The sequence below is a fragment of the Pimephales promelas genome, chromosome 20, assembly GCF_988280905.1.
Source record: "Pimephales promelas chromosome 20, fPimPro1.hap1.1, whole genome shotgun sequence".
NCBI classification, from domain to species: domain Eukaryota; kingdom Metazoa; phylum Chordata; class Actinopteri; order Cypriniformes; family Leuciscidae; genus Pimephales; species Pimephales promelas.
In genome coordinates, this window is record NC_142788.1 from 20630354 (window position 1) to 20916887 (window position 286534).

The following is a 286534-nucleotide window of genomic DNA, read 5'->3' on the forward strand; positions in this document are numbered from 1 at the left end:
TAGAATCCTCAATTCAAAGACATTTATTCATTCAAGCATCATAATGAATTAAATAATAAAAATACACCTCAGTTGAAATGGGTAGTTCAATGACATGTCTGCGCTTGCTTTCTTTGAAATACTGATGTAGCCTATTACAACACACATTATTACAATGATAATCACCAATATATTTTAATTGATGATGACAAATGGATGTGCCCTCATAAACCAGTGTTCCATCATTTGTATGTTAGAATGTTTGAAAATTTACATCTAATTTTCAATGTTCCTCAAACATGCAAAAGATAGTTATAACCAGATAAATAGTACATTCAAGTCTTCCTGGGAAGTTCGCAAGCCTACGAGTTGGGAAGTCGTGTTTACGACGTGGTGCTTTCAAGTCACAACTAGGCCTACACAAAATACATCTAGGTTTTAAAACTCTTTTTCTAAAATAAAACACAATGAATGTGCTTCAGGTTTATTATACAGTTCAATGTTTTTAATTAATCGATGAAGTCAATTAATTAAAAACTCGTTTTAATATTAAGCCTATATTATTGTTATATTCAAATGCGATTATATTTTGTGCAGACAGTTAGCTTATTTTGTTGTAAATAAATAAAACTGACTGACAATGTCACTAAAATAACATTCCACAAATTCCACCACGTTTCTCAGACACGCCCCCAACTGGTAAAGCTCGGGACAAATCCCGAGCTTCCCACTCGTATTTACGACATTGTACGTAAATACGACCTTTCCGAAATGACTTAAGGAACCCTTAATGTAAAAGTATCACTTAAACAACAAATCCAGTCCCCAGATAGTGTTATTCCAAAACAGTACATTTGAAATCGTTTTAGGTTTCAAGAACACATCTATCATCTTGTAAACTGATCAGACTTTTGACATTCATATGAGGAATGACAACAACTGCAAATAACGAATCTAACAGTGGCACACGAATGAACAGTTTGGCCTTCAAGCAGAACACATGAAATGGTCCTATTAAAACACAATGCAAGTATATAACAAACGCATTCTGAAGCAACTCTCTGGCTTCCAAAAACGAAACAAAAAAATTAATTAACACAAAATTGTTAAAAATATTAATTTCAAGGGACAAAGTCTTTACTGTTAAAAAAGGCAGCTCAGATGAAGATTGCAGATTGATTACAGGAGGCAAGGTTAGCAGCAGACTAATGTATAATCTACATTTACTGTCAGGTGTTCTATTCCAGCTTTGTATAAAGCCACACAACTTTTGAAGGCAACAATAAGGTTCAGATGTGACTTCTCAGATTACAGATTGTCATTTTGGGAACACCAGCTGCCTTCTGCTCCACATGGATGGCTAACCCATCATAGATCTCACATAACATAAACAGTGCAGATATGTGAAGCTTGTTGTAGTGCTCTTGTTCTATTTATTTCTCACACTAAGCATGTTGTTTCTGCTGTGGAGGAAGACCTGGAGAAATAGGAAATGGGTACCAAACAACGTAGGTCACGTACCAACCTAATATCCCACACAAGGTCCCTAGAATCTTGTCGATAATATCATGGAAATACACAGAAGTGCATCCGAACATCCATACCCAGATGACTACAATCGCATTAAGTGCTATATAAAGATAATCAAGGGGAGCGTTTCTGCTAACATCAGTTATGTGTAACATGGGCACCATTTCCTCCACAATCACAAGAGAAGAGTAAGTCAAGATGAAGGAGTGTCCAGATATGTCAAATCCATCCCAGATGAATCCAGCCTCCCTGCATGCCGCCTTTGTGGTAATGTCACCACCAAGGGTGCCTTGCATGTTTTCTGGCTCTTTACATGAACCTGTAACTTCTTCAATGTAGAAAAAAGTCTCAGTGCAGGTGTACCAAATGAGAGTTGCTACCAGTAGTGATGTAAGCCGCCTCAACACAAATCTGTGGCTTTTGTTGTAAGAGTTGGAGTAAAGGATGAATGGCAGAAGCAAAACAATAGTCCAACCCCAAGAAACTTTCACAAAATATCTGAAAGTAAAAAAAGTTAAGCAAAAAAGATTAAATGACTTTGAGCCAAACATCAATGTCATTTTAAGTTGTCAATGTCAAGCGTTGCTTTTATTATCGTATATATTGCTTTATATGCATATTAGTATTATTTTCTAAAAACGAAACACATTTCTAATAAAAATATTTCGTTTTACAGTGTTTTAATGAGTTCTAGCTGGGTAAGGGAGGTAGTATCCTAGACTTGTACTCACAGATTTAAAACATTCCTACTGCTACTGAAGTAGCTCTCCGGCACGAGGTCCATCATTTTCAAAACTGATCCCGTAAACGAGATACAAAAGAACAAGTGCGGTAAATAAGCACGGGTACATGGCTGTCTCCAGAAACAAGCCAAACTGTTCACTAAGCTGCCTACAGCAGCCATGTTGTTCTATGCTGTGTGTGCTTGAATCAGCCTTGAATGCGGAAACAAAACCCGAAATCCTACGAATCCTACTATGGTTACGGTTTGCTAATTAATATTCATGAGCAAGCGTTCACCATTGGATAACTACCTAGAAACGTCCCCATAACTTAATTATTATTCAAGAGTCAGACGTCTGCCATTGGAAGGTTACCAAATACGTCAGAGCTATTTGATTAATATACATTAGTGAACCGGTTGCTGTAATTTCGCAATCTAGAATCGGGTGAGTTTAGCATGCCATGGTAATAAAAAAATAATAATAATTAAAAAAAATCACGAACTCACAGTACTAAATAATTCATACATTTCCTCAACCAGAACAGACGTTGTTTAAATGTGAGTTCAAAAGTTGAAAAAGCTATTTTAAAGCATGACAAAATATAGATTCTAAAATATTTATCACCAAAGTTAGTTGTTTCACTTTTTTAATATCCACAAGTTTCCTACGCCCCATGAGGCCTTGCGTCAAAAGTGGGCGCGACTTCCGGTTGGAAGTAAACAAAGCGCGATTTGACATACTTCACACTCGTTCATTCAACAGCTGACAGTCATTCAAGTTATAGCGATCCAAACTAGCTAACGATGTGTGAACACAACCTCAACGAAATTCAAAAGGGTGAAATAACAGTACCTTTACCCTCCGCAGTAGTTGATTGGGAGTATTATAATAACATTATTAATAAACAATACTCATCAAGGCATGGTGACAGACAGTTGTGCGAGCTGACAAACAATTAAAATAAAAAATACACACTTAGTCATTGTGCTTTGGAGTTTATTCAAAAGTATAAATGAATGTCGTGCTGCTTGAATACATTAACTGGCACATTTGATATTCTGTCAACACAGGCTTTGATCCTGAGTTTAGCTGTAACATCAGTAGCGAACAGCCAAACACATGCTGATAGAGTTTATAGAACATTAAGAATTTAAACAAATGTACACAGGAAGATTCGTCGTCTTTTGGGAGGTGATGGAAACTACAGTCGTTGGCAGGATCAGAGACGAGCTCTGGCAGAATCACTCTGATTTCGTTTTCAGCTTATGTTCAAAACAATCCCGTTTAAGCCACTAAATTAGTTTAGTCCGGCTATACATACAACCGCGAACAGCACATGTTGTCCCTGAGCTCCGTAACGACATCTCTCATAAAGATTTGCGTCTTTAAATAGTAAAATAATTCTCCGAAAAACAGCTAACGTTAGCCTCTTCGCTAACTAACACACAAAATACCATTGGAATGCTACTTCCGCCGCGTCACCGGAAGTTTCACCCACTTTATTTTTTACAGGAGCGCCCCTCGGAAACTTGCAATAGGGTCTGGCTGCAGAATACGGGGCGAGTGGAGCTCCACTCAAAGGCGGAAGTACGTCACCTCCACTGCGCCGGAGCGTATATATATACGTCATCTCCACTGCGAATCTAAGCCCAACTTTAATCTTTTTGTGTTGATTTAAAATTATTTTATGACTCTTCTTTTCTAAGAAAGCTGCTAAAACTACTTTGTTGCTTAAAGAAATTATGGTTTCTTTGTAAATCACCTCCTGAATTTATGTGCTTGTTTCGTGATCTTTTTTTTGTTTTTATTTTATCTATTTTTGTACTTGATATATCCCCTGGGATTTGTGTTCAATAAAATAAAAATAAAAAATCTACTGCGACCGAGCGCATATGTTTATGTATATATATACATGTGTGTGTGTGTATATATATATATATATATATATATATATTAACCGAGCGCATATATACGTGACCTCGCCCTAATCTTCACACACAATATCAGAGGAGTATACTAAACTTTTACGGTTTATGACTTTTAAATATAATATTATAGTAAAAATAATTTCAGAATTTTCTATTTAAAGCTAAATAACATGTATAAAACAACCAATGTAAAATAATGAAGAATAATTTCCACAATTCAGTTTTAATTGTTTTTATGTAAAAAAAAAAAATCAAATAATCCTAAATTTTTACAACACAATAACTGCAAGGGACCATACTGTAAAAAAAAAAAAAATACAAATATGAAAAAAGTAATTATTTAGAATTTTGTATTCAAAGCAAAATAACGTGCAAATCAACCACAGTAAAATAATGAAGAATAATTTCCAGTTAATTGAATTGATTAAATATATATATATATATTGACAACACACCTGAATTATGAGAGTGTGTGGTGTGCATGCGTGTGTGTTGCGGTGTGTGTTGTGGTGTCCGTGAGCGGGGAGTGCATGTGGGGTGTGTGATGTGAGTGTGTGGAGCATGTGGGGTGCATGGTGGGGTGTGAGGTGTTGGGTGTGCTTGTGTGTGTGAGGGGTGCGTGCGGGGTGTGTGGTGTGCGTGCGGGGTGTGTTGCAGTGTGCGTGTGTGGTGTGGGTGTGCATGCGGGGTGTGTGATGTGAGTGTGTGGAGCATGTGGGGTGTGCATGGAGGGGTGTGTGTGGTGTTGGGTGTGTGGTGTTGGGTGTGTGGTGTGCGAGTTTGTGTGTTTCTGTGTATGTCTGTATAGTAAGTTAGGTAAAATATCTTAATTTGTGTTCTGAAGATGAACTTACAGGTGTGGAACAAAAAGAGAGTAATTAAGGACCGAATTTTAATTTTGTGGTAAACTAACCCTTTAAGACTGTTAAGTAACAGTCAAAAGTATGATTCATAGAAATTGCCTTCCTTTCATGTTGACAAATGATACAATGTTTTCTCTGCAACCACCACACCTTAGACCTCGTTGACATGAGATGTGTTGCCATGAGGGCTTCCAGTACTTCTTGGTGATGACACAACTGAGTTCTACAAAGCATGCTTTGTAAGTATTATTAATGCATTTTTACTGTCATAGGTTTATTATAATATTTTCAGCTGGAAATATGTAAACCTTACTGTGCATTTATGTTAGTAAGAACAATAAAAAAAGCACCAAAAACAATTATATTGTTAACAGTTATATTTGACTGTGAATGAAATGTGTCATTTCACACAAGTGTATATATTTGACTTATATATTCATGTGAATGAAATGAATGTCAGTGAGGAGGAAGTTTTAATTTTAAATCATTCAGGAGAAATGTAATGTCATGACACCTTTGAAACACTAAAATACAATTAAGGTTAATCTCATAATGTTTTAGTTTAATCAGTAATTCATGTCATATGCAAAGACTTGTATACAAAAGAAAAACAAACTTAATGTTTAAATTTAACTGAATTCCTGGATACACCTGTGTACATAATTCTCAAAAAAAAAAATATGGTTGCGTTCAACTAAACAAAAATATGTCTAATAAAATTTATATCTAGAAAAAAAACTGTACACTGCTAAAATGTATTTAGTAATCTCCAATCTCTTGTCCAGGCTTTTGATGATGGAGACTCGTACCAACATGTGCCAAAATGAAGATGTGGTTCTGCAACCCCTGTCCATCCATCTCTCCCCTCCAAGATGATTCCTCATCATTTGATGAGGATGGGTGATGTAATGGACAATTTAGACAACATACCTCAGGCCATGTTTTGAATGTGAAATCAAATAAATTGTAAGTTCCAAAAAATTATTGTTATCCTTTGTCCTTATTTGTAATGCAGGTGTATCTTTATTAAATAATTTACAGTAAATAGCTATATTTAAATTAAAGTTTTTGGTTTTGTCTACTCACAACATTCATCCCTATTGTAGGTTTCACATATATTGTCTGTGCATAACTGTAAGCCTTTTTAAGTTTAAAGTACCTAAAGTTTTAATTGCACTGCATTAAAAACTTTTAGTTCAATGAACTAAAAATTTTCAATTAAATGCATTTGAAATGTTAAGTACATTAAACTTAAAATATGTTGTTTTTTCAACAATAGAAAATTAACTTTTTTAGGGCAACGAGTTTCCATAAATTTAAGTTCAATCAACCTGTAAGGGCTTACAGTAACAATTCCAATTAGAGAGCTCTCTAATTCAATTCTTACTAGCAACAATTATAATTAGAGAGCTCTCTAATTCAGTTTTTACTAATTACAGAGCTCTTTAATTCAGTTACAGAGCTCTGCAATTATGCATATCTTTAATTCGTTTTTTTACTAGTAAAAACTGAATTAGAGAGCTCTCTAATTATAATTGTTACTAGTAACAATTCAATTGTAGAGCTCTCTAATTGAATTGTTACTAGTAAAAATGCAATTCCGACGAGTAAGGCTGGGTACAATTTAAGCTAAAACGGCTTGCCATACAAAATGGAGATTTGCGTTCGTGCATCTCTTAACTAAAAAAATGTCAAACATTTAAATTAACAAGCAATCAATACAATACTCACATCTGCACACTGTACAAACATTATATTTATAAAAATCGTTAGAATTAATACCTGAAAAGAAGGGGAGAAAATCGCTGATGTCTCCCATAGCGAATGTATGGAATGTTAAAACCCCGCGAATTTACTCCGCCCCGCCCCCGCGAAGTGGAGGTGACGTATTTCCTGTTTGAGAGTGGAGCTCCAGTCGCCCACAGTCTGCAGCCAGACCCTCCTCGAAACTTGTGGATAATGTGTCTTTCAAGAAGGGATTTAGTAGTTTTTTTCAACATGGGTTTTACTGTCTGTCCAATAGGTGGCACTATAATAAAATCACGAAAAACCTTGAGACTCATTTTTGGCATGATTTATACATTTATTCAAGCACCGTGGAAAGTTCCACAGGCTTGCCCTTTTTGCACTTTTTATTGACAAGTCTGTACTTATTCAGGGGCAGAGTTTCCAAGCATGTGTGCCAGTTGGCTATGTTGTCTCTCAATTCTGCCCACCTCCACATTGTGCCAGACAGAACAGTCTGACAGGATGTTAAATGCTGGTGTTTTAAAATTGATTGCCATGGATTTAAAAATCATTTGGACATCTCTATAACAGTTAGCTACAATTGGAAGCCATACAGGTCCATTTGGACCCTTATTTGAATAACTAAATCCAGTTTGGACACCTGGATGCAGTCATGAATCATCAAAAGAAGGAGGCTATGTCATCTTGGAAACATCTGTTAGCTGAATGGACCTAAAACATTGACATCCACATTTTCACATGCAGATCGAAACCACATTCTTTTTATTTTTATACTCATTTTAGATGTATTTTTACATAGACATAATAAACCAGCCAGCTGAATAGCTCTGATTTAAACATAAAAAAAAAACTCGTAAATATAATTTTTATACTCTAGATTAGAAAGTAATGAAAGTATTTTCACAAGATTTCATTTATTTACATCAGATAAAGTAGCCTACATTTCATATTTTTTTATTTACGTTACCCACGGCCACTGATAAAACCCTTTAGACACCACACTTTAAGTGTCTGGACAAGATGATGTATTAGTGGAAATGGGATTGTCTAGAGGTGTTTGACCCACTTCTCACAGAAGAGGGCCTCAATGAGTTATGGTTTTGTCTCTTCCTCAGAGCATTCCTGACAGTAAATCTGAAATGTTACAGCTTGACATGAGTACATCATGTGTGCTTCATGTGTGTGTGTGTGTGTGTGTGTGTGTGTGTGTGTGTGTGTGTGTGTGTGTGTGTGTGTGTGTGTGTGTGTGTGTCCATGCAATGAAAATCAACGAGGTCCAAACATGTTGTTTTGGACCCCTTTGATTTTCATTGTATGGAAAGAAACATTCTTCAGACTTATCAGAGGAACATAATTTATGTACAAGTAAATGATGACAGAATTTTCATTTTTGGGACTTTTATTTGAAGACAAAATGATTCTATCTATAACTGAAGAATATGGGTAATATTCAGTTAAAGTGAATTATTCATGTTAATTTATTTAGAGATTCGTATGTTTTAATTTTATCAGTGTTGTTCCACATGATGTAAGGCCTACTGTTATAATATTTTACTGTGTGATTTTTTTTAATTAAATGCAGACTTTCCAGCTAAACTGTAGCAAATTGTTAGCCTGGATGCCAGCCCGAACAACATTTTTTGGTCGGGAAGTTCTGACAAGAATATGAGTATGACGAAGTCAGGCTAGCAAATTGTGCTATAGCACCAGGATCTTGTTTTTTTTTTCTTCATAACATTTTTCAAAATGTTTTCTTATGTGTTACATATATAGACAAACTAAAAGTGAATGATGAAAGAATTCTTATTTTTAGGAGAACTATTCTTTTTTTAATGATTCGAGGACAAAATAACTTGATTGATTAACTGAATTACAGTTGTTGTATTCAATCAGTTGAATAATTTGCTTATTGGTGTGAATTTAGTGATTATATTTGACTTTTATAAATATTAATCGTTCACAGATTTTACATTGGTAGAATTTTTCTGCTATGATTGTTAAACTGGTAGCAACACTGGTACCAAATGGTGCTAGCAATGCAAGGTCATTGATATGCAAATACTGAAAAAATAAGGTTTCAATCTACTTTGGATAAAAGTGTCAGCCAAATTTGATCGATTAAAAGTTAGTATCTATCTACATTTGAATAGTTAGTGTAATGAGAATATGTGTGTGTGATTCGATTCCTTTAATTCCACTAACTGTTGGTCAGACCAGACCCATTGTCTCTGTTCTCTTCAAAACAATCCATCACCATGAACAGTTACATCACTTAGCAAATTTGTTTTCAGGGCTGCCAAAACAAAGTTTAGACTGCTGAAATGACAAATGGAGCAACAGCAGGGAATGGGAAGTCCTGGATTTATGCTAAATGACGTGATTCAGACAGAAAGACCCTTTTCATTGCTGTGGAGGAGATAATGGCACAGCTGTGCACCTTTTAAAGTCACCATTTCTCTCTCTTTCATTCCCACAATGCACAAGGAGAAGCATGAATGAGGTGCAGTCAAGGTAACATTATAGCGATAAGCTACACTGCTAGTACATGCAACGAGTGATTCATTTTATATTTCTGCTCAACATTTATCACCTCCTTTGAAGTGTGATGACAGCGCTATTAAGTATGTGAGAGAATTGACAGAGACATGTCTGTGGCTATTTTTAAACTTTACACTCGACAAGGGCACTTTGTGGCTTAGAGTTATGTTTACATCATATTAGCACATAAAGCTGTCAAACATTTGACCCAGGGAAGAACGTTTATAAATGCGTCTCGTCAATGAAATTACTAAGCTTGTGCATTTTGTATACAAAGTCAAAACCATACGGTTGCAACATTGTGAATGTTAAGTAGTGACATCATGTTTATCTAGAGAACAAGTTACGGCTCTCTTGCCTATATAGCTAGTAAGCTAACAGAAAGTCTTCCAAATACGCCTCAAGTTGAACCTTGACCCTGCCGACCTTGGCAGTTTGAGGATGACTGCTAACTTTAAAAGTTTCCTTTAAAGTCTCTATACATGCAGATTAAAAAGGTTTTATTTCTTCATTATATTTTGCTTATAATGCGGTACTAAATTGAATTTAATAGCTGTTAGCCCCAAAAAAACAAACTGGAAGTCTTGTTATTTAAAAGTGTTAATATCTTTTAAATGTGAACTTTACAATAAGGTTCATTAGTTAACATTAGTAAATGCATTAACTAACATGAACTAACGATGATCAATACATTAGTTACAATGTTTATCTTTGTTAATGTTAGTTAATACAAATACAGCTGTTCATGGTGCGTTCATGTTAGTTTACAGTCCATTAACTAATGTTAACTAATACAACCTTTGATTTTAATAACGTATTAGTAAATGTTGGAATTAATATTAACTAAGATTAATAAATGCTGAAGAAGTATTGTTCACATATTGTACATGTTAACTAATGTTAACTAATGAACCTTATTGTAAAGTGTTACCGTGAACTTTATTAGTTAAGAATGACAAGCAGACTGACTCACACAATGGATTGTGATTTGTTCGAAGTCCCAAAAAGCAGATACACAAGTGCAAATGATAGACGCACTGGACAGTGTAATCGAACAACATTTTTTGATATTGCATTATTTAGTTTCTGCATTATTTAAATATTCTGCATAGGCTAATTGCGACATAGTGTTAATATGTCAGAATCTACTCAATGTTCTTGGTGCTGTTCAGCAGTTGCGACAGTCAAAGTTGTGCTGTGTATATTGGCAATGGCCATAGACTAGAGATATTACGCATGGCTTGTCCTTCCTGAATAGACAGCTGGAACAATTTTCTGACTTGGCAATGACTTTAAAAGTTGGACTTTAATTCATAGAACAACTCCCTCCCTTTTATAAAATGTGCTTATTCAACTTATTTTATTGAAACATTTTGCCAGGACGGCTGAGTGCAGCTCCAAACAAAGCTCACAAAAAATCCCACATGTCCGATATAAGCGAGGAACAGAAACGGATGATTTAAAGGAACAAGAGCCAAATGTAGCCAAGCATTGTAAAAAAAAAAAAAACAATTTGTCCTTGAATATTAATGTGCATGCTCTTACTTACAATATATCCTATAGTATTTGCATATCAAAGGATGATATACTGGTAGGTGTGAATCAGAGGTGAAAGTTGCCCAAAAAGCTGTAAAAAAAACAACAACTTTAAAAATCACGAAAGAAGAGAGCTATGACTGTTGAAAAGTCATGAATCTTAAAATCCTGTTGGAGAGCATGGCTGTTTGGAGATTCCACTGAGTATGTGCTGAAAAAGCAAAGACTTCCATTAAATTTTTTCCTGAACTTTGAGAACATCCCTGTGGGGGAAGAAAAAGAGACAAGGGCTTTTCTTTTACGTCAAATGGCCTTACAGAGTTGGCCCAGTTAAAGTTTGCTGCCTCACATGTCAAAGACGTTGTTTGCAAAGGCCAGAGTTGAAGTGGAGATCTTTTCAGCTGCTCTTCTCCAGGCTGTGCTAAAGTGCCGGAATCACTCCTGAAGGCATGTGCTGCTGTGAAGACCACTGAGGACCCCCGCTCTCTTCACACTGAAGGACTACATAAGTATATGCCACACTTTTCTTCTAAATAGCCATTATGTGTTCATTTTTTAATGATTAGTTTAAAAAAATCAAAAGAATTTATTGAAAGATCTTTGTTGCTGATATTTACTTTTCCATCAGTTGAGATGGCCATATAATACCTTCAAAGACTAGTGAGGGCATTTGAGTGTAATGTTTGTCAATTTGGTAAACCCTTTTGTAATGTAAAATTATGTTTGATTCGATAATTGTGGTTAATCATTTTGACAGCATGTATTAATGTATGTATTAATTTGACCATGTAAAACCATAAACAGGTTTAAACCATTTATTTATTTATTTACAACTCATTTTATAGTTACTATGTACATTATATAATGTATATTAAATACGTTATTTAATTTTTTAGCAAGATATAAAATAACATCTGTCTATATAACTAACAAAGCAAATTGTATAGGATTAAATTAGGCTATGAAACTACCTATATATATATGTGTGTGTGTGTGTGTGTGTGTGTGTGTGTGTTCTTTGGCTATGTTTTATATATATATATATATATATATATATATATATATATATATATATATATAATGTATGTTTATAATTTTTGGAGGACTATAAATTGTAGTATTGTACATACCGGATTATCTGCCAATTATATCACTATGTTGACATGTTTATCTACTATGGTTGAAATGGTCTGGGACCGTCTGGCTATTATCTTACTAATAGAAATTGCTGGGTTCAACGATAGGCTACTTGAACTTGAATATAAGGACATAGCGTTCCTGAGCTTAAGTGTTATTTTGCTGACTAAGACAGTGAGAGATTATTGACATGTATTCATGGCTCTGGTATTCTCTTTCCACAAATAAAGCACCTGTAGCCAACCAGACAAGAGGCAGCGCGATGAATTTGGCCTGCGTTCAGCTGTTCTTTGCTGGCGCCTTGTGGACACTGCCGTGCACGACAGCAGCAGTGGCGGTGAACGGCACAACAGAGCAGCTTCATCTCGGTGAGGTTTCAATGGAGGATGTCCTGAGGAACAGCAGCGACACCAGTGCACCTCGAGCGCGGCGGAAACGCTTCATCTCCAGCAAAGATATGAAGGCATTACTGGACTATCACAACCGCGTGCGCTCACAGGTCTTCCCACCCGCAGCAAATATGGAGTATATGGTAGGCTGGCTACTGCATTTTTATTTTACATTATTGTTTTATGTTGTATTATTGTTCAAACACACAACATTAAAAAAGAGATAGGCTACATATTTTAAAAAAAGCTTGTGAACGGCTACCGATTTATTCAGTCATTGAGTTCAAGTCTGAATAATTCAGTTCAGCTTTATCAGATTCAGATCAGAAAATTAATTTAAAGAAATTGAGTTAAATGAGTCGTTGCTCACGATTCAGACATCACCAGGGCTAACCTAAAGTGAAGATTAAATTTCAGTCTGTTCCTCACAGAAATATGGCTCCTCCAGAAGTCTTCAAGAATATAGTCGTGACTCATGTGGACAATGTTTATAATAATTTTGCTTGACATCCTCAGTTCAGATTTATTGTCATTGCATGGTCCTTTTGGGTGACCTATTCTTTTAATTATTTGTTTATCTATCCCCTCTCTTCTTGGAAAGGTGTGGGATGAGAGACTGGCTAAATCTGCAGAGTCCTGGGCCTCTCAGTGCATATGGGACCATGGACCTCCTCATGTTTTGCGGTCCACTGGACAGAATCTGTCCATTATTTCTGGAAGGTACAGACCCCTACAAAAACATACCAAAAAATGGGTATGGTATCGACATGAATTAATATCTGAAAACCATCAATTCTGGATTATATTTACACATTCTGAGTATGATTGTTATTATTTCTATCATTTTGCAGATACAGATCGATCGTTGATCTGGTAAGATCCTGGTATGAAGAGAGACACTCTTTCTCCTTCCCCAATGGATGCAATGGCTCTGTCTGCACACACTACACCCAGGTGGGTCTCCAAAATTATACACACACACACATATATATATATATATATATATATAGGCCTATATGTAATTGATTCCTGTGATGGCATCTCAGCACCATCATTCCAGTCTTCAGTGTCACATGATACTTCAGAAAGAATATATTTTAGTTACACTTTTTGTTTCAGATGGTGTGGGCCAATAGCAATAAGATTGGATGTGCTGTCAGAAGGTGTTCAAATATATATGTTTTCGGAAGTATGTGGAAACAGGCCACCTTACTGGTTTGCAACTATTCTATCAAGTAAGAATCATTTCCTACTGTATAAATACAGTCATTTTTAAATAATGGTTACACTTTATAAGAAGATTTTTGCAAAAAAAAAAAAAAAGGGGGGGGGGGGGGGAAGTAATCAAACTTGATCATGTTGCTTCTTCTGTTCTAGGGGGAACTGGGTAGGAGAGGCCCCATATAAGGCTGGAAAACCATGCTCTGCATGTCCCTCAAGCTATGGAGGATCATGCCATAAAAACCAGTGTGACTCCAGATCAAAATCCAGAAGAAATACGAGTGGTTTCAGAGGCTAAGTGATAAAAAAATCCCCCCAAATTATTTTATTAAAAATGTAACCACTAAAATGTACAATTTTTACAAGGCAAATTATTCCGTGGTTATATATATAAAAAAAATAAGTGCTGTAAAATGTCCAATTGATCAAATGTGTAATTATCAAATTGCATCAACTGTTGTTGTGTCATCATCCCATAGTTGTCAATGTTTATTTTATTACTTTATTAAGTTGTTTAATGTCCACCGTTTGTTGTTTTTCAAGGCTTTTTTGCACTGTTTTACTTATAATTTGTTTGTACCAAGTTGCATCGCAGTGACAATTCACATTGGGTGTTAAGCACTTTCTTTCTTTTAGTATTTTGTCCTTTTTGTACAGGTAATAAATTTTCTTTAGATTAGGAAAAGTCGTGTGTTCGTGGTTTCTAAGTTACTATCGTTTTGAAATGTCTATTGCACTCAAGTCACACAGGGGACATGACTGCATTGTCAACACATTTGTCCTCATAAAAACAGACCTTTTATTTACATTTTGTCTTATAACACAGACAGACTGCTGCCAACACCTTCCTTACAGAAAAAAAACAATGAATCATTTATTCATTTCTATAATATATTAGAAGTTACTCATATTATTAAGGCGTATATGAGAGAAACTGGCCCAGGATCGTTTTGAGTTGCAGACCGAAACATCTTTTATCACCTCATTAATGTGCTCAATCCATCTACAAGAGCCAGAGTCTGCTGTAAACCATGACTAAAAGGCTATTAAAGCCATAAACAATGCGCCGGGCCTTGGTCTTCAATCCAGTCTATATGGAATACTTTACTGGTAATTGAGATCATTCATCTGTAACAAAACAAGAATATATCACTGTTTTGTTTTTGTTTTTTAAACAAAAGGGCATCAATCAAGGTTTTGGCTTCTGGTAAGTATAAAAGTTTGGGATCATAACATTTTTTAAAGCAATTAATACTTTATTTAGCAAGGACATATTATTTGAATCAAAAGTGACAGTATTTCAAAATAGCTACTTCCATAAATGCTGTTCTATTGATCAAAAAAATCCTAAAACAGATGTATCAGTTTCCACAAAAAATATTTTGTACAGCTCAACCTTATTCAGTGTTGATAGTAATAAAGAATTTTTCTTGAGCAGCAAATTAGCATATGATTTCTGAATCTCTATGTGACACTGAAGACTGGAGTAATGATGCTGAAACAGAAAAACAGAAAGCTGTTTTAAATAATAAAAATATTTCTCAATATTATATATTATTGCATAATATACTTCAAAGACATTTTAGAAAACGTAGAGCCTGTCTCTAGTATACCAGAGTGACAAATCTGGGGAAAATCGAAAATTCACTTTCCCATGAAGCTGCTTAAAAGTGAAAGCAACAGTAGACTTGTGTGATGCTAAACAATCCTGTCTGAAAGCATCCCATTATATTCATGGGAAAAGCTGTTGAAAATAAAATTATATCCGTTAAAAAATAGGCAGCTCAAGTTCTAGGCCTAGACCTTGTGTAGCTCCGCCCCTTTTCCAGCGCTAAGTTCGTTGTGTTCTGTCTTTAGGTTTGTATTTCCCACAGACTGACCGGTAAGACCCGGTAAGACTTTACTGATTTATGATGCACTCGTTTTAAAATCTTCCCAGTCTACTGACATTTTGTTATGACATCTGATAACGTTCGTAAACTATGCCATGAGTAAATCTACTTAACTAATTACTTTTACACAGCTATGCCTTAGAAATATAGGCTATGTTAAAACATCACCATTCTCAACTAAACAGTTTTCGTCCGTTTTTCATTTACACGAAAATGGCGTTTTTGAGGCCTGAAAAGGGTTTCAATGTGCAAGTTGAATAAGAATATATGAGATACACTCCATGTAAACAACAAAAATGTGAATTTGTGAAAACGGTGATGTCATGCTCATGCTTACATGTTCAGTCAGTTGATGTTCGCGGGGTTTCTCTTAAAGTGACATCTCCATTTACTGCCCTGCATGAATATTACAGCGTTTTTAGTCATATTTCATGTGATAGCTCTTGAAATCTATTTTTAGTACAACATTGACGTGTAAACATACTGAGCTACCATAAAAACGGAAAGTTCAAACATAATAGGCCTACTGTAAAGGTGGCTGCCCGTGCGGCGCTTGTTTCTCTGGCGCATAAGGTCAATAAGATTGAAATGGGATGGTATTGGTCTAATGGCTAAGAATATAACCCTAATAATTCGTTATTATAAATAATTACAGTGGTCGAAATGAAAGCTGTTATGAGGCATGTTGTCAAAAAGTGAATTTGGACTGTTTCTTGTCAAAGAGAATGGGAATTGGACAAATCAGAATATCATAATGAGTCTGCGTAAACGCTCCACTCCTTTCTTTCTCACACTCCTTCCATCTCCTTCCATATGCTTAGCTACACAAAACTCTTGTAACCTTTAATGATTCATTCCTGAATATAGGATGAGTCTAAAAAGATGGAGACTTTGAGAAATTGAGAAAAATTAAAACAAACTGTCTTTTTAGGGTTTCTATCATCCTGTTACTATAGCTACAGCTGTCATATGGATTGGTCTCTATACAAGCCTGGTTACTGTTTAACCTCTCCACCCACATTTGCCCAGATTAGGAAAATCAATAAGATAGCAGGAGTACCGGCCTTACCTTGCGCCAACAACACCTTCACCAGAAACAGAGGACTGTGCAAAACTTATGTGTTTATTCCTCATCATCTTTTACAGTTAAAAGGGAAAAATCACTAAAACACAGTGGTGGGGAGCAGAAGAGACATCATGGTTAATGTGAACGCTCAGGTTAGCACCCATATGGATCCACCGTATGGTAAGTACTCCGTCTCTTTCAATAGCTTCCAGGAAAAAAAAATGGTGGGTGCTTTGGTGATCTTGGTTGAACATGTTGTTGAATAGGCATTTTGTTCGTTGACGTTTCATCCAGTATGGTAGCTATCATCGCCATTCGTGGGAGCTTGTGGTGCACGGCTGCAATTCGGGAGGTGTGGCAAATTCATAATGACTGGTAAATAGGGCCTATTTGCTTGAGAAGATGAATAATGCGGAAAGAATGGCTGCAGTTCCTCTTTTCTTGCTGGGATGTAATGACTCAAAGTACTCTCGAGAAAGTGCTGGAACAAAGTGAGTATTATCAAAGATCTCTAGGCTTAAATCTTCAGACCAAACTGGATGTGCAATCCAAACATGATGCCTTAAGGATACAGATATTCATTGCAACTAAAACAGGCCCACAGCAAAATGATATGCATGGCAATATTACATAGCAAAATGATGTCACTGCATTATTTATCTTTATTTTTGTCTGTTTTGATCTAGTTATTAAAAATAGTTTAATAGTATACACTACCGCTCAAAATGTTTTGGGTCAATAAGTTGTTTTTGAAACAAAAATGCAAAAATTTAATCAAAAATGCATTGAAAACAGTAATATTGTGAGACATTTTTGCAATTTAAAATAACTTTGTATTTTAACATTTTTAAGTGTAATTAATTCCTGTGATGGCACATGTCAGCCATAATGCATTAGTCTTCAGTGTCACATGATCCTTCAGAAATCATTCTAATATGCCGATTTGCTGCTAAAGCTGCTAAATATTTTTGTGCAAACCCATACATTTTTTTCAGGATTCTTTGATGAATAGAAAGTTCAAAATAACATTTTAAATATATTTCATCACTTTTTGGTCAATTTAATGCATCTTTGCTGAAGTTTGTTCAAACTGTTGAGTGGGAGTGTACTTTACGCTATTATTATTGTAATTAAATTATAAATTAATTATGATAAATCAGTATGTAATTATTAATTATTATGTAATATTATCTATAAGATGATAAATAACATGTTCTTTTTAGTTTTTATAGTAAACGCAATACTTTGCAAACGTTAACTTTAGCATCCCTCAGTGTCATAAAACTGCATTGGTTCATTCATATACGCTTCAGTCAATTCCTTGTGGCCATAAACTGCATGCTTGCTCATATAAAATATAATATCTAACAAACAGTCACAAAGTTAGGATCTCTCTAATACGTTTAGAGAGTATCTTCTAATACGTTTTGTAAAACAAGTATCTTTACAATTGAATATGTCAACACTTGAATGAGTTTTATTTATGGCTACACATTTGTTTTTGTAGAGCTCCATAGTGTGAAACATTTATATTATTGTTGCATATCTGTGGAAACTGTGAATAAGCTGCTTTGTGTTCTTGCAACCTGATCTCATGGAAATGCATTTCTAGCACGCATTGTGTTTATTGTGGGTCTAGATCATTTCAGAGCTGTTGTAATGTGTTTTTCATGAATACAAAGAATGCACAAAGCACTGCCGGTGTAAATTCTAGTGTGAAATGCTGCTGACAAACAGATTAGCATTTACATTAGCTAATACTTAACATGAACTAAAAGTAAACAAGCTAGTTAATGTTCATTTTTACATATTACTAATACATTTTAAACAGTAAAAGTTATTTAAATTAACATGATTTAAAGCATTGTGAACTAGAATGAACTAATAATGAACAATAGTGTATTTATATATAATTCAATATTTTTTTTATGCAACCACTACAAATTCTTCAACCTTCATCGCCTTTTACAAATTTGATAAAAACATAATGTAACATAGATTTGTAATATAAGTAAACATCAGAGATGCTTTGCCACAAGCTCTAGGAACACTAACTATGGTGTAGCACATCTTCCTCTGAGGTGATACTCCTTGGAGCATCCATGTTGTTGGAACCCTTCTGGATCATCAGCACGGATCTCAATGTTTCAGGTGTTTCGCTCCTTTAAAGCTGCAGTCTGTAGCTTTTTTGGGGTTAAAAATTATCCAAAATACATATTTGAGAAAATATATAACCAGCCAGTGTTCAAAATTATCTGCTTGCCTAAGCTCGATTCAAAGCGGTAAGCTTGTAATAATGTCTTTAATTCCAGTAGTACTGGTGGATTTCTGCGGGAGATTCAAGCATGTCTTTAATAAAGATAAAGGAGGACCTTACAAAAAGGAGGAGTCTCGGCTAGTATAAGCTATATTGCGTGAGGATGTTGGAGGTGGAGATTTATTGCCTTTTCTCACAGCACTTGATATAATTAAACGTATCAATTTGATGGCGGATCCAGAAAGGTTCAAACGACAATCACCAGTGACAACTAGAGACTCATCTCAGCCGCTGTAAAACGCAAAAGATTTCATTCAGACTTCGGAGTGGCTACAGAAAAAAAGGAGACTCCAACCGGACCCATGAGAAAACAAGGATGCATATCGGGAGGACATTACATATAGTCAAAATTCTCATGTTGGTCATACTTCCAAAAAGAATAATCTGTTGTTCTGAATGCCAGAATCCACACCTGCGCGGTGGCTGACAGCTTCACACTCTCCTCAAACATTGTGTTCATCCACACTGTGCTGTGTCGAGGGTGTTGAAGTACTTGCGCAAAGTTGATAATTTCGCGAATGACTGCAATTGCAGATTTCGAACAGAGATGGCGACAATGAAGAAAAACTGCGACTGCAACTTTAACCTGAACACCTCGACTGAGTGGGTCAGCGGAAACTGACTAGCCTTCCCCTGCAAAAGGGTGATTTAAATATAGACAATGCTACATTGCAGGTGTAGAAATCTTGCATGTTTGTGCAAAATAGTTGACTTGCAGGACTACTGTCTAAAATTAAAATAGGCATGAAATGGTTTTGCAATAGTCTTTCCGAGTGAAATGGCTTATTGAACAAGCAAAAAAGTGGGGTGGGACTTGATTTTGTCCATGGAGAATGGATTGGATGATTGTGGTTGGTTATTGCTATGATGTGAGAGACAGGTTGTCCCGCCCTCATGCCAGTAAACGAATCAGAGAACAGATTTGCAGGAGGGAACGGTAGCTGCACTGTAAAAGTATATTTTTTTTGTCAAATCAATTTAGATAATTTATGTTATTGTTAAATCATTCATAGTAAATACTGCAATATTCCATAAAAATAATAATTTGATTTCATGGTAATTTTAAACACAATAGTGCTGTTGCCTTGAAATGCTGAATGACTTAGTGGTGGAGGTCCAGCAGCTCCAGCTGTCAGCTCAGAAACTGTTCAAGGCCAGAACAAGCAGCTAGCAGTCAACAAGCTTCAACCGTCTCTCTCTCTCTCTCTGTCTGTGTGTGTGTGTGTGTGTGGGGCGCGTGTGGAATGTTGCTAAAAGTAGAACTCCTACAAAGACTCTTCCATGTCTGGAAATATTTGTTCCTGATAAATAGTCACTTCAGAAGCATTTCTTTCTCCTGATTCAGAAGATCTCATCCCTCTTCTCTAGGCAGAAATGTTTTTAGAGGCATTCAAACTTGGAATTAAAGGGTTAGTTCACCCAAAAATGAAAATTAAGTCATTAATTACTCACCCCCATGCTGTACCAACCCCGTAAGACCTTCGTTCGTCTTCGGAACACAAATGAAGATATTTTTGATTAAATTTGAGAGCTGTATAACTACCACATTGGCTCCTAAAGGACTGCCTCTTGACGGCCCAGAAAGTCAATGAAGAAAATGTTTAAATATCCCAAGTGACGCGAATACTTTTTGTGCGAAAAAACAAACAAAAATAACGAGTTTATTCGACTATTTCTTTTCTTCCTTGTAGGCCAGAACGAGACTTCCTTAGATTTCCACGACGCATGCGCGAGATTTGCGATCTGCTCACACCAGCTTACACTACTTCAGATCGCAATTCTCGCGCATGCGTCGTGGAAATCTAAGGAAGTCTCGTTCTGGCCTACAAGGAAGAAAAGAAATAGTCGAATAAACTCGTTATTTTTGTTTGTTTTTTCGCACAAAAAGTATTCGCGTCGCTTGATAAACATATAGTTGAGCCACGGTAGTCACTTGGGATATTTAAACATTTTCTTCATTGACTTTCTGGGCCGTCAAGAGGCAGTCCTTTAGGAGCCAATGTGGTAGTTATACAGCTCTCAAATTTAATCAAAAATATCTTCATTTGTGTTCCGAAGACGAACGAAGGTCTTACGGGGTTGGTACAGCATGGGGGTGAGTAATTAATGACTTAATTTTCATTTTTGGGTGAACTAACCCTTTAAGCAATTTCATCCACATTTAAGGTTATATACTTTAAATTTGTCCTGCTTTTTATATTAATATTTTGTTCATTTTACATTTTATAGATATTATATATTTGTTATATTAGTTATGAAATACGTTCGGGAAGTTGGCATGTTTTGCTGTATGACATGCGATACATAATTTAAATACACAAATTGAAACAGCATTTTGCCAATTATTCCATATTGATTATCCATGCAACTTATCTAGAAAATTAATTGTGAGACTACATGGAATATTTCAAGCTTAAACTGAAATTTGAAATGGAAATATTCATATTTTGGTGAAAAGTAACTTATACTGCAGAAAAAATAAAATAACTGCAGAAGATTTTAAAATTATGTCATTTAAATGACGAATAACAAAAATAATGACATTCTATCATATTCATATTATAAATCATGATGTTATTGTTTATATAAAATACACATTGTGTCAAAAACTATGGCAGTCCATATATAATCTAACAAATATCCCCATGTTATTTGATGCATTATGCAATGCATAACAAAACTTATCAATGTATAATTTTTAGTTATACAGTATTTTGTTTTGGGCGCAGTACGATTTTCTGAGGGAAACTACTTATTTTATTCAGCAAGGATGCATAAAATTGTTCAATGGTGTAAGTAAAGATAAGATATTTCTAATGTTACATTTTTATTTATTTAAAATAAATACTGTTCTTTTCAACTTTCAAATTCATACATTTTTTTATCAGTTTCCTTAAAAATATTAAGCAGCACAACTGTTTTTAATGTCCATAAAAATAATAATACATGTTTCTTCACCAAATCAGGTCATTAAAATGATTTATAGTAATATTGTAAAAATGTTCTAAATTGTAATATTTCACAATATTACTGTTTTTGCTGTTTTTTGATCAAATAAATGCAGCAGCATTAGAATCTTCAAAAACATCTTATGACCCCAAACTTTTGCATCAACCTGGCACCAGAACAAGTTTAGTAAAACAGTAACACTTTACAATAAGGTTCATATTAGTTAATAATCATTAGATCAATAATCTCAGTTAATGTCAGTTTCAACATTTACTAACACATTAGTTAAAATGAAAAGGTTGTATTTGTTAACATTAGCTGTTAACATGCACTGTGAACTAACACGAACAAACAATGAACAGTTAACATTAAAAAAGGTGAATAAATACTGTAACAAATGTATTGCTTATTGTTAGTTTATGTTAGTTATTACATTAAAGGTGCAGTGTGTAGATTTTAGAGGCATCTAGCTGCAGAGAATAGCCAAGTTTCTGTACCACAGTCCATTATAACCCACATCATGTATAAAGTTTAAGGCCATAGTCAGATGTGGATTAAGGGTCTTAATATATAATATAATAATAGTAATCAGCTGATTGTCTCACGAACGTAACCAGCACATTTCGCCCCACATAGCAAACCCATAATACAGCGAGGGAGAAGAACCACATGAAACTATGTGTAACTATATATTTTTTCTAACAAGTTAGTAAAAGTTTAGCTGTCTAAATATGAACTGTTATGGTGGCTGAGCTAGTTAAAGCATAAAGCCTTGTTCATACTCTACGTGTCCGCATGAGCGCAAAGAGGTGCGCCACAGAAATGATGTGATTGTAACAGCGTGCGCGCCTCCGCATCTAGACACCATTTACTGCACACAAATTAATAAATAATTATGAATACAAATATTGTTGTTTTTTCTCTGGTTTTGAAAACTCTTTGCGATTGACTTAAAATGCTTCCAAGATCAACTAATCGGCCGCGATCGACGGGTTGGTGACTCCTGTAACGTTACTGTTTTACGGACAGTAGTACTAGCTGATTGTCAAAGCCATAACACAGCGAGGGAGAAGAACTAAGTTGCATGAAACAATCCAACTTCATATTTTACACCACTGACAAGGGAAAAGTCACTACTCATGGTGTTTATGGCTAGCTTCTAGCTTTCTGCTGCTTCTCTTTCAAGGTAGTGACGAAACGCGCTCTGTAGCGCTGTTTGTTTGCTGTCGGCTACAGTAGAAACATGACGTCACAATATGTCGACCTTCATAGAAGGGTGTGTCCGCGGTTATGTAGATATAAATGTAAGGTCTTTACACACCACTGAACACATAGCTATGGATCTTATTGCATTTCTGCCAGTAGATCCTCAGAAATATCACACATTGCACCTTTAACTAATGCTAACTAATGAACCATACTGTAAAGTGCAATAAGTAAAACTTACCTAGATATTTGGCTAATGGTTAACACTCTCCAATAGTTCAGACAATAAAAACTTTTACTTTTCACAGTACTTTCTCTCCTCAGATACCGTCCAGAATACATAGTATTCAATAAGGAGGAGCCTATTATCACTGACTGAGCACTGGTGTCGCACTCATCAAAATGACTACTTAATGTTTCCTATCCATTTGTGTGAGAATCCAGGGGCCTCAGAAACGGGAAGTGCCAGATATGAATTATACGCTCTGTACACTTGACAATATTAGGCCGTAAACTCAAGCCCCCAATCAAATCTCATTGTGACAGGAATTAAGGGATTAGTTGAGCTGCAGGTCAGTGTGTGTACAGCAGTGAGAAAGGCGACTCTCACACACGCTCTCGCACTCACTGAATGGATAGATCATTGTGTGGAGGAGGTTGAGGAGCGGGGGGTCCCTGCCAGCTCTCAGGACCATAAACCAGTGCAGGATGTATGAAGGACATGGCACCGGCCACTTCAATACCACACCAGGTACAAGGACCGCATAGATCCACTGCCCTTTTAGAAGAGTCGAAGCCGAAGGTCCACGCAGGTCGTTTATGAGAGTTTGTTTACCTCTGATACAAGACATAGGAGTTTTCAAACAATTTGGGCAGAAATTTGACTAATTATGAGAATGAGACATACAGGAGCATAATGGAGCAGTTTAAAGCTAAAAGTGGTTCAAATGTCTTCAAAGTGATCATGACAAAATTTTACTTGTTTTTCTCTAGAGGTTTATAAGCCTGTTTTGGTTTGGTTCTTTTGTGTCAGAATGGCTGATAGGCATTGCTTATTAAAATCACAGCAGACCTGACTGTTTTGGGGTAAAGCCTTGTGGCTCTGCTCTGTGAGGCCCGGGGCTGCGGGGAACCTGCTGATGTAATTGCATGCTTTGTCCGCATGGAGGAGCTGCTTAGTAGTGGACTTCACAGAAACTGCTCATTAACAATGTTGGTACAGTCTCAAATGTGTTTCCTAAAATTTGCTTGTAAATAATTGTATTTCCATAGGTCACACAATCCAAGATTAACACACAGGCCTATATTTATATGCACAGTTCCAATGTTACAATTGCTTCTGTTTTGGATTTACTAATATAGGCCTAATACAAATCTGAGTGGAAAGATGAATCAAGAAATTCACATGAATTCTAGAATGCCTAGAATTTGGTTGGTCCTCCTTTGAGTCCTTTAACATTAATGACAGCAGCACACGAGCTGCATGAACTCGATTCAGTATAGATTCATTTGGATAAATATCCGGTATAAGACATGTTTATTTTTATTTCTCAAGAACAACAAAAAATCTCTCTCAAGGGAACTGTAAACTAAGGGAACCCTGTCAACTGGTAGGCTACATTATAATACTATTAAAGTACACTACTTAAAATACTATATTATAATGATAATATTAATTTACATGAATATAATATTACTATTAATAATGTTAATGATTAATGATATTAATACTATATTATAATATTACTAACATAATATAAAAAGAATACAATATTAACAACTGATTTGCATAGCCTACTATAAGGCGTTTTTAATAATAATAATAATAACGTAAAATTTTTATGATGCAAGTGTATCATATCAGTATATTATATGTATTGTATATGTATGTGTATAAATATGTATGTAAACGCTGAATGCGTTTCAAACAGAATTTCAAACAAATGAGTCTCACGCATTCAGTGCAATTGAAACTGTTCTCACGCCACACATCTATTTTCTCACACAGTGAAAAACCATTGCAGAGAACAGTGGACAGACAAGACAGAACAGGCAACAAACTGCCAGATATCAATTTCAAATTCTGAATTTGAAATGGCAGTCCTGCATCTACTAATATTTGGCTTTTATAATCAATTTCATCGTAACATTTCTTCTTTTACTTTTCCCAAATTCGTTTACTGGTTTGAATTCAATTTAAAATCCCAGATTTATATGGTCTTAGAAATTACATTCTGCCATGATGTTTGACTCTAATTGTAATGTAAACAATGAAAAATGAAACTTTTTTGTACAATAATATAGTTTATAAGACTGATAAAATATGATGTATATGATGCTGGCATCATCCAAGACCGAACAACAGAAGGGAAAAAAGACTTCCAGAGTTCTCATAGTGTTGTTGAAGTTATTAAATAGTGATCACACCGGTAAAACATCATATTCATTACACAATTAGTAATTTTCTTTGTACTTTTGTGATAGCCTATTCAAACAAGAAACTGACTCCACACAGCACCAATGAATAAAAGTACACCAAGCGTCAACAGGTTTACTGATTATAAACCAATTTAATAACCATAGGGCTTTAGCTTCAAAAAACTGGGGTAAAGTTAAACTTGTTTGGGCAAAATGTTCCTTCGAGCTGTACACTGTGATGAAAAGGTGATTGATTGATGATAACAAGTGAGTGATAACTGTCCACGCAGCATCACTCAGCCTGCAAATATGATTGGGTCAACAGGCAAACCGATTCTCAGCAGAAAAACTGTTAATCATTGAAAGAGCCTTATCAGAAAATGTGATTGATTTACAAAGAGCATTGCTCTACATGTTTATAGATGCAATAGTTTACTTGCGTGATGTGCACAGAGCTGCTTTTGTAATGTAATGAAAGTAACAAAAGCAGCTTGATCATTTCAGTAGCATACGTTCTCAAATAGCATTTAATCCCATAAAAGTGATCACTTGATATTGATAGTAGGACAAAATCCTATCAGCGGCCTTATCGTGTTTCTGATGAAAAGCATGACATAGACGGAGATAAGCAGAAAGTAACAGCAAAGGTTGGCCAAATGTAACCCCCTTTTTTGCCAAACATATTATTACCCAATGATTTAAAGTTTTAAACTTGAATACTTTATGGAGGCTGTGCAATATTAGGCCCTAGGGGTTTATGATTACCTAGACTACAAATACCCTGATGGGTGAGGACTATGGGAACTTCATAGATAACTGTCTCTGTTAATCGTTACGGAAGATGATGGTTCTGTCTCAGGTGCCTCTTAAGAAAATGGCTTTTCTTTGAGTTACATAGTATCTATTTTAAAATGAAAAGACTGACTTTAGAGTATCATGTATTTGTTTAAATGCATTGGAGCTAAAATCAGAAATTGTGGGGAAGGAACAAAGTTGTCACAAGAATGAAAGCGAATTCTTTCTTTTAGAAAGTGTTGTTTAGAATTAAATTATATGTCCTTTGCTTGTGCGGTTTTTGGGTTAAAACCCAGGGAAACATTTAACTGGCCATCATAAAGTTTCTAACAACATTGTGAATTACTACTTGGCAGGAATTACAGATTTTGCTTGTAAATCCTCTTCATTTGCACCTGGTTATGTATTAAAAACTTAACTCCTTGAACTTACTCTTTGTCAGACCAAGAGGTCGCATGACACGTTTCTCCATTTCTTGATGCTGACAACAGTTTGATTAGGAAATACTTTGAATTCTTACTTCTGTTCATGATTTATTCTCAAAATTATTATTTTTTTTATAATCTGCTGACTGAAAAATAAAATTAAAAGCGAATATGAACCATCAAAGAAAAAAACAGAATTAATGAAAATGCTTTGGCATATGATCATTGTTTTACATTTTGACAGGCCTTTAAAAAGCACAACAGCCTGGTGAAACTAAAAAAAAAAAAAGGTTTAGACCGAGGGGAGGGGCATTATCCACGCTTATCGAATCGGCCCCTTCATGCTCAGGACAGAGAGATACATTTCAGAAGTCTTACATTTGTTGATATTAACACTGCAGCATTAAATGCCATGTTTCAGACAGCATTAGTATTCATTAAAAGCTTTGTGGTTCGCAGGTAACATTTGACAATCTGCTATGTGTTCACTGTCACATACTCACATATCTGTGCCACATATCAATCCACAGAGGCTTTTCTACTGGCCTCAATTGCGCTTTAGAAAGCATATTGCTGCCGTCTTCTCCCATTCTTATAAATGGCACAAAGCCTCAAATGTTCAAAATCAAAAGAAAGTAATTCATATTCCCATGTAAAACATGTTCGCGAGTACTCCAAGAGGATGTTATTCCATCTAGGCCACCGGTTCCCACAAGATGTGAATTGCATATCCACCTTTGTAGTTGCTACTTGTTATTCCCATTTGGTCAGACAAGTGAAATGAAAAAGAGTCATTGGAGAGAAAGTACAAATAGGCAGTGGTTGCAAATGGAGTTTGGTCAGTGGTCGGAGATCCTTATTGTGGAGATAGACAGGACTTTGTTCACAAACTGGAGTTTGAAGTTTCAAAGGGGAAAATAGGCAGAGGAGTTACATCAACCCTCTGACTTTTAGCCCCAGGCAGGCGGTATGGGTGACTGATTATTGGACATGACATTGCTGCCTCATATCGCACCGAGGAGATGATCAGGGCAGGACATGTGCTATGTCATATTGTCTTCTTATGATGAGACTCAAAGTACAATTGCACCACGCTGCAGTGTGCATGTAAACGTCTACCTCCCAACATTGATCAGATAATGGAGGAAAAGTCTGACCGTTTGATGAGCGATGTTTTCGGTTTGAGGGAGTTTCTTTGAATTTGTACTAGTTCGGTCTGAGGGTTCGGTTTCTGTGTCATCACTGATACAGGAACAGACACTTAAAGGGATGGTACACCCAAAAATGAAAATTCTGTCTGAATTTACTCAAAAGTTCAGAAGTTGTTCCAAACCTGTAAGAATTTCTTTCTTCTGCTGAACACAAAAAAGATATTTTGAAGAATTTCGGTAACCAAACAGTTGATGGGCCTTTTTTTTACCTATACTCAATGGTGTCCATCAACTGTTTGGTTACTGACATTCTTCAAAATATCTTCTCTTGTGTTCACCTTTTTTCAAATGAAATACGTAATTTACACCTGTGGCCTGCCACGTTAACACAAGTCTGAGTGACACAGATGACAGTTAATGAATACATAAACCAACCTTAATCCACATCAGCACATTCTGCAGATGTAAATCTGTTAAATAGGTTTGTTCACCAAGAGGCTTTTGCCCATGTGAGGTAATGATCTAATGTAGTTATCTACACCTTCCTGCTCTGATCATTGAGGTGCATGTGAGAAAGGGCCATAACTTCACAGATTATTCTTTATTGAGGCCATGCCTTGGTTAACAGAAACACAGAGATGTACGCTGCGATAAGAAATTTAATGGTGACTCAGATAAGATTTGTTCATTGTGAGTCATTCCTGTACACTGATTGTCATTACTCAGGTTAATCACTGGAGAAGTGAAGACATCTTGCTTACAGAAATAAGGAAGACTAGCCTAATTAGTATTTCTGATCCATATCGGCTAAAAACATGCAGTTCTTGTTCAAATTTGTTACATTTATTTTGAGATGTAAGCTTATGCTTTCAGAGGTAAAGCATCAAAGCAAGCAACTACTGCACAATCTTGTATTCTTAAGAATATATATGTATTTATTTTATATTCTTTAATATCTCTATGAATATCTAATGTCCCTGAAATATATTCAAACCAGCTATCTTGTAAGTTTAGGTGTTTTCCAGCCTAAAACCAGCTCAGCGTATTTAGTGGGTCAGGTGGGATTTGCTATTTTCTGGTAATAAACAATGTCAGGGGTGTTTTAGCAAGCTCAACATAAAACACAGAACCCCACATTCTCATATAAATTTCATGCAGTGGAGTAATTTAATTTCATTATTAAAAACATGAAACGCTACTGTGCCACACTAATTAGAGTAATGATGGATCTAAAACAAACTTGCATTAATTTACATTAAAAATGTATATAGAATTATTAATTTTTTACCTCATTGCCATTTTTTTGTTTTAAGAATAAACCTTTTTAATACATTTTAATCAATTCTTAAAAACAGAACTCCAGTTTTCCAATAAAGAAAAAAAAAAAGGTTTTAGAGGTTCTATGGAAGGTTTGAACTGAAGAACGATGACCCATGGCTTGTCATGTTGCTTGCTCTAGATTTGCCTCTGTTTGCATTGGCCCTGATACTTATGTACTTGAAGTTGGTATTTGCGTAACTGTAACATCAAACTTTCCTGTTTGAGTAACAAATAGTTTTATCCTCTCCAAGAATGGTTAGGACAACATAGACTGCAACATATTATGATCACCTCAGATTTAACCTTAACTCACGGTGATTTGACCTAGTTTCTATCTAGAACACCAATATCTTGTGTAAAGAAGTTTTGAAATTTGAATGGGAAAATAATATGTAATGTTAAATGGTACAATAAAAACCTGTTAATTGGTTTACTGTGAGTTACCTTCTACAATTATTTGATATTAAATTGGACAATATGCAATCATACTGTAAAATATTACCCAAAAGTCTTGAAGGCATATCATTTACAGTCTAAATAAAAATGTATGTATTATATCTAGCTATTAACAATATATTAGGTGGATATATGAACATTCAGTATGTATATAAAATACAATTAAAAGTGATAATACAATTATTGTGGATGTGTTTATTTATGTGTGAACTGTACAATAAACAGCCACCAAAAATGCATTAAACATTATTGTCACCACATTTTTTAAAACCAAATTTACCAAGTTAGTTTTCGCAGTACCAAATACTAGTTTGCATAGTTTGATGCAACTGGAAGTGAGTTGCATGCATCACGTGCACATTTAGAATGTTCAACAGAACAATGAGCTCTTTTACATAAAGGCCACAATTTTACTTGGTGCGAGTAATAGCTGTTGTTTATTGTGCTAGAATTAACAGAGATTTAGCAAACACGTAATTTGCTCGTTGAAATGTGGACCATTAATCTCAATCTTATACATTCGAGTTGAATGTGAGTGATCTTTCCGTACTGTCTAAAACGTGTCAAGGACTAAAGAAAGTAAAGTGCTGAGACCGGCTATAGTGAATTTGAGGCAATGAGACAAAAAAATAAGACAGTAAAAACCCCTGGTTGTCTCCGTCTCTGACACACACAAAAAAACAACAACTCTGATTTAGCACTTCAATCATTAACACAAGGGCCATCCCACTACAGAGCGGGGCCGTGCCCTGGGAGGAGGCCCTGGCTGTCAATCACAGCAAGCCTCATCTTTGCCCTTGAGGACATGGCCCCTGTCACTCAGAGGTGTCTACCCCTCCAAGAGGAGAGGAGGGGCTTGGCCTATGAGGGGGTGTCCAAATGCTGTAGAGAGGACAAGTCTTTCCCCCAGCATCAGGTAGTTGAGAATGCGTTTGTCCAAACCACTAGTAGACATGGAGATGGCAGACTATAGCGAGGCCTTGGACCCAGCCTACACCACCCTGGAGTTTGAGAACATGCAAGTGCTTGCGATGAGCACAGGTGAGTCATCTGCTCAGACCCTGCAGTGAACTTTGAGACCTTTAGTGACTTGGACTACTTGATAGTATATGGTCAAGCGTGGGAGGCAGATGTTTAACAGGGTTTATAGGGTTATAGTTAAGTGCCAATCGGCAAGTTTGTAACCTCTTGCACAGAACACCCAATACTGATTGTAAAAGCCCATTCGAAATGCATTTTGCAGGAGAAGATAAGAAGCAGAACGTGCTCTGTCCTGCAGACATGGTACTCTATAAGGAGAAGAGGTTCATTCATCTCCTCTTGCTCGTTCTCATACAGTTGGCTTGGGATAAAATGACTTGTTTGGATAGTATTTCAAGAAAAAGTTTGACACCAGGATGAATGATTACTGAGCAAAGGGGGTGTCATGTAAATGTTTTGCAGCGAAGTCTCCCATGTCTAGGTTTTGTGCAACAAATTGATATTCAACTACTGTCATCATGATGTGACAAAGTAATCTAATATCTATGGTAAAGACAAGTTTTATCTAAAGTTTTAAGAGTCTAATTTATAAAATGTTTATATGAAGAGTATGTATATATACTCAAATATATATATGTTTACATCTTTTTTTTTTTTTACTGTTACATTGCCATTTATTGTTGAGGTTATTTATTCAATATGGTATACAATATATAATTTTTTAAAATAATGAAATATAGCAAATTTTTAATCATTTAACATTATACTTTTTTAATTGTAACATTTTTAATCACATTTATTTTCAAGCAGTTCACAAATTGTTTTCCATTTAGATAATCATGACATAATCACTGATGAGTCATTTAACCACCTTTGATCACTGTTGGGGTTTTAATGTAATTATCTCTGATTACCTATAACCTAAAAACGAACACTTAACGACTCACACATCTTTCCTTTGAAATCATGAATGTTTCAATTATTTCTCTCTTAGAATTTCTGTTCAGTTGTTCAATTTCTGTTGAATTTGTTTAGTAGGTCCTCATGAACACTAATTAGAGTTTATATAATATAACATGATCTTGTTGTAGCTTTTGTACAGGTTTAGTCCTAATCACTTCTGGATTACTTAGCAAACGGTCCTCTCCAGCACATGTTCTTGATGATGATTCACTGCCAATTGATTTAGCTGTAAAAATGTTCACCCTATGACCTTTTCCCTATTTACTTTAACTCTGATTGGTCTGGAATCAGGAGTCTGACTGGTTCAGTCTGTAACCCAGATATTTAAGCCTCATTCAGAAAAAGATATATTTCATAGCCTCACATATGATATATTTTATTTATTTTTAGTCTTGCGTTTTAAGCTCCGCTTTCTCACACTTTTGACACTAAATTCAAGATCCCCCATGATTTCAGACTCCTCACCAGCTGAGAGTGCCAGCATGAACGCTGCCAACCACTTAGGGGTGGGCACCCTATGTGCCATCTGTGGGGACCGGGCCACAGGAAAGCACTATGGAGCCTCCAGCTGTGATGGATGCAAGGGGTTCTTCAGACGCAGTGTACGCAAAAACCACATGTACTCCTGCAGGTTAGATGGCTAAATTTTGCATATATAATTTGCAGAATTCTGCAAGTTTCCATCCAATGTGTCAAATTATTTTTTACGCTTCTGTACAGGTTCAACAGACAGTGCATAGTGGACAAAGACAAGAGAAATCAGTGCCGGTACTGCAGACTAAAAAAATGTTTTCGAGCTGGGATGAAGAAGGAAGGTACTTGCTCATGCTGTGAGATTACATTCACACAATGCTACCAAAGAAATAATAAAAAAAAAAAAAACAGAGATTAAACGCTCCTGGCCTGTTTGGAAGGTTTGGGGATGAGGTGGAGCAAATGGGAGATGTTGCAACAGCAGGGAGAGACATTTTGTTAATGTTCACTCAAAAATGCACTGAGGTCTATGTCTGGTTTATGCTGAACAAACAGTTTAGAGCCATCATAACTGCACACTGATAAAAAAAGCACAACCTTGAGGACTCCCCCCTCACACAAAGTCAGCTAATATCCCTCATCTCTGCTATCTCGATTGGTTGTCGGAACTGGGTGGCATTCACTGCTACTGATAACCAAAGAGTATGTTTCAGAGGTTTACCAAGAGCTGTTTTTGAATGTACAACATCCATATTGGTAAAATAAACCTTCTCTGTGTTTTTTTTTTTGATGAATGCAACTTTAATTTGCTGATTGAAAGTGTTCCTTTCAGCTGTGCAGAATGAAAGAGACAGGATTAGCACCAGAAGATCCAGCTATGAAGACAGCAGCTTACCCTCCATAAACGCACTCATTCAAGCCGATGTACTTTCTAGACAGGTACGTAGTGTAATTCAAATCGAAATACTCTATTAGCAAATGTTGAAAAATATTAAAGGTTAATTGTGTAAAATGTGTTCTCTTAACCCAGAGACTAGGAATGAGACATCTGCAGGTTGATTCTTCTGAAAAGTGTAGATCAGCCTAATTGCTATTCTATCCCCCCCTGGTAAAATTTGAGAACCTGCAGACTAGCAGTAACAGTGCAAAAGTGGCCCAATTTTGCATTTGGCAACACTGACTGTGGAGCACAACATTGCTCTGTTTGATTGAGCATCCCAATCAGAATCTGACCAATAGTAGACCAGGGGATTGTTTAGGAAACCTCAACATTTCTGCAGTTCAACTGGGTGTTGCTATTATATATTTTGTATTTATAATGGGATTTATATTTATAACATCATTATGCATATAAATGATTACTATATGTAGTATTGTATTATATAAATAATATTTAATAATGATTAATAAATAATAATGTTATAAATTAATAATCAAAAACTATTATGTAGATCTCATCACCAGGTCCTACCATGAACGGTGACATCAGAACGAAGAAGGTCGCCACTATAACGGATGTGTGCGAGTCTATGAAACAGCAGCTGCTGGTGCTGGTGGAATGGGCCAAATACATCCCTGCATTCTGTGACCTCCCCCTGGATGATCAGGTAGGATAGACACCTCTTATTTAGCTAAAAATATGCTCCCACGATATATATTTCATAGATAATGGTCTGAATTGATTACATTTTTTGTAGTTGGAAATAAAGTTCAGAGATCTTTAGTGTTGGTGGTTAATGTATTCAGATGGCTCAGGTTAGAATATGATGAGCTGGTTTGAAAGTTACATCTCTTCTTGAGACATTTCGAATCATTAACATGTTGAGCACTGAGGCATGGTAAATGATCTGTGTTTTAGCTGTGAGTGAGACCGTCTCAAACTGCATCTTCTCACACAAACATGCACGTGAAAACACACATGCGTATATGGTCACGAAGACCTTATTTTGCCCCCAGATGCGTTAAATCTGAAGTGAAAATAATGTTATGGTCATAAAAATGACTCTAACATGTTCATTTGTCTCAGGTGGCTTTACTGAGAGCTCACGCTGGTGAGCATCTCTTACTAGGAGCTGCCAAACGCTCCATGCTGTATAAGGATATTTTACTATTAGGTAAGTAAAAAGGCAAAAAACATCAGTAGTGTGGATATGACAGTCTTCTGGAGAGCAGAATTTAACCTCACAATTTTCCGTGTTTCACCCAGGTAATGATTATATAGTTCCTCGAAACTGCCCTGAATTGGAGGTGAGCCGTGTGGCTATAAGGATCCTTGATGAATTAGTCCTTCCCTTCCAAGATCTCCAGATCGATGACAATGAATATGCCTGCTTGAAAGCCATTGTATTTTTTGATCCAGGTATACAAATTGTCCTAAAAAGAGACAAAGCACAACAAAGTGTCAAGTGAGTTTTCAAACACATCTAATATGATGGTCTTTCTCTAATCATGTAGATGCCAAAGGTTTAAGCGACCCAAGCAAGATCAAACGCATGCGATATCAAGTTCAAGTTAGTTTGGAGGACTACATCAATGATCGTCAGTATGACTCACGGGGACGGTTCGGCGAGCTGCTTCTCCTGTTGCCGACGCTACAGAGTATCACCTGGCAAATGATCGAGCAAATCCAGTTTGTTAAATTGTTTGGGATGGCGAAGATAGACAACCTGCTACAAGAGATGCTTCTAGGAGGTAACTGATTTCTTTTTGAAAAGTGAAAATCCATGGTTATCAGACAACTGTGGCACTGCACGTTTGTTCTGTAAATGATGACCTTTAACTTTGAATAGCTTTCAAAACCTGCAATATCTGGGATGCATCATGAAACATCTGGGTAAAAGGCAGGACAAAAAAGGCAGTCTATAGACCATTTCACAAGATGTAAACAACACTGGTCCAGAAACAGTTTGTAACTGTTTTCTTTATTTCACATGTAAAGAAAACATTTTAAAGAAGTTTGTTTAACTTTTTGATTCAGTTTTAAATGTTCTGTTGGTTGTATTTTATCCCAGCTTTTATGTAGTGTTAAAAAACTGAAACAGGAAGTGCTTCTGGACCAGTGTTGTTTACATCTTGTGAAATGGTCTATACATACTGGACTCTTAACATCTAGATCCTATTGCCTGAAAAAAACAAGTTCTTTTATTCACAGTTGAAAATTATCTTCCCAATCTGAGATTGAATTACCCTCTTTTCCTGTCAGGTTCAGCTAATGAAGCTCCTCATTCCCATCACTCTTTACACCCACATCTGGTTCAGGAGCACCTCAGTAGCAATGTCATAGTCACCACCAACATGGCCACTTCGATTCACAATGGCCAGATGTGTAAGTAACTGTATCTTCTTGAAGTGAATTAATGAACATTTGTAATATAGAATACAGGTCCTTAAAATGTGAGAATCAGGTATGGACAAACAGGCTTGTTGGAGTAATCCCAGCCAGAATCGTAGAAACTAATCAGGCTTATTTTGTCAAAGAAGGCTACTGTAATTCTTTCCTACCCTAATGCCTTCAGAAATTTCATAAGCATGCTTATTTTGTGTCAACCAGTGGTTTCTTTTTTTCACATGTTATCATAGTGTGCAAATTATGTCTATTTAAGGTTACATAATACCCCCATGCGGACCCCTGAGCTAATGCATCCTCTTGCTCTTTTTCCAAACAGCCACTCCGGAAACTCCAATCCCATCTCCCCCCACAGCCTCAGGTTCTGATCTCTACAAAATGGCACCTGGGGTTATAGCCACAGTTCCCAAGCAGCCAAGCTCTATCCCTCAATCTACCATCACTAAACAAGAGGCCATCTGAGTGCTTTAGAGAAACAAAGCTTAAAAAAACAACAAAAAAAAAAACGTTAAACTGGGTACCTTTAATAGGCTGTGCTAAGCGTGACAATTCATTCTCATAAACATTTTGGACACAGTAAAACTAATTTATATTCACAAGCTGTTCAATTTAAGGTTTTTAGTCAAGACCCTGAAATGTTTCAGATTTTCCCATTTTCAGAACTTTAAACCAAAATAATTGAGTTTGACAGTGTGCAACAATCCCATCTCATCTGTTTGCTGTATGTATGTTTAAAACAAACTGGTGGTGCATATTTATACAACCTAAGGGGTCACAACAGCATTCAAAAAGTTATAATACAAAGGCTATGCAAATTTTCTTCTCTTTTCAATGAGTTTGAGTTCCATAAATGTTACAGCAGGCCTAAATGTGATCAGAGTTTGTTTTATTGTACAGTATTTTAACACCTTGCTACAAATGACTGGCTCTTATAGTACTTTTACAGTAGCCTGATAGAATACATAACATTTTGTGCCTTGGAAATATTGTTATTTACCAAAATGCTGGTAATTATTTTATGTATGCTAAGAGTATGTGCATTTCATATTTTTCTGTTTGTGCCATACTTAAATTGTAAATATTTCGATTTCCTTTTTTCATTAATGGATTTAGTCTATTCTAAGTCATGATTTTAGGATTTAAAAAAAACATTTTGTCTCCTGAACAACCCCCTAACTGTGACTAGTTAGTGATGTCTATGTACTGTATACATACAGTACATTTCAGGAGAACATGTCACACTCATTTGTTGTTTTAAAAATTGGTCATTTATTACCAATTTACGATTACTGCCTTCAGTGAGAAGGGTAATTACAAACTTAATGTGAACAGATAATAAATGTCAAGGCTATATTTTTACATACAAGTGTGCTGCTGTTTATTTTTGCTCCTATCTCTTTTTGAATCTTATCTTTAGGACACAGAAGCTGCTGTGTACATGCATAAACATCATACTATAATTTCAGTGGGTGGTCTGAGCAAACATTTCAATAAGTTTTATGTTTTATTTTCGATACATATTTTTATACAGTCTTCTGGGAAAACCAACTTAAACCATTCTACTTTAAGTGTACTTACAGTTTAGTACCCAGAAAGTACTGGATAATAAGCACATGGGTTAGGGGTAGGTTCAGGGTTAGTACTTAGTTATTAACCAGTAAAAGGTTGCGTTACCGATTTTGTTTCAGCAGGCAGTTGAATTGTGATCATGAATCTCTTTCCAAATGACAAACACTATTTAATAGCATAAGTTTTCCAGAGGAACTTTTAAGGCTCACAATCATCTCCAGCTGTAAAACCTGCTTCAAAACAAGATGATAAAAGTGAGTATACGTGGCAGAGCATGGTCAAGGATTTTTAGTGCTGGGGGTGTGTGCTGCTAAACACTGATAAAAGACAATAAACCAATTCATAAAGCAGACGCCTTTACTGATAATTTCTCTTAAGAAATCTGTCATGGAAAGATATTACCAGATTTGCCAATTACTGAATGAACCACGTTAATCACATCTATAATTCAATAAACCTGGTGTCAAGTAGCGTTTAAGATATAATTCAACATTTTTTGTAACTGTAACACCTAGGCTAAGATGTGACAAAATTGTAACAAAATGCACTGCATATTAAAAGATAAAACTAAAAGTAGATTTTTATAACAAAGAGCAAGTCAATGAATGTTGCAATTATACCACCTAACTAGAAAAGTGTGAATTGTTGTCATTTTAGATTTTTGCAAACGGGCCCAAATCCATAACCCGAAAAGCTCGTTCTGTCTGCTGTCATTGGCCAAAAAAATCCATAGTCCCGCCCCCAAACTCACGCCATTGGTTGAGCCGGTGTAGTGATGTCTGGATCCTCAAACAAGAACAAACCGATAAATGCTTTGATCCTATGGCTTTGATAGCGATGGAATCACATTGTTTACATGTTAGGTTGCCTCAGACTGCTGATTACTTACCTATAATCTGCATATTAAGCTGAGATATCTACATTTTTTAACATGATATAAAAAACACACTTCAGCTTTAATAGGGAAAGGGCGTCATGCATCACATGATAGAACGTGACCAATGGTAGAACGGCTTCTTCCTCTACACGGAACTGATTGCGGATTTATTTGGCAGGTTGGTAATGTTCACTGTTTTGATTTCTGTTCTGTTTATGTGAAGAGCATCACCATTTCAACGCTTAAAAAGCTGAAGCTATCACGTCAAATTCCCCCATTCAGAATGTTAAAGTATTATTCCTGACTAATTGCAGTGCTTCATGAGCGTTAGAAAGAATCTCATTGTGTTTAGCTAGTAGTATGGATCTGACATCAGTTATTAAAAAAAATATTTTTGTTTTTCTTGACTTGTGCATATGACAGTAACGTTACAGTTATTGTTTAAGAATATAAATCCAACTATAGCTGTTTCTCATAAAGGGACTTGCTATGTACATAGACAGTAAAGGCTATCTATAGGAAATAAAACCTTGATTACTTTTTTTAATGGTCATCCAAAAAAGAAAGATTGATCTTTACACTAGATCTATTATATTGAAATATAATAGGGAATAGAAAATAGTTCTTAAATAGCATTATATCTAATGCAGGTTCCAAAACTATTGTACATTTTCTATTGTTTTGGTATTGTCAAATTTTGAAACATTGTTTAAATTTTCCTAAAATTATGAAAATGCATTAAAAAATATTCCAGTGTACCCACAGTAAACTTATAAGTTTCAAATATAATGCAATACAAATATAGAATACATTTGGTGAAGGATAAGATAAATGTAAGCCTCATACAAACCTGAATTTGCACTACTTCTAAAGAATGACCCATATAATAGTGCTTGATTGTATTTTCTAAATGAAAACATACCAATAAACTGCTCTATGTCTGTCATTTACATGTGTCCATATTTAATAGTCCATGGCAGACCAAAATGGTCACATTGATCTTGGCCCTCCAAGGGAAACGGTGGCAGGTGTAGGCTTCCCGGCTCCTCCTCCACCCATCTACGCCTGCACCCTTACTACTGAGCTGGTGGCCAAGGCTCGGGAAGAGCTCCAGGAGAAGCCTGAATGGAGGCTCCGGGATGTCCAGGCATTGCGAGATATGATACTAAAAGACCACCCTAATCTTAGGACACGGTTAGACGATGCATTTCTGCTGCGCTTCCTCAGGGCCAGAAAGTTTGATTATGACCGGGCCCTTCAGCTTCTCCTGAATTATCATGCCAACCGGAAAGCCTGGCCTGAGGTGTTTCAGGACCTGAAGCCCTCTACAGTCAAGCACGTCCTAGATCTGGGTTTTCTCACTGTCCTTCCCAGACCAGACCCCCATGGACGCTACATACTGTGTTTACGGCCAGGTACACTGCAAAAACTCAAAATCTTGCCAAGTATATTTTTCTAATTTCTAGTCAAAATATCTCAGCTCACTTAATATAAGACAAAATTACCTAAAGACCAAGATTTAAGTAAGATACAGGAGCTTGTTTTTAGACAGTGCATCTTGAAAATCTTGTTAAGTGAAACTGTCTTAAAAATATCTTGTTTTGAGTCATATCTCAGATGAAACAAGCTTTTTTGACATTTTGACAGTTTTTTAAGCTGCTGTGTTATTTGTAAAAGATGAATCGTCTTGTTTCAAGAAACAGACTTAACTTGAATTGAGACAAACCTGCTTCATTGAAAACTGCAGGCCAACATGCCCAACTCACAACAACTCACAATGACATGACAGCAAAAAAAAAAACAAACAAACAAAAAACGTAATTTATTTACGTATAAACAACTTTACCAACATACAAATTTATATGTATTCCTATTTAACTTATGCATATTAAAATCGTGGTTTTGACTCTATTGCATTCAATTGTCTTATCAATTAAATTTTCAGTCTCATTTATTAATAGTTTAACGTTACTCATAAATAATAACATTTCGTTCTGTTCGTGCCTTTTGCTGCAAACTCGCTTTGAAGCATTAGCCTACATGGTGTTTAACAATAATATACTTTAAAACCTTCCCATATGGAAAAGGTTTGCCAAAAACTCCTGTGATTTGTATATGTTCCAACAGAATATTGTAAGGGACATATGCAAAAACCACATATATAAATTGCATAATATTAATGTATTTTTAATCATATTATGTAATATGTGTTCTACAAACAACTAAAGCAATATAGATTTTCATGAAGTAAAAACAAAAAAAATGCAAATTTAATATGAATTTCCAGCATGGATGTGTATAAACAGAGGACAAGATAAGAACCAGCATGAGGGAAGTACAGCCTACTGATTGATTTATTTACTGCACTGAGTCGAGGGGCCTATGCCTGTATCAGTCATGGTTACATACTGTATAATCTGTCTTAGATTAAAAACACAACATTTAAACTACACACACGCAAGCGCACATTTTAATTACAAAATTATTTTTATTAGAATGTGTTCTACAAGATGCAGTTCCATATTTCACATATCAATAGTTTTCATTTTATATCCTGCATCGATTTCATTTTCATTTGTGACAATTTCTCTAAACTTTATCACAGTACTACTATGGTACAACCTACAAACAAAAAACTTTCCTAAATGTTGAAGTGTTGAAGTCTTTATTAACTAAACTGAATATAATTTACTCAATAGTTTGAGTTGAACATACCGAAATAAATGACTAAAACTCCAACAATTAATTTTGTCTGAAATTTACAGTTATATTTAAGTTTTTCACTAAAATAGGCTAATTTAGTTTTTGACTAACCAATTATTAATTTAAAATACACTTAGCTAATATTTGTGAAATTTCCATCTCAATATTTGAGACTGGATAATTAAACTGATCTGTCTCAAGAACCACAAATATTTCTAAAATAAAATCAATATTATTATTTAACACGCATAAGAAATTAATTAAGTTTACTCAATTAAAATGTATTTTACTGTCTATGATTACAACAACGCACCCCTCCCCACCCTCTGACGTGACGACAACTCAACGGTTGAACTTGAGTGAGCGCTGTTTGAACTTGCGGTTGCGCGCTGTTGGAACTCTCCCAGTCCAGAAAAGAACAGATCTCTTCTCCTCTTCTCTTCTCATCGGCGCAGAATTGGAGCATTTCCACCTGACATTAAGGTTTGTTTGTTTTATTTTATCTGTATAATCATTAATATGCTTTAAATAATTTTATTTAATGAAAAAAGAACATACAGAGACGCAATGTTACTCAACGAGTGTCGACTTGCGCCTGCCTTTTCGCGTGATTGTAAGGCCTTGCATAAAAAAAAACACACGACTTTATTCTTAAAGATAATGGATATAACTAATTTGGATGATAAAATGTCCTCAGAACTGTGCACTGGTTGTTTATTGGCAGGTTATGGAGTCAGTCGCGTCGCAGCATTTTTCGGCTGTGAGTGACGCAGGACGGCGGTCTAAATTTAGAAGTTTCCCCGCAGAGGCGAGTCCATCTCCGGCATGGGAACCAGCGCTGACCCGGTGAATACTGGATAACAGACCGGTTATTACACTTGAATTACTTTAATGTTTAGGCCTAAATGTTTAATTTTTACATCGAAAATGTTTCTTACATGAGTTTAGATGTAGTCAATATTGTACAACTTATGTGTTAAAAATAGAATAAAATATGTTTGCTGTAATGTTAGGATATTAATTGACAATAAAGGCCGTGTCATGTAGTTATGCTGGTGGTTGTATGGAATATTTTACAAAGGTTTAGAGGAAATAAAAAAAGTTAATGTTACTGCCATATAAACACAGTTTATATTACTCATAATTATTTGTTTTTAAATGTTTCCCCCCAATTATTTCTACTCAAGTTTATTTGTTAATGTACCAAATGCAGTTACTCAGATCTATTTAATTTGTTTTACTAACATTTACTCAGTTAATACAGTGTAAGTAATTGCTTTCACTGCTTAAAAATTTAATCAATATTCTAAGTTTAAAAAGGTTAGTAAATCATATTAAATGTTTTTAGAGTGCATCAACACCAGAGTTCATGTCACATACTAAAACATATTCGAGCCAATTTTAATCACTGTTCTAGAAACATATTTGATTCAACTTTGTTCATTTGCAATAATATGTTGTTGTTTTTTTATGAATTTTTTTCTTCTGCTGAACAAGAAGAAAGATATTTATTTGGTACCGGTTTTGACATTTTCTCACTAAATAAATTATTGCGATTTAAACATGTAACGTTATGTTTGTTGTTTTTATTTATAATTGTAACGTTAGTTACATAGTTTTAAGAAATGGGTTAGGGTAGGATTAGTGGGTCAAACTATATTTTAATGCTTTATTGTTAATAAAACTGCCATTGCCCTACACATTATGTTCATTACGTTTTATCCTTTTAAAGGGATTGTTCACTTTGAAATTAATTTTTGATTTGTTTTCGCTTACCTCAAGGGCATCCAAGATGTAGGTGTCTTTGTTTCCACAGTATTTTCAACTTTGACATTATTTGGTCGAACCTGTGTTGTCTGTCAGTCATATAATGCAGGTTTAGGGGGTCCACCTCAAAGAGCATGCACAGAGAAGTCAAAATTAAACATGATTTAATGACTCTTGAATGTAAGTACACACTGATGGCCAAAGACACGAAATGAGCGGAGGGGGTGGGAAAACGAACAGTATTTATATAGTTTTTACCTCTTGTAAACAGCCATGTCGAACTGATCTGAATCAGATGTTGCTGACGCGCGAGAGATCACTTCTGGCGTAATGTTGGACACGGTTCGGTTCAGTTTGACATCTGATTCAGATCAGTTTGACATGGCTGTGAACAAGAGGTAAAAACTATATAAATACTGTTTGTTTTCTCACACAAAACGCTCGTTTCGTGTCTTAGGCCATCAATGTGTACTTACATTTACGAGTCATTAAATCATGTTTAATTTGGACTTCTCTGTGCATGCTCTTTGACGTGGACCCCCATACCTGCATTATATGACTGACAGACAACAACGGTTTGACCGAAAAATGTCAAAATTGAAACTACTGTGGAAAAGAAGACACCTACATCTTGGATGCCCTTGAGGTAAGCTAAAACATCAAAAATTAATTTCAAAGTGAACTATCCCTTTAATATTGTCTATAAAATCGGTATGTTTAGGTGTGGGAGTAGGGTAAAGAGATTTTTCATTTATAATCTATAAAATATTCTACTATGTTTTTATATTGCAGCTCCATAAATACTTTTACCGTTTTGTGCAGTCCTCTGGGAATTTTTGCGGTTTAAAAAATTAAATAAAAAAGGTTAAATGTAAGTCTATTTTTCACTTTTTCTGTCTAGTAAACAGTAGTTAATGTCTTAAATCTAGTAGGTAAAATGTCTTGAATCTAGAACCATGTCACTTTTGTTGAGCTTACAAGAAGGTATACACTTGAGATGATTACAGTATGGTAAATTATGGCTTATTATGGCAAAAGAGGACTGCCTAATATGAGTCAGGAATGCTAACTTCAAGGCATTTTGTCTCAAAATGCCAGTTTCCAATCTTATTTCAAGTTGGTGGTGACTTGTATCTAGAAGAGTGTAACAATTATAGAACTAAAAATTAGTTAAATACACTTGAAACAAAGAGGATGACAAAAGAAAATGCTACTTTTGAGGGGAAAATGCTATTTTTGAGCATGACAAGCTTATTATGAGACACAAAACATCACAATACTAGTAAAATATAGCTAAAAATGAGTTTTCCCTGCTAATTTCAAGATCACTCATATCTTTTAAGGCTTAAATATAATGTCTTATTTCAAGAAATCTTACCAAGAGAATTTTCACTTGTTCCATTGGCAGATTTTTTTGCTTATTACAAGCAAAAATATCTTGTATTAATTTTTTTTTGCTTATTTTTGGAGGGGCATTTTTTCCAGTGTAATAATTGAACTGATGAAGGCTTCTGCTTATACAGCCATGGCCAAAAGTATTATGTGAACAAAGTTTGTGTTTTGCTAAGTTTTCTGCTTCAGTATTTGTTGATTTTTTTTTCCACATGTATCATACTGGAAAAGAATTAAGTTTTTCGTAAGTTTTAAATACTTTTATTGGCAAAAACATTCAATATGCAAAGAGTCAATATTTACAGTGTTGAAATATTTCTCCTTCATAATCTGGATATCAGCTTCTGGTCCAAATCACAACTGATGGCGATCCATTCTTGCCTTATTAGTGCTCGGAGTTGATTTGCTTGTCCACTTACCTTTTGAGGATTGACCACAGGTTCTCTATTGGATTAAGATCCAAGGAGTTGCCTGGCCACGGATCCAAAATTTCAATGCATTGATCTCTAAGAAACTTACTCTTGCCTCAGGACATGGTGCTCCATTATGCTGGAAAATGCACAGATCATTCCCAATTTGCTCCTGGATCGTTAAGAAAAGTTGATGACTCAGTGGTTCATGTAGGTTGTCTACAAACTGGAAGGTTGGTGGTTCAATCCCTGATTCCACCTGACCAATTGTCGAGGTGTCCATGAGCAAGTCACCTAACCCCAGCGGCTCCCGAAGAGGCTGGATGGCTGACACCGTCGTCGGTGTATGAATGAGTGAATGTGAGGCAATATGTAAAGCACTTTGGTGGCCATTGGCTCTGTGAAAGCGCAATATAGATTCAGTCCATTTACCATTTACAATCGATTTTCCAGATGTCCAAAATAAGGGCTTCATCATAGAGGATAACTTTGTACCAGTCTTCTTCTGTCCAATCCTTATACTTCCTGCAGAATTTCAGCCTGTCCTTGATCTTTTTCACAGAGAGAAGTGGCTTCTTTGCTGCCAATTCTTGACACCAGGCTGTTATCCAAAAGTCTTCGCCTCACTGTGTTTGCAGATTCACTCACACCACCTGCTGCCAATATTGAGCAGCTCAATACTAATGGTAACATGATTCCGTAGCTGATTTCCTCAGTAGGAGACAGTCCTGGCGCTTGTTGGGACACTCTATGACGTCCTGAAGCCACCTTCAGTGGAGTTGAACCTCTCTCCTTGAAGTTCTTGATGATCTGGTAAATAGTTCTTTCAGGTGCAATAGCGATGATGGCTGCGCATCAGTCTGCTCTTAAATCCAATCAGAATGATACTGACTTGTACTCATTCACACTTTCCCATGTGCTGATGATATGATTAGTGAAATAATGTTAGCTGGTCATTTTGTGCCAGAACCCAAAAAAAAAAAAATGCAGTGAAATTTGGGTTTCTTTTTGGCCAATTAAGCTCTTTCCAATTATTTAAAACGCATCTGATCTGCACAATAATCTAGAAACAATGTGAAAAATCAATACTTTTGGCCATGGCTGTAGTTTTAACAATATTGACAATAAATAAGACCATTAATATTATTATAGAATATTGCAATGTTTATTATACTTTATATCTTGACTACATAAGTTGCGTGGCTGATACAAAATTCTTAATGTGTTTTAAAATATTTTCTCATTTTCCAATATAGTTTAAATAGATATTAAGCTTTAATTTTGTGCACACCTAGTATTAATACTGTAACTGATATATTTTTTTTTTAAATGTTAAGGGATGTTTAATTTTTGTCTTTTCTCTCATCTCTCTCTCTCTCACTGGTGGATTTGTGCACCAGTGCTAGATCACAACAATCCATTGATCCAATCAGAACAATATCAAGTCCTGCCCTACTTTTTTTGCTTGTTCGAGAAGCCGTTTCTCTAAGATATTTGTTACAATAGAGAAGAAAAGACTACTACCTGTACAATTTTCCTTTAATGCTGACTTTGTTGCTGTTAGCAACAAAATAAAGCATTTTTTGTCTTTCACTTTCCTAGGTAAATGGAAGCCTAATGATTACCCATTTGTGGACAACATTCGAGCTATTTACTTGACATTAGAGAAGCTGATTCAGCCTGAGGAAACCCAAGTGAATGGAATTGTTATCCTGGTGGATTATGGGGGAGTTGGCCTCTCTCAAGCCTCTAATCCAGGTCCACTTTTGGCAAAGAAAGTTGTTGGTATCCTTCAAGTAAGACATTGCAAAAGTGATTAATTACGATGAAGTCATTGATTTTGGCATGAGCACTGATCGGCTGCTTTTGTGTTTCAGGATGGCTTCCCAATCAGAATAAAGGCTGTAAACATTATAAATGAGCCACGTATCTTTAAGGGTATTTTTGCGATAATTAAGCCATTTCTGAAAGAGAAAATGGCAGAGAGGGTAAGTAACTAGCTAATTAGGCTATCCCAGTATTTACACACAGACATGTCTAGCATAATAATATTAGAAACAAGGGCCTCTCTTTCTCCAACAGTATGTCCTGCATGGCTCAGACTTGGCCTCTCTCCATCGAGTCATTCCTCAATCTGTGCTGCCTCAAGAATATGGAGGAGTGGCTGGAAGACTTGACATGTCTGCCTGGTCCAGAATGCTGCTGGAGGCTGAGGAAGAGTTTGTGGTGGAGTTCTGTCAGCCGGATCCTCTGGAGGGAGTCATTCTGCCTGACTCCATGCTGTTTGAGGGAGAGCAAGCTGGGGCACATGGAGAGGACACTTTTAGACATCTGCGTTCCCAGCTTTATTACTGTTACTGACCTCCTGGCAACGTGCAACTGGTTCTTTTGAAACATTTGTTTAGCTATGACCAACTATTTATTCGCAGTGTGATGAGGTCACCGGATCAGTCTGACCGTTTAAATGATCTGGTACAGACAGCCACTTAGATGCTGGATATACACCCTTTGCTTTGGCTTAACCTGTTAACCCTGCATTTTAAAAACTTGATTCAAACATCCAAACAATATCCTTTTGAGAAGAAGCCCTAGGTTTTAATATATAATCAGTCTCTATGTTTTCAGTTATACAGTAACCATTGAAATGTCTAAAATAGTTGTTTTCAGTGCTATATCATTTTATGTTACATCTCACATTTTATATTACTCTCAAATAATGCTTGCCTTAATTTATGGTGAAGGGAATATTGTTTATATTTATTTAGATGATTTAGTACATAAGAGATAAACACCCATGTCAATTAAATACAATGCATTAACAATGTGCAATTTTAAATTAAAAACCTCTGTTGTAGAATTATTTTATCCTAATTGGTAACCATGTTCATCTTTTTGATTTGTGGATTGAACAGCTCTAAATTAGCTTCTTTTACTTTTTTGCAAGTGTGCTTCACTGAATTGACTTTCTGTACACAATACCTTTGTCCATATAATGATACACTTAAGAATATGTCCATTTCATGATAAGCTTTAGAATTAGTAAGACATCAGATAGTTGTTTGTTTATAATATATTAAGCTGATGTGTGGTTGCTCAATACTTTACATCCTGACTGCATAACATTTTTAAAGTTGAGTGGCCAATGTAAAATTCACAATGTAAGGTTTTATATTTTCATTTGCCAAAAATGGTTTAAATAGATCTTTAATGTTGTGTACCTATGTAAAATATGTATGGATAATTGAATAGTACATGTAATTCATTTTTTGGTCTTACTGAGCACATTTATGCCTAAGTTTCAAGCCTTATGTTTGATGCCAGTATTGTAGCCATATCTTATCTAAACACTTTATTATGTATGTTTGTGGAAACAGCCAATAAACATTATAATTTTCGGTTTTAAGACTGCTTATTTCGGAGATAGAGATTATTGAAGTGCTGTGCAGCATGGAGTTTGACAGAAGATGGAGCCATACACCATTTGACAGAAACTTTTTCCACTGGCACACTTCCCCTTTCCCCCTGGCGAATAGAATACATTTGTCTTCAGATATCTTGTAGTAATACTATTTAAAAAAAACATTTATGGAGTTATAACGGTAAAAACACCATAAGATAACATCTTCTTAATAATAAAGCTTTCAGAAGACATATCCTTATTTGTTTATTTTGCTGACAGTGGTGCCTACAATCATTGTAGTAGGCTATGGTATTTTGGCGGAAACTGTGGTTACCATGGTCATTTTGTAAGGGAATTCAACAATCGTAGCCACCTGCTCCAAGTAGCCACCTGGAAACTTGCTCCTCTTCATAAATCATAAACACTTTCAAAATACACATTTTTAAAAGTCACTGTTCAGCACACAATTTGACCGTATGCAAGCAACTCCGCGTGAAGTCGTGAAGAGAACAGAAGTGCTGTTATTGGTAAGAGAGCAGACGGAGTGTGATTGGCTGTGGGATCCACTCCATTTTGGAAACAGCTGTTTCAAGCTCTATCCCTCTTGCTCCTCATTGTGTTCGAGAGACTGTCAGAGGAGGAGCGTTGGATTTGACTTGGAATCTCGGAATAAATCAATAGAAATCCATTGAATCTGTGTGGAATGAGGGAAGAGCGTTTGGAAATGAAGGGGAATCCCGACAAAGAGTCGTGGTAACAAGTGGAAGAAAGTGAAGCGGATTAAGGTTAGTGATTGTTACAGTAATGATGGGTGATTGCAGCCGACATAGTTTCGGTAGTGAAACAACAGGCGTTGCACATGTAACATTCATTAGTCGACAATATTTACAAGAAATTGAAAAGCTCCTCCGTCCAAATGTATTGTTGATATTGTTTTTTTTTAATAAAATGGCCTGGGTTCCTTTTTTCTTTACTTGGACATTGTTTACCAGTAGCGTTTCTCAAGTGAGTGTTCTTGCTTTTATTGTCAAAAAACAACATTTGTCAATATATTCAGTGACCTCAAAAGGACAGTTAACCCTAAAATAAAAAAATGTACCATCATATTGTTCCAAGTCCAACTCTATATGACTTTCGTGTGTGCAACGAAAGGAGATATTTGTCAGATTGACAACCTCACTCTTCTAGTGACTTTTCCACATAATGAAAGTCTGCCTGACAACAGGAAGATAAGTGTAAGCTCTCTCTTTATACAAAACCAGTTAAAATTTTTTAAGCAAAAACCTTTATATAGTATCATACTTGCAAGAAGAGGAAGTGTTATCATGACTCATAGGAGAAACTTGTCAGAGACTGCTCGCTTTCACATATTAAAGGTTAGTTCAGGGGTGTCCAATCCTGCTCCTGGAGGCCACCACTGTCATGCAAAGTTTAGCCAGACTAGACATACTAGAAACTTCCAGCCAGGTGTGTTGAGGCAAGTTGGATCTAAACTCTGCAGGAGTTGTTCAACTCTTAGTTTGTCAACTCAATAAGACTTTTGTTTATCTTCGGAACACTAATGAAACTATTTTATTAATTTCATATTATTTTATCTGTACATTGAAAGTCCAACCAACAAAAATGTTCATGTGCATCAAGCGTGTTTGTAGCCTGACTTCATCATACTCGTATTCAAGAGAGAATATGAGTCTGAAACTCCTCCGTTGGGCTTTGATTATGAGGCATGTCGTAACCGAACCAGGAAAAAAAAACCTCTGCACTCAATTGGATAGTCGGTAGACCTACAACCAATCAGAGCAACGCAGTAAGTCAACTCCTTTGCATAGCGCAGTTTTCAAATACAGAACATAGCCTAACTTCATTTATTTTAGAAGTTAAATAACGAGTGTTGCTTCTTTTACTTACTTCTCCATGAGTGCCACCAAAGGAGAAACCACAACGACCACAGGCTTTTCATTATGTCCCATCTTCTTAACGACTGTCAGAGCCAGCTGATAAGTTGCACTTTTCCCGAGTCATGTAGGAAGGACGCCAAAAATATCTTTCCGATCGACAAATGCCTTGATTGTAGTTCTCTGTTTGTCTATTAAAATGAATGCGTTGTCGATTTATTTTACAATAGACGCGACAGCGGAATCTATACATCTCAATTCTCCAGCTGCAGTCATCTTTGACAAGCGCTCTTTGATAACGTGATGATTACGTCCCTGCAGATCATCTGTCCATCATCGTATAAAGCCCGCCCTGGCAATTTGATTAGCCCGATCATTTTTTGACTGATCATAATTACTCCTCAATGGATCGAGTCCAGACCGAACTTCCCGACCAAAAAATGTTGTGGGCGGAGTTCGGGCTGGCATCCAGGCTAGCGTGTTTGGGCCTCCTTTTACCATATTTGATGTATATATGTGCATTGATCACTGTTTACATGAGGATGCTAGGCTTTATATAAAGTATTCAAGATTAAACCTTGATTCATATGGATTTCTTTTACAGTGTCAATACAAATCATGCTTGTGAGCAAAAGTAATGGGGAATTGGGTACTTTCCTGTTATCCGGACCCCACGATGGCCTACCCCTAACCCCGCCCCTAAACCTACCCGTCACTGGGGTTAAGACCAATCAGGGATGATGGCCTACCCCTAACCCCGCCCCTAAACCTACCCATCACTGGGGTTAAGACCAATCAGGGATGATGGCCTACCCCTAACCCTGCCCCTAAACCTACCCATCACTGGGGTTAAGACCAATCAGGGATGACTTTAGTACCTAAATGGTATATGGTGGGGTCCGGATAACAGGAATTGTTTTGAACATGAATAAAAGTCTTATGAATGGTTTGAAAATGAAAATGCAAATTTTTGGGTGAGCTAACCCTTTAAGAGCACTTTGCATGAGTTCAGCAGGATAACAACAAAGAGATCAGCCATGCCATTTCAGTTCAATCATATATGGACTTTTTTTATTATGATGGAGTGCTCTGGCAGCACACTCGTGAAGATGAGCCAAAGACATTATACAAATCGAATGTGTTCTCTTTTAGTGTATGTGTGTGGATGCGGATGACCTGTTTACTTTGATCTGTGTATTTATTACGTAAGATGGTCAGTTTTTATCTCTTTCACTTGTGAGGAATCAGTTGTTTTGGTCATTACATTCATGAGATCCCATCATGAATCCCATCATGACATCATGGACTTGATTCACTGAGGCATTTTTGATGAGTCGCACATCAACAATGAATGAACAATCTGAAGTGGAACAATCAGTTCATTGTCATCAGCCTTTTAATTTTTCATAGTCATGTGAGCTGTGTAAATGTATCCGGACTATTCGTCGGAAACTAATTCTGTAGTGTGAATGTTAATATTTAATGGTGCAATGGACTTTATGCTGTATTGAACAGATTGATTGGTTCTATAATGAACTTTATGAAATGTAACTTCAACTGTCACTTTGTACTATGCAACCAAGAAATTGTTTGTGTCTTTTGCTCTCATGAGCTTGGTTGTCCTACTTTCTATCTATGGCCCAACAATTTCACTATAGCAACTGCTTTTTTGGACCTCTGAGTCAAAAGATGTTATTCGAGCAAGTCATCATCCACTTGGCTTCTTCAGCTAGAGTAGGCTGATGAAATGGGAGGTAGTGGTACTCAAAGATGTGTTGTGAATATTATCATTTATCATTGTGATGTAGCAGAAGCATAATGCATTATCCTCTGCTGGCAGCACTCTGTCTGGTAAGTGCTCTCTGGCTCTTTGCTTTGAGTGAAAAGTTCATTTGCATGACACGTCCAGGTCAGCCTATGGCAAGAGTTTCGCATCAGTACTTCAGCCATTATCATGCCACGGTATCCGTTGATGGGGTTTGTGGTTGTTTTTGTTTCAATTTGTTTTCCTCTATTTTTATAAATTGTTTTTCTTGTTGGCCTAGTGAATAGCCTACCTAACTGTCTCGCATTTTGTTGATTCATGAATTTAAATATAAACTACTCCGCTCAAAGCAGAGGCTATTTGAGGGGTCTCCCAACTGAGTTGCTTTGAATTGAAACCGATGTAAATTTTTACTTTTAAGCTTGACCTATTTGTTACCCTGAAATAATTTGGTGTGCAGACTGTGCACAAGTGCTTTGATTGAGTTGTAGGACTGCGATGTCTTGAGGGCCTCATCAACAAGGCTGTCGATTATTATAACATTATTGCTGGGAAGCAATTCTCCACTCAATTATAGCCTGCTGGGAGAGCTGTTGAGATTATTATTTTTGTTGCACATGAAACTTATAGAATCATCAATGAATTTATACAACTTAATGTATGTATTTCAGGAATTGACACAGCTGTCGCTGAATGAATCAGGGTTGACACTTTCTCATTTTAAACTTTCTTTTTTCATTCCATCCACAGTTTTCATGATACATTTTCCACATTCAATAATTTCAGACCATATATTAGTGTTATTGGAGAATTTATATATTATATTATTATAATATATTATATTATATATTAGCCAGTTAATAAATAAATATAAAACACCAGAAATGGTGTATTTATTCCAAATATATTAATCCATTATTAGACAATTTTATACGGCTGCATGATATATTTAAACCATTTAAAAATAATGATAACATAATGCTATTGTGAGATCACAAAGTCTGCAATTCCATAGTAAATTCCAAGTAAAATTCCAAGTAAATACACTGGTGTTTCAGTGTGAATGCTTTATTTACATGCGTAAATAATATTATTTACTTCCAGTGTTCACAGTAAATGGTGCTCCAAACAAACCTGCCGCAACGTGCACTATTTCACCAGATTTGTTATGTGAAATACATCAATATGTTTCTAAATATGCGAATTGTTGTTCATTGCAAACAACATTCATTCATCTAGCATTTTTATCGTAAAAAAGTGGCCAAATATTAAAGATTAAGTGGACCTAAGTGGAAAATGTTGTTTGACCAATGACCACACTATTAAACAAGGATTTGATCTGCTACAACAGATCAGTGTAACAACAACAATCACCAGCCTTTGGCACCCTCTGAAGGCATTTGCTAAAAGGGCAATTTACATAAGTTTATGTGTTTATTATATTTTGTATTTTACATGATGTCTTTTAAGTGTTCAATAAAACCATATAATTTATTATTTACAATTTATTGTAATTGTCTCATTGTATGTATTTTAAGTATAAATTATAAAGGCTATTCACTTATTTTTATTTAAAAAAATCAGATTGCCTGATTAATCGTCAAAATAATCCACCACTTACTTGATTACCAAAATAATCATTAGTTACAGACCTCATTTGTACAATGATTTTTTTTTTTAAATATTACTAAATAGGTTTCATTTATTTGATTTCAGTTTGAGTTGATTTATTTACCATCATTTTAATGCTATAGTTTTTTGTTATTTGCTGAAGTAAAACATCTTTTTATAACCTTTTAGCTTTACTGTTTTTAATAGATTTAGTTTTAGATAACAATAATAACCATGGTCTATATTCTAGGTAATTTTTTATCATGTAAAAAAAACAAAACAGTTTGTCACAGATCCCTGCAGCCATTCCCTGAATACATGTAATCAGCATAATCTGAATAAATTAAATTGCATGTGTATTCTTTTCTCATTGTTTTAATGCTGCTTGCTCTGGCCTTTAACTGTGCAGATTAGTACAAATAAATTGAAAGAATTTAAATCAATTCTTGTCCTTGACAGCAGTACACAAGAGTTTATGATTAATAATATGCACCTAATAATAATTAGATTTGTCGGTAAATATCGGTACTTTCGCTACTTAAAAAAATAAAAATTTCACTGCGAGCTGCATTCTTGCGAATCCTTTCATTATAACCAAAAAAGTGTGCTTTAAAAATTAAAGCCTTACTAATCTTAAAGGGAGGCTCTTGCTTTCAGTTTATTACCCATTCACAATCTGATTACAAGTTTAGTTTTTCATGCTTCTACTTACTCTGCAAAGTTTTTGGATCAACAACTGTATTTGAATGCATGATTGAAGCAGAAACTGCGATTATTGTCAATGAAAACCAATGGATGACAAAAAAAAGTACCTAATTCAACAGTTTTTGCTCTGCTGCTGAGAACCGTAGAATTTTAATAGTAATTTTATTGGTAGTGACTACTAAAACTTTGGTACCGTTACACTGATAATAATATTTCTGATAAAAATATATCACTGATAAAAATTCTGATTGGAATATCGACTTGATCAGGTTAAAATGTTAGCACGCTAACATCTTTGAAATATGATCAAATTAGGATATTAATCTGAATTTTCATGTGCATGCCATGTAAACATGGTCAGTGTGACTTTAATGCACTTATGTGGGCTATAGCCAAAGCCATTGGTCAGATTCATTCAAGCTGTCATTCAACATTTGAAAGTATCTCTCAGGATATGTTTTGCTTGTCTTCCTCTCTTCACAACTCAGAGCAAATCAAATCACTTTACGCCCACATCCTCCCTGATCTGTGGGAGAGAGGCGTGCTGCAGCTGTGTGGGATCCGTTCGCTGCAGAGAGAGAGAGAGAGACGGGAAGGAGAAGGACAGAAAGAGAGAGAATGAGAGGAGGCTCCCTCATAAACCCTAGGATCAGAGGACACCGCTTTCTGTTTCTCGTGTGGACTAAAATAAAACTGCCTTTATTCAGGTCCTCGGAGAGCTTTGTAGCACCATGTCATTAGCGTTCAGAGTGCATTCGGTAAGTAATTGAAGCTGTGTGCTGTGACTGAGTTTGGATAATGGTTGTTAGCTTGAAGTATTGGTAATTGGAAGTGAGAAGGGGTTAAAGACAGGCCAGCAAAAAGAGGAAACGTACAGTGACAGGTGGTCTTTAAGACTAACAGCTGTTCAGCTTCGTTTGCTTGTCCAGGACATTTCTTTTTAATTGTTTTTTGGGTTTGTATAGGCTGTGAGCACTGGCTGGAAGATCTCTCTTACTACATGTCATAAAAGTGCCATAGAATAATATGCATTTCTGCTTTGTTTTACAAAAGGATGTTCAGTATTTCTTGTGGATACTTGTTTAAGTTTATCTGCTGCTATTTTAGGTGCCTAGTTTAAAGGGTGTTTTCTTGGTCCATTCATGTTGTTCAGGCTGCCAATGAGGACAACTCATTCAGTGAACACCTCTGTCTGTGTCATTCAAGAACTGTTCAGATATGAGTTCTCATTCAATAATTGTGCAGAGTAGTTCTATAGACGGATATTAAAGGAAAAGTTCAGCCAAAAATGAAAATTCTGTTATGATTTACTTCTCATGTTGTTCCAAAAAGAAGCATTTTTGTCCATACTATTAAAGTCATTTGGGTCCAGAACAGAATTTTCATTTTTGGATCAACCTTCCCATTAAGCTTAATAAATATGTGTGTATTCTGTTCTTGTCTGTCTGCACACCAGATGCTCAGTGTTTCTGGTTCTGTCTATCCTCCACACTCTCTCTCTCTCTCTCGCGCGGTAAGACCTCGGGTGCAGGAGAAGGACATAAACGACAAGGACAGACGTCCCACCTGCTTCCTGTAAGGCCATGTGTTGTTTAATGCAAGTGCAGAACTGGATGTGTGTACAGAGGTCCTGTCAAAGAGACAATATCCTGCCCTTTAGAGGGAAATTTCAGCCAAAAATGTCATTATTTATTTGCCCTCATGTCATTCCACTACAGAATGTGTTTTTCCTGATTTTATATATTATATGTGTTGTAGAATATTTTCTCATGGATGTTTTCACTACAATAAATGTTCACACTGATAATCTTAAGAACCACTTCTGCAACTTTCAAATTAAAGGAGAACTCTGGCTCAAAATGAACCTTTGGTCTAATAAAACATTGGTACCTAGTCAACCGTTCTCTGAGATTTTGTCTTCATGATAATCGAATGTAAAGAGTTTTATCTCTAAAAACTGTTTAATTATAACGCTACTATATGGGGCATAGAATAAGTAAAAAGAAATCGCTAGTTTATATCACTAACAAGGCTCAAAATAGTCACAGTAACATAATGAGGGTCCATACATGCAAAACGAAGCATTGAGAACTTTGTAAGTGTGCAGACCGTTTAATAAGAAGATACTTTTTGAGACCGTTTACTTCGTGTATACAGACAGGAGCCATCTTGGAAAACAGTCACGACAAGTTCAACCACGAATGACGTGCTAAGTGATCTGAACTCTATGAAGTTCAGCGAACTTCTGAACTGTATGAATGGCGTTGGGGGATCGACTTATCGAGACTATTTTTTGCATGTTTGGACCCTCATTATGTTACTGTGTTAGTGTGGGGCTGTTTTGACCCTTCTTAGTGGTATTAACTAGCGATTTATTTTTACTTATTCTATGCCCCATATACTAGCGTTATACGCTAAACAGTTTTTAGAGATAAAACTCTTTACATTTGATTATCATAAAAACAAATCTCAGAGAACGATTGACTACCAATGTTTTTTTTTTAGACCAAAGGTTCATTTTGCGCCGGAGTTCTCCTTTAAATGTGACGTCAAACTCGCGGCATGACTTCAAACTATTTATTTTATTTCAGAGCTACAGTGGAAGGGAAGATTTTCAGTGACTGTTTTTCAGACTGTTCCTCAAACTAGTCTTCCATTTGGCTTCAGAAGACTTTTTATGGTGCTTTTATAGGTTTTTGTTGATTTTGAGCTTGACCAGCCCCTGGTCAGTAAATGTACGGAGCCCCCCCTAGTCCCACTTTGGAAAAAAAAATTAATAATAACTATCTTGTGGCCTCAAGATAGTAACTCGTGGCCTCAAGATAGTAACTCGTGGCTTCAAGATAGTAACTCGTGGCCTCAAGATCGTATAAATGGTATATATCGTATAAATCTTAATTATTTTGAGAATTTTATTGTAATATGGTTTTGAAACGACTCTTTGTGTGAACTCTTCCTGATTCATGTTCATACAACTTTGTTATTGATAAATATGATGATTTGTTGTTTTCTTTACATTTCGTCCTTATGCTGCTCTTTGTAATAGCAGGGTGCAGATGGTGGTGAGCATATTTCAGTGTGTGGCATTTGGTTTGGATAGGTACTATAATTTGTGTTCAAACCGTTCATTTTCAAAGCAGCGGGACTATTTTCAGAAGGCGCATGACCTTTTGACTGTTCGTAGGGAATGAGGTTTCATGCGCATGTTGTAAACTCCGTTGTAACACTCACCGTTAGTTCAAAAAAGTAAAGTTCTCCTCATTTGTGTTCCATGGAAGAGAAAGATTGAATTGTCATGAACATGAGTAAATACTGAAATAATTCTTGAGATAATTTTAAGATTTGAATCCTTCTTCACCATTTCCAGCCAAATAAACTCCCAGTGTTTTTATCTGAACTGCACCACCTGTTTATGACTCTGCAAAGATTCCTCCCTTCAGTCACTGTTGTCATAGTCTGAAGTGTGATTCATGGGGAAATCCTAAACCCTGTTAGCACACTCACTCCCTCTCTCTCTCCTGCTCCACACTGTGAATTTAATTGGGGAAAGAGCCGCATAAAAACAATAAGTTTTAATTATGCCTCCAAACAAACAGCGGACGGATTCAGACATCTAATACTGTTAGGCTCTGGTGGTGTTTTGAGCTTTCTTTCTTAACAAGCCATTTTCACACTGCTCATTTTCTGGCTGGGCGATTGACTGATGGCTGGCCGCAAACTGCATCATGTGCGTGTGCATATCATCATAACTGTGGAAAACATATGCCATCTTTCACTGACACATGAGATTTACTTCCTTTAAAGTGGTCTAAAAGGAAACCCTTTACCAGACAGGAAAATCATTGCTTAATTGAGACCTTTTCCTTTCTGCCCTAAGAACTTAAGTAACTCTCCTTCTGTGCTTTCATTATGGAAATTAACTATTGACTTTTTAACCTGCATTGTCAGATGAGTTTGAGTTACTTTTTTATTCATGCTTGTTATAGACATTCATGCTTGTTATTCATGCTTGTCATTGATTTTCAAGTAGGTAGAAAGACAAACACCACAATCTTTTTAATCCTTTATCTTCACGAAGCCTGCGTCAGCTGCCGTGGTTGGTGTGTTTCTTTCAAATTTTGAGGCAAATTCATCGGCGTCCACCTGTGCTAGGCAAATGATGTCGTGACTGTGTTGGATGTGGGTGCTGTGGAATTATTAAAGAAGGATTTGTGTCTTTGTGTGTCGGCTCTAAAGTTCAGCTGTCTGAAACTGCTGTAACATTTGACTCGGCCTCCCTGCAGTATCCTCATTATGATTTAATATTTGCTCTAATATCAAAAGGGCTGATAGGCCACACTGGGAAATGAAGCCCATCAACTCCTGCATTAGTAAAGAGGCGGTGGTTTCACACCTTCATCTCCCCGAGCCTTTTTAAATGCTAACACTTTGTTTCATGAAATAACACCAAATACGTGCTCTGTTAAAAGGGCTCTGTGAGCTAAAAGCCTCCCGACTTCAGTGCGAGGAAAATGGCTTTAATCTCGATACGGCTATCACTTCCAAATCTTCAGTTAATTGCTTCTTAGTGGCTTTGAAAATCTCTCGCTTGTAAAGTAGCAGCCCTTCGCTCTGCACCCCGGGAGCTGAAAAGGTCTCGATGACATGAGGAAAAACTTCCTGACGGCAAACTTTCTGCATTTGCTTTGCAATTCTTGTCTTGATCCTCTATGAAATCCTTATGGTTGGAGTGGCGGCGGTCCTGAGGCATCAGAGGAAGACGAATGAGAGTGAGTCACGTGTGGGTGACACCACTGTCTCATCCGTATGAGTGCAGGCCTGGCAGCCTCTCTTCTTTCTCTCCACAGTATTCATGCCACCTCCATGGCCAATATGCCCATTACACATTTAAGAGCCTTTTTGCTTTACATGCAATCTGTCAGTGTTTGCATTAAATAGGCACTTCAGAATTTAGACATCTGATGTATGCAAACAGAATTTAAAGAAGATCCATATATCTCTTATATTTACGAGAACAGCGTGAGATTGGTGGCGTGATTACCAATGAGCGACAGCTGTGAGACGCACCGGTCTCGTATCTCTCGCAGAGGAGCGGGAATTTTCTTAGCAACGTTAAAACGCACCTCAAGCGATCACTTGTTTAGCGTTCATGTAAACACGACATTCAGATGAGTCAAAATAACGTGTCCTGTGGTGTAACATGCTAAACCAAAAAATTTATATTTCTTTAAATTGACTGTGCGCTCGTATTAATAATGGGGAAAAAGTGCAATGCGCAATATGGCGAAATAAGTTCCACCTTCTAAAGAAAAAAGCCAATCGCGATTGGTAAAGTCGTCGTGTCACTGCAGCTGCTGTTAGAAGCTCCTGTTTGTATAGAAACACTCAGTGTTCTGAGACGCATTAGCTTGGTACAGCTTGAAAAATAAGCATTATTTTGCTTTAGAGTTGTTTGCCCATTTTAATGTAATTAACTTTTTTTGTAAAATGTGATCAAAGATCCCTCACATTTTGGGTGCAGTGAGAATGTGTAATGCACCAGCAAAGTTCCATTGCGTTGTTCTCATAACCTTTTCCTGGAGATGCTGAACATGTGCCGGGAAATGTTATAGTATGCTGATAAGAGGCTGTGAAAGTGCAGCTGAAGTGCTTGGGGACCGTAAAGTTGGCATTTAAAAAGTCATGATAGCACAAAATGCTTGGTCGGTGGAAGAAGCTTGGTTCCTGGTGCTGAGTAATATTACCAGCATGGATATTCAGGCAATGGCTCTTTTGATGTTGCTTGAGGAAAAATAGTTGTGGACACACAAAGCAAGGCCCTTCAAAAAGAGGAAGGATACATAGGACGACAGCAAACAGAAAATGAGGGTTTTTTTTCTATTGTAGTTGAAACCAATGCAAAAAAAAAAAAAATGCCTGTGCAATGGTGGATAAAGCGTGTGTTTTCCCCTTCTTGGACTGAGCAGCCACTTACGTCATGTGAACACAAAGTGTGTGTTCGTTCAGTTGAGCTGTGGCTCATAAAAAGGGGAGTGCTGGAGCTGGTGCACTTATCTCAAGAGCAGCTAAATGTGCTTGCTTCTTTAGACAGGCTGGAGTCTATTCAACTTGATTAGATGCAGCTCCGTGGTGTCAAGAAACTCTTCCCTGATAAAGACAGAATATGGGACATTTTTCAAGCTCACTTTATTCCATGGAAGATATTATATAAATATTGTTCTCTTGCCCAAAACTGGAGCTTTAAACATATTATCAGCAGAACAGACGCCTCCATCTTAAATTCCTTTTTAAAAGGGCTGAAATTCTTGTAGTCAGCAGAATGTGCATGTCTGTCTGATGGAAATAAGACAAGACGGTTGTAATTTCTACATAAGCTTGTCTCATTAGGGTGTTTCTTCTTGGGCATTTTCCCATAATACTCCAACAAATGCTTGCAGCATTATTTCAGTCTGGTTGCCATCATTCTATCACAGATTAAGTGCGTGTCTTCTGGTGGTATGTGATTTGAACAGGATGTAAAAAAATGTACAACAATTCTCATTTTGTTTGATCATTGGTTTTTCAGTTGAGTTTATTTGTTCAATTGTTTGTTCGCTTATTTGTGCTATTGTTTGTTCATTCAGTATTATACTGTATTATAGTTCATCTATTAATTTGTTGGTTTATTGAATTTTTTTATTTTTTAGTTTGTTCAATTATTGGTTTATTCAATGAATTGTTTGTTTGTTTGTTTTGTGCTTTTATTTGTTCATTGGTTTTTGTTGCGATCCCAATGGTCAGAAGCATCTGAATCTGTTATTTGACAAACGTACTTAAAATTGAAGACTATTTTTTCGTTCATTAATTTGTTCGTTCAAAATCAAAATGGGTTCAACATTTTTAATCACATTGAACATTTGTTGAATATTTTCTTCATTTATTAATTTGTTTGTTCATCCATAATCAAAATGTGATTTGTGATTTATGTCTATTTTACTGACCTGTACGATAGACAGGTGGTACGGAAAGCTAAATCTATCAGTTAATGCCCATTCCCTTTACTCTGAGTTTGAGAACCCTACCCTCCCACTTTGCGGTTTAGATTTCCTCTAATTAAGAGCAATAGATACTAATTTATTCCCACAGCCATTTCCCTTCTAAACTTAGCAATGGAGGGAGTTAGTAGGGTCAGGGGTTTATTCACGGTCAGTGTATTGTCTTTACATTTTATGTTTTTTAATTGTTGTCTGTCTCTATGCCTTGCTGTAAAACTAATTGCCCCGCCCCTGGTGGACCTAAATAAAGTTGGAGTTGGAAGTTATTGTAAAAAATACAGGTTTATTCCCTCAGGAAATGTTTAATTAAAATAACTTATTTTACTGTTTGTAAGGACATACTTCTGCCACCACGAGATTTGACATTTATTACTCTCAGAGGCACAGAGGGTCCCATGTAGAATTGTAGCAGTGGACTTGTATCCTCGGCTGGGCGCTCGGGCCTTTGTAGATTAATATCAGTAAGAGCTCCCGTTACACTCTATTCAGAATATCCCTCATTCATTAGGTCGACAGGAGCAAGGTTGTAGGACTAGAAATGAAACCTATTTGCTTTGCAGGTGTGCTGATTCACACTGTATTCATGGCTCCAATAATGGGCTCCCACTGCTGTTCTGTGCCGTTATATGATTCGAGTGTTACGGTGACACAGAGAACAAAGAAACTTTTCCATCCATGATTGACAATGCTCATGTTACAGCAGGTTTAATGAGATTAGTTTGCGGCCTTTCAGTTCAGAGGTGATCTGGGTAGAGATCAAGTATCTAAGTGAACTAGTTGAAGGTCACATTTACATGGTTCAAGTGACCCAATTCCAAAAAAATAAATAAATACATTTTTATATTCCCTCCTATGTGGCACAGATCACAAATGACCCACGAATATGTAAGCAGAAAAAAGCACATGGATTTTGATATTCTCAGATCGGTTTAGGCCTCATCCAGAAGTGGAAATGAATCGAATGAATGAATCGGATGCATTTTGCATCTGCCATGTAAGCGGAGAGATCAATCAAGTCATACGTCATTGAAAAAGTGATGGTGACGAATGACGTACCAACCACAGTGATTACAGTAGCGATCATTGCTACATTTGCTCAGGCTGCAACAAGGGCTTTTGCCTACGCCTCAGGAGACCAAATGATTGCTGAACTTTAAAGATGGTGTGGAAAGCAAAAGCTTGTATTATTATTTTGTCTGCTTACATTGCAAATTCCACTGTTTTTGCTTCCTTCCCGACCTAAGCTTTGAGTTGTTTCTCTAAGTGTATAGTGTAAATGCAAATATCGGATATAGTTAACAAATTGGAATTGAGCATTAAGACCTGCAGTGCAAATGCGACTTAAGTCTCTCGCAATTACGGTTCATCTCCTGCCTTTTGAGGGGTAAGGGTTTCTTGTCTCAAGGGTCCCATCTTCCTTGTCCAGTTCCGGCTTTCACTGAAGAGGTTTTTTATTGACTGAATAAAGTCAACAGTCTGCTGAGAGTAGCTGCATGCCCTTTCAAGCCAGGGACTGATGGACAAAGTCAAGCAGTTATGAACAAAAAGTATTTAAACCATCTATGTAATTGCTTAGGCATATTTTGACACACCCTGTGGCCGGGTTGATGGACTAGAGAGCACTGGAGACTCACTAAGTATTCCTGTTGGTTTCTACACTTGAAAGCCACATGAATATGGGAGATGCATGTATTTGTCCATAAAATGTATTTGAGGTTAACATCATTACATAGGACCACAAGTAGAGTCATTTTATTTCCCTTTAGTGTACATTCCTGAGTCTCTGTCTGAACACTTTGCTTTTCATGGAAGTGTCGTTCCCTTCCGAGGTTTGTGAATTGTGCTATTTGTGGTCTAGGATGTCTTTCCATCACAGCTGTAATGTTGATAATTAAGACAGATAATTTTGCCGGAGGGCCATTTATAGAGTTTTCTAGGAACCTAGCGGTGTGACGCAGGCTTTATTAACTGAGGAAATTGACATCATTTCTGAAAGACCAGTGAACTTTAGAGAATTACTTTCGGTGGTGAAATGTAAGTCCACATTTGTTACTTTATAATTACACAGGCTGCATTTTTTTTAACTGTACCTTTAAGATACGTAAATTAGTTCTGTTATAATTGGACTTGTCCACACAGAGGAGTAGTGCATGGAAGTTACCGAGTACGAAAAATGTCGGCAGTGCTCCTAATATCAGTCGACCAGTGATTAACTTGAGCGAAGATCTAGTTGGCCGACTGAGTGGCTGGATTTCGTTCTCATGATCCTAATATCTCATGATTTGTCCAAATATGGAAATGAGCAATGAGTTTATTTACCCAGTGGGCTGTGCAGACTGTTTTAGACAGGACATATCCAAACATCTAGTGAGAGTGAAAGCTTGACTCTCTCTTTCACTGCTTTTCTGTTGTTGATGATGTTTTCTTTCATTTAAATAAAGGTTAAACGTGAATTTGTCATATGTTTATTCCTGCTGGCGACGCAGAACTCATGTAAATGATAAACATGTCAGACATTTGAGACAAGCAAAGCAACGGCCCCCTGTTGCCAGATAAACTCACTAAATATAGAAACTTTTATATAAGGATTTCCGGGCTGGAGAACTATTGGGCACTTGGTATTAGATATATTCTAACTATACTATGAAAAATAATTATAACTAAATGGAAAAATAAATGTGAATCTATACACCATTCAAACGTTTGGGATCTTCAGTGTCACACGGTCCTTCATAAATGCAGATTTGGTGTTTAAAGAGCCCCTATCATAGCATTTGAAATGTTCCTATTTTTGTTTTGGGAGTTCCCAAAAACAGTTTAACGTTCAACGACTCCCAAATGATTTGTTCGACGATTCATTTTCCCAAACACCTCCTTTGAGTGACGCGAATCTGCGGCGATTGGTCAAATGACCCAGTCAGTTGTTATTGGTAAACCGTAGGCAGAGATTGTCGGCAACAGAAAGCCCATAACTAGGATTATAGCTTGTCAAGTGTTGAAAATTGTATATAGTGTTTGATCAAACGTGTCAGAAAAAGTGCCCTTTCCACATGGTCCCTTACTTGCGTCTCCGTCAAGACCGAGCTTTCCCGGCGAAACTCACATTGGGGCTTTTGAGGGGCAATGCTTGTTATATAGAGCGAAGTCATATTTGGCAAAGTCATTTAGGAGGTAATTGCCATTTTTTTAATGAATGTCTGGTGAATATCAAAAACAAAACTAACTTTACCCCGCTTAGAAGCTGCGCGGAGTATACACAATATAACTATATTGTGCATGCTACAGAAAACATAACAGCAAACATTATTAATATTACTTACAGATTGTGATTCGGAGGAGGACGAACCTGATCCATATACACTGGATACTGAGCCCTCCTTCGGGAACAACCGGCTTGCGAATCCACATTTGAATTCATGTATGTTTTCGAATGATTCGTCATTAAAATGATGAGAACACAAGGTTCGGGCTATACTGTTGTGGTATCGTTGCAAATATGAACTCTAACAACTGATTCTTCACATGCTCGTCCCTGGGAAATGAAAACAAGTGGCTGGAACTGTCTTTGCAATGTAGAACACAGCGTCTTCTCGACATGACGCTATTCAGCTGAAGTTTTTGAATGTGTTCTAGACTAGACTTCAAGTTTACACTCCCGTCTGCGCGCGCAGTAACTGGGCGTGGCCGATATGCTTATGTTTTGTATCTACGTCACGACGAAACAGCTAATGACTCTTCTCAAAAACAATTCATTTCATAGACTCAGAGTCGACTCTCACTTTTGAAAGACAATAACTTTATATACGGTGCACTTTCAGATATAAATCTTTGCAGGATGTTTTCATTCCCTTAAGCTATATTCCACACTACATGAACAGTCATTTTCAAAAATCCATGATAGGTGGTCTTTAAAAACATTGGTCGATGTTGAAAACAGTTATGTTGCTTCATATTTTTGTGGAAACCTTAATACTTTTTTCCCCCCTAAAGGCCTACTTTTGCAATTCATTTTGGTGTCCCAGTAGCACAGTAATTTTACACTGTTGTCAGACATCAACTTGGTGTTAAACGTTTGTGAAAAGACATTTATTATGTGCACTTTTCAATAGAGCACAGCTTGTGTTTTGTTGGGGAAGATTTTCTTTAAAAGCCTTTATGCACTTCGTGTGACTCTTTCTTTAGTTTGTCTCTTCACTGGGGAGTCAGGCTCTCTGCAGGCCACTGTTCCAAATTCTTCTTTATCGGCTGTGACCCCAGCCTGACCTTTGCTGAATTGGGTCACACCAATACAAATCTGCCTGCTTTACCTAGGACATGTGAGTGCTTGTAATTATAGATGCTGCATAAACAGGTTGATATTTGGAGAACACGCCAGCAAAGTTTGCATGAAAGTGAAATTGGCTCACACTTCTCAAGGTCCTGGGTGAAAATGAGGTTGGGAGTATCAGGTAACTGACATGCTGGTGCTGGCTGACGTTATGTGGATGACTCAGCCTGCATGCTAAAACACACATTGGCCAGTGTTGAATGTGCACAGACTGGGATATAGTGGCAAACAGTTCAGGAAAACACTGCAGATCCTCTTCATTGTGATGCTAAATTATGTAAACCATAGCCACGTGGAGCTTCCTTGAACATTGCTGAGTTCCTTCGGGTAGTAGAGTTTGTGCTAAGTAATACATGGCTACTTTAAAGGGGTGGTTTACTGCTTTTTTTTCGTTGCATGATTGTGTTTATGGTGTGCAATATAACATGTATTTGTCGTTTTTCTTTTTTAAAAAGTCTTATTTTTCATCAATTTCACCTTTTTATCGTAAGCCGCTTTCTCCTCTGTCATTTGGACTTCCTACGACCGGTTGACTTCCTGATTCTATGAAACCACTCCCTCAGAAACAGGCAGTGAGTTCAGATTGGTTAGTTTGGGCCGGTGTGTTGTGATTGGCTAAACTGTATAGTGCACGTTGTCCGGATACTTCACGTCCATTACCTTTACGGGCGAAAGCTGCATATGTGTTCCTGTCAAATGTAAATAATGGTATCAATACTGTAGTTTCAGTATGAGCCAGAATCAGACCCAGAAAGCGACGATGAAGAGAGTCAAGCAGAACCTCACCTCACACGGCTCTTACAAAACGTTTCTGAATGGTAATTTGCCTATATATTTTTTCCAACTATATACACATTTGTTTTACACAATAGCATCGAACTGACTGGCTACTACTGTATATACACAAACAGCTTTGGCACTGGTTTACGTTCTTAATCAAATCTAAAAATAACATCATAAAGTATAAATACAAAAAAATACATTTACAAAATTAGTACATATACAAATTCAGGTCCAAAATGTTTGAACGCGTTTGTTTTAGACACGAAATAGCATAACTAAGTGGCATTTGATCAAACTAAAACATTAGGTCTGAAATTATACATGCAAAAACATTTTAAATTATTTAGCCTACTTACAGGTTGTGGCCCAACAACTGCTGCCTCTGGTTTTAAAGTTGGAACTGCTTCATGTTTTAGTAACAGTTTCTTGTTGAATCCGGCATTGAACTCGTGGAGATTGTGGAAGCTGTCTTTCGTAAAATGCGCAGCACAGAGAGATAAATTACGATTGTAATTTTCAGGAACATAATCAAACATAAATTGTATCCATTGTTGATGAACTACAACGTCCGTGGGAAGCCCAAACACAGAAGACCTGACAGCTGGATGAACATAACACACTTTCGACGAGCCGCAGAAATATGGCCTTGCTCTTTTTTGCATATTCCAGAGGGAGGGTTGATGCAAATGTATGGGTTAGTTACGTATAAAACCCGCTGTAGTCCCATTCGAGTCGTTTTTGTTGGCATTAAACTTTCTGATTTTTAAAAGACGATATCTCTACTTACACTGAACTTTCAGTGCTGCAACTTTGCAGATACTGTTCATGCAGCAACATTACATACATACTATTTAAAATGAAAAAAGTGAAATCGCAGTCAACCACCCCTTTAAATGACCATCAATAGATAGTGTGGTTACATCATCTAGCAGGGGCTGACTGAACTGAACCAGCCGAACTTTGACCCCTTTGTTCCACAAAATTGTTGTCCAAGAGTTAACTTCTACACATTCTGACATGGGCATCCTTTGCTCTTTATAGAAATCTCTATGTTCAGCTCCCCACATTTTGGGATATAATCATTACTTTTCAAGATAAAAGTCCCTCCCACTTTTCAGACTGTTCCTACACCCCCAATTTGCTTGACGCTACTGGAGCATTTGAGAATAATAGAAAGGAAGAGAGAACTATAAAAAGAAAGAAAAAAAGAGGAGGGTAGAAGGATGAAAAGAGAAATGCAGGGATGGAGAGAGGTGATTCAAGGGAAGGAGGGATGAGCAGTGAAGACAAAGATTTCTACCCTGTAATTTTCTCTGCCTGTTGCTCCCTCACACGTCACACCTCCCCCTCTGCTTCCAACATATAGCATCACATTTATTTGTATTTGTCGTCTTTCCCTCGCCCTCTCACATTCCTCTGGAATATTCCTTCTTCTGTTGTCCCATCTCTTCAGACAGACCAGCTGTACAAATTGGTGGTATTTAGAGTCATAAATTGCATCAATGTGACTCCTTTTGAGTGAAACAGGATCTGCGATAAGATGAAAATGAAGGACTGAACTTGATTTTATCCATAGTGAATTGATTGGGTCTTAAAGTTGTCTCCAAATGGCAAGTGGTTGGAGATCTCAGCCAAAAAAGGAAAGGCATTTCGGAGATGAAATGAATTGATGTAAGATTATTTTTGAGTAGCACCTTAAGAAGTAACGTTAGTGTTGCTTTTGAGACGTTATGAGGAGCATTGGTTAAAAGTAAATGGGGTATTTTTTGATTTCAGGTTGACTTAGAAACTTAGTGAGTGAGTAGCTAATGTGTTTTTGGATGCATTATCCGGGAGGATTCCTCTCTTAGCATAATGCCCACCTATGACTCTCCTTCTGAAAGCTGTTTGATGAGCTCCAAAAAGTGTCTAATCGATCGCTTTGGGTTTTATCTCTTGTTTACGTGCCAAAAAGGCTCCATTTCGCAAGCTTGCACTGATACTCGCAAGAAACCCGGAGTGTAAACAAGCATGAAAAGAATGACGAATGCGTCCAGGTTTGGATGAGTGCTTTTAGCTCTCTTATATAATTAGGCCATGAAATGAGTTCAGTGGCTGAATCTATTAACTTTAGTGTTGAAATAGAGCCCCTGAAGTAATAATTACTCCAATTCATCAGATGGAGTGTTCTGTCATGGGCATTACTGAACTGAGAGAGTCACAGCTTTTCTCTGTCAGGATTTCTTTTCAGAGCTCATTAAATGGAGTTCTTAAAGAGTTTTTTTGTTTAACTGTTGGTTGATTTCTTTCTATCTGGACCATAAATGATATATCGTTTTGTCTGTTTTTTTGTGTCTTTTAGGTGTAATGAGAGGGCAGTTTGTGAGCAGATGATGGACGTTGAGGCGTCATATTCAGAGTTCATAAACTGTGATCGTACAGGTCGCAGGAACGCGGTGCCAGACATTAAAGGAGAGACAGTAGTGGTGGGGACCAGTGAACTAACCAAAGACATGGCTCAGATGGATCTGAAAGCTGCAGGTACGTCACACACAGAGCATTTCAGTGCATCTTTCAAGACAGCACCTGTATTGACATTTCTCCTTTTCCTTAAAGGGATACTCCACTTTTTTTGGAAATATGCTCATTTTATTACTCCTTCAGAGTTAAACAGTTGAGTTTTACCGTTTTCGAATCCATTCAGCCGATTTTCTGATATTTAGAAGAATGTCAGTAACCAGACAGTTTCTGGTCTCATTGACTTCCATAGTAGGAAAAAAAATATACTATGGAAGTCAATGAGACCAGAAACTGTCTGGTTACTGATATTCTTCTAAATATCAGAAAATTGGCTGAATACATTCGAAAATGGTAAAACTCGACTGTTTAACTCTGGAGGAGTTATAAAATGAGTCTATTTCCAAAAAAAGTGGAGTATCCCTTTAAGAGTTGTCCTCCTCCTCCTCCTCCTTACTTTTTCATAATCATCTTCTTTGTCTTCTTAGTCTCTTCCTCCTTTTCCATCCTCTTTTTCCTTCTCCTTATTTGTTGTCATCGACATCTTCTCTTCCTCCTTCAACAACTCCATATCCTTCTTCCTCTTCTTTTTTCTTCATTTCAAACTTTTCGTTAGTCATCGACATCTTCTCTTCCTCCTTCAACAACTCCATATCCTTCTTCCTCTTCTTTTTTCTTCATTTCAAACTTTTCGTTAATAATTTCAGACTTTTTTTGTTAAATCTAAATCTGTCTTGCATTTATTTCCATAAAGAGTTGCCATTGGTCCTCTTTATTGTATCTATTCGATATACAGTTTATGAAATGTCATGTTATAAAAACAAAAAAATAAGTAATAAGTGAAAACTATGAAGTAGTTATGATGCTATGAAAGCTAACCTTACTTAACATTTAACACAGTACTTTTTAAAAATGTATTCTGACTGTAATCCGTATAAGTAATTCTGCACAACTAGTGCTGCTCATGTGATAAAAGAACCGATAATGTCTCTTGACTGCCAGTGTTTATTATGCAACACTGCAGCCGTATGGCCCCTGTAATGAAGTGCTTTGTGAATCCGATAAGACTGAGATACGCAAACATATTACAACTGTAGTGTACAAAAGAGGATGTGAACCGAAGACTTTCACTGGCCTTTTCTTTCAAAATGTCCCTTACTTTATCCAGGACACGACTCTGTGAGGTCAGAGGTTTAGGTTTGGTGAGGTTGAATGGAGGCTGTCACCATTCACAAAGATTTATTATCTGCCCTCTCAACAATAACCGCTTCCTTGACCGTTTCCTATTCGTATGGGAACTTTTTCAACTCTTTCCTACTGAAATAAGAGACGCATCTGTCTCTATTTGACCCAGTTTCCTTAGCTTACATTCTTGGCGCCGTTTTATCTCTGAAATAACCTGAGACTTTCCCATGACCACGAGGACCCTGTCGAGAATGCGTAGCTGGGGGTGTGCACATGTAATGTTGCAGTACGTTTTGTCACATCTGTGTCTTGTAGAGGTAGATGCTTCTGGATCTCCAGCCCCTGATGCAGAGGCCTCTGGGAGCCAGGACAATCAGGGGAAAGAGGGACCGTCATAAAGATCAAGAATGACCCGGAGGAGAGAGGAAAGCTGAGGAGTTCTCTCCTTTTCTCATCAAAATTCTCCTCATCTTTGCTCATCAGGCAACAGTGAAGAGTTCCTCTCATAGACTGCCATTAAGGTGGACGTCCACCTGTTGCATGCTGTTGAGTGCCTAAGAGACAGATGGAGAAGTCACTGCCTTTGCAAATACCACTAAATGGGGCGAATCCGTCAAGGACTGTGTTCATTCACAGCGCTGAGTGAGGGAAAGTAGTTTTCTTCTTGCAGAGGTTGAACAGAAGCACAGGCTTTTTGATATTTTTCCAACCTAAACTTAAAACTAAAGCGTTCAATCTCATGTTCAGCTACTGTATACTATAAAGTACCAAATATAGCCTTTTTGTTACTGCCTGACATGGATGGCTCAATTTTAATTCTCTTTTTTTAAAACAATGACCACTACAGTTGAAAGAGTTCTGATTATAGAACAGAATTCTCAAATATTGCCTGAGGTCTGAAGAGATTTGTTTCTATACTTCTTTACATACTGTAACATGATTAACAATATTTATGTAGTAAGTTACTGCTCCTGGCACTGTTTTGTGGTTTTTGTCAAACTCTCAAAAAACACTTGTTGAAACACATTGCATATAGTGACTATAAATGGAAGTACCTCAAAATAAACAGGAATGACATTATTTCGCTTTCAGTGTCTTAATTCACATTGAACATTCAGTCACTGAGAAAAATATGATATATGTAATGGGTTATCATTATACCAGCCAAATAAATAAATATGTGAACATAAATTGTAGTTGAAATTATACTTATACTTTTCAAAAATTCAATTAGGATTCAAATTCCACAGCATCGTTTAATTTTAATCATTTAATTTAGTAATTACAACATGAGTCTAAATACATTTTAGATGGACATATAATAAAAAAGCAAGGCCTGGCTTTTTCTATTTCTTTTAACCTGTTAACTGTCACCCCCCCCCCCCCCCCCCTTTTTTTGAATAGACATGAAAATGCACATTTCGAACTTAAATGGTTGTAATTCAAGAATGCTTTGGAATATAGACATATGATTGGTCTTGTTTTAAAGAAGACATTTGGCAGATTTTTGTAGAAGTGAAATAAATTAAGAAAGTGAAACAGAAAAAAAGTTATAGAAGTTTGAGTTTATGGAAATGTACAATGTAAAAATATTAATTATTTATATTTTACATAAAATATATATTTTCAAAACCTGGGCTACTCTAAAACGGCAGAAAGATCAAAGCCAAAAATCTGAACAAGTTGTGTTTCAAATTTTAGGTTGATATCTCAAAAAATGAGCTTTCAGTAAGATTTTGTTTGAGCGCAGTACCAAACTTTTTCACTAGGGCACAATCAGACTCCATTACTGCCCATATAAGGGCGCCTGCATTTCCATTCCTGTTTTGAGTGATATGAACCATTATTTTCACAATTTTCATACAATTTCTGAAGTAGAGATCCTATTCAGAAGTAGCATGGGAAGTTTGGCAGATTTTGATATGAATTGAACCTCTAAGAAACACATACAAAGAACATGCATGTAAGTCATAGCTAGCTGCCACGTCACAAATGGTGAATTTATTATTTTTTTCTTGATATTTCAAACTTTTCAGACCTTTTTTTTTCCAAAATAATTGAATGGATTCTATCTTTTGAACTTTTGGCATGAAAACAAACTGAGGTATCTACCATTTTTTCATGATTTTTCATGTTTACTGCTATTTTAAAATAAAGGTCTGAACACGCCTTATGAGTATGAAAATATTCTTGTTTTATATTGATAAATTATGGCTCCTCTATAATATATTTTGAAAATCAGTCACCAAATATGGAAACTAGAGATTGTAAGCTTTCAAATGATATATACTGTAGTTTGTCAATATTATTTAAGGTATTTACTAAGATATTATTGTTTTAAAAATATAGTGGCAAACGTCCCACCTGTGGGACTGTGACAGTTATTAAATACAAGTTTACCTTGAACGCCATGAAAGTAGCGTCAGTTTTCAGCTATGCGGATACAAAGGTGCCATCGACAAAAGCGAAACGATAACATTACAACATTCGTCATACCAAAGTCAAGAATCACACAAGCATTCAAATGTAAAATTATTTGTATTGATAGTTTATACAATGAAAGCTCTCACTCCCATCCTTCCCACATTATTCATATAGTCCTAATGTTTTCCTACGCAGTTGAAGTTATACAAAAGAAATGTAAAACCTGACACAAATATTTTTCACTTAGCTGGTAAACTCCAAACCTGAGTTATATGAATCGTCTTTTGGTAAATGCCCTCTGGTGTTGGAACAAGGCAACGACAAAATTTAAAAAGGTTTTGCACCGCATTTCATCATCAGTCCCGCTAACATCTAATAATAACTAGCATATTAATAGTCATTTAATTGTTACCCAAAAGTTTGAATAATGCATAGGCTATACAATATACATAAGATAAGCACCATACATAAGATCATATTCTGGTTTGATGTTTTGGATTTATACATTCTTACCACTGTATAAAAAAAAAAGCTGAGGTACTAAATTCATTTGATTCACATAGCACCTTTCATACATTGTACAGCTTGACATGTTTTTCTTAATTATGGTCATATTCTGTGCATGTACTGAGAATAGCATAAAGTGAATATGTAAATATGAAATAAGACTAATATTTAATGTTTAGGCAACAGATATTGCAAAACCTGAGGAAAAAATATCCATGTAGATGAAAATCAGTGGTTAATGAAATATACAGACAAATGTAACATTTATTTAATGAACTTATTCGTCTTAGGTTAAATCTTTGATGGAGGGTTGTATTTGTGGTCTTTATTATTTTTGTGTAATTATTAAATTAAGAAAAATATATGTATGAGTTCTCCAGGTTTTAAGGAATCAGGACCGACATTCACTTGTGAAAAGGCAAATGCCCTGAAAGGCTCTGTTCACTGCATACTTGTTTACAACAGCGCAGCGCTCAAAAGCTGGTGCTTTGCACCATATCATAGGCCTTATAAAGTTGATTAAGAAGCTCCTTTTTCTCATTTTCAGGAAGGAAGCAGGACTTGGCTGCATTGATATTCTGTAGGAAGGGAAGCAGACGGGATAATTAAAATCATTTTCTCCATGATATTTGTACCTTGGACTCCATTAGAGTGCTTTTGGCAAATTGTATCTCACCAGTCTCTTGAATTCTTCTTCAGTGAAGCCCATGTATTCCTGCGCCACCTGGTAGTCTGAGTTCAAGTCGGCGTCAAAGATGGTAGGATCATCTGTGTTTAAGGAGTAGTTGGCTTTGTCCTTCTTGAATCTAAAACACAACAGGGCTTTCCTTTCACACTTCCAACTAGTTAACCTAGGGTCATTAAACCCCGGGTAAACTTAAAATGTTCATAAAAAAAATGAGATGAAGTAAATAAACCTATTCTCACGTGATGAGAGGATGTTTAGTGAAGTCTGGGTCACAGGCACCAGTCAGTCTGCTAGAGATGGGACACGTCTAAAACAAGAACACACACAAACACCATCAAGATCACAGTGACGTTGAACATTATGATGTGTATGTCTATAACCTTTAAACATCTCATAAATATTCTGGTTGCAAAAATGTAAATATTAGTACGCTGAGACTGTACAGTGACATGTATAAACCCAGATGTTAACTAAATTGTCCACTAGAGGGCTGTATGGATTTACATTTCAGGAAATATTTCTGGCCAGAGCCCCATATGATGCAGCTTTCATGTCCCTCTGACACACCCAATTCAGGCCAAGGAGCGCACAGCTAATGACCCAATCAGATGTTACATAACGAAGATATCAGGGTAAGTGCCCATAACCTATATGCAATAATATCTGGTTCGCTGTGTCAAATATTTTCAAAGATAACAAACATCAAAATGCGCAATGTACTAGCAAGTGTGAGTGTATATATGTAGGCTATATGTGTATATACAATAGTCAACTTTTTGAAGTGGATCAAAAAAGTTCAAAGTTGTAAGACAAGAACAGGTATTGTTTAAAATTCATGTATATATTTTTGATGAAAGGTTTTGATCCACTTCATATGTATGTATGTATGTATGTATGCATTATTTGCCCCCCTTGCCCCCTAAATATGATCAAAGATGGCTGTAAAATAAAAATTCTCTTTTTTTCTGACCAAAAATCAGGATCTGGAGAGATAATATATTTTAAAATGAAATTTATTCCTGTGATTGTAACGCCGAATTTTCAGCATCATTACTCTAGTCTTCAGTGTCACATGATCCTTCAGAAATTAGTCTAATATGCTGATTTGTTGCTCAGAAAACATTTTTTATTATTATTTTACATACATTTTTACTTAGGATTTTTTGGTAAATCGAATGTTCAAAAGAACAGCATTTATTTAAAATAAAAATCTTTTGTGACAAGTGACAACATAAATGTCTTTGCTGTCACATTTGATTAATTTAATGCATCGTTTCTGAATAAAAGTATTAATGTCTTATTAATTAGTTCTGGGAAAATCTTTATCATCATTGTTTGAAAGTGCTACTTTCTCATTGGGCCATTATTGTATATGAGTACTTTGACCAAGACTGGAGTGCAATGTACAGATCTATATGACACATTATAAAGTCATGCATATTAATGCATATTTTATCAGACAACTGATGTACAAATATGTGGGTGTGTATCTCAAAAATGATTTCTGCAACTGTCAGTAAGCTGCCATCTACGGTTACCTCAAAATGCATGTTTTGTTTGAGCAGCTGTTGGTACAGTGCTGGATCTTTAGGCGTGTTGTATCCATGTCCAATGCGTTGTGCTTTCAGAACTTCCACAGCCTGCAAAAGGAACATATGCGGGTGTGTTTTTTTTTTTTTTTTTTTTTTTTTTGTGGTTTGACATTTTGAAAAATGAGCTGAGCAGTTGTGCTGTTTTCTGAAATATCTGCCATATAATTTAGTACTTGGGAAGGAAATGTACTTCACAGACAGATTTTCCACACAGAATCACTCTGATAGTTAAGAACAGACTCCGCATTGTTACACAATTTTCCATCTATACAACAGAAAGCAGATGGACAAACACTGTTGCCATGCGAAGCACATTTTCTGTGGTTGGCGTGTTCTTGCTGAATTCTATATTTTAAATGATAAGCAAAAGAGGAAACATGTACCTCCTTCACCACACTGGCAGGGCCCACTTCTCCTGCATGGACTGTGCGGTGCACCTCGCTTCTGACTGCTTCCTGTCAAAAAACAAACTCAGTGAACTCACAGCTAAACACAGCACTTCAGCATTTCTAGTATGTGATGTGAAGGATATGGCTTTCAAACACTTGTGATTGTAATCTTCGGTTAGATCATGGGATGACAAAAAAGCGTGTTTTGTTTCCTGAATGTCTCAGCTGCAGCTCTTAGCACGCTAATGGTACAAACAGATGTCTCCGTTGATTTGGAAACGTATTATCCATAAATTAGATGACAGACAAAGCACAGTTAAATCTCTTTAAGTTTTAAATACATCAACTAATCAAAAAGTTTTATTATGATGTCAGACTTGTACATCATCAGTCCTTCAAATATCCAAAAGTATTGCCTTCTTTTCTTTTTCAGGGAAAAAAGTCAAGGAAAATCAAGTCTTTGACAAGACAATTGGTTGATAAGACATACGATTATCATACACGTTCTTTCAAATTAATTGAATCCAGTGCAGGACATTTTGGTAATGTTCTTACCTCAAATGCTCTCTTGTGTCCTGTGTTCTCACAACTTAGGGTTTCATCTCCTGCTAGATCTATTGCCACTACTCCATCTTTACAGTACTTCTTACACAGCTCGACCACTTCCATAGACCAATCTACAATGACAATAAGCAATAGATTATAAAGGTTATTGATAGGCTGCATACATACTGCCTGTCCAAGTTACTGTTATATTTGTCTATTTAAATCCAAACAAATACAAATTAGAGTTAAATTAAAAAATGTCCTCTCAAGTTTTTTTAATGGCAGTGAATGGATGCCAGAGCCGCGTGGAGACTTTTATTATGGATAAATGCACTTTGATGGACTTCAAAACAGAAATGGCCATTCACTGCCATTTATAAAGCTTGGAAGAGCCAGGACAGATTGTATTCGTCTGAAAGAAGAATGTCATATACAACTAGTATGGCGTGAGGTTGAATAAATCATGGGCTGATTTTTATTTTTGGGTAATCTATCCCTTTCAGGTTTAATTAGACAAATACTTAAAAGAGTCTATGAATGGATCATTATTTCTATGATTATTATTTTTTTAGCACGTTATATATTTGGCAACAGTTCTTGTAACCCTAATTGATGGAGTGAGAAGCTTTTCATTTCTTATTAAAGGCCAGTTCACATCGCATAGACAAACACCAACAAATAAGTTAGCAGTTGGATTTATAATTTTATGAAAAATAACTGTCACACTAACACACTTCCCCAACAAACAGACAAATGCTGATTCAACATGTTCTCTTCAGTTGGGTGAAAATCTTATAGGCTAAAAGTGATGACTATTACTTCCTTTTATACTACCGTTCAAAAGTCTGGAGTTAGTACAATTAAAAAAAAATGTAATACTTTAATTCAGGAAGGATGCATTAAATTGAACAAAAGTGACGTAAGGACATACGTTTCAAATTATAATGCTGTTCTTCTCTTTCCATCAAAGGATTCTTAAAAAAAACATGTTTTTTACAAAGGTTAATGATAATAATAAATGTTTCTTAAGCATCATGTCAGCATATTATGGCCTTTTCACACCAAGAACAATAACTACAAAAACTAACTTTTAACAATATCTATATTAGCATTCACATCAGCGAACAATATCGTTCTGTTTATTGTAGGTGTGCATTGCAGATTTGTCGTCTGTCGCTTTAAATACTCGAGCTCTAAAAGAAGAAATGTTTTTAATTTTCAATTTTCAACTAGAATTTTTTTTTTTAATTATGTCTTTATCGTTATAGTCATTCTTGTGAACAGGGTTTTAGAATGTTTCTAAAGAATTATGTGACACTGAAGACTAGAGTAAAGGCTACTGACAATTCAGCTTTGCATCATAGGAGGAAATTACATTTTAAAATATATTTAAATGGAAAACAGTTAGTTTACATTGTAAAAAAGTTTCACAATATTACTGTTTTTAGTTTTGAGCAAAAAATACTTGTCAAAAAAATGAAAAGATCATACCAACCCCAAACATTTGAAAGGTAGAGTACATGACAAATCTGTTGTTTCAATAGTGTCTGTATTTACAAAACACATTGCACCAAGAATGAATCACCAAGTATTCCAAACTCACAACAGCATTTCCAAACAGCCCATCCTATCTGAATTTCAGATGGGAACAAAAAAAATCTGAGCTTATTTGCAGGAGACAGGTTTGGCCAGTGGTGTGATGATTGATTTAACAGCATTGGTTATGACAGAGAGCTGTGGATTAATGTGCTTTAAATGAAGGATGACAGTAAGGCGTATCCTCTCAAACACACAGCACACTGGGTGGGGTGGTTGAACGTGAGAGTGCATTACTTGGCATGTGACGCATGCAGCACAGAATGGACCTGACTTTAGTTTTGAAGGCCTTCTCTCCCTCCTTAAATCCCTGGTTCACCAGGTCCACCACATCATCTGGAGTGATGTCTCCTCTGGGAGGAAGAGAGAGAACAAAGCCAAGAACAGGGTTATTGTGGAAGAGAAAATGCAAACCAACATGATTATTGTAACAAATAAGGACAATAAAACAGCAGATATGGTACACGTACGGTTTTTGGTTCCATTGTATAGGATCCACTCCCTTGTTGGCCAGTAGATGAGGGCTGTATCTGGCTTCAACATAAATCACTTTCTCATTGGCCTTTGTCTCTACAAACTCATAAGCTATTCTCTTGATGGCCTCTCTGTCCCCTCTGCAGATGAAACATGCAACAGATAAGACATGATGGCAAATAAACAAACCTCCTACCCGAATAGGCCTTGTGACCTACAGAGTCCATACATAATGTTATGAAAGTTATGCTATATGTTAGAAATTGATGAACAAACAAATTTGCATATATGTTTATCCAGGGCTTCGTATATCCAGGGTTAATGTCAATACATTAACATTGACATTGAATTTTATATATAATATACATGATCCATTAATGTATTTTAAAAAGGCATCTGAAATAATAAACTAAAGCCAGTCTTGCAGTGTGTCCCCGGCATAATTGCAACGTAGTGTTGTCAAAAATAACAATTTTCCGGTTCATAACACTGAAAAATCTTAAATGTTTTCAATACTCATTTTCCGCAGAATAGATATACAGTACGTATTAAAACATAGTGTTGTTTTAATTTAAAGTAAACAGTTGGGAAAGAAAACGCATGTGTAACAGTATAATGGATCTGTGTGTCAGGTCTTAAAGTGACAGCAGCCTAATATACTAATATGCTGCCAAATTATGAGATAATATTAAAAATATCTATATGACAGTTTTTTTTCCCCATGTTATCCATGTCAAAATTTCTCATGTTACTGCCTCCGTAGAATCGCTTATGTCATCTGTTTTCTCATTTGTAAGTTGCTTCTGATAAAAGCATCTGTTCTTTTGCTTATGAACTCAGTGTTGTGAATATGTGAAATTTGATTTATTTTTCTTCTTTATCAATGGACATATATACTACATGCTGTAAAGAGGCGTTCTCTTAGAAATGGCTGAATGTTTTATTTACACACTCATAAAAAGAAAAGTTCCTTAATTGCATAACCATGTTCCAATGTTCACTTGTTCCAAGAACACCCCTGCAAGATAGCAAAGGCCATAATCATTTTTACAACTCCGTAACAATAACGCTATGATACTGATTTTAATCAGCTCACTGGCATGGATGTTTCTTTCATTTTTTTGTTTTTTGTTTTTGAGTTCCCTCTCTTAGTCACATTATGCTTGAAAGTCCTAAATAAAAGTGCCAAAGCATGTTTCCATTTTACACCACATGACATGCATTGAGCCCGTTTAAAGCACAGGACTAGTCTAGTGGGTGCCAAAACAGCCATTGAGTTCCCTGTGTTGTTTTGGGGGAGGCGCATGCTGTAAACAAGGCCCTTTTAAAGTTTCCAAGGACTAGAGGTTCCTTTTCAATGAAGCTTGTCAGCTGCCGGCCAACAAAACCGCTGGCGGCTCTGCCTTTCATGAATTCGTGTCCAAGCATTTATCTCTCATGTTCATGAATCTGAGTGGAAACGAGTAGAAAATGTCACATTATCTGACTCTTGTTGAGAGGATTGTGTGTGTGGACAACAAACTAAGCCTATGCCGAGGTTATATGTCCATTGCTATAGCGTCACGTGCTGAAGCTGTGACGTGAGCTGCATGTAAAGATAGGACATCAGAAATGATACTATGGCCTTGAGAGTATATCCACCTCCAGGCTCACTCACTCACTTATTAACTACGTGAGCGATGCTTCAGATGTGTGAAAAAATTGAGTTAACATCCATGGAATTCATTATTGACTTCCCTTTTGCCCCTATGGTTTTTTTTTCTCTTAATCTAAAGAGAGTAATATAATATAGTGTGAAATCCCATTACATGCAAGATCTTTAAGCAAATCCACAACACAAAATATTTGCAGATATTTTCTCAACACTTACGCAATAACAGGCATGAAGTGATTGAACTTGTCAAGAAACTCTTCAAATTTTTTGACTGGCTCGTGAACTTTGCACAGGTCTCTCATTTTATCCTCACCGCTCACAGGAAGAGTGATTCCCCGCCGCCTGAGACACAGTTACAGCAGAGGGCACTGGTTAGAGCTTTGACAGTTTAAATGGAAAGACCACAGAATGGCACAGAATCATAATATCCATTTACCCAAACTTATCCGATGCCCAAGCCAGGGGTTTTTTCCACTTAAAAACCACTCAATCCCCGCCAGATTATTTTTATTTCATGAATAAATAAGATAAGTTGGTATCACAAGCTGTTTCTTTGCATTTATTTTGGATTTGTTGTCAGTACTGGGCTTGCAGTTCACATGGGTATAGGGTACTTTGTACTGTATGTGGTTGACCATGTTAGTCTGCCACCACCCAAGACCAATTATGACCGAGGGAAAACCCTGTTGGCATTCAAAAATCTTTAATTCTTGGTGAAAAACACACTAAAGCAGGTCACAACTTGATAGTTCACATTGAACAAGGACTGACAGGCTTCAATCATTGTAAGTAGTTCATATTTGATTTGAGAGCTGCAGTGCATGTAAGATTAACAGTTAATAATAAATTTGGCGTTCTTCCTTTTGGCTTCAGAAGGCTTGAAATATAACAGAAATGCTATTTTCAAAAACAACAATAATAAATGTAAATACAGTATATCAAATATAAATTGTATAAATTATATTATAAAATATTAGAATTATATTATACTAGTGCAAAATGCCTGTGCAAAATAATTTTTTGGTGTGTGTTTTTAGCAATTGTTGGTTTGGTGCTTTTGCATTTGTGCAAAACAATTGCAATTGCATTTACTACAAATGATGGCCGTGAAAGAGACTGCGTACGCTAAACAGCGTAACTGACTTACAGATTCAGTTAACAAATGAATAAGAATGTTTGTTTATTTTTAAACCACAATTTTTAAACCACAAATGTTTATTTTTGCAACATGACATCATGACTTTTGCGTAAACATACACGCCACTTTCGAGCCAAGTGGCGTGTTATCTCTACGCATTTTGAGCTATCCGCGTGTATCCGCGTGTTTGCGTGCATGTCTACGCCATTAACGTCCACGTCATTCCGCGTGTCTGTACACGACGTCAAATCTCCAGTCATAAATGCCATTAACCCCAGTGACGGTTAAGTTTAGGGATGGGGTTGAGGTAAGTCATATCTTTTTCTTTCCTAGGATGGTAAGGGAACAGTCATAAATGCCATTAACCCCAGTGACGGTTAGGTTTAGGGACGGGGTTGAGGTAAGTCATATATTTATATAACGTTACGTCAACGGCGTTCATAAACACGCTGAAAAGCGATTATGCGTCTTGATAGCACGCCAAAAATGGAAATACGAATTGGCGTGTCATACACACGCTACTTCATGAGATCAGTCTGATTTTTAAACCACAACTTCAATGTGTGCTTCTATTACAGATATATTTACCCATATCTTTTCCCATTTCTAATCCTAACAACGTCAAACTCAGCACTGCACTTACTCGTGCCCGTGGCAAAACACTTGTCAAGTTTGAGATCCATCGGACTAACGGTTCGAGAGATATACGATTAACAGACAGACACACACACACAGAGACAGACAGACGTTCCTGTAATTTATAGAAATTATAAAATAATACTTTCTGCAATTCATAGAAAAAATAGCAACAAAGGATTAAACAGTCATGGGGATGAGGAAATAATAATAGTTTTCATTATTCCTTTAAGGGGATTCTGAGAAGCTATGAAAGACATTTTAATAGTTTCCTATAGGACATTTTAGGTTCTTCGTGTATTTATCACAGTATGTAAAAGGAATGCTTGTCACTTACTTTGCTACATCTATAATGGTCTTGATTCGAATAGCACCATCAAGATGCACGTGTAGCTCAACCTGCAAAGATAAAGGAGCAGCAATAAAATACATCTGTATTTCAATTGACTTTTTTTTCACACCACTGAACAACATGTCACAGTGAATTATAGAGACACTTAATACCACAGAGCAGAAGCACATTTGTCAAAACCGAGCTCAGCTTTCAGCCTGTCGTATTTAAATAGTTAACGGAGTCTCCTCCTCACGCAGCTGTGAAATGCTCCTCATAAACTAAGCACATCTAGAATGTGGAATGCACGACTGGGTTAAATGAGTTCAGTGGAAAGGCTCTGGGGATGCCAGGGACGGCTGTGGGAGAAGTGAATGCAATGGCTCCAATCAGCTGAGATGTACTGAGAGCAGTACTGGGGAGTTGTCCTGAGAGACGACCAAATTAAATTGTGACCCCACTCATAGCAGCTGTGAAACAAACAGCAAGAAGGATCTTGTCTACTGAAAAACCCTCCACGTGGCATCAATTACTCTATAGTGTCATGTGACTACTAATGATCCCTTTAATAAACACACAGAACAATCTAGAAATGTTTACATTACAAAGAACAAGAACAGATGAAAACAAAGGGCTTAAATATATAGGCCTAGATGATTAACAAGACAAGGAACATGTGAGAAGTAATCAGAAACATTTCGGGCTTTCGCACCAGAGGAACATTTTCATATTCCTAGAACTATAGGCGGAAGTATTCGTTTTTTTGATGTGTTCGAACCGCAGGAACTATATGGATGATTTTAGTTCTAGTTACTAATTTAGCTCCTACTTCAGAGTAGGGTCTAAACCATCTAAACCAGCACTATAGGAGGATCTACCAGTAATATTAATACGCTGATGTCCGAACGCCACCATTTTTTAACACACAGATTATAGCCTATATACTTATTCTAGAAACTAACTCAAATATATTAACACAAATATACTTTATGTATTTAATCTCACTGACTTTGCGGCTGACAATCAATGATGAATTCCACCATACCGATAAGCAAAAATTACTTAACATCACATTTGTGTTTCTTTCTTTTTTTTTAAATTGCTGAGGTAAGAGCATAGATATCCATAATAAAGGCTAGATATCTCGTCTGCGATGCTGGCCAATGGAGGTCGACGTTCACAACAGGCAGCCATCTTGTCACAGGCAGCTTGTAACAATGTGTTTTAATGGTTCATGTACTTTTTAAATAACCATAACTTGCTCAATTTTCTACCGAATTTCAAATGTTTTTTTTTAATAAACGTCAGAGATGTAGTTATGACACTGCATACTTATGAATAATAAGTGTAGAAATAAATAATCATCCAGAATTATAGCCACGCTAATATAACGTTATAATAAACGTTTGTAACAAACCAAACCATTTTTAAATTCGTCAAGATTTCACCGAGATAAGAGTGTTTGTGTTCGTGCTGATCTCTCATCAACATCAGGAACCACAGAAAGCTTGCCTGTGACAAGATGGCCGCCGGTAATGGTGATAGAGACTCCGCCGTAATACATCTAGCCTTTATTATAGATATCTATGGGTAAGAGTGTTAAACTTTCTTATTCGTCTTATTCTTCCGGAATGGCAGCTCAACTAAAACGTTTGTTTGAGCTGCGCCCTCTACAGACGTGAATTTGCAATTTCTTGGCTTACCCCTGAGGCTTATTTTATTTTGGTATGAACTGAAGGGGCCTTTAGATTTTCCAAAAATATAACTTTTGTGTCCGAACCCAGCCCAGGTGAGAAGTAGTAACACAAAAGTAACGTAAAACATAACTATCCATAAAAAGTAACACAATTTGTTAATGCAATATATTGTAATGCATGACTTTAGAACCCCAACACTGAAACTAAATCATAAATAATTCATAACATTGTATTACAACAGTTTACTAATTACAATGTTATTTTCTTAGATTTGTTTGTGTTTTAGCACCATTAGTGTGAAAACAGAGACCAATTTTGGGGAAGTGGTGAGTTTAGGAAATGATTAGGAGAGAGAAAGGGTGACAGGACGCCACATCTTTGACCAAACCGTTCTACAAAAAAAACCTAAATAATGGCTGTTAAGGCGGTCATATTTTCTTAATGCAATAATATACAAAAGATAAGGGCAATTTAAAACCGAACGGACCCTCGTGAGCATGATAGGAACCAGATATTGAAAGACATCAACACTGATTATGCAGTGTGATCTCCAGTGACCAGCCAGACACAGGGAAGCATGCAGAATATTAAGTCCCTTCCCCCACTCCAGAGGAAAAGGTGGTGTACAACCGCATGTAGCATTTTACATGAATAACACCTTTAGCGCAGCTCAAAGACAGAAAAACACATGCTTTCGGCACCTGATAAATCTACACAATCTCAAAGCAAACTGGCCTTGATGCAAGGAAATAAAAATAAAACTATTCTTAACATTCTTTTTCAGTACAAAAGTACAGTGTGCTCACTCAGCCTAAAGTGAAGTTTTAGAGTCTATAATGTAAGAAAAAGCGAACCGCACCTTCGAACAATATTAAATCAAAACATTCAAGAATAATGTGATTCATTTTCGGGTTTATTAAAATCAATTTCTGCAAGACACTGTGTGCCTTTGGCAGAACTAAGCAAGGATGATGTCACCTCCAGTGCTTTCACTTCATTGGTCTATAGCTCAGTTACTCAGATCAGGTTAACAGAGCACAAGGCCCAATGGGACCGCAGTGAGTCGATACTTTCTTCAAAAGCTCACTAGGCTGCAATAGTCTTCTTTCAGTCAGTTTAATTAATAAAATAAACAATTTGCTGAATATGAAATCTCCCAAAAGTATGCATTTATGCTGCAAAGCATTCTACAATATGATGAATGGTTGCTCACATGCTCAACCAGTCATGTGAGCCATGTTGCTGTGCTCAAATATCAAACAGACATTCAGTTGCCAAGTGCCAATCTCTTTATACTTGAATTGATTCATATGTGCATTGCAAACAACTACTGCAGTTGGTTTAATATTAAAGTCACTGGGTAACAGGGTTGAATATGCATGGACTGCATTGCATTTAAATATTTATAAGATTAACCTGCTTGCAACTGTTCACATTTGGAAATCAAATGACACTTGAATGCTGCAGAGTTTGTTATCATAATATTGTGTTGTTGTTAAGGCATTCTTGTGTGTAGATGAGTAATTCAGTGTTGTTCTTACAATATTGCTAAAATGTCACTCAGACTGGAAAGGTGGGACCTTTCTGTGTTTCACTGTACACTCATCTAAAGGATAATTAGGAACACCATACTAATACTGTGTTTAACGCCCTTTCGCCTTCAGAACTGCCTTAATTGTACGTGGCATTGATTCAACAAGGTGCTGAAAGCATTCTTTAGAAATGTTGGCCCATATTGATAGGATAGCATCTTGCAGTTGATGGAGATTTGTGGGATGCACATCCAGGGCACGAAGCTCCCGTTCCACCACGTCCCAAAGATGCTCTATTGGGTTGAGATCTGGTGATTGTGGGGGCCATTTTAGTACAGTGAACTCATTGTCAGGTTCAAGAAACTAGTTTGAAATGATTCGAGTTTTGTGACATGGAAGTAGCCATCAGAAGATTGGTACATAGTGGCCATAAAGGGATGGACATGGTCAGAAACAATGCTTAGGTAGGCCGTGGCATTTAAATGATGCCCAATTGGCAATAAGGGGCCTAAAGTGTGCCAAGAAAACATCCCACCACACCAGCACCACCACCACCAGCCTGCACAGTGGTAACAAGGCATGATGGATCCATGTTCTCATTCTGTTTACACCAAATTCTGACTCTACCATCTGAATGTCTCAACAGAAATTGAGACTCATCAGACCAGGGAACATTTTTCCAGTCTTCAACTGTCCAATTTTGGTGAGCTCTTGCAAATTGTAGCCTCTTTTTCCTAATTGTAGTAGAGATGATTGGTACCCGGTGGGGTCTTCTACTGTTGTAGCCCATCCGCCTCAAGGTTGTGCGTGTTGTGGCTTCACAAATGCTTTGCTGCATACCTCGGTTGTAACAAGTGGTTATTTCAGTAAAAGTTGCTCATCTATCAGCTTGAATCAGTCGGCCCATTCTCCTCTGACCTCTAGCATCAACAAGGCATTTTCGCCCACAGGACTGCCGCCTTCTGGATGTTTTTCCCTTTTCACACCATTCCTTGTAAACCCTAGAAATGGTTGTGCGTGAAAATCCCAGTAACTGAGCAGATTGTGAAATACTCAGACCGTCCTGTCTGTCACCAACAACCATGTCATGCTCAAAAATTGCTTAAATCACATTTCTTTCCCATTCTGACATTCAGTTTGGAGTTCAGGAGATTGTCTTGACCAGGACCACACCCCTAAATGCATTGAAGCAACTGCCATGTGATTGGTTGATTAGATAATTGCATTGAGAAATTGAACAGGTGTTCCTAGTAATCCTTTAGGTGTGTGTATAATAATGTACACAATCTTGGGTAGTTGATAAATTACGGAAATTACTGCCTGTCAAGTGCCACTTAATTTGTTGAATTTCTCACTTGTTGAAGTATTATTAGGGGAGAGATTTAGTCAAGGAATGGTCAATTGTTTACCACCTACAATGATTGCAGCGCTTTGTTAGGTCTATGAAAAATTACGATCAAATTGCCCTCTTGAATGAAAATTAATCAACTGATTAAGGCCTTTTGAATATGAGTTTATAATGAGTCATCCCAAAAGAATGCTGTGTATTACCAGGGTAGATTCTCACACTATACTGCTGACAAAGGTGTAGTTTAAAACCTAATTAATATGCCATCATTTAAGATATGTGCATTCAAAATGATTTAATTCTACTTTCAGTGATGCAGCTGTCAGTCCTCCACCTGCATTAGTAACACAAGTTCACAAGTTTTCAACTCTTTCACATGGTTATTGACACTGCCACAGATGATTTGCTTATCTGTAAGCTTTTGGTATCAGTTCTCCAGGCTGACTTCTGCTTGCTGAGTCAGTGTGATAACTCCAAAGGGCGGTTACAATGCTCTGTGTGTATCTCCCTGGAAGGCCGAGAAATGTGAACATCATCCTGGAGCGATCTCTCCTTCATCGCTGCTGTGCCACTGTATGTGGCCAATGTACTTAACACATCACTGTTAGAATATTGATGCACCAGCTTGCATCACTAAGATCTCCTATCTTAAAAAGTGTCTTTGTATGAATGTTTCAGTTCTCTCATGACGAGGTTTTTCTCTCTTTTTAAATTAAAATAGAGTAGGCTATACTTTTTACACTTAAAATGCCTTTACCATTAAGTCTCCCCTTTTTATCATTATTTTATTTTCATTAGCCTATTATTATTAAGCATCAGAATTAAGATGACTTTAGGTGTTATGGCTATTTAATCTACATTTATCAGTCATGACTCATAAATGTTGGCATTTTAATGTGTGGTGATTATGGCTTTATGGGACACACATTATTTGAATACAGCATTCCAAGACAAATGCATAGGCTATTAAGAAGAAGAAGAAGAACAACAACAACAACAACAACAGTAATGACACTAACCTTAGGTTTGTCAAATGCTGGTTTTCCATTCTTCTCAGCCATTGTCTTGATTCGAAGAGTAAGTTTGTCGTGATATAACTTGAACACGCACACACCGGAACCTGTCAGCTCAAGCAGCGAAGTTCAGCTTCCTCGTGCGCGTTACTATTATACGCGCGCGGACAAAGAACACGCCTTATTATGAACAGATAATGTAAGCAACGAACCCGCCTCTACATCAGCGTACATTACAATAAGCCAACTAAACATGCTCAACTGGTTACAACAATAACCGAGCAAACTAAACTGAAAGCAGCGCACCTGAAGCCTTGCGAAGAGATTAAAACGGAATCCTATTAGAAGCTTTTAAGAAACACAGAATGGCACATCTACACTACAGACACAGACGCGACGCGACACACTAGAATGCTGGAGCAAGCGTCGGAAGCGTTAGCGTTGCGTTGAGCTTTGAGGTGGTTTTAGTAAAGGTTTACTAAACTAACGGTTTGCTTAATGATATTTTATGTCAGTAGGCATCTTTACACCGAGTTACGTTATGTGACAAAAGAAAGAGTCTGGTCAGGTTCACAACTTTAGCCATGGTCGCGTAAAGACTGACCGATGAAGTTATTGCCCAAGCTTGTTTGTTTAACCCAGCATACATTCTTAATGAAAATGTAAATTTAAGCCTTCTAATGAATATCAATCAATAATCCATGAGAAAATGATATAGCCTATAACAGACGTACAGTTGTGTGTTTCAAGATCGGACGTTGATCTTTCCGATTAATCTGTTCAAATCGGACTGAATCGAGCGGTCACCGAGCAGAAACATCTCTTTCGGGCATGTCCGATTAGTATTTCCTAAAAAAATATATGAGCCGAAGTATTTGGAGTCAACCTTGAGAGTTGGACTGAAAAGTAAAATCAAGAATAGAGTAAGTGTTACAAATAAAGGTTATCCCAGGAATTTGTTTACGACTCGATTGTATGGCAGTTTTGTGAAAAATAAACTGAAATGCAAAAAACTAAACTTGGTTGCCCAGTCTAAGTTGTCCAGATTTATCGTAAAATAAAAAAAAATATTTTTAACGTATCAGGCCTACTTAAAGGGTAACTAAGCCCTAAAACAACTTTTTTAGATAATGATCTGTAATGGGTCTTTATTAAAAGGAACTATTAAAAAATATAACCACGAAAATTCACGGTCGACTCAAAAGTTAAACAAGGGCGCCCTCGTGTGGAGGCTACCAGCGCTGAATCACTCAAGTCAGTGTACAGTATACTTCAAACAGACAACCGATTTGATATATTTTCGATTCATAACCAGGATTAAATAATAATTATTTTCTTTTATTTTCATTTGTTGTTAAACATTTTTTATTTAGCCTACCAACTGGGGCTGAAAATACACTACTGTTGGACATGTAGGCCATGCAGGCTTATGCAGTTGGCCACTAGATGTCAGCAAAACGTCATAGGTGAGGAGGTGCATTTCTTTCTTTCTTTTTTTTATTTTTTCTTTTTTTTTTCTTTGTTAAAGGGAGTTCAATGATGGTTACAAACGTTCTTCAAAATCTTCCTTTGTGTACAGCAGAACAAAGAAATTCACAGGTTTGGATAAACTTAAGGGTGTGTAAATTATGACAGAATTTCTTTGGGTCAACTATAGTGCAATGCCCAAATATAACCTAAAATTAGATATTAATGATATGTTGCTAAGAAGGTTAGGGCCTAAAACTAACACATCTTGTATATATCATATGGCAATTTCATCTGTCATCAAACTGAGCATCTTTTCTTCATGACATTGCATATTTGAATGCATGCACTGCTGAGAATTTCTTCATAAACCATGTGGAAAAAATGTAAGATAAATAAGAGAAATTGCCATGTTATGCAACATAGCAGTTACTAGATGCCTAAAGTATTACATTTTAACACAGAGTATTTCCTAAACAACAACCCTTGTTTAACTTGGCCTATCTAACATTACATGAAACCACATGGGCCTGGTTTCCCAACCAGCAAAAACATCCCATTAAATGTGTCATACATCAGTCTGCTGGAACAGTGCTTGAGAATGTGGTAGCACCACGCTTTATAAATCCCTCAGTGTGCTGTGCTCTATGCTATTAAGACATGCTAGAGATGTAAAGCTTTTGAGCAGATGTAAAAACGTTCTTTTTTCCTTTTTCCATTTATTTACGTCTGTTCTCTTTCATTTGTGGCTCATACATGCCCCCTTGTCTGACGGAAAAAGCGCCACTTTTTGATGTTCATCATGACTGACGTCTTCTGAATTCACCCTATGCTATCACTAAACTGTCATCGAATATGAGTCATATCATATGTTACTAAATGTGGTTTGAACGTGTTTGATCAAGCATTTACTATACAGTATATGCTTATGCTCTTTCATATCAGTACCTTTGTGTTCATTTAGAAAGTGATAGAAGCTTTCTGTGGGTTGGAGCTTTTGGAGATCTTCTCTGCAAGCTAAAGAGCAGAATATCCGTTAAAAATATTGACTCTGCCGGCCACATGTTACGAAGTAGCTGCTGCAGTGAATCTATCCCTTGTCCTGTATTTATTTGTTCTCGTTTATTTTAAGGCATGAACTCCTGTAGCCTAATGGAACAGGGTTGTTGCTATTTTAGTCTTATTATATTAAGACCAAGAGGATATTTTTTTAAATATTTAATTTCAGTTTCCAGTAACCTTGTCAACTGAGTGATTCTGATCTACTATTGTTTCAGAACATTATATTCATAAATTTGATAAAATGACAAATAATGACAAGTACATTTTTATGAGCTGCAATGGTAACATTATAGTCATTAGCCCACTTTTTCATATTTTCCAAACTGATTTTGGGGGGAAAATGTGTGTAATTTAATTGGATTTGGTTAATCGTAAAATTATATCTAAATGAAAAATGTAGTATTTTTCAACTGAAATTCAAGGAATATGTGATGTGTAGAATTTGAATTATGGCATCTTTAAAGGTTCCAAAAGGAGTTTTTCCTTTTTGTTTCTCAAGGCAAAACCATTTTTGTTTCTCCAAATAACCTTTCCCTGAGCGTTTCTTAAAATAAACATTTTAAGAACATTTCAATAATCTAAATAACTCTTTTAAACTATACATAGGCCTAGCTTTTTGAGCAATAGAAAGGTTTCATGGATGTTAACTAAATGGCAAAAAAAGAACCTTTATGTAAGAATGTCAAATTCAAACTCCTTTTTTTTCCCCATATAATGAAAGTCAATGGGGTCCAAAACAACATTGAATAGGCTACTTAGTGTTGTGTAGGGGCAATAAAGAGATATTTTTAAAATATCCTGTTTTGTGTTCTACAGACAGCGGCATCTCATACAGTAAATTTCAATGTGACTCGAAGCGTACAGTGATAGATTTCACAGATTCAGTTGAAATATTTTAATATTCCCTTCCAGGCGGTTACTGGGCTCTTCCCATAAAGCTGTTACTGTATGTGTGTGTGTTGTCTGACATCTTTCCTGTGACTGTCAGATTTGCTTCCTCTTAAACGTCATTACCTGACCCGTTCAGAGCAGTGCTCTTATCAGAAACCAAAGGCTTTCCTGTTACGACTCTCGCAGTTCACACATTTAGTTAGAATGCTTGGAACGTAGGTATCATTTCCTCTCGTCAAAAACAGTTAGTCCGATTCAAGTTCTTCCTTGTAGAGGGTAATACATCGCTTCACATCTGGTCTGCAGCTGCGATTAATGTGTAAAAGGTCTGTTCAAATGAAAGGGACAAGAAAGGAACCTGGACGCTTTAATGTTTTACTTTGCATGCGGCGATTTTGATGGTGAACAAATCAACAATGACGTCAACCAAGAGGATATAAAAATGATATAAGTGGATGATCTGACTCTGAGACATTATTAATCATTTTTTTTGCACGGCTCTCACCCCCCTTTGTTTTAACGCAACTGGCGCCATCTCAATTGACTGCAATATTGTCGCAGCGTTCGTCTGGGGGCTATTATTTCTATTAAATATTTCTATAAATAGCTATTGTTAAGTAGGCCTATTGATTTTAGCCGGAGCGTTAAGATAATATGGGTGTAATTATAAATTACCTAAATAATAATACAAATATTTGCGACCCCTCTCCAATGACGGCTGTACATTCCAAACATTGGACGATCTCGGAACTTAGGGGACGTGCTCAGAACTTGGCTAACGTTCTAAGTTTTTTTTTCAAAGTTATGAGCAAACCTTCTTCCAGCAATGTTTATAAAACGTTCGATCAGTGTTAATGGTCTTTATAGGCTAATATTGGAACGTCGTCTAACGTTTTTAAATGTAGCATTCGGAGCGTTCAGAGAACATTAAAAACTCCCACAATGTTTGCAAAATCCCTCAATTGTTCCCTCGACATTCAAATTTTGTTGAACTGAGTTTTGAAAAATGTTCTTTGAACATATATTTTGCTGGGTTATTCATACTATTCAGAAAAGTATTTTGTTTGCAAACATTTTTGGTCTCACTCTCAGGTTAGAGATCCAAGATTCATATGAACTGAATGATATGTAATCACTGTCTTAGAAGGGATATAAAGACGTTTCCAGTTTCCAAATTCTTAACGACTCCAGCTGATTAACTGTGTTACAGTTGAGGCCAAATTCTTCAAACCTCAAAGGAAAATCATAGGCTTTTTAACATTAAGTCAATAAGGAATTGTCTGGCGAATTCTAAGAAATGTTAGAATTATATTCAGTTTGTCTGGTCAAGCATGTTGATTCATCAAGTAATTCTTCTTTATTACAGAGTGTGTGGTAACATCTGGAAATTGGAAAGGTCCTAAGACATAGCCCAGATGATCACATGTGCACCGCACAAGAATTGGGATGAATGGCATAAACACAAAGATGACCTATCCCAATACCAAAAGCATAATGAGGTTTACAGACCATGGTGAATGTTGAATGTACTTTCTTAATTTGCTTTTGCTCTGTCATAGAATTCAGGTTTTTACACTGCTGTACTAAAGCAGGTGTTAAATGAAATCACTCTTGCCCACAGCCATGGAGCCTGCCTTTCCAGTATTCCTGTTAACTTCAGTCCGTTCCCCCGCCACTCAGCAAGAAAACAATTCAATGCAAGTATTTCACTTTAAGCACAACCTTTTCCATGAGACATTATTGGACTAGTCACAACTGACTGAATTTTAAACATGAAAGAGTGTGTTTTTGTCCCACATCTGCTTTTCTTGCCCAGTTAATCTTTAAACATTTAAACAATATTTTTGTAGATCATCCTTCCAGAACAAATTTAGACATTTTTGACAACATGTTTCCAGTGGAGTTTGGTGAATGTTTATTGTAATAACATTTATATGATAATATTTAATTTGTGTGTCCTCCCCACTCTTAAACCTAATCACAAAGCTTTGCACTGCATGATAGAGTTGCACAATATTTTTCTTTCGGAATAATTGTGTTTTGCATAAAGAATGCCACGTACCAAAACGACCCCTTACGGTGATATTGTACATTCCAAACATTTGTGACTTTTGGAAAGGATGTTAAAATAAATATAAGAGTGCGGCTGGACAGAATTTTTAGACAGAACTAATATCCACTCCACTTTTGCTGTATCTGGCAGGCCACATGTGTTCCAGATGAATTATCAAGAGCTGTGGTATTAGTAAAAGTGAATTTCCCGTCTAGGTCTATTTTAAGCCTTCGTTCCCAGTAGGTCATCCTGCATTTCAATAGGATTGTTTTGTCTGAGCACTCGACGTGAAAAATGTATAATGTATTTTTGAGAACGTTTACATTTATTCATTTAGCTGACACTTTTATCCAAAGAGACTTCACAGTGGATTTGAACCCAGGTCTCTCACACCAAAGGCATGTGTCTTATCCACTGTGCCATCACCATCCCTGGAAATTTGTCTGAGAAGTTAAAAAATCCTTTTCAGTGACACCCACATTTTAAACTGGCGCAAAATATTTATTTTAAATGCTTTTAAAATTTGAAACCACAAATAGTTATGGTCCTCAAATTTGATAACCATGCAGTTTTCCAAAATTTCTGTTCACTTGGTCTTTTGCATCACTTTCCAGACAGATTGTCAGTGTGTTGGGGATTTTTTTAATGACTTTTTCTGCAAGTTACATATTTACGCCAGTCGGTGGGGAAAAAAAGTGAAGAGCTTACACACTGCAGCTAAATTCAGTTGTCAATTCACCTTTTAGTGCTTAAAGGGTAACTAAACCACTGGTAAGAGCCTGACTCCACCCACTGGCAATATTTGAAAAATGCTGAAAAAGTGGGCAGACCCCAGAAGGGATGAAATAGATGCTAAAACACTCTCTTTTTCAATACTCGCAATTCCAACTCCTGAGTCGCTACAGTGATTTTGACGAAACAAACTGGTTTTTGGCTGTAGCTCGTACCAAGTGCGTGGTGAGCTGAAACGTGCGCACGTGACGAAGAACCGCTAACAACTGCAGTAGCCACCGTTCAACCTGAAGAGGGCAGCACTAAGAGGGTTTTACACCATATAGTGTAAATAAAATACTTTATACACAAATGTCAAAAAGTTACTCGAATCAATGACTGTATTAATAAAGATCCATTCTTACCGATCAATAACTAAAAAAGTTGGTTTAGGGTTTAGTTACTCTTTTTAATCATGTTCTGGAGCATATATATAGACCATTTCACGAGATGTAAACAACACTATTCCAGAAGCACTTCCTGTTTCAGTTTTTTAAAACTACATAAAAGCTGGGATAAAATACAACCAACAGAACATTTAAAACTGAATCAAAAAGTTAAACAAACATCTTTAAGATGTTTTCTTTACATGTGAAATAAAGAAAACAGCTACAAACTGAAACAGGAAGTGCTTCTGTACCAGTGTTGTTTACATCTTGTGAAATGGTCTATAGGCTATACACACAGTTCAGTAATTCAGTTTGCCTTGACTCATTTGTGTTGCCAGATATTGCAGTGAACAAGAACAAAAACTGAAATAAATCCAACTGCGTTATATTTAAACAAGACCAAAACATTGCAACCTTCCCCTCTCCAATTTAATAACTCCATAAACTTGATCGCATTATGAGATAAGCCCAAACAACAAACCCACAAAAATGTTTATGATAAGAAGCCATTGCAATACTGCAAGAGAGCCTTCCCAGCTAAAACAAAACGGGCTAAAATTGCAGAACAAATGTGTTTGGTCACTCCTTTTGTCAAAAAAATACCTCATACCAAACAAGTGAGACAATGATTGGTGTCAATTGGCGCATTTCCGGGAGAGAGTCGTGTTATGAACACACACAGATCCATAATTTAGGGGATTCACTCCCTTATTTAAATGCGGTTGTCACTCTTCATACTGAAACTTTGCAGTGCGTACATGCATGGTCTATGAGTGAGTCATTGAATCGTTTACTCAACAACCTATTCATTCAGAACCACTGATTCATTCAGGACCGCAATGACTGTGTGATTATTCTATTTGATTGAATTCTGCTTTGAATCATTTCCGTTGGCGAGCAATTTTGTCTAAAATGTATGCGCAATATAAACCTTTTAACTGTTCTGCAATGCCATGCTCCCAATTTATTATCAAACATTTCTTTTATTCAAATACATTTGCTGTAATTTAATAATAATAAAAAAATGGTTAGTCTCTAAAAGTAAACAGAAAACTTGAATGTGGTCAAGAGAAAGCCTAATGTGCTGTCTCCTCCTCAAAATGTCCATGCTTCACCTCTGAGCAGAGCAGACGAGCAGAGGGAGAAAATAATTCCTGGTTGTGGAAATGGGCAACGGAGATGTGGAATTTGAAACATTTCTGATCCAGGTCCAGCCACTGTTTACCCTGCACTCAGGCTATGACATCAGAGCGAGGACTTTATAAAAGTGGATGTCCACAGAGCCAGGCAGTGAGCAAACAGTAACACAAGTAGAAAATCTTATTGTGGTGAGCATGATGGACAAGGTACAGAGAGACAGAATAATCCTGATGGCATGGGCACTGCTGTTTTACCTGGATTCACAGGTGAGAATCACACGTTCCCAAACCTGTTTGCATGCATGCATGTGTTTTTCCAGTGGAAATTTCAAGTTTCAACTCCATGTGGAACAGCTTGATATTATATCCTGTTATACTTTTGTGAATTGGCATTGTTCGAGTTTTTGTTGGAAGATTTGTCTTTGAGAACTCATTCGTTATTGAACAGGGGGTTTCCAATATAAACTGAATGCAATGTAGCAATAATTCCTAATTAGAGAGTGAATGTTCTGTACAAATGATATCTTTTGTATTGAAGTTTCTTCTTTGGCTCTTGCACTAGATCATAATTGAAAGCATGTTTTTATGCATTCAGAGCCTGGAAATACTTACCGTAAGTGATTCACAAGAGGGGAGATATTTTTTTCCTTTTGTTTCTCCCTATGCATATTATCAATTTATGGTTTTGAAAATCAACCTGTGCTATTGTTAGAGTCATTCATTACAAATATAGTCAAATATATATAATGAGAAACTTGAAAGAAATACATTATATTAAAGTAATGTTTGATTATTGAAACTGCAAGCATTGACATAGTATTATTGTACAGATAATAACAGATAACCCAGACTCTGATTCAATTCAATTCAATTCACATGTATTCGCTTCTCACAATACACATCATTTCAAAGCAGCTTTACAGAAAATGCACAATTACAATTTAGATTGATCTGTTATCAGAGGTAACTGTCTAAGTTGTGTTTTCACAAATCTACATATACAAATCACACAGTTAGCTAAAAATGCAATAAACAATGACTCTGATGCTTTGTTGCATGTGTCACATAAAGCTTGTTCCTATTCTGCCTTAGGTGTGCTGTCAGCAATGTGGTGGACCTTGTCAGTGCCAAGGCTCTGTGCCAGTCTGCCCAGAAGGAGTTCCTCTGATCCTCGATGGGTGCCAGTGCTGCCAGATGTGTGCCCGGCAGCTGGGTGAAGTTTGCAGTGAGGTGTTCCCGTGTGACAGTCAGCAAGGGCTACAGTGTGACTACAGTGCCAGCTTCCCTGGTGACCCAGGAGAGTGTGTCAGTGAGTGCCAACTACTTCAACAACCAAATGCACTGTCCACCCATATTAGTCGAAACTTAATTAATATAATTTACAACGTCGGTTTGAACTTTTAATCATCATTTGATTTATCATTTGTAATTTTGGTTTGAGTATTTGATTCATCCTGAGATGAGTCATCGCTATCTCACGACCAACGTACGAATTCGTACGATTTGTCCAAACCCATGTGATGGGTGGGTTTAGGGGCAGGTCAGGGGTAGGTCATTTGTACGAATTCTTACGAATTTGGTAACCCGTAAAATATACGAATTAGAAAAAATCGTACGAATTTGTTCGAATGAGGTCGTATGAAATAGTACGAATTAGCACATTTGATTTATCATTTGATTATTACATTATATTTTGAATTATGATAGGATTAAACAGAATTTATAATAAGTAAGGCCTGCATAGGAATCCGAGTAGCCTATATAGCTATATAGCCTTTATGAGAACACCAAAACATTTAGAGTAGGGCAGTCAAACGATTAATCGCGATTAATCGTATCCAAAATAAAAGTTTGACATAATATATGTGGGTGCACTGTGTATATATATATATATATATATATATATATACACACATACACATACATGCTTGTATACTGTATTTTCATGTATATACTGTATATATGATATGTAAATATAAATATTTTATATATAAATAATATTTTTTTCTTAAATATACATGCATGTGTGTGTATTTATATCCAGTATATACACAATAATTATGCACAGTGCACCCACATATAATATGTAAACAAAAACTTTTATTTTGGATGCGATTAATCACGATTAATCGTTTGACAGCCCTAATTTAGACCTTCATAATCCCAGTACCAGTGAAAGTGGGCCAAACCTATCCAGTTTTGGGCATTGCATCTGTCATTAGTGTAATATTTTGTTTTTAGGTCAGAAGGAACTGGGCTGTGAGCATAATGGAGTCTCTTACCAGGAAGGCCAGGTATTTCAGCCCTCTTGCGCTCTTCAGTGTCGTTGTTCGGGTGGAGGGGTGACCTGTGTGCCCCGGTGCAGTGAGGATGTTCTCCTGCCCAGCCCAGACTGCCCTCATCCTCGAAGGATTCAGCAACCAGGAAAATGCTGTAAAGAGTGGGTGTGTGAAAATATGGACAACACAGTGCTTCAGGACGCTCACATAGGTAATTTATTTACTTTTTTTGTATGTGCCCAGCAAACAAATCAAAGGCTGTTGTTGTTCATGTAATCATATTTCATGAGCTGGAATGAAAACTGTAAAACTGAAATACTTTTTTTTTTACACGTGTCTTATTCAAAACCCTATCTAAGAACACTCTCAATTACATTCCAGACTGAGGTTTTCATTGTGGGATTTTGACCATTTAATTGAAAATGTCTTGCCAAGATGGAATCCAAAAGCACAAATACTGGATTCTTCCTGAAGCCAACTTTCCATGATTCATAACAGGACTCATGTCTCTGTAACGCAACAATTAAACTACAGACAGCCAGACAGAGTGTATAACACTGGTCAGGAGGGTGTTCAAAAGCAATGTCACCCAAGTTACATCGGCTGGAATGGTACATTTTGTTTTGAGTGTTTGGAGAGAAGACGTTAACAGATCCATATGTATAAAACACTGCCAATAAATGGTTTATTATCATCTCTCAGGGATAGACGTATTCCTTCTTTGAGATTCTCAGATTATAACAATGATTGTCAGATGGAAATGGTTGAATACCATACTGCTCTAAGGTTTTATGAGATAAGAAGAACATTATATAAAAATTAATACTTTCTAAATGCATATTCCATGTATTATCGTGAACTATTCATTTGTGTGTGTTATTTATAAAAAAGAAAAAAAACATTGTCGTCATAACCCTTCATTAAAATTCCTCTGAAATGACTTTTTTCCATTGACGTCACTTTAGGCTGCATGGGTTATTAGATAATCTTCACAAATTGCTGCTTTTTGTAGCAAAGTTGTATTTAGTCTGGTTTGGTGCATGATCAAAAACATAGCATGTGATTGCAGTATGAGCTAATCAGCTAATAGACTCATAACACTTTACAATATGCGTGCACTAATATGCATTAATTCATGTTTAACTAATGCACAGTTAATCATGAGTTAATGTATGAAGAACTAAACCATTAATTGATTATTACTGCATCAGCAACTAATAAAGAGTCTATGATATGTTAACAATAACAAACTAGCATTGAATTGAGCTGGATGACACTATCGTCTTTTTCTGCACTATTGTCTTCTGTATCAAATTCATTTAATAATTGATTAAATTTGCAGCATCAACACTGTTATTGAACTAAATTGAATCAACATTGAACTAACTTGAGCTGAATAACAACACAACTGTTTTCTGTAGAGCTACATATAGCCTACTGCAACTGAATTGAATTGATAAAACGGTTAGTTCCAATCCTTGATTCTGATTGGTCAATTGCTGTGCTTTATTCATGATAAAACAGGGCTATGGCCGCTTCACCCAACGGTTCTATTTTATCGCTGCGCAACTCGTTGTTTTTATTTGAGCTTTCATGTATATTACACATTGGAACATTGTTGCTACGGAAAGAAGGCTTTTAGTGATTTTACTTCATGAAAGTTGCACTAATACATTTTTTTTTTACTTTCATATTTTTATTGTGGGGTAACCGTTTTATAAAATCAATAATGTACTCAAGGCAAGTGCTATATAGTAGCACAGCCTCTCGTACCTTATTGCTTACTTGTTTCATGATTGACAAACTTTAAGGTTATTGAACTGAAATGAATCAACACTAAACTGATTTGAGGTTAAAGGGTTAGTTCAGTCAAAAAATGCAGTACTCTCTTGTGCCAAACCCGTAAGACCTTTGTTCATCTTTTGAGCACAAATGAAGATATTTTTTGATTAAATCTGAGAGCTTTCTCTGAGCTTTCTCTCTGAGAGCCATGTTTGTGAAATTGATTCGGTCCAAAACCATATAGTCAGTAGTTCATTGGGTCTGAAATAATCAATATGTGGCAAATAATCAATTATGTTGCCTGTTTCATTTTTAAAGAAGTGTAAGTGCTGAAGTTTAATTAAATTGTTTTTGGGATGGCAGCTTCCAGAATTGACCAGACATTGCCTGCAGACCCTGGATACCAAACCAGACGCGGCTCAAACTGCATAGACCAGAGCTCAGAGTGGAGTGCTTGTTCGCATACCTGCGGGTCTGGAATATCCACACGGGTGTCCAATCAAAACCCAGCCTGTCGCCTGGAGATGCAGATGCGCTTGTGTATGATCCAGCCCTGTCAGCCTGTTCTCCACAGAACAACACAGGTGAGTCTCCATTAGGATCTCCCACTCCCATGGGATTCTGACCATTCAAAACAATCTCTAATCGACCCCCGAATATGTGTTTCAGTGGTCGAGGAAGAAATGTCAACCCAGTTACAGGTCAGCAACCCCAGTTCGGCTTTTCCACCAGGGCTGCTATAGTACACAGTTCTATAGGCCCCGTTATTGTGGCTCATGTACAGACAGCCGTTGTTGCACTCCTTACCATACTGGCACGGCACTGGTCACTTTCCGCTGCCCTGGGGGAAGACTGCTCAATCATGCTGTCATGATCATCAACTCCTGCATCTGCCATTACAACTGCCCCTATACATCTGGAGGGGCATATAGAGGGACACCACTCCTGGGTTAGACACTCACTTTGGGTTAGGCTTACTTTGGATCTAGTAGCTTCATTTTAGATGCTGTGGGTGTTAGTTAAAAAATGTTACAGTGACCAAACTCAAGGTTTGATTTTTCAGATTAATGACTGAAAAAGCCCTCTTTGACTTTTGACAGGACAATGTTTTTTTTTTTTTTCAGGACAATGTCTTAAGACTGTATAGGTTTCCACAGCTAGCAATAATATGTTCTAAGAACATTTTGCTAATGGTCCCTATAAGTTTCTGAATAAATAGTTTCAGAAAAAAAAGTTCCATAACCGATGTATAAATATTGATTTTATGCCACCGTTTTGAGAACATTGTTAAAGACTAGATAACAGATCAATTAGATAGGTAACCGGTAATACATGATGAAGGATTAAAAGGACTTACAACACAGACATTATCTGGCGTTTTGCCTGCACACACACACACACACACACACACACACACACACACAAGAGAGCAGCGGCCACTTTATTAATGATTGCACACCTTTGTATGTTACTCACATCATGATCACAGTCAATAAGAGAACATATACAATTACATAGATAGATCACCACTTGTTCTTAAATTGACAGAATATAACAATGCATCACATACATACATCTCATTTTAATTAATTCACATTCCAAATAAAAAACACATACATTTTCCATTTTATAGCTTTAGACACAGATTTTGTTAAAAAGTCTGCCACCATTTCAAATGTAGGACAATAATAAAGCATTATAATAATTAATAATAATTTTTTTGCCATCATTACCTTATGTCAACATCTTTGTCGACAGACCGGATTCTTTGAAAGTGCAATAGCACCCTGATTATCCCCAAAAATAGTCACTGGTGCATATTCAAGTACATTATCCGTTCCATTGATTAGATTGGTCAGACCAAACATTATATTAACATTACTGGAAGAATGTTTGATCTTATACCTTTCAAACCTTACCAGAATGTCGGACAAAGTCCTCTGTCAGCTGGCTCTTAGTGAAATTAAAACGTCTACAAGTTTAAGATCTGCCAGAAGTTATTATTATTTTTTAATCTATTGGGTTCACACAATGGCGTTTGTTTTTAGTTTGAGTAGGAGGATACATTAGTTAAAGTAGTAGCCAACACTTAAATGAATAAATCCATCAATATCTTTGTCAGTTTTGTTCTATATTATTGGACAACAACTGTGGCTTTCAATGAATTCCAAAGCTATTAGCTCGCAAAATGAAAATGATATAAAAGATAAAACATTTTCTCCCCTTCACCAAAAGAATCTAAGCAAAGAAACTTATAGTGTGTGGTAGATTTTTCCCCTGACCTAAGTTTACCTGGGTCATCACGCCCCTAAACGTCTCTGAACGACTTTCAATGAAATTTATCCCAGCGCGTTTCCTAATCAATAGTTTTTCTACAATATGACTGGTTCTTCATGTATGTAATTCAGCAAACCCTTCTGTTACATAAAAGTCTGGTACCTTGATTACTCCAAATCATGAGTTCATAAAGACATCTGTCTAGTTTCATATCCCCTTTTGTTATATTCGGACATGAATGATTCAGACACACGTTGACTGACTGACACGTTGAGTGTTTGGGGACATTTCAGGTTTCAAATCCAGGTTAATCCTGCCAGAAAAATAAATGCTACTTATTAGTCATTTTTTTAAAAAGAAATACATCACAAGTGTTAGACAGATTTGAAATGTACTGGAAAAACCCATTACAAATGATTGCAGAAGTTCTTTGGGTATTGGGTGATGCTATGCGAAATTTACACTTAAGTGTGGGATGTTCATCTGTAGGCGATTTACTGTCGGCTTTTATTTGAAGACGGACACTATAACTGCAGTGTTTACAAATTTCATGCAAAAAGATGTACTGTATATAAATATGTAAATACTTTTTATGTCTATATGTTTCTGTCATTAATTTTAGAATTTTTATCATTTGTGTTCATTTATTTCAAATGTTAATTTCAATTATTTGTTTTATTGCACTGCCATTTGCCACATTACAACATTGCAGTCAAAATTTAATACAGGGCTTGTCAGATTTATCAAATTCTCAATAAAAAGTTTTGAACTTGTCATCTTTTCTTTGGATTTAGTAGCTTCATAATGAATGCCCAGCATGAGTCTCTTGCTTTACAATGATTCTGAAGTGCAAGGCTGCCCTCTTTTGTTTTTCCGAGGAAGGACAAGCAAGAATTTGATGCTTCAGTGATCGATTCCGAATGTTTGCTCCCTGGTTGAGAATCAATTTGCTGTAGAATAATTTGTACCATTATGAAATAGGCCTAGCTTATGTACAGGAATTGGAATATGGACCGTAATGATATTGAGAGCACGATTCGAAATCAAAACCATATGCTTTTGAAAATCAAGAACAAAAAGCCCTTTTCACTTCTTCATTTTTGCATTAGGTTCCTGGGTATGAAAATGCAATAGCCTAAACATGTCCCTTCTGACTCGAAGACAAAAATGTATTGCTATTTCTATCATAAACGTTTTTACAATCTAAAGAGATTAGTTCAAGTTCAAAGTTCACACAGTAGTTCAAAGTTTGTTTTTTTTTTAAACACAGGCTTTGTTTGAGCTCAGTTGCTCTCACTTCCTGTGACACATTTGCATGCATATGCGAGAATGTCATGCATATCTTCCAGCCTCCATCAAGTCTGATTATCGTCTCCAATGATGGAGTCCAACTCAACCTGTCAATTAGTTAATTTTGATTTTACGCACAAATTTTTGCCCTCCGTCTACGTGACTGTTTTCACTCTTGGAGTGATTGCCAACTGCTTCGGGCTGAAATCTGTCCATGATAACTGGAAGAAAATGGGCAATGTAAATATATTTGTGCTCAACCTTTGTCTGGCAGACATTTTATATCTTTTGACTTTGCCTTATTTGGTGGTTTACTACGCATCCAACAGCGAATGGATATTTGGAGATGTTTTCTGCAAGATTTTAAGATTGTGTTTTTGCATCAATCTGTACGGCAGCATTGGATTCCTCACATGCATCAGCGTCTACAGGTATCTCGGCATCGTGCACACTTTGAGAGTTAAAGGCAGAATTGCAGCCAAACACTCTGTGGTGATTGTTTCGCTGGTCTGGTTTTTTGTTTTTCTTCTGTGTCTGCCTGATATGTTTTTTGACAAAACTTCCAGGAACAAAACAACTTGTTTTGACACAACTTCAGACCAGTACATTAGGGAATACCTGAAGTACAGCATCGGAAGGACGGTTGTTGGATTCGGGATCCCGTTGTTAATCATGTTATGCTGCTACGGACATGTGGCGTTTACTCTGATGACCAAGAAAGACATCGATGTTATCTTGAAGCTGGGGTGTATCAGGCTGGTTGTCGTTCTCACGCTGCTCTTCTCTATTTGTTTCATTCCTTATCATATTTTTAGAAATTTCAACTTGGCAACTCGAATCTCCAAGCTGGACGGCTCGTGTCGGAAATGGTATTCTGATGTGTACATCGCAAACCAGGTTGGTAATGCAATGGCATGCATGAATAGTGCCATCAACCCACTGGTTTACCTCTTTAACAGTGATGAACGGCTAATGAAGTGTTTTATGAGGTGCAGACGAGCACGCCAAAAATATCCTGATGTCTCTCAGACGCATAATATTGAGAGCATGGCCATGAAATAGAGATTCATGTAGATTCTTTGTATGATAGCCTAACTGTTTTTCTTGCCTCGAGGTCTACAGTGAGTAGCCTACCTTCAATGATTATTATCTCGTTCATTTTGAGGTTACATGCGGTTATGCCCTCCATTTCAGTAGGCGAGCCTACATCTTGTGACGGGATGTGAATTTATCGCTTCACTGGATTAGTTCAAACAGAACTGAGTTTGTTCTTAATGTGTTCTAGTTCAAAAAGCAAGGACATGATTATGCTAGCTAAAATTCCGTTCTTGTAACAGCATGGAGTGAATGATTGAAAACACATTTTGCTTCATGTTTGCATAGCCTACATGTTTTTATGTGAAGTAAATTCAGAAGAACTTCATAACTGATATTTTTGAGTTATTCATTTATCAACAGCATTGCTCTTGTTTTCATACAGTTGTTTCAACAGTTGCTATGTAAATAAAACAAAAACGATATTTTGTTATTACACTGTGGCCTATTGCAACTGAACCGTGCGGCAACTGAAGCCACTTTGCCTAAGGTAGGCTAAATATCAATTAAATACAATAAAAATGGGTTCACTTGGAACAAGGATAAATGTGGATATATTTTGATATTTAGCATAATGTATAACAATTCTAGGAGCATTTTAGTTTACTTTTGTATGATAAAAATTACTGTGTTGGGTCAAAACAAAAGGTAATAGTATTTCTTTAGCCCATTATTATCTTTGTCACAGTTTGTAAATATTAATTATTTTTTGTATATCTTTGTATTTTTTTTAGCATTGAGTTTTTTTTAAACACCATGCACCACAAATACTGTTAAGATCAAGTTGATTGTAAATCAATAAATATTTTGGAAAAAACTTTTTGTAATTTTTGTCTAAAGCTTTTGGAGATACATTTTTTTTTTACAGTTCATTTTGAAGTTCATGACTGTCAAGTACATACATTGATCTTGCTTTATATAGCGATGCATCAAAATGTTAACAGAAACCGACAAGACGTTAACATGTCATACAAGGATGAAATAAAAATTTTATCAAGTGAAAAAAAACAGTCACAGGTCAAACAAACATCATTGATCATTTCCTAACAAGGGCACATATTAAAGCTACATTGTGTGATTCCCCCCCATCTAGTGGTGAAAAGGTAGCCTGTGACCATCCGTTCCTCTCAATTCCGATTTCGTTTTAACTCCTACGGTGGCCAATGTAGTCCAAGATTAACATGGCTTCCAGTTCGACCTCGTCCATGACTGTTAACTCAAACGTAAACGCGAAAGGCGAAGCTTGAATTAACGGGTATGTCCCTCTTTGGCTAATGTACTTTCAAGATGGAGGGGCAACATGGCGACCGACATACACTAAGAACCCCTTACCCGTATGTATTTTCAATGGCATATTATACACTCACGAAAATACTTTATTACTTGAACGAAGTAAATATACATTAATGAGCACATATATTTTTGAAAGAACTAAGTGTTTTTAGCTAAGAATAAACTTAAAGAGTTACACAGTGTAGCTTTAGGTCTGGGTAGATTAGATGGTAAGCAAACAATCAGGTCTTGTAATCAACATGTTGGATGCAGGAGAAATGGGCAGGAATAAAGATCTGAGCAACTTTGACAAGGGCCAAATTGTTATGGCAGGGCACCTGGGTCAGAGTATCTGAAACAGCAAGGCTTGTTGGTTTCTCCTGGTCAGCAGTGGTATGAATTTACCAGCACCTACAATGGGCACATGAACATCGTAACTGGACCTTGGAGCAGTGGAGCAAAGTCGCCTGGTCCGATGAGTCCCTTTTTCTTTGACATAACATGGATGGCCATGTACATGTGTGCCAATTACCTGGGGAAGCGATGACACCTGGAAGCACTGTGGGATGACGACAAGCCGATGGAGGGAGTGTGATGCTCTGGGCAATGTGCTGGGAAACCCTAGATCCGGTTATTCATGTGGACATAAATTTGACACTTGCCACGCTACCTGAACATTGTTGCAGACCTGGTACACCCCTTCTTGAGAATGGTGTTCCTGGGTGGAAGTGCCATCTTTCAGCATTGTTCAAGAATGGTGGAACATGATGAAAAGTTCAAGATGTTGCCCTGGCCTCCAAATTCTCCAGAACTCAATCCAATAGAGCCTCTCTGTATATGTATATATTGTTTTTAAACTAAACTTTGTTTGGCTTGTGGATAAAAAGCATATTAACAGTCAGCAACATAACACTATGTTTGCTCGCTGAGCTTGTGAACTCTTGGGCGAGCAGATATTAAAGGACAAGGCCAGGCGGCACAGATCATATGTCTTCATGTCATCAGGGTGGGGGTGATGCACAAGCTTCTCTTGCTCAGTTACATTAAAATGAGCGTCTGAAATACATCACACTGCTCAGGACACAAGTCGGGGATCTTTCCGGATATTTTTCCCTAATGATGGACGCGCTTCCAAAGGACTTTCTCAGAAGAACCCGTTGTGACAGTGCCGGTGAGTTTAAAGAAGTTCAAACTGAACTGAGTGAGTGCATGTGAGCGGGCAACAGATGAATAGAATCGATAGTTTACAGCACAAGCTGTCAGGAAAAGGCAATGCTTTTTTTGTGTTGATGATTTTTATTTTGGTTTCTCCATTATTTGGTTTGCTACATTGAGCAAAATAATAAAATTATTTAACATGTTCATTTCAGTCACTATGGAGCACGAGTAGCACATGTAGTCACAGTAGTGTAGTATGTGTAATCAAGGAAGCTGTCTCGGGGCAAAGAGATCAGATATCAGAGTAAAAGGAAAAAGCAAAGAGTGCACACACCAATCTGTTTACTTGTCTGAAAAATTCCTGAGATTGTATTAAGGTTGTTTTTGAACCATTCTTAACAACAAACATAAAAACCAGATCATAAAGACCTTTCATTTTTAACCTAACTAAAATAATCACATTAGGCATTACAAATAAACTGCAGTCCCACTGTTCTATAAAGGCAAAAAAAAAAAAAAAAAAAAATCTTCACAATATAACATATTTGTTATTTGTATGAATATAACTAAAATTTACTTGGACACTTTAGGACATATATCTTTGTGAACATGAAGGGAACATTCAGTAGAAATCACTATCACATGGAATGGTTAAAATTGAACCCAAAAGTGGCTCAGAAAATACTTGTTTTTTTGACTATTAAGTGCCACTTTCTTAAATATATTTTGCATCTATAGACGGAGCAACAACAAATTGTGACATTAGTTGTGACTTTTAAAACTTGTAACTTTGTAAACTTTGGCCGTCTATTGGTTAAAAAATAAAACGACATGAGTCTTGTGGAAGGACATTGTTTTTTGAGTGTGCTTCTATGTATTCCTTTTTGCAGATGAATGTAATCGAGGCATGTAATCCATTAGGGCATCTTATCAGAGCGTATGGACAAATAAATAATGACCTTTTTCCCCCAAAAGGCAGTCTGAGGGTTGTTATTTTAAATGATCCATGAGTAAGGTTGGTACGATAAACTTTAAGCTTTATCCACAACCAGAGCTTTTTTTCTCTGTGTGTACGTAGCCTATAATCAACGCATTCTCATCCCAAGGCGTAATATACTGACGCTTTTGCCAATGCGTATACATCCAACGCACATGGCACCCTTTAGCGTCAATATAACACGCTTTGGGTATGGGTAGGTTTAGCTCTGGGTTAGGGTTAGACCACTAGGAGGCGCCTTCTGGCTCATATATATCTGCGTCTCACATTGACGCTAAAGGGTGCCATGTGCTTTGGATGTATACGCATTGTCAAAAGCGTCAGTAAATGACGGCTTGGGATGAGAATGGGCCGGCGAAATCAGCCCTAACAGCTTTAAAATAAATGTGATTAACACAGGTTTTAGGTGTACCTATGTGTGAAAATACATGATTTGTAAAACAGAGCATTGATGGCTTATACATTTCCAGCCACATCTGAAGAGTAATCACACACGCATCAGAATTCTGCAGGTAGTGCATCTGTGTCAACATCCTGTCTGGGTGCTGCACTGCATCATAGCAGCCACATCTTAAAATGTCTTTACTGTACATATGGCTTTCTGCAGAGAATATGTTAGGCTAGAGGCCATGATATCAGATGACACATGGTGACAGGGAACAACCCGATATTAGGCAAATGCAGAATCAGACATGACCCTTAAACGCATAAGTCTGTCTGCAGTCTTGCTAATCTTATTTACCACATCCTGTCCTTATCAAGCTTTTGAACTAGACCTCAGTTGGGTGATGTTAAATGGGCCATCATGGATTTGCTAAGAGCAATATTGAAATTCATTTTAATGTTTACAGTGTCTTTTAGAATATATTTTTAAACTTTAATGAAGAATAAGATCAAAAGTAGTATTAAGCTAGTTGATAAGAAATTGAAAAACAATCCACACACACAAATATATATAGGCCTGTATATATATATATATATATATATATATATATATATATATATATATATATATATATATAATGTATATGTGTGTGTAGTTTTTTTTCGAGAACTTTACAAATGAAGACACTATATAATTAAGACTAACTGTGACAATTTTGAAAATATATACTGGAACATATCTGAACATAATGTTTTATTTTTATTTAGGTATGGCTATCACTTTTCTCATGAAGCCAAAAGTGACTGGCTCAAAGCCTCTGAAGGGTTAATTAAGTCAATAACCAATGACAGCCAGGATTATGTCTCTCCACCATGCCAAACCTGTCTCTCCTCCCACCTGTTCCCGCCTCAGTCAGGTGACTTGAACAGAAACAAGGTTGATGGGAACCTAGCCATGTGTTCTTAGTTTCTAAACATAGTCCGCAGTGCAGGGCCCAATAACATGTCCTCCGAGCAGAAGGAGCTCACACAGACACCTCTGCTCAAGATATGGGTGCCAGGGATGAACAGTTCCTCAAGCCAGAGGAGAGGATGTAAGTGAGGAGAAATTTTCATTCACTTGCCTTTCCGTATCATTTTTGCCATTTGCTATTTCTCTGTCCTTTCAAATTGTTGGTGCATTAAGGATCTAAACCTCTTGTAGATGATCAACCCATGTGTTGTGAACTTCAGCCCCACCTGCTTCCTTTTTCTACATTTGATCACATACTGTCTTGAAGCGGCTCCAAGTAGCAAGTTGTGTTGAGTGCTTTGTTTCTTCAGTTGTGGCAACATGAAAAGGAATATTAAGTTCAGGAGTTGGCTTCATCGTCAATGTGATTCCTTGGTTTCTGTGGGATGTTCTTTAATTAGTTTTTTATACATTCAGCCTTTCTTCGCTATCCAAGTCATATGAATAAACCCTGCCGTCTCAGCGTCATCAATGACATGTCATCATCTAATGATGATGGACAGGTTTCAATGCAGAATTGAATGGGTTCCTGTATGTTGTTTTGATGCTGCCATGAGCTATGCCAGTTCTCTCCTTGAACCTCTTTCATTCTTCATTCAGGCTATCAAATAGATTTTATGTATTGACATCATCTTGTGAATGCATAGAACATCTCAATCCTTGTGATCGAAACCTACTCATACTTTAAAGTCAATGTTTTATTATGGTCCACAGCTTCAAGGCCCCAGTTTACAAACTGTCCTACATTGATTGTGATGATTGGACTGCCGGCCAGAGGTAAGACCTACATCTCCAAAAAGTTAACCCGATACCTAAATTGGATTGGAGTGCCAACTCAAGGTGAGTGTATGCATCATGTAAGTGATCAGCTCTTAATGGCAAGCATTGCTTATGTTAGCAGTAGATATATATATAAAGTATATACAGTGAGGGAAATAATTATTTGATCCTCAGCTGATTTTCTAACTTTGCCCACTTACAAAGAAATTAAGGGTCTATTTTTATGGTACGTTTATTTTAATGGATAGCGACAGAATACAAACCAGAAAAAACAGACAACTGTTGGTGCCATTATTCAGAAATGGAAGCAATACAAAAAATAACCATCAATCACCCTCTGTCTTGAGCTCCATGCAAGATCTTGCCTCATGGGGTACGGATGATCATGAGAAAGGTGCGGGATCAGCCCAGAACTACACGGGTGGAGCTTGTTAATGATTTCAAGGCAGTTGGGACAACAGTCACCAAGCAAGCAATTGGTAACACACTATGCGCAATGGATTGAAATCCTGCAGCGCCCGCAAGGTCCCCCTGAGAAATGCTGACTATGACCACAAGAACACCATCCCTGCTGTCAAACAGGTGTAACCATCATGTTTTTGGGCTGTTTCTCTCTTGTAAGGGTACAGGATGATTGAGGGGTCTTCCAGTATGACAATGACCCAAAACCAACCGCCAAGGCAACAAATAAGTGGCTCAAGAAGAAGCACATTAAGGTCTTGAAGTGTCTCTAGTCCTTAATCCTATCTGTGGAGGGAGCTGAAACCTCGAGTTGCCAAGACATTGCCAAGAAACCTTAAGGATTTAGAGAGGATCTGTAAAGAGGAATGGATCAAAATCCCTGCTGAGATGTGTGCAAACCTGATGACCAAAAACAAGAAACGTGTGCTTGCCAACAAAGGTATCACCACCAAGAACTAAGGCATGTTTTGCTTGGGGATCACTTATTTCACTTACTGAAATGCAAATCAATTTATAACCTTTATATAATTTGTTGATATTCTGTCTCTGTCCGTTAAAATAAACCTACCATAAAATGTATAGACCCTTAATTTCTTTGGAACTGTGCGAAGTTACAAAATCAGCAGGAATCAAATAATTAATTTCCTCCACTGTGTATATACACACACACACTGTTAGACATTACCAGGTTTTTTACAGTAAAATACTGGCAACACTGTTGCCAGTAATTTACTGTAAAAATGCACTAAAACTAATAAGTTGTATTTTTTAGTTAACTTGAGTTTTAGTGCATTTTTACAGTAAATTACTGGCAACAGTGTTGTAAAAATACACTAAAACTAATAAGTTGTATTTTTTAGTTAACTTGAGTTTTAGTGCATTTTTACATTAAATTACTGGCAACAGTGTTGTAAAAATGCACTAAAACTAATAAGTTGTATTTTTTAGTTAACTTGAGTTTTAGTGCATTTTTACAGTAAATTACTGGCAACAGTGTTGTTTTTACTGTAAAAAACCTGGTAAGCTCTAACAGTGTGTATATATATATATATATATATATATATATATTATTAGTATTAATTGTACTCTCAATGGCAAGCATTGTTTTTTAATTATTAAATTATTTGCTGATAAAATGTTTAGCATATGTTTAGCATTATTTGATTTAATAAAAAAATGTGTGTGTGTGTGTGTTTAAATATACATTGTTTGCTAACAGAATATTTTTATTGTGCTGTTGTATGCAAAGTATTTAATTTAGGTCAGTATCGAAGGGAGGCTGTGCAGACATACAAGAACTATGAATTTTTTCGTCCGGACAATGAGGAGGCCATGAAAATCCGCAAGTAAAATACATTTAAAATGACTATATATATATACTGTATATATATATATATATATATATATATATATATATATATATATATAACTTCTAAATATGTTTGAACTCAATGTGAGAGAACTGAATTTGTCTTTTGTAACTAATAACTATATTTCCATGTTTTCAGAACCTGTGCCTCAAATGCTATTAAGGACATTGCCAATTACTTCGCTAAGGAGCAGGGACAAGTAGCAGTGAGTCAAGAATGTAATGGATAACAGTTATGCTGTCTGTCCAAGCTATCTCAGTACAATTATGATTATTAATATTGGATTAGTTTGGAATTCTCCAGTGGGTCAACAAATTCTTGAAATGTAAATCAATCTCTGAAAAATACTCTTCACAGGTGTTTGATGCTACCAATACCACGAGGGAGAGAAGAAGCATCATCATCAGTTTTGCAAAGGAGAAGGGCTACAAGGCAGGTGCAGCAGGGTTTTACATTTATTCGACAGTCTGCTTTATTAAAGTCTCCCTCTACACACATCTAACTAACCCTAACCCTAACGTGCAATGTGATGATTTGTTGGATGTTACCTCAAAATGATAGCTTTCAAAGATAATTTATAAAGATAAATACCTTATAAATTAAGGTATTTATTCATTTAAAATGCTTAAACCAAAGATAAAAACGTGACAGGATCCCGATGGGGAGACGAGTCCATTCTGTTTGAATGGAAGTCAATGAAGTGGATGCCTCAGTAGTGTACGCTGAATAAACTTTTTTATTTTGGTAACAGCTTTTTGTCACATAAACCAACTGCCTGCCCACTAACCTTAAACATTGTTTATATTAATTCTGGAGTGAGCTATATTTGGATTGCTGAAAATAGTTGTTTTTAAAGCATATTTGACTGTTTTTTTGCCTTGAAAGCAGTTTATTGATATTAAATAACAAAGCATTTTAAAAACAGTTAAAATATTGTCACACTTTAATATCTTGTAAAATTGTCGTTTTAGCAACCAACATTTCATAAGAAATGTTTATGTCCAGGTGTTTTTCATTGAGTCGATTTGTGACGACCCTGAAATCATTGAGGCAAATATAATGGTAAGATTGTTTTATTAAACCATTTATAATGTGAAACTATTAAGAGTATAATATTATTATTTGCTTGTTTGTTTTATTTGATGTATTTTGACAGCAAGTAAAATTAAGCAGCCCGGATTATGAAAACTACGACAAAGAGGAAGCACTGGTGGACTTCCTGAAACGTATTGCTACAAAATGTCCTATGTCTCCCTGGATGAGGAAAAGGACAAGTACACTGCTGCCAAATTCAATTTAAAGCTGCAGTCCGTAGCATTTTTGGGGTCAAAAATGATCCAAAATACATTGAGAAAATACATAACCGGCTAGTGTTCAAAACTATCCGCTTGCCTTAGTTTGATTCAAAACGGTAAGCTTATAATGTTTTTAACTCCAGTGATACTGGTGGATTTCCGCGAGAAGATGATACGTTCATCCACTCTGTGCCGTGTCGAAGTACAACTCATGTAAAGTTGATAATTCCGCGAACAACTGCAATTGCAGATTTTGAACAGAGATGGCGACAAAGAGGAAAAACTGCGGACTGCAGCTTTCATATCATGTTATTGTACATAACTTCTAACTACTACATCATCACCTTCCTAAAATAATTGTCAAAGTCCTTTTTTCAGGTTTCTCAGAAAACACAAAAAACTGAACAAATAATTGAATATATGATATTTATTTCGTTCTTTATAATACTTTTTGATGGAGCTGCCATCTTGAAAAGCTTGTAAAATTTCCTAACTCATGTTGTCTTTTGATTTAGGCAAAATAAAACGGTCTTAGTCACACACTTGAAATAGGCCATTATTCTACAGGAGTATCATCATGAGGAGGTGACTTGTGCAAAAAAAAAAAGTCAATAAATAACGTAGGCGATTATTTTAGGAAGGTGACGACATACAATACATAATTACAAATATTTCTTATTTACTGACTTAACTCCTTTAAACTTTGTCCCCTCTGTTTCATAGGCACCTCTCATTCATTAAGATATTTAATGTGGGATCCAGATACCTCGTAAACCGGGTCCAGGATCACATGCAGAGTCGTATTGTGTATTACCTCATGAACATCCACGTCACTCCACGATCCATCTATCTGAGCCGCCATGGAGAAAGTGAACTCAACCTGCGGGGGCGAATCGGTGGAGACTCGGGTCTCTCCTCACAGGGCCTAAAGGTGATTTAGATACTAAACTAAAAGTATAAAATCTCAGTTTACACCTCAAAGTGTCAAAAATGTTAATGGTAAACTGTTACATCCACATTAACCACATTTTTGTTTCGAAATGCCACACTAACACTGAAACGTCTAAAACGTAAATCACCGTACTGTGCATGTGTGAGGGTGGGACAACTTGTCACCTGTCACTCACAATTCCCAATGTACAAAATCAAGTCACGCCCTACATTTTTTTTTCTTGTTCAAGAAGATACATTTTAATAGGAAAGTAAAGACTATCGCAACTTCTGCAGACTGTAAATATTTTACTTCTAGCATAAAAATGCTAGAAGAACGAAATAAATTCTGTGACTTGATTTAAACCTTCCTTAAACACAAACATGTAGATAAGAATTGCATCTATCTTGTTGCTCAGTATGCTAAGGCCCTCTCCGAGTTCATCAGGGGTCAATCCATCAATGACCTGAAGGTGTGGACCAGCCACATGAGAAGGACCATACAGACAGCCGAGGCACTGGGCGTCCCATATGAACAGTGGAAGGCGTTGAATGAAATCGATGCTGTAAGCTATGCTCTGAATTAAAGTTGTATGCACAATTGCACATGAAATGCATATGTAACAGAGTTACATCTTGACATTTTAAGGGTGTATGTGAGGAAATGACTTACGAGGAAATTCAGGCGACCAATCCAGAAGAGTTTGCCTTAAGAGACCAGGACAAGTACCGCTACCGATATCCAAAGGGTGAAGTGAGTTAACATCACAATTGAATTTGTATGTGGGAATATATAGGAAAATACGCCCTTTTCTGTGTTCTGCAGTCATATGAAGACCTGGTGCATCGTCTAGAGCCAGTCATAATGGAGCTTGAGAGACAAGAGAATGTGCTGGTCATCTGTCACCAGGCAGTCATGCGTTGTCTACTGGCCTACTTTCTGGACAAAAGTGCAGGTCTAAACCAAAAGCAACCGTCACTTTGATAGCATCGTCTGTGCCAATTATACATCTCTGATTTCTCCACAGATGATCTACCTTATCTGAAGTGTCCTCTGCATACTGTTCTCAAACTGACTCCATTAGCTTATGGTGAGTCGGTATAGCTGTGGCTTTATTTCAAACATAATTTGGTGTCCTGTTATGTTTTAAAGGTGTGCTGTTACCACACCATTTTCCCTCATTACACACGACTTCATTGATTCTGTACGTACCCTATTCATGGAAAGTGCTGCACATACTTTTGAGCAATAAAACTGTGTTCGTTTATGCCCTCCTCGCAGGATGCAAAGTGGAGTCCTTCTATTTGAACGTTCAAGCAGTGAACACTCACAGGGACAAACCCACAGTAAGTCATGAAACTCTATGGAATGATGATTTTTTAAACTCTGATGAGTCTCTAAAAGGGATTTATTGTCTACATTCCAGAATGTGAATATCGCAAGAAAGCCAGAAGAAGCACTCCAGACTGTACCTGAACATTCATAATCATAAAAAACCCTAGAATTTTCCATTTTTGCACAATTTATGTATACATACTGTAGCCTATATAGATTGTGTACACGGATAGCAAGGTTGGAGGGAAAATATAAAAAGGACAGAAGCATGTGTTTTCAATTATCAAATTGATTATGCAGTTTGGTCCAAAAGTCTGAGACCACATCTGGGAATGTTTTTTTGTTGTTGTTGTTTTAATATGAAAGCAAAAGGAAAGACACTATGAAATGTTAATGTTAATTAAACTCCTTTAAATTATGCCGATCATACATTTTGTTTTAAATTAGAAAATAAAATCTCAATTTTTGCATTTTTACTTGTGGTCTTGGACTTTTGAATCTTACTGTAGTTTTCAAACTAAACTTTAAAAATCAAGTATTTTGGTATTTTTGTTCATAAGATGGTGGCAAAATGTTACAAGTTGAAATAGATATTGCAACTAAAGAATGAATTATTTTTACCTTTTCTTATTTTAAAATGTTTAGTAGAAAGCAGGTGAAATCCCTGTTGTATGACTGAATGTAGCCTTTTGTTTATTAATCTGACTGTTTTATTAACGTGTTCAAAGAGCTGGTAATAATGCCCTATTTATGCATACATTAAGTACAGTATTCAGACGCTTGTTCAGTTAGTTACCAGTACCATGGACAGCAACCAAACAAATAAATCTATATTAGTCATCACAATATCTCACTTTACTCCTCACACTTCATAATTTAGTATGTCCACGAGAGCCTCTCCAAAAGTGTATTCCAGCCTATAACTGACATTTCTATAGTTGAAATTCAGTTATCTAATTTTACATAAAATATAGCGACGGTAATGTGGTTTAGAAAAAGTATTTAACGACTGGAAAGCTGGCAGACATTTTTACAACTGTAGGCAATCACGGGTTAATGGTTTGTGTTTTTCTTTTTTGCCCCCTCAAAACCGTGGCGAAATTTCCAGCATGTACACGTGAAAAGAGCTCCCCTTGAAACCCACAAATACCTGCGCATGATCGAAACACATTTGTCATTACAACCAAGGTATTTATTCAGTCTAAATAAGCATCCATCTCTCTCATGGCATTATCGTGGGTTCAGTGTAATTTTTAGGATCTCTTTGGAAGGGAGGGGGCAATACTACCCTTTTTATAAACAACTGTGTGCCGTAAAATGTGAAGTCAGTAGAAGACCTTACGCACTCGTCTTACGAGCAAAACAGTGGTTTTGGTTTTCCCACACACTGAAGCATGGATGTTAAATTGGATTTGACTGTCCACGCAGTTGTTTTCATCCTAATTACTGTTGTTTATTTTGGATGTGGGCACGCCGGCGAGCACTCCCCTCTCCAGGTATGTGTACTTGGTAATAAAACTATTGTTCATATGTTTGCACTTAGTAGTTATTTTACTCTTTGGTCTGTGACGTTTCCTTTGAAAAGTAAAAAGTAAAACGTCTAGTTTGTTTTGAGTGACCGATTTTATTTTGTGCTAAACTGAAAGTGCACCTCGTCACACAATTACGCGCGAAAACATCTGAGGAATTTCGGTTCTAGTGGAATATTATTTCATTCTATAAAAAGGGTTTATTTACTTAAAGAATCATTTATTTACTTTTTTGCATCTAGAATGATAATGTCTTACGAAATCAAACGAGAGCAAGGTAAATAAAATGTATTTTGAAATCATAGTCTAATTATTCCGAGCTGCAGTGTTTTCTGAAATATGTTCATATTTTAAGTTATTTGGAGTCTTGACCAAAATAACTTAAAACCCAATTAGAATTCTGTACGAATGTTTTATGGATTCATTTATGGGTCAAATAATGAAAGCGGAAAGGTAAGGGAGGAAATCATGAAGGTGTTGCCCTATGAATTTTATACATTCACATATTATGCAAATTAACTTATTTCGTGCATATTAACACAATTTTATGTTATGATTACTTTTTTTATTAGGGTGTATTCAGGTTGATTGCAACGTTTTTTCCTCAGTCATCATCTCAATGGCAAAAATATCAACCTGAATTCACTCCTATTATAAAATGTGATGTAATACTCTCACAGAGTGGTTTCATTTAAAAAGTGTACTGGAAATTCATAGTAGCAGAGACACATTTCTTTCCCATATTTAGCATTTTGTTTATATTTGCAGTAGATGTGGTAATACATTGGCACAGCAGTGAATTGTGTCTAAAGTTAACATGTTAAATCCTCCATTGGCCTTGTGTGTACAGTATTTTAGTTCCATTTCCACCCCTTTCATGAATGACTTTGATTCAGGCTATTTCAATTTAAGATCAAGACCAAACCACTGGCATCTGAGAAGTATAATACTGACAGTATTTCAATCTATTTCTTCATGTATGCCTCTGCCCGCAAAGGTACATTTATGGTTGGCAATTTAAGTTAATCAAGTTTACCAAGTCCATATGGATACTTACAGGTATTACTTAGATACTTTTATGTGGCATACTTTTACTAAATACAGCTGAGTAAGAGTACATTATTCTGGTCAGGACATATAAAGAAAAAGATATAAGCCTGACATGTAACTTTGTTTTTGTTTTTTGTTCAGAGACCGAGACGTCAGACCTCAGCAGCAAAACCAGCAGTAAGTGTGACAGTAAAAGCTACATTTTTGTTTCTTACTAAACTGTAAACATTAAGATAAATTCCTTGTTTTACTTGTTATTTTTTTTACTTGGGTTTATTGTGAAATTCCATAAATCACATATAGCCTACCGTTCTTGCCTTTTGACCCATGAGTTCCTTTTCATTTTAAGAAACCAAATGTTTATTCCTGTAAAATACACGAGAACGACTTAAAAGCAATATGACCAGAACAATCAAAATCTGTCACTGGACACAGAGAGCAAAATTCTGTCATCTTAACAATGTACTGACAGAAGCTCAAATTTGGGATATCTTTTAGTCTTTTAGTGTTCCTCATTTCTATCATCTTGTTCTAATTATTTTAATACCTGATTGTGTCACAATCTTGCCTATAGATAACTTTATAATTTTATACAAAGCTTCTTGTAGTGCTATGCTGTTGTATGCAGTGTTCAGATTGACTAGTTTTTCTGTTGCCAGACCAATGTGGTCTGAATCAGGTTCAAGTAAACAGATCAAGATGTTCTATATACTGAGCTCTGACATCAGTTCAAAAGTCCTGAGAAATCAACAGTAACACGCTAATCATACAAATTGTTTGATAAAGCAATGTCGTTTTAGAATTGGTGTCTTATGTCAGATATGCCCATTCAACTTGTTCATGTGTACAGATAGCAGAGATTGGGATATTTGTCACACAGGGAAGTTGTCTTCTCATGGAAAGAATGCCTTTTTGTGATGTTTTGTGATAACTATACTAGCCCTTTTTTCCCCTAATTTGTGTAAAATGTGATCTGGCATATTGGTATGATGTTTTGGTCTTTGTTGTGCCCTCAGCTCAAGGTGACGGATTACCATGTGCGCTGTTCTGTAGTGTCTCGCTATGCTGTAACCACAGTGGAGAGCACCGTGTGGAACCAGCTCCACATCACTAAGGAGGCGGCCTTTGAGGTGGATTTGTCCTCTTCTGCATTCATCTCCAACTTTACAATGTGAGTAAAACATTACACCACATTTTCTTTCTGTTTTTCTGGCTTTCAGACTGTCAGTTTAAAATTAGGATATATTGCAATTATATTGAATATCATTTGGCTTAAGCTTGAGGTTTCCCCTGAATGGACACAGCAGGATTGTACTTGTTCCAATGATCTGTTCATGTGGAAAGAAGTGCTTTGTGAAAAATATTTTTAATGCTCAGATCTGGTTTACAGAAATAATTAAAAGATTACCACACTTAAAAGTGAAAGTTCAACATTTACTCGACCTCCACATGTCATTTCAAGAATGACTTCCTTTCTTCTGTTACATCACAAATACATTTTGTTCTTTTCCATGCAGATGAATGGGAACTTGCAAGCTGTAAAAAGGATACAAAAGTACCATGAAATTATCACAAAAATGATACATTATTTTTCAAGTCTTTTAGAGCCGTACAATAACTTGAGTGACAAAGGCACTTATATTTGCAAAAACAAAAAACAAAAAAAAAAAAACAATATCCGGCCTCCTTGGCACATTCGTCACGAGTGAACAAATTCCTTTAAGTTGGATTTTTTCAATGAATCAGCCGATGGAAGTTCTTGAGTTAAAATCTAACTAAAGTGTAAGATATCAAGTGACTGACGACATAAAATTGGTCTGATTGACACATGATGTTTTATTAACAAAATTCGGGAGGAGCACTTTCAGATAATTAATCTAATTAACATGGGAGGAGCTCATCCAGTCCACTCAATAAGCATTAGGAGAGACTTACCTCTGTTCACCACCCCATCTCCTCACTTCTAACTATTCCTATCCCAACCTGGCATGGAGTACTCTGGGTTCGGGCCATATTCCGAGCTCGGAGCCCTTCCCTCAGAGAGCATGCTAAATACACATAACCTTTACTCTATTTAATTATATGTAAGTGTGAACTCGTGAAACAAAGTTTTTGATGACTTCTAAAGACTTGAAATATAGTCATAAGTGGTCCATAAAAATGACAATCCTCTCTTCATTGCACTCTCTTGTTGTTCCAAACCAGTATAAGCTTCAAAAAGATGAAAAGCACCTTAAAGTATCGTATGGTGCTTTTTTGTTGAGGACTTTTATAATAAAACTTCTATGAGAGACATTGTAAAGAATTCATATTCGCTCAGCAGATATGAGTGTGTTATGTGAACCTCTTTTCCAAAAATGAATGCTAAATATAAATATATTCCCACAAATAAGCCATAACAGCTTGATAAAGCACACAGTGGCTGGATTTGGAAGCCAACATGGGTCAAAAGTAAAGAACGTTCAGGCCAGATGAATAGCAGGCTTTGTTAAGAAAACTCAGAGAGCTAATAGAGAAAATGACGAGTACTGGCTCTGTTCACTCTCTCTTTTACCCAGCAGAGTTTACCAAGGCACATGGCCAAAGTACACACGCTCACACATTTACGTGTACATAAATACACACATGTATGAAGAATGCACACATGTATCCATCGACAAAGCAGGGTTTCAAGTTTCAATGTACATCACAGATGCTGAAGGTATCACACACTTTTGTACGCACAAAAACAGACAGGCACTTCCACCAGGCTTTGTACTTTTTCAAATAACTGCAGCAAATGTGTTTCTTTAGAGCAGTAGTGTTTGTTAAACTGTGACTGAGAGCTCTGTTCACAGTGTCACATGCACAGTGATCCCAGACCTCTCAGTGCCACACATACATACAGGCGCCTCATTTTCCACTGTGCCTTAAACTGTCCATTCACCCTGCTCTTATTCAAACAAGCTCTTTTTCAAGGCTGTTGGTTTATTTTGGTTGGTTCTTGTTGATTTTTATTTAAATATATTTGCTGACCTTACGTTAGTATTTTCTCTCCTTGACCCTCATGTAAACATACACAAAGAGAGTATGGATCACTTCGTGTGGGCGTTTATGCATGGGAAATGCTTCTGCTCTGAGTGCTGAGGGGATTGGAATGAGTTTTTCAGTAATCACGTTTTTGAGGGAAATGACATTTTATGCTCACCTCTTTTTCAATGTCACTAGCTGTGTGGTTTGAAAGCCTGTTTCTGCATTTTTTTTTGTGAGGGAAAGTTTAAAATAAGAAATACAGTCATTGTGTGATAGAAGTTGTAATTATGAGAAAATTTTTTTTGTTAAAATAGTCACAGTTGTGAGATGTAAACTCACATTTTGAGATGTCTCAATTGCTTTTACAAAGGTGAGATATAAGATAATGTAAGATATAAGTCACAACAATGAGGAAAAATAATTGCAAGAATATTTATATTGTCACAATTATGATAAAATCACATTTTAAGTGGACTCTTTAAAAGTGGACTCTTTTAAAAAAGGCCTTAAAACCCATCTTTTTAGAAAAGCCTTTTATGGCTAACAGTGCTTTTATTTCATTTATTTTATCTATTTTAATGTTCCTGATTTTATGTGTAGCACTTTGAGGTCATTAAATTGATGTGAAGTGCGTTACAAATAAAATATATTATTATTATTATTTTCAGATATAGTCACAAATGCAATAGATAGTCACACCTATGCAAATAAAGTCACAACATTGAGATAGAAAGTCACATTGTGAGTCAAATCAATTGCAATTATGAGAAACTGCTTTTTTTTTACTCTGAGGTATGTTTTAAATTTGATGTATGATCCAGTGAAAATTGGTTTTGCTATGCATCAACCAACAGCATATTATAACTATATGAACTAGACTTGCCTGTATGATCTTTATCAAACTAAATATTTATGCTTTCTGCTCTGATTTGTCTTCTGTTTATTTCTAGCACCTCAAATGGTAAGGTGTATGTGGCTCAGGTGAAGAGGAGAACTGATGCCAGGAAGATCTATGATACCGCTAAGAAGCAGGGGAAAACGGCAGGACTTGTTGCCACAAAGTCAGTCCAAAATCTGTTAAATACCTTCTCCACTGGGACTTGCTTTTGGCAGAATCCCAGTGTGCAGCCAGGCATTTACTAAAAAATGCAATAGGTCACATTTAATTGACTTTTTTCAGGTTTGACCCAACAGACATGCTGTTTTAGAAATGGATGTGTTGAGAAAATCTCTCAAATTGTTCTTATACAGTTGCAGATGTTTTAAACTTAACTTTTTTTTGTTGGATCATCCTTAAAGTTTTATTTTCATTTATTTGGAGAAAGAGTTATCTCAGGACACATGGACAAACACTTTATTTATATCTTCCATGAAGAACTGGAATCTGATTAAACTTCTATTGTATTCCAAAGGGAGCGCGAGATAGAGAAGTTCCGAGTAGCAGTTAACGTGCCTCCTGGGACTCGGGTGTCCTTCTCACTCTCTTATGAGGAGCTGTTATCACGACGGCTTGGCCGATATGAGCTCTCCCTGGGTCTACGACCTGGTCAACCCGTGCAGAACATCTCCTTGGATGTCAGCATATCAGAGAGGACTGGCATCAGCTTCATCAGAGCTCTGCCACTACGAACTAGCCGACTGCTCACAAACAGTGTTCAAGGTACTGTAAAAGAAAGCTCCTTTGCGACGTCCACCCAATGCACAGACCAACAAATCTCAAAGATATGGTTTCTCTTTTTTAACTGTTCTTATAGCAGATGCAGAACCGCCTCCTTCAACTAAGGTCGAGCAGAATCCTCTCTGCGCACATGTGCGTTACACTCCCACCATACAGCAACAGAGGAACATCTCTCCCAGAGGTCTCAATGCAGACTTCGTCATTCAGTATGACGTGGAGCTCAAAGACCCTATGGGGGACATTCAGGTCTTCACACTAACCTACTTGTTGGTACCAGAATAGCATTGGTTTCCATGTAGCATTATGATGTTATTATTATTTTTTTCTCCAGGTGGATGATGGCTACTTTGTTCACTTCTTTGCACCTCGAGGACTGCCTGTAGTTCCTAAAGATGTCATTTTTGTCATTGACATCAGCGGCTCAATGATTGGCACAAAAATTAAGCAGGTACCATCTCAACCACCTCAAACCCACAACTTGTCGAGAAAGTGATGAGGAACACTGATGTATTTCTCCATTGTGTTTTACATCAGACTAAGGCAGCCATGACCACCATACTGAGTGACCTGCGTGAAGGAGATTACTTCAATCTCATCACTTTCTCCGATAAGGTCTACATCTGGAAGAAAGGACGCACTGTGCGGGCCACACGGCAGAATGTTCGGGATGCCAAGGAATTTGTCAGGAAGATAATCGCAGAGGGCTGTAAGTGTTTTCTTTGTATCTTAAGAAAATGATATATATTTTCAGTGATTCAGTAACCACTCGCATCACGGATTCATGCGAAGGATTCGTCTGGCTGATTCAATCCATTTCCTCGTAACTCTTTTTGAACAATTCATCAAATGAACCGGCTTATTACATTTATTTGTTTGTGGATCATATGTTTCCTGCAGGCTGTAGGTTTTTTTTGTCTGTAACGCAGTAGAAAGAGACATGTCTTTGCCAGTATTTTGTGTTACACTTCATCACAATCAGTTTGGACTAGAAGATTCACAATACGATTTATTTTGCTGTGAAGCTGGAGATTAAACAGCCACCCACAGAGAAGATTTAGTAGTGCAGGAAATACAGTAATGTACTGTCTTTTTTTCATTAAACCAGGGACAAACATCAATTCAGCTCTACTGTCTGCGGCCCAGCTGCTAAACCCTTCTTTGACCAATGGTAAAGCGCCTTCATCTCACCGTGTCCCCATGATCATCTTTCTGACTGATGGAGAAGCCACTATTGGGGAGACAGAACCAGACGTGATTCTACGTAATGCACAAAATGCTTTGGGCTTAGCTTCGTTATTTGGCCTGGCCTTTGGAGATGATGCTGATTTTCCAATGTTGAGAAAGCTGGCATTGGAGAATCGGGGTGTGGCTCGGATGGTAATTGCCTTTTAAAGTACAAGTTGTCCTATACACAACAGTGTTATTACATCTTTATACATACAAATGCATAATGCTTGGTGTGGTCATATTATTCAACAACAGATTCTTGTTTTTCTAATGAAACCATTTAATTAATTATTCAGTGACTCATTCATAAAGCAGTCACTGATTTTTTGTTCCTAAATGTATTTTTTTTTTTTAGAAATGAATCAGTTAAAAAATGTTTCAGTGACTGACTAATCATTGAAAGATAAACTTAGAAAACTCAGAAAATCAGAGGGATACTAACTGTGAAATGTCAGTGTATACTCTATATCTTCACTCTTGAAATGGTTTTAAGCCAATCAAAATCAAATGATTTATAAAAACATTAATAATAAGAATAGTTTATTTGAATAGTAGATAGTAAATTATATGTGAATTAAATTATAATAGTTCATATTTTAATTTATTTGTTGTCTTTTAGGTATATGAGGACGATGATGCAGCTGTCCAGTTGAAAGGTTTCTATGATGAAGTCGCCAGTCCTCTGCTTTCAGATATCCAGCTGTCCTATCTAGGCGATCAGGCGTATGATATCACTCGCTCTTTGTTCCCCAACTACTTCCAGGGCTCTGAATTGGTAGTCACGGGACGACTTAAACCAGGCGTGCGGGATCTAAAGGTCACACTGACGGCAAACGATTCGAAGCAGAAAGTGAAAGTGGAGAATGAGGTACCACTAGCCAAAGTAGTTGTAAATGGCACAGAAGCATCTCTGGGCTGTGCAAAGGCACTGGATGGGATTCCTAGCTTTGTGCATCGTCTCTGGGCTTATTTTACAATCAAAGAGTTGCTGCTGGCTAAAATCAACACCTCAGATTTGATCACACAGCGCCTTCTTGTAGATAAAGCCACCAATCTTTCACTAAAGTACAATTTCGTAACACCAGTTACTTCGTTGGTTGTGATCAAACCGGATATTGATGAACCAGAACCTACGGTTAGCTCTTCTGTTGTGGCTACTACCAGCAAGACTTCAACTAGTACCATAACAGGTTCTACAAGTGTGATGAATCTGACCTCTCACACTGCACCTAAAATATCTTCCACATCTGCAATGGGAACCAAAAAATCCAGCCTTTTCTCTCCTCCAAAAACAAGCAAACTTCCTGTCACCAAATCTGTACAAGCACATCCACCACCCTCAGGGCTTCACACCACAGGTCGACCGCCTAACACCTCTGTCTCCCTTGACAAAACAATCCCTCCTCCATCACTAAAAAAGACCACTACAGGACCACTCAAGACCACCACTACCCCACTTTCCAGCAAGCCATCTTCCTCTCCTCCCAGCTCCATCAAAACCACACAAGCCTCGGCTAGGATTTCAAACAGACCTCTCAATATGACGAAAACCACTTCTTCCCCTCCACCAGTGAAAAGCACAACACTAGTCACCTTAGTCAAAACTGCACAATCTGTGATGAAAGACTCATCAGACATTGAGAATTCTTCTACCTCAGGACTCACAACGCTTCAGCAAGGCCAAGAGACACTGACCTCCACAGCATCTACATCAGATGCTAACTCAGACATTCATGTTAAACTGGAAGTGGCCACACTGATGTCTCCTACTTTTCTGCATATGGCTGGAATGACAGATGCACCAAAGTTGTGGGAAGCCTCTCGTTTTATGGGTGAGTTCCTTCTTAGGAGCAGAAGCCGACATGTATAGCCACAGTGTTGCAGATATTTGGCTGTTTTGTTTGAATGGAATTTAGGAATTGAATTGAATGTCACATACATTTCAAATGAATAACCAATTAATTTGATGGTCATTTTTTTGGACCTCTAAAATCCATTTTTTCTCTGTCCATCAGATGTGTCTTCGTCCATTCAGATTCAGAGGAAAGGTAATACAATCGTTTTTTTCCTCCTTTTTAGACACTGTTTGTGTTTGCCCCTGTTATGCTTTTTTTTTAAATTATCTTTTATGCAATGTGTAATATTGCTGTTTGTGAAGGCAAAAAAAAGAGTTGTCTGCAACTCCATTGTACTTACTCTTACATGCCTATATAACAATGTAACACATTTGGATAATGTCAGCTTATGGTCATTGGCCACATGCTCTGTAAGCAGTAGACCAATCACAACAGACTGGGCCATCTGACCCGTCAGAGCAGTATAGGCGGAGCTTAGAGAGACTGAATCTCAAACTAACCATTTTCAGACTCTTTGAGAAACGTGGTGTTATGCAATGTATGAGAAAATTGTGTTTTTTGACCTTGGATGCATGCAAACCTATTGTAGGAGCCATCAAACCAATATTATAAAATAAATATTTGTCTTTTATTTAACTGTAGAATGATTTCAATAATATTTGTTAAATATGTAAAATTACTTTATACTTATGAAAAAAACACACTGAAAAACTACACCTGGGACTAATTAAATTCAATGATAATAATGGCGGAAACTCAACACCTTTTCACCTCGTTACTTTAGTCAAACTTCTTCAGGTACTGGAGTGATGCACAGTGACTGATGAGTATATTTCGCTCTTCACGTCCTGTAATGTATAAATATTCCCTGTTTCCTATGCCATTCGCAGTGCCCTTTGAACTGAATATACACATCAGGCCATAAAGCCGAGTATAGTAAAATGCATAAATAACAGTATGTAAAAATGACAATAACATTATGGCAATGTTGTAACTTCTGATCATGTGTCTCATGATCTTTCATACAGATATTGAACTTGAACTTAAAGGTGATATTGAAGGAGATATTGAACTTAAAGGTAAGCAATATGTTTTCAACTACAAAGTGGTAAATCAGTTTGGCAATAATACAAAATATAAAATAATAAATACCTGCTTAAACACGAATGAAATTAAGCCAAAGCTGCGTCATCATGATGTTATTTTTCAGATTATGATATAGCACATGACTCCGACTATGACTACAACATTCATTATGAGACATGTGAGTTTAAAACATTACGAATCTTTGCTCAGTCAATTTTTTTTTCCGCCGCTTGAGATTATTGTTATGTACATTTTTTGATTTGATCATTATTTTTTCAGATTCAGATGCTGAGGTTGCTGGTAAGCACTTAATTCATAATTTAACAACCTGCTTACTGTATATTCAATAATACATATTTATAAATGAGGTGTACCTACATTATTAACCCTTTAAATGCTTTTAGCAGAAGCGCACATTTTATGTGTCTTAATTGTTTCAACAGACCCAGACAATCCATCCAGTTTAAGTTCAGTTAGAGTCTTCTCCTCATCAGGTATGTACTCTGGGACATAATATTTCATGAAATGCTTCATGTTCCTTCTTCCTTTATCCATTTTGTGCATTTGAATTGATTGTAATCACATAGAAGGGATACACTAACATACTTCAGTGTTTCTTGTTTTTGAAAGTGGATGGCGACCCACATTTTGTTGTTCATCTCTCAAAGCTCCATCAGAACTTGTGTTTTACCATTGATGGCAGGGCTAATGATGTACTACGGCTTCTTGAGGACCCAGACAAAGGTGGTTTTATAAATTTTATGGAAACTAAACAAGAATAAATTAAATGAGATGCTATTTAGATTCCTGTTTTATGACTCTTACCATTAGGAGTGATTGTGGATGGGCATTTAATAATGGCTCCTTCTAAGGAGGGGATGAAGAATCGTACTCGTACATTCTTCGACAGGATTTCTATCACTGCTGCCAAAGGTGCCGTTGTGATCACTTTAACACTGGACTCAGTGGTAGTAGAGGCAGAAGGGAAGGAAATCGAGACGCTGCCTACCAATCAGAGAGGATATGTGGAGCGGCACAGTTTGAGAATCACTGTTGAAGAGCACCATAGCTGCTGGATTGAGCTCGGAGATGGTGTGCGGTTCTTAATTCTCTTCCATCGTTACAACCATCCCAAATACTTTCAAATGGAGCACCTGGGCTTCTATATTGCTAATGGAAAAGGCCTCTCTCACCTTACTCAAGGGCTGTTGGGTAGGTAACACTGCATTTTGTTTTTAATCTTATTTAGTGAGACATCAAATTGATTTTCAGACTGATTTTCCTACATGTGATGAGCTTGTTTTGGTGTTTTCTTCCACTTTCAGGCCAATTTCAACATACCCATATAGAGGTCATAAAGGCAACGGATCAAACGGGTTTCCATCATGCGCAAACAAATAAGAACACTTCGCTAGCCATGGGATGGATAAAGAAAGGAGATGAGCATTTTCCTGTCACTCTACAAGACAAGAATCTGAAAGACTCATCCAGGAAGCGTCACTCAGCTCAATGTTGGGTAGTGCCGGAGGTGGATGTAGAGAGACTTCTGGGCCAGTCCTACGAGAGCTATGTTGTGGATCACCAATAGATAACCCGCACACCATATTTCAACATCTACAGAAAAGGTACAGAAAACACACTGGAACTTGAATCTTGTGCTATTAGACAGTGCAAACAAACGAGTGATCGGGAATAAAACAGAGACTTCGAATACACACAACTATGATGAATTGAAAGATGCTTTCTTGCATTGATTGGTCCACATATATGCATTTAAACATAATGGTAAACTACTTTTCAAAAGTTTGGGTCAGAAAGATTTAATTTATTTTTTCTTAAAGCTGCACTCCATAACTTTTTTGGGGTTAAAAATGATCCAGAATACATATTTGAGAAAATACATAACCAGCCAGTGTTCAAAACTATCTGCTTGCCTAAGCTCGAATCAAACCGGTAAGCTTGTAATGTTAATTACAATGTTAATTAAAATTTTTAACTCCAGTGGTACTCGTGGATTTCCGCGGGAGATTCGAGTATGTCTTTGCGTCATTATGTCACATCTGTACACACAAAGTCTCGGCTAGTCGACTATATTGCGTGGGGATGTTGGAGTTGGAGATTTATAGCCTTTTCTCACAGCACTTGATATAATTAAACTTATCAATTTGATGGCGAATCCAGACAGATTTAAACGACAATCACCAGTGACAACTAGAGACTCATCCGCTGTAAAATGCAAAAGACTTTATTCGGAGTTCGGAGTGGCTAACTTACAGAAAAAAAGAGACTGCAACCGGACCCATGCGAAAACAAGGATACATATTGGAAGGACATTACATGAAGTCACGCAATGCTGCGGTTAACATTAACTATTTGTGAACAAAGTATAATTTGCACGGTTTTGCGTGATATGATAAGCGATTTTTAGATTTTCAGCGCGATTTCCTGCAATGTCAGAACAAAAGTGGATGTTACTTACTAGTTCAGATGACATTTTCCAGTGAAAATTCTTATGTTGGTCATACTTCCAAAAAGAATAATCTGATTCTGAATGCCAATATCCACACCAGCACGGTGACTGGCAGCCACACACTCTCCTCAAACATTGTGTTCATCCACTCTGTGCCGTGTCGAAGTACAACTCTCGTAAAGTTGATAATTCTACGAATAACTGTAATTGCAGATTTTGAACAGAGGTGGCGACAAAGAGGGAAAATTGCGGACTGCAGCTTTAAAGAAGTGAACGTGTTTATTCTGCAAAGATGCATTCTGCAACAAAAATGTTACAAAAACATAATGTTCTTTTGAATTTTCTATTCATCAAAGAATCCTGATAAAAAGTATCACAACTGACACTGATGTTTCTTGCGCATAAAAGGATTTCTGAAGGATCTTATGACACTGAAGACCGGAGTAATGATGCTGAAAATCTTACCAACTCCAAACTTTTGAATGGTTGTGTATATCAGTGCCTTTTTATCACGAAATTAACCATTTCAAATGTAATAAATATATTAAATAATAGCGTTGGGATGAGATTATTGCACAATGATCAAATATTTCTTCTAAGCTTCCAGTTAGTTTGCACAGATATATGTAATGTGTATATGCATCCATTTGAAATAATATAACGAGAGAATTGTGATTTAAAAATATTTTTACATTATTAACGAGTATTGAATGCTTTACTTTGTCCTGTAAGGAAAAGGAAATCTTTCATATGTGCAAATAATCAAACATAACCAAAGAAAGATTCGTTTTATTCATATTTATTTTTGTTGCACAAGACTGCTCAAACACGAGATGAAATTCACAACTTAAAATTGTTGAGTTTGTGTGTCAGTTTTTTTTTAAAGATGTTTAGTTGTTTCAACATTGAAAATGAAAGACAAAATGAAAATAAATACAGTACAAAACAGTTAATCCAAACATATGCAACAATATGCTGGAGAGGTGCAAAAGATAACAAATATAGCAATGCAGCGTAATTCTATTTAATTCCAGTTATCAATAATTCACAATCTAATTTGTGCACTAAGGAAGAGAGTTCAAGACCTGTATGCTTCTATGTGAATCTATAAGGCCATAAGTGACTTTGGCCCAATAAACTTCAGGAATGTTAAAAAACTGTCACACTCCTTGTTTTCCATTAAAAATAAAAAAGGGGAAAAAACTTTCTCAGTAAAGGCGAATATGGAAAACAACATGACAATGCTTGTAAATGCTACACTGAAAGCTGTATGGTGAGGATTCAAAATCATCTGGTCCAGACTAGTGTCTACTATAACTATTCATGGCAATTCGATTCATTTTGAAACAAAAACGAGCATGAATCGAGATATACCGTAAGTAATGGTGAAAATGACCAGTCAGTTTGTCTTGTGGTTTCAAATAGCCAAGTGTAAATGCAGAAACTACATGTGTCAATCGCTGATAAGATGGAAGAGAAATCTAAGATGCAGAGGAAAGCTTAACAGTACACAGAGAAATCCATAGTGTTCATCACAATCGAAAGTTAAAGTATGTATGTAGTATTTAGTAGACTGGAGTCAGACTGGTTTACAAAAGCCAGAAAACCAACAGGATATGGCTACTATCAATAACAGAAGATCTGATACCCATTAAATTCACATTATCATTAACTTCTGCAGCTGTGGAAGTGAAAATTGCTTCCACATTCTTAAGACTCATTTCCCGTAAACTAAGTGATTGACGTGTTATGTATTTTCGCATACATTTGCATTTGATAACATCGGTTTTCACTACAAACAAAATGAATGCAGGAGGATGAGGAATGTAGAATTAGGTCATTAGAAATTCTGAGGCCGTACAATATTTTTAACATTGTAATGTTAGTTACAAGTCAATGGCTTACAATTCACTTCTATACTGCATATTATACATCTCATTCAATTTCGTTGAATATGCACCAATAATCATAAAAAATAATTAAATAACTATGAAATAACTTAGGAGCAGAAGGGTGAGGAATAGGAAATGTGGTGATATGAGACTGTCAGTTCAGTTTTTGATTGCTAGATGTGGCAAAGTCAGGTTTAATTTCGTACAACCTTATGCATTTCATATACTATTACATCCTTTGTCCAAGTGTCAAAATGTAGTGTTTAATGGTGAGCGGTTAATAATCTTACTATACTTTTGTCAGTGACACTTTCCTAAAGAACAGGAAGGCTGCTGTTCACATGAAGCTGTTAAATGTCAAAGTGACGACAGTATGCTATCTAACAGTCTGAGGACTGTTGGGGATACATCACGAAAGTGGATGAGAAAACGTTTGAAATCTCCTTCAATATTCAAGGAATCGTTCACATGTATGGGCTTCAGTCAAAGACGATATTCAGAGAACAAAAATACACGTGTTTCACTTCAACAGGATATTTTGCGCAAACGATGCATACTGCTTGTGTAAGAATCTAAAGTAGCATGTTGGTGTGAGCCCACTTTGTAGTGCAGAGTTGTGGAATGTGAGCGATAGAGCGTTTGTGTGTCTGTGTGCTGTAATAGTATCTGAACAGAGACACCGAAGGGGTGTGGAGACAATGAGCAAAGAGCACTCTGGGAAAGATAAGGCTGGTTGAAAGAGATTTACAACGTCGTTGCATTGTCGATTCTGCTCTGCGCGACCTCTGAACCTAGCCCAGTAAATCCCGTTCAGCCCGCCCCATCTCTGCCCTCCATTTGAACATTGCCTCTTCACTCCTCTGTCACTTCTCCACCCCTCACTGCTCGTCCTCGCCGAAGACGTCGTTCTGTTTACGCTTCATGTTCTCAAAGTCGAAGTCACTGCCTGTCATCCGCTTGTAGATGTCCTTGATGTCGTTACAAGTTGTTTCAAAATGAGTGGTGGCGTCATAGGACCGGGATGCAAATATCTGGAGAAATGACATCAAAACTGGTTATATTTCTGATTCTGACTGAAGAGGTCAAGAAGTGCACAAGAATTTAAAAAAGAAATTACTGCAAAGCTAGTTTTGTTACTGTTATCTAGAGCTATTAAACTGGAAGGATTTATAGTATTTATTCACTTTTTGAACGTGCTTTCATTTTTATAATAGTCAGTGTTGTGTGTAATGCGGTACAGTAACGTAACTACTTTTTCGGGTAAAAAGGAATGTAATGCGCTTCTACTGAAAATTTGGTAACGAAGCGTAGTTACTTTTTCAATTCGGCGAAACGTTACTTTTCCCAGGGACAGATTTGACAGCGATCTCCGTAATTTGACCGATTTAATAATAATGATAATAATAATAATATATTTTATTTATAACAAACTTTTCATTCCGAAGAATCTCAAAGTGCTGGACAGGAGAACAGTAACTAAAAATAATACCAAAACAATCAGTACAAAAACGCCTTTCTGAATAAAAACGTCTTCAGCGATTTGACAGCGAATTTGACAGGGATCGCCATTTAGTGAACGCCTACAGAGAGAAATGCCTTGTTTTGTTTAAAGACATTTCAAGCTTTATATATATATATATATATAGAGAGAGAGAGAGAGATATATTTATCATGTCCATGAGGCATACGCTGAGTTTCGGTTAATTTATGATGAGGTGCACTCCAGTTCACGCGCAACAGATTAGAATGTCCCCTTATTATGCCGAAATAACAAGATAAATTTTCTTTTTTTCTTCACCAGGTAGTTCAGGACTTCCATAGAATACAGCCTGAATATAATTGCTTCCAGAAATTATTTTTGATCATTTAGGAACAGATATTGGGTTCTGCCCAGTCAAGCAATATAAAAGTAATGCAAAAGTAACGAGTAACCTAAAAAGTTACTTTCCATATGGTAGGTAACTAAGTAAAGTAACAGATTCCTTTTTCAAAGAAGTAACGAGTAACATACTACACTACTTTTTAAAAGTAACTTCACCAACACTGATAATAGTAAATAAAGAATATTAAAATAACAGACAAAAGCTGACCTGACTGTCTGTCCCATCATCTGTGGGTTCATACATGTCACTGATGGCCACAAACCTGTAAAAATGACAAAATAATAATACAAACAATCATTGCATTTAATGACTGCAGTGCAGCCATGAGTGAGGAGTGTAGTTAAAACTAAATAGTCAACTTATTCTGACCCACGTTGTTTGATAAGAACTTTCATTAAAATAATTGACAAAACTGTAATCAAGATTTGCAGTTGTGTTGTGGAACTGAATATTAGTGCTTACGTTAATATTGTTTTTTTTTTTACTATAAAAAGCAAGGTAAACTAACTTTTGGTCAATGGGCTCGATGAGTTCCAGAGCAGGTTCGATTTCAGCTTCAGGATCAGATGTTTCCACAGTGGTGCTTACGATGGCAATGTATTTCCCCTGAGCCGCCACGTTATGGGCGTAGGAGATCATGCAAACATAGATATCTACATGCAAATAACAACAAAATAAGCATGAGCTTTTCATGACATAAGCAGGTCAGCTTATTTTTTAAATAAAAGTAAGCAGCACCCTCTAGTGGTGTCTGCACAGTAGTGCCTACCTGAATGCACATGCATCTTTGTTTATCCTGCAAATCATTCTCTGCAAATATTCCCCTTTTATACAAATACCACAAGAATCAACAAGTGCTTTCACAAACCTGATTTGCGGTTAACTTGGTTCTGGGGGATGATGATCTGGCAGGAATTGGCATCATTAGTGTTTTTAATGGGATGGCTGAGGACGCAGATGACCCTGATCACCTGGCCTACTTTGTGCACACGGTCCGCTATGTAGCTTGGGTCACAGATGAGCTGTTTGCATCGGGCAACCTTGGAAAAGAAATTCAAACATAAATTCTGTCTCAAACTTTTCCAAAGAAAATCCCCGCCTTATCCCTTTGTAATAATAAATTATTTTATTTTCTTAATTTTGTTCAATAAAAGAAGTTTGTTATATCCAAGTGGGCCGCACACGTCCTGAAAAGTGAAGCCAAAACATTTTTGATCGCCCCGTAGTGGCTGGCTGCAGTATAGGTCATTAACTCCGCCCTCTCCAAGTAAACGACTGGGACATGAGACAAACTTGAAAAAAATTGCACATTTTTTGTCAATTTAAGTAGTTCTTATGACGCTGATATATGTTGAAATGTTCGTTTTAGTTAATTATTTGATGCTATAAAAATGAGATGTAGCCTCATGATTGGCAGATTTGCTTGCGATTGAGTCTGCGGGAGTTTGGGCGGGACCTTGATACCGCGGCTCCACCTCACGATCGCTACGGCAGAGACTCTGGCTCCAAATGATGTCATCAGCACAAGATGGCAGCTGCCATTTCTGGGACATTTTGGCTTTATTTTTCTACAGTGGAAGGAAGTGAAGACATGTCGTCTTTTACAGTTTATGGTCATATCCCACTTCAAAAACTAAGCAAAAAAAGTACCTCTCCTTCTGATTTCACGCCCACCACATGTCCTCCCTCCATCACTATCTCATCCACTGGTTTGTTCAGCATGTATGTTCCTCCATAAATAGCACTTAACCTGTAAGTTCAAAAAGCCCATGTTTAAAACATAAGGGCTTCACAGTGACACTCAACATGATTACTTGAGAATGATTGGGTGTGGGAGGGACCACTAACCTAGCAAACCCCTGAGGCAGCTCCCCCAGTCCGTACAGGGGGTACAGGTAGGGGCTCTTTCCGTAACGTGCCAGAGATTCACTGTAGAGTTTGATCCTATTGATGGTCTCCAGGCACGGCTGCTCCAGGTAACTAGGAGGAATTCAATTCAATATCAATGCAAAATACTTCATTGTTATTTGTTGACATTAAGCCAAGACACATCAGGTGAATGAATAATAGATGACACCCTGTAGCTTAATCACTGTAAAGTACTGCTGCTTAGTATTAGAAATATTTTTTGGTTGACATTAGAGTTAAAGGTTTTTACAGAGGGGATGTTAGAGGGTTAGAGAGTTTTTACAGAGGGGATATATATTTTTAATGACTCTATAAATCAAAAAAATACTAGAAAAAAAGAAAACAAATCACCATCACTGCATCCAATATTGTGTACTGTCTGAGTAGGTACTACATTTGAATTTACTGCGCAACCATTAAAAAAGTATGTTCTATATGAATGAAATTCAGACATACTACATTCACCATATTGTTACTGTAATGTGACCTACCAGCTTTAGCTGCATTGATTCACTTCCATTCATAAATCCCCTCCAGTGGCCTCGTGGGATAGAATCTTACTGTAAGTAGTAACTCATCCAGGGACTAATCGCCTACTGTTTGTCGAATACTATATAGTAGGGACGTTTTAAAAGAATGTATGTGTGTGTTAATATGTTAATGTGTCTTTGAGGACATTTTAACTCTCCGGCCAGGCTGTTGTTAAAAAAAAATAACTTGTTCTTAAGTTGCTTGTCTGGTTAAATAAAGGTCAATAATAATTTGATTTCGGACAGGAATAAAATGTTAAATAATTAAGGCAAATGATATAAGATAAGACCCCTCTCTAAAAACCTTTCAGAATATAGATATGAAATGGCCTTTTACAAGATCTGTTGTTATTAAAATCTTCAGACATAAACAAATGAAGTGTAGTAAAAAACTTAAATGTGTAAAAATGATTATGGCTGTAGCGTGTTGCTTTAAGTAATGTTTTATAAGATTTGTATACACTATGAGGTTTTGTAACACTGACACTTACTCATCTGTCCTGTAGAGGGCCAGGGCATGTCCAGTGAAGTCTACGACGTCCTGTCCTAAGTCAAACTTCTTGTACACTTCTCCCATTGTTGTAAGTTTGGGATCGACACCCTCAAAGGTCTTGGGGTCATTCTCATCAAAGTTGGCCACAAAAACTAGGAACTTCCGGAAACGTCTCTTCTCAAACATTCCCATTAGGTCTAAGCAACACATATTTTGTGTCATCTATACAAGTCTGTATATAAATTCTTGATTTATTCCTACAGTCAATATACTAAACTGTAAAAAAAAAAAAAAAAAAAAAAAAAACTTTTCCGAAGTTATAAATAAAAGATAATTGGAGTACGTTTGACACGAAAATACTATTTTAGTCTTTCTACTTCAAAATTTTATTTCAATTCAGTGTGTTACTTGCCATTTCTTTTGTAATTATTTATTAATTTACAAGCAATATCTGAGTAAAAAAGAATCCTACACCATTTTCTTTCCAGTGTAGCTGTACTCACTTGAAGCCAGTGCCTCTGTCTCAGTAGAGGGCACTTTGTAGATTTTTCCCCCTTTATACACGAAGCTTCCCTCAACCACTTTGAAGTCAAGATATCTGGTCACTTCAGTGTATAGAAGCATCTTAACTAATTGACCTTAAGGAAGATAACAATGACAAAATGTGATTGTGCATCATTATTCAGAAAGTTGCTAACAGAAAAATTACAAAATTACATGAATTAAGGGGCAACAATCTAATCCCCAAACATGTTTCGAAAAATATTCTCACACCAGCAATTATGCTACATAAGTATTTTTACCATTGGCCATTAAGAATTTAGGAATAAGGTCCACATTCCAGTCTCTTCCTCGGCCCATTGACTCTGGGGGGCTGTCTGAAATCCCAAATCTCTTGTACAGCTGAGAAAAAAAGGCATGTAAAATGTGAGTGCATGCATAAAAAACAAGGATAAATGCAACATTTAAATATCATATGATAATATTTTTGTAAAGGGTGTCCATTCATATTTTTTTAATAAGTACATACTATTCATTTTTTATATACATTTAAAATGAATATAGAATAGAATATTAATTTATGTAGAAATACACAGATTTTTATTATACTTTTATTCTTCGACAAAATCATTTCATGGTTAATGTGTGTAAAATCAAGCAGACATGAAATAAGTAATAAATGACCTCCTCCAGGGGTGTGATAGAGGAACTTTCACCACCGTAGTATGGATTTCTGTCCATATGCAAAACTTTCTTCCCATTCACGGACATGATCCCAGAGAGAATACATTCCTACACAAATAAACATCATTCAGTTGAAATAATCTGTGATGGATTTATATATATATATATATATATGTATATATATATATATATATATATATATACCAAAGATATATATATATATATATATGCTGAGATGTGCGCCGGTATAGCCTTGACTTCCGCGTTGAACACTGGGATGCGAGTCACCCCACCCAACTAGTGATGGAAAGTCCGAGTCATTTCCGCGAATCGGTTCATTTAAACAGTTCTCGGTGTAATGAAGCGGTCCTCAAACCAAATTATTCTATGATTCGTTTACGTCATTCTGACATCCTAGCGGGGCCAATTTCGTGAAATATGATTATTGTAATTTTGAGAGTTCCAGTTCAGTTTGTTCCAGCCGTGAAAAAAAATCTAGAACCTAAATATGATCGATATTTACATTAAAACAGGCTACTATAATTTACATCTTGGCTGATTTTTTTTTTTAAATTCAATTCTTTGTGTGCTAGAACTATCATATAATCAAATCGTAAACATATTTCCAGTACGTATTTAAAAAAAAAAAAACGTCTGTTCGATAACTGCGAAACCCCTCGGGTAGATTAATTGAAAAGATTCGACTCTAAAGAACAATTCGTTGCTGATTCGGACACCGCTACACCCATCCAGCCACGAGCCGCAGCCCAGATCAGCCCACAATCCTCCATGAGAAAAAATAGAGAAACGTATAATGTAAAAACATATCTGTTTTTATCGTTCTTTTGATTAGTAGTAATGCTGCATTTTGCACGTATTTTTCCTATATCACGTTCCCGTTTTTTTTTCAATTTGGCCCTTTAAAATATATCAATAACAAAAAAATCCACTAAACCCTGTCCAAAACGGATGAATTGCAAGGAACCTATGAACTGACATCAGTTAAGCACAATACAGCTTCGCGGCGTTGGCGACCCCGTAAAAGGCGAAATATATGCTCTAAACACATTATGTTCCCCTCTTTCGACGCACGAGCAAACGGGATACCTGATGCCACTCCTTAGAACCAGACACTGAATCAGTCATTACTTTTTAATCACCGCTGTCATGTCAATGTAATGATGCAGCCGCAATGGCTTTGAAATTGCGGGGGAAGACGTAATTGGGAAGGATTGCACTTGTATACAGGTAGAAATGACGATAAATACTGGATCACTACACACAGTATACTGGTCCAAAGGATGCGTCAGCAATAGGCCCTCAGGTTCAATCTAACGCAAAGCATCTATTCCTACAGTCACATCTCTGATAACAGCATAAGCATACGAGCATCAATCGACAATATCATCATCTGTTTCATCTGAGTCATTAGTGACCTGAATGCGTTACTCACTGTGAGTCCGGTGCCCAATACGATAACATCATATTCCTCATCCATGTTGTAACGTTATTACAGTGGATCTCCCTTCTTTAGCCAAATTTCCGCTGCAAAAAAAATCTGCAAAACGGTGTTGATGCAATGAAATATTTATGCAAAATCAGTCTGTTGTCCTATTACCGACAGTAAAACGAACTCTTTGCAAACAGTTATCGCTCGAATGATTTGATACGTATCACAATTGTTCACTGACTGTGGTGCGAGTCGCGACCGGCGAGAACAACCAAAGATGGCCCTGACCGCAGCACGGGCTCCAGCGGTGCGGACACATTCGCAAAATAATATAGTGCACCTCCTAAAACGGAGAGGATCACTGTTGTTCTGAATGTCATCAACCCACTATTACAAATCAGCCACAAGTACAAGTGCTCCAAAAAATAGCGATAATTCAAATCCCGAATAGTCTTAAGTTATTTCCTTTTCATGTCCCCATCCTACAGCTGAATGGCACAGGGTGCAGTCACATTATCAGATATCCCTCCGCCAACAACACTGAGGATGAAGATTTTCTCAATAACGCATGAATTACAGTTAAGTGCTGATGATAAAGGTGAGAGCTGTGTTTAGTGCTAAACGCAAATTCTTGTTTTATATTAATGCTCATAGTAATAAGGGATCTGTTAAGATAAGCTTGCTTGATTAAAATGAAAATATATGACAGAGGCTGTCATAGCCTATTTCAGCTAAATAAAGCGGTCCTGAAAGTACAGTCCTATTACACTCCAGGTGAAAAATAGCGAGGGCTGACCAAGATTGATTCATACAGTAAAAGGGATCGTGCAGTTTGAATAAAATAACCTTTTTGATAAATAAATAGTTTTCAATGTGGGCAACCTTTTTTTACAGTTTATTTTTTGTACAATGTACAGCGGGGCTCTGCACCTTCTCTTTCTGAGGACAGACAGACAGACAGACAGACAGACAGATAGATAGATAGATAGATAGATAGATAGATAGATAGATAGATAGATAGATAGATAGATAGATAGATAGATAGATAGATATTAATGATGAAGTTAAATTAATGATTGTACAGTGTATATTCGTTTTCCTTTTCAAACACGTTGCCCTAGAAAAAATAATACAAATATCCATAAGATCATCTTGCGCCTGCGCGCTGCTCAGAGACGAGAACGAATCATAGGAACGAATCGAGTCAGAAGGGAACCACATGATAGAAGAATGAAAAAACAGAGTCACGTGATCATCAGCGCTCTGACATTCACGTGACTCTCCCTAATAATGACGGAAGTAGGAGTGCGGCGTAGTAGTCTGTCGACAATGGCCTTTACTTCAGTTTTATTATTTATCTTTTCGATTTATAGCTGTTATGCTCAAGTGCCTCTGCTCATGTGGACCAGTAATGGGTACGTGACACGTTTGTTTTTTTGGAATATTGCTTTTACATTGTTAAATAGTACACCAGAACATTGCTGTGGCTTTCTTATATGTGTTCAGGCAGCCGAATCAACTTTCACTAGTGACTTGGTAGACTGTCGATAAATTGGAAACAAAGGGCTTGTTAGAGGCTGATTACTGTGGACAAAGTTTCATGTCATCCTGTTTCTGTTGAGAAGATTTGCAAACTGAATGATGTCTGTGTCAATACAGCTACAGTATGCCACATCTGGCTCAACCAGCAGCTGGTCAGGCTGTGTCTGGTGGGCAGCTGGTGTCTTATCTGAAATCTGCCTTGTCCACTGCTCCTCACAATGTGCTGCTCTTCTTACAGGATCAGGTAAAAAGCCTTCATATGTTTAACATGTGGGGGAGATAATGCCACCCTAATGCATTCTTGTGTTTTGATCTGCTTTAAGAGATAAAGTGGGATATAAAAACAGTTTACTGTGTGATCAATGTAGGAGCAATGTATTTTACATTGCAGAATTATTAGTAAAGCAGCTTCTTCCTCTAATTCAGATATTTTTACTCTCGTTGATACTGGACTTGTCAGTATAGTGTGACTTTGAGCCACAGTCATACTTCCCCATTCATCTTCCCTTGGACATACCAGTATTTCATTACAGTACAAATGTGATCATTTGTGCATTGACATGACAAAAGTTGCAATATTAAACACCAGAGAAACATTGGCTCAAACAAGTATGATTGGTAGGTATTATCAGTGTATATGTAATCTGAATCAATGTCGTTATTGGAAAAATTACAAGACTATACATGTTTCAATGACAAGACTATAAATTTATAGAACACGTTTTTGGTATTTGAAATATAGCTATCAAATGTTTTTTTTTAATTTTCTTTTAAATACTAAAAGTACTATATATATATATATATATATATATATATATATACAGTCATGACCAGAATTAATCATACCCCTGGTAAATATTATAAAAAAAATGGCAGTAAAAAATAAATCCGCATTGTTTATCCTTTTGATCTTTCATTCAAAAAAATTGGCAAAATCCTTACCTTTCGTTTAAGTAAAAGAATTGAAAGTGCGGGGGAAATCACATTATAAAATAAATGTTTTTCTCCAAAACACGTTGGCCATAATTATTCATACCCTTTTATTAAATACCTTTTTGCAATCTCCTTTTTGAGTTTTCTGCTATAATGCCTGATGAGTTTGGAGAACACCTGACAAGAGGTCAGAGACCATTCCTCCTTACAGACTCTCTCCAGATCCTTCAGATTCCCAGATCCATGTTGGTGCTTCTTCTCTTCAGTTCAGACCACTCATTTTTTATATGGTTCAGGTCAGGGTCTGGGACGGTCATGGCAGAAGCTTAATTTTGTGCTCCCTAACACATTTTTGTGTTGATTTTGATGTTTGTTTTGGATCATTGTCCAGATGGAATATCCAACCACGGCCCATCATAATATTTCTAGCAGAAATTATTTATTATTAAGTAACATCTTTAGTTGATTAAAACTTTTTAATTATTGCCCTGCTGGTCAAAATGGGAATTTTCAATTCTTTAGCTATTTTCTTACATCCACTTTCTATTTTGTGAAGCTCAACAATCTTTTGATGCACATCAGAAGAACCATGTTCTTTGGTTTTATTCACTGTAATGGATGATTCAGGGAATTTGGCCTTTATGCTTCCTCATATTTAAACTCCTGTGAAACAAGAAGTCATGGCTGGACAATTTCATGTAAAAAAAGGTAAATATTAATGGGAATATACTTCATAGATATTTTATTCATAAAAAAATCTAGGGGTATGAATAATTGTGGCCAATGTGTTTTGGAGAAAAACATTTATTTTATTATGTGATTTCCCCCCCACTTTCAATTCTTTTACTTAAACGAAAGGTTAGGATTTTGCCAATTTTATGAATGAAAGATCAAAAGGACAAACGATGAAGTTTTATTTTTTAGAGCCATTTTTGATCATATTTACCAGGGGTATGATTAATTCTGGGCACGACTGTGAGTGTGTGTGTATATATATATATATATATATACAAAGTATATATATATTTTATAAATATATATATATATATATATAAATTATAATATTTGTAAAATATTAAAAAAACATACCAAACATTTATGCCATGTCATGTAACAACTGACTATTGTTGCCTGCTCTCCCCACTATATAGCTAAGTATAGATGACTTCACCATGTACGGCGGAGTTTTTGGGAACAAACAAGACAGTGTCTTTTTAAATGTAGAGGTGGGTGTGCCCTTTATAATTTTTAATCCTCAAAATATCACGTCTAGATTTTTCTTTAAAATTCTCTTCAATTTTTCTCTCCTGGTATTCAAGTCAGCACTTCAGACATCCTCTAGTCCTCTGATGCTGCCAGCATTGGACTGGTCTGCATCGGATTCAGTCCTGGAACTATTCCAGGGAGAGCTGGGTATCCCAGCAGTCCACATCAACCCAAGCATCCTAAAGGAAATCAAGCCGAATACCGCACAGCCTTCACTGCTGGCTGTCCATCTCCCTTACACTGCTGGGTAAGATGTTCTGTAATGCTATTTATATTACATACAGAGTTTCATCAATTCAAAATTGTCCAAATCCACATTGCGATGCCAAATTGTGTTTCAGAGCTTCAAAAAAACAAAAACAATACAAAAGCATAAAATTTCAGTAGAATGATGGAATTGGTTTATGTCTGTATGCTTTTGCAAGGCACTCTGAATTTCAATAATGTTAACTACCCTTCTTTGTTCTGTTTGCAGTTTTTTTTTCTTATTAATAAAAACAATTAGAAAGTTGAAATAAAATCAATTATAAGTATTGTATTAAAAACTTAGTTCTGATAATTTGATATGTTGCACTTCACTAACTTAAAATAAGTTGAAGTATTAAAATTACTATTAATTAATTAAAACTGAAAAAATAAAAATAAATGAAAGCTAAATATAAATGTTTCAAAAAAATTCCAAAAGCACAATAAATAAATAAAATTTAAGCTAAAATTAAAATGAAAAATATTTCAAATCTATCTATAAATTACGGGAACGTCTGTCTGTTAATCGAATATCTCGAACCATTGCGATGGATTTCAAACTTTAATTTGAGTTATTTTATTTTGTTATTATTTTGTTAAATTATTTTTGAAAAAGTAGCAATTCTTTTTGAAAAAGTAGCGATTTTTGGAAAAAGTTGTGTAAAAATGTAGTTATACAATATATAATACAATATTAACATTTATTACAATTTAACGATACAGTTTCATAACTATGCATAGAACTACGAAAAACTATATATAAACTGTATAGAACTATGAAAAAGTATCGATTCCTTTTTGAAGAAGTAGCCATTCACTTTTGGAAAAGTAGTCATTCTTTTTTTTTTAAAAAGTCAGTCTTTCAAAAGAAATCTCAGTCAGTCAGCTACACTGTTTAATTCTGAATATTGTATTTTATTCTGGTATTTTATTCTTAATGTTATAGTTTTCTCAGAGTTTTGGCTCATGTGTAATAGTAGCCTAGGCTATTCAGCAACTTAAAGATCCCAAACCAACAATTACTAAAAACACACAAAAAATGATTTTGCACGGGCATTGCACTAGAATGAATAAATATTATAATATTATATAAATAATAAAAAAAATAACCCTTTTGACTTTGCTTTGTTGAAATATCAGGGCTCAATCAAAGGAATTGCTTTTGAAAAATGGTGAGTAGTTATGTTTCTTTTTGGATAATTAATTTTATATATATATATATATATATATATATATATATATATATGTTTAAATTCTAATTTGATGCCATGTGTTCATCAGCATTGCTGTGGTATAGTATGTAATATTTCTTTTATTTTCTTTTAGATGAGATCATTGGAAAGGTCCTTGATCTGTTCAAGTCTCAGGACGTGCCTTACACCGCTGTATACACTGGCCTCAAGCCCTCCAGAGTAAGTGATCAGATTTACATTTATTGATTTAGCAGATGCTTTTGCCTCTTTTGCCTCTCACGCTATATGGCTTGTCACATTCACACTTGAAATAATTAGTCATTAGTCACTGGTTCATTGGAAACCCCAGGTAAATGGATTCCTTGGTTATCTTGCTTCACTTTTCAATGTTCATAATTTACCCATGGTTAACAATTAATCCCTGGTGTTCATAAACTGTCGTTACACACTGTACATTCCTAAACCCTGCATTAACGTCTTTATTTCCGTTGTCGGTGTTATTGACTGAAAGAACACAGCACACAATACGTAAAGGGTATAAGATTGCGCATCCTCATAATATTGTCATCTGTGCTATCAAGTTTATGTATACAGAACTTATACATAATATACATAACATTCTCACACCATATTTCACACTGTACACCCAGTGGGGTTTAATAACAATGGGTGTCTTGTAAGTTGTGCTAACATTGTTTCTAAATTATGAGTCTTTTTTTGTAATTTATCCTTCTTCTATAGGTCATTGAGGATACCCCAGTAATGTCAGGAAATTTTATGGCCAGATCACTACTTCAGGCACCATCATCGCCGTCTGTGAAACCTCCAGTTGTCTTCAACAACACAGTGGGGCAACCCTGCATCTTGCTATGGGCTGACACTCTCCTCGCTAGCTTCCAAGGAAATGAAATAGATTTGGGAAAAGACATTTTTAATGGTTCTTCTGCAGCTCCTGACCTGACTGGTTCAGTTTGCAATGAAACACTGTCAAGGTTAGAACAAGCATTATCAAGCAGTAATCAGTATACATTTCAACATCGTTCACTGCTGTTTCTTAAACGTATCAAATATTTGTTTTTCAGACTCGTCCTGAATTACCAAAGTGTTCTGAGTTTCCAATCCTTCAAGCTTATGTAAGTATTTAACACATAATCCGTCCACTGACATTGATCATTTGTGGTTTTGACGAACAGGATTCGCTGCTGCTGTTGGATTTGATGTGCATGCTCTCTAAAAGAGACTTTTGACTATTTGACTTTTTTAATACTTCCCTAAAGCTTTGCTATGCGCAAGATCTTCTTTCCTGTGTCTGCTCGCAACTGGACGGTCATGGAGCAGGTGGTGCTGGAGTATGACGGACAGAGGGCGATCTTTAACGCCAGTGGTGGTATCTACGCTCCTGCAGAGTATTCTTTCCATTGCCAGAACGTAAGCAGTGTTCAGAGCCCCCTGCTGGTGCCTCGCAATGCTACGGACAACGCCACCCAATGGAAGCTGACCTTCACTGATTTTCAGGTACTACTATAGTTCACAGATCCATGACTGACGTGGAGACCTGGAGAGAAAAACATTCATTGAACAGGCATGTCAATTTTCCATCTGTTTCAAGCCACGAATATTTAGATTACCTCTTAAAAGAAGAAAAACAAAAAGATCAACAAAGTGCAGGTTTTGGGCACATATAATCCATATACAACAGCACCTGTCGCAGTTTCATTCACTAAAAACAGCAGGACATTCTAAAATGCGGGTAACACTTTACAAAAAGTTTAATTAGTTTAATGTGTTAACTAATATGAACTAACAATGAGCAATACATTTGTTACAGTATTTATTAATATTAGTTGATATAAAATACAGCTGTTAATTGTTTGTTCATGGTGTATTAACTAATGTTAACAAACAACCTTTGGTTTTAATAATGTATTAGTACATTTTAAAAATTAATATTAACTAAGATGAATAAATACTGTAGAAGTATTCATTCTTAGTTCATGTTATCTAAACCAGTGTTATTAAAAAAACAAATTCAGTAATGCGCCTCATTGATTATCCATACTAAACATAGGCGAACCCAGAATATGAACACAACACACTAAATAGTTAAGCATTTCTTTAATGGTTTGCTATGGAAACCTCTTAATGTAGAAACTGCACGTGGGGTTTATCTTCTTTTGTGCTCATTCAATAAGGTGTTTATTAAAAGTGGTCTTTTAATGTCACTGTCTTATTACATTTGTACTTAGTACAAACCTGGTAAAAACGTTTTACCCTCTAGATGGGCATTCCTACAAGGATGTGACATAATGTCATGTGAAAATTCTGAATTGCAGTGCACAAAAAAATGCAGCTGATTGATGCATCATTTCTTTCCAACAGATACAAGGTTTCAACGTTACAGGTGAAATGTTCTCGTATGCCAGCGATTGTGCAGGGTTCTTCACTCCGGGGATTTGGATGGGCCTGCTGACCTCTCTGCTCATGGTGCTCATTCTTACCTACGGCCTGCACATGATCATGCAGATTCACACCATGGACCGCTTTGATGATCCAAAAGGCCCAGCGATTTCAGTGCCTTTGAGTGAGTGAGCTGTGATGTTGTCGAACTGGAAAAATATCAGAAATTTCTGGTTCTAGCATGATTATTTAAATTTGTATGTTTATTCAAAGGCAAAAATGTGTCTTGTAGAAAGTGCTGAAATTATTTTTACATCTCCTTTACTTAATAAACTGATAATAATTTACAATAAGTTTCAATATGTTCACCAAGAGTTTTTTGCAATTGCTAACATGAAATTACATTGAGCGTTTAAAAAAAACAAAATCATTGTTCATTTCTAATTTTATATATATATATATATATATATATAAAACTTTTCAAGTTGTATAAATTGACATTTATTTATATAAAAGTGATCAAGATTGCTAAATGCTGTAAATGCTATTTTCCTTTTAATTATTACTTAATAAATGTAACTTTTGTAAAGTCTTACCAAGGTTTCACATACATATTTCAGTACACATACAGTGAATGTTCTGTCTAATGTTAAACTAGTTTTCCATTAGACAGAGAAACTGTTTTCCAACTGTTATCTTTAGGACTACTGTTTTTTTTATCTCATCTTTTAAAACTGGTGTTTTATTTCTCACATTGTATTAGATTTGTATGTAGTTGTACATTTAAGATTTGCCAATATTGAATTATGCCAAATATGCAAAATTAACCCCCTCAGACCTGAATTAAGTTTCTGAAAAATATAAAACTACATTTTCCCAGCTCATGAGGTTTCTATAAATGAAAACAAATGAAAAAATGTTTTTATATAATTGCTTTCATTGTGATTTTTTTTTTTTGTCCATTCCAAAACAGGTGTACTTCCCAAAAATGTACCAACATGAAATAAATTAATAAACATACAATTTGTTGGTCTATACTTTAAGCTTTTTCTCAAGGTCAAAAAAATTCCATCAGTATACCATTTCAACTATAATTTTGAGGTTTTTGTTTTACAGATTGCACATTGTTTGTAACAAACTAAATATCTTCGAATCAATCAATTTGGTCATATTAGAGTCATTTTCTGTGTGCATCTTTCTTTTTTTAGAACAAAAACTTGAACATTATAACATTACAACTTTAATTGTAAGGTTTTTCCTTTATATATTGCACATTTGTTTATTCATAACAAAATAAACCTAGGAATCAATAATTGCACCGGCTCAGCCTATGTATAGTGCGCACACAGCGGAAAGTGCTAACACATCGACTGCAGTTGCTTTATGGAGTACCGTAGCCAAACGTCACAGACCTCACTCGGCTGCTACCTCGGGGAGACCTAAGCCCCGACTGAATAGGCCACAGCAACGGGAAAAGAGAAGTGGCATTGTTGGAACCGGCCCGGGGAGTAGCATTCGAACAGTGAGGACGAAAATGGTGAGTGTCTTTGCTACGAGGTTTGCGCCTGAACTAGAGGCAGACACGCTCTCATTTTACCTACGAAAAAAACTTGGTCGCGAAGTTACCTGCACAAAGATAGACTCATCACAGAGTAGATACAGCTCGTTTAAAGTTGTTGCAGAGTGTGATGATGTTAAAGATATGTATGACCCGGCTTTGTGGCCAGAGGGTGCATTTGTGCGACGTTACTATGAAGTGCGTAAACCCAAGGCAATAGTGGCTTTTGGGGATGCAGAGATGAATGCGCCTCTGATTTAAATATCTATGAGGGTCGTAACATAACACTCGGGGTCTGCGACTAGGACAAAATGCAGCGGACAAAGCCCGGCGGTTGGTTGTCAGGGGCGTGTCTAGAGCATTTTTAGTGGGGGGGCCATGCTGGGGCACTGCCTCCAAATGGGGTGGCCACCAGTGACCGAAAAAAAAAGCTAAATTCTACAGTATAATACATAAATCCTATTGATTTGTATTATTTTTTTAACTTGAATAAAGTTACTTGAAAACAAATGTAGTAATAAAGCACATTTTTTGATTAATTTAGTTTTGGCATCCCTGTCCATTAAGTTAAATTTGAGAGCCAGTGTTTATTATTTTTAGTGTTTTTATAAAACTAACAAGTTTATAAAATAAAAGCAATTTTAATAATGAGCAATTTTAAAACCCTAGAAGCAGAAACAAGGTCAACTATTTTCTTTTAATTAGTTTTGCCATTACAATATACAGTAGTTTTATTCACAATCTCTTTCAAATAATAATAATTAATCACTGTCTGTCTGGCCTGTTGATTCCTTGCTGGCTGATTCTGTTCCAGTGACAATTTTTCTTGCTGCCTGACATTTTCTTCAGTTGCTTCTGCCTCTACACTTGTGTGTGTTTTTTTTTTTTTTTTTTTTTAAAGAAACTCCCTATATCTTTACTTCTTTTCATGGCTTGGCACTGCTCTCTTCCCTGCCTTCAAAAAAGAAACACTTATGTTTGTCTGTTATTCTCAATATCAACAAAAACAATTCAAATTGTGAATGAAATGCACAGAATGCATCCATGTCATTTCTAGGGCTGTCATTTCACGTAGAAATTACTAAGTTAGGACTCACAATTTAACTGACTATCTAACTGTCTTACTCTCATGCATTAACAAGTAACGTACGTGTCACCAGACAATTATTATAATGTGGTCACTCACTGTCACAAAATAAACTGATACAAAATATGCAAAATCACCATGACAGTGTTTATTAATTTGTTTGATAGCGCCCAGCGTATTATACTTTTATTGTGTTTTATTAAACTTTGACTGAACTAGGGATGGGCATTCGATTAAATTTTCTTAGTCGATCGTCGGAAGAATTAACGATCGACTATCGATTAATCATTAATATTTTTTTATTCAAATTTATTATATTTCACTTTTTATAAATTAAAAATGCAATGAAAATACAAAAATAAAGCGTGTTTTTCCTCGATTAGATCTTTATTACAAGATGATCAACTTGTGGCAGTTAAACTGGGCGTTTGGTTAGGCTAAATTTGAAGATATAATAACATTTAGATCTGACAGGTTTTGTCAACATGAAACTCATAAGGCACGGAGTCGAGAAAGGGTGAGAGAGATTAGCCTACCTGACAATCAATTAGGCTAGGCTACTTTCTATGGGCTACTTTAAGCTTCATAAAAAATAACTCGCATACAACTTCTGCTCCAGTCTACTGATTTTTGTTGAGAAAGATAAGCATGTTGATGACATGATCTGGGGTCAGACGCGACCGCAACCTGTATGGTGACCCTCAAGCCTTGTTTACACTTTCGCCTGCCACTTCAGCGCGTGAGCGCGAGTCTCTGCAGACTGCGCGTGCTTGCGGACGCGTCGAGTGTAAACAAATGCTTCAGTCCAGCCGCTGAAAACACCGCTCTGATGAGGGGACTGACGTTGCCGGGATGCACAGCTACCTTCGCGCTAACATGACCAGCCCGGCGAACACGTTCACTTTCCGCTCACACTACGCAACGCAGCATTAGTAATAATATGTTGACCGTTGTTTCTCTGGCGCTGCACTTCTTTGAATCACAAACTTCCGTAGAGTCTATAAACTGTTTGGCCGTAAAATGAACCAATCACAAGACATCTTATAGGGGGGGCACCTGGGGTGGCCAATCGAATTTCAGGGGGGGCCGGTGCCCCCCCTGGCCACCACGTGGACCCGCCCCTGTTGGTTGTTGATCAACTGCTTGAGAACACTAATATTCTGTGTATACAGGAAACTTGGCTCTCGAAGCAAGATTTGGAGGGGCTTAACTCCAACAAGTCTACAACAGACTTGAGCTTGGGGATAGTGCGTGGTCGAATACCTGGAGGTGTGGCCATATTGTGGCGAAAGAAATATGATCCAGTTATTAGTGTGATTAGACTGAATGTCGATTGGTGCATAGGTGTAAAATTTATTTTGGGCAATAATGTTTTTATTATTTTGAATATTTACACACCATTTGAATGTCATGATAATGAAGCTGTTTATTTGCAAAGACTTGCCTTTATTGGTTCTTTTATAGAAGAAAGTGAATGTACTTGTATTTATGTAATGGGTGATTTTAATGCCGACATTTCTGATGTGAAGTCCTTATTTGGTCAGCATTTAATCCAGTTTTGTGAAGACAATAAGCTAAACGTGTCAAGTAAGGTTTTCTTGCCAAGTGATAGCTATACATATGTCAGTGAAGCCTGGAATACAACCTACGGAAGCCCTGAACCGCAACCTAAAAAAAAAAAAATCTGTAAAAAAAAAAAAAAATCTGTAAAAAAAAAATAAAAAAATCTAGCATTTCGAGATTAAAGTCGAAATGTTTCGAGATTAAAGTCGAAATGTTTCGAGATTAAAGTCGAAATGTTTCGAGATTAAAGTCGGAATGTTTCGAGATTAAAGTCGAAATGTTTCGAGATTAAAGTCGAAATGTTTCGAGATTAAAGTCGAAATGTTTCGAGATTAAAGTCGAAACATTGTGCATTCATAACAGTGCGCCTCCACTGGTGTGTGTGTGTGAAGTCGAACCATGGATAAACACAAAATAGTAGCTTTTTACTTTTATCTGGGCTTTCAACAAAATCTACACACGTCACACGTGCTAGTGGCAGTGTTTCTGAGGTGTTTTCGTGCTCGTCTAGTCAACACTATCTGGGTCGAAAACACAACAACAGTAACTGTTCGGTCTCCCTCTTCAACGTACCGCTCTGTATACATTTTAAGTGCATCATTCTGTATCCAATCATTTGGCCGGATCCTGTGATTTCCTAAGATTTAATAACCACTTATGGTTGAGGAGAGATTCTCATATGATTGTAAAGCACTTTGAGTGTAGGCATGAAAGCGCTATAAATGCCCTATTCATTCATTCATTCATTCATTCATAAAGCTGGAATTCTCATCCAGTCTGAAAAGTGTTTTCCGTGTTGGTTTTCCTATAGGCTAAAGTCTATTCCGGCGCATTATATTTTATAACGATAAAGTAAGATAAGTAATTCAGATAAAAGTAAAAAGCTACTATTTTGTGTTTATCCATGGCAGTTCGACTTCACACACACACACGCGCGCGCGCTCTGAGCCAGTGGACGCGCACTGTTATGAATGCACAATGTTTCGACTTTAATCTCGAAACATTTCGACTTTAATCTCGAAACATTTCGACTTTAATCTCGAAACATTTCGACTTTAATCTCGAAACATTTCGACTTTAATCTCGAAACATTTCGACTTTAATCTCGAAACATTTCGACTTTAATCTCGAAACAGTTCGACTTTAATCTCGAAATGCTAGATTTTTTTTTTTTTTTTTTACAGATTTTTTTTTATTTTTTTACTGACTTTTTTTTTTTTTTAGGTTGCGGTTCAGGGCTTCCGTAACAACCTCTTGGCTTGATCACTGCATAAGTACGGCGGATGCTCAGGAGGGTATAGTGGACTTAGAGATCATGTATGGGATGGCAACTGTGGATCACATGCCTGTCTCTGTTACACTAAATGTGGAGAGTCTACCTGCTTTAACCCCTCATGATACTCACATGGGTGATGGGAAAGTGGGGTGGGAAAAGCTCACAGAGAGTGATTTACTGCACTATTGTTACCTGACTGAGAGGAATCTTGGGAATATCTCAATTCCATATAATGCTCTTATGTGTGGAAATGTTAATTGTGAAAATCTGAATCATAGAGAGGACGTGTGTAAGATGTATGATCTAGTTGTGGCTGGATTAAAAGATTCAAGTATGCCATTTACTAAAAGAAGTTTTAAAAAACAAAATGCCCGACCTGGATGGAATGAGTATGTAAGGAAACATCACCAGCAGGCTAAAGTGGCTTTTTTAAATTGGGTTTCTGTGGGTAAACCAAGGACCGGACCTGTATTTGAGCATAAAAAATTGATGGATAAGCAATTTAAACGTGCTGTATGGTACATAAAAAGAAGGGAGTATAAACTGAGGGCTGACTCCTTAGTGCGAAAATTGTTGCAAAATGATGTGCAGGACTTTTGGAAAGAAATTCAGGTTATGAATGCTGCTAAAGTTCCTCTGTCCTTTAGTGTTGAGGGAGTTACAGGGCCTGATAATATTGTGGAGCTGTGGAGAAAGCATTATAGTGATCTATTCAACTGCGCAGAAACTAAAAACTTCAGTATTGGGGATGTTCCTCCCGATGATGTGATCTCCTGCTGAGGAGGTATTTAAAGCCATTGGGAAACTATCAGTGGGTAAATCTTGTGGCTTGAATAGAATCTCTGCAGAGCACTTAAAATTTGCCAGTCATAGAGTTGTGGTATTACTTGCTTTATGTTTTTCTGCAATGTTAATGCATGGTATATTGCCCAGCTCTATGTTATCTGTTGTTCTTGCACCTGTAGTGAAGGATAAAACAGGAAAGATCTCCTCTATGGATAATTATAGCCCAATTGCATTGCCTAGTGTCATATCAAAGGTTTTTGAAATTGTGCTCCTGGATAGATTTCAGAAATACGTTGTTACCACTGACGAGCAGTTTGGTTTTAAAAGTCAACATGGAACTGATATGTGCATCTATGCCATGAAAGAGGCTGTGAGGAAGTACAGAGGGCAGAACTCCACTGTGTTTCTGTGATTCTTGGATGCCTCAAAAGCGTTTGACCGTATCAATCATGGCAAACTGTTTGAAAAATTGCAACAGCGAGGGGTTCCTCCCTACCTAATCCGGATATTAGGTTTTTGGTACACACATCAAACAATGCAGGTTAGATGGGGTAGTACGATATCAAGACCTTTTTCTGTGAGTAATGGGGTGAGGCAGGGTGGGATCCTGTCACCCATGCTTTTTAATCTTTACATGGATGATCTCTCCCGAACTTTGAAAAACTGTAAGACCAGCTGTATGATAGGGGATAGACTATTAAACCATTTACTTTATGCTGATGACCTGGTCATTATGTCACCATGTTCTGCAGGCCTCCAGCAATTGCTTGATGTGTGTACTGAATATGGTGAACGATATGACATCAAGTTTAATCCAATAAAGTCTGTTGTGATGATTGTGAGGACCGGAGAGCAGCGTAATGCTGTATTTCCCGTTCCACTTGTCAGGAAGGGGTCTGGCAGTTGTGGAGAAAGTGAAGTACCTTGGTCCATTATAAGGAGTGACCTCTCTGATAATGATGACATCCAGAGGCAGTACTGTAAATTGTATGCACAGGCAAATATGCTGGTACGGAAATTTGGAATGTGTACAGAAATTGCAAAAATAGCACTGTTTAAAGCTTACTGCACACCACTATATACTCCTCATCTGTGGTGTTGCTATACTAAAGCTGTTTTTCACAAGCTACAAGTAGCATATAATGATACTCTAAGGATTCTTTTGAAGGTACCTCGCTGGACCAGTGCAAGCCAGTTGTGTGTGCAGAATGATGTGACCACACTAAATGCTGTAATAAGAAATGCTGTTTATAAATTTATGATGAGACTCATGGACTCGCAAAATGGAATTATAATTGTTCTTATATGGCCTGACCAGAGCAGTACTAGGTATAGTTCACTGCTCTGGAGGCACTGGAGAAATTGTTTATATGGATTATAGTAATCCTTTGTTTTTGTTTATTTGTCTGTCTGTCGTATTTGTATGTTTTTATGGACTTTGTTTTCTGAGTCTGAAATAAAGAAGATAATGCATTCATGTTACAGTCATTTCCTGTATGCATCCTGTGTTTTCTTGTATTTTTACAGTACTGGCAGGAAGGTTGCCAGCAAGTCACTGTATTTCGATTCGTAGGCAAACGGACGTGGGCTGGCGGAGGAACGCGCTGGCTCCCCGAAATTTTTGGGGGACCGCCCGACGGCGCCCATGGGCCTCGCCGAAAGGGAGGGGGGCCGACGGGAGGAGCCCGAAGTTTCGGGACCCCCGAGGCAGTTCCGCAAAGGACCCCTCTGTATTTTTGAAAAGTACTAACCCCGGCCCTCATGCAATAAGCTGCAAGTGGACAGAATCCCACCTGGAATCTATTGAATGGTGAATCAGACAGTTTATTTGATGGACATTTTATAATTAAAGTTCCTGTCATGATGAAAACCATTTATCTGCACTCATAGGGGCCCCTGAGTCTGTGGCACCAACCGCCATCCCATAATTCGACTGTCCACGAACACACTATGTGTCCAATAACCCAATATTTTTGAAAAGTACTAAACCCGGCCTTCATGCAATTAGCTGCAATTGGACAGAATCCCGCCTGCAATCTATTGAATGGGGATTTGGGTAGTGTATTTTTTGGACATTTTAATTAAAATTTCTTTCATGATAAAAACTATTTTACTGCACTCAGCTGGGGCCCCTGAGTCCGTAGCACCAAGCGCCATCCCATAATTCCACTGTCCAGGATCCCATAGTAAAATAGTTTTTATCATGACAGGAACTTTAATTAAAATGTCCAAAAATTACACTACCCAAATCCCCATTCAATAGATTGCAGGTGGGCTACGTGGGATCTCAATATCTCAGCTCAGAAAGGCACTAGAGCTTCCATTTTTGCACTCAAGTCTAAGTCTCATGGCCCTCTATCAGAATCCAGAGTTTTGGAAAGATTGGAGAAACGTAATTTTTCGCCCGAAAAAAAAACAAAACGTAAGGGGTACCACTGTCGTTTTTTTTTTCGGGCCGAATTTTTGAGTTTCGATATCTCAGCTCTGGAAGGGGCTAGAGCCTCCATTTTTGCACTCAGGTCTAAGTCTCATGGCCCTCTATCAGAATCCAGAGTTTTGAGAAGATTGGAGAAACTTAATTTTTCGCCCGAAAAAAAAAAACGTAAGGGGTACCACTGTCGTTTTTTTTTTGGGCCGAATTTTTGAGTTTCGACATCTCAGCTCTGGAAGGGGCTAGAGCCTCCATTTTTGCACTCAGGTCTAAGTCTCATTGCCCTCTATCAGAATCCAGAGTTTTGGGAAGATTGGAGAAACTTAATTTTTCGCCCGAAAAAAAAAACGTAAGGGGTACCACTGTCGTTTTTTTTTTGGGCCGAATTTTTGAGTTTCGACATCTCAGCTCTGGAAGAGGCTAGAGCCTCCATTTTTGCACTCAGGTCTAAGTCTCATTGCCCTCTATCAGAATCCAGAGTTTTGAGAAGATTGGAGAAACTTAATTTTTCGCCCGAAAAAAAAAACGTAAGGGGTACCACTGTCGTTTTTTTTTTGGGCCGAATTTTTGAGTTTCGACATCTCAGCTCTGGAAGAGGCTAGAGCCTCCATTTTTGCACTCAGGTCTAAGTCTCATTGCCCTCTATCAGAATCCAGAGTTTTGGGAAGATTGGAGAAACTTAATTTTTCGCCCGAAAAAAAACAACGTAAGGGGTACCACTGTCGTTTTTGTTTCGGGACGAATTTTTGAGTTTCGATATCTCAGCTCTGGAAGGGGCTAGAGCCTCCATTTTTGCACTCAGGTCTAAGTCTCATGGCCCTCTATCAGAATCCAGAGTTTTGGGAAGATTGGAGAAACGTAAATTTTCGCCCGAAAAAAAAAACCGTAAGGGGTACCACTGTCGTTTTTTTTTCGGGCCGAATTTTTGAGTTTCGATATCTCAGCTCTGGAAGGGGCTAGAGCCTCCATTTTTGCACTCATGTCTAAGTCTCATGGCCCTCTATCAGAATCCAGAGTTTTGAGAAGATTGGAGAAACGTAATTTTTCGCCCGAAAAAAAAAACGTAAGGGGTACCACTGTCGTTTTTTTTTTGGGCCGAATTTTTGAGTTTCGACATCTCAGCTCTGGAAGAGGCTAGAGCCTCCATTTTTGCACTCAGGTCTAAGTCTCATTGCCCTCTATCAGAATCCAGAGTTTTGAGAAGATTGGAGAAACTTAATTTTTCGCCCGAAAAAAAAAACGTAAGGGGTACCACTGTCGTTTTTTTTTGGGGCCGAATTTTTGAGTTTCGACATCTCAGCTCTGGAAGAGGCTAGAGCCTCCATTTTCTCACTCAGGTCTAAGTCTCATTGCCCTCTATCAGAATCCAGAGTTTTGGGAAGATTGGAGAAACTTAATTTTTCGCCCGAAAAAAAACAACGTAAGGGGTACCACTGTCGTTTTTGTTTCGGGACGAATTTTTGAGTTTCGATATCTCAGCTCTGGAAGGGGCTAGAGCCTCCATTTTTGCACTCAGGTCTAAGTCTCATGGCCCTCTATCAGAATCCAGAGTTTTGGGAAGATTGGAGAAACGTAAATTTTCGCCCGAAAAAAAAAACCGTAAGGGGTACCACTGTCGTTTTTTTTTCGGGCCGAATTTTTGAGTTTCGATATCTCAGCTCTGGAAGGGGCTAGAGCCTCCATTTTTGCACTCATGTCTAAGTCTCATGGCCCTCTATCAGAATCCAGAGTTTTGAGAAGATTGGAGAAACGTAATTTTTCGCCCGAAAAAAAAAACGTAAGGGGTACCACTGTTGTTTTTTTTTTGGGCCGAATTTTTGAGTTTCAACATCTCAGCTCTGGAAGGGGCTAGAGCCTCCATTTTTGCACTCAGGTCTAAGTCTCATTGCCCTCTATCAGAATCCAGAGTTTTGGGAAGATTGGAGAAACTTAATTTTTCGCCCGAAAAAAAAAACGTAAGGGGTACCACTGTCGTTTTTTGTTCGGGCCGAATTTTTGAGTTTCGATATCTCAGCTCTGGAAGGGGCTAGAGCCTCCATTTTTGCACTCAGGTCTAAGTCTCATGGCCCTCTGTCAGAATCCAGAGTTTTGAGAAGATTGGAGAAACTTAATTTTTCGCCCGAAAAAAAAAACGTAAGGGGTACCACTGTCGTTTTTTTTTTGGGCCGAATTTTTGAGTTTCGATATCTCAGCTCTGGAAGGGGCTAGAGCCTCCATTTTTGCACTCAGGTCTAAGTCTCATGGCCCTCTGTCAGAATCCAGAGTTTTGAGAAGATTGGAGAAACTTAATTTTTCGGCCGAAAAAAAAAAACGTAAGGGGTACCACTGTCGTTTTTTTTTTTGGGCCGAATTTTTGAGTTTCGACATCTCAGCTCTGGAAGGGGCTAGAGCCTCCATTTTTGCACTCAGGTCTAAGTCTCATTTCCCTCTATCAGAATCCAGAGTTTTGAGAAGATCGGAGAAACTTATTTTTCGCCCGAAAAAAAAAAACGTAAGGGGTACCACTGTCGTTTTTTTTTTTCGGGCCGAATTTTTGAGTTTCGACATCTCAGCTCTGGAAGGGGCTAGAGCCTCCATTTTTGCACTCAGGTCTAAGTCTCATTGCCCTCTATCAGAATCCAGAGTTTTGGGAAGATTGGAGAAACGTAAATTTTCGCCCGAAAAAAAAAACGTAAGGGGTACCACTGTCGTTTTTTTTTCGGGCCGAATTTTAGAGTTTCGATATCTCAGCTCTGGAAGGGGCTAGAGCCTCCATTTTTGCACTCAGGTCTAAATCTCATGGCCCTCTATCAGAATCCAGAGTTTTGAGAAGATTGGAGAAACTTAATTTTTCGCCCGAAAAAAAAAAACGTAAGGGGTACCACTGTCGTTTTTTTTTCGGGCCGAATTTTAGAGTTTCGACATCTCAGCTCTGGAAGAGGCTAGAGCCTCCATTTTTGCACTCAGGTCTAAGTCTCATTGCCCTCTATCAGAATCCAGAGTTTTGGGAAGATTGGAGAAACTTAATTTTTCGCCCGAAAAAAAAAACGTAAGGGGTACCACTGTCGTTTTTTTTTGGGCCGAAATTTTGAGTTTCGACATCTCAGCTCTGGAAGAGGCTAGAGCCTCCATTTTTGCACTCAGGTCTAAGTCTCATTGCCCTCTATCAGAATCCAGAGTTTTGAGAAGATTTGAGAAACTTAATTTTTCGCCCGAAAAAAAAAACGTAAGGGGTACCACTGTCGTTTTTTTTTTGGGCCGAATTTTTGAGTTTCGATATCTCAGCTCTGGAAGGGGCTAGAGCCTCCATTTTTGCACTCATGTCTAAGTCTCATGGCCCTCTATCAGAATCCAGAGTTTTGAGAAGATTGGAGAAACTTAATTTTTCGCCCGAAAAAAAAAAAACGTAAGGGGTACCACTGTCGTTTTTTTTTTGGGACGAATTTTTGAGTTTCGACATCTCAGCTCTGGAAGGGGCTAGAGCCTCCATTTTTGCACTCAGGTCTAAGTCTCATTGCCCTCTATCAGAATCCAGAGTTTTGGGAAGATTGGAGAAACTTAATTTTTCGCCCGAAAAAAAAAACGTAAGGGGTACCACTGTCGTTTTTTGTTCGGGCCGAATTTTTGAGTTTCGATATCTCAGCTCTGGAAGGGGCTAGAGCCTCCATTTTTGCACTCAGGTCTAAGTCTCATGGCCCTCTATCAGAATTTGGGAAGATTGGAGAAACTTAATTTTTCGCCCAAAAAAAAAAAAAACGTAAGGGGTACCACTGTCGTTTTTTTTTTCGGGCCTAATTTTTGAGTTTCGATATCTCAGCTCTGGAAGGGGCTAGAGCCTCCATTTTTGCACTCAGGTCTAAGTCTCATGGCCCTCTATCAGAATCCAGAGTTTTGGGAAGATTGGAGAAACTTAATTTTTTGCCCAAAACAAAAAAAACGTAACGGGTACCACTGTCGTTTTTTTTTTCGGGCCTAATTTTTGAGTTTCGATATCTCAGCTCTGGAAGGGGCTAGAGCCTCCATTTTTGCACTCAGGTCTAAGTCTCATGGCCCTCTATCAGAATCCAGAGTTTTGGGAAGATTGGAGAAACTTAATTTTTCGCCCAAAAAAAAAAACGTAAGGGGTACCACTGTCATTTTTTTTTCGGGCCGAATTTTTGAGTTTCTATATCTCAGCTCTGGAAGGGGCTAGAGCCTCCATTTTTGCACTCAGGTCTAAGTCTCATGGCCCTCTATCAGAATTTGGGAAGATTGGAGAAACTTAATTTTTCGCCCAAAAAAAAAACGTAAGGGGTACCACTGTCGTTTTTTTTTTTCGGGCCGAATTTTTGAGTTTCGATATCTCAGCTCTGGAAGGGGCTAGAGCCTCCATTTTTGCACTCAGGTCTAAGTCTCATGGCCCTCTATCAGAATCCAGAGTTTTGGGAAGATTGGAGAAACTTAATTTTTCGCCCCCCCAAAAAAAACGTAAGGGGTACCACTGTCGTTTTTTTTTTCGGGCCAAATTTTTGAGTTTCGATATCTCAGCTCTGGAAGGGGCTAGAGCCTCCATTGTTGCACTCAGGTCTAAGTCTCATGGCCCTCTATCAGAATTTGGGAAGATTGGAGAAACTTAATTTTTCGCCCAAAAAAAAACGTAAGGGGTACCACTGTCGTTTTTTTTTTCCGGCCGAATTTTTGAGTTTCGATATCTCAGCTCTGGAAGGGGCTAAAGCCTCCATTTTTGCACTCAGGTCTAAGTCTCATGGCCCTCTAACAGAATTTGGGAAGATTGGAGAAACTTAATTTTTCACCCAAAAAAAAAACGTAAGGGGTACCAATGTCGTTTTTTTTTCGGGCCTAATTTTTGAGTTTCGATATCTCAGCTCTTGAAGGGGCTAGAGCCTCCATTTTTGCACTCAGGTCTAAGTCTCATGGCCCTCTATCAGAATCCAGAGTTTTGGGAAGATCGGAGAAACTTAATTTTTCGCCCAAAAAAAAAAACGTAAGGGGTACCACTGTCGTTTTTTTTTCGGGCCTAATTTTTGAGTTTCGATATCTCAGCTCTGGAAGGGGCTAGACCCTCCATTTTTGCACTCAGGTCTAAGTCTCATGGCCCTCTATCAGAATTTGGGAAGATTGGAGAAACTTAATTTTTCGCCCAAAAAAAAAACGTAAGGGGTACCACTGTCGTTTTTTGTTCGGGCCGAATTTTTGAGTTTCGATATCTCAGCTCTGGAAGGGGCTAGAGCCTCCATTTTTGCACTCAGGTCTAAGTCTCATGGCCCTCTATCAAAATCCAGAGTTTTGGGAAGATTGGAGAAACTTAATTTTTCGCCCCCCCCCCCAAAAAAACGTAAAGGGGTACCACTGTCGTTTTTTTTTTCGGGCTGAATTTTTGAGTTTCGATATCTCAGCTCTGGAAGGGGTTAGAGCCTCCATTTTTGCACTTAGGTCTAAGTCTCATGGCCCTCTATCAGAATCCAGAGTTTTGGGAAGATTGGAGAAACTTAATTTTTCGCCCAAAAAAAAAAAAACGTAAGGGGTACCACTGTCGTTTTTTTTTCGGGCCTAATTTTTGAGTTTCGATATCTCAGCTCTGGAAGGGGCTAGAGCCTCCATTTTTGCACTCAAGTCTAAGTCTCATGGCCCTCTATCAGAATTTGGGAAGATTGGAGAAACTTAATTTTTCGCCCAAAAAAAAAAACGTAAGGGGTACCACTGTCGTTTTTTTTTCGGGCCTAATTTTTAAGTTTCGATATCTCAGCTCTGGAAGGGGCTAGAGCCTCCATTTTTGCACTCAGGTCTAAGTCTCATGGCCCTCTATCAGAATTTGGGAAGATTGGAGAAACTTAATTTTTCGCCCAAAAAAAAAAACGTAAGGGGTACCACTGTCGTTTTTTTTTCGGGCCGAATTTTATGAGTTTCGATATCTCAGCTCTGGAAGGGGCTAGAGCCTCCATTTTTGCACTCAGGTCTAAGTCTCATGGCCCTCTATCAGAATCCAGAGTTTTGGGAAGATTGGAGAAACTTAATTTTTCGCCCAAAAAAAAAAAAAACGTAAGGGGTACCACTGTCGTTTTTTTTTCGGGCCGAATTTTATGAGTTTCGATATCTCAGCTCTGGAAGGGGCTAGAGCCTCCATTTTTGCACTCAGGTCTAAGTCTCATGGCCCTCTATCAGAATTTGGGAAGATTGGAGAAACTTAATTTTTCGCCCAAAAAAAAAATGTAAGGGGTACCACTGTCGTTTTTTTTTTGGGCCGAATTTTTGAGTTTCGATATCTCAGCTCTGGAAGGGGCTAGAGCCTCCATTTTTGCACTCAGGTCTAAGTCTCATGGCCCTCTATCAGAATTTGGGAAGATTGGAGAAACTTAAATTTTCGCCCAAAAAAAAAAACGTAAGGGGTACCACTGTCATTTTTTTTTCGGGCCTAATTTTTGAGTTTCGATATCTCAGCTCTGGAAGGGGCTAGAGCCTCCATTTTTGCACTCAGGTCTAAGTCTCATGGCCCTCTATCAGAATCCAGAGTTTTGGGAAGATTGGAGAAACTTAATTTTTCGCCCAAAAAAAAAAAACGTAAGGGGTACCACTGTCGTTTTTTTTTCGGGCCGAATTTTATGAGTTTCGATATCTCAGCTCTGGAAGGGGCTAGAGCCTCCATTTTTGCACTCAGGTCTAAGTCTCATGGCCCTCTATCAGAATCCAGAGTTTTGGGAAGATTGGAGAAACTTAATTTTTCGCCCAAAAAAAAAAAAAACGTAAGGGGTACCACTGTCGTTTTTTTTTCGGGCCGAATTTTATGAGTTTCGATATCTCAGCTCTGGAAGGGGCTAGAGCCTCCATTTTTGCACTCAGGTCTAAGTCTCATGGCCCTCTATCAGAATTTGGGAAGATTGGAGAAACTTAATTTTTCGCCCAAAAAAAAAATGTAAGGGGTACCACTGTCGTTTTTTTTTTGGGCCGAATTTTTGAGTTTCGATATCTCAGCTCTGGAAGGGGCTAGAGCCTCCATTTTTGCACTCAGGTCTAAGTCTCATGGCCCTCTATCAGAATTTGGGAAGATTGGAGAAACTTAAATTTTCGCCCAAAAAAAAAAACGTAAGGGGTACCACTGTCATTTTTTTTTCGGGCCTAATTTTTGAGTTTCGATATCTCAGCTCTGGAAGGGGCTAGAGCCTCCATTTTTGCACTCAGGTCTAAGTCTCATGGCCCTCTATCAGAATCCAGAGTTTTGGGAAGATTGGAGAAACTTAATTTTTCGCCCAAAAAAAAAAAACGTAAGGGGTACCACTGTCGTTTTTTTTTCGGGCCGAATTTTATGAGTTTCGATATCTCAGCTCTGGAAGGGGCTAGAGCCTCCATTTTTGCACTCAGGTCTAAGTCTCATGGCCCTCTATCAGAATTTGGGAAGATTGGAGAAACTTAATTTTTCGCCCAAAAAAAAAACGTAAGGGGTACCACTGTCGTTTTTTTTTCGGGCCGAATTTTTGAGTTTCGATATCTTAGCTCTGGAAGGGGCTAGAGCCTCCATTTTTGCACTCAGGTCTAATTCTCATGGCCCTCTATCAGAATTTGGGAGGATTGGAGAAACTTAATTTTTCGCCCAAAAAAAAAAACGTAAGGGGTACCACTGTCGTTTTTTTTTTCGGGCCTAATTTTTGAGTTTCGATATCTCAGCTCTGGAAGGGGCTAGAGCCTCCATTTTTGCACTCAGGTCTAAGTCTCATGGCCCTCTATCAGAATCCAGAGTTTTGGGAAGATTGGAGAAACTTAATTTTTCGCCCAAAAAAAAAAAAAACGTAAGGGGTACCACTGTCGTTTTTTTTTCGGGCCGAATTTTATGAGTTTCGATATCTCAGCTCTGGAAGGGGCTAGAGCCTCCATTTTTGCACTCAGGTCTAAGTCTCATGGCCCTCTATCAGAATTTGGGAAGATTGGAGAAACTTAATTTTTCGCCCAAAAAAAAAACGTAAGGGGTACCACTGTCGTTTTTTTTTTGGGCCGAATTTTTGAGTTTCGATATCTCAGCTCTGGAAGGGGCTAGAGCCTCCATTTTTGCACTCAGGTCTAAGTCTCATGGCCCTCTATCAGAATTTGGGAAGATTGGAGAAACTTAATTTTTCGCCCAAAAAAAAAAACGTAAGGGGTACCACTGTCGTTTTTTTTTCGGGCCGAATTTTATGAGTTTCGATATCTCAGCTCTGGAAGGGGCTAGAGCCTCCATTTTTGCACTCAGGTCTAAGTCTCATGGCCCTCTATCAGAATTTGGGAAGATTGGAGAAACTTAATTTTTCGCCCAAAAAAAAAACGTAAGGGGTACCACTGTCGTTTTTTTTCCGGGCCGAATTTTTGAGTTTCGATATCTCAGCTCTGGAAGGGGCTAGAGCCTCCATTTTTGCACTCAGGTCTAATTCTCATGGCCCTCTATCAGAATTTGGGAAGATTGGAGAAACTTAATTTTTCGCCCAAAAAAAAAACGTAAGGGGTACCACTGTCGTTTTTTTTTCGGGCCTAATTTTTGAGTTTCGATATCTCAGCTCTGGAAGGGGCTAGAGCCTCCATTTTTGCACTCAGGTCTAAGTCTCATGGCCCTCTATCAGAATCCAGAGTTTTGGGAAGATTGGAGAAACTTAATTTTTCGCCCAAAAAAAAAAAACGTAAGGGGTACCACTGTCGTTTTTTTTTCGGGCCGAATTTTATGAGTTTCGATATCTCAGCTCTGGAAGGGGCTAGAGCCTCCATTTTTGCACTCAGGTCTAAGTCTCATGGCCCTCTATCAGAATTTGGGAAGATTGGAGAAACTTAATTTTTCGCCCAAAAAAAAAACGTAAGGGGTACCACTGTCGTTTTTTTTTTTGGGCCGAATTTTTGAGTTTCGATATCTCAGCTCTGGAAGGGGCTAGAGCCTCCATTTTTGCACTCAGGTCTAAGTCTCATGGCCCTCTATCAGAATTTGGGAAGATTGGAGAAACTTAATTTTTCGCCCAAAAAAAAAACGTAAGGGGTACCACTGTCGTTTTTTTTTCGGGCCTAATTTTTGAGTTTCAATATCTCAGCTCTGGAAGGGGCTAGAGCCTCCATTTTTGCACTCAGGTCTAAGTCTCATGGCCCTCTATCAGAATCCAGAGTTTTGGGAAGATTGGAGAAACGTAATTTTTCTCCCAAAAAAAAAAACGTAAGGGGTACCACTGTCGTTTTTTTTTTCGGGCCTAATTTTTAAATTTCGATATCTCAGCTCTGGAAGGGGCTAGAGCCTCCATTTTTGCACTCAGGTCTAAGTCTCATGGCCCTCTATCAGAATTTGGGAAGATTGGAGAAACTTAATTTTTCGCCCAAAAAAAAAACGTAAGGGGTACCACTGTCGTTTTTTTTTCGGGCCTAATTTTTGAGTTTCGATATCTCAGCTCTGGAAGGGGCTAGAGCCTCCATTTTTGCACTCAGGTCTAAGTCTCATGGCCCTCTATCAGAATCCAGAGTTTTGGGAAGATTGGAGAAACTTAATTTTTCGCCCAAAAAAAAAAAAAACGTAAGGGGTACCACTGTCGTTTTTTTTTCGGGCCGAATTTTATGAGTTTCGATATCTCAGCTCTGGAAGGGGCTAGAGCCTCCATTTTTGCACTCAGGTCTAAGTCTCATGGCCCTCTATCAGAATTTGGGAAGATTGGAGAAACTTAATTTTTCGCCCAAAAAAAAAACGTAAGGGGTACCACTGTCGTTTTTTTTTTGGGCCGAATTTTTGAGTTTCGATATCTCAGCTCTGGAAGGGGCTAGAGCCTCCATTTTTGCACTCAGGTCTAAGTCTCATGGCCCTCTATCAGAATTTGGGAAGATTGGAGAAACTTAATTTTTCGCCCAAAAAAAAAAACGTAAGGGGTACCACTGTCGTTTTTTTTTCGGGCCGAATTTTATGAGTTTCGATATCTCAGCTCTGGAAGGGGCTAGAGCCTCCATTTTTGCACTCAGGTCTAAGTCTCATGGCCCTCTATCAGAATTTGGGAAGATTGGAGAAACTTAATTTTTCGCCCAAAAAAAAAACGTAAGGGGTACCACTGTCGTTTTTTTTCCGGGCCGAATTTTTGAGTTTCGATATCTCAGCTCTGGAAGGGGCTAGAGCCTCCATTTTTGCACTCAGGTCTAATTCTCATGGCCCTCTATCAGAATTTGGGAAGATTGGAGAAACTTAATTTTTCGCCCAAAAAAAAAAACGTAAGGGGTACCACTGTCGTTTTTTTTTCGGGCCTAATTTTTGAGTTTCGATATCTCAGCTCTGGAAGGGGCTAGAGCCTCCATTTTTGCACTCAGGTCTAAGTCTCATGGCCCTCTATCAGAATCCAGAGTTTTGGGAAGATTGGAGAAACTTAATTTTTCGCCCAAAAAAAAAAAACGTAAGGGGTACCACTGTCGTTTTTTTTTCGGGCCGAATTTTATGAGTTTCGATATCTCAGCTCTGGAAGGGGCTAGAGCCTCCATTTTTGCACTCAGGTCTAAGTCTCATGGCCCTCTATCAGAATTTGGGAAGATTGGAGAAACTTAATTTTTCGCCCAAAAAAAAAACGTAAGGGGTACCACTGTCGTTTTTTTTTTTGGGCCGAATTTTTGAGTTTCGATATCTCAGCTCTGGAAGGGGCTAGAGCCTCCATTTTTGCACTCAGGTCTAAGTCTCATGGCCCTCTATCAGAATTTGGGAAGATTGGAGAAACTTAATTTTTCGCCCAAAAAAAAAAACGTAAGGGGTACCACTGTCGTTTTTTTTTCGGGCCTAATTTTTGAGTTTCAATATCTCAGCTCTGGAAGGGGCTAGAGCCTCCATTTTTGCACTCAGGTCTAAGTCTCATGGCCCTCTATCAGAATCCAGAGTTTTGGGAAGATTGGAGAAACGTAATTTTTCTCCCAAAAAAAAAAAACGTAAGGGGTACCACTGTCGTTTTTTTTTTCGGGCCTAATTTTTAAATTTCGATATCTCAGCTCTGGAAGGGGCTAGAGCCTCCATTTTTGCACTCAGGTCTAAGTCTCATGGCCCTCTATCAGAATTTGGGAAGATTGGAGAAACTTAATTTTTCGCCCAAAAAAAAAACGTAAGGGGTACCACTGTCGTTTTTTTTTCGGGCCTAATTTTTGAGTTTCGATATCTCAGCTCTGGAAGGGGCTAGAGCCTCCATTTTTGCACTCAGGTCTAAGTCTCATGGCCCTCTATCAGAATCCAGAGTTTTGGGAAGATTGGAGAAACTTAATTTTTCGCCCAAAAAAAAAAACGTAAGGGGTACCACTGTCATTTTTTTTCGGGCCGAATTTTTGAGTTTCTATATCTCAGCTCTGGAAGGGGCTAGAGCCTCCATTTTTGCACTCAGGTCTAAGTCTCATGGCCCTCTATCAGAATTTGGGAAGATTGGAGAAACTTAATTTTTCGCCCAAAAAAAAAACGTAAGGGGTACCACTGTCGTTTTTTTTTCGGGCCGAATTTTTGAGTTTCGATATCTCAGCTCTGGAAGGGGCTAGAGCCTCCATTTTTGCACTCAGGTCTAAGTCTCATGGCCCTCTATCAGAATCCAGAGTTTTGGGAAGATTGGAGAAACTTAATTTTTCGCCCCCCCAAAAAAAACGTAAGGGGTACCACTGTCGTTTTTTTTTTCGGGCCAAATTTTTGAGTTTCGATATCTCAGCTCTGGAAGGGGCTAGAGCCTCCATTTTTGCACTCAGGTCTAAGTCTCATGGCCCTCTATCAGAATTTGGGAAGATTGGAGAAACTTAATTTTTCGCCCAAAAAAAAACGTAAGGGGTACCACTGTCGTTTTTTTTTCGGGCCGAATTTTTGAGTTTCAATATCTCAGCTCTGGAAGGGGCTAGAGCCTCCATTTTTGCACTCAGGTCTAAGTCTCATGGCCCTCTATCAGAATCCAGAGTTTTGGGAAGATTGGAGAAACTTAATTTTTCTCCCAAAAAAAAAAAACGTAAGGGGTACCACTGTCGTTTTTTTTTTCGGGCCTAATTTTTAAATTTCGATATCTCAGCTCTGGAAGGGGCTAGAGCCTCCATTTTTGCACTCAGGTCTAAGTCTCATGGCCCTCTATCAGAATTTGGGAAGATTGGAGAAACTTAATTTTTCGCCCAAAAAAAAAAACGTAAGGGGTACCACTGTCGGTTTTTTTTCGGGCCTAATTTTTGAGTTTCGATATCTCAGCTCTGGAAGGGGCTAGAGCCTCCATTTTTGCACTCAGGTCTAAGTCTCATGGCCCTCTATCAGAATCCAGAGTTTTGGGAAGATTGGAGAAACTTAATTTTTCGCCCAAAAAAAAAAACGTAAGGGGTACCACTGTCATTTTTTTTCGGGCCGAATTTTTGAGTTTCTATATCTCAGCTCTGGAAGGGGCTAGAGCCTCCATTTTTGCACTCAGGTCTAAGTCTCATGGCCCTCTATCAGAATTTGGGAAGATTGGAGAAACTTAATTTTTCGCCCAAAAAAAAAACGTAAGGGGTACCACTGTCGTTTTTTTTTCGGGCCGAATTTTTGAGTTTCGATATCTCAGCTCTGGAAGGGGCTAGAGCCTCCATTTTTGCACTCAGGTCTAAGTCTCATGGCCCTCTATCAGAATCCAGAGTTTTGGGAAGATTGGAGAAACTTAATTTTTCGCCCCCCCAAAAAAAACGTAAGGGGTACCACTGTCGTTTTTTTTTTCGGGCCAAATTTTTGAGTTTCGATATCTCAGCTCTGGAAGGGGCTAGAGCCTCCATTTTTGCACTCAGGTCTAAGTCTCATGGCCCTCTATCAGAATTTGGGAAGATTGGAGAAACTTAATTTTTCGCCCAAAAAAAAACGTAAGGGGTACCACTGTCGTTTTTTTTTCGGGCCGAATTTTTGAGTTTCAATATCTCAGCTCTGGAAGGGGCTAGAGCCTCCATTTTTGCACTCAGGTCTAAGTCTCATGGCCCTCTATCAGAATCCAGAGTTTTGGGAAGATTGGAGAAACTTAATTTTTCTCCCAAAAAAAAAAAACGTAAGGGGTACCACTGTCGTTTTTTTTTTCGGGCCTAATTTTTAAATTTCGATATCTCAGCTCTGGAAGGGGCTAGAGCCTCCATTTTTGCACTCAGGTCTAAGTCTCATGGCCCTCTATCAGAATTTGGGAAGATTGGAGAAACTTAATTTTTCGCCCAAAAAAAAAAACGTAAGGGGTACCACTGTCGGTTTTTTTTCGGGCCTAATTTTTGAGTTTCGATATCTCAGCTCTGGAAGGGGCTAGAGCCTCCATTTTTGCACTCAGGTCTAAGTCTCATGGCCCTCTATCAGAATCCAGAGTTTTGGGAAGATTGGAGAAACTTAATTTTTCGCCCAAAAAAAAAAACGTAAGGGGTACCACTGTCATTTTTTTTCGGGCCGAATTTTTGAGTTTCTATATCTCAGCTCTGGAAGGGGCTAGAGCCTCCATTTTTGCACTCAGGTCTAAGTCTCATGGCCCTCTATCAGAATTTGGGAAGATTGGAGAAACTTAATTTTTCGCCCAAAAAAAAAACGTAAGGGGTACCACTGTCGTTTTTTTTTCGGGCCGAATTTTTGAGTTTCGATATCTCAGCTCTGGAAGGGGCTAGAGCCTCCATTTTTGCACTCAGGTCTAAGTCTCATGGCCCTCTATCAGAATCCAGAGTTTTGGGAAGATTGGAGAAACTTAATTTTTCGCCCCCCCAAAAAAAACGTAAGGGGTACCACTGTCGTTTTTTTTTTCGGGCCAAATTTTTGAGTTTCGATATCTCAGCTCTGGAAGGGGCTAGAGCCTCCATTTTTGCACTCAGGTCTAAGTCTCATGGCCCTCTATCAGAATTTGGGAAGATTGGAGAAACTTAATTTTTCGCCCAAAAAAAAACGTAAGGGGTACCACTGTCGTTTTTTTTTCGGGCCGAATTTTTGAGTTTCAATATCTCAGCTCTGGAAGGGGCTAGAGCCTCCATTTTTGCACTCAGGTCTAAGTCTCATGGCCCTCTATCAGAATCCAGAGTTTTGGGAAGATTGGAGAAACTTAATTTTTCTCCCAAAAAAAAAAAACGTAAGGGGTACCACTGTCGTTTTTTTTTTCGGGCCTAATTTTTAAATTTCGATATCTCAGCTCTGGAAGGGGCTAGAGCCTCCATTTTTGCACTCAGGTCTAAGTCTCATGGCCCTCTATCAGAATTTGGGAAGATTGGAGAAACTTAATTTTTCGCCCAAAAAAAAAAACGTAAGGGGTACCACTGTCGGTTTTTTTTCGGGCCTAATTTTTGAGTTTCGATATCTCAGCTCTGGAAGGGGCTAGAGCCTCCATTTTTGCACTCAGGTCTAAGTCTCATGGCCCTCTATCAGAATCCAGAGTTTTGGGAAGATTGGAGAAACTTAATTTTTCGCCCAAAAAAAAAAACGTAAGGGGTACCACTGTCATTTTTTTTCGGGCCGAATTTTTGAGTTTCTATATCTCAGCTCTGGAAGGGGCTAGAGCCTCCATTTTTGCACTCAGGTCTAAGTCTCATGGCCCTCTATCAGAATTTGGGAAGATTGGAGAAACTTAATTTTTCGCCCAAAAAAAAAACGTAAGGGGTACCACTGTCGGTTTTTTTTCGGGCCTAATTTTTGAGTTTCGATATCTCAGCTCTGGAAGGGGCTAGAGCCTCCATTTTTGCACTCAGGTCTAAGTCTCATGGCCCTCTATCAGAATCCAGAGTTTTGGGAAGATTGGAGAAACTTAATTTTTCGCCCAAAAAAAAAACGTAAGGGGTACCACTGTCGTTTTTTTTTCGGGCCGAATTTTTGAGTTTCGATATCTCAGCTCTGGAAGGGGCTAGAGCCTCCATTTTTGCACTCAGGTCTAAGTCTCATGGCCCTCTATCAGAATCCAGAGTTTTGGGAAGATTGGAGAAACTTAATTTTTCGCCCCCCCAAAAAAAACGTAAGGGGTACCACTGTCGTTTTTTTTTTCGGGCCAAATTTTTGAGTTTCGATATCTCAGCTCTGGAAGGGGCTAGAGCCTTTATTGTTGCACTCAGGTCTAAGTCTCATGGCCCTCTATCAGAATTTGGGAAGATTGGAGAAACTTAATTTTTCGCCCAAAAAAAAAAACGTAAGGGGTACCACTGTCGTTTTTTTTTTCGGGCCGAATTTTTGAGTTTCGATATCTCAGCTCTGGAAGGGGCTAGAGCCTCCATTTTTGCACTCAGGTCTAAGTCTCATGGCCCTCTATCAGAATCCAGAGTTTTGGGAAGATTGGAGAAACTTAATTTTTTGCCCAAAACAAAAAAAACGTAACGGGTACCACTGTCGTTTTTTTTTTCGGGCCTAATTTTTGAGTTTCGATATCTCAGCTCTGGAAGGGGCTAGAGCCTCCATTTTTGCACTCAGGTCTAAGTCTCATGGTCCTCTATCAGAATTTGGGAAGATTGGAGAAACTTAATTTTTCGCCCAAAAAAAAATCGTAAGGGGTACCACTGTCGTTTTTTTTTCGGGCCGAATTTTTGAGTTTCGATATCTCAGCTCTGGAAGGGGCTAGAGCCTCCATTTTTGCACTCAGGTCTAAGTCTCATTGCCCTCTATCAGAATTTGGGAAGATTGGAGAAACTTAATTTTTCGCCCAAAAAAAGAAACGTAAGGGGTACCACTGTCGTTTTTTTTTTCGGGCCGAATTTTTGAGTTTCGATATCTCAGCTCTGGAAGGGGCTAGAGCCTCCATTTTTGCACTCAGGTCTAAGTCTCATGGCCCTCTATCAGAATCCAGAGTTTTGGGAAGATTGGAGAAACTTAATTTTTCGCCCAAAAAAAAAAACGTTAGGGGTACCACTGTCGTTTTTTTTTCGGGCCGAATTTTTGAGTTTCGATATTTCAGCTCTGGAAGGGGCTAGAGCCTCCATTTTTGCACTCAGGTCTAAGTCTCATGGCCCTCTATCAGAATTTGGGAAGATTGGAGAAACTTAAATTTTCGCCCAAAAAAAAAAACGTAAGGGGTACCACTGTCATTTTTTTTTCGGGCCTAATTTTTGAGTTTCGATATCTCAGCTCTGGAAGGGGCTAGAGCCTCCATTTTTGCACTCAGGTCTAAGTCTCATGGCCCTCTATCAGAATCCAGAGTTTTGGGAAGATTGGAGAAACTTAATTTTTCGCCCAAAAAAAAAAAACGTAAGGGGTACCACTGTCGTTTTTTTTTCGGGCCGAATTTTATGAGTTTCGATATCTCAGCTCTGGAAGGGGCTAGAGCCTCAATTTTTTGCACTCAGGTCTAAGTCTCATGGCCCTCTATCAGAATTTGGGAAGATTGGAGAAACTTAATTTTTCGCCCAAAAAAAAAACGTAAGGGGTACCACTGTCGTTTTTTTTTCGGGCCGAATTTTTGAGTTTCGATATCTCAGCTCTGGAAGGGGCTAGAGCCTCCATTTTTGCACTCAGGTCTAATTCTCATGGCCCTCTATCAGAATTTGGGAAGATTGGAGAAACTTAATTTTTCGCCCAAAAAAAAAAACGTAAGGGGTACCACTGTCGTTTTTTTTTCGGGCCTAATTTTTGAGTTTCGATATCTCAGCTCTGGAAGGGGCTAGAGCCTCCATTTTTGCACTCAGGTCTAAGTCTCATGGCCCTCTATCAGAATCCAGAGTTTTGGGAAGATTGGAGAAACTTAATTTTTCGCCCAAAAAAAAAAAAGTAAGGGGTACCACTGTCATTTTTTTTTCGGGCCGAATTTTATGAGTTTCGATATCTCAGCTCTGGAAGGGGCTAGAGCCTCCATTTTTGCACTCAGGTCTAAGTCTCATGGCCCTCTATCAGAATTTGGGAAGATTGGAGAAACTTAATTTTTCGCCCAAAAAAAAAAACCGTAAGGGGTACCACTGTCGTTTTTTTTTCGGGCCGAATTTTATGAGTTTCGATATCTCAGCTCTGGAAGGGGCTAGAGCCTCCATTTTTGCACTCAGGTCTAAGTCTCATGGCCCTCTATCAGAATTTGGGAAGATTGGAGAAACTTAATTTTTCGCCCAAAAAAAAAACGTAAGGGGTACCACTGTCGTTTTTTTTTCGGGCCGAATTTTTGAGTTTCGATATCTCAGCTCTGGAAGGGGCTAGAGCCTCCATTTTTGCACTCAGGTCTAATTCTCATGGCCCTCTATCAGAATTTGGGAAGATTGGAGAAACTTAATTTTTCGCCCAAAAAAAAAAACGTAAGGGGTACCACTGTCGTTTTTTTTTCGGGCCTAATTTTTGAGTTTCGATATCTCAGCTCTGGAAGGGGCTAGAGCCTCCATTTTTGCACTCAGGTCTAAGTCTCATGGCCCTCTATCAGAATCCAGAGTTTTGGGAAGATTGGAGAAACTTAATTTTTCGCCCAAAAAAAAAAAACGTAAGGGGTACCACTGTCGTTTTTTTTTCGGGCCGAATTTTATGAGTTTCGATATCTCAGCTCTGGAAGGGGCTAGAGCCTCCATTTTTGCACTCAGGTCTAAGTCTCATGGCCCTCTATCAGAATTTGGGAAGATTGGAGAAACTTAATTTTTCGCCCAAAAAAAAAACGTAAGGGGTACCACTGTCGTTTTTTTTTTTGGGCCGAATTTTTGAGTTTCGATATCTCAGCTCTGGAAGGGGCTAGAGCCTCCATTTTTGCACTCAGGTCTAAGTCTCATGGCCCTCTATCAGAATTTGGGAAGATTGGAGAAACTTAATTTTTCGCCCAAAAAAAAAACGTAAGGGGTACCACTGTCGTTTTTTTTTCGGGCCTAATTTTTGAGTTTCAATATCTCAGCTCTGGAAGGGGCTAGAGCCTCCATTTTTGCACTCAGGTCTAAGTCTCATGGCCCTCTATCAGAATCCAGAGTTTTGGGAAGATTGGAGAAACTTAATTTTTCTCCCAAAAAAAAAAAACGTAAGGGGTACCACTGTCGTTTTTTTTTTTCGGGCCTAATTTTTAAATTTCGATATCTCAGCTCTGGAAGGGGCTAGAGCCTCCATTTTTGCACTCAGGTCTAAGTCTCATGGCCCTCTATCAGAATTTGGGAAGATTGGAGAAACTTAATTTTTCGCCCAAAAAAAAAAACGTAAGGGGTACCACTGTCGGTTTTTTTTCGGGCCTAATTTTTGAGTTTCGATATCTCAGCTCTGGAAGGGGCTAGAGCCTCCATTTTTGCACTCAGGTCTAAGTCTCATGGCCCTCTATCAGAATCCAGAGTTTTGGGAAGATTGGAGAAACTTAATTTTTCGCCCAAAAAAAAAAACGTAAGGGGTACCACTGTCATTTTTTTTCGGGCCGAATTTTTGAGTTTCTATATCTCAGCTCTGGAAGGGGCTAGAGCCTCCATTTTTGCACTCAGGTCTAAGTCTCATGGCCCTCTATCAGAATTTGGGAAGATTGGAGAAACTTAATTTTTCGCCCAAAAAAAAAACGTAAGGGGTACCACTGTCGTTTTTTTTTCGGGCCGAATTTTTGAGTTTCGATATCTCAGCTCTGGAAGGGGCTAGAGCCTCCATTTTTGCACTCAGGTCTAAGTCTCATGGCCCTCTATCAGAATCCAGAGTTTTGGGAAGATTGGAGAAACTTAATTTTTCGCCCCCCCAAAAAAAACGTAAGGGGTACCACTGTCGTTTTTTTTTTCGGGACAAATTTTTGAGTTTCGATATCTCAGCTCTGGAAGGGGCTAGAGCCTTTATTGTTGCACTCAGGTCTAAGTCTCATGGCCCTCTATCAGAATTTGGGAAGATTGGAGAAACTTAATTTTTCGCCCAAAAAAAAAAACGTAAGGGGTACCACTGTCGTTTTTTTTTTCGGGCCGAATTTTTGAGTTTCGATATCTCAGCTCTGGAAGGGGCTAGAGCCTCCATTTTTGCACTCAGGTCTAAGTCTCATGGCCCTCTATCAGAATCCAGAGTTTTGGGAAGATTGGAGAAACTTAATTTTTTGCCCAAAACAAAAAAAACGTAACGGGTACCACTGTCGGTTTTTTTTTTCGGGCCTAATTTTTGAGTTTCGATATCTCAGCTCTTGAAGGGGCTAGAGCCTCCATTTTTGCACTCAGGTCTAAGTCTCATGGTCCTCTATCAGAATTTGGGAAGATTGGAGAAACTTAATTTTTCGCCCAAAAAAAAAACGTAAGGGGTACCACTGTCGTTTTTTTTTTGGGCCGAATTTTTGAGTTTCGATATCTCAGCTCTGGAAGGGGCTAGAGCCTCCATTTTTGCACTCAGGTCTAAGTCTCATGGCCCTCTACCAGAATTTGGGAAGATTGGAGAAACTTAATTTTTCGCCCAAAAAAAAAAACCGTAAGGGGTACCACTGTCGTTTTTTTTTCGGGCCGAATTTTATGAGTTTCGATATCTCAGCTCTGGAAGGGGCTAGAGCCTCCATTTTTGCACTCAGGTCTAAGTCTCATGGCCCTCTATCAGAATTTGGGAAGATTGGAGAAACTTAATTTTTCGCCCAAAAAAAAAAACGTAAGGGGTACCACTGTCGTTTTTTTTTCGGGCCGAATTTTTGAGTTTCGATATCTCAGCTCTGGAAGGGGCTAGAGCCTCCATTTTTGCACTCAGGTCTAATTCTCATGGCCCTCTATCAGAATTTGGGAAGATTGGAGAAACTTAATTTTTCGCCCAAAAAAAAAAACGTAAGGGGTACCACTGTCGTTTTTTTTTCGGGCCTAATTTTTGAGTTTCGATATCTCAGCTCTGGAAGGGGCTAGAGCCTCCATTTTTGCACTCAGGTCTAAGTCTCATGGCCCTCTATCAGAATCCAGAGTTTTGGGAAGATTGGAGAAACTTAATTTTTCGCCCAAAAAAAAACAAAAACGTAAGGGGTACCACTGTCGTTTTTTTTTCGGGCCGAATTTTATGAGTTTCGATATCTCAGCTCTGGAAGGGGCTAGAGCCTCCATTTTTGCACTCAGGTCTAAGTCTCATGGCCCTCTATCAGAATTTGGGAAGATTGGAGAAACTTAATTTTTCGCCCAAAAAAAAAAAACGTAAGGGGTACCACTGTCGTTTTTTTTTTTTGGCCGAATTTTTGAGTTTCGATATCTCAGCTCTGGAAGGGGCTAGAGCCTCCATTTTTGCACTCAGGTCTAAGTCTCATGGCCCTCTATCAGAATTTGGGAAGATTGGAGAAACTTAATTTTTCGCCCAAAAAAAAAAACGTAAGGGGTACCACTGTCGTTTTTTTTTCGGGCCTAATTTTTGAGTTTCGATATCTCAGCTCTGGAAGGGGCTAGAGCCTCCATTTTTGCACTCAGGTCTAAGTCTCATGGCCCTCTATCAGAATCCAGAGTTTTGGGAAGATTGGAGAAACTTAATTTTTCGCCCAAAAAAAAAAACGTAAGGGGTACCACTGTCGTTTTTTCTTCGGGCCGAATTTTTGAGTTTCGATATCTCAGCTCTGGAAGGGGCTAGAGCCTCCATTTTTGCACTCAGGTCTAATTCTCATGGCCCTCTATCAGAATTTGGGAAGATTGGAGAAACTTAATTTTTCGCCCAAAAAAAAAAAAACGTAAGGGGTACCACTGTCGTTTTTTTTTCGGGCCTAATTTTTGAGTTTCGATATCTCAGCTCTGGAAGGGGCTAGAGCCTCCATTTTTGCACTCAGGTCTAAGTCTCATGGCCCTCTATCAGAATCCAGAGTTTTGGGAAGATTGGAGAAACTTAATTTTTCGCCCAAAAAAAAAAAACGTAAGGGGTACCACTGTCATTTTTTTTTCGGGCCGAATTTTATGAGTTTCGATATCTCAGCTCTGGAAGGGGCTAGAGCCTCCATTTTTGCACTCAGGTCTAAGTCTCATGGCCCTCTATCAGAATTTGGGAAGATTGGAGAAACTTAATTTTTCGCCCAAAAAAAAAAACGTAAGGGGTACCACTGTCGTTTTTTTTTCGGGCCGAATTTTTGAGTTTCGATATCTCAGCTCTGGAAGGGGCTAGAGCCTCCATTTTTGCACTCAGGTCTAATTCTCATGGCCCTCTATCAGAATTTGGGAAGATTGGAGAAACTTAATTTTTCGCCCAAAAAAAAAAACGTAAGGGGTACCACTGTCGTTTTTTTTTCGGGCCTAATTTTTGAGTTTCGATATCTCAGCTCTGGAAGGGGCTAGAGCCTCCATTTTTGCACTCAGGTCTAAGTCTCATGGCCCTCTATCAGAATCCAGAGTTTTGGGAAGATTGGAGAAACTTAATTTTTCGCCCAAAAAAAAAAACGTAAGGGGTACCACTGTCGTTTTTTTTTCGGGCCGAATTTTATGAGTTTCGATATCTCAGCTCTGGAAGGGGCTAGAGCCTCCATTTTTGCACTCAGGTCTAAGTCTCATGGCCCTCTATCAGAATTTGGGAAGATTGGAGAAACTTAATTTTTCGCCCAAAAAAAAAAACGTAAGGGGTACCACTGTCGTTTTTTTTTTGGGCCGAATTTTTGAGTTTCGATATCTCAGCTCTGGAAGGGGCTAGAGCCTCCATTTTTGCACTCAGGTCTATGTCTCATGGCCCTCTATCAGAATTTGGGAAGATTGGAGAAACTTAATTTTTCGCCCAAAAAAAAAAAACGTAAGGGGTACCACTGTCGTTTTTTTTTCGGGCCTAATTTTTGAGTTTCGATATCTCCGCTCTGGAAGGGGCTAGAGCCTCCATTTTTGCACTCAGGTCTAAGTCTCATGGCCCTCTATCAGAATCCAGAGTTTTGGGAAGATTGGAGAAACTTAATTTTTCGCCCAAAAAAAAAAAACGTAAGGGGTACCACTGTCGTTTTTTTTTCGGGCCTAATTTTTAAATTTCGATATCTCAGCTCTGGAAGGGGCTAGAGCCTCCATTTTTGCACTCAGGTCTAAGTCTCATGGCCCTCTATCAGAATTTGGGAAGATTGGAGAAACTTAATTTTTCGCCCAAAAAAAAAAAACGTAAGGGGTACCACTGTCGTTTTTTTTTTCGGGCCTAATTTTTGAGTTTCGATATCTCAGCTCTGGAAGGGGCTAGAGCCTCCATTTTTGCACTCAGGTCTAAGTCTCATGGCCCTCTATCAGAATCCAGAGTTTTGGGAAGATTGGAGAAACTTAATTTTTCGCCCAAAAAAAAAAACGTAAGGGGTACCACTGTCATTTTTTTTTCGGGCCGAATTTTTGAGTTTCTATATCTCAGCTCTGGAAGGGGCTAGAGCCTCCATTTTTGCACTCAGGTCTAAGTCTCATGGCCCTCTATCAGAATTTGGGAAGATTGGAGAAACTTAATTTTTCGCCCAAAAAAAAACCGTAAGGGGTACCACTGTCGTTTTTCTTTCGGGCCGAATTTTTGAGTTTCGATATCTCAGCTCTGGAAGGGGCTAGAGCCTCCATTTTTGCACTCAGGTCTAAGTCTCATGGCCCTCTATCAGAATCCAGAGTTTTGGGAAGATTGGAGAAACTTAATTTTTCGCCCCCCCAAAAAAAACGTAAGGGGTACCACTGTCGTTTTTTTTTTCGGGCCAAATTTTTGAGTTTCGATATCTCAGCTCTGGAAGGGGCTAGAGCCTCCATTGTTGCACTCAGGTCTAAGTCTCATGGCCCTCTATCAGAATTTGGGAAGATTGGAGAAACTTAATTTTTCGCCCAAAAAAAAACCGTAAGGGGTACCACTGTCGTTTTTTTTTCGGGCCGAATTTTTGAGTTTCGATATCTCAGCTCTGGAAGGGGCTAGAGCCTCCATTTTTGCACTCAGGTCTAAGTCTCATTGCCCTCTATCAGAATCCAGAGTTTTGGGAAGATTGGAGAAACTTAATTTTTCGCCCGAAAAAAAAAACGTAAGGGGTACCACTGTCGTTTTTTTTTTTGGGCCGAATTTTTGAGTTTCGATATCTCAGCTCTGGAAGGGGCTAGAGCCTCCATTTTTGCACTCATGTCTAAGTCTCATGGCCCTCTATCAGAATCCAGAGTTTTGAGAAGATTGGAGAAACTTAATTTTTCACCCGAAAAAAAAAAAACGTAAGGGGTACCACTGTCGTTTTTTTTTTGGGCCGAATTTTTGAGTTTCGACATCTCAGCTCTGGAAGGGGCTAGAGCCTCCATTTTTGCACTCAGGTCTAAGTCTCATTGCCCTCGATCAGAATCCAGAGTTTTGGGAAGATTGGAGAAACTTAATTTTTCGCCCGAAAAAAAAAACGTAAGGGGTACCACTGTCGTTTTTTTTTTTGGCCGAATTTTTGAGTTTCGACATCTCAGCTCTGGAAGGGGCTAGAGCCTCCATTTTTGCACTCATGTCTAAGTCTCATGGCCCTCTATCAGAATCCAGAGTTTTGAGAAGATTGGAGAAACTTAATTTTTCACCCGAAAAAAAAAAACGTAAGGGGTACCACTGTCGTTTTTTTTTTGGGCCGAATTTTTGAGTTTCGACATCTCAGCTCTGGAAGGGGCTAGAGCCTCCATTTTTGCACTCAGGTCTAAGTCTCATTGCCCTCTATCAGAATCCAGAGTTTTGGGAAGATTGGAGAAACTTAATTTTTCGCCCGAAACAAAAAAACGTAAGGGGTACCACTGTCGTTTTTTTTTTTTGGCCGAATTTTTGAGTTTCGACATCTCAGCTCTGGAAGGGGCTAGAGCCTCCATTTTTGCACTCAGGTCTAAGTCTCATTGCCCTCTATCAGAATCCAGAGTTTTGGGAAGATTGGAGAAACTTAATTTTTCGCCCGAAAAAAAAAACGTAAGGGGTACCACTGTCGTTTTTTTTTTTGGCCGAATTTTTGAGTTTCGATATCTCAGCTCTGGAAGGGGCTAGAGCCTCCATTTTTGCACTCAGGTCTAAGTCTCATTGCCCTCTATCAGAATCCAGAGTTTTGGGAAGATTGGAGAAACTCAATTTCTAGCCCGAAAAAAACAAAAAACGAAAGGGGTACCACTGTCGGTTTTTTTTTTTTCGGGTCGAAATTTTAAGTTTCTCCAATCTTCTCAAAACTCTGGATTCTGATAGAGGGCCATGAGACTTAGACCTGAGTGCAAAAATGGAGGCTCTAGCCCCTTCCAGAGCTGAGATATCGAAACTCATAAAATTCGGCCCGAAAAAAAAAACGACAGTGGTACCCCTTACGTTTTTTTTTTTTGGGCAAAAAATTAAGTTTCTCCAATCTTCCCAAAACTCTGGATTCTGATAGAGGGCCATGAGACTTAGACCTGAGTGCAAAAATGGAGGCTCTAGCCCCTTCCAGAGCTGAGATATCGAAACTCAAAAATTAGGCCCGAAAAAAAACGACAGTGGTACCCCTTACGTTTTTTTTTTTGGGCGAAAAATTAAGTTTCTCCAATCTTCCCAAATTCTGATAGAGGGCCATGAGACTTAGACCTGAGTGCAAAAATGGAGGCTCTAGCCCCTTCCAGAGCTGAGATATCGAAACTCAAAAATTCGGCCCGAAAAAAAAACGACAGTGGTACCCCTTACGTTTTTTTTTTTTTGGGCGAAAAATTAAGTTTCTCCAATCTTCCCAAAACTCTGGATTCTGATAGAGGGCCATGAGACTTAGACCTGAGTGCAAAAATGGAGGCTCTAGCCCCTTCCAGAGCTGAGATATCGAAACTCAAAAATTCGGCCCGAAAAAAAAACCACAGTGGTACCCCTTACGTTTTTTTTTTTGGGCGAAAAATTAAGTTTCTCCAATCTTCCCAAATTCTGATAGAGGGCCATGAGACTTAGACCTGAGTGCAAAAATGGAGGCTCTAACCCCTTCCAGAGCTGAGATATCGAAACTCAAAAATTCGGCCCGAAAAAAAAACGACAGTGGTACCCCTTACGTTTTTTTTTTTTTTGGGCGAAAAATTAAGTTTCTCCAATCTTCCCAAAACTCTGGATTCTGATAGAGGGCCATGAGACTTAGACCTGAGTGCAAAAATGGAGGCTCTAGCCCCTTCCAGAGCTGAGATATCGAAACTCAAAAATTAGGCCCGAAAAAAAAACCACAGTGGTACCCCTTACGTTTTTTTTTTTTGGGCGAAAAATTAAGTTTCTCCAATCTTCCCAAAACTCTGGATTCTGATAGAGGGCCATGAGACTTAGACCTGAGTGCAAAAATGGAGGCTCTAGCCCCTTCCAGAGCTGAGATATCGAAACTCAAAAATTCGGCCCGAAAAAAAAAACCACAGTGGTACCCCTTACGTTTTTTTTTTTTGGGCGAAAAATTAAGTTTCTCCAATCTTCCCAAATTCTGATAGAGGGCCATGAGACTTAGACCTGAGTGCAAAAATGGAGGCTCTAACCCCTTCCAGAGCTGAGATATCGAAACTCAAAAATTCGGCCCGAAAAAAAAACGACAGTGGTACCCCTTTACGTTTTTTTTTGGGGGGGGCGAAAAATTAAGTTTCTCCAATCTTCCCAAAACTCTGGATTCTGATAGAGGGCCATGAGACTTAGACCTGAGTGCAAAAATGGAGGCTCTAGCCCCTTCCAGAGCTGAGATATCGAAACTCAAAAATTCGGCCCGAAAAAAAACGACAGTGGTACCCTTTACGTTTTTTTTTTTGGGCGAAAAATTAAGTTTCTCCAATCTTCCCAAATTCTGATAGAGGGCCATGAGACTTAGACCTGAGTGCAAAAATGGAGGGTCTAGCCCCTTCCAGAGCTGAGATATCGAAACTCAAAAATTAGGCCCGAAAAAAAACGACAGTGGTACCCCTTACGTTTTTTTTTTTGGGCGAAAAATTAAGTTTCTCCAATCTTCCCAAAACTCTGGATTCTGATAGAGGGCCATGAGACTTAGACCTGAGTGCAAAAATGGAGGCTCTAGCCCCTTCAAGAGCTGAGATATCGAAACTCAAAAATTAGGCCCGAAAAAAAAACGACAGTGGTACCCCTTACGGTTTTTTTTTGGGCGAAAAATTAAGTTTCTCCAATCTTCCCAAATTCTGTTAGAGGGCCATGAGACTTAGACCTGAGTGCAAAAATGGAGGCTCTAGCCCCTTCCAGAGCTGAGATATCGAAACTCAAAAATTCGGCCCGAAAAAAAAAACGACAGTGGTACCCCTTACGTTTTTTTTTTGGACGAAAAATTAAGTTTCTCCAATCTTCCCAAATTCTGATAGAGGGCCATGAGACTTAGACCTGAGTGCAACAATGGAGGCTCTAGCCCCTTCCAGAGCTGAGATATCGAAATTTAAAAATTAGGCCCGAAAAAAAAACGACAGTGGTACCCCTTACGTTTTTTTTTTTGGGCGAAAAATTAAGTTTCTCCAATCTTCCCAAAACTCTGGATTCTGATAGAGGGCCATGAGACTTAGACCTGAGTGCAAAAATGGAGGCTCTAGCCCCTTCCAGAGCTGAGATATCGAAACTCAAAAATTAGTTCCGAAAAAAAAACGACAGTGGTACCCCTTACGTTTTTTTTTTTGGGCGAAAAATTAAGTTTCTCCAATCTTCCCAAATTCTGATAGAGGGCCATGAGACTTAGACCTGAGTGCAAAAATGGAGGCTCTAGCCCCTTCCAGAGCTGAGATATTGAAATTTAAAAATTAGGCCCGAAAAAAAAACGACAGTGGTACCCCTTACGTTTTTTTTTTTTGGGCGAAAAATTAAGTTTCTCCAATCTTCCCAAAACTCTGGATTCTGATAGAGGGCCATGAGACTTAGACCTGAGTGCAAAAATGGAGGCTCTAGCCCCTTCCAGAGCTGAGATATCGAAACTCAAAAATTAGGCCCGAAAAAAAAACGACAGTGGTACCCCTTACGTTTTTTTTTTTGGGCGAAAAATTAAGTTTCTCCAATCTTCCCAAATTCTGATAGAGGGCCATGAGACTTAGACCTGAGTGCAAAAATGGAGGCTCTAGCCCCTTCCAGAGCTGAGATATCGAAACTCAAAAATTCGGCCCAAAAAAAAAACGACAGTGGTACCCCTTACGTTTTTTTTTTGGGCGAAAAATTAAGTTTCTCCAATCTTCCCAAATTCTGATAGAGGGCCATGAGACTTAGACCTGAGTGCAACAATGGAGGCTCTAGCCCCTTCCAGAGCTGAGATATCGAAACTCAAAAATTTGGCCCGAAAAAAAAAACGACAGTGGTACCCCTTACTTTTTTTTTTTTCGGGCGAAAAATTAAGTTTCTCCAATCTTCCCAAAACTCTGGATTCTGATAGAGGGCCATGAGACTTAGACCTGAGTGCAAAAATGGAGGCTCTAGCCCCTTCCAGAGCTGAGATATCGAAACTCAAAAATTAGGCCCGAAAAAAAAACGACAGTGGTACCCCTTACGTTTTTTTTTTGGGCGAAAAATTAAGTTTCTCCAATCTTCCCAAATTCTGATAGAGGGCCATGAGACTTAGACCTGAGTGCAAAAATGGAGGCTCTAGCCCCTTCCAGAGCTGAGATATCGAAACTCAAAAATTCGGCCCAAAAAAAAAACGACAGTGGTACCCCTTACGTTTTTTTTTTTGGGCGAAAAATTAAGTTTCTCCAATCTTCCCAAATTCTGATAGAGGGCCATGAGACTTAGACCTGAGTGCAACAATGGAGGCTCTAGCCCCTTCCAGAGCTGAGATATCGAAACTCAAAAATTTGGCCCGAAAAAAAAAACGACAGTGGTACCCCTTACGTTTTTTTTTTTCGGGCGAAAAATTAAGTTTCTCCAATCTTCCCAAAACTCTGGATTCTGATAGAGGGCCATGAGACTTAGACCTGAGTGCAAAAATGGAGGCTCTAGCCCCTTCCAGAGCTGAGATATCGAAACTCAAAAATTAGGCCCGAAAAAAAAACGACAGTGGTACCCCTTACGTTTTTTTTTTTGGGCGAAAAATTAAGTTTCTCCAATCTTCCCAAATTCTGATAGAGGGCCATGAGACTTAGACCTGAGTGCAAAAATGGAGGCTCTAGCCCCTTCCAGAGCTGAGATATCGAAATTTAAAAATTAGGCCCGAAAAAAAAACGACAGTGGTACCCCTTACGTTTTTTTTTTTTGGGCGAAAGATTAAGTTTCTCCAATCTTCCCAAAACTCTGGATTCTGATAGAGGGCCATGAGACTTAGACCTGAGTGCAAAAATGGAGGCTCTAGCCCCTTCCAGAGCTGAGATATCGAAACTCAAAAATTAGGCCCGAAAAAAAAACGACAGTGGTACCCCTTACGTTTTTTTTTTTGGGCGAAAAATTAAGTTTCTCCAATCTTCCCAAATTCTGATAGAGGGCCATGAGACTTAGACCTGAGTGCAAAAATGGAGGCTCTAGCCCCTTCCAGAGCTGAGATATCGAAACTCAAAAATTCGGCCCAAAAAAAAAACGACAGTGGTACCCCTTACGTTTTTTTTTTGGGCGAAAAATTTAGTTTCTCCAATCTTCCCAAATTCTGATAGAGGGCCATGAGACTTAGACCTGAGTGCAAAAATGGAGGCTCTAGCCCCTTCCAGAGCTGAGATATCGAAACTCATAAAATTCGGCCCGAAAAAAAAACGACAGTGGTACCCCTTACGTTTTTTTTTTTTTGGGCGAAAAATTAAGTTTCTCCAATCTTCCCAAATTCTGATAGAGGGCCATGAGACTTAGACCTGAGTGCAAAAATGGAGGCTCTAGCCCCTTCCAGAGCTGAGATATCGAAACTCATAAAATTCGGCCCGAAAAAAAAACGACAGTGGTACCCCTTACGTTTTTTTTTTTTTGGGCGAAAAATTAAGTTTCTCCAATCTTCCCAAAACTCTGGATTCTGATAGAGGGCCATGAGACTTAGACCTGAATGCAAAAATGGAGGCTCTAGCCCCTTCCAGAGCTGAGATATCGAAACTCAAAAATTAGGCCCGAAAAAAAAATGACAGTGGTACCCCTTACGTTTTTTTTTTTTGGGCGAAAATTTAAGTTTCTCCAATCTTCCCAAATTCTGATAGAGGGCCATGAGACTTAGACCTGAGTGCAAAAATGGAGGCTCTAGCCCCTTCCAGAGCTGAGATATCGAAACTCAAAAATTCGGCCCGAAAAAAAAACGACAGTGGTACCCCTAACGTTTTTTTTTTTGGGCGAAAAATTAAGTTTCTCCAATCTTCCCAAAACTCTGGATTCTCATAGAGGGCCATGAGACTTAGACCTGAGTGCAAAAAATGGAGGCTCTAGCCCCTTCCAGAGCTGAGATATCGAAACTCATAAAATTCGGCCCGAAAAAAAACCGACAGTGGTACCCCTTACGTTTTTTTTTTTTGGGCGAAAAATTAAGTTTCTCCAATCTTCCCAAAACTCTGGATTCTGATAGAGGGCCATGAGACTTAGACCTGAGTGCAAAAATGGAGGCTCTAGCCCCTTCCAGAGCTGAGATATCGAAACTCAAAAATTAGGCCCGAAAAAAAAACGACAGTGGTACCCCTTACGTTTTTTTTTTTGGGCGAAAAATTAAGTTTCTCCAATCTTCCCAAATTCTGATAGAGGGCCATGAGACTTAGACCTGAGTGCAAAAATGGAGGCTCTAGCCCCTTCCAGAGCTGAGATATCGAAACTCAAAAATTCGGCCCGAAAAAAAAACGACAGTGGTACCCCTTACGTTTTTTTTTTTTTGGGCGAAAAATTAAGTTTCTCCAATCTTCCCAAAACTCTGGATTCTGATAGAGGGCCATGAGACTTAGACCTGAGTGCAAAAATGGAGGCTCTAGCCCCTTCCAGAGCTGAGATATCGAAACTCAAAAATTCGGCCCGAAAAAAAAACCACAGTGGTACCCCTTACGTTTTTTTTTTTGGGCGAAAAATTAAGTTTCTCCAATCTTCCCAAATTCTGATAGAGGGCCATGAGACTTAGACCTGAGTGCAAAAATGGAGGCTCTAGCCCCTTCCAGAGCTGAGATATCGAAACTCAAAAATTCGGCCCGAAAAAAAAACGACAGTGGTACCCCTTACGTTTTTTTTTTGGGCGAAAAATTAAGTTTCTCCAATCTTCCCAAATTCTGATAGAGGACCATGAGACTTAGACCTGAGTGCAAAAATGGAGGCTCTAGCCCCTTCCAGAGCTGAGATATCGAAACTCAAAAATTAGGCCCGAAAAAAAAAACGACAGTGGTACCCGTTACGTTTTTTTTGTTTTGGGCAAAAAATTAAGTTTCTCCAATCTTCCCAAAACTCTGGATTCTGATAGAGGGCCATGAGACTTAGACCTGAGTGCAAAAATGGAGGCTCTAGCCCCTTCCAGAGCTGAGATATCAAAACTCAAAAATTCGGCCCGAAAAAAAAACGACAGTGGTACCCCTTACGTTTTTTTTTTGGGCGAAAAATTAAGTTTCTCCAATCTTCCCAAATTCTGATAGAGGGCCATGAGACTTAGACCTGAGTGCAACAATGGAGGCTCTAGCCCCTTCCAGAGCTGAGATATCGAAACTCAAAAATTAGGCCCGAAAAAAAAACGACAGTGGTACCCCTTACGTTTTTTTTTTTGGGCGAAAAATTAAGTTTCTCCAATCTTCCCAAATTCTGATAGAGGGCCATGAGACTTAGACCTGAGTGCAAAAATGGAGGCTCTAGCCCCTTCCAGAGCTGAGATATCGAAACTCAAAAATTCGGCCCAAAAAAAAAACGACAGTGGTACCCCTTACGTTTTTTTTTTGGGCGAAAAATTAAGTTTCTCCAATCTTCCCAAATTCTGATAGAGGGCCATGAGACTTAGACCTGAGTGCAACAATGGAGGCTCTAGCCCCTTCCAGAGCTGAGATATCGAAACTCAAAAATTTGGCCCGAAAAAAAAAAACGACAGTGGTACCCCTTACTTTTTTTTTTTTTCGGGCGAAAAATTAAGTTTCTCCAATCTTCCCAAAACTCTGGATTCTGATAGAGGGCCATGAGACTTAGACCTGAGTGCAAAAATGGAGGCTCTAGCCCCTTCCAGAGCTGAGATATCGAAACTCAAAAATTAGGCCCGAAAAAAAAACGACAGTGGTACCCCTTACGTTTTTTTTTTTGGGCGAAAAATTAAGTTTCTCCAATCTTCCCAAATTCTGATAGAGGGCCATGAGACTTAGACCTGAGTGCAAAAATGGAGGCTCTAGCCCCTTCCAGAGCTGAGATATCGAAACTCAAAAATTCGGCCCAAAAAAAAAACGACAGTGGTACCCCTTACGTTTTTTTTTTTGGGCGAAAAATTAAGTTTCTCCAATCTTCCCAAATTCTGATAGAGGGCCATGAGACTTAGACCTGAGTGCAACAATGGAGGCTCTAGCCCCTTCCAGAGCTGAGATATCGAAACTCAAAAATTTGGCCCGAAAAAAAAAACGACAGTGGTACCCCTTACGTTTTTTTTTTTCGGGCGAAAAATTAAGTTTCTCCAATCTTCCCAAAACTCTGGATTCTGATAGAGGGCCATGAGACTTAGACCTGAGTGCAAAAATGGAGGCTCTAGCCCCTTCCAGAGCTGAGATATCGAAACTCAAAAATTAGGCCCGAAAAAAAAACGACAGTGGTACCCCTTACGTTTTTTTTTTTGGGCGAAAAATTAAGTTTCTCCAATCTTCCCAAATTCTGATAGAGGGCCATGAGACTTAGACCTGAGTGCAAAAATGGAGGCTCTAGCCCCTTCCAGAGCTGAGATATCGAAATTTAAAAATTAGGCCCGAAAAAAAAACGACAGTGGTACCCCTTACGTTTTTTTTTTTTGGGCGAAAGATTAAGTTTCTCCAATCTTCCCAAAACTCTGGATTCTGATAGAGGGCCATGAGACTTAGACCTGAGTGCAAAAATGGAGGCTCTAGCCCCTTCCAGAGCTGAGATATCGAAACTCAAAAATTAGGCCCGAAAAAAAAACGACAGTGGTACCCCTTACGTTTTTTTTTTTGGGCGAAAAATTAAGTTTCTCCAATCTTCCCAAATTCTGATAGAGGGCCATGAGACTTAGACCTGAGTGCAAAAATGGAGGCTCTAGCCCCTTCCAGAGCTGAGATATCGAAACTCAAAAATTCGGCCCAAAAAAAAAACGACAGTGGTACCCCTTACGTTTTTTTTTTGGGCGAAAAATTTAGTTTCTCCAATCTTCCCAAATTCTGATAGAGGGCCATGAGACTTAGACCTGAGTGCAAAAATGGAGGCTCTAGCCCCTTCCAGAGCTGAGATATCGAAACTCATAAAATTCGGCCCGAAAAAAAAACGACAGTGGTACCCCTTACGTTTTTTTTTTTTTGGGCGAAAAATTAAGTTTCTCCAATCTTCCCAAATTCTGATAGAGGGCCATGAGACTTAGACCTGAGTGCAAAAATGGAGGCTCTAGCCCCTTCCAGAGCTGAGATATCGAAACTCATAAAATTCGGCCCGAAAAAAAAACGACAGTGGTACCCCTTACGTTTTTTTTTTTTTGGGCGAAAAATTAAGTTTCTCCAATCTTCCCAAAACTCTGGATTCTGATAGAGGGCCATGAGACTTAGACCTGAATGCAAAAATGGAGGCTCTAGCCCCTTCCAGAGCTGAGATATCGAAACTCAAAAATTAGGCCCGAAAAAAAAATGACAGTGGTACCCCTTACGTTTTTTTTTTTTGGGCGAAAATTTAAGTTTCTCCAATCTTCCCAAATTCTGATAGAGGGCCATGAGACTTAGACCTGAGTGCAAAAATGGAGGCTCTAGCCCCTTCCAGAGCTGAGATATCGAAACTCAAAAATTCGGCCCGAAAAAAAAACGACAGTGGTACCCCTAACGTTTTTTTTTTTGGGCGAAAAATTAAGTTTCTCCAATCTTCCCAAAACTCTGGATTCTCATAGAGGGCCATGAGACTTAGACCTGAGTGCAAAAAATGGAGGCTCTAGCCCCTTCCAGAGCTGAGATATCGAAACTCATAAAATTCGGCCCGAAAAAAAACCGACAGTGGTACCCCTTACGTTTTTTTTTTTTGGGCGAAAAATTAAGTTTCTCCAATCTTCCCAAAACTCTGGATTCTGATAGAGGGCCATGAGACTTAGACCTGAGTGCAAAAATGGAGGCTCTAGCCCCTTCCAGAGCTGAGATATCGAAACTCAAAAATTAGGCCCGAAAAAAAAACGACAGTGGTACCCCTTACGTTTTTTTTTTTGGGCGAAAAATTAAGTTTCTCCAATCTTCCCAAATTCTGATAGAGGGCCATGAGACTTAGACCTGAGTGCAAAAATGGAGGCTCTAGCCCCTTCCAGAGCTGAGATATCGAAACTCAAAAATTCGGCCCGAAAAAAAAACGACAGTGGTACCCCTTACGTTTTTTTTTTTTTGGGCGAAAAATTAAGTTTCTCCAATCTTCCCAAAACTCTGGATTCTGATAGAGGGCCATGAGACTTAGACCTGAGTGCAAAAATGGAGGCTCTAGCCCCTTCCAGAGCTGAGATATCGAAACTCAAAAATTCGGCCCGAAAAAAAAACCACAGTGGTACCCCTTACGTTTTTTTTTTTGGGCGAAAAATTAAGTTTCTCCAATCTTCCCAAATTCTGATAGAGGGCCATGAGACTTAGACCTGAGTGCAAAAATGGAGGCTCTAGCCCCTTCCAGAGCTGAGATATCGAAACTCAAAAATTCGGCCCGAAAAAAAAACGACAGTGGTACCCCTTACGTTTTTTTTTTGGGCGAAAAATTAAGTTTCTCCAATCTTCCCAAATTCTGATAGAGGACCATGAGACTTAGACCTGAGTGCAAAAATGGAGGCTCTAGCCCCTTCCAGAGCTGAGATATCGAAACTCAAAAATTAGGCCCGAAAAAAAAAACGACAGTGGTACCCGTTACGTTTTTTTTGTTTTGGGCAAAAAATTAAGTTTCTCCAATCTTCCCAAAACTCTGGATTCTGATAGAGGGCCATGAGACTTAGACCTGAGTGCAAAAATGGAGGCTCTAGCCCCTTCCAGAGCTGAGATATCGAAACTCAAAAATTCGGCCCGAAAAAAAAAACGACAGTGGTACCCCTTACGTTTTTTTTTTGGGCGAAAAATTAAGTTTCTCCAATCTTCCCAAATTCTGATAGAGGGCCATGCGACTTAGACCTGAGTGCAACAATGGAGGCTCTAGCCCCTTCCAGAGCTGAGATATCGAAATTTAAAAATTAGGCCCGAAAAAAAAACGACAGTGGTACCCCTTACGTTTTTTTTTTTTGGGCGAAAAATTAAGTTTCTCCAATCTTCCCAAAACTCTGGATTCTGATAGAGGGCCATGAGACTTAGACCTGAGTGCAAAAATGGAGGCTCTAGCCCCTTCCAGAGCTGAGATATCGAAACTCAAAAATTAGGCCCGAAAAAAAAACGACAGTGGTACCCCTTACGTTTTTTTTTTTTGGGCGAAAAATTAAGTTTCTCCAATCTTCCCAAATTCTGATAGAGGGCCATGAGACTTAGACCTGAGTGCAAAAATGGAGGCTCTAGCCCCTTCCAGAGCTGAGATATCGAAATTTAAAAATTAGGCCCGAAAAAAAAACGACAGTGGTACCCCTTACGTTTTTTTTTTTTGGGCGAAAAATTAAGTTTCTCCAATCTTCCAAAAACTCTGGATTCTGATAGAGGGCCATGAGACTTAGACCTGAGTGCAAAAATGGAGGCTCTAGCCCCTTCCAGAGCTGAGATATCGAAACTCAAAAATTAGGCCCGAAAAAAAAACGACAGTGGTACCCCTTACGTTTTTTTTTTTTGGGCGAAAAATTAAGTTTCTCCAATCTTCCCAAATTCTGATAGAGGGCCATGAGACTTAGACCTGAGTGCAAAAATGGAGGCTCTAGCCCCTTCCAGAGCTGAGATATCGAAATTTAAAAATTAGGCCCGAAAAAAAAAACGACAGTGGTACCCCTTACGTTTTTTTTTTTTGGGCGAAAAATTAAGTTTCTCCAATCTTCCCAAAACTCTGGATTCTGATAGAGGGCCATGAGACTTAGACCTGAGTGCAAAAATGGAGGCTCTAGCCCCTTCCAGAGCTGAGATATCGAAACTCAAAAATTAGGCCCGAAAAAAAAACGACAGTGGTACCCCTTACGTTTTTTTTTTTGGGCGAAAAATTAAGTTTCTCCAATCTTCCCAAATTCTGATAGAGGGCCATGAGACTTAGACCTGAGTGCAAAAATGGAGGCTCTAGCCCCTTCCAGAGCTGAGATATCGAAACTCAAAAATTCGGCCCAAAAAAAAAACGACAGTGGTACCCCTTACGTTTTTTTTTTGGGCGAAAAATTAAGTTTCTCCAATCTTCCCAAATTCTGATAGAGGGCCATGAGACTTAGACCTGAGTGCAACAATGGAGGCTCTAGCCCCTTCCAGAGCTGAGATATCGAAACTCAAAAATTTGGCCCGAAAAAAAAAACGACAGTGGTACCCCTTACGTTTTTTTTTTTCGGGCGAAAAATTAAGTTTCTCCAATCTTCCCAAATTCTGATAGAGGGCCATGAGACTTAGACCTGAGTGCAAAAATGGAGGCTCTAGCCCCTTCCAGAGCTGAGATATCGAAATTTAAAAATTAGGCCCGAAAAAAAACCGACAGTGGTACCCCTTACGTTTTTTTTTTTTGGGCGAAAAATTAAGTTTCTCCAATCTTCCCAAAACTCTGGATTCTGATAGAGGGCCATGAGACTTAGACCTGAGTGCAAAAATGGAGGCTCTAGCCCCTTCCAGAGCTGAGATATCGAAACTCAAAAATTAGGCCCGAAAAAAAAACGACAGTGGTACCCCTTACGTTTTTTTTTTTGGGCGAAAAATTAAGTTTCTCCAATCTTCCCAAATTCTGATAGAGGGCCATGAGACTTAGACCTGAGTGCAAAAATGGAGGCTCTAGCCCCTTCCAGAGCTGAGATATCGAAACTCAAAAATTCGGCCCAAAAAAAAAACGACAGTGGTACCCCTTACGTTTTTTTTTTGGGCGAAAAATTAAGTTTCTCCAATCTTCCCAAATTCTGATAGAGGGCCATGAGACTTAGACCTGAGTGCAAAAATGGAGGCTCTAGCCCCTTCCAGAGCTGAGATATCGAAACTCATAAAATTCGGCCCGAAAAAAAAACGACAGTGGTACCCCTTACGTTTTTTTTTTTTTGGGCGAAAAATTAAGTTTCTCCAATCTTCCCAAAACTCTGGATTCTGATAGAGGGCCATGAGACTTAGACCTGAGTGCAAAAATGGAGGCTCTAGCCCCTTCCAGAGCTGAGATATCGAAACTCAAAAATTAGGCCCGAAAAAAAAAAACGACAGTGGTACCCCTTACGTTTTTTTTTTTGGGCGAAAAATTAAGTTTCTCCAATCTTCCCAAATTCTGATAGAGGGCCATGAGAATTAGACCTGAGTGCAAAAATGGAGGCTCTAGCCCCTTCCAGAGCTGAGATATCGAAACTCAAAAATTCGGCCCGAAAAAAAAACGACAGTGGTACCCCTTACGTTTTTTTTTTTGGCGAAAAATTAAGTTTCTCCAATCTTCCCAAATTCTGATAGAGGGCCATGAGACTTAGACCTGAGTGCAAAAATGGAGGCTCTAGCCCCTTCCAGAGCTGAGATATCGAAACTCATAAAATTCGGCCCGAAAAAAAAACGACAGTGGTACCCCTTACGTTTTTTTTTTTTGGGCGAAAAATTAAGTTTCTCCAATCTTCCCAAATTCTGATAGAGGGCCATGAGACTTAGACCTGAGTGCAAAAATGGAGGCTCTAGCCCCTTCCAGAGCTGAGATATCGAAACTCATAAAATTCGGCCCGAAAAAAAAACGACAGTGGTACCCCTTACGTTTTTTTTTTTTGGGCGAAAAATTAAGTTTCTCCAATCTTCCCAAAACTCTGGATTCTGATAGAGGGCCATGAGACTTAGACCTGAATGCAAAAATGGAGGCTCTAGCCCCTTCCAGAGCTGAGATATCGAAACTCAAAAATTAGGCCCGAAAAAAAAATGACAGTGGTACCCCTTACGTTTTTTTTTTTTGGGCGAAAATTTAAGTTTCTCCAATCTTCCCAAATTCTGATAGAGGGCCATGAGACTTAGACCTGAGTGCAAAAATGGAGGCTCTAGCCCCTTCCAGAGCTGAGATATCGAAACTCAAAAATTCGGCCCGAAAAAAAAACGACAGTGGTACCCCTAACGTTTTTTTTTTTTGGGCGAAAAATTAAGTTTCTCCAATCTTCCCAAAACTCTGGATTCTCATAGAGGGCCATGAGACTTAGACCTGAGTGCAAAAATGGAGGCTCTAGCCCCTTCCAGAGCTGAGATATCGAAACTCATAAAATTCGGCCCGAAAAAAAACCGACAGTGGTACCCCTTACGTTTTTTTTTTTTGGGCGAAAAATTAAGTTTCTCCAATCTTCCCAAAACTCTGGATTCTGATAGAGGGCCATGAGACTTAGACCTGAGTGCAAAAATGGAGGCTCTAGCCCCTTCCAGAGCTGAGATATCGAAACTCAAAAATTAGGCCCGAAAAAAAAACGACAGTGGTACCCCTTACGTTTTTTTTTTTGGGCGAAAAATTAAGTTTCTCCAATCTTCCCAAATTCTGATAGAGGGCCATGAGACTTAGACCTGAGTGCAAAAATGGAGGCTCTAGCCCCTTCCAGAGCTGAGATATCGAAACTCAAAAATTCGGCCCGAAAAAAAAACGACAGTGGTACCCCTTACGTTTTTTTTTTTTGGGCGAAAAATTAAGTTTCTCCAATCTTCCCAAAACTCTGGATTCTGATAGAGGGCCATGAGACTTAGACCTGAGTGCAAAAATGGAGGCTCTAGCCCCTTCCAGAGCTGAGATATCGAAACTCAAAAATTCGGCCCGAAAAAAAAACCACAGTGGTACCCCTTACGTTTTTTTTTTTGGGCGAAAAATTAAGTTTCTCCAATCTTCCCAAATTCTGATAGAGGGCCATGAGACTTAGACCTGAGTGCAAAAATGGAGGCTCTAGCCCCTTCCAGAGCTGAGATATCGAAACTCAAAAATTCGGCCCGAAAAAAAAACGACAGTGGTACCCCTTACGTTTTTTTTTTGGGCGAAAAATTAAGTTTCTCCAATCTTCCCAAATTCTGATAGAGGACCATGAGACTTAGACCTGAGTGCAAAAATGGAGGCTCTAGCCCCTTCCAGAGCTGAGATATCGAAACTCAAAAATTAGGCCCGAAAAAAAAAACGACAGTGGTACCCGTTACGTTTTTTTTGTTTTGGGCAAAAAATTAAGTTTTTCCAATCTTCCCAAAACTCTGGATTCTGATAGAGGGCCATGAGACTTAGACCTGAGTGCAAAAATGGAGGCTCTAGCCCCTTCCAGAGCTGAGATATCGAAACTCAAAAATTAGGCCCGAAAAAAAAACGACAGTGGTACCCCTTACGTTTTTTTTTTGGGCGAAAAATTAAGTTTCTCCAATCTTCCCAAATTCTGATAGAGGGCCATGAGACTTAGACCTGAGTGCAAAAATGGAGGCTCTAGCCCCTTCCAGAGCTGAGATATCGAAATTTAAAAATTAGGCCCGAAAAAAAAACGACAGTGGTACCCCTTACGTTTTTTTTTTTTGGGCGAAAAATTAAGTTTCTCCAATCTTCCCAAAACTCTGGATTCTGATAGAGGGCCATGAGACTTAGACCTGAGTGCAAAAATGGAGGCTCTAGCCCCTTCCAGAGCTGAGATATCGAAACTCAAAAATTAGGCCCGAAAAAAAAACGACAGTGGTACCCCTTACGTTTTTTTTTTTGGGCGAAAAATTAAGTTTCTCCAATCTTCCCAAATTCTGATAGAGGGCCATGAGACTTAGACCTGAGTGCAAAAATGGAGGCTCTAGCCCCTTCCAGAGCTGAGATATCGAAACTCAAAAATTCGGCCCAAAAAAAAAACGACAGTGGTACCTCTTACGTTTTTTTTTTGGGCGAAAAATTAAGTTTCTCCAATCTTCCCAAATTCTGATAGAGGGCCATGAGACTTAGACCTGAGTGCAAAAATGGAGGCTCTAGCCCCTTCCAGAGCTGAGATATCGAAACTCAAAAATTAGGCCCGAAAAAAAAACGACAGTTGTACCCCTTACGTTTTTTTTTTTTGGGCAAAAAATTAAGTTTCTCCAATCTTCCCAAATTCTGATAGAGGGCCATGAGACTTAGACCTGAGTGCAAAAATGGAGGCTCTAGCCCCTTCCAGAGCTGAGATATCGAAACTCAAAAATTAGGCCCGAAAAAAAAACGACAGTGGTACCCCTTACGTTTTTTTTTTTTGGGCGAAAAATTAAGTTTCTCCAATCTTCCCAAATTCTGATAGAGGGCCATGAGAATTAGACCTGAGTGCAAAAATGGAGGCTCTAGCCCCTTCCAGAGCTGAGATATCGAAACTCAAAAATTCGGCCCGAAAAAAAAACGACAGTGGTACCCCTTACGTTTTTTTTTTTGGGCGAAAAATTAAGTTTCTCCAATCTTCCCAAATTCTGATAGAGGGCCATGAGACTTAGACCTGAGTGCAAAAATGGAGGCTCTAGCCCCTTCCAGAGCTGAGATATCGAAACTCATAAAATTCGGCCCGAAAAAAAAACGACAGTGGTACCCCTTACGTTTTTTTTTTTTTTGGGCGAAAAATTAAGTTTCTCCAATCTTCCCAAATTCTGATAGAGGGCCATGAGACTTAGACCTGAGTGCAAAAATGGAGGCTCTAGCCCCTTCCAGAGCTGAGATATCGAAACTCATAAAATTCGGCCCGAAAAAAAAAACGACAGTGGTACCCCTTACGTTTTTTTTTTTTGGGCGAAAAATTAAGTTTCTCCAATCTTCCCAAAACTCTGGATTCTGATAGAGGGCCATGAGACTTAGACCTGAATGCAAAAATGGAGGCTCTAGCCCCTTCCAGAGCTGAGATATCGAAACTCAAAAATTAGGCCCGAAAAAAAAATGACAGTGGTACCCCTTACGTTTTTTTTTTTTGGGCGAAAATTTAAGTTTCTCCAATCTTCCCAAATTCTGATAGAGGGCCATGAGACTTAGACCTGAGTGCAAAAATGGAGGCTCTAGCCCCTTCCAGAGCTGAGATATCGAAACTCAAAAATTCGGCCCGAAAAAAAAACGACAGTGGTACCCCTAACGTTTTTTTTTTTTGGGCGAAAAATTAAGTTTCTCCAATCTTCCCAAAACTCTGGATTCTGATAGAGGGCCATGAGACTTAGACCTGAGTGCAAAAATGGAGGCTCTAGCCCCTTCCAGAGCTGAGATATCGAAACTCATAAAATTCGGCCCGAAAAAAAAACGACAGTGGTACCCCTTACGTTTTTTTTTTTTTGGGCGAAAAATTAAGTTTCTCCAATCTTCCCAAAACTCTGGATTCTGATAGAGGGCCATGAGACTTAGACCTGAGTGCAAAAATGGAGGCTCTAGCCCCTTTCAGAGCTGAGATATCGAAACTCAAAAATTAGGCCCGAAAAAAAAACGACAGTGGTACCCCTTACGTTTTTTTTTTTGGGCGAAAAATTAAGTTTCTCCAATCTTCCCAAATTCTGATAGAGGGCCATGAGACTTAGACCTGAGTGCAAAAATGGAGGCTCTAGCCCCTTCCAGAGCTGAGATATCGAAACTCAAAAATTAGGCCCGAAAAAAAAACGACAGTGGTACCCCTTACGTTTTTTTTTTTTGGGCGAAAAATTAAGTTTCTCCAATCTTCCCAAAACTCTGGATTCTGATAGAGGGCCATGAGACTTAGACCTAAGTGCAAAAATGGAGGCTCTAGCCCCTTCCAGAGCTGAGATATCGAAACTCAAAAATTCGGCCCGAAAAAAAACCCACAGTGGTACCCCTTACGTTTTTTTTTTTGGGCGAAAAATTAAGTTTCTCCAATCTTCCCAAATTCTGATAGAGGGCCATGAGACTTAGACCTGAGTGCAAAAATGGAGGCTCTAGCCCCTTCCAGAGCTGAGATATCGAAACTCAAAAATTCGGCCCGAAAAAAAAACGACAGTGGTACCCCTTACGTTTTTTTTTTTGGGCGAAAAATTAAGTTTCTCCAATCTTCCCAAATTCTGATAGAGGACCATGAGACTTAGACCTGAGTGCAAAAATGGAGGCTCTAGCCCCTTCCAGAGCTGAGATATCGAAACTCAAAAATTAGGCCCGAAAAAAAAACGACAGTGGTACCCCTTACGTTTTTTTTTTTTTGGGCGAAAAATTAAGTTTCTCCAATCTTCCCAAATTCTGATAGAGGGCCATGAGACTTAGACCTGAGTGCAAAAATGGAGGCTCTAGCCCCTTCCAGAGCTGAGATATCGAAACTCATAAAATTAGGCCCGAAAAAAAAACGACAGTGGTACCCCTTACGTTTTTTTTTTTGGGGCGAAAAATTAAGTTTCTCCAATCTTCCCAAAACTCTGGATTCTGATAGAGGGCCATGAGACTTAGACCTGAGTGCAAAAATGGAGGCTCTAGCCCCTTCCAGAGCTGAGATATCGAAACTCAAAAATTAGGCCCGAAAAAAAAACGACAGTGGTACCCCTTACGTTTTTTTTTTTGGGCGAAAAATTAAGTTTCTCCAATCTTCCCAAATTCTGATAGAGGGCCATGAGACTTAGACCTGAGTGCAAAAATGGAGGCTCTAGCCCCTTCCAGAGCTGAGATATCGAAACTCAAAAATTAGGCCCGAAAAAAAAACGACAGTGGTACCCCTTACGTTTTTTTTTTTTTGGGCGAAAAATTAAGTTTCTCCAATCTTCCCAAAACTCTGAATTCTGATAGAGGGCCATGAGACTTAGACCTAAGTGCAAAAATGGAGGCTCTAGCCCCTTCCAGAGCTGAGATATCGAAACTCAAAAATTCGGCCCGAAAAAAAAACCACAGTGGTACCCCTTACGTTTTTTTTTTTGGGCGAAAAATTACGTTTCTCCAATCTTCCCAAATTCTGATAGAGGGCCATGAGACTTAGACCTGAGTGCAAAAATGGAGGCTCTAGCCCCTTCCAGAGCTGAGATATCGAAACTCAAAAATTCGGCCCGAAAAAAAAAACGACAGTGGTACCCCTTACGTTTTTTTTTTCGGGCGAAAAATTAAGTTTCTCCAATCTTCCCAAAACTCTGGATTCTGATAGAGGGCAATGAGACTTAGACCTGAGTGCAAAAATGGAGGCTCTAGCCCCTTCCAGAGCTGAGATGTCGAAACTCAAAAATTCGGCCAAAAAAAAAAAACGACAGTGGTACCCCTTACGTTTTTTTTTTCGGGCGAAAAATTAAGTTTCTCCAATCTTCTCAAAACTCTGGATTCTGATAGAGGGCCATGAGACTTAGACCTGAGTGCAAAAATGGAGGCTCTAGCCCCTTCCAGAGCTGAGATATCGAAACTCAAAAATTCGGCCCGAAAAAAAAAACGACAGTGGTACCCCTTACGTTTTTTTTTTCGGGCGAAAAATTAAGTTTCTCCATTCTTCCCAAAACTCTGGATTCTGATAGAGGGCCATGAGACTTAGACATGAGTGCAAAAATGGAGGCTCTACCCCCTTCCCGTGCTGAGATATCGAAACTCAAAAATTCGGCCCGAAAAAAAAACGACAGTGGTACCCCTTACGTTTTTTTTTTCGGCCGAAAAATTAAGTTTATCCAATCTTCCCAAAACTCTGGATTCTGATAGAGGGCCATGAGACTTAGACCTGAGTGCAAAAATGGAGGCTCTAGCCCCTTCCAGAGCTGAGATATCGAAACTCAAAAATTCGGCCTGAAAAAAAAACGACAGTGGTACCCCTTACGTTTTTTTTTTTCGGGCGAAAAATTACGTTTCTCCAATCTTCTCAAAACTCTGGATTCTGATAGAGGGCCATGAGACTTAGACCTGAGTGCAAAAATGGAGGCTCTAGCCCCTTCCAGAGCTGAGATATCGAAACTCAAAAATTCGGCCCGAACAAAAAACGACAGTGGTACCCCTTACGTATTTTTTTTCGGGCGAAAAATTAAGGTTCTCCAATCTTCCCAAAACTCTGGATTCTGATAGAGGGCAATGAGACTTAGACCTGAGTGCAAAAATGGAGGCTCTAGCCCCTTCCAGAGCTGAGATATCGAAACTCATAAAATTCGGCCCGAAAAAAAAACGACAGTGGTACCCCTTACGTTTTTTTTTTTTTGGGCGAAAAATTAAGTTTCTCCAATCTTCCCAAAACTCTGGATTCTGATAGAGGGCCATGAGACTTAGACCTGAGTGCAAAAATGGAGGCTCTAGCCCCTTCCAGAGCTGAGATATCGAAACTCAAAAATTAGGCCCGAAAAAAAAACGACAGTGGTACCCCTTACGTTTTTTTTTTTTGGGCGAAAAATTAAGTTTCTCCAATCTTCCCAAATTCTGATAGAGGGCCATGAGAATTAGACCTGAGTGCAAAAATGGAGGCTCTAGCCCCTTCCAGAGCTGAGATATCGAAACTCAAAAATTCGGCCCGAAAAAAAACCGACAGTGGTACCCCTTACGTTTTTTTTTTTGGGCGAAAAATTAAGTTTCTCCAATCTTCCCAAATTCTGATAGAGGGCCATGAGACTTAGACCTGAGTGCAAAAATGGAGGTTCTAGCCCCTTCCAGAGCTGAGATATCGAAACTCATAAAATTCGGCCCGAAAAAAAAACGACAGTGGTACCCCTTACGTTTTTTTTTTTTTGGGCGAAAAATTAAGTTTCTCCAATCTTCCCAAATTCTGATAGAGGGCCATGAGACTTAGACCTGAGTGCAAAAATGGAGGCTCTAGCCCCTTCCAGAGCTGAGATATCGAAACTCATAAAATTCGGCCAGAAAAAAAAAACGACAGTGGTACCCCTTACGTTTTTTTTTTTTTGGGCGAAAAATTAAGTTTCTCCAATCTTCCCAAAACTCTGGATTCTGATAGAGGGCCATGAGACTTAGACCTGAATGCAAAAATGGAGGCTCTAGCCCCTTCCAGAGCTGAGATATCGAAACTCAAAAATTAGGCCCGAAAAAAAAATGACAGTGGTACCCCTTACGTTTTTTTTTTTTGGCCGAAAATTTAAGTTTCTCCAATCTTCCCAAATTCTGATAGAGGGCCATGAGACTTAGACCTGAGTGCAAAAATGGAGGCTCTAGCCCCTTCCAGAGCTGAGATATCGAAACTCAAAAATTCGGCCCGAAAAAAAAACGACAGTGGTACCCCTAACGTTTTTTTTTTTTGGGCGAAAAATTAAGTTTCTCCAATCTTCCCAAAACTCTGGATTCTGATAGAGGGCCATGAGACTTAGACCTGAGTGCAAAAATGGAGGCTCTAGCCCCTTCCAGAGCTGAGATATCGAAACTCATAAAATTCGGCCCGAAAAAAAAACGACAGTGGTACCCCTTACGTTTTTTTTTTTTGGGCGAAAAATTAAGTTTCTCCAATCTTCCCAAAACTCTGGATTCTGATAGAGGGCCATGAGACTTAGACCTGAGTGCAAAAATGGAGGCTCTAGCCCCTTTCAGAGCTGAGATATCGAAACTCAAAAATTAGGCCCGAAAAAAAAACGACAGTGGTACCCCTTACGTTTTTTTTTTTGGGCGAAAAATTAAGTTTCTCCAATCTTCCCAAATTCTGATAGAGTGCCATGAGACTTAGACCTGAGTGCAAAAATGGAGGCTCTAGCCCCTTCCAGAGCTGAGATATCGAAACTCAAAAATTAGGCCCGAAAAAAAAACGACAGTGGTACCCCTTACGTTTTTTTTTTTTTGGGCGAAAAATTAAGTTTCTCCAATCTTCCCAAAACTCTGGATTCTGATAGAGGGCCATGAGACTTAGACCTAAGTGCAAAAATGGAGGCTCTAGCCCCTTCCAGAGCTGAGATATCGAAACTCAAAAATTCGGCCCGAAAAAAAACCCACAGTGGTACCCCTTACGTTTTTTTTTTTGGGCGAAAAATTAAGTTTCTCCAATCTTCCCAAATTCTGATAGAGGGCCATGAGACTTAGACCTGAGTGCAAAAATGGAGGCTCTAGCCCCTTCCAGAGCTGAGATATCGAAACTCAAAAATTCGGCCCGAAAAAAAAACGACAGTGGTACCCCTTACGTTTTTTTTTTGGGCGAAAAATTAAGTTTCTCCAATCTTCCCAAATTCTGATAGAGGACCATGAGACTTAGACCTGAGTGCAAAAATGGAGGCTCTAGCCCCTTCCAGAGCTGAGATATCGAAACTCAAAAATTAGGCCCGAAAAAAAAAACGACAGTGGTACCCGTTACGTTTTTTTTTGTTTTGGGCAAAAAATTAAGTTTCTCCAATCTTCCCAAAACTCTGGATTCTGATAGAGGGCCATGAGACTTAGACCTGAGTGCAAAAATGGAGGCTCTAGCCCCTTCCAGAGCTGAGATATCGAAACTCAAAAATTAGGCCCGAAAAAAAAACGACAGTGGTACCCCTTACGTTTTTTTTTTTTGGGCGAAAAATTAAGTTTCTCCAATCTTCCCAAATTCTGATAGAGGGCCATGAGACTTAGACCTGAGTGCAAAAATGGAGGCTCTAGCCCCTTCCAGAGCTGAGATATCAAAACTCAAAAATTCGGCCCAAAAAAAAAACGACAGTGGTACCCCTTACATTTTTTTTTTTCGGGCGAAAAATTACGTTTCTCCAATCTTCCCAAAACTCTGGATTCTGATAGAGGGCCATGAGACTTAGACCTGAGTGCAAAAATGGAGGCTCTAGCCCCTCCCAGAGCTGAGATATCGAAACTCAAAAATTCGGCCCGAAAAAACAACAACAGTGGTACCCCTTACGTTGTTTTTTTTCGGGCGAAAAATTAAGTTTCTCCAATCTTCTCAAAACTCTGGATTCTGATAGAGGGCCATGAGACTTAGACCTGAGTGCAAAAATGGAGGCTCTAGGCACTTCCAGAGCTGAGATGTCGAAACTCAAAAATTCGGCCCGAAAAAAAAACGACAGTGGTACCCCTTACATTTTTTTTTTTCGGGCGAAAAATTACGTTTCTCCAATCTTCCCAAAACTCTGGATTCTGATAGAGGGCCATGAGACTTAGACCTGAGTGCAAAAATGGAGGCTCTAGCCCCTCCCAGAGCTGAGATATCGAAACTCAAAAATTCGGCCCGAAAAAACAACAACAGTGGTACCCCTTACGTTGTTTTTTTTCGGGCGAAAAATTAAGTTTCTCCAATCTTCTCAAAACTCTGGATTCTGATAGAGGGCCATGAGACTTAGACCTGAGTGCAAAAATGGAGGCTCTAGACCCTCCCAGAGCTGAGATATCGAAACTCAAAAATTCGGCCCGAAAAAACAACAACAGTGGTACCCCTTACGTTGTTTTTTTTCGGGCGAAAAATTACGTTTCTCCAATCTTCCCAAAACTCTGGATTCTGATAGAGGGCCATGAGACTTAGACCTGAGTGCAAAAATGGAGGCTCTAGCCCCTCCCAGAGCTGAGATATCGAAACTCAAAAATTCGGCCCGAAAAAAAAACGACAGTGGTACCCCTTACGTTGTTTTTTTTAGGGCGAAAAATTAAGTTTCTCCAATCTTCTCAAAACTCTGGATTCTGATAGAGGGCCATGAGACTTAGACCTGAGTGCAAAAATGGAGGCTCTAGACCCTTCCAGAGCTGAGATATTGAGATATTTATAATGGCATAAATGCTACCTGGGATCTCAATATCTCAGCTCTGGAAGGTGTTGTGTAAAATGATGCAATTTATTTTATGATAACCATATGTAAACTGCTTGTAAAACTTCATAAACAGTCTTTTATGTAAAACAGCTTTTATATGAAAAAATATGTAAACTGCTTGTAAAGACTTTATAAACAGTCTTTCATGTAGAACAGCTTTTATAAAACCATATGTAAAGGCATTATAGATAGTTTACGTATAAAAACTGTATAACACAAGACTGTTTATAAGAAAGACACAGAAACATATTGTAACAAATGTTTATTGGTTTTATAAGAAAGACAGAAACATATTGTAACAAATGTTTATTGGTTTTATAAGAAAGACACAAATGTATTGTAACAAAATACTTTATTAATACAATGTAACCAGTATTATGCATGTGAGTAGTAAAGGGAAAATGTATTACCTTAATGTTGTGTTCTAGACTAAAAGGAGAAGGAGGCTGAGAAACCATGCGAGGAGAAGGAAGATCAAGATAAAGAAGGCCTTTTATAGGAGATTGTTGAAGTGATTAAAAGAGTTAAACTTGGATCCAGGACTAGGATTGGACAGATTGTGCATATGACTTGATTATGTAAGAGAGAGGTGTGACATGTAAATATATTAAGATTGTGCATATGACTTGATTATGTAAGAGAGAGGTGTGACATGTAAATATATTATAAAACGTACATTGAAATGTATGGGGTTTGACTCTGGAAACTGGACCAGACTCTCCATTGTTTGATGATCCAAGCCTGACACCTGCTGGTGTAACTTGTGAACTGCATTTATTGAACTAATTTTGTTAAACTGTCTGATAGAAAAACTTTGGAAAACTCTATACAATAAAAATACAAATAATAGATAAAAGAAATTTGCCTGCCAAGAGTCTCTACTTGCAGTAAAGAACTTAGCCACGGAGGGGTCTTTCTACTGGGGTGTAAGTATGAATTTGTGTACTTAATATCTAATGTAGAATTTGACCATCTTTACCTTACCTGAGAATAAACAAAATAAGGTAGAAGGTAAATGATTTATAACTAGGATAGATCAAATACCATAAAACAAAGGGTCTAAAGCCTCCATTTTTGCACTCAGGTCTAAGTCCCATGGCCCTCTATCAGAATCCAGAGTTTCAAGAAGATCAGAGAAATTCAAAATGTTGACCCCCCCAAAAAAACGACAGTGGTACGTACCCCTTTCGTTTTTTTTTTTTTTTTTTTGGTATGAATAATGAAGTTTTTCCAATCTTCTCAAAACTCTGGATTCTGATAGAGGGCCATGAGACTTAAACCTGAGTGCAAATATGGAGGCTCTAGCCCCTTCCAGAGCTGAGATATCGAAACTCAAAAATTCGACCCGAAAAAAAAAAACGACAGTGTTACCCCTTACGTTTTTTTTTTTGGGGGGCGAAAAATTAAGTTTCCCCAATCTTCTCAAAACTCTGGATTCTGATAGAGGGTCATGAGACTTAAACCTGAGTGCTAAAATGGAGGCTCTAGACCCTTCCAGAGCTGAGATGTTGAAAGTCAAAAATTCTACCCGAAAAAAAAAACACGACAGTGTTACCCCTTACGTTTTTTTTTTTTGGGGGGCGAAAAGTTAAGTTTCCCCAATCTTCTCAAAACTCTGGATTCTGATAGAGGGTCATGAGACTTAAACCTGAGTGCTAAAATGGAGGCTCTAGACCCTTCCCGAGCTGAGATATCGAAACTCAAAAATTCGGCCCGAACAAAAAACGACAGTGGTACCCCTTACGTTTTTTTTTTCGGGCGAAAAATTACGTTTCTACAATCTTCTCAAAACTCTGGATTCTGATAGAGGGCCATGAGACTTAGACCTGAGTGCAAAAATGGAGGCTCTAGGCACTTCCAGAGCTGAGATATCGAAACTCAAAAATTCGGCCCGAAAAAAAAACGACAGTGGTACCCCTTACGTTTTTTTTTTTTGGGCGAAAAATTAAGTTTCCCCAATCTTCTCAAAACTCTGGATTCTGATAGAGGGCCACAAGACTTAAACCTGAGTGCAAAAATGGAGTCTCTAGACCCTTCCAGAGCTGAGATATTGAGATATTTATAATGGCAACGACAGGGGTACCCCTGTCCTGAGATATTGACCGTTTTGTCCACTGTGAAATGCTCCAGAAGTTAAAAAAGTGGGCTGACATGTGACATCCATTGTAATGGACACAGGGTCTGAATGGGTTAAGTGCCTAAGATGAACCACTTACAGTTTGGACAATGGAAAGCGCCAAATCATTAAAACAAGCCATTAAGCTAAATTGTTTTATTGGCCATAGACTGACTAATAAAAATGCAACAAGTACCCAATATTCATGTATTTTCAATGGACACCATGTTTGAAATATATAACATGACTAAAATTGAATAAAAAAATTAAAATGTAAAGTTTTATAAAAGATTAATGCAATATACCATATCAGAATTTTGCTGTATCCAGTGTAACTGGATGTAAATTTAACTGAAGTGACTATTTAATAAGCTCAAAATCCAGTGGGACTGTTTAGTGTAACACTTATTTTACGTGTTTTGTTGCGTACTGTCATAAAACAGACATTGCACATTTGAACTAATATCTCTGGAACATGCCGTTTTCTTCACCAGATTTACTATCAGTGTGGTGCGTGTCACCATGTTATGCCCATTTCTGTCTCTAGATGAATGATTAAACTACTACAAAACATTGAATATGTTGAAGATGTGAATGTTTATTGACAGCAATGTAAAATACAGAAAGCAGCTGATTTTTAATGCTTGAGTCTGTAACGCTTGCTGAATTTTTCAATATAAAACATCCATAAAGCAACTGGTCTTGCAAAATGGAATTTTACAACATTACACATTTTTCACAAAACAGACATTTTGCTAAATCTAATAAATTAAAGGAACGTCTTGTCAATTAAGGCATTTGCTCTTGATCATTTGTACCTGGCTATGACTTTAAGTTGAAATAAAGTTCAATCCAGGTCTTCTGTTTTGATTGTGGAGCTTTTATTTTGAGACCATCCAGACAGCTCAGTGAAAAGCTAATTGTAAGACACAGGATACAGATTTAGATTTGCGTATGTTGTATTACAGCAATTGTAATATGAAATGACCAAGCGAATGTATTCCTAGTTTAAAATGACAAATTAAGCAGAACCATGGTTTAAATGCATTACAAGAGCCACTCGCTACAATAAAATCTTTCAAATTAAAAGCAGAAAACCACTAGTTAAACAGCCTAATATATATATATACATACAGCCTTTGGGAGAAATAATTCTACAAGTTGTTGAAACTGAATTGCTATTTTACTAATTTTACATCAGACATAGTAGAAAATAATGCCTGATACCACATAGATAAAATAAAATGGCATTTAACATTGCAGAAATCTCTTTTTATCTTAATTAGATCCGAGTCTGTAATTGAGACTCATAGCAAAGCATTTGTAAAGAATTGAACCAGATTGTGCACAACATTGAACAAAAACCCAAAGAGAATGAAGAGACACCAAGAACTTCAGCAAGATTAAACAAACTTTTCAATTTAAAATCTGCAAATCACACTCTGCAATACATTTACTAGAGGGTTAAAGGGATACTCCACTTTTTTTTAGAAATAGGCTCATTTTCCAACTCCCCCAGAGTTAAACTGTTGAGTTTTACCGTTTTTGAATCTATTCAGCCATTCTCCGGTTCTGGCGGTATCACTTTTAGCATAGCTCAGCATACATCATTGAAGTGCACAAGACCAAAGTGTTTCGATATGTTTCCTATTTAAAACTTGACTCTTCTGTGGTTACATCATGCATTAAGACCGACGGAAAATGTAAAGTTGCGATTTTATAGGCTGATATGACTAGGAACTATACTCTCATTCCGGCGTAATAATCAGGAAACTTCACTGCCGTACCATGAGTGCAGCAGGCGTAATGTTATGACGCAGCGCCTGAAAATAGTGCCCAGCTTCCAACGTGACCGGGACTAGGGTTGTGTAGTCATCCGCCTGCTGCACTCATGGTAGGGCAGTAAAGTTTCTTGATTATTACACAGGAATGAGAGTATAGGTCCCTACATATCAGCCTAGAAAATCGCAACTGCATTTTCCGTCAGTCTTAATGCATGATTTAACTACAGAAGAGTCAAGTTTTAAATAGGAAAAATATTTAAAACTTGAGTCTGTAATGCTTGTTGTAATACACTTTGGCAATTATTTTTTTTTTTTAAGAAATGCTAATGGTCTTGTGCACTTCAATGATGTATGCTGAGCTTTGCTAAAAGTGGTTCCGCCAGAACCGGAGATCGGCTGAATGGATTCAAAAACGGTAAAACTCAACAGTTTAACTCTGGGGGAGTTGGAAAATGAGCCTATTTCCAAAAAAAGTAGAGTATCCCTTTAACTCAATTGCTATTTTATCCAAATAAAAGGAAAAGTGAGAAAATTGGACAACCCAAAACAAAGCCTCAATCTTTGTTAAATGCAACCCTCAACAAAATTGGTGAGATAAAGGAGATTCAGTGCATCTTTAAATTAAGAGTGATAAGTGCAACAGTGCTTCAAAAATTAGAAAGGACAATCAAACACTTTATAAAAGTGAAATGAAACTATCTCCTGTGAAGACGCATGTTTCAGATCATGAGAATGCAGAATGGGGTAAAGTTAGCTACTGCTAGAAATGGGTAGTCAGAGTGAGTTTGGTTTTTCAAAATAAAATGTCTGATTATGCTGTGAGAAATCACTCAGGCTCTTGACGGCTGCTGGCAAGCGCTTGAATAAATGATAAATATTTGCAGTTGGATTCACTTGGATTTTCTTCATGAAAGCTTTCAACTAGCCCTGGAAAAGAATATGATATAATGAGTCATTTACAAAAAAATGGCAGAATGCTTTTACTGTAATCAACACAAGAAAGAACAAAGATATTTTTAAGGTCCCAGTAATCAGGCTCAGGTAAAAGATAAAGTGTCTAGAAGGTACTCATGCATACTCAGAGATTCTCATACTCATGTTGATCCTTTACTCATCAACAGCCCTAAGCATGTATGGATATGCTAAATTCATGGTCACGAGGAAGAACTTATGAAACCCATCCATCACAAAATATAACCCACAGTGATGCTTGTACGGCGTTCAAGAACTTTGGCCGTCCATTCATAGTGAGGCAACAAGTAGAACGCAGGAGAAACCTTCAACTTTGTAACACATTAAAGAGAAAGTTGCATAGTTACCATTGTCTTTACCATGTATGTGTTATAACTCTCCCTCTTGAGCTTTAGTCGCCACCTTTTCAGAATACACATGTTTTGACCTGCAATCCAAAAGTCCAATAATGGTCTGTATGTGCATAACTAAATATCTGCATATATTAAACTTCAATCCATCACCCACTTACCAATGCCATACTCAAACACACACACACACACACAAAAACTATGGAAGCTTGTTTCTGCCATAGAATAAAAATAAATAAATAAATAATCTTTTAAAATTATATACAAAATATTAATATAAATATATAATTATGACTTTCTCTCACAACTCTGACATCTTTTCCTCAGTGACTAGCAGTTGCAAGGGAAAAAGGTCCATTTTGGACCTCTCAGAATTCTGAGATTCAACTGTGAATGATAGTCAAAATAACTGCAAGATATAAACTTGAGACATATGACATACAATACTGAGAAGAAAAGTTTTGAATTTCAAGTTTATAAAATATAATAAACTCACAATTTTAAGAAAAAAATGGCAGAACTATGAGATATAAATTGTAATTGAGGGAGAAAATTATGAGAAAAAAAAAAATTCTGTGAAGGAAACAAGCTTCCATAGAAAACCCTTCTACCCCCTAGAAGGAAAGCACCCAAAGTGTTCAAATTCACTCCTTTTCCTTCAAGTAGACTACATTAGTGGACTAATTTAGGAGATAGCGAATGAGGGTATAGGGGGTAATTTTTAACCTATTATAAAAACAACACATTTGACTGCAAAATATTCAGATATATGCAAATATATCATATATCAAGTGAACAACTACATATAAAATAAAATACTTAAGAAAAAAAAATTATTATATTATTCCCAATGCTTCATGGAGGCAGTACTTTTTTTTTTTTGAAAGGTAGAGATCTCTTCAGGATTATGGGTAATCTAGAGTCTGCATATTTTTAGAATACAGTTTTGAGCTGCAATCCAAAAGTCTGGTTATGGTCTGCTTGTGCATGACTAAATATCCGAGTATATTAAACCTTAACCTCATGGCATCTCCATTTCCCATGGAAAATTTGTGGAAAACCACCCGTTTTATAAATCTGAATGCAAAACAATATTTTTACCCAATATAAGAGTGTAAGAACAACAGCCAAGATATCACATAAGCAAAGAGCACCTCAGACAATGCAGAAAACTTACCGTTTCTTTATGTAGATAAAGCTTCCAATAATGATGGCTACAAAACAGAGAATAGTAAGTATTACAAATTACTTGCCTGATTCAAACAGATTTTTTTTTAATAAATTCTCTAAAAAATGTTTCAATCTCACATACATTTTTTTTTCTCAATTTCACAAATACAAATGACAACTGATAGTGTGCGACACTAAGCAGGTTTGAAAAACTACAGTGATTTCCGGAATATTTTATTTTCATCCAATACATGCTGATAATGCAATTAATGTAAAGTACGCAAAATATGTGCAAAGCGGCCATTTCTAATAGATACAGTCGGTTGGTCTGGGAACGCCCCGGGGACCCCCCGTCACGTAATGTGAATTTAGCCCGTGGGGGAAAACATTGCCTTGGCGCTCATTGAAATACATGGGACAATTATGCCGAAGAGTTGCCGTGTCGTTTTTTGTACCACCAATAAACTAACAAATTATAAATTGAAGTTCTACTTCCTTTCTTACATACATACAGAACCGGATAGGAGGACAAAATGGCAAAATTAATCATAACTTATTAGATTACTGTGCGAGTAGATCCCTGTGTGATGTAGTAGTAGTAGATGTTTAACTAACGTTACTGCAGTGGGCCAGATTTGTCTGGCGTTACATCCCTTACGAAAAAGAACTATAGTAATCCTATGGCTATAAGTATTCTATAGTAGTGTATAATACTTCTGTGATGTTCTGTAATACCTCTGTACTTCTAGGCTATGTCCCAAAATACTATGCATTCCTATAGGATTAACGTTACTATGATATTTTGTCCCAAAATACTACAAGATTCCTATAGTTGTTTTTCATAAGGGATGTCTTTCACATTAGCATTATCAGCTGAAGGTTTAGCTCACAGACTACAGTCTGGGAGAATTCAGATAACTGTCAGCAAAGTCCCTCTGCAACTTCGTAGCTACTACTACTGATCACAGTTTTACAAAAGCATCAATAGTTTGGAGTAAGCTGCATACAATTGGTAAGTGACAAGGTTTTATGGACTTATGGTTGGGTCATTGACCCAGTTTTTAATTAAATAAGGGCAATCATAACCTATTACAGTTCATTTTGCAATGTACCGTTGCCGGTCGGCAGGCGTCAATGACTCGCAATATGACATTTTTGTCATTCAAATACATACGATGGTCATGCTGCTTTCCCCCACGCCAACCACACCCCCCCAACTATGACGCGTTGCCGACCTATGGCTAAGCCACGCCCCCTCCACTCACTCGGACAAACAGTCAGCATTCGGGGACAGGCGCTATGGCAGCGGTCACAGTACACAGGAGGCAATTGGTATATTTGGAGACAGAAAGATAATATATCATCTTGAAGTCACCTAAAGGGCCTTAACTATGCATTGGAGGGGTATATTAATAATTTTACGGTTGAGAAGGTCAAAGAAAAGCTTCAGCTCCAGGCAAAAATGTACAGGTCACAGTGTAAACGTGATAAACCACATATCGTTGCCATCACTGTTTGGTGCTACAGTATTTACATAAATCATTCAGCACAACATTGTTAACATTTGTTATCTCGGTTATTTACAGATACGTTAGTGAAGCTTAGTGACATGATGTACAGTAGGCTACCTACAACGCAGCTAGAAGCTAACGTTAAGGTTTTCTAATGTTAGGCTAACGTTAGCCTAAAGTTACGTTAGATATTTTAAAGATGACATTCAAATACATTGTTGACTTAAATGAAACAAGGATGTCTACATCTGTTCTAAGCTATCCACGTTTAGTTGCTGTTGTGGTCTACCGCATAACTTAATCCAGAGCAGACAATTAGCCATCTCGGTTGAGATGTGGCTTGGGAACGGGTAAAAAAAATACACACCGTCGCCCAGTCTCTCAGGAACCTAGTGTCGGAGTTGCATATACCCCATATGCACACCGTTTGACCATTTTAAACTTAAAATGACAAGAATGAAAAAACGAATGAAAACTGACTAACTGCAATGGATGTCAATGGACGTGGAAGCAGAGAATGTCAGAGTGTATTGGGTTAGCTGCAAACTGTGATTGGCTCATCGCGCTTCAAGGCGTGGCTTAGCCATAGGTCAATTGTGCTGAATGAGAGAGGCAAGTTTCTGTATAGGACATAGAGCTCCTCGATTCTGGATGAATGGAGATTGATCGTTTAGTTTCATACAGAGATGATGTTTTTCCTACGATTCTGAAAAAACTACTAAACAAAATGATTTACGACAGGTTCTGACAAAATGTTAATTGGCTGCAGTCTATTTAAAATGCTTAATTAATCTAAATTATTATTTTTTTTAATTTACATGAATAAATTCATTTACTCTTCACGTGTTTTATTACTGGACGAATCCGCATTTTTGAACAAATCTTTTGAATGAATGAAAGATAAATACATTTAGCAGTCCCTTGCCGTCATATGGTAGCCTGACTACGTCAGACTTCCTACTTCCGCTAATTTCATTTCGCTCCCGAAGCAAAGTGAAGTAGCAGAGTCTGGTATTACCAGGCTAGTCATATGGTGGCGTAAAGATATAATTGTTATTTGAAACACCATGTTACTTTTAAAAGGTGATTTCTCTATTTTGATCACTTCCAAAGACATCAATGATTTTATCCGAACAATAAGCTTTTATCCCAGAATTTCTGTGAATATTCGTATATATGTAACTGTGGTTTGTGAAGCTGTTCAAACCTATGACAGCTGCTCTCCCTGGGTCAGCAGCAGTACAAAGCAGATCTGAATGTTATGGTGTGATTTTAAAAAAAAGTTTATTAGACACAGGAGAATCGTTATCATTTGTGTGTGTGTTTGAATCGAGATTGTAATCTTTTAAGGATTAATCGTGCAGCTCCCATCTTGCATTTCCCACACACCGAAAGTTTCAGTTTTGCTTTAAAAAATGTGTTTAGGCTGTGGATTAATAATAAATACTGATTATAATGAATGCCAATATAATTTCTATTAATTTAAACTTTATACTTTTCATTTCTGTTTTGTTCTAAATTCTGTAAAAAAAATTAAGGATTTGCAGTGGAGGGAAAATAAAATACATGTTTATAATGTTTGTAAACATTTTGTTTTACCTACTACCAGCATTTTACATTATTTCAGAATGCGATAATTAAATGTGACTTCTACTCTTTCATTTCATAACTCGTTTTTTGTAGACATGCATATTATCTTGTGAATTATGCAGACTGAGACTTACCCAGAACAGCAGCAAATACAACCAATCCAATGCATACTTCTGAAAATAGAGAATTGATTAAAGTGAATAGATTAAAACAAAATGAACGGTACAATATAACTGTGCAATATATTAGTAAAAAAAAATAATAATAATTCGTAACACTTGTAACTAATTTAAGCATAACTTAAACATTTAAATTGACAATTAAAAGCAAGCTACAACAGCCAACCAGAACTATAACAGTAACACTTTTGGAGGTTCTGAAATTTTCTACAACAGACAACCTCTGAGCTGACAACAAACTCAAACATTTAAATGGGTCACAATCTAATTTTTGGTATCTTTGAATGTTAATTTATAGGAATACTAAAATTATCACATATTATAATCCACCAGTTTCATAAATTTCAAAAAGGAGCCAAAGTTTCTAAAAATAGGAATCAGCTCTTTATTGGATAGTATAGTAAAATAAAAACTGAACTTAAAGACACTTACTTGCTCCAGTGGGCAATGTAGAATCTGGAGAACCTGTAGAATCTGTAGAACAGTCAGGTGTGTGAGAGAGAAACTAAGCTTTAAACACAACTAGATAGATAACTTAGATGAAGATAAAAAAAAAAACATTCTTAGACAAAGCATTTAAACAGTTATTCTGTGTAAACAGAGCTACAATTACACTCTCATGCTCAGAAAATTAGTGTTCCCCTAACAGTTCCATTATAAAAGAGCTAACAACATTAAGATCTGGTTAGAGAGAGAGAAACAAGAAACTTTGTGAAGTAGAACTGGCATTTAATTATGTAAAATGCTAAAATAATTGGCAAAGTAAGAAAAAAAGATATCAGTACAAGTGCCAATATCATAAAATGCTACACATTGTTACTTACTCTTAAATTTGAGTTAATAGATGTTAATGCAGAGTTTGATTCGATTTTGGTGAAAATCGGACGAAATGGTCTAGGAGAAGTTTGAAAAAGTAGGTTTTAAAGAAAATAAAGATGGCGGACAGGAGCTTGGCTGACTATGTCAAAATTGATATCTATGTTTTTGGCATAACCCAAGGAATCTATTGAAACCAGTGTCATTACAATAGGCAAATTTATTCAAAAGAGTAAGACATTAGCATTTTTTGAAATTTCATTACAAATGTTTTACCACAAGGTGGCACTGGCCTGAAACATTTAAACTACCTTCAAGGCATGATGCCGATGACTCGTACCAAGTTTCAGAACCATTCACTAATGCATTCATAAAGTATAGCATTTTATATCACAATACTGTATTGAAGTCAATGGCAATTTTAATGTTTTGTTCCATTATAGCGCCAACAATCATTTTGTATAGGACTCAATCCCACAATTTTTTTTTTTTGGTGTTCTCAGAGCCCATACATGCGTCAAATTTCTTGAATATTAGAGATGCATCGATTACAATTTTCTAGGCCGATTCCGATTTTCATTGAGTTTGACCTGCCGATGCCGATTTTATTTTTCCAACCACTTTTTTTTCCAATAACACAAATATTTACATAAATATATAGAACACACAGCAAGCAAATTCTGTGCAATTTTGGCACTTTTAAATCCCTTTTTTTCATCAAAAGTGTGCTTTCACTTTAATTGAACGTGAGCAATTGAAAGTTTTTTGCCACTTACTATAAATGCTAATACTTGAATGTCAAAATTTTGAGTCAATAATCATCGTATCGTTGGATTAGGCAAGGATTCAGGAACCTAAAGAGATGACTCCTGTGAAAATAAGTCAACCACTGAAGGAACCTGACAAGTTTCAAACCAGTGCCCTTTAGTGGTAAAATAAAAATGTTAAAACGCTTAGAACATCGTACTGATGACACATACATACAGTTTCGTAATGATAGGTTTATGCATTCATAAAATACAGCATTTTGGTACGAAATTCAAAATAGCCAACAGCCAAAATGGCTGATATGGGAAAATGAGATATTAGTCAACTTGCCATGAATCCCTGATTCTAATGAGTCCACTTAAGATTTTTGGACAAATCATTTCGTCTCCGGACAAGTAGGTGGCACTGTGCCAAAACGCAGCATGTTGCCTCAGATCACGAAAAAGCATTGCAGAGATTCAGTCTTAATTCTGTTTTCGCAAACGCTACGTAAAATTAGTTTGCGCAGTATTCAAGAACGGTTTGACGAATCAATTTGAATTTCAGTTTGGTCGGCATGGTCTAAAGATGATCTGGTTCAATTTTCGTGAAAATAGGGGCAGCCGTCTAGGAGTTGGAAAAAGTAGGTTTTTCTGAGAATTCAAAATGGTGGAAAGATTTCAAGTACAGAAAATGACATCATAGGGTGCATTCGAATCGGCTTTAGCCAAGATTTTTTTTCTAGCCTTAAAGGTGCAATGTGTAACAAAGTTGAGTATATATTAACAGAAATGCAATATGACATCCATAACTATGTTTTCAGTGGTGTATAAAGAACTTACTTAATTAGCCGTAATGTTTTTATTACCTTAGAATGAGACATTAATAGCTCCATAACCGCGGGAATCCCCTTCTATGAAGGTCGCCATGTTGTGACGTCATATTCCTACCGTAGCCGAACGCGAACAAACAGCGCTACAGAACGCGTTTCATCACTACCTTGAAAGAGAAGTAGCGGAAAGCTGGAAGCTAGCCTTACACTCCGTGAGTAGTGACTTTTCCCTTGTGAGTGGTGTAAAATATGTAGTTGGGATTGTTTCATGTAACTTAGTTCTCCCTCGCTGTGTTATGGGTTTGTTATGTTGGGGATAGATGTGCTGTTACGTACGTGAGACAGCTGATGATTAGTATTCATGTCATTGACCGTAAAACAGTACGTTACAGGAATCACTAACCCGTCGATAGAGACTTTTACTAAAGTCTTTTATCACTAAAGTCGATCGCGAAGAATTTTAAAAATCAGAGAAAAAAAGCCTATTGTGTGTAGTAAATAGTATCTATGGGATGCGGAGATGACATGATTGTAACAGCGCGCGCACTTCCGACCTTTGGACTCATGCGGACGAGTCCCAGCTCAGCCACAGTAACAGCTCATATTAGCCAGCTAAACTATTACTACCCTGTTAGAAAAAATATATAGCTGCTCCCTCGCTGTATTATGGGTTTGCTACAGTATGTGGGGAGAAATGTGCTGCTGGTTACGTTTGTGAGACAATCAGCTGATTATTATTTTATTAAATTATATATTAAAACCCTTGATCCTCACCTGACTATGGCTTTGTAAACAGACAGTATTCATGATGTGGTTTATAATGGACTGTGGTACAGAAACAGTGACAATGTTACACACTCTTGGCTTACTCTGGCTATTCTCTGCTGTCTCAGCCGACGAGATGTTTGTCCCGTTTTAGCAACCGTAGCTTCTTCGAAAGGGAGGGGTGAGCAGTGGGCTGAGCCCTTAGTGCAAACCTGGTGCAAACTCGCAACCGAACCGGTAGATGTCGCTAAAAGTCACACATTGCTCCTTTAAGGTTCAAAAGATATTAGCATTAAAATGAGTGAAACTTTGGACAGTTGGTGGCACTAGAGTGATTGAGTTATTTTGAGTGATTGAGCAATTTTCCTATGGTGACTGTTCAGACGGTCCAAATTTCATAACTTTCTAGCAAGCAGTTCAATGGGCTGCCACCTGCCATAGACCTCCATACGGAAGAAGAATAAGAACGCCAACGATTTCAAGGTGCCTATGCACTTTCAGTGCTTGGCCCCTAATAAGAACACCATTACGATTTTAAATGGGCTTAGTAAAAAAATAAAATATCGAAAATCAATGTGTGGTGCAGGCCGCCACAAATTAAAACATATGGGAAACTCTGCCCTCTAATTTTACTGTCACCTTTCTCAGGGATGATTTAAGTTGTGTTCAGTTCTATATTTGAAGTTTCCAGGTCTAGTAATTTTACTATTACCTTTCTCAGAACAGGGGGGATTATAAGTGCTGCTGCTAATGTTTCAAGTTTTTCATACAAGTAGTTTAGATTATTATATGTAGGCTTAATATAGTGTAGGCTAAGCCTACCCATATAGATTTTTATTTAAAATGTATTTTATGTTGCTTAATGTTTCACATGCAACAGGTGAGCCAGTGCACAATTACTTTTTTATGCATTTTAATTTTCTGTGCATATTCTGTGCATTTATTTTGTTAAACTACATAAAAGCCATTTTCTGTACCGTATCCCAAATGTTACAATGAAACATCAATTGACCACTATAACATGCATTTTTACTCAGTATATAAGCATTATTTTGCTTTTTATGTTAAAGACACTATTGATACCGTGAGAAATTTACATTCTCGGGAAAATACAGTTATCAGTTAATCGATCAATAAAGTCGATAATTTACATCCCTACCCCTAATAATAATAATATTATTATTATTATGTATACAATTTTGTAATGACATCCTTGAATCAAAACTGAATCAAATTGTGAGTTTTCTAAAAATGTACAGTTCAAAGTTTTAGGCCACTATTTTCTCAATTATTGACACCACTACACAAAGTTTCTTAGCGCTCTCTTTCTGGATTTTTACGTTGTTAACCCTTTGGGCCCTATTTTAACGATCTAAAACGCAAGTGTCAAAGCGCAAAGCGCAAGTAACTTTGTGGGCGGATCCCGGCGCTGTTGCTATTTTACCGGCGGGATAAATGCCTCTTGCGCCTGGCGCAAATCTAAAAGAGGTTGGTCTGAAGTAGCTTCATTATTCATAGGTGTGGTTTGGGCGTAACGTGAAATAAACCAATCAGAGCGCCATCCAACATACCCTTTTAAAAGCAGGTGCGTATGTTGCATGACGGATTGTTATAATAACGGCGGGTTTACCAGGCGCGTGCCAGGAGCGCTCACAGCAGATGAGACCAACGTTCTTGTCAGGGCCTTGAAAGATACAGATGTGATGTTGTATGGGAATGGGAGAAACCCACCCTAATCCACGTCGGTTAAACATTATATACGCATGTTTCTTGCCACTATTGGGCAAACAGGTCTGACCCTTCAGTACTACAATTATCCTTAAAAAATTTGTTTTTTTCATCTTCATGTAAACCACAATGATTTCCCTCATGTGTTAATATTCTTCCTTGTTATAATGTATGATTTGCAAAAAAATCTGCTGCATCTGTGTTGATGAGAGAATCAAAGTGTATGCGCTTTGTGCACCCGCCACATTATGGCTAAGCATGCGCTTAAAATAGCATTATGAACAACGCGCAACGCGCCACTGACTTTAGACCAGGTTTTTTCTGGTCAGTGGCGCAATTGTTTTCTGGAAGTGTAAAATAGCACCAGGGAATGTTTGCGCCGAAACACGCCTCCTTTTTGCGCCGATCCGCCCAGGGAACGCAAGTTAATTTCCTAGTTTACCGACGTGCATCTTTGGAGGAAAAAGCCCGCTTGGCATGGGTGCAAAATACAAATGAGACATGCGTTAGTGTATAAAATCATTTGAAAAAAAAAAAAAAAAGAGACATTTTTAGATTATAAATGTGTATCTAAAAATGTTACAATGGAGTATAGATTCAAAGAGTGCAATACCAATGTCTTTAGGTTGAGCCTTGGATGTTACCATCGTGGCAGTTGTGGTTGAAGTCAGGGCTGAGAGTGAAACAAGCAACATTAACATTGGGTTAGGCAAGTAAAAATAGGAATTCAAGAAGTCTACATAAAAATAAGCTCTGTATTGTCCCAAGTTGAGGCAACAGTCGTCGGTGAAATGTTTGGACCATACAAAACTTTGGGAAGTTGTGTCGGCACATTTCCAGAGAAAATAAAATTAACCCATTGTCTTTTCAGAGGCTCAAATGAAGGAACTTAAAAATTATTTTGTGTTTATTTGTACATCTGAACACTGATCAACTGCCATGCTTCGCTCGTTTGCAAGCCATGATATCTCTCGAGGAAAAACTCATACCGCGTTCGTACTTCCTAGCTCATTTTCTCATGGGCGAGCCAAATTCTCTGGGCGGGCAAAGCACCCGAAACATGCCTCCTTTTTGCGCCGATCCGCCCAGGGAGCACAAGTTAATTTCCTAGTTTACCGACATGCATCTTTGGAGGAAAAAGCCCGCTTGGCATAGGTGCAAAATACAAATGAGACATGCGTTAGTGTATAAAGTCATTTGCGCTGGGTGCAAGATAGGGCCCTTAATCTTTAAAAAAAAAAAAAAAAGAGACATTTTTAGATTATAAATGTGTATCTAAAAACGTTACAATGGAGTGTAGATTCAAAGAGTGCAATACCAATATCTTTAGGTTGAGCCTTGGATGTTACCATCGTGGCAGTTGTGGTTGTGGTTGTTGAAGTCAGGGCTGAGTCAAACATGCAACATTAACATTGGGTTAGTCAAGTAAAAATAGTAATTCAAGAAGTCTAGATAAAAATCAAAAATACAAATCACACTCTTATATGCTTAAAATTAGAGAGAAGAAACTTTTACATTTTTCTTCAGAGATCCATGAAAGATCATAGGTAAAGAAACATTACTTTTGTTGTTACTTTTGTACCAAGTTGAGGCAACAGTCGTCAGTGAAATGTTTGGACCATACAAAACTTTGGGAAGTTGTGTCGGCACATTTCCAGAGAAAATAAAATTAACCCATTGTCTCTTCAGAGGCTCAAATGAAGGAACCTAAAAATAATATTGTGTTCATTTGTACATCTGAACACTAATCAACTGCCATGCTTCGCTCGTTTGCAAGCCATGATATCTCTGGAGGAAAAAACTCATACCGCGTTCGTACTTCCTAGCTCATTTTCTCATGGGCGAGCCAAATTCTCTGGGCGGGCAAAGCAGAGAAAGGGGAGGTTACCTTTCCTCCGTATGACGTCTTACGGAGGACATTCAAGATCAGCTCCTCTGAGCTTTCATTTTCTCAAAGGCAGAGAAAGATAGTCAAAGCTTGGGTTACAACGATTGAAATTTCTAGCCACTGGGGGACCATATACAGGCTAGGGGATCTCTAATTAATGTTAAAAAACCTCAGAAAGTGAAAATTTCATGTCAGGGGACCTTTAAAAAGAGTGACATCACTAGAAGATAAAATGGTTTGCAGTCATGCACTAATAAAATCATTTTAGTCTTACCAATGCACTTTGGTGGTTCAGGGTTCCATCCTGTTGATCCACACACAATATGATATTCTCCTTTCATTGTAAAGCCATCAGCACATTTGTATTCTATAAAGTTTCCCAGTTTGTAGGGTGGTGATCTTCCACCGATTCTAGTTGCGTGTGAAATTTCAGGAGTTGGACACCCATCTGAAAAAAAAATAAAAAAAATAAAAACTTGTAGTTAATAAAAGATATGCAAATTAATTTTATTCATTAAACATTTTATCATCAACAGAAAAAAAGCTGCAGCTTACACTTTTTTTTTTTTTTTTAAACTTGACTGGCTGTTTAACTTACCCATACATTTTGGCGGATCAGGTTTAAAAGTCCCATCCTCAGCACAATGAAGCGTTGAACTTCCAATAAGACTAAACCCATTGTTACATCTGTAGGACACGGCATTTCCATAATCATAACTGTCCAAAGGCTCATCTACAAGCTGTCCATTTCCTATAGCTGGAGGTTCCTCACATTTCACCACTTAAGAGAAAAAAAAATCCTGATGAATAAATACTTATTTTCAGATGCATGTCAAAGTGAAGACCATATAACAATTGGTTTATACTCACCATGAATGCTCCTGAACAAATGAGTGCTCTTCAATGTCATATGTCAATCAAATTTAAGAAAAAATCTCACCTTCACAGACAGGATCTCTGCCATCCCATCCCTGATCTCGGCACCATCTGTATTCCGTTTGTCCATCTAAAAAGTATCTGGAAACAAAAAAAGAAAGATCATCATCTTACCAAATCAAAGAACATCTAAATCTAAATACATGGTTAAAATACCACAAAGAAACTGATTTATTGGTTTCACTTACCCTTTGTTACAAACCGCTTTAACGTTGTCCCCAAATAAATTCCCAGATCTTTCATAATACCCATTATCAAAATCTGGAAGACTCCCACATTTTTTTTCTGTAAAGTTTTAAAAGATGTTATTGACTTATTGAGATTTGGTGGTTTCCACATACTTCTTAAAATATTGAAAAATAATCTTTAGTGCTACCTCACTATAAAGGAACTGCTTATGAATAGAAAGCCATTTAAGGGCTTGCTGACCAATACTGAGGATTATTGGTCATCTTATTTTCATTTCACATATCTAAATTAGATTTTAAAAAACATTCAAAGGCACTTTAGGGAAAATTACAAATGTAGGGTACTCAAAAAAATTATGGATAGTACATACTTGTGCACTCTAATTCCAGACTTGTCCACTGGTTACTTTCACAAGTAACAGATTTAGATGCTCTTGAGGTTACTGGTCTATGCCCAATTACACACTCAAATGTTACGGTTGATCCATCTGGGAAACTTTGAGTCGAGAGATAAGAATCTGACAAGGTGACATTCCTTGATGTAAAAGAAGGCTGCGTACATTGTGCTGTGGAAATAAACAAAAGATATACTTTACAGAAAACTGATACAATACTATTCTATCCATCATCATCACAATTATTAGCACTACTATACCATCTTAGCTTTATTTTTGTTGTCAAATGACTAGATTGTGATTATCCGTATTTACAAAAGTGAATTAGTATGACTTAAGGAAGATGTGCTGTTGAAATGAAATCACAAGGCTTCTTCATATGTTGCTTATACACAACATTTTTTTCCATTTAAATAGAGCCAGAGGTTACAAGATTTGAAAACTTTTGGCCTCTCTCAAATACTGAAACTAAAGCAAATTTTAGACACAACGATGTTGATAATTGCAACTTAAGTGCTGAAGTTAATTAATACAGCGCAAATAGTATTAAGGTTACACAATTATTTGTGAACTGTGGACAAAAACACATCTGCTGGTTAAGGTCATGATTAAATCAGTCCTGACCATAGACCATAAAAAAGATGGATGATGCCCCTTCACTCTCTTCCATTGGTGAAAAATGAAGCCGCCAAACGCCTAATATGTTGCTAACATCTTGCACTGATCTGGGACCTGGTTCTGCGCAGTAGTGAGCAGGAAGTGAAGCTGTGATATCAAGGTTCCACCCTCACTCCCACAGCAACGGTTAATACAAAATTTACATTTACTGTGCGAAAAACAGTTACAGACATGAAGGAATTAAAGTAGAAACACCATGCACCATGGAAGTCATGTGTGCGTTTGCCGTCTTTACAGTGAAGAATTCGTTTAATTCTGTGTATAGTAGCAACACGCTATGACCATCAAGCTTTAGGCTTAAACTTTTGTTTGCAAAGCATTATCAGTTGCTAGTATCAACATTATGCTACTAGGTTATAAATGCATGTGAATGAACTTAACAATGTGCCCTTTTCTATTATATTACAGTTTTACACAACTCTCAGAATGGAAAAGTTATCCACCTTTTTTCAACAAACGTACTGCATTTTAAAAAAATGGATGTCACTTCTGGTTTTGAATTGTGCCACTCAAAAGGACAAACAAATTCTAAGATTGTGCTACTAACAATCCTCATCTGTCAGATTGACTGAGTAAAATGTAAATTTTCCATCATGTTTTATTTTTATCCATATGGCATTGGCATCACAAGAATAGAGCTTTTTTCAGTTCAATATGTTCCGATTATTTTCTTCTCATCAAAGGGAAAAGACACAGTGCTTTTGTGATCTGTTCTCCAGAAAAAAAATAAACAATATCGCACTAACAATTCACTGGAACGCATTAAGAATCTCTCACTTTTCTCAGCATTCATGGCAGTTTCCCTTTTTCAGACAGACAATTTGAAACCCAACTTATCCCCCTTTTCAGTTCTAATCCCTAACAGCAGTGTTTACAGAAATGTTTCTGAAGCAGGAAAATAGAATATTTGTTACCTGACAAAATACATCAGAGCATTTTGAAATGTGCGTCAATGTTTCAATTAATGATGAAAAATTTGATAAATATGTATTGCGTTACATTAAAATATGAAGAGTTTGGATACAAAACGCGATAAATGCCATTGCAAAAAAAAAAAAAAAAAAAAAAGAGTAACTGCAAAAATCTGTTTTGTATCTGGTCGGTATTGAAAAGTCAATGTTTAATTTTACATAAAATGCGATATCCGTCGTGTTGTTGTGTAATGTTTTCTCCCCAAACAGTGACAAACGCCAATCTCCCTTTTCTGCAAAATGCAATACATCCGCTCAACCAATCACAAAACGCACCATTCCACGCATTGTAAATAGTAACGGCAGCGCTTTAACTGCACCCGGCTTCCTAGGTTTTCTTATCTATTTTGTCATGTCGATCCATAAACGAACAAAAAAAAAAAGAATAATAATATCTAATAAGAATAGCAATGCTACTACTTATATTTACGCTCTGCCATGACGCATTATTTTAAGGTAAAAAAAATCTTAGTGTTGCTTTAACAATCTTAGAGCTGCCAACTCTCAAGAATTTTTACCAACACTTTTTACATGCTCTCACATCACACATCCATTTTCTAATGCAGAGAAAAATTGCGAAGCAAAGAGGACACTGACAGTCAAGACTGAGAAGGTTACTATTGATATGAAACAAACTCTCTGCTCTCAGATTCTGTCAATTTAATAACAAAATTCAAAAATAAACACCGTTTTGGCGCTTGTAAATGTGACGTTTACAAGACTTGTAAGACTGAAGTCGCATTTCAAAAGATCGGATACATATCGGATTTGGACCACATACCCAAGTGGACTGGGTCGCATTTGAAAAGATCGGGTCTGTGTCGTTCAGACGGTCATGAAAAGTTCAGATACAGGTCGCATAGGGGCAAAATTTTTTTTTAAAAAAATCGGAATTGGGCCGTTTCAGCCTGCAGTGTAAACGTAGCCTTTAAGATGTTATTTTTAACCTTTAATAATAATACCATCTGACTGGCTCTGTATGTTTACAGCATTAGGTGAGATTTTTTGGGGGGCAAAAAAATTACATAACACGGTAACGTATCTACTGTACCTAATTTTTATCCAAATGAATCGATATTGAATCAAGATCAGAATCAAATCACAAGAATTGAATTTGTGAAATTTGTGTCAAGCAATAATAAAAACAGTAGCATACTAATCATTGCACCATTGTATGGTACATGTAAACTAAAATTCTGTTTAGTTACCAAATGTTTTCACAATCACAATACATTGTGATGCAAGTTTTTTTTTACACATCCTCCCAATATCAATCCACCCATTTTATGTTATTACATTATTTTATGTTACATTTTCACATTTTACAAAGGCAGGGCCTGCCATCTTGTCTTTTTGGCTGGTTGTTTCTGATTGCACTTTAACCCGAAGGGGGAAATCCAGATCAAATACCAGAATTTAAAAAGGGATTTAAATTGTAAATCGGATTTCTTTATAGGCCATATCACCCTAGCCTACTTGAGGGCGAGTAAATAATGAGCTAATTTTCATTTTTGGTGAACTATCCCTTTTAGTGAGTAGAACACACTACTTGCACATTGTATATAACTTACTATAAAAACAGCATGTAAGTACTCACAATTGGGACGCACCGACTGTAAAACCTGAAACTAAATCGTAGTTCACTAACGATAGATAGATAGATAGATAGATAGATAGATAGATAGATAGATAGATAGATAGATAGATAGATAGATAGATACTCACCTCCGACATGTTCACAGATCATAAGATACGGAATGAGAGCAACACTGAGCCACAACACCTTGGATCCCATCTTGTTTATGTCGGTGAATGTCAGCCTGAATCAAGGCCAATGTTATTTGTTTTCTGCACCAAATAAACAAAAATACCTTTTAGCGTAACGACGTAAAGAAATGCACTTTTAAAATATTTACTTTTAAATAGTCAAAAGTTAAAACTAGCACTCTTTACAACAAAACAGGCACAAAAGATTCACATAAACACAACCTGGTTCCGTTAGCCTGTTAGCGGCTAGCATAACAATCAAGACAGGTTTGAATTATTAACGTCATAATATGCCTATGATTTAACCGAATTAATACAAATAGTTTTAGTTAATTAACCAAGCTTCAATAAACTTTGTATAGGCTAGGCGTAACACTAAAAATATGTTGGGCAAAGCGCGGAAGGGTGTGATCACTTGAGCTTCCTTTCTCCTCTCTTCCGTTCACAATCCATAGCCCAAACCCAAATCTAACCCGACACACAAACAATAACAAATAATATCAATGTTTTTTTGTTTTGTTTATTATAACCTTTTTTTCAAGCGGCTGTGGCAGGTATAACGTTAGTAACTCAGAGAAGTGAAAATTAATCCTTGTTTTAAGCATCATTAACGTTACTTACCTTTAGGTGTTCAAGATTTTTCTCAATGTTCTGTTCGATTCAAAGGCATATAAAGCCCGTTTAACTCACAAGAAATTAGATAAAGGGAGGGTCGAGATCCTGGTTCTCATGAAGAAATTTTCCGTCTAAAAGAGGGCGTCACTGATATGTCGTACCTCTTCTTCTTCTTTTCTTTCATTGGCTGTTGGCAAACAACTTTTAAGTGTGCATTACCGCCACCTTTTGATATGGAGTGTGGATCAAAATAACCTTTCCTCACTACCCTTGAAATAAATATATAAATACATAAAAAAATAATAAGACCAATACATAACTTTATAAATATCTAATAACAATATTAATATTCATACATTATCATTAAATACAACTTTCTAAGACAACTAAACTTATATCCTTCTACTAAGACCTGTTTTACTCAAAAAGACAAATATGGCTCTATATCCTACATGACCTGAATTCATTTGTAATAGTTCCTTCATTTCGAATCTAATTTTTTCTTTTCTTAACCAGTTTTTCAGCCTCATCCTTTCCTCCTTATACTTATGACAATTAATAATAACATGCTCTACTGTTTCATTAATATTACAGAGACCTCACACATCCCAGTTTCATGTTTCCCTATTAATTTAAGTGTACTATTCAATCCAGTATACCCAAATCTCGTTCTTGGAATAATGTCCTCTTCCCTTTTATTCCTATTATTTTCTCTCATACCTCCTACCCTCTTCTGGATACTGTAATACATTCTTGCTTTTGTTTCTTTATTCCACTCCTCTTGCCACTTCATTTATAATTCCATAATTTTCCCTACATGTCTTTTCAGAATTTGAAATGCTTTATTTCTCTCTTTTATTACCTTTGTGCATTCTTGTGTCCACCACGGAACGATTCTTTTTCTAATACTGCCTCCTCTTTTGCTGCACCTAAAATAATACTACTTGTTTCTTCATTAAAAATCATAAACTCCTCCTTTCTAAAGGGAACTCGCACTGTCGAATGCCGCTTTGGGGAATGCCTCAAGTGTTGTTTTGTTCCTACCACACCAAGATTATACCCTTATGTGCCAACTAATGCTCTTGCTCGCAGTCACTGTGGCAAAACAATTATTGTTTCTCTGAGTATTATTTGGCCAATGACACATAGCTCACCTGCAAAATGTCTGTATGCAGGACAGTCATCAAAGCAACCTGTTTGAATAGCAGTTCTCAGTCTCTGTATGATTTCCTTGGTGGTCAGAGCACTTGGTGTCACACAAACTGCTATAAACCGCATGTACTCTTCTGCTTTATTTGGGTGCATCTCACCTTTGGCTGATGGGCCCAGCAGACGTGACATAGGATCTGCAATGTTCTTTGTTCCAGGTAAATGAATCACCCGGAAATCTGTCATCTCAAGACCCACCTTTTAATGCACATGATATTGAGCAAGGGATATAAATTGCCTCGAATGCTTTGTAGTCTGTGACTAGATCAAACTTCAGACCATAAATGTAAGGGTGCAATCTTTCACATGCGCACACCAGAGCAAGTGCTTGGCGCTCTGTTTGCCTGTGCCTTTGTACAGCCGATCTCTGCCATAACCATTGTGTTTTACAAACACACAGTTACAACAGCCAAATAAAAGCTAAAGTAAGAAGAACTGGGACCAAGAGCCCAACAAAAGCAAACAATGATCACCACCATGGTGACATAAAATTAAACAAATATCAACATCTAAACCTCATCTAAGGAAATTACATTGAAATAAACTTGAGTTTTAATTTAATGCATCCTGAGTGTTTATTTGGTCCAGAAACAGTAGAAATAGTCTAAATGAGGCCATAAATGATGTTGAAAATATGTCCACAATGGCCACATTTGAACTATTTTTTAAACTTGTACGAAGGTGTAATGAACGTTTATATCAGACGTGCAGAACAGACGTCAGAAAAACTTTCATTCTGGCTCCTCAGTGGACGTCTTTTCAACGTTCGGCTTTTCGTAACAAAGATGTTGAAAGGACGTCTTTTGGACATCATTTTGCTCAGTGGGATAGATAAAATGAAATCTCAGTAATATACCAAAACATGGCATTATATTTGTAGATACAATTATTTGTATTTCAAACACAATGGCCAAAATAGAATGATTGAGTAACTCACCTCTGACATTGACAGACTTCATTAGACATGAAGAAGGAAGCAGCACAGAGAGACTGAAACTTAAATCCCCGTCTCTCAACGTTGGTGAACTTGCCAAAAATAGTTCCAGAGTAATTTGTTTTCTGTTGCTCAAAAACAGAGACCATAGTGGGACAAGGACAACACATTTTAATGAACATTCTTGGGTTCGAGATGATTCTCTCTCTAAGATACAACTTGAAAAAATGTTCTAACAAATGTAAAAAAAAAAAAATAATATATATAAAAAAAGTAGCTTTTTTTCATAGGAATAAACTTATTATTATTATATGTAAACTGCCAGCATTGCAGATTGAAAAAAAGTATGGTTACTATTTAAAAATATTTATTTTACTGGTATAATATAAGCTGCTGCTGCCGTCCATGTTAGTAAGCTGTAATATTTTTTTTTTTATCATTTTGATTTTTGTCTTTGAGTTAAAGGCTATTCCGGGCATCTCACTGCAACAGTTTCAAGAGGTAAGTAATGAAAAGCTCAAATCACATCAAGCATCGAGACAATTTATTGAAAATCAAACAAAGATGAATACAACTAAATTTGGAATATGAAAGAACAAGACTGTAGATCTTTAAAAAATATTTAGTTGCCTTGTCTGCCTACTCATTACACCAAATAAATCACTAAACATTTTATTTACCTCCATGTCTTGTGACCATTTACCGACACTAGAAAATGTGTTGTGAAATCATTGAAATATATAGGTTTTGTTAACAAAGTTTGGGAATCTCTGCATTAAATGAACAAAAGTATTTAAAAAAATCCATCTTTACAGTCCCTTGATCGCTGTCCATGGATCAAGGTCACAAATATTTAATCAGTTCATCACTATGTGTGATATTTTCCTTTAATATAGACAGCACACCTAAAGCTGAAATATCTAAACAAGTTTGAATGGGATTAAGCAGTTTGGGGCTACATTATTTGAACACCTTGTGGATAATAAAGACAAAGCATATCAATTCAGAGCTAACATGTGCAGTAAATCGACATGAAGTCATCATGAAGTAAAAATAATGCAAATAGTATGCACACCATGAATAAAAACACTGTGTAATGAAGATGTGATCATGGTTCTTCTCAGTCAGATGTGTTTGACTTGAGCCTTAAGCCGTCTGGATGTTAATTTTGAGCATGTGAGCACTAGATATAAGATGGTAATCATCGCTGAGAAGAGAAGCCAACGAAGACACTCATGCCATAGAGGTAAGCCAGACCAAGACCTATAGAATAAGATCATAATAGTTTTCAGCCTTCTAACGTACAGACATTTGTTGAAATTGAATTAAAACAATTATAATACATATATTTTACTATCTTTAGTTTTCTGTTCATTTCTCACTAACATCGTCTTATTCTGACTCCATGCGGGTTGAGAGACTGTTGCAGAGCTCAGTAATTCCTCTGTAGTTTGGATGGATGTTGAGAGTGATGTTGTGCTTCTAATGCAGTCATAGCTAGAGAGTGCTAATTAACAAAGTGAGGTTCATCCTCTTGTCAGACATCTTAAAAACATGTATATAATACGGCACAAAAAATATAATATTACTGTAAAAAAAAAAAAGTTAAGAAACACTACATCATGTCCATTCAAGTGAAGTAAAACTATAATGTACTCAAAAGTTTACAAATGAAAACACCATTGCATTCTATGAAATGATTGGCCTATCAACATGACGATCATTCCAATATTATAATGTAAAATTAATACAATATTATTAAAGAACGGCCTTGATACAGAAGCCACGTTAGTATTATAGGTACCCAGAGGTCGTTTTCACTGCAGTAGACAAAAGTGGCATTTGTTACTATTTTATGTTTTGGTGAATTGGTGGCTAATGAATTACAATCTGTTTTCATACTGCTTCAATGTATATGTAATGATGAGTAATTATAATCAAGGTATTACTCAATATTTTTCCTTCTAAATATTAAGTTGAATGACTTCTCTAGCCATGTGAGATTTTGAATTGAGTTGAATGACTTCTCTAGACTTGTGAGATTTTACTTTGTTATAGAAGTTACCAGTATGATTGCTGAAATGTTCTTTGCATGTACTCTGTATTTGATATCTGAATGCAGCAACAGTGCTTGTTCATTTAGCCCAGCTTCCAGAAATGAAATAGGGATTTCTATTGTTTTTTAGAAAGCAAGGTCTCCAAAGTGTTAAAACATAAAGGGGTCATTGAAGCCAATAGTTTAAGGGACCATTTCTTTATTAAAGCCTTACTTTCCAGTTAGACTAAAGTTTAGCTATCCTTGAGAGAAAGAATGCATTATCTTGATGTTTTGAGAAGACTCTCTTGTTTATAGTTAGAGCCTGGCCGAATCCAACCTTGGAAAAGCAGTGTGTAGGAGTGTGTGTGTGTTAGTCTTCTTGGTTGTAGGTTAAGGAACCACTGCCATTATTGGAGATTGACTGAGTTGTTGTTCTGAACATGCTGGCGCCCAGCAATCCAAATCTGCGACCTCGAAGGTCATGACAAGCACTCTGAGTCTCAGCTGCATAATCGATGGAGATATGCTTCCGTCTATCTGTATATGTGTGGAAAATTACTATGTTTATCTATTTCTTAGCCAATGAGAATCATTCAACCTGTTTGCAATGACGTAGCTTAGACCTTGGAAAAAATATAACTGCTGTGATCTTTGTGACTGTAAGCGGGGCGGCCTACAAACTCCTGGAAGAGTCTTGAAGCTGACTTCTGCTGATGACACTGCAAACTAAATTCAGTAAAACATTTCTTAAATTTTTTCACAATTCTGACTCTGGGTCTTCATTCTTCATATCTGGTTCTGGGTCTTTGACTGTATACCCCTTACAGTACGATCTGTTTATGACCAAGTGATGGTTATGTTTAGGGGTGGAGCTTCATGCTTAGTTTTTGACACCTCGTAAAATAATCAGGAAACAATATCCTTTGAGATTGGGTGGGTGTTGACAAATGACGGCAAATATTCAAAAATAACTGATGACTAAATGATGTGACTGGCCAATCAGAATCAAGAATTCCAGAGAGTAATTCCAATGTAATAAAAACGTAATATACAATCAATGTACAGGTTCAACTCACCCTTAGATGAGATGAGATAAACACAGTTCTTGTCTGCAGGCTGAAGGATTTGTAGAGAAATCAATTCGCTGCTCTGGCTGCTGACATCATTAGAGGCCAAGCAGAAAAGTTGGCTGTCTTCAGTGATATTTGAACAATGGAGATGGAGATCAGTGGAATTGTGCAGGACAATGTTGTTTGGTTTTCCAACTCTGAACCAAGTGTACTGCACATCCGTTCCTCTCTCACTCCAACAGCGAAACACAACTAGCTGTCCCCAGCACATCATCTCCAGAGAACTGAGAGGCCAAAAGTGTGGTTTCATTACAGCCTCTGAAATTAAATACAAAAGTTCTGTCATGGAACTCAAGATGGTGCAGGCTAATAGAACAAACATCTTACTTTGGTTTAGGATACTTCACACATGATGAAAATAAAGTCTTACCATTTGTTACTGTAACTTGGATCCTGGTCATTATATCAGAATAAATTTTGTCAATCGCCACCCAATATATCCCAGTGTCGTCCAACTTTAGATCTCTTACATTAACAATCAAGCCTCTAGAAACTCTGTCAATGATTTGTGCCCGTGTTCTGTACGCTGCCTGTGTGAATCCATTTGTGTCCATCAGAACCTCACACGAGGCTCTGGAGTCTCCAGCACACCAGTACTTCTTGTTAAATTGGAACTGGTCTGTTCTGTAGGTGCAGGTAAGAGTGAACGTGCGTCCAATTGTTGCTTGAATCTTTGTTTTATCACACTGAAACTGCATACTTACTAGAGAAAAAGTCACAGTTTTAAACATTGCATAAATAAGATGATCATCAAAATATTGTTTTGTTTGGAGGATTTAAAATCAGCACGATATGAAAATTCACCCCATCTAAATGACCTCATAATGTTTAAATCAAAATGTCATAACTGGATAAAAACTGATAAAAACAACAGATTTCTCTCTGGTGACATTCACATTGACTGACCAGGACAGAATGAACAGAGGGAACTAAATACATGGAAGAATCAAACATAATGAGGTGAAGACAGGTGAAACAGATGAACAGGACGCTGAACGGGAGGCTGATGAGGGAGTGAGTTCAGGTGTGCAGACGAGAGGATCATGGGAAGTGTAGTGCTGGAGACGCAGACAGGATGGTGCAGACGAAGGACTGTGACACATACACAGGACTTCTCCAATCATTTAATCTGCTTAATACCCGCCCCTTTTTCTGCCTCTACTTTTGAGTACAACATCCACATCTTAAAATCCAAATCAACAACCAAGTGTTTTCCCTACAATGCATCTCAAATTTTTAAATGATTTTTTAAAACTCTTAAAACAAATTGTATTTTAAACATTTTAATTTAAAATAAGTTTAAAAAAAATCATTAGCAAACCCATTACAATTTTTATGTACATGTTAGTCATTTTGTTCAACCTATGAGCGTTTAGAAGCTGAGAAACTGAGATTAGTGGTTATATCTCTCACTCTTTGCTCAGATACCGTTATTTAGTTTAACTTTCTGAATCACATTTTAAGTAAATGCATGTTATACAATTAAACAAGAGAATCTGATTCACAAGAGAACAAAAGGAAGAGATTCAGGCAAAGCCAGTTCAGCTCATTTATCATGCATTATGATTGGAAATCAAATTATCAACCATTTAAATGCAGAAATTACAATTTTCTTCAATTGACAGGCACTATTTAAGTTTTAAAAAAAATCTTTTTTAAATCATTAAAAATTTATACCAAAATATTGTCCAACTTTTTTGTTGGTCATGTATGACAGATATAGTATTTCATCCTATTGTCAACTATAGGTAAAACCACTTTTACAGCCATCATCTCCTTACAAAACTACTTAATTTAACTACTTGTTTAATTTACTTGTTTAATTTACTAAACAAATACTAGGCAGATAAATATGAAAACTACTGCATCAAATATGTTTTTTAAAAATCAGTAAAAAGAGACTTACTCTGTGCAACAAGCAAAATGAACAAGCCCTTCATAGTGCTAATGGAGGTGTGGATATTATGTTGTGGTGCACCTTGTGCAAGTTGTATAGAATGAAACAGGATGTGCGCCTTGTGCGGTGATGGACAAACTGTTTTCAAATAGCTTTGTGGGGTCTTTCTTTCAGTATGCTGGCAGACATAAGTACACACGCAGTACAAATTTACTTAAAAAAAGACTCTAGAAATGGTGAAAGTGCAATTTTCCATGCAAAAACTTCACAACAATAAGAATTAAAATACAGACAATCTAAAGCCGAAATTAGAAAGTTGTAAATAGAAAGTGCTATTCCTGTAATAGAACATTTGCCAGTGAATCAGGACAGAACAGGAAAAGGTCAGAGACTGCACTTTCAACAAACAGCCACTAGATGGAAGACTTGTGTATAATGGCAAGGAACATTACATAAAAGAAGCAATTTTAAATATGTGTGTGTATATAACTATTTTGCTCTATTAACTATTAAAACAATACTAGGCAGTTGAGCATAAAAACTACTTCAAATATGTAGTAAAAATTCAGTAAAAAAGAGACATACACACAGATATATATACACACACAGTCAACAAGTAGTCAACATTTGAAGTGGCTACTTCAAATGTTGAAATGAAATTGCTGGGTTGTTTTAACCCAACTTTGGGTCAAATATAGACAAACCCAGCCATTGGGTTAATTTTTTTAATTACATTTTTAACCCAACGTTTGGGTTTGTCCATATTTGACCCAAAGTTGGGTTAAAACAACCCAGAATTTTTAGAGTGTTCTTTGATTAACTTTTTTGATCCACTTCAAATGTTGGCAACTGTATTGTTATAGTAAAAAAAATGCTTATATTAGAATTAATACAAGAATTTAAAAAAAAAATCAACCATTTAAGCAAACTGCAGTCACTGCTTGACATGTCAGGTCAACTGCCTGAATACATTTATTCCAAGAGCCACACAAGTATCTTTCTCTGGTTTAACTACATTTACACATTCTCTAGATTCTAGTTCAACTGTTTCGAATGTCATCAAACAGGCTTGGCCGCTTCCAGCAATGAAGCAAATGACTTTGACTCTTTCACTATTTTTCTTTTCACATACAAGCGCACACCCACCCACAAAAGCTTCCTGTATGGGGGGTATTGGCTCTAAAACCTTGTGCTACAAAGTGTTGGGCAGAAAGACAGAGAAGGCCGCAGACAGAGAATAACAGGTATGCAACAAAAAAAAAGAGTGAGATAATCTGAAGGAAGAAATGAAGGGTGGAGAGGGTCACAGTGATACTTCGAGTTGACCACAAAACTAGTGAACAGTTGCTGCCACTGCTTCCGTGACGACACATCGCACAGTTCCTCAACTCAACTGTAGACTTACAAGAAACACACGTAGAGAGAAAGCCAAAGATGGACACCTTTCAGAAGCCCACCGATCTCCCCTCTCTCTGACATGACGGAGGAATCTGCTGTGACATACATCATGCCATGGACGCCCAAGCCTGCATTCTGAGGGACCTACTGGCCCAAATCGGCAGCAAGGAAGCAGAACAAGAAGGGGCAGAGAACGGCTTCGCCGGAGAGTTTTTGGTAAGTCATTAACTAGGTCTTGCGTTTACAAATGTCACCGCAGGTTGAAAATATGCTCAGATTCAAGTCATGTGATAAAATGGATAGGTTGAAAAAGCTGCCAATGTTTCTGCTTTTTTACATTATATGCATGTGCTGAAAGCCAGCTAAAAATAAAATGTGTCTGGCCATGAGCTGATGGCTAAGCGAGGACTTCCTCTTTTAAATAGTGCCTGTCGATTGAAGCTTTCATAACAGAAGTTTTGTTATTTATTATTTAACTAATCGATTACTGAATCTATGGCTGCTGTCTTCAACAGGGAGCCCCAAGTAGTACTTCGTCTCACTACTGCTTAGATTTTCTTTCCCCAAATGAACCTTTTTTGTCAACTGTTAGATATTCCATGTGAACAGTCATGGCATTGATGACTGAAAGAGTTACCCATGATGACCCATCCTGGGCTGTGTCACTTCGACTTAAACCCATGCAAAAATAGAAAATGCAAAAATGAGTTCGTTCTCCTAAATTTGGAAGACACTTTTATTAAAAAGTATCTTAGAGTGAATTCGGTTGCTTAGAGTGAAACAGGATGTTAGGCAGTGAGGGATGGACTGTGGTTTTCAGATAACACCCTTAAATGCTGATTTAAATACATTATATTTAAATAGAAATCAGAGCTTTCTTTGTTGAACTTAACCAAACTAAAAAATAACGTAACCCAGCTAGAAATTCTAAAAATGTTCTGAGAACATTTCCACGCAATGTTCTGATAATGTTTTCAGTGGGTAGTTTTATTTTGGTTCCCAGAATGTTCTCCTAAAACATTTAATTCTAACATTGTTCTTATAACATTTTCAGCAGGTAGTTTTCTGTTTGTTCCATGAATGTTCTCTTAAAAGATCGAATAACATTCTTTAAAAACATTCTAGTTAAAACGTTATATCTTGTTTACCTTAGGAACATTCTTTGAACATTACATTTAAATATTTTCTTTAAAACATTAACTAAACTTGTAGGGAATGTTAGCCAAAGTTATGAGAACGTTCCATGCTAGCTGGACATATCTTATCTTATCTTCTCGGTGTTGACTGGGCATCAGTCTCATGACCTTGGTGTCGCTATAGCACCATGCAGTTCTGCTAGAGAAACCAGAGTTGAGCTAATGCCAAATGTGTGGCTCTCAGAGTCTACAAAGTAGCATTTTGAGGAAATGTTTTGAAGGATCATTTTTGGTCAATTCATCTTTGGCAGAATGTCCACAAAATCAGAGGTTTCCAAACTGGGCACTTCCAGAGGGTATGTGCTGCCTGTTGCTATTATATACACATAAAATATACATAAAAAAAAAATTCACTTTAGTAAATTGATATAATAATTGATTCCCTCAATTTAAGTAAATCATGCGCACAATATAATTCGTTCTCTGTCATTTTACAAAATTGTGTGCACAAGATTCATTTCCTCAATTTGACCAATTTAACTAAAACAAGGGAACAAATTATTACAAAGTTGCCACGATTTAGTAAACGAGGGAACAAATTATTATATTATGTGCATAGTTGACTTAAAACGAGGGAAAAAATTAGTAAAACGGTTGGCGTTTTAATGAACTGTTCATTTGTGGCCACAATATAGATTTTCTTTCTGCATATCATGTGTGCAGGGGGCCTATTATTTAATTTAATAAAAAATGTTGCCTTTATAATATCCCACATTTTTATTCTCACAAATTAATGGCTCTTTTTTATATGAAAACATCTAGCGTATATTGTACTTTGGGGTCATTGTCATCAAAATATTGGAAAACTTCAGCTGTAAATGGTTACAACACTGTATTGTCAAACAATACAAATAGCCATAACAGAAAATTTAAAAGTAATATCACACTATTTTTAAGGCTTAAACATTTATCACACAGGTACATGTTACTCTCGTAACATAATATATACAACGTTATAATGCGCCAAACAAACCCTGAAGTACCAAACTTATTTAGGCATGCCCTTGCCACCATGGTTTCATCCTGTTAAGCAGAACAAAACATGCTCTGTGGTCTAGCCTGAATGCTACACAGTGTCTGTTATAGTCCTCAGCTGCTGCAAAGTGTCCAACACCCAATGTCAAACCAACCAGTTTTCAATTTTCATTCGCATGAAGGGTGAATAATAACCCAGATTATAAACTGCTCTTTAAAACATGCTGCTGCTTTATTATGTCTGTCAAACTGCTGGCAAACAAGACCTTTGCCATAATAAGTGATTTGAATCGCTTACTAAAGGAACGTTTACAGGAAGAGAAACTGTCAATTTGGCAGAGCATGGAAAGCTAAGTTTCCATCACACTGAGAGCAGAACTACTGGACCGCGCCGATCCGACACAAGGGACATAAAAGTAGAGAAATGCCAGTGAGAGTCCAATCTCAAGGTCCAAAACTTAAGGGTTTCCCACAGCGTGATGGCTGGTCCCTTACATGCCATTTTGACTGTTTCAGCTCAGAGATCCCATGCTAATTACTCAGCTTGCTATATGTGCTCACTGTTTGTTGGGCTCTTAAAGGGATAGATCACCCAAAAATGAAAATTAGCCCATGATTTACTCACCCTCAAGCCATAGGTACATATGACATTCTTCTTTCAGACGAATACAATCGGAGTTAAAATGTCCTGGCTCTTCCAAGGTTAATAATGGGAGTGAATGGTTATTTCTGTTTTGAAGTCCATAAAAGTGCATCTATCCATCATAAAAGAGCTCCACAAGCTAAATATAAATAAATTTATTTAAAACTTTATATTTTCGCTTCCGAAGGCCTTTAAATGATGGATCGATGCACTTCAAAACAGAAACGGTCTTTCACTGCAATTATAATACTTGGAAGAGCCAGGACATTTTTTTTTTTAATATAACTCCGATTTTATTCGTCTGAGAAAAGGATGACTTCAAGTCTAGGATGACTTGAGGGTGAGTAAATCTAATTTTCATTTTTGGGTGAACTATAACTTTAAGGCTTCTTGTAAGCTCAGCTGTGGTCGGAAAGTCTTGGTCTGGTCTCATGGTTCTTGTGCTCAGAGACACACAAAGGAGAGCGATGGTACATCCCACATGCATGTTGTGACAGCCACACACACTCGCATATACACAGCCATTTCACAGATCTTAACCACAGGGCTATAAACTGCATTCTGTTAGTCTTTGATCACTGCTGCTGAGATATCAAAACCATGGCAAATAAGACTTTCTTACTTTGCTTTGTCTTAAATAATATAATAATATGTCTTAAATAATATAATAATATCCATATTTGCTTGGTTGATTAGTGTCTTAATCCCATGCCAGGTTAATTCCTTGGCTATTTTCATGCCAAGCTAAAAAATAACTACAAAAAAAGCCTTTAGATAAAAACTCAAAAATGGATAAAAGGGTTAACCCTGTTAGAAGTTTCTTCTGTGTCTAATATCAATATTAACATCTGAGCCCTGAACTTGTGGGTTGTAGAAACCTTTAGTATGTAGAAAATCAAAAAGTTTTAAGGCACAAAATCACAACTGAATCCTGTAATTTGGTCAAAACAGAAACTGAAGAGGCAGTCTACAAAATATCGAGCAGAGAAGACATACCCCTCCACAGCTGCGGACAAACAAGATAACGTGAAGAAGAACAGATACAAGGACATTGTTCCCTGTGAGTATTACATTTGAAATCTGACTATCCTAAAGGACATTACAGTATACTATATTGCCGTACTATAATGTACCATAAAATACTGTACAGTACAATATTTTCACTAATAATATAATATAATAATAATATGTTCAAGTTATATAGTTTATAGTGCCTTTCTCGAGCTCAAGGATGCACAATAAATCATACAGTCACATAATCAATCATATGGTCAATGGACATTTGCCCAGTCCAGAACAAGAGCCAATGCAGTTGCATAGTGGTTATATCAAATTGTGCAGAACATTCAAATCCATGACAAAGAACACATAACGTCACGCAGACAGCATAGAAATGTAGACAGTAAATACATACACAGTGAGCGATTCATGAACATGAATACTGTATTTTAATTATATTATACCAGAATATAAAGTACTTTACTGTACTGTCGTTATCGGTTGTTGCTTTAGAAAAGCTGAAACTGCAAATGACACAAATATGTGTGAGAGATAAGTACAATATTTGTGCTGTGTTAAAACACATGAGATGATGATCGTGATGATTACAGTAATGTTAAAGATGCTAACGAATGTATTTTCTCACAGTTGATCACAGCAGAGTAAAGCTCTCCCTCATTAAATCCAAACATGACACGGACTACATTAATGCTAGTTTCATTAAGGTAAGATGGTTATATGCAAGAAAGATATCATGCTATGTACACATACACTAAATCCAATACTTCAATGCAGAATAAACACAAGTAATGCTTAAAACAATCACTGAGAAAATATCAGTAACAGCTGCTATTTGTTTTCTATTAATCTCAGGGGGTGTTGGGTCCTAGGGCATATATTGCCACACAAGGCCCGCTGCCAAACACTGTGCTTGACTTCTGGAGGATGCTGTGGGAATACAATGTGCAGGTATGACCATTTCACAAACGTTCCACTTTATTTAAAAAAAACGAAACAGGTTCAACCTGTTCGACCTCTGGCAAAGGAGAATCATTCTCATGCGGAAATACTAACTCTCTCTCTCTCTCTCTCTCTCTGTAGGTTATTGTGATGGCTTGCCGAGAGTTTGAAATGGGAAGGGTAAGTTGTAACTGACAGTGTATTAGAGGAAATGTTGTCAGTCACCGTGTCTTAAAGAAAACATTGTAACAAAGTTACATTTTTATTAACCACATCCTTCTTGCCTCAGAAAAGTGAAGCAATGCATCAAGCATGACATTTTCTTATTTTTTATCTTGAGCTCCCACCCTATCACAACTTTTGAAATTGTTACAGTGCTATTCTCATAGCGTATACAGGGGAGCAGTTGAGACTGAATGCAGCATTTCCTCTTTATTTCAGAAAAAATGTGAGCGTTACTGGCCGGAGTCAAAGGAGCATGTGTTTGCGTGTGAGCCCTTCACCATACACTATGTAAGAGACACTTCTTCCTTCACTAACACCACACTTCCTGTCCTTGTGTTTTATATGCACTCAGACACATGCCTTTTCAAGCTTGATTCTCAGCATTCATGAATCTAGAACACTACGTCAGTAGGCTACATCTCGAACTTGCAAGATGGATCCAAAAAAAAAAGAGAGCTCACACTGTAAAAATAGAAAATGTCTGTAATCTTAACGGATAATGTCCTAGAAGAAAATTTACTAGTACTCGATTTTTTTTTTCTTTCAGTGTAAAGTTTATTTTTGAAAACAGTAATAGTTTAATAAAACTTGTATAATCTGTGCTGCTTAAATAAAAAAAAAAATTATTTGTTTAATTTATTTAGACAAAATAGTACAGAATTGTTAGACTATAGCACGAAAGCTTATCGTGTCAACCAGAATTTTAATATTGATGCATCCCTCTAAATAAATAGTCAAATGTAAGATTGTAGATAAGCAAATAGTTATTCACTGTTGACTTACACTATCGGAAATATTACCAGCACATTAATGATCCAGTGAACATTCCATTCACGTACTGTACATGCTTTTGTCCAGGAGTCTGATGAGAATAAGGGAGAATATTTGATAAGGACGCTGAAGGTGACATGTAAACAAGTAAGTAACAGTTCTTTGGTCTTGACTTCAATGCACTGAAAAAAGTTTTCAAAGAGAGTCATTCAGCTCTTATACGGATATATATATATATATATATAATAAGTAATTTCATTTGAATTATACATATTTTATTTATTTATTTGTTTATTGCTCCATGGTAAAAACACATAACATTTCATTTCATTTTCTTCTTTACATAATTTAAGTGTAAGCGCAAAAAAAAGAGGTTGTTTTACTTGGCTTTTTATTTTATTTTTAATCTTCTCTATTGTATTCTTAATCATTTGTCTTCAATGTCCAGATGTTTGCTAAAATATAAGCTAAATAAGTTCATAAACTGATCGCTTGATATTTTCACACTTGAGTCAAGTTCGTCAAAATATAAAAGTATTGATATAGGTCAAACATTGTTGTGGTGGCCAATGATATATCTTTTTTTCTCACTGAAATGTCACTTCGCAAGAGTACAAAAGCATTCAAGTGCAGCAACTGTAGTGCAGACATTGTAGTGGAACAAACATAAACACAGACAGGTGCTGACATTTCCGAAAATGTTTTGTAGTGATGAAAGAAAACCACCAAAATGTGGTGGTTTAATGACAATCAAACAGGTTGCCAGAAAAAAAAAAAAAAAAAAATCAAACTGCTTTATATCACACCGGTTATTTCCAGGTGTCCCGGACACTGAAACAGCTGCACTATGTGAACTGGCCGGATCACGGAGTACCTGACTCCATCCCTCCCATCCTGGAGCTGCTGCAGGACATGCGCATTTACCAGGATCACGAGGAGCTTCCCATCTGCATTCACTGCAGGTAAATGCCTGTCTCTGAAGTGATGGAAACAATATGATCCATTTATGATTAATGATTGCAGCTGGGGGCTATTCAGATAAAAACTGCGCTCATGCGCTCAGTGGCCATGAACGCAAGATTTGTTTGTATCTGTAACCATGGAAAATGCCCACCACCATTTTGTACACAGGAAATATGTAGGTGGTTGACCAACAAGAAGCAAATACCCCAAGAAGCAAGAGTTATAATGACAGTTAAGGCTATTCTGAAAGACATTACATAACCAACAGAAGAGAAATTCATTCTTTATAAGTTACCTTAACCATTAAGACTGAAAAATATATAATTATAGTTTTATTTGGACATTCATCTTTCAGTCTGAACAATGGAGGTCAATAATATTTAGAGAAAATACTAATATAGTATAATGTCTAGTATGATAATTTTGAGATTTGCTAAAAATTGTAATCAGTGTTTTTCAAATTAGTTTTTAATGATTAACTTTTCCACACAGATTATTCGAGAACCGTATAAGCAGTTAATTGACTTGTTAAAATGAAATCATTCGTGTGACTCCACAGCAGTGTTATGTAGAAAAATGTAACCTCTAAACTACATTAAAGTGTAAAAATGTAAGAATCGTTGTGTTTTCACTGTGGCTCATTCTCTTGGGACTGTTTGGGGATTTGCAGTGCAGGCTGTGGAAGAACGGGTGTATTGTGTGCCATCGACTATACCTGGAATCTACTGAAGAGACAGGTAAGGATTCAAAACATCATCACAAAAATAAAGACAAAAATTTCTGTCTCATACTTTAGGTCAGATGTTAATCTTATTTGCTCTTGTTTAGATGATACCAGACAATTTCAGCATCTTTGAACTGGTAAAGGACATGCGTACACAGCGGCCCTCTGTGGTTCAGACTAAGGTAACCAAAATGGTTTCTCCTTCATTTGCCATCATCAATAAAAACGAAAACGCCTCAATTTTACCTAATGCTACATTTCTTCTCCTTCTCTTAGGAACAATATGAACTAGTATACAGGACCATCAAGTTGCTGTTTGAGAGATATCTAGCAGCAATGGAAGAACCAAACAGAGAGGTCGGATTAGACACCATTATTACTCACTCTGTATTTACATAAATGATGTCATTTGATTTCCCACTGATTTAGCTTTCTAGTTACGACATTTTACACATCATAATCAGAGGATTTTGCTGATCTGAGTCATGAACAGTTTAATTTGATCATCAATCAGGTGCCAGCTCCCACCTTACCTGTCACCATAAGCAGTGGGAGTGAGATCTCAGATTTCAGCGACTCCGAATCAGAGACTGAGACAGACTTCAGAGCGCTGCGTCAAACTGAGCACAGGTCTGAGAAAATCTCTCATTTCAATGGTATTAATCCACATTTTAAGGGAATAGTTCAACCAAAAATGAAGAATTTATTCTCCCTCATGCTGACCCAGATAGCAAACTGACATTGAATCAACGTGGAAATATAACATTGAAACAACGTTGATCTGACATAGTTTTGCTCATCGAATTAACGTTGAACCAACGTCAGACGCGTCATTCTTTCAAAACTAACGGAAAATCAACTTGAAATCAACGCGTTGTTTCAACGTTATGAACGCAAACCAATTTTCGATTTTCATTTAGCTTCGAAGAATGCCGCGTCTGACGTTGGTTCAACGTTAATTCGATGAGCAAAATCAACGTTGTTTCAATGTCATGAGAGACGTCGTTTCCACGTTGATTCAATGTCAGTTTGCTGTCTGGGGATCCATTCCAAATCTGTATGACTTTCTTGTGAAACACAAAAGTAGATATTTAAAACAAAAACGTTTCAATTGCTTTTGTCCATACAATAAAAGTCAGTGGGGTCCTATGTTGTTTTGGGCCCCAATGACTTTCATAGTATGAAAAACAACAACAACACCGACACATTTTTCAAAATTCTTTTCATTTGTGTAATTTCTGCTCCAATAACATCCCCAAAGTTAAAAAACCCCCAAAGATTCACCCATCCGCCATTGGTCAAAAACAGATACTGTATGTTCCACCCTCAAACTAATGTCCTTGGTTGAGCTAGTGTTGCCAAGTCAGGCTGCTCAAACAGACAGAGATAGTACCACAATTTTGATACAACCACAAAGCCACAACTTTAACACCTTCCGGAGAAATCAATGAGCTAACGACCTTCCCCTCTGAGCTAATGGCCTAATAATGACCTAAAGTAGTAACACAAAATAGGTAAGCTATCATTTTAAAGCTTAAGAAACTCAGCTTTTTAATGCATCTAACCATTCTGATTAACTCTTAAAGGAGTGCTGAGTCGTCCCTATAAACCAGAGTGTACCGTTGGGCGCCACCTAGCTACAAAACAATTTATAATCATATTTTTCAAAACTACTGCCTTGATCAACACAAAATAAGTTCCATTTATTCCAAAGCTTAGAATCTGAACTTTACAATGTGGCAAATTTGATTAACTGCTAAGTAGTGCTGCGTTATTTCATGAAATATTTGTACTATGTATGGTAATATGTCAAAGACATCATGAGTCATGTCATTTAAAAAGGTCTAATAATTGTTTTGGGCTTTGACTAAACTTGAGCAAATGTTTGTTTTCACTTAGATCTAAAGATATAACAAATGACAAATCGGTCCAAAAAAAGCCGACCCTGATTCCAGATGCTATAACTTTTGATTACTTTGAAAGAAATATTGTCCGGCTCTTTCCTTATTTCCTTCCTGAGTTATTGCATGTCAAAATAGAAAGTAAATATTTCCTTGAGCACACGTTTTGTCTTTTATCAGCAGTTTCTCGGCATGAGAATGTCAAAATGTAATAAAAAAAAAAAGTTGTAAACATTATCTATCAAATGATGATACCTACCTTTTGACTCTCCTTGCTAGTTTTGGAGTTATGAGTCTTTACTATTGTGTATGTCCTTCATAAAGAGTTAAACAGAAGCCTAATTGATAATTAATAAAATACATCTTGAATTGTTTCTTGTCTAAGACACACTGTGACTGTTTTGTGTTATTTCCGATCATAACTAAATCTTTTGCTGTTATAATAGGAGAAATGAGATGGAAATCCTAATGGATGAACACAATCACATTACACAGAACATCACTTCTTGGCCACAACCACATTTACATCCATTCAGTCAAGAGGTCATCTCCTCCAAAGTCAGTCCTGCAGACATGCTCAGTACAATGAGTGAGGCCCAGATAAATAACCAGAGGTCATTCGTAGCACCAACCCCTCAAAGAGACGTTACAACCTGTGGATATGAAAGAACTGAGCCATCCACCAGCCTCAACACTGATCTTACCCAAGCTGCATGTTATCATCCCATCAGCCTAGTACAGGAGCTGAGGCCAAATATGAAGCATCTGGAGTGGGAAGAAAACCAAGATGTTAGTCCCGTTGGCACAGACTACAAGCCTATTCCCTCCAGCACCCTCTGCTTCACTGTGGAAGATCCTTATTTTGGTCCTGAGTCTCCACCGGCTGGTGAAAATCCCAGTGTTATGGACTCTATGGTTAATGAAATCTGGATAGAGAACCCTTGTCCCATAATACCTAGTTTAGTGCTTAATAACCCTTGTCTTACAATACCTAGTTTAGAGCTTAATAACCAGGTGATGGAACTGCCAAAACATAACTGCAATGAAACAGGTATGAAAACCTATGACTTTCAACAACTGATTCTCTCAAACATTATTTATGATGGATCACTTATGAATTTGTATAGGTGCAAATATACCTTCATCTGATGAAGACACCCCTCCTCCTTTGCCAGAGAGAACGCCGGAGTCTTTTATACTGGCAGAAGAAATCAACGGTTAGTCCAACTCACTGTCTAAATAAGAAACACACAATGTCCACTTGTCACCAATGTGATTTCAGTATTATTTATATAACATTAGAATATGCATATTTTGAATTGGCTTTAATTTTTTTTAATAAGTATTAATTTATTTTTTATTTATTTCGGTTTTAGTTAAGCACTAAGCTTTTATGCATAAAGAAATAGAAACAAATTTAAAATGTATGTTGCAATACATTAAATCTTTTTAAGAATTATTGTAAACCAAATAAATAAGTAAACTTTTTGCAGATTACATTGTTTATCATATGTTGTATTGCTTTATACTTTCTAATGGTGTAAAATTAAGAATTATAATGTACAGGTGAGACTCGAAAAATTAGAATATCGTGCAAAAGTTCATTTATTTCAGTTATTCAAAGTGAGATATTCCAAGACTTTATTTGTTATTATTTTGATGATTATGGCTAACAGCTTATGAAAACCCAAAGGTAAAAATGAGAATATTGTGAAAAGCTTTTCATAAGCTGTAAGCCATAATCCTCAACATTATAACAAATAAAGGTTTGGAATATCTCACTTTGCATGTAATATGATATATTAGTTTCACCTTTTAAGTTGAATTACTAAAACTTTTGCAATATATTCTCATTTTTTTCAGTTTCACCTGTATTATAACTTTGGTTCTGATTAGTCATGAGATCATATAATGCATTATAATGTGTGAATGATATATATAGGTGTCTCTCTCTCTCTCTATAAATAGGTTTGCATGCTTCTATGCAAACCATTTATTTTGGCAACAGACTTGACAACTTCTTTTTTTCCTGCAGTATCATCTATTCCACTCAGTCCTATTGTGATCACAAGTGACAGTCCTCCTCCCCTTCTGTACAAACATCCACAGGGTAAGAACCATTTATAGTGAACAAGAAAATAAGTGAACTTTGAATTTGCTCTTTTAAAAAGCCAGACATACACCATCATTAAGCAAGCGAAAACATGCCATAAATAAACACAATTTTAAAATGAATCTTTAAAATCAGTACAACAAAGCAAAAATATACCTTTACGATTCCAGAAATTTAGGAGTCGAATGATTCAATTGTTTGATTCAATATTAATTTAGAAATTTAACCATTTAATATATATATATATATATATATATATATATATATATATATATCTCACTGGTCTTGTTTCCAGATATCAGTGAAACCAGTGAGCTGTTGACACTGGTGATCCCAACCAGCTCAGGCTCTGAGAGTGTTAACAAAGGTGAGCATTATGCAAACTTGAACATTTGTGTCTATAGATGCAAATGTGTGTGGTGGTCTTAAAGCACCTGTAAATGTTCCCGTTTCCTCTAGACAGCCCGCCTTCACCAGTACCACCACTGCCTGAGAGAACTCCAGAGTCTTTTGAATTGGCCATGGATAAAGGTATGATGATCACAGGCATTGATGATGAATCACCATCAAATTTCATCTGGTCACTTTGTTTGTCTAATTTGCATCTTATTTTCGATAGATTTGGTACAAAATGTGACACGGGAAATGCCACAGGATGTTGTAATGAGAGTTGGGAAATCTTTAGAATGGTCTGGGCAAACATCTGAAGCTCAGACAGACATGAAACGATCCTGGTCAAGAAGCAAGGTGAGGTGATGCAGAGCAGTAGATGTATAGACTAATTAATGTTCTAGCTTAATCCCTAAACCTAACTACCATAAATTATACTCTAGCACGTCTATATATTCAGCGAGTCTCCAATCGACTACAGCATCCGTCTAATCCTATAGGCTACTCCAGCCAGTCTACAGTCGAGTCGATAATTTGAACTCACTTGTTTTCTTCACTGTGCAGCTTAAATGACAGGCAGACTTGAGTAATTGTCCTTTAAATGCTCTTTATTACGGCCAGGAATTCTCGAGCAGTTCTCAGAGAGTCTTCCAAAAAGAAGCAATAAGCATGGCCGGAGGATCTCAGACAAATCCCATTAATGCATTACACAACTTCCCTACAATTTGATTGGTTCTTCATTACTTCATTATCACAAGTTTTCTCAAACAATGTTGTTTACACACACACACACACACTAAAATTTCCACGACATTAAGCAGCAATCTGGTGCAACTTCTGGAGATATTTTGCTTAGCATAATAAATAAGAACAATAAAAATTAGACATAACTGGATTGTTTTCTTTATTTCAGAGCCTAAAACTTAGAATGTCACTTCCTGGTAAGTCAGTTAACTATATTACCTCTAAGCAAACCAGCAATAGATTTATTTTGGCTACAGACTTGACAACTTCTTTTTTTCCTGCAGTATCATCTATCCCACTCAGTCCTATTGCGATCACAAGTCACAGTCCTCCTCCCCTTCTGTACACACATCCACAGGGTAAGACTCATTTACAGTGAACAAGCAAAATAAGTTAAGTTTTTTAAAAGGAAAACAGATACTGGTGTGTTGTAAAGCTGACGACATCATTAAGTGATGACAAGCGAAAACATGCCATAAATAAACGCAATTTTACAACGAATCTATAATAAGTACAACAAAGCAAACAAAAAACTTCAGACACGAGTCGATTGATTCAATTATCATTAACAAATATATTAAGGCCTAAGGGGAGATGAAAAAGCATCATAAATACCTACAACATTAAAAAACGAGAAATCTGAGGTGAATGCTATGCTAGCCTACTGTAGCTGAGGTGAAAGTGCTCATTAAATAAACTTTGGCGTGACATATTTCATGAATAATGGTTGTTATTGTGGTCGCTTAGCCTACTTACTTTTTGTTTCAAAGACATGCGTCGTGCTGATCACAAAGACGCGCGTCGTGCTGATCAGTTATGATTGTTTAGCTTTAACTATGTATTTTTGTTGTGGTAATCTGAACGCCATAAAAAAGACACTCACTAGTCGCCAACTACTGGTAATGATGTAACTTACAGAATGAGTCACCAAATGAACCAGTAAACGAATCTGCACGAGTCTTTTGATAGACATAATTCTTCTGAGTGGATTCGTGTTGCCACTATTTTCAGATTTATAATATAATAAAAAGAGAAATCCAAAATCCCCATCTGTAAAACCTAACTCTAGTCTATGTCAACAAAATGAAACAAAAAGGTGTTCAGACCTCTTTTACTGTCTATGGTTCAGACTTCTGTTCTGGAAATGTATCTAGAGCATCTTAATATAACTTGTCATACAAAAATGTTTGCAACTCTTAATGTTATTAATTAACTGGGGAAATATGGTGATATCTAGTACTTTTTTTTTTACCCCGTTTGGTTGCCTTGAGTAAGTTCTCTCAGTGCTATTCTAGTTAATTACTTTTTAAATATAGATCTATTTACTTACTTCCCTTTTTTGACCACAGAATCTCTACTACACACCCTAACACCACACGAGCAGACATCTGAGACGTTCAGACCAGTTCCAGGGACAGGTACTGAATCACATATCCATTTAACTAGGCTAAATACACAAATGAAATTGTTCAATAGCCTATACAATCTCAAACATAAAAAAAAAAGAAAATATCTGATATAAAATGAAATGTGCACAAACTCACAGTAGGCTACGTTTTGCTGTTTTGTTTCATAAAGAAATTGTCACTCCACCACTTCCTGAAAGAACTCCAGAATCTTTCATCTTTCCCACGGAGAAAGGTGCAGTATACAGTACAGTTTACAGTCTACAGAAAAACTGTGCATCTACGTTTGTTAAAGATATTTTTCTGTTAAAGTATCTGACAACAACGCCCTCTGTCTGCCAGCTGAGCCCGAGCAGCAGAGACAGAGAGTGGGCACATCATCTGAATGGTCAGGCAGCTCCCAACCCAGATCCTTCCTGGAAAGTTCATGGAGCCGAAGCAAGGTTAGCTTTATACTCTCCCTACATGTTACACTGTATGCTAGAAGTGAATTTTGTCAACATTTAGAAGCACATAGCAAAAGCTGACCCACAACACTCTAATTTTCATACAGAACAGAGGTGCTGTGCTATGACTTTCCTTTTGTATGATTTGACTCACTCTTGCCAAATGTGTCATTTTCTAACAGAGCGTAAGATCAAAAAGTTCAAAACAAGGTAGGTTGGTGTTTCCATTGTGCCCTCCCACACCTCAGTCAAAAGTGTCATTACAGCATACACGCACAAGCAAATGTACCCTCTCAAGTGCTCTGCAGTATAGTGTTTTTCACTGTGCGACAGAGATAAAGATGGCGCACTATTATTGGATCTGTGTGCACAGCTGTGTTTAATTTTACAGAGCCTCTATCTGTGGCTCCGGTGACTCCTCCAGTCTCTGTAACCATGGCAACTGGAGGCAAAGGTGAGTGACAGCATAAATCCATTGACAGTGATTGATATAAAAAAAAAAAACTGCATAAGTAAGACTACACAACCTTAGTTTAGCTTGCTCTGTGGCCAATTCAGTAGAGCACCAGACGGCACCCAGCAGTCAGCCAGCAGCAACCGGACCAACAGACAACCGGACAAACCGAGGGGGCGAGAAAACTTCACTGGTCAGCAAGGCCAGGACCAAGGTTATACTTCTACAGTCTCTGTATTTGGTACATGTAAAGTGCATGGCACAATAGACATGTCAAATCCAGTTTATTGATGGCAAATAAACATTTATTTAGTACTCCCTGTTTTCCGTGGGACCCTCATACTGAAAAATGTATAGCATAACTTAAATCCACTTTAAAGTGGCCATTCACAGAGATTGTTTTAGTATTCCATTGATAGATTTTAGAGTTTTTTAAATGTGTGAATAGTATCCTACTTGCTTTGGATAAAAGCAGATTCTATAAATGCAAATCCATTTTTCTTTTCTTACAGAGTATCAAGTTTTTGAAAGGAAAACAGAGGCGTATGTATAACCACTTCTTTCCCTTATTGATACAACTAATTGTACTAAATTTAATAAGCATTTAAATCAAATGACAAGCAGCTTCATGTGTGTGGTTTGAACATCATTTAAATGACATTTTCAGCAAAAACAGCTCCGCCTCCGATCCCGCCCCCAGCTCCACCTTCAGCCCCTCCCGCAGCCCCGCCTCAGTCTGCTCCACCACCACCCTATGGTGCTGCTGTTGGATTCTTATTTTGTAAGCTATTTTAAAATACACTTTTTTAAAAGACCAAAATGTTTGTCAAACTGTTGTTCTGAGAGTTGACACCAGATGGAGCTGCTCCATTTTAAATTTCCTCAGTTCACGTTGATACCTGGTGGTACTACTATGCCAATGCATGACATGTGAACAGTTGATGACTCCTTTCTTACTCCACAGCTTTTGGATCTCGTTTTGGAAAGCCAAAAGGCCCACGAAGTAAACCAGAAACATGGGTCTAGTTAATGCCGATGGTGAAAGGAAAGGAGAACAGCCTCACAAGACAGTGCAACAGGGGATGTACTGAACAAACATTTCTTTCAGCCACAGAGACTGTGGTTTTTGATTGATAGTAGACCAACCACTGACCTCACACAACAGATGGACATTTTTACAGATTCTGTATAGAGGTGTAATGCAAGAGAATGGCCTGTCTGAACATTGAACCATTGCAATGAACTTGCAACTAAAATGTATATAAAATGATTATAATTGTGCAACTTAAAGGAATCGATCACTTTAAAACAAAAACTTTTGCTGATAATTTACTCACCCCCATGTCATCCAAGATGTCCATGTCTTTCTTTCTTCAGTCGAAAAGAACTTAAAGGGATAGTTCACTTTGAAATGAATTTTTGTTTTAGCTTACCTCAAGGGCATCCAAGATGTAGGTGTCTTTGTTTCCACCGCATTTTCAATTTTGATATTTTTTGGTCAAACCGTTGTTGTCTGTCAGTCCTATAATGCAGTTTTAGGGGGTCCACCTCAAAAAGCATGCACAGAAAAGTCAAAATTAAACACGATTGAATGACTCGTGAATGTAAGTACACACTGATGGCATAAGACACGAACCGAGCGGTTTGTGTGAGAAAACGAACAGTATTTATATAGTTTTTACCTCTTGTTAACAGCCGTCGAACTGATCTGAATCAGATGTCCAACTGAACCGAACTGAACCGTCACCAGACGTTAAGCCGGAAGTGATCTCTCGCGCGTCATTGTTTACACGGCGATTTCGGAAGTTTTACCTTTCACTAAACATATTTAGATATATCAAAATCGTCTTCCATTGCGATTTCCCGTATATCTAAATATGTTAGTGAAAGGTAAGACTTTCGGAAACAAAGCTGTGGAAACTTTGCTGTGGAAACAAAGACACCTACATCTTGGATGCCCTTGAGGTAAGCTAAAACATATAAAAAATTAATTTCAAAGTGAACTATCCTTTTAAGGTTTTTGATGAAAACATTCCAGGATTTTTCTCCATATAATGGTAACCAAACGGTTCAAGGTCCAAAAGACAGTTTCAGTGCAAACTGTTCAAAGGGCTTTAAACCATTCCAGACAATGAATAAGGGTCTTATCAAGCGAAATGGTCGCTAATTAAAAAAAAAAAAAAAAAACAACAACAAAGTTTAAGTTTTCTAAGCTCAACTGGTCACCTTGCTCTGTTCTGTGATGCACATTCGTGACTCTCCTGTTCAAACTCGTTCATCAAAATGAACGAATCTTTTTTCGTGTCATTTGGTTCATTCAACGAACAAAATGAAGGAATTGACTCGGAAAAAGATTCGTTCATTTTGAATCGTTTAAAACCCTTTGAACAGTTGGCAATTTGCACTGAAACTGTCTTTTGGACCTTAAACCGTTTGGTTACCAGTAAAGTGCATTATATGGAGAAAAATCCTGGAATGTTTTCATCAAAAACCTTCATTTCTTTTCGACTGAAGAAAGAAATACATGGACATCTTGGATGACATATGGGTGAGTAAATTATCAGCAAAAGTTTTTTTTTTTTAAAGTGAACTATTCCTTTAAGAGAAGATAATAAGAGATGAATGTACTGAAATGTTGACTTCCATAATCGCATAGGTAACCTTTTAATGTATTTTATAATACATACAGCTGCAGGTATGGCCAAACAAGCCTTTCTACATGGGCTACAAATGATTGAAAAACTGGTATCAAGTTTATGGTTTGTGACGGTGTTTAACTGTGTCTGCTCATTTGCCTTTAAGAAATGCTTCATATTGGTACACTCATAAAATGGTTTATTTAAAAAAATACATAAAGTCTATGCATTCCATTGCATTTATACACAATTGAAAAGATCCACATGACAGTTCTATTAAATGTAACTTAGAATTTACAAAACATTACTTTGACTATGTTCATAATTGACCATCTAATTAGTCCTTTAAAAAAATCAATGAAATTGAAAACCTTTATACAAATATCAAACAGAGCAAATAATGAATCAAACACAGAGAGCATGCCTTGATCCCTAAGTGGATTTTTCCTATATTACAAACGACCATCAAAAACCTGATCAACACAAAAAAAAAAAAGAGTCTAGCTGCCAAAATTCAGAAGAAACATAGAACGCTAAACATCGTGTTTATTTTAATATACCATGAAACCATAAGTTGTAAAAGCATAATCCTGTGTTACTGAGGGGAGAACATGTCTGTATATATGGGAAGATTCATCTTGTGGTAAATAATGACTCCCGATTTAAGTATTAAGTGAAATGTGAAAGGATCTTTTCTTTCATTAAACAAAACCGTTAATCTGCAGAATCTGAGAAAATACCACTAAATGATGGGGAAAATCATTACGGTTTAGGCTTTCCAACCTGCATACATAATCGTAATCCTAATTAAAAACAGTGGGAAATATAAGCATGATATGATTCATATTGCACATGATTTAAAAATTTCAATGTCATTTACCACCAATTATTCAATATATATAGTTTTTGCATTGTCATCCTTTGGTGGCCGATAAAGTGGTCACCTTCAGTTGATCCTGGATGAGTAGAATTAGCATTTTTTTTTACAATAATAAATACCCAATCATTACTTATTGCCAGACTTTATGAAATTCCATCGCAATTAATGCTTTATACAAACTTGTATAACATCAATTAGCTTAATCGCAGACAATTAAAGACTCGATAGAAGGCACTAATTTTTACAGGATGCATTTGATTAGGGAAAGCCATTAGATCGTTTTGAAACCATAAGCAATGTAGACTGATTGGCTTGCTGGTGTGAAATTACATTCAAATCAGTCATTAGCAATACTTGGCATCAATGGAGAAGCAAAACTGCTGCCCACAACCCTTTCAAAAACTTTGAATGCCTGTTTTAAGACTTAATCCCATTTAAAATAACCACATCAACATGTGCAAAAACATTACTGGCAAGTGACATTACACTTGGCAAGTGAAAGCTAAATTGCACTCATCCAACTAAATCGAATAGCAGTCAATGGTTATCATAAATTACCATGGACAACTTCAGTTCAAACACATAATGAACAAGCGTTATGCAACAGTACTGCTACTTTACTTATGAATAGTATCAAAAGTTTTTTGAAGGAGAAAAAATTTGAGTTTGATTTGGGTAGCAGATTATGGGAACAGCAACAATACAATAACTGGTACAAGAAAAGCGAAGGAATTTATTCACCCCGTTCATTTATATTATTATAATAGATTTAATTCATGTTTGCACTCACTAATTTTCAGAAAAAAATTAAACAAATGCTTAAAATAGCCGAAGCAACAGGAATAATCATTTGGAACATTTTAAAAATGGGGACATGTCAAAGAAAGACAAAAAAACACAAGTTCAGAGAATAATAATAAAGTACGATTAAAATAAAAACCTTCAATTTGGACTCTAAAACTACTATGAGAGTATGAGGTGGATCATAAAACAGCAATGGAAGCATGTTTAGATGAACCATTTCAATCAAGGGGCCGTTGCCTTGCATCAAACTCATTCTAACATGTCAGAATCATAGGTTCAAGAGCTCAAGAAGTCAACCAAATCCCAATAATCCGAAGAAATGGATTAGATTACTATAAAACTACAAAGTGAACATAGAAGAATAAGACTTGACCAAATGAAAAGGCATCAGTATATTGCCCCTGAGTGCAGGTTTGGTTATTACATTTCCATCTAATTTTCTGCTAACGCCCGGTCTTAGATGGAATATATCGTCCATGTCCAAAATAAAAAATATATATATGTAAAAAAAAAAAAAACATTATCTTCTGTATACACGACTTCAGACAGAAAATGAACATGACAAATACATTTATGACCATGATCTTAGAAGACTGACTATTCTGGACAAAAATAAATAATTAAAAAAATTAACAACCCTCTTGTGAAGGCCAAATCCTATTTCCTGCATACGTGAGAGGTAATGAACAGGCTCCTCTTTGATAATTACTGCTATTACTCGTTCAAAAAAGAATTAATTTTCCTTCAAGCAAAGTGTTTTACTCCAAAACCAGAGGATGATCAAAGAAAAAGCAAATATCGCTCTTCACTTGAAATTGATACCTTCTCTCTAGTCTAGCTTAAATGCATCCGATACTGCAGTGTGACATTACATCCTGGGAAGAAGACCAAAAAAGCCTATTTTTCTCTTTTGCTATATACTTGCTGCTCTCCACTTGTGACAGGCACTTTTTTTCCTTGTTTGTAAAAACCAATTAGCAGATGCACATGACGGCCTGCGAAACAACATGAAAAGTCCTTCTTGAGAGATAATTCATCTCATTTATAATAATATATAAACAAATATAAAACAATACTGAGTAATCAGCAAAAATATATTTCAAATTAAATACTTTGGCTGAGAAAAACCTAAAAAGTACTCGCGGCGGGGTCATTTTCTTAACCAAAATCTTAAAAAGAAAAATATAGTCTTCATCGTTTTTAGGCGAAGTCCAGATATTCCTTTTTTTACACTCTGGAATGTCAGAAAAGTCTGTCAGGTGAATTAAAACTCCACCACTCGGCAAAACGAAGGATTCGGAAGTCATTAGGGGAAATCCGTGGACCTGCCGCCATTGAGTGAGGAGTCTGACGCAGGCTCGACGGGAGCCTGTGGAAGCATTAGCTCTGGTGTGGGTGAGGACAGAGGGCTGGTGTCTGAACAGGGAGCGGCGGGAACAGTGTGGGCGGATTTAGCCGGTTGCGGAGGCGCGGGCTGTGGGTCTCTGGGTGGTGTGGCGGGCCTCTGGAAAACCAACTCGTCCGTTTTCGCCACCCCACCTTGTGCCGTGTCTGTCTGTAGCTGGGCGCAGGAGGTGACTTTGGTGTCCGGGTGAACAGGGGGAGGACATGACGTGGAACACAGGTCCTCGGTCTTAACGTCCTTTGACTCCTCTTCTTCCTCAGAGTGGTACTGCTTTAGACGGATGTGCCACGCCAGGCTGCACACGGCCGAGACGGTTTTAAACTGGTGGATCACGTTGCGAGGGATGAAGTAGATGTCGTCATCGCAGAGCTGTACGCGAACGTAGCGGATGCCTTCCCGTCGTAACTGGTTGAGTTTGGCATCGTCCACCCACTGGACACACTGTAAAGAGAGGGGCGTTATGAGCTTGCTGACGCGTTTTACACCAATCAGTCGTTTGTCCTTGGGGAACTTATGGAGCCTCGCCCCCATTTTTGATTTATTCGGACATTCCGCATAACACGATAGTTAACCATTTTTGCTAGCTAGGTCTAAAATATTACTGCTAGCCTACTTGCCGTTTAGACAAAGGGTAACTCTAGGTTTGGAGCATAGACCAGACAGAGACAGTAAAAGCTTGGAGTCCCTTTTATGATGTCATGCCCAGCCTAGTGGAAGGGAGGGGGAAAACACTGCATTATCCTGAGAAGCTGAAAACACTGCATTATAAGCGGCAAGTGTGTAAATGATCACAGTGACACACATACTTTCATGATTAAAATACACTCCGCCCTATGCAGGTTAACTAAGTTGTAAAGAAGAGAGAGCAAGAAAGAGCAGCTGGTACCAGTTAGGCTTGTTGTGATAATCGTGTTGCCAGTGTTACCGCTGTTCTGCCGCAATACCGGTTATAGCACTTCCCTCACCATTGTTTAGAGATTTTTTTAGAAAGCACTCGCGCCAGTGCACACGCACTCCAAGCGAGGTGGGAAAGAGTGAAAAACTCCAATGATGACTTGCATGTTCACTCATAAATTGTGCTTACACAACCCAACTTGCCATGTTAGCCATGAAATATAAGCACTCATGCCTACAGTCCATCCTGTTTAGCAGTTTAACAGCTCCTACCTGTGACACAGGTGGCTCAAACAGGTCTAGCTGAAGCCTTTGAACGACGTCATTGAAGTCCTCCGCGTGAAAACAGATCACATCTTTGGTTATCCGTGGCCGGTCACTCCTATGAGAGACGAGTCATTTTATCAGTAGTTAATTACGCACACTTTTCTGCATGTACGAGCACATGCATAGTTTCTGCGTGGCTCACCATTCCCCAAACTGCACTGCTTTCAGGACACCCACAGCTGCTGTACTCTGCCAGTCGAAGCTCTGGCCAACGTGATCCGCATGGGCTCGTGTCCGATCCTCGAACAGCACCTCGCGCGGTTCACTGGCTCTCGGGAGGTAATGCAAGTTCTTGATCTCATTCATTGATCTACAACCAAAAAGAAAGCGTTTTGTAAGGCGCTACCATGAAAGTCTTAATATCAGCAGTCACATCAAAACAGTGCATACCTTCGTCTCTTGAATGGAGACTTGGGCATATCAGCTGTGGGAACCATCTGCTCTCCAGGCCTCACCCACATGATGGGACCATCGTCGCTCTGGGACCTGCAGTCAAGCTTCAGGCTGGACAGGCTTCCCCATGGCAAAGTCATCTGCACAGACAAACAAAACATTAGTCGTGAAATTACAACCACGCTGTAGCTTTGCCCCGACCACCGTCTCAATGTGTGAATGGCAAGAAACAACTAAACAAACACATTTCCTATTAAAACAGGATGTTGAGGTGGAACCTATCAAAGCAGACTTATCTCAGCCATGACTTACTATTACTATGGGATGCATATTATATCAGTTAATGGCTGATATTGGGGTTTTTTTAATGTATGGATATTGCATATCTAATTGTATATCATGCTCATTTAGATATTCACCTTTGCAATAGCCAAAGGTAATTTTTAAAAACACTCATTTATTAACAAATGTAAAATTTTATAGCAAATCTACATAAAAAAATGTATACTCTACAATATAATGTTATAATGTCTAAATTCCCTTGTAGCATTGGAAATGATAGTCATTTATTAGTCATTAGCTTACACATTACTCTCTGCTTAACAGTTCCTATAGGACGTTTTATTGGACAAAAACTACTGTTTGTGGTAAGCGTTTCCCCAATAACTTAAACCTTTATTCGTCAAGTATGTAATACATTGATTAGTAAATTGGTTACAAAAGTATTAGTAAAGGCATTTATAAATTACAAATGTTAAAAAACATCTATTTCAAATAAATGCAGTTCTTTTAAACTTTCTATTCCTTAAAAACCAGATTATTTTTTATTTTTAATGTAAATGTATCAATTGATTTATTGATAAGCAATGTTTCAATGATTTCTGAAGGATCATGTGACTCTGAAAACTGAGGTAATGGCTGCTGAAATTTTGAAAAATGAAAAATAACAAAACAGTTATTTTACATTGTAATATTATTTTGCAAAACTTACTTCATTTCTGATTAAATAAATGCATTTTTTGAGCACAAGGCTTCTTTAAAAAGAAAAACTTTCAGACACCACATTTATGAACAGTAGTGTATAGATCTCCAATTTTAAGGTTTAGATGTCTTTACAATTACAAGAATGCAACTAAAAATTTTACATAATTGTGCAAGACGACAACACTGGATCCAAAACCGTAGGAAACGCTAAAAACAAATAGTAAATTGAAATGCATCATTTGCACTACAAAACACCATCAGCACTTTCAAACTCCCTCTTCTGTGAGAGATTATGTTCTAACCTTAAGAAACGGAGACTCCTCAAGCATGTCCAAGAACTCCGGGAAGAAATCGCCCACCTCCTCATCTACTGCACCGACCAGACTGATCTGCCTCATAGGACCAGCTCTATATGTCCCAGAGCAGTATGTTCGGCTCACCTGCAACACAAAAGCACTTCAGAGCCAGGTAACAACATCCTAACACACACTTTTTAACTTAGTGCTGTGATGGGTAAAACAACAACAAACAAAAATAAACTTTAAAGGTGCAATGTGTAAAAATTGAGGATCTATTAACAAATGCAAAATGACATCTATAACTATGTTTTCAGTAGTGTATAAAGAACTTACTTAATAAACCGTAACTGTTTTTATTACCATAGAATGAGATATTTATATCTACATAACCACGGACACCCCCTTCAATGAAGGTCGACATATTGTGACGTCAAAAATTTTACAGTAATATGGTGTTTAAGACTACTAGAAAAAGAACATAACTTCTCATGATTCTCATACTTCTTGAAAGAATGAATTTGATGATGTCAGTTTATGTAATCTCTGAGACGCCAGAGAAACAGCCTCACATTTTAAATTTGGTCTGCTTCACTCAAGACTTCATGTACTTTGAACTGACACCTGGTAGCCACCTGACTTGTGTAAATAAAAATTGCCACTGCTTTAACAATCCTCTAGAAGTAAAAATGGTTAAATATATTTGATATAATTCATTTGGTATTCACCCATGCAAGGCATCAATGCATTGTTGCAAAAAAATGGCGTTGCATGCCAAAGCCAAGTCACCTATATGTTTATATAGCACTTTTTACAATAGATACAACGTGTTTCAAAGTTTCAAAGCATCACCATACCTGGGAGTGGAAGCTGGCAATAGTGGTGGTTTCAATGTCCTTTTTACCAAGGATTTCCATCTTGACAGGCGTATTTGGGAAATTGAAGGCAAAGTAGTCCAAGAAATCCGGCAGGTAGGCGGCCGCTCCATGCACCACAGCGAGTGCATAGCGCGCAGCTCCTTTAGGATGTTCGGCAAAGGCGAGTTCCATGAACTCCTGAGTAAATCTTTCAGTGTCTTCAGGCTGCAGTAAGGACAGTTCATCTGCATAAGCATGTAGTACAGACGCCCCTCCATTGGGCTGCTTTTCCTCATGGATGAGTCTGCTGAAGGAGGAGTTGGTCTGAAGCCACGAGCTGCGGATGAAGTGGTCTTGGTGCGAGAGGAACAGCTTCTTCCCACCTTTGGGCGTGTGGTACTCACCTAAGCCCGGACAAGGCTTTTCATCTTTGATGTACGCGTGTACGACAGGGTCTTCAGAAAGAGGCAGATCATCTCCTGACAATCCCACACACACCGTCTGCACCTCTTTGTTGTGCATGCGTAACTTCTTGCCACGCTCATCTTCGCGATGCCGCTTCTTCTTTTTCTTTTTCTTTAGGAGGTATTCCTCCAGGGTCTGGGTTTTGCCATTCTCACTATGGGGCTCTGAAAAGATCAACAGAAATGACAGAACATCAAATAATTATACATTGTACATAGCTCCTAGGACTTCACCTTGCAAAACTCACATCAATGATTTTGTCTCTCCTTGAAAACTTTTACGATACTTTGTGGGGTAACGTTAATCAAAATACAACAAAACTCTGGGCATTTGGTGACCAGTTTCAGAAACAATACCATAACCACTACAGTTGTTGTTATTAACCAAAATATCAATTAAAAAGTACTTAGGCGGTAACAAGGTACAATATCACAACATAATGTAATGATACTGTAATGTAGTACAGAATGGTTAATTTACGATACATGACACTGTAAAATGCCTTAAAGAATATCACTGTATTGTGTACGAAAACTCTGGTATTATTATGGTATAGTACCACGTTATGCATGTAAACATTACAGTTAAGTGTAACGTTAGTAACAGTAAACAAGAGCGATATAATGAGAACGCCTCTGATACCAAGTAGAGAAAATGATAATACGTTTCATTAAAATGTCCTTTCACAGCAGTGAAAACTTTCTTCCTCGATAATATTTAGCAACACTGCTCAAGTGAATGGGGGCGTGCGCGCGCATGGGTTAGCAGCCGAGGCTAACGACACTTTCTCCGCTCACTTCTCAAGTTGGAAGCCAGCCAGAAATGTAAGATCGTTTGGCTTACGTTCAAACGCTATTATTAAAATTACCTTTCTTCTTCTTGCATTCCTCCACTTTAACGTTCGCCTCGGCGTTTTCCTTTTTGGGCTTAAGTTTGACGTCCTTCTCAATGTGTTTGGGCTTGTTGTTGAGGGGCTTGGCCTTCGCTACTTTGAGAGGCGTGAAAGTGAACAGCGGGGAAGGCGGCAGGACCGTCTTCTGCGGGACGTGGGCTGCTGGTGTCACTTTGCGTGGCGGCCAGCCCGGAGGTAATTCTTTCTTGGTGCTGTGGAGCTGATGATGGAGGGGATGACGGTGTTGCACAGGTGCCTGCTCTTTGCTGAAGTTGCGCGCTTGGCTGTTCGGTTGTTGGTGCGGTGGATGCGCTCGTTGTTGGGCATGTTGGTGAGTCTGTTGGTGGTGATGTAGCTTTATTTTTTTCGCTTCCTTCTCCGATCTCTCGCGCTTGTCATCGGACGGCGAACATACTCGTTTTTTCTTCTTTTTCTTCTCTTTGGTGGCTTTGTCAAAGCTGTCCCTGCTCTTCTCCTCTACTTTGACGCGTAGCAGATCGACCTGTGCAGCCATTTTGCACGTAAATTTAAAAGGCTTTAAAAGGGTCTTTTTGCGCATGTCTAATGGGAGCTGTAGTTCTTTTGTCAGTAGCGAATCGGAGCTAACGCATTTGTAGTTTTCTCGCTCAGGACGCGCATGCGCTCAAACCGCTTTGTGGGTAGTGATGTTTCTGAACTGCTACGGTTGAAGGGATGCGTGCATTTTTGCACGCGCCTCGTCCAGGGGCTGACGTAATGCTGTAGCAGCTTCAGGGGTTGGATGGGCGGTTCCGTTTCGTTGAGAGATTTATATTTCTAAGCGCTATGTCTACGTTGAGCTCAAAACCAACAAAATAACAACACACACGACATCCTAGTCATATTTCCGCGGTGGTGGATTTCTCCAGTGTCCGTCTACGCAGGACGCTTTCTTGCCTGTCTTTTGCGCTATTTTTGGTTGATCTATGTACACATAAAGAGTGCGTCGCATCTACCTGTCTGAGTGTCATCAAAAATGTCGATGGACGAATCGTCCTTGCGAGTCGGATCTTTTCACGGAATCCGAACCCAGCCTCTGTAAAGAACCTGGTCTGAACGATTCGATTAGGAATCGATTCATGGTGCTTTTGAGTCAACAACTCACTGACTCGTTAAACCGTCTATGGTTAAAACGAAAAGCGATGGCAAGAGGGTTTTTTGAATAAATGCCATTGAGAATTTGACGAGTGCAGTGAAGAAATCTTAAATGCGCTTTAAAAAATAATGGAAATGTTTGGTTTGCTTGTAGGACTTGTTTTATCAACGCAGAAATGTTTGTAATATACAGCTTTAAATTTTAACATTTGAAGGTAAAAGCAAAAATAGGTTCTAAATGAAAAAATAGTAAGTTTAATCATGGCTGAATACAATGGCAATAAAAATGAAAACGAAAAAAAAAACTTGAAATGTTAACAGCATCAGAATTCTAGGATGGATGGGACCACGTGACAAGACAAAGGAATCACTGAATCTATCTTGAATTGGTTCTCTGACATGAACTGTTCAAAAGAACCTGTTCATGGATGTTGAATTGGACGTGAACACCACCTTAAATGCAACGAAATGAAACGTGCACTTTCAGTCCACTTTAATATTTCATTATGTAGGAAATCAGACACTTAATGGATCACAAGAGGCATAAAAAATAAACGTTTTCATTAAATCTTTATTCATCAGTGCATGAACAGAAGGCCATGACCAGATTATTTTCTTTAACCTCTCTCTCTATTTATATGCTCATACTCTCAATTACTTAAAAAAATAATGGAGCGATTTATAGATTTTTTCCCCTTGTTTTCCCCTCACGAAGGCGAGTTTTATACAGGTGCTGTACATTGTATTTTTATAAACATTTACAACTACCACAATGTAGAGACCACAAGCCTTTTTTTGAGTAAGGTAAATCAATGCAAGGCCACAGTATCATACATACAACCTCATGACATGAGATGCACTAGAGAAACAAGCTACAAACGGGTTGAGATTAATGATCAAGAAGCAATCATAAACCATATCTAGAAAGTATTCACATTTTTCATCATGACAAAAAATAGAAGCACTCAGTCACTAGCATATGTAATGTTTGACTGTTGTCCCATATAACAATCGCAATTGGTATTTCAAAAATACTGTTACGATAAAAGATATCGGACAACATTCTTGAGTCTGAATCTTTGTGCCAATTGTTTGAGGCTTTAAGAACTTGAATAACATCCACCATGTTTGATACATAATTCTGCGCTACATTTCCCTTGGATAGAAGACAGCATCTTGACATTAAAAAGGACGATCTGAAAGATACAGATACGCAAAGACACTTTAAATGAATATGAAGTCCCAATGTTGGGATAACAATGCAATACAAATCATTTGATCGAGTGAAATGTGCAAAAAGTATAAGAAAAAAATATATGTTAGATTGGATAGTATGCAAAAATATATCTGAATTTCCATTCTGCTTCACCTTCTAATGATACGAGCAAACATTTGCTTCTAAATGTACACACCTTGCAAATGCTCAACCGCGATAAATTGTAAAAGCTATAGCACTGTGAAAAAATATGTTTGTTAGGAGGCAAGCTGGAACACTAATAAGTGACCTGGCTCAGAATGAATACAAATACCTATACCTCTATCCATGTATATGTGTACTGAATATCATCATATTAATTTCAATAAATTACATATGCATCTTCATAATCACACAGGCAGTAAACAATATACTTCACCACAAGTTTCTGGTCTTTTAAAGATGGATATGTCAAAAATTCACAGCGAAAGCTGATTAATGCAAAGCCTGCACAGTCACTTGGATCTTGAGGACACTTGCATCATTGGAAGTCGTTGTAAGGACATGCGGCAAATCAAAGATGGAGAATTAATACATAACAATAGACACTTCTTTTTTAAACCTTCACAGAAAAGCATCCTTCATGTTATCATCACAGGAGCAAGGAGACATGGACGAGTCTAGCTTGGCACATAAAAATTGACGCTCTTATTACTGGTGGACACAAGCGAACGCTGCACGTTATCAGTGAAGATGGTGATAGTCATAGAAAAAAAAAATACACAGTGATTCCCATCGATAACTGCTCCCGAACGTATTAAACTCCATGCACTGGAGGCTGTATCCTTGCGGAGCTGGGGACCTTCCAGGGGCCTGGGGTTATAGGGGCTTTCTTGGTGGTAAGGTTCCCATCGTGCAGAGTCTCTAGAGGGGCACCCCTGTCTTCCTCTTCCCCTCGAGGCCTGTCTCGCCCTCTGTGGTCCTTTCGGTTGAGGGTTCCGCTCTCGGGCTCTTTCTGAGCCTGCACGGGAGCCCGCTGAGGTTCTGCTGTCTTGTCCCTCTGGTGTTTGTCACCGCCACCTCTTGAGACACCAGGTCTGGTCTCTCCTGTTTCCCTGTCCTGCTTGTGCATAGTGTCTTCGTCTTTGTGTCTCCTTCCAGAGGTAGGCTTCAATCCATCAGTGGCCTTTTGAGGCACTTCCTGTCTGATCCCAACGCTCTCCTTCTTGGTCTTCCTGGGGCTAGTGGATCGAGGTTCCCGTTCACTAGGTTCGTTCCTGTTGTCCATGTGTAGAGTCTTTTTTGGGCTGCGTGAGCGCTCTTTTCCATCCATTCTTCGGGGAATTGTAGAATTGTCATTGTTGTCATGAGGCATGCTTGAGTCACTCTTTCTAGTTTGCTGTTTGGCGTCTCTGTAATGTTGGTAAAGTTGCCCGTGAGAAGTGGCCATCGGGTCGAGGAGGAGCAGGTCCTCGGGCGGAGAGGGATTGACCTCAGGGGAGCGAGAGCTGAAGGATGGAGATGCTGGTGTCAATGGCTCACTGGATGCAGAATATCTTGGAGAGTTTGCAGATGGACCTGTCATCATATCCTTAATGTCTGAAACAAATACAAAACAGGAAAATTACTATCTATTTTAAAGGTGTGCTTAGTCTGTGGTGTAACAGAAAGAAAACTCCCCCTTTCCTCTCGCCTTACACTCCTCTTTATTACACAACAGTTCCAGAGAAAGATATTTTTTGAAAGAAATTACTACTTTTATTTAGCAAGGACGCTGGATGCATTAAGTTGATCAATAAAATAATAATAAAATAAATAAACACTGTTCTTTTAAACTTTCTATTCATCTAAGAACCCCGTAAAATGTTTCAACATTATAAGAAATGTTTTAATACCAAAATCAGAAAATTAGACTCATTTCGGAAGGATCATGTGACACTGAACACTGAAGTAATGGTGCTAAAAATTCAGCTTTGTCACCACACAAATAAATTCATTTTAAAATGTATTAAAATACAAAACAATTTATATTTTAATAATATTTCACACTATTTTTACTGTATTTTTGATCAAATAAATGCAGTGTTATAAAAGAATAATAACTTTGTTCATGAACATATTTTTAAATACAAACTGAATGTATATTTATTTTTGTCTGCATTCTTGCTAAACCTTTTTAAAATCAACCTCATATTCAGTTTCTTATATTTTGTAAAAAAAAAAAATAAATAAAAAAAAAGGCGGCAGCACTGTTAAAAAAGTGTATTTTCTATTTGTTGTGTTGAAACCTTGTGGTGTGGGTGCAGCATTACGCAAAAACAAGTTTGCAGATTCTGATTCCCATGATTCAGCCATGATTCATTTAGTCCACAAAAGGCAGTGTCTAATAACAGGGATTTAATACACAGATAAAGTGAGTAATATTTAGCTGGTCATGCGATCTCAAATATAAAACAACTTATTAGGCTGTAACTGATCCAGCATGACTGGAGCGAATGTACAAGATTTGAAATGTATTTTTTCACATTTCTATTTTGTAAAACTTTTTTAATGAGGAAAAAAATGACGGAGTGCACGTTTAAAGTTTGCAAATTGGATTTTGTAAATCTGCAGAATACAACTGATAGACTGAACGTAATTAACCTGTCTTCTGAAATGCATTCCAGCAGAGACATTCTCAATTAAAGTGTCAACATTTCCAGTCTTCAGTGGCTTTTGGCCTCCAGATACAGAGACACATATCAAGCAGTTGAAACCAGCTATGAGAACGAGTCAGACTCAGAATGGAAGACGTTGCAATTTTCTCTCAAGATAAAATGTCACGCCGCCAGATGTGAGGCAACAAGAGCCAAAGATTAAACCAAGCTGGTGGGCTCCTGACATGGGTTTCAGTTTCTTTGCCATTTAACTGTCTGGTAAGAAATATATTAAGACTTTAAAATGTAGCCAGGATGCATCATTACAGAGAAAAACTCACTAGGAGGTTCTTGGAAAGACTTCTGTTTTGCTTAAATTAGGACGTGTCAAGTGACACCTTACGGATAGAAGAGCTGTCACAGATTAAAATAACTAATCATGATCAGCGTTATTATCGCTCACTAAAACCATTAAAAAATGAGTTCATTAATTGAAATAAAGCTGAAATAATACAAATATTAGATGAAAAACTTGAACTCGAAAGACTAACTGAAATAAATGTAGTTTAAAGATAATTTATTTTTAATAAAATGATATCATTTATATAATTATAGATAAAATTACTAAATTTACTAAAATTACTAGATAAAATAACTAAAAACAAACTAAAATTAAAATGTAAAACTCAAAAAATAAAAACATTAATAAATACTATAGTATAAACTAAAATAACACTAATTATGATTTATGTCTTGATTTGTTCAGTTCCAAATAATATAGTTTAGAATAATGACAAAAATAGCCAGTTATCACTATGTTTAAATAGCAATAAATGATCTTGAAAACTAATATCTCAGTAGAATTGTGATCACTGAAATTCCCTTTTTTCATTTAGTGACTTTCAAAAGCAAAATGTTCATATCAAGGCAAAGGAAAGGAAAAGAAAGGTAGAACTGCACATACACAGAATAGGCATAAAGGAGGAATGCAAAGTTTACCAAAGTTATAAGGGACAGACCAAGAAAAGCAGAGAAGCCTTTAGTGAAGCTCTGGTTTCATGTGGAAGCACGAGGAAGAGTTCAGACCTAAACAAGGAACAGAGAGAGAGAGAGAGAGAGAGAGAGAGGTGCATAGAACAGTGCCCAGACAGAGAGAAAGAAATGAGCAAAAATAGAGACAGGAAGCAAGAGTGACAGCATTTGAGAGATGCAATGTGTGAAGATAGGAAGGTCTGACATAACATGCATATGACCCCCAAATCACTCGATGGGCCTCATTCACTAATAATGGAGTACAAATCGATTGAGTATTCTGTTGTTGATCAATATGCATGCAATGTTTAGACAATATAAAGGTAAGTGTGATGATGATGATTGTAATATTTCAATAAATCCACTTTTGTGATACTCTATACGAGTCCATTTTCGTGATTATGTTTTGAACAAGAGTACTGATGTAGAAGGAAGTAGCTTTAGAAAACACTGTGTTGAGAAAAGGTAACCGTCACAATACATTTTCAATGGCTTTTGAAACAGCAGCAGAAAACAAACCCATCTTCAGAAATGATTGGTTTCTCAGAGGGGAAGGCAGGCTTCAGAGAACTGATTTTTCTCGGTTCATGAAGCGGATGGAATTCAAATTAGCGCTTCTGCACTTCTGAACAAACTTAAAGAGGCGGTTTGGCACGGAGAACAACTCTCAGCTACAGTACGCCCGTGTTTTTTTCTTTTCTTCGGCAGTACCTGTATTGTTTGAGTGATCTTCTGTGAAAGGTCAGGTATTAAATAGACTCACTATGATCAGGCACCAGGCCCAGTCCGGGCCTCAAAAGAAGCAGCACTTTATTCCCCCCAGCCTGAATGAGCTCAATAGCCCGTGTGTGTGTAATGCCCTGCGTGGGTTCACCGTTGATCTCCACGATCTGATCTCCCACCTGTGAGGTCACACACACAGAGTATTCTGTCATTTCAACAACAACCACTGATTTTCTTAGATGTAACAATATAATAAAATAAAACATCATTTAATATAATATAATAATGTTTTATGTTAGAAAACATTAAGAATAATATATTTATTTTATTTGTATTTTAATGTCATTGTATTGTTGAAATAATACTAATAAATGTTTGATATATTTTTATATTTTGTTTTATATAAAATGCACACTACCATTTAAAAGTGTCAGTATTTGTTTCTTTTTATTATGTAAATTTTATTTTTATTACATTTATTATAATGTTGTATTAAAACATTTCTATTCATAAATAAATGCTGTTGATCTGAACTTTTTATTCTTCACAGAATCCTAAAAAAAAAAAATACATCATGGTTTGCACAACTAAAGGCCATTGCACACTGAGTCCAAAATTTTCGTATGCGTTTTTTTGTATTTGTGATTCAGTGGCTCTGAATTGTCAAAACACCATTCAAACTGCTTGGTACAGATGCGAAAAACGCAGAAAATCGAACCCGATTAGATTTTTGATTGACATAACGTGAGGTCGTATTTATTTTTTAACATGCGAAAATTTCAGACACGAATTTCAGACTCAGTATGCAAGGGCCTTAACTGTATTTTTTATCACCAAATCAGCATATTAAAATAATTTTTCAAAGGATCATGTGACACTGAAGACAGAAGTAATGATGCTGACAATTCAGCTTTGATATTACAGGAATACATTAAAATTAATGGAAAAAAATAAGTTAATTTTAAAAATGGATTCAAATTGAAAACTAGATTATTTTAAATTGAAACAATATTTGACAATACTACAGTTTTTAGTGTGGTATAAAATAAATAAATATTTATTTATATGCATAAATAAATGCAAGCAAAAGAATCTGACATGGTTGTTAGTACTCACATGTATCCTGCCATCTTTCAGTGCGGGACCGTCCTCAGCTAGTCTGAGGATGAAGAGGCCCATGTTATATTCCTTCCCTCCTCGCAGACTAAAGCCAAAACCTCTCTGTCCTCTCTCTAACTCCACGGGATAACAGCCCTGAAAACAAAAATGTTTTGTCATATTAAAATAAATTTAACTTTAAGACAGTTCACATTACATCTAACTGCAGTGTACTGAACTATGCAAATATAATATCACACATTTCTTGCTTTTATCAAAGCCATTCTGTTCTGAGTGAAAAAGCAAACTGCACTCTACACCTGTCAGCGCTAATGAGAAATGACACTTGATTTGCATATCTCAGCTCAGTCTTTATCATTATATTTGACTTATTTTGCAAACATTTCCTCTATTTCATCTCACATAAAGTTCACTGTGGCATATAGTGAGAAAGCTTGAGGTGACAAATGCTTCCATCTCAAAGTTTCAAATGTAATTTAATCTTCATAAAACATGGACATAAAAATTAAGTACTTACATCGGTTGCATAATAATCATTAAACTCTATTACTGCAAGCCTAACAGGAATTATTACTCCGAGCACTGCAGCCGTCTCATTTAAATCTCACCTGCTTTGGTCCTGAGGTGATGACAGCACCCATCTCACCCTGAGGCAAGGATTTGTACTCCGCTCGGGCCATGGTGTCTTTCCTCTCCTCCATCTCGATGCCATTCCTATATGACACACACAATTAAAGGCTGCTTTAGGCCATTCCATGAACTGGTGAGCAAAATAAAAGCATCTCCGTTCATGAGAATGTGCAGTGAAATTGTACAGTAATTCCTACAAAGAGGCTGAGAGTCTCTGTTCCAGACGTCAATGGTGTGCAGAGCTCATTATATTCTTTTGTTGGTCTTAAGTGTGGGTAAAAGCTTCAACAGTGGCTGCTCATATTTTCTGAGCCTTGACTGTGGAGCGAGTTCAAAACAAGATTACTCAATTTTTTTGCTGAAAAGAATACCTGTCCTAGACTATGTGCTTGGGCTTGAAATGAAAAGAGAGGTGGTGAGCGTTCTTGACAGAAGAGAAATGGAAAGAGGTCCTTGAAAATGGAAGGTTGCAAATGGGGTGGGGGTAGGATGTCATGATCCATAAATGATATCAGTTTGATATATAATGAACACGCTTTTGTACAAGATGTCAGGCTATATGTCAGTGTCAATATTCTACACGTTATTTTCGTGGAACAAAATAAAAAAAATAATAAAAAATCTCTCTCAACTCATGAAAACAAACTTTTCTGTCCTGTCATACTGTGTACATGCACAAACGTGGGGGCGTGTGTTGTGTTTTACTTGCAAATTAAATTACATGCATGGAAATTTCGTAGCTAAGTTAGTGAGTCAATTATCGAGTCTTGAAATTACCAAAAAGTACCAATAAATGACATGGTATTATATGTGTTTTAGCTGGGAATGATTTGTAAACAGGATATTCTGGTAACGCTTCCTTTTACAGTACAGTACTTACAGTGTACTTACCTAGAAAGTACTGGCTAATATAAGGTAAGTACATGGAATAGGGGTAGGTTCAGGGTTAGTACTAGTTATTACCCAGTAATTGAAATAAGTACATAGTATTTACATGGGTAACTGGACTGTAAAAAGGAAGCGTAACCGATATTCTTTTATGATTAGTGTCCATATGTTTTATTAACAGGTCATGTTAGTATTGTGTGTTTACCATGGTAACTGTTGTTTCGATAACCTTAACCCAAAATACCACTTTATTTTTATTTTGTGTGATTTTCTATATTTTTCATGACTGTGGTGGCTTGTACCAACTAACTTTATTGTATTAACAAAAACTAGTTATTAATCAGTGTTAGTAATATTCATACAATTTACGTGTATGTCAAGTAGGATGGTATTCGTCAATCAATTTTGAGAAATTAATTTTCTTGGTTCAAATTCCTTCAATGACTTTCTGGGCCGTCAAGTTTCCACCTCTCAAATTTAATAAAAAATATCTTCATTTGTGTTCCGAAGACGAACGAAGGTCTTACGGGGTTGGTACAGCATGGGGGTGAGTAATTAATGACTTAATTTTCATTTTTGGGTGAACTAACCCTTTAACATAGTAAAGTACCCAGTAGTTACAGACAACGTACATAAAGTGTGACCAAAATCACGTTGTTTAGATGATCAAAGATCTCATCATGTAATAATCGATTACAAAAAAAAACACTTTAAAATCGAACTGTAGACTAAAAGTTTTGTGTGTTGACTGTAATGATTGTGTGTGTACGTGCGTGTTATGAGTGAACATAAGCTGTCCGTCGGGATGGAGCTTGTACCTGTCATCTCGGTTGGCAGGCTGCTGTCCCACGGCTCTGTGCTGAGACGCTGGGCTCTGCTTGGCTGAACTGGTGCCCGACGGAGGTCCGCTGTGTTCTGAAAAATAAATAGGATTATCAGTGTGGCAGAAAAACACATATACTCTACACACACAACTCCATCCCAAGTTTCAGTTTCAAACTTCATGTTACAGAAAAAAATAAATATGCAATCTAGTTTCCTTCTTCTAGCTCACTGTTTACAAAAATAATGAAGAGAAAATATATATTCGCAAAGCTTACCCTCCTCAGGCATGACGGTGAGGGCAACAGTGTTTCCAGCTTCTTTGATGAGCTGCACAATGTCATTGTGTGACAGCTCAACAATGGACTGGCCATTCACAGCAGAGATGCGATCGCCCACTTTTAGCCGACCGCAGCGGTCTGTGGGACTGCCGTCTATGATGCGGCCAATCTTATGAGGGATAACTGGGAACAGAGGGATCCATGGTTATTTCATGTATAGTATACATCTTGACAGACTACAAGAACAACAAGATCTGAGATGGTTATAAACCACTGAGAAGTGCTTTCAAAAACTCAGTAACAGTAGTCTGATTATGCTGTGTCACATGATCAGGAGAAATACTATAAATATAGAATAGAATTTACGTAGATATACTAAGAAATGGCCAGTGTATATATAATGTAATTTTTCAATGTTCAAATACAAAATATTTTTGTATACACTACCATTTAAAAGTTTGGGGTCAGTACGATCTTTATTGCAAGAAATCACTTCTTTTATTAAGCAAGGATGCTTTAAAATGACAGGGGCATTCAAAAAAAGACATTTATGTTACAAAAGAATTCTAGTTTTAATAAATGCTGCTCTTTTGAACTTTCTATCCAATGATTTCTGAAGGATCATCATGTGACACTAAAGACTGGAGTAATGAAGCTGAAAATTCAGCTTTGCCATCACAGAACAAAAAATATCACTTTTTAAAATGTGAAAAAAGGTTTATTTCAAAGTGTACTAATATTTCACCCATAATTTTCAACCTCACAGCATAATTTCACAAATAAAAAAGTCCTACTACAAATGTTCACAGCGTTTTCCCTTATTCAGAGCTAATGGTAATAGCTATTAGATCTGAATAAGCTCTGGGTTTATTACTGTTATACTTCATAGCTAAACTAGCGTTGATTTTATTATCGGAATTGCATTGTACAGCATATCACACCTTCAAGCGACTGGATGAAAGACATAATGTAGATTTCAGCCACATTTTCGACAATGTAATGAGTCTGTAGTTGCACATCTGAAGCTGAGAGCAAAGAAAGCAAAAAGCTATTTCTCACCTCCAGGCGGAGGCTTGTTTTTAGAGGTGAGGATGACAAATCCGAAGCCCTCGTTGTCCTTGCGCTGAAGAGTGACTTCGTAGGGCTGAGGGTGACCGTGGCCGGACACCTCGATGTGGGGGGGTTTGGGGGAGCCGTTGACCAGCGCTGGAGCTTGTGGAGCCTGAGGTTGTCCTCCATCATCATCCTCTCTGTCTGCTCAAGCACATATAATATTCAGTGTTTAAATGAACAAAGATTTGATTTCAGACACATTTTGTATTGCTTTATTTAACAATAACACACACTGGTAGCATGTATAAATTTAGCCAACCATGATGTTGTGTGGATCATTTTTGCAGTTAACATAAAGTAAATGGTCGCTGCTGAGTAATTCTCTTTTAAATACTCGCCAAAGCCGAGGATTATTCCAGTGATAATCACTAGTGTTTTTCTTCAACCTCTTGAATTGTTTATAAAATGATTTGGGGTAATTTGATTATTCTCAAAGGCTAAGCAACTAACAACATTGTACGCTTAGTTCTGCTTAACACAATTTGTAATTTACATCCATTCTGCAAAACTGAGTTGAAGCCATCTGGCCTCGATGATTCGTGAAAGAACTATCGGCAAAAAAAAGAAAACTTCTTACAATGCTCAACATGAAGTAAAACAAACAAAATCCCTATGTGATTTAACAAAACTGAAAAAGAACATTTATGAAAGTGTTGAAAAAAACTGCAATGAGGCATAAAGCCAAATTTCATAATGGCTTCATAATTTAAGTTTTTTTTCCTCCAAATTACCCCGTGTGTGTTGTTCTTTTATGGTTACTCGGCGCTTCTGAGTCATTGTTCTGTTTGCAGCACATAAAAAGTCTTCTGCTTTGACTGAAAACACTGGTCATTAAATTTAGATTTTGTGGTTATTATTTTATAGCTCAACTCAGAACTAATGGAGTGAAACACTAATTCCTCACAGGGAGTGGATCGTGTTCCAGACATAAGTGCTGGGTATCACTGAAACCTCTGAAAGACGTCTACAGCAGTCAGGAAATAAACGTTTCATATAGGGGGGTACAAACCTGGATGGGTGAGCTTTCTACGCACGGTCAACATCACCTGCCCGTTGCGGGCAGCGTTGGTCATGAGCTCCAGAACTTGTTTGTGAGATTTGCCTTTGACAGGAACACCGTCAATACAGATGAGCTCATCTCCAGCCCGCAGACGCCCATCCTTCTCTGCGGCACCCAGAGGAACGATGGCACCAATGTACACCTAAAGAGAGATGGTGTGGTTAAAGGTCACATCACTTTCTGTTGTGACAATATGGTGACGAATCACTATGAAGCATGTCAACGCTCACTGGCTGATCTGGTCCTTCTCCACCCAGCACTCTGAACCCAAATCCAGTCTCCTGGTTCCTCTTGATAAACACGTCCAGCTCTTTAGTGTTGGATGCTGAAAAAAAAACCCATAAATATTGTGGTGTAAACAACAACTGTGTCTCACATGACCACAAACAGATCACAAATGTCAAGGTAGAACTCACGTTTGCTGTCCAGCATGGCTTTAGACTTGAGGTAGAGCTCAGATGGGTCCAGTTTTGGGGAGCTGGAGCGGATGGCATGTGGAGGGAATGGGAGGGACTGGGGCGCAGGCTCAGCCGGACTGGGAGTTTCAGTACTTACGGAGCTGGTGGAAATGTCCTGCTTCTGGGTAATGGGAATGGCTGAGGTGATCTAAATGAACAGATGGACACACACAGCAACAAACATTACCCAAGGTTCATCAACGTTACAGCACTTTAGTTAATAACACTCTTAAAGGGATAGTTCATAGTTCAAGTAATATCCAAAACCCTAGCATCTACAATTAATATTTTTAGGCTATTATGTAAAATGCATTAAAGGAAAAAGAAACTTGAAAATGTGATGTATTGATCTGAATATCTGCATCATTATGTACCAAACAAGCATGAATCTTCATTATTTGTCCTGGAGTCACTCAAACTTCATATCCGTGTTGAATACAATGCTATACAAACAGCACTGAAATTAATAATCAACATTTGAGCCTGTGTGGGAAACACTTGTGAGAGAAGCCCACTAGGAAGTGCTCCTGAGGGGCCTGTTGACTCAGCAGAGTCGTTCGCTGCAGAAACAGTTGTTTGCCTCGAAGTGATTCGCCATATCCTGCTTTTAAAATAACATTATAGCGTTTGCCACTTGCTCTGTGAATAATGTACGACCGCAAGGAACTCGCTTTGCTGAAATACCGAGAACAAGGCCGATAAATAATTCATCCTGCTTCATCTTCATTTCATCAAAATTCCCCAGTGTTTCGGAATTAAATCCCCAAAATTGAGTAATTAAAAGACATTTAGCTGAACTTACAGGTTTCAGAGACTTCACGGGAGATGTCTGACCTGCAGGCACAAACAGATATAAAGAGGGAAGTGAGAATGAGCAAGTACAGTTGGAAAAGTATGTTCCGAGACTAAATAATTAGTCAGGGCCGTTTATTGCTGGAAAAACGCTATTCATCAATTTATTTATTACATTTGATACCTTTAAATGTGGAGTGTGTCATTTTTGTCAGTTATTGATCTGATAAACAGATAGTTTGTGAAAAAACAGATAGATGTTGCTGTCGGGATGCTCAAACAAACAGAGCATGTTTTCAATAGAAATCAGCCTAATGTATACTGTAAGTATTTTAACATTAAATATTTTTGCACACTTCACCATTAATAGCACTATCAAGAGGTTTGCAAAATATTAATCATGTCAACATCTGTGTCCATATCAACAACAAATCATACACTACGGTTCAAATATTTGGGGTTATTTTTTTATTTTGAAGGAAAATAATACTTTTATTCATCATTAAATTGATCAAAAGTAAAAGTAAAGACATTTATAACTTAAAATAATCCATTTCAAATGCTGTTCTTTTGAAATTTGTTCATCAACAAATCCTGAACAAATCCATAAGCAGCTTAATTCTTTTCAGCATTGATAATAGGAAATGTTTCTTGAGCAGCAAATCAGCCTATTAGAATTATTTGTTAAGGATCATGTGACACTGAAGACTGGAGTAATGATGCTGACAATTCAGCTTTGCCATCACAGGAGTAAATTGCATTTTAAAATATATAGATTTTCTAATGGCAACAACAACAAAAAAATCTTTCTGACCCCAAACTTTTGAAAGGCAGTGTAGAGGAATATATATAAAAAAAGATTAAAATCTAAAACTTTTTATTCAGGAAGCTGGATTTCAATCTGGTTAATATTAATACAGTGGGGAAAAAACATCAAAAATCAACAGTGGCCACTAGGAGGCAGTGTAGTCTACATTGCATTTATATACCGGTATACTGGAAAAGTAAATAACATGACATAATATACACAATGTGGGGTATGATGGACCTGTGACAGATATGTTTATGTACAGTATTGTGTGTGTGTGTAATATGATAAAGCCCTGTATGTTACCTTTCAATGCGAATAAGGTCTATCAGTCTTTATTAAAAAACTGTCAATGTAGAACATCCACACCAGCTGTATGCAGTGCTTTGTGAAGACTTTCGAGCATATGACGGTGTTAGTATAAGTCAGAGAAGAAAAGCTTGCTTATGAATACGCTTGACCTTTTGCAGCCACAACCCGATAGCACTGTGACAGCCAAATCTTGGAAGTGAGCAAATGAACACAGATCACTTGGGTTCCAGACAAACCACAGACTAGATGCAATATAGATCTGTGTGCATAGCCGCTATGCGCCCACTGCTGTGCATGCAAATACGGGCTTCAGTTCAATTACAACATTTGGGTTAGGGATCCCTGCAAGTTCAGATGGTAAAACTAGTGTGACAACTGTTTTAATGAGATTCATCTACTGTATATAAACTATTGATAAGGAGTCCACAAACTAAAGATGTAATCAGAGACTTTGCACACAAATGAAGAGTAATTAAGAATGACATCACTTTATTTCGATTACTTCACAAATGAACATTAATCACAACAGTAACTTGATGTACCGAGATGGTGCGGTCTAGTATTTTCTGTGTCACGGTGCATAAGTGCGAACACTCTTTCCTTTAGGCTTTAACAGACTCATAGTGATATATGATGTTCAGTCTCGCTAAAATGTGAAGATCTCTCACTCAAACACAACCGTCTATCTGTTTCAGCTCTCACCTTCTCTGCTATGTCTCTCGCTCTATTCTTCTTCACACATCTTCAGTTTACATAAATGACTTTCTTTTTCTTCAACTTTGTCTCTCAGAGTTTAATGTTAACTAGGGGTACGTTTACACGAGAATGTGTTTTTTTGTGTCCAGACGTCAATGTTGTCAGGCAAGTAATGTTACTTTCTAAAGAAAAGCTACGTACCCATAGAATGAACATGTAATACACATGCGCATGATGTCACAAATTCAAGTTTGTGTATTTTACAAGAAGATCATCGTATCATTTTCAAAAACTTTTAGTTTGAAGCCCGTTTTCAAAAGTTTGCATTTTCAGGTCCCAAAATTTTGGCATTGTCATGTAAAAGAGCAGCCAAAATGTATAAAAATTATATTGAGAAAATGTGTCATGTAAATGGCCCCTAAAACAATGAAAATCCTTTTTGTTAATTGCAATAAAAAATAAATATTAGATGAAAAACGTGTACGTGATGCCGAAGTACAAACACTGAAACTGAGATAAAAAATAAAGTAAACCTAAACAGCAATATTTAAAAATGTGTTACTGTATGTGATTGTCATTTTTAATAGTTTCATCTTTTACAATTTTTAACTAAAATGTATTTTATTTCAGATTTGAAGTTTAATATCTTCTATAATTTAAATACTGTAACAACATTACTAAAACTTACCCACAACTGTAAAATAATAATAATTAAATTAAAAATATTAATAAATAATAGAATAATATGTAAACAATACTATAAATGAATAAATTAATAAATGATGACAGAATATATATTTTGGGGTAACTGTCACTAGGGCCAGATCTGGCATGCAATGGGGGTGTAGTCAAACATTGTTGGGTGTAATTGGTCATCACTCACCTCCTCTGAGCACCAACACGTTGACCTCGCTGCCCACGGGCAGGTCTTTGAGGATGTCCACCACCTGTGAGTGGGACAGGGTCTGCACATTCTGCCTGTTAATGTCCTTAATCACATCCCCCTTCAGCAGACCACGGCACCACTGAGCGTCCAGAATCATCTTCACCTTCTGGCCCAGCGGACAGTCTGCGATGGCAAAGCCGAATCCACTCGGCCCCTTTACCAACGGCACGCTGACCAGCTCGGGCTGCAGCAGGGTGCTCTCCCCCGCCTCTGGGTGGCGTCCATTGGGCATTGCTGCAGCTGGGTGTCTGCTATCGGTGCTCATGTAATGGAGGTCCTGCAGGGAGGGGGTGCCTTCTGAATGGATGGGCTGCCCGTCCATCCCTGGCATGGCAGTCATTATGTCGCCTGTGGCCTCTTCGCTAGAATTGGTGTCCTCTGGGAGTGGGTATCCACGGCACAAGACCATATCCACATACTGATTCACAGGAATGGACTGGAACATCTGCACCACATCTGCATGGGTCTTTCCTAGCACACATGCACCGTTTATGTCAACTATAACATCACCTGCACAAGAAAGGAAGAAAAAGCATGAATGAAGCAGATGTCAAATCTGTTCCAAACCCTAGTGTGCTGACAGCATGTTTAAGCACCAAAACTGCAATCCTGATGCAAAAGCTGTTCTGAACAGGATGGAGCAAAGTAATTAAAATCCAGCATTTAATATATGTAATATGTACTTTTAGTATTATTGATATTATACTATTATAGTATTTAGTAACATTTTGAATTAGCTTTCATTTTTCATCTGCACTTTAGGTTTATTTTGTTATATGCTTTTTATCATTTCTAATTTTCCATGTTTTTCCATCTAAATTTCATTAGAGCTTTATTTCAATAAATGAAAAAGATTTTCAATAGTAAATAATAACAATACTGTTTTGTGCTTATTAGAATATTCTGTTTTAGCTCATCAACATGCTAACCTAATGCAACGGTTGTTTCAAAGTGTGTATAAAATTACATATTTTGGGATTTAGTGTAAGGAAGCATAAATGCAGCACTTCCCAAATACATTGCACCAATTTTAGTGAATATATGAAGAGTTCAGATGCAAAAGCCTCTAAATGCCATTTGAAATTTTCTTCTTTAATGATGATTTTTATCAAACTTGTATATGTAAGTTCAGTAATTTCACTTAAATAACAATTAATAGGTAATTATCATTGCCATTTAAGTGAAATCACTGAAATTAAATATACAAGCTTGATAAAAATTATCATTCTAGAAAAAAATTTCAAATGGCACTTAGAGGCTTTTGCATCTGAACTCTTCATATATTTATCAGTACTAAAAAAGCCAACAAAAACTGTTCATAATACGTTCTTATTAAAACACAATTGTCTGTGCGTGCTATGCAATTTGCTTTAGCTTAGCAACATTAGACTCATGCACTCCATATGTCCAGTAAAGTTGTCTATTTGTATTTAAGTCTATATAGAGCCTTTTAAATCAGTCAAAAATAAGATTGTACCCAGCATATGACTACGGTGACAATTTCAGCTCAAACTTTGGCACAAACAGCCTGTGCCGAGGACACGATGAAGATTTTAAACCCGGAAGAAAAAGACTAAAATTTAACCATTTTCCCCCTACTATTAAATCTAACAGATGCTAACATTGTCTTCAATAGAGTTTCAACACACACATCTCTGTTAAAATCTCATTCTATTCATCTCATATCTCATACTAGAACTATTCTCTTCATAGGGGAATGTGTATGGAGTTTGATACGCAGTGATAAAGAGGCAGTGCCCACATAACCATTACTCGAGCTAAAGTCAATGATCCGCTCAGTTGGTGCAGTCTATCAAATGGTAAGTGTGTCTATTGATCAATGCAGAGAACGTTGGGGGATTCCAGCATTCTTTTCTATTCCGGACCACTCAATGGCATCCGGGCTCGCTTCGCTTCTTGAAAGTGATTGTTCTACCCGAGTCATCCTGCTGCTTATACAGTAATATTGGCATGGAAAAACACTGTCAAAGTGCCACAAGCATCAATGTTTCTTTCAGATCACCAGGAACTCGCAAGTAACTGGTCCAGGTCTACAACTAGCCATGATGGTATTCGTTTTTAGACCATGGTGAGTTTAACAAAAAACGTAAATTATTTCTAACTGACCACCCAGATGAATATTGTATCTGTTTGGCTGACTTTTATTCAAATAATTGCTCTTCATTTGAACTTTCTATTTATTAAAGCACAATGGTTTTCAACATTGATAATCAGAAATTTTACTTGAGCAGCAAGATTATAATGGTTTCTGAAGGATCATGCAAGACTGAATACTGAGTAATGGCTGCAGAAAATTCAGCTTTACATCAAAGTAATACATTGTAATGCTATTTCACAATATTACTGTAGGACGCATGGCTTTTGGACGGCGATTTGCAGGTAGGGTGGGATCGTATGCTTTTGATCCTAGCAGGCTAAATTTAACATTTCCCAGATCACCTATTGCAACTTTAAGGACCAGATTTACTAACAGCTTGTGCCATAGCAAACCCTCTTTTAGTGTTAAAAAAACTACCGTCACGATTTACAAAAAACACGGAGGGAAAAATAAGTGTTGATAAGACCTTATTGCATATGCATTAGTATGACTTTATGGGAGGAGAGTATTTAAATTAATTATGCTAAGGTTTGCGCTAGTCAATTTACTGCTATTTGCACCATTATTTACTGCCCAAAAAGGCACGTCTAAAACCAGACGCTAATTTGCGCTGCTAAGATTTCGTTGGTCACTATGGAAATGTGTTCTTTAATTTGCACGTTGTCAGTAGATCACACGCAGAACTTTCCTCTGCCATCAGCAATTTTTTGGAATTGCACTCTCATGCTAAATTCTCACTCTCATTGCCCTGTTTAGTCAATCTGGCCCTAAATGCGTTGGGACCAGACTCCAACATAAGTAAACAGTGAGAATCTACAATTAAAATATATTTGTAATGGATTAATGTTTTGCCGGGTCAAAGAGAGGCTCATAAAGCGCCCTCTATGGCTTTTTTGTTAGCCTGACAAAATGTAAGAATTTGCATAAAGAAATTGGAAGCCTCTTTGAACCAGCTGAAGCATGTTTATTGCTCCACACTCAAATCCAGAATTAAATGTATATCTCGGTTAAACTGTTTTACAATTCTATGTCCAGATTGATGTCTCCAGAGAGCCAGTATACTGGCAGTTGTTTCCACATATTGTAATGGAGGGTAGTGAGTGTTGGTGTAAGCGCTGCAATTATTGCCAAACACGACTCTGCAGGAAAGCCAGTTCCCCTGATGCTTACCCACTGACTCTGATTTATTCTATCGCTATCTACGCAATCCTGCTGTGGGCATTTTCACAAGATTATTTACTTGGAATCTGGTAACCCAGCAATGTGCCAAGAAATGGATGTGGCATGGCATCTGACAATGTGATTGAATGAGCCAGGGTGTTAATGTGTTTAACTATGCTTAGATCCAATTAATTACCTGATGGCTTATCAATATTCATAAAATAATCACCATGTTGCCTCAGGGCTAAATGAACAGGAGCCAAGCGGATTTACCCGAAGCGATTTTGTTATCGTGTGCGGCGGGTCCATCTCTCAGGACGTTTTTCACTTGAAGGAATTCATCTGGTCGGTCTCCACCGATGATGGTGAAACCGAAGCCCTGAGGACTCTTCTTCAGAGCTGTGCGCAGGATAGCACCCTTCAACTGAGATGGGTCCCGCGTGAATCCCCTCAAACCAGCTTCATCTAAAAGACAGAGAGTGAGTATGTGAGACTAACAATTTAAAACTTGTTTACTGGGCAAGACAAGGCGCGTGTACTTAAGCAAGCTGTTGGTAGAGAAATCTCAACTGTTTGTCAAAATTAACGAAGTTCCCTTTTAATAATCGAATCTGTTCCTGCAGTGTTTATTACTGCACAACTGAAACCATCATAAAAAAGGCTCAGAAAGAAACAAAAAGAACAGAGGGGAATATTACACAGAGAGAACTACGAAAAAAATAGGGAAGTCTGGATACCATTAGTCATTCGTATTGAATAATGCAACAGAGAGCGAAATAGAGAGAGGGAGAGAGAGTAAAAGATACATTACTAAAAAAAATATTACTAAATAGTGAATGATAGTGGGATTGTTCTGTAAATATCCACAATCAATCATCACAGTCCATTCATTACACTTTACCTCATTACATAATTTACTAATCCCAAACTTTTGACCAGTAGTGTATAAAAGAATAACTTACAACGAAAATAAACAACAACAAAAAGACTAGTCAAATATTGCACAATAGTTTTGGGTATCATTCTCTACTTCACCAATGATGATGCTGTCCAATTCTTGAGGGGAATAATATTACAATAATAATTTCCAAATTCCATTCTATAATTATTCGATTAAAAAAATAAAAAAATATATAAAATAAATCTGAAAACTGGAAATTATGTGTAGAAAGTATCTATTAAATAAAAGAGCCTGTTTCTTGCTGCTCAACCATGTGAAGCACAACAGCACTGAGCACTTACATCAGATAATCACACAGAGTTATGAAACAAAATAGAGTGAAACTGGTGAAGAGGATCTGGAAAAAATGAGTCTGAACATCGGCGAGGCTTGCAGCTCTGACTGAAATGGATGGAGGGACTCCGTGTTAGGGCTACCATTGCCATGACATACAAGAAAGAAGAAACAAGGCAAGAGATAAACTGAAACTAGCAATTATATAAAAAACTGAAGAAGTGAACTGAAGAAGCGGCTGATCTTTTCTCTCTCCAAGTGTAATGTTTTTTTTTTTTTTTATGACATGCTTTGAGTGCCTGAACATCATTTCACCCCTCGCGCAATTAAGGTCAGTCTTTTGCTTCTATTCTTTTTCTCTTTTTTAAAAAGTTCACTATGGTTCCATATTGTTTTCATTTTTGGGTGAACTATCCCTTTAAACATACAGGGAATCGCAATGGAATACTATTTCGATATTCAGATCTTCACGGTGAAAGGTAAAACTTCCGAAATCTCTGTGTAAACAATGAGTGACGTACACACGCAAGCGATCACTTCCGGCGCATGCGCAGACCGAAGCACCCGTGCCTTCAGATCACATGGACGTTGCTGTGATTACAAGAGGTAAAAACTATATAAATACTGTTCGTTTTCTCACACAAACCGCTCGTGTCGTGTCTTAGGCCATCAATGTGTACTTACATTTACGAGTCATTAAATCATGTTTAATTTGGACTTCTCTGTGCATGCTTTTTCAGGTGAACCCCATAAACCTCCATTATATGACTGATAGACAACAACGGTTTGACCTAAAAATATCAAAATTGAAAATGCTGTGGAAACAAACACACCTACATCTTGGATGCCCTTGAGGTAATCTAAAACATCAAAAATTCATTTTCAAAGTGAACTATCCCTTTAAGATGAAGGTGTTCAACACTGACTATGAATCAGCTGTAAATGGCGGATCATACACTAATTACTGTCATTTATAACACAGCGGATTCTTTTCTTTTTCCTTGTCTCATTTGAGAGTGCCAACAGCATCAGATGAGGCCACATCAATCTCATTAGGAGAGCAGGGATGGATATCTCAGCATGTGTGGTGGGAATTGGATTTGCATAATATCCACATTGATGAGTCGGACTGGCCCTATGAAAAGGATTATGTTGATTGTAATAACCATGGCACACATTTGAACTGTGCGCCACAAGTACGTGCGAGTCGGTTGTCGGTCACAGGTACACATAAACCCATTGTTGCATGTTAGATTTATCACTCTCTCTCTCTCTCTCTGCCTGTAGTGCTGTTTTCACATTCAGCCGGTGAGGGAATTGTGGGAAAAGGGGGAAAAGGCGGAGGGCTGATGTTTATGTTCACTTTATTATGCTTCTCATGCATAAAGGGCTGCTGAGTCGGATTATAAAATGTCGGAGTATAATTAAAGGTGTAGTATGAGCGATGTGTGTGTGTCCACAAGGATAGTAATACCACATTTGTTAGTCCCAAACAGATTATAAATCACACTAAATAGTTTTTTTTAATGTAAAAATGCAGAATGTTTTCAGTGAGGGTTGTGTTTAGGGCAGAGAACATTCTGTACAGTTAACAATCATTATGTCTATAGAAAGTCCCCATAAAACATGGAATTCCAACACGTGTGTGTGTTGTCGGAAATGACCCAAAGGCACAAGCAAAATGGCAAGAGCTATAATTGTTTTATAATTGCTTGAGTATATGAATAAAATAAATGAAATGCATGAATTTTGTCTTTTCTCTTACAATGGTGGGTATAATGGTGTAGTTACGGCTATAATATCTGATTATTCTCTATAAAACACTGCTTGACTGCATTATATTTTTGCTTATATTTGTGCACACTCATCCCTGTCCTATTCTCAACTAGGCAGTAACCATCCACTCATTAAAGTGTCTTGGCCAGCTAACAGAGCATAGCGAAGGGGGGCAGCGTCTGCTTTCACTAATGAGACAGAACAAACGTCCATTGCCAGCCTTCCAGAGGGGATAGGAGAACACAAAATCAGTGCTCAGAGGACACAGGAACACACAGGAGACAGCAAAGCACAGGGAGTCCAAACAACTAACGGCCAAAGTCTGGGTTAACCTTGAACAAGCTGAAACTGAACTAAAGTCATGTGTTGGCTGGTCAAAATATAAAATATATCATTCAGATAAAACAGGATATTCTTTCACGACAGAGTAGGGAGTAGAATATAATCAATCTCTAATCTAATAAAGAAACCCAAACTATGTTAGTATATAACATAACAAAAATGGTTTGGACAGAGTCATTTGGAAGTGGCCTCGGTAAGACATTTTACAGTATTTTTTATCAAATAAATGCAGCCTTGTTTAGCATATTGATACCACAGACTTGTTAAGTAGTGATTGGCTGCATCCAAGGTAGGAACACAATGTTAGCTTTACTTTCCGTCTCCTCAAATAACTACTATATGACTATATGTATAGTAATATAGTAGTATATATACTAAATATATCGTATTATAGTTGTATATATACTAAATAACATCTGATTTCTGAAGGCAGAATAAATGTATCCTTCGCTGCCTTTGATATCCCACAATGCTGTACGTTCCAGTCCATGACAGTCAAGCTAAAACATAAAGATGGCATCTGAAAGTTGCAGTTTGCGGTCAATTTGTGTTTAAATATACATTTTTGACCAATTATTTCTTTTTTTTTTGATGCAATTTCTAGCAAGAAATTATTATTCAATCATGTTTGCCAATTATCACCAAACCTGTCTCTATTTTATTTTAGATTATTAAACCATTATGCTGCCTCAGAAGTCTGTCCAAAAGACAGTTCGGTAAGGTACCTTCGCATGTAAACGCTGCCTGCAAAGTAATTGCTGGATAGGGTAGAAAGGCAACAAGTCCGCTGCCTAAGTTTTCAGACGCAGCCATTGTGTTTACATGTTAACATTAGCACTCTCTAATGCACGTTAGCATTAGCAGTATTAGACTTTTCAGTGTACTCTTATTTTGCATCCTATTTAGGACGGGCAGCATGCAAATTGGGGACAGGGAACGAGTGTGTGTTTAAACTAATGCTTTAAAACCTGATAGATGAGCAAACACCTCTTGTAAACAAGAAAAAGGCAGCGAGAGAAACCGTAAAAATGAAAGAGTCAGAGCTACTGCTTAGTGTCACATCATAGAGGACAGAACAAGGAAGTTAAATTAACAGTGAAACACCAGCAACAAAGTGGAATATGAACATAAACATGCAAGTTGAGCGTAAGTAAGTACACGGTCAAACATAAATACACACACAGATGGTAAAACACATGCTAGCTGAGAGAATTCAATCACAGATCATATCAACCCCAGATACTGATTGAGTTCTTCTGATGGAAATGTTCTGCCCCAACTTAAATCAACATCTGACCTTCTCATAAATTTCGTATGAGTTCACTAAACGGTATGAATCAAATGGTACATATTAGTATCTTTTGAACGGGTACCGCCCCAATGACAGATTTTGTACCTTAGTGTGTGACATGATAAAACATCAAGAAATAAATCATTTTTGTTCCATGCTAATCTGTGTTTTGTCCTAACAAGCAATGACCTTGACAAAAGCAATGTGTGTCCAGATAATTTGATGGTCGCTTGGTTTCTATTTTTGCCACATCACGCCGGCTGGCTCTGAAGTCTCAAATCCTGCGACGCCATCTTCATATTAAGCATAAAATATGTTCAGCTGGCATGTTGTTGCTTCACACAATATTCATTTTCAGTGAGGACAGAATTATTGCATGACACTGCAGGAAACAGTTTGCATGTGACTTTTGTCACTTCCTGATCTCATTCCCATTGAATTGTTTCCTGCCACCACAGCTGACGACTAACTAAACACCAGCTTGGACTAGTTTGACGGTTTAGACCAGAAAACCACCGTAGGCTGGTTTTAGAAATTCTAGCAGGATGGGTTATGTTTACGTAAAGTGACAGTGAAAATTCTTACATTGTTACAAAAAACTATTTCAAATAAATGCTGTTCTTGTAAATGTTCTATTAATCAAATGATCCTAAAAAAATAGATATATATTTTATGGATTCCAGAAAAATAGCAGCAAAAGTGCTTTCAATATTGACAATAATAAGAAATGTTTCTTGAGCAACAAACCAGCATATTAAACAATTTTGAAAAGGATCATGACACTACTTTGGCTGCTGAAAATTCAGCTTTGCCATCACAGGAATAAACATATTAAAGTAGACACATAAAGTGGCAAAAAAAATTAAATAAAACAAAAACAGAAGTAGTAGGAAATGGAGGAATAATGTAGAAGAAAGTTAGAATTTTACTTAAGGGTGTTGGTACTGCTCCTGCGGTCGTTGCTATTGGCTGACTGGTTGGAGACGAATCCTGGCTGATTTTCTTCTTGGCTTCCTGCACCGGATTCTCAAACTGAGTCTTCTGACTGATGTGGCTGATGGAAAGAGTGAGACAGTCAGTGCAAATGGCCAGAGATGGTAGATACAATGACATATAAGCTTGCACAAACCCTCAGGTTAAAGAGAAAGGTAGCGACGCGTATCTGTTCATGCAAACAGTCTTTTAAAGATTTGAATAAAAGAGGGAACAAAACAATATAAGAGCCAAAAGCTAACTCATTGTGCTCATGCATCTCTTCCTGTTTGTCATCTGCTAACCAGGCAGTTACCATAGACATTTAATAAAAGAAAAACAATATAAACAACATACTGGGACAGAAACTTGGAAAACCGGCATGAACTGATCCGACTCAGAAAGCAAGTAACTCTCTACACATTATTTATGAGAAGACACAATCTGTCATAAACACTGCAAGTATTTTATCAATCAATACTTCAGCATTATTTTACCTTACCTGAGAAACGAAAAGTTTTCAGAGAACATCTTTTTGTTTGTTTTACACTAAACCTCACTAAAATTTCTTAGAAAACAGAAAAAACAGCCAACGAGGTACTATAAATTGAATGTAGTGTATACTCTCTGAAAACTTTTAAGTTAATGTGACATTTCCAAAATGTGACATATTTAAATAAAACAGTAAATTAAAAACATTGGAAATTGATTGGATGGCGAAAAGAGGGAGTTACATGTAAGAATAGAGACAGAACAAATTGAGTTTGTAAAAACAATGCCTAAAGCGGCCATTTAGCATCCAGTAGCCTGCATGCCCTAAACGACTTCAGTGGAAAATAAAGATGATTTGATTAAAGATTATAAAAACAATTGTTTTTCCTTTGGAACAACCATGCAGAGATGAATAGCATGCAATAGGGTCAATTTTCATGCTGACTTTAGAATTGATCTTGTTTTAATAAGGATGTTTTTACAACACAAAAACATTGATAAAAGAAAACATATATATATATATTATCTATACATTTTGCAGTAAACCTTTTCTGGACCTTCTGAAACGATCATTAAAAACATCCTTGATTAAAAGTACCACAGAACAGCCCTGTTTCAACCCCATCTGTAATTGCTGTTCACTCTCCTCTACAAACGCCACATTTGTTTTCTTGTTTGTTAGCTGCCGAAATGAATCAATATTACCTTGGCAAGCCTTTCCAGAGACACAAGCATTTCCTCTGCAGAGGTTCTGGCTCAGAGCTGGAGTGTGTTGTTTAATCCTAACACACCCCACAGGTTGCATGTAAAGTGAAATAAGCAGCTCGTCTGCATTGTGCGACTCTGCTTTAACTGTTGTACCTGCCAGTCGTGACTCCACCTAGGGAAGGCTTTTAACAATCCCAGATTCCTTGCAAAACCAGTCGGTGTGCTGCGAATTTGTAGAAGAAAGGTACTGTTTGTGCTTTTGCTGTGTGTGACTCATGCTGAGACTTATCCACCCAATCCACAGAGAGTGAGAGACTGTGTGCTCTCATCTGACTGCTGAAGTTCTCTGTTTGTGATAATTTAGGCACATCGTAATGAGGCTCTGTGCCAAACCAAATTCAAATCAAAAATAAAACCTCGTTTTGTTGACCTCCTTGCATAAATATCCTGGCACAGCAGGGATTGACCTCACACAAAAATAAATGGCATTAAAATCAAATCATGTATTCCCTCCCCAAAGCCCTTGACTGTTCTGCCAACAACCTCAATATCCCAATGCTTCAATCAAGAGCAGAAAATTAGCAAATCCAGCCACATCACATTGATCAGTCTCCCATCTCAGAAACATCCAAATTCACACCCATACTATACATATATATATATATATATATATATATATATATATATATATATATATATATTCAATAATCAGGGGGTTAGAATACTGAGATATTTTGAACCTTTTTTTGTAAAAATATATATATATTGTTGATAAATATTTATGATAATAAATTTTATATTTATTATTAAGATGCAAGGTGAGTGAGTGAATCTCTTTTACTGTTAGGCAAAACCTTTAGTTTATGATCAGAGTTTTTTTTTAGTCATAGCTAAGTAATCTTAATTCATTATAGATAATTCTAAACTATATATCTATTGATATTTTTATAATTATATAATTTGATGAATAACTTAATGTAATTCAAATCTGAATATAATATAACAACAACAACTGCATATTTTAATTAATTAAGAATTTTGTGCATTTTAATTTTATTATCTAACTAGCACAGAAATGTGACTGGATCGTAGTATTTTGCAAAACTTTGTATATGTCCGACTCCATAATTTAAACTTAATTATTTTTCATTCTTTTATTTATTTATTTATTTTTTCATTTCACAAAGTTATGTTTTACAAAAACTCCATGGCCCAAGTACTAAAATCTTGCTTCAAACTGAACATGATGCTTTACTTGGGTTCAGGGTTGCCAGGTTCTAGAAAAATGTCCAGCCCAAAGCCGAATCAGAATCAGTTCTTAAGTAAGTTGCATTACTTTCATTACTTGTGCAATTGGTTTGTGTTCCCTTTGGTTGGGAATGAGGGTTACAATCCTTTTATGCCTTTATTGTTGTTTTATACTCTAAAAAGCTGGATTCGTAAAGAAATGATATCGGGGGAAAAAGACTGAGCCAAACGAGCAACGGAAAACTTCAGCAAACCAAGAAGTTGTGGACAAAAATGTGCCATCCATCATTCTTATTGGACCATAAATGATATGAGCATACTCACTCCACGTAATAAATTCCATACTGCGGGTCCTCAATCTTCTCCCAGCCATATGGAAGCTCTGCGGAGAATCAGACAGGCATATCAGAGACAGCTTGAACAGATGCAAATCAGCCATGTGCTTGACACCAGGGGGGCTGATTTTCTGGCTGTGATTTTCTGAGAAGCCTAATACCAGGTAGGTCAAGAAGTCTGGGTGCATTTGTATGCGTGTTTGGGCAGAGAAGAGATCAGAAGGCTGAGCGCAGAGGAAACGAGGGGTGCAGGTATTAGTAAGCTGTATGGAAAATGACTTGTTATCTTTTCCTGTGATGTAAGAGTTTTGGGGAGCCACCATCCAGACATGGACGTGCGTGTCCATTGCAAAATGCGGTGCAGGGATTGTTTGTGTGAGATGACACACTGATGGGCTCTCAGCATGTCTCCAGCGAGCTATTAGTCAGGCGGGCCAGAGAGAGAGGCTAATGTCTCACGGCTCAGCTACGGTTTGTTTACTGGTGTGATCCATGAACAAACTCCATCTTACCTCCATCTTCGCATTTTTCGGGAGGCTTAGCTTTCTTTGCCAGTCGTGGGTCGAGCCAGGTCGTGGTCTTGGTATTATGACTACACAGAGAGGGAAAGAAGCATTAGCAGACAAACACTTGATAGTCATCCTAAGCTAACACTCATAAAACTCATGTAACACTCATAAAACAGCAGCAATATGACTATACCTCACTGTAACCATGTAAAAATGACACAAACAACAATAAACACTGCTCAACGATTGCTAACAACAGATGGCAAGATGTATTTTTTCTTCATATTTTCAAAGGAGTGATTTCCACCTATGTGTACACTTGGCGGTACGTGGAAATGAATATTTTTTCGAGTCATTTCGTTCATTTCGTTCGTTGAATGAATCAAATGACTCGAAGAAAGATTCGTTCATTTTGATGAACGAGTTCAAACAGGAGAGTCACGGCGGCGCATCACAGAACAGAGCAAGGCGAGCATTTGTGCTTATAAAACTTACTTTTTTATTTATTTTTGAAATGGCCGATCGTTTCGCTAGATAAGACTATAAAATCTATTATAAGATTATAAGAAAAGATTTAAGATCTATTATAAGAAAAGATTATAAATCTATTTTATAAATGTACAGAATCACATTCATAAAATATGTGCACCATACCTTTTTTCAACCTATTATATATTTTTTTAAATGACTAATAAATATATAATAATAATACATGATTATAAAAATATATATTTTATTATTCCTCAATAATTATTGTATAATTTCATGCAGAGCTTAATATACTATAATATATAGTTTTATATAAATATGAGTTAAACATTTCTGCTTTGGAGTTGAAGGGGCACTTGAAACCTTACTAATGGGGCAAGAAAACACTATTTTATATATATATATTTTTTTAAATCCACATTAAAACATCAGCAAGACCTTTTCAAAAAGCACTTTAATTGTCTCTGCTGCGGAGGAGTGAGGAGTCCATTTAAAAAGCAAATGTGTTTAAAATCTGAAATATTCATGGCAAGGTGCAGCTCATCCTCCGAGACCCGTGCAGACAGACACGTGTGTGGAAGCAGGGCCCGCTGGGAAGGCTCCATTTAGCCGACTGTTTGCATTGTTCAGCGAATGAAGTATTGATTCGCTGGCTCTCTATTCCTCTGTGTGGATAGCAGAGATGCTTGGTCAAGGGCTGCGACC

The 286534-nt window shown here is 37.5% G+C and overlaps 17 protein-coding genes and 2 long non-coding RNA genes across 40 annotated transcripts in view; 12 read left to right on the forward strand and 7 right to left on the reverse strand.

Moving 5' to 3' along the window:
* Window positions 1–7: 7 nt before the first annotated feature.
* fitm2 (fat storage inducing transmembrane protein 2) lies at window positions 8–2453 on the reverse strand. Its single transcript, XM_039651749.2, has 2 exons — window positions 2241–2453; window positions 8–2007 (listed from the first exon to the last, which is right to left on the reverse strand). Exons 1-2 carry the CDS (start codon window positions 2411–2413, stop codon window positions 1425–1427), a joined length of 756 nt encoding a protein of 251 aa, XP_039507683.1. The 5' UTR covers window positions 2414–2453; the 3' UTR covers window positions 8–1424.
* Window positions 2454–4783: 2330 nt separating this feature from the next.
* LOC120479542 (uncharacterized) lies at window positions 4784–6135 on the forward strand. Its single transcript, XR_005622942.2, has 3 exons — window positions 4784–5065; window positions 5181–5264; window positions 5811–6135. It is a non-coding gene; the product is annotated as an uncharacterized LOC120479542 (long non-coding RNA).
* A 2981-nt stretch (window positions 6136–9116) lies between these two features.
* On the forward strand, window positions 9117–14280 carry r3hdml (R3H domain containing-like). Its single transcript, XM_039651751.2, has 7 exons — window positions 9117–9285; window positions 11222–11357; window positions 12216–12517; window positions 12976–13094; window positions 13226–13328; window positions 13494–13609; window positions 13752–14280. Exons 3-7 carry the CDS (start codon window positions 12248–12250, stop codon window positions 13891–13893), a joined length of 750 nt encoding a protein of 249 aa, XP_039507685.2. The 5' UTR covers window positions 9117–9285; window positions 11222–11357; window positions 12216–12247; the 3' UTR covers window positions 13894–14280.
* Window positions 14281–30463: 16183 nt separating this feature from the next.
* Window positions 30464–36720, forward strand: hnf4a (hepatocyte nuclear factor 4, alpha). The gene is made up of 10 exons (XM_039651708.2): window positions 30464–30631; window positions 31991–32165; window positions 32255–32349; window positions 32841–32947; window positions 33460–33615; window positions 34035–34122; window positions 34215–34367; window positions 34463–34699; window positions 35211–35333; window positions 35674–36720. Exons 1-10 carry the CDS (start codon window positions 30517–30519, stop codon window positions 35814–35816), a joined length of 1392 nt encoding a protein of 463 aa, XP_039507642.1. The 5' UTR covers window positions 30464–30516; the 3' UTR covers window positions 35817–36720.
* A 1039-nt stretch (window positions 36721–37759) lies between these two features.
* On the forward strand, window positions 37760–47467 carry ttpal (tocopherol (alpha) transfer protein-like). Its single transcript, XM_039651731.2, has 5 exons — window positions 37760–37978; window positions 38771–39215; window positions 45675–45868; window positions 45950–46060; window positions 46155–47467. The coding sequence occupies exons 1-5, from the start codon at window positions 37925–37927 to the stop codon at window positions 46431–46433; spliced, it is 1083 nt and encodes a 360-aa protein (XP_039507665.1). The 5' UTR covers window positions 37760–37924; the 3' UTR covers window positions 46434–47467.
* On the forward strand, window positions 39222–42072 carry LOC120462395 (uncharacterized). The gene is made up of 2 exons (XR_005618353.2): window positions 39222–40986; window positions 41228–42072. It is a non-coding gene; the product is annotated as an uncharacterized LOC120462395 (long non-coding RNA).
* A 390-nt stretch (window positions 47468–47857) lies between the features above and the next one.
* Window positions 47858–70353, forward strand: pkig (protein kinase (cAMP-dependent, catalytic) inhibitor gamma). 2 transcript variants are annotated; one of them, XM_089124513.1, is made up of 4 exons: window positions 47864–48257; window positions 53937–54206; window positions 67934–68112; window positions 69589–70353. In XM_089124513.1, exons 3-4 carry the CDS (start codon window positions 67962–67964, stop codon window positions 69669–69671), a joined length of 234 nt encoding a protein of 77 aa, XP_088980639.1. In that variant the 5' UTR covers window positions 47864–48257; window positions 53937–54206; window positions 67934–67961; the 3' UTR covers window positions 69672–70353. The 2 variants fall into 2 exon arrangements, with proteins under 2 accessions (XP_088980640.1, XP_088980639.1); XM_089124514.1 differs by lacking the exon at window positions 53937–54206 and having other exon boundaries at window positions 47858–48257.
* A 1439-nt stretch (window positions 70354–71792) lies between these two features.
* On the reverse strand, window positions 71793–87008 carry ada (adenosine deaminase). The gene is made up of 11 exons (XM_039651730.2): window positions 86845–87008; window positions 81255–81316; window positions 79360–79485; window positions 77486–77629; window positions 77253–77368; window positions 75429–75550; window positions 74868–74939; window positions 74431–74532; window positions 73132–73199; window positions 72881–73010; window positions 71793–72782 (listed from the first exon to the last, which is right to left on the reverse strand). The coding sequence occupies exons 1-11, from the start codon at window positions 86884–86886 to the stop codon at window positions 72678–72680; spliced, it is 1089 nt and encodes a 362-aa protein (XP_039507664.1). The 5' UTR covers window positions 86887–87008; the 3' UTR covers window positions 71793–72677.
* A 7782-nt stretch (window positions 87009–94790) lies between these two features.
* ccn5 (cellular communication network factor 5) lies at window positions 94791–101722 on the forward strand. The gene is made up of 5 exons (XM_039651729.2): window positions 94791–94877; window positions 95703–95919; window positions 96852–97100; window positions 99035–99255; window positions 99341–101722. Exons 1-5 carry the CDS (start codon window positions 94806–94808, stop codon window positions 99623–99625), a joined length of 1044 nt encoding a protein of 347 aa, XP_039507663.2. The 5' UTR covers window positions 94791–94805; the 3' UTR covers window positions 99626–101722.
* Window positions 101723–102205: 483 nt separating this feature from the next.
* On the forward strand, window positions 102206–104148 carry LOC120462976 (P2Y purinoceptor 1). Its single transcript, XM_039651733.2, has one exon. It carries the CDS (start codon window positions 102326–102328, stop codon window positions 103298–103300), a length of 975 nt encoding a protein of 324 aa, XP_039507667.1. The 5' UTR covers window positions 102206–102325; the 3' UTR covers window positions 103301–104148.
* Window positions 104149–108047: 3899 nt separating this feature from the next.
* On the forward strand, window positions 108048–115185 carry pfkfb1 (6-phosphofructo-2-kinase/fructose-2,6-biphosphatase 1). 3 transcript variants are annotated; one of them, XM_039651707.2, is made up of 9 exons: window positions 111736–111830; window positions 111925–112042; window positions 112787–112994; window positions 113413–113559; window positions 113643–113747; window positions 113820–113949; window positions 114022–114084; window positions 114276–114340; window positions 114421–115180. In XM_039651707.2, exons 2-9 carry the CDS (start codon window positions 112008–112010, stop codon window positions 114478–114480), a joined length of 813 nt encoding a protein of 270 aa, XP_039507641.2. In that variant the 5' UTR covers window positions 111736–111830; window positions 111925–112007; the 3' UTR covers window positions 114481–115180. The 3 variants fall into 3 exon arrangements, with proteins under 3 accessions (XP_088980629.1, XP_039507641.2, XP_088980628.1); XM_089124503.1 differs by lacking the exons at window positions 113413–113559; window positions 113643–113747; window positions 113820–113949; ... (1 more) ...; window positions 114276–114340; window positions 114421–115180 and adding exons at window positions 108048–108238; window positions 108871–108996; window positions 110648–110744; window positions 110907–110973; window positions 111126–111200 and having other exon boundaries at window positions 111774–111830; window positions 112787–112971; XM_089124502.1 differs by lacking the exons at window positions 111736–111830; window positions 111925–112042 and having other exon boundaries at window positions 114421–115185.
* Window positions 115186–115641: 456 nt separating this feature from the next.
* On the forward strand, window positions 115642–129511 carry itih6 (inter-alpha-trypsin inhibitor heavy chain family member 6). 2 transcript variants are annotated; one of them, XM_039651670.2, is made up of 18 exons: window positions 115642–115825; window positions 117050–117085; window positions 117925–118079; window positions 120871–120981; window positions 121333–121580; window positions 121675–121844; window positions 121930–122046; window positions 122133–122304; window positions 122704–122975; window positions 123445–124657; window positions 124841–124873; window positions 125710–125760; window positions 125892–125945; window positions 126047–126067; window positions 126211–126261; window positions 126398–126511; window positions 126599–126979; window positions 127093–129511. In XM_039651670.2, exons 1-18 carry the CDS (start codon window positions 115724–115726, stop codon window positions 127353–127355), a joined length of 3564 nt encoding a protein of 1187 aa, XP_039507604.2. In that variant the 5' UTR covers window positions 115642–115723; the 3' UTR covers window positions 127356–129511. The 2 variants fall into 2 exon arrangements, with proteins under 2 accessions (XP_039507604.2, XP_088980621.1); XM_089124495.1 differs by having other exon boundaries at window positions 121678–121844.
* Window positions 129021–137874, reverse strand: gdi1 (GDP dissociation inhibitor 1). Its single transcript, XM_039651714.2, has 11 exons — window positions 137582–137874; window positions 136129–136236; window positions 135747–135846; window positions 135447–135581; window positions 134942–135140; window positions 133861–133992; window positions 133663–133762; window positions 132881–133052; window positions 132521–132665; window positions 132220–132274; window positions 129021–131160 (listed from the first exon to the last, which is right to left on the reverse strand). Exons 1-11 carry the CDS (start codon window positions 137624–137626, stop codon window positions 131008–131010), a joined length of 1344 nt encoding a protein of 447 aa, XP_039507648.1. The 5' UTR covers window positions 137627–137874; the 3' UTR covers window positions 129021–131007.
* Window positions 137875–138089: 215 nt separating this feature from the next.
* On the forward strand, window positions 138090–146192 carry atp6ap1b (ATPase H+ transporting accessory protein 1b). 2 transcript variants are annotated; one of them, XM_039651712.2, is made up of 10 exons: window positions 138090–138176; window positions 139238–139364; window positions 141205–141279; window positions 141373–141566; window positions 142706–142737; window positions 142892–142977; window positions 143500–143750; window positions 143841–143891; window positions 144036–144273; window positions 145138–146192. In XM_039651712.2, the coding sequence occupies exons 2-10, from the start codon at window positions 139245–139247 to the stop codon at window positions 145345–145347; spliced, it is 1257 nt and encodes a 418-aa protein (XP_039507646.2). In that variant the 5' UTR covers window positions 138090–138176; window positions 139238–139244; the 3' UTR covers window positions 145348–146192. The 2 variants fall into 2 exon arrangements, with proteins under 2 accessions (XP_039507646.2, XP_039507645.2); XM_039651711.2 differs by lacking the exon at window positions 138090–138176 and adding an exon at window positions 138834–138993.
* A 56684-nt stretch (window positions 146193–202876) lies between these two features.
* On the reverse strand, window positions 202877–222344 carry LOC120462971 (membrane cofactor protein). 5 transcript variants are annotated; one of them, XM_089124506.1, is made up of 14 exons: window positions 222187–222344; window positions 221524–221646; window positions 218126–218320; window positions 217755–217851; window positions 217571–217647; window positions 217229–217411; window positions 216905–217078; window positions 216061–216129; window positions 215356–215415; window positions 210287–210328; window positions 209810–209848; window positions 206582–206618; window positions 205414–205481; window positions 202877–205009 (listed from the first exon to the last, which is right to left on the reverse strand). In XM_089124506.1, the coding sequence occupies exons 2-13, from the start codon at window positions 221591–221593 to the stop codon at window positions 205424–205426; spliced, it is 1101 nt and encodes a 366-aa protein (XP_088980632.1). In that variant the 5' UTR covers window positions 221594–221646; window positions 222187–222344; the 3' UTR covers window positions 202877–205009; window positions 205414–205423. The 5 variants fall into 5 exon arrangements, with proteins under 5 accessions (XP_088980632.1, XP_039507659.2, XP_039507662.2 ...); XM_039651725.2 differs by having other exon boundaries at window positions 205402–205481; XM_039651728.2 differs by lacking the exon at window positions 216061–216129 and having other exon boundaries at window positions 205402–205481.
* A 2508-nt stretch (window positions 222345–224852) lies between these two features.
* On the reverse strand, window positions 224853–240909 carry LOC120462977 (uncharacterized). 3 transcript variants are annotated; one of them, XM_089124510.1, is made up of 5 exons: window positions 240848–240909; window positions 227862–228194; window positions 227438–227749; window positions 225710–225830; window positions 224853–225586 (listed from the first exon to the last, which is right to left on the reverse strand). In XM_089124510.1, the coding sequence occupies exons 1-5, from the start codon at window positions 240864–240866 to the stop codon at window positions 225448–225450; spliced, it is 924 nt and encodes a 307-aa protein (XP_088980636.1). In that variant the 5' UTR covers window positions 240867–240909; the 3' UTR covers window positions 224853–225447. The 3 variants fall into 3 exon arrangements, with proteins under 3 accessions (XP_088980636.1, XP_039507669.2, XP_088980637.1); XM_039651735.2 differs by lacking the exon at window positions 240848–240909 and adding an exon at window positions 229398–230085; XM_089124511.1 differs by lacking the exons at window positions 225710–225830; window positions 240848–240909 and adding an exon at window positions 229398–230085.
* ptpn22 (protein tyrosine phosphatase non-receptor type 22) lies at window positions 230533–247893 on the forward strand. Of its 8 annotated transcripts, none has more exons than XM_089124498.1 (29): window positions 230533–231002; window positions 234552–234660; window positions 235248–235324; window positions 235473–235568; window positions 235701–235739; window positions 236001–236072; window positions 236643–236702; window positions 237375–237517; window positions 238189–238255; window positions 238347–238424; window positions 238519–238599; window positions 238757–238872; window positions 240590–241194; window positions 241271–241360; window positions 242179–242253; window positions 242552–242623; window positions 242716–242787; window positions 242876–243003; window positions 243560–243587; window positions 243675–243749; window positions 244740–244808; window positions 244969–245031; window positions 245109–245239; window positions 245425–245452; window positions 245616–245696; window positions 245780–245889; window positions 246209–246239; window positions 246364–246477; window positions 246661–247893. In XM_089124498.1, the coding sequence occupies exons 1-29, from the start codon at window positions 230901–230903 to the stop codon at window positions 246720–246722; spliced, it is 2874 nt and encodes a 957-aa protein (XP_088980624.1). In that variant the 5' UTR covers window positions 230533–230900; the 3' UTR covers window positions 246723–247893. The 8 variants fall into 8 exon arrangements, with proteins under 8 accessions (XP_088980624.1, XP_088980622.1, XP_088980625.1 ...); XM_089124496.1 differs by having other exon boundaries at window positions 230534–231002; window positions 245780–245910; XM_089124499.1 differs by having other exon boundaries at window positions 230534–231002; window positions 245804–245910.
* A 621-nt stretch (window positions 247894–248514) lies between these two features.
* rsbn1 (round spermatid basic protein 1) lies at window positions 248515–257564 on the reverse strand. The gene is made up of 7 exons (XM_039651692.2): window positions 256506–257564; window positions 255173–255801; window positions 254322–254459; window positions 253033–253175; window positions 252785–252952; window positions 252589–252697; window positions 248515–251862 (listed from the first exon to the last, which is right to left on the reverse strand). Exons 1-7 carry the CDS (start codon window positions 257086–257088, stop codon window positions 251323–251325), a joined length of 2310 nt encoding a protein of 769 aa, XP_039507626.2. The 5' UTR covers window positions 257089–257564; the 3' UTR covers window positions 248515–251322.
* A 631-nt stretch (window positions 257565–258195) lies between these two features.
* Window positions 258196–286534, reverse strand: part of magi3a (membrane associated guanylate kinase, WW and PDZ domain containing 3a) — a 122131-nt gene continuing 93792 nt past the window's right edge. For 2 of the 4 annotated variants that reach the window (XM_039651666.2, XM_039651667.2), the window contains 16 exons: window positions 285344–285423; window positions 284821–284878; window positions 282006–282130; window positions 276707–276898; window positions 273091–273663; window positions 270402–270433; window positions 269558–269747; window positions 269372–269466; window positions 269091–269283; window positions 268028–268222; window positions 266966–267151; window positions 266684–266780; window positions 264956–265061; window positions 264345–264482; window positions 263269–263407; window positions 258196–260436 (listed from right to left, as the gene is read on the reverse strand). In XM_039651666.2, the coding sequence (XP_039507600.2) occupies window positions 259655–260436; window positions 263269–263407; window positions 264345–264482; window positions 264956–265061; window positions 266684–266780; window positions 266966–267151; window positions 268028–268222; window positions 269091–269283; window positions 269372–269466; window positions 269558–269747; window positions 270402–270433; window positions 273091–273663; window positions 276707–276898; window positions 282006–282130; window positions 284821–284878; window positions 285344–285423 (3181 nt within the window). In that variant the 3' untranslated portion in view covers window positions 258196–259654. Of the gene's footprint in view, window positions 260437–262472; window positions 262560–263268; window positions 263408–264344; window positions 264483–264955; window positions 265062–266683; window positions 266781–266965; window positions 267152–268027; window positions 268223–269090; window positions 269284–269371; window positions 269467–269557; window positions 269748–270401; window positions 270434–273090; window positions 273664–276706; window positions 276899–282005; window positions 282131–284820; window positions 284879–285343; window positions 285424–286534 lie in introns of all 4 variants that reach the window. The other 2 variants (XM_039651669.2, XM_039651668.2) reach the window with 2 other exon arrangements.

What these genes read in the sequence shown, in the direction of transcription:
- fitm2 (XM_039651749.2), bottom strand. Translation starts at nt 2,413, where the DNA reads ATGGCTGCTGTAGGCAGCTTAGTGAACAGTTTGGCTTGTTTCTGGAGA. An exon ending in AGTAGGAATGTTTTAAATCT is followed by an intron (nt 2,008 to 2,240) that starts GTGAGTACAAGT and finishes TTTTACTTTCAG; the next exon opens with ATATTTTGTGAAAGTTTCTT.
- r3hdml (XM_039651751.2), top strand. Translation starts at nt 12,248, where the DNA reads ATGAATTTGGCCTGCGTTCAGCTGTTCTTTGCTGGCGCCTTGTGGACA. An exon ending in CTGTCCATTATTTCTGGAAG is followed by an intron (nt 13,095 to 13,225) that starts GTACAGACCCCT and finishes ATCATTTTGCAG; the next exon opens with ATACAGATCGATCGTTGATC. An exon ending in GTTTGCAACTATTCTATCAA is followed by an intron (nt 13,610 to 13,751) that starts GTAAGAATCATT and finishes CTTCTGTTCTAG; the next exon opens with GGGGAACTGGGTAGGAGAGG.
- hnf4a (XM_039651708.2), top strand. Translation starts at nt 30,517, where the DNA reads ATGCGTTTGTCCAAACCACTAGTAGACATGGAGATGGCAGACTATAGC. An exon ending in AACCACATGTACTCCTGCAG is followed by an intron (nt 32,166 to 32,254) that starts GTTAGATGGCTA and finishes GCTTCTGTACAG; the next exon opens with GTTCAACAGACAGTGCATAG. An exon ending in TAAGGATATTTTACTATTAG is followed by an intron (nt 34,123 to 34,214) that starts GTAAGTAAAAAG and finishes TGTTTCACCCAG; the next exon opens with GTAATGATTATATAGTTCCT.
- ttpal (XM_039651731.2), top strand. Translation starts at nt 37,925, where the DNA reads ATGGTAGAACGGCTTCTTCCTCTACACGGAACTGATTGCGGATTTATT. An exon ending in CATACTGTGTTTACGGCCAG is followed by an intron (nt 39,216 to 45,674) that starts GTACACTGCAAA and finishes TCACTTTCCTAG; the next exon opens with GTAAATGGAAGCCTAATGAT. An exon ending in AAGAGAAAATGGCAGAGAGG is followed by an intron (nt 46,061 to 46,154) that starts GTAAGTAACTAG and finishes TTTCTCCAACAG; the next exon opens with TATGTCCTGCATGGCTCAGA.
- pkig (XM_089124514.1), top strand. Translation starts at nt 67,962, where the DNA reads ATGATGGACGTTGAGGCGTCATATTCAGAGTTCATAAACTGTGATCGT. An exon ending in GATGGATCTGAAAGCTGCAG is followed by an intron (nt 68,113 to 69,588) that starts GTACGTCACACA and finishes TGTGTCTTGTAG; the next exon opens with AGGTAGATGCTTCTGGATCT.
- ada (XM_039651730.2), bottom strand. Translation starts at nt 86,886, where the DNA reads ATGGCTGAGAAGAATGGAAAACCAGCATTTGACAAACCTAAG. An exon ending in CTGCATGCGTCACATGCCAA is followed by an intron (nt 75,551 to 77,252) that starts GTAATGCACTCT and finishes TTGTCATTGTAG; the next exon opens with ATTGGTCTATGGAAGTGGTC. An exon ending in CTGCCAGTGTGGTGAAGGAG is followed by an intron (nt 74,533 to 74,867) that starts GTACATGTTTCC and finishes TTCCTTTTGCAG; the next exon opens with GCTGTGGAAGTTCTGAAAGC.
- ccn5 (XM_039651729.2), top strand. Translation starts at nt 94,806, where the DNA reads ATGATGGACAAGGTACAGAGAGACAGAATAATCCTGATGGCATGGGCA. An exon ending in TGTTTTACCTGGATTCACAG is followed by an intron (nt 94,878 to 95,702) that starts GTGAGAATCACA and finishes ATTCTGCCTTAG; the next exon opens with GTGTGCTGTCAGCAATGTGG. An exon ending in TGACCCAGGAGAGTGTGTCA is followed by an intron (nt 95,920 to 96,851) that starts GTGAGTGCCAAC and finishes TTTTGTTTTTAG; the next exon opens with GTCAGAAGGAACTGGGCTGT.
- LOC120462976 (XM_039651733.2), top strand. Translation starts at nt 102,326, where the DNA reads ATGATGGAGTCCAACTCAACCTGTCAATTAGTTAATTTTGATTTTACG.
- pfkfb1 (XM_039651707.2), top strand. Translation starts at nt 112,008, where the DNA reads ATGTCCTATGTCTCCCTGGATGAGGAAAAGGACAA. An exon ending in CTGGATGAGGAAAAGGACAA is followed by an intron (nt 112,043 to 112,786) that starts GTACACTGCTGC and finishes TCTGTTTCATAG; the next exon opens with GCACCTCTCATTCATTAAGA. An exon ending in CTTTCTGGACAAAAGTGCAG is followed by an intron (nt 113,950 to 114,021) that starts GTCTAAACCAAA and finishes ATTTCTCCACAG; the next exon opens with ATGATCTACCTTATCTGAAG.
- itih6 (XM_039651670.2), top strand. Translation starts at nt 115,724, where the DNA reads ATGGATGTTAAATTGGATTTGACTGTCCACGCAGTTGTTTTCATCCTA. An exon ending in GCTCACAAACAGTGTTCAAG is followed by an intron (nt 121,581 to 121,674) that starts GTACTGTAAAAG and finishes CTGTTCTTATAG; the next exon opens with CAGATGCAGAACCGCCTCCT. An exon ending in AGGAGATATTGAACTTAAAG is followed by an intron (nt 125,761 to 125,891) that starts GTAAGCAATATG and finishes GTTATTTTTCAG; the next exon opens with ATTATGATATAGCACATGAC.
- gdi1 (XM_039651714.2), bottom strand. Translation starts at nt 137,626, where the DNA reads ATGGATGAGGAATATGATGTTATCGTATTGGGCACCGGACTCACA. An exon ending in CTATCACACCCCTGGAGGAG is followed by an intron (nt 135,847 to 136,128) that starts GTCATTTATTAC and finishes TTTTTTTCTCAG; the next exon opens with CTGTACAAGAGATTTGGGAT. An exon ending in GACAGAGGCACTGGCTTCAA is followed by an intron (nt 135,141 to 135,446) that starts GTGAGTACAGCT and finishes TGTGTTGCTTAG; the next exon opens with ACCTAATGGGAATGTTTGAG.
- atp6ap1b (XM_039651711.2), top strand. Translation starts at nt 138,869, where the DNA reads ATGACGGAAGTAGGAGTGCGGCGTAGTAGTCTGTCGACAATGGCCTTT. An exon ending in GGAATTGCTTTTGAAAAATG is followed by an intron (nt 142,738 to 142,891) that starts GTGAGTAGTTAT and finishes ATTTTCTTTTAG; the next exon opens with ATGAGATCATTGGAAAGGTC. An exon ending in TTCCAATCCTTCAAGCTTAT is followed by an intron (nt 143,892 to 144,035) that starts GTAAGTATTTAA and finishes ACTTCCCTAAAG; the next exon opens with CTTTGCTATGCGCAAGATCT.
- LOC120462971 (XM_089124506.1), bottom strand. Translation starts at nt 221,593, where the DNA reads ATGGGATCCAAGGTGTTGTGGCTCAGTGTTGCTCTCATTCCGTATCTT. An exon ending in TGATCCGCCAAAATGTATGG is followed by an intron (nt 217,079 to 217,228) that starts GTAAGTTAAACA and finishes TTTTTTTTTCAG; the next exon opens with ATGGGTGTCCAACTCCTGAA. An exon ending in TGAACCACCAAAGTGCATTG is followed by an intron (nt 216,130 to 216,904) that starts GTAAGACTAAAA and finishes TGTTTGACTCAG; the next exon opens with CCCTGACTTCAACAACCACA.
- LOC120462977 (XM_039651735.2), bottom strand. Translation starts at nt 229,431, where the DNA reads ATGAAGGGCTTGTTCATTTTGCTTGTTGCACAGA. An exon ending in CATTTTGCTTGTTGCACAGA is followed by an intron (nt 228,195 to 229,397) that starts GTAAGTCTCTTT and finishes CTTTTTCTCTAG; the next exon opens with TAAGTATGCAGTTTCAGTGT. An exon ending in TGGAGTCAGAATAAGACGAT is followed by an intron (nt 225,587 to 225,709) that starts GTTAGTGAGAAA and finishes CTTATTCTATAG; the next exon opens with GTCTTGGTCTGGCTTACCTC.
- ptpn22 (XM_089124496.1), top strand. Translation starts at nt 230,901, where the DNA reads ATGGACGCCCAAGCCTGCATTCTGAGGGACCTACTGGCCCAAATCGGC. An exon ending in TGGAAGAACCAAACAGAGAG is followed by an intron (nt 238,600 to 238,756) that starts GTCGGATTAGAC and finishes ATCATCAATCAG; the next exon opens with GTGCCAGCTCCCACCTTACC. An exon ending in TGCTGTTGGATTCTTATTTT is followed by an intron (nt 246,478 to 246,660) that starts GTAAGCTATTTT and finishes CTTACTCCACAG; the next exon opens with CTTTTGGATCTCGTTTTGGA.
- rsbn1 (XM_039651692.2), bottom strand. Translation starts at nt 257,088, where the DNA reads ATGCGCAAAAAGACCCTTTTAAAGCCTTTTAAATTTACGTGCAAAATG. An exon ending in TTGCCAGCTTCCACTCCCAG is followed by an intron (nt 254,460 to 255,172) that starts GTATGGTGATGC and finishes TTTGTGTTGCAG; the next exon opens with GTGAGCCGAACATACTGCTC. An exon ending in GCAGTGCAGTTTGGGGAATG is followed by an intron (nt 252,698 to 252,784) that starts GTGAGCCACGCA and finishes CGTCTCTCATAG; the next exon opens with GAGTGACCGGCCACGGATAA.